Consider the following 283,981-nt stretch of genomic DNA (forward strand, 5'->3'; position numbering starts at 1 on the left):
GTGTTACAGGTATGGCAAATTATGAGGAGCGTCTTAGAAAATCATTTAAACTTAAAAGAGGCTGGAGAGATGTTTCAGCGATTAAGAGAAACTGAGTTCGGTTCTCAGCACCCAAGATAGCTCACGTACACGTATATGGTCACACAATCACATAGACATTAATAAAAAATAGAACCTTCTTAAATTTTAATTAAATGAAAAATAAATCCTCCAGATTTCGAAGGTGGGGGGCGCATTGTAAAAGAGACAAGAACACCTAACTATGTCACTAAGTAGCCTAATTTTTAAAATTAAGTCCTGTTGTTGTTAGGCAAGCTGTTACTTTCTGGAGCTACGGAAGACGTGCCAAGGATCTCAGTATTTGAAACCGCAATTCATGCAGGAAGCTCTTTTTAACGCGGAAAATCAGCCGGAGGTTCGCAGCAGCAAAAGGACTGGAGAGCGCCCGCGGGTCTCGAGCCGACCACTCGCAGGCTTTGCAAGGGCTGGCGGCGAAGCTTGAACACACCACGAGTGTAAGTAACAAGCAGAAAGCACTGTCGAAGTAACCGCTGAGCTAAAGCCAGTCCGACAACTACTTCCCGGATCTGTCTACAAGACTGTGAGCGAAAGGCAGCACGTCATCCCCAAAAGTCCTGGCAATAGGCGTGAGGCTGGCCAATCGGATCCGTTCTGGCCACTAGGCGAGTGCTGCCCCGGTACCCGCGGCGCCTGCGCAGCTCCTTAGCTTGTTGAGTGCGCTCCTGCAACCACCCTCGTCACCGTGAGCTTTTTCAGTCACTGTCTCACCCTCCTAAGGAAGCTTTGCAAAGTGCAAAAGGTTCCAGACGGAGCTTGGAACTTCGCTGCGTAAAGCGGCTCTCCTAGTGTCTGTTCACATTTGTTCTGCCGTGTAATTTCAAATACCTGGTCAACTTTTATTTATACCCTTCATATGCTGAAAACAACTAATTTTCCTCAAAATTCCTGTCTCTCCAGTTAGCCTCCATAATATTCCAGTGTGGATTCTCTCAGACACGATGTAGAACTTTTGTTGTTTTGCCATGAATGTTTGATGGGTATTCTTTTTATTTAGGTAACTGTCTCGGACACAGCATTTGGAGGATGAAGGCAGTGACTGACTACATAAGACCCTGTCTCAAACAAAAACAAAACTAAGTCTTGGAGAGCTTTCTTGTGGTATATACCTAACTCACCTCCATTGTAGTGCCTACCTTAAATGCACAGGTTTTTTAAATTAATTTTTATTCAAATTAAAAACAATTTTATTTTACATACCAATCGCAGTTCCCTTTCCCTCCATCCTCCCCCCACCATCTCCCCATCCCACCCCCCATCCACTCCTCAGGGACGGTGATGCCTCCCATGGGGGATCATCAACTCTGTCACATCATTTGGGGCAGAACCGAGGCCCTCCTCCCGTACCTAGGCTGAGAGAGAATCCCTCCAAAAGTCCGTTCATGCACTAGGGATAAATACTGGACTGCCCAAGCCCCCAACTGACACCCACATTCAAGGGGCCTGGTTCGGTCTTATGCAGGTTCCCCAATTGTCAGTCTGGAATCTGTGAGCTAAATGCACTAGTTTTAAACATTCTTTTGTATCTGTTGATGTATACAGAAGAATGCTATTTGTATATGACTTTAGTTTTGGAGACAAGGTCCCACTCCATAATCCAGGCTGACCCTTAAACTTGCTATCCTCCTGCCTCAACCTTCCTAGTAAGGGATTATAGAGTGCCCATCAAACCTGTTTCTGTCTTTGCAGGGCTAGGGAATCAAACCTCATAAAGGCTATGCATACCACAAGAATCATCTTTTGTCTGTAGACAGGGTCTCATACAACCAGGGCCTATAAATTGCTATATACCTTGAGTTTCTGACCCTCCTGGATTACAGTGCACCCTCCACACACACCCAGTTATAGGAGTTCCCAGGGATGAGCCTGCATTGCATATGTGAAGCAAGCATTTTATTAACTGAGCTACATTCCCAGCCCCCACGTGCTTTTAAAGATACTTACAGCCAACTTGGTGGCAAATGTCTATAATCCCAACATTAGGAGAAGTAGAGGCAGGAGGAACAGGATTCAAGATTATCCCTGGATTGATAGTGAGTTCAAGACCAGCCTAGGCTACATGGGATCCTCTCTGAGAAGCCATAGAGACACCTTGCATTCCCTGTTGTTTTGTTTGACACAGGGTCTCATTATGTAAACCAGGTTGACCTCGAATTGAGACATCTGCTGCCTCTGCCTTCTGAGTCATGAGATTAAATGCATGCTTCACCACATCTGGCTCCTGGGCACTTTAAATAGCAATTCCACCAAATCCCTGTGGATATTGACACCTTGCTGCAGAAGGTACCAGTGACTTTACCTGCCATGGTCATGTGTGCCTGTAATCCCAAAAGTACATAGGAGACCAAGGCAGGGGAATCTTAAGATTGTCTCAAAGTTTATCTCCTAAATACTCGTTTTAATAAATTAACACAAATAGGACAGCACATATACTCAACTTAAATACAAATTTTCCACAGATTAAACTCTTTCAAAGATTTGAGTTATCTTTAATTGTTCTGTGTCCTAAATTCGCACCCATCCCTATTTCTACCTTCCAAGCTCCCATCGTTTTGTGGGTTTTTTTTTTTTAAGGTTTATTTATTTGTTATGTATACAGTGTTCTGCCTACATGTATCCCTGCAGGCCAGAAGAGGACACCAGATCTCATTACAGATGGTTGTGAGCCACCATGTGGGTGCTGGGAATTGAACTCAGGACCTTTGGAAGAGCAGGCAGCGCTCTTAACCTCTGAGCCATCTCTCCAGCCCCTGTGGGTTTTTTGTTTTGTTTTGTTTTGTTTTGTTTTTAAGACAGGATTTCTCGCCAGGCTGTGGTGGTGCTCGCCTTTAATACCAGCACCTGGGAGGCAGAGGCAAGAGGATCTCTGTGAGTTCGAGGCCACCCTGGTCTACAGAGCGAAGTTCCAGGACAGCCCCCAAAACAATACAAAGAAACCCGTCTCGAAAAACAAAAAAACAAACAAAAAAGGGCAGGGTTTCTCTGTGTAGCCCTGACTGTCCTGGAATTCACTTTGTAGACCAGGCTAGCCTTAAACTCACCTTAGATTCACCTGCCTCTGCCTTCCAAGTGCTGGGACTAAAGGCATGCACCATGACCGTCCTCCCAACTCCCCTCTACCCCCAGTAGAACCTAGCCACATCATTTGCCTGTTTCCAGGGCTTACAAAATCTGTACATGATTATAATGGAGATGGCAGATGATCTCACCATACTAGACAGAAAGCACTCATCGTTGCTGAGTTGAATGGGTGACTTCCCAAGGTTAGAATCTCCTCTCACTGAAACCTTTATCAGTCTTGAAAAAAATAAAAGGAGCCACTCAACCAGGATACTCTCTCTAGGACAGGGAGTGTAAGTAATCCTGCCAATGAATGCATACATGAACTTACCTGCAAACTCTGTAAGGTTTCTTTGATACAAGGTCTTGCTATACAAACCAGACTGGCTATGATATTTTATAACAATCCTGCTTTCTGCTTCCCAAGTGCTGGTACTACATCACCATGCTCAACACTATTTAAATTCCTGAGTCAGGCATTGAGTCAACATATAGATTCACACATTTAAGCAGCACTCCCAATGGCCAGTTTCTATAGGATTCATTAAGCAGAAGGCAGAACTATCAGTAAGGAAGTCGTACACACAGGGTTCAGGCTCTGTGGGCTCCTCTGGCTGCTTCGTGAGGGTAAAGAAGTGCATGGTCAGAAAAAGAGTCATATTATGGCAGTCTTGTTAACTCAAACGGACCCCTTTATTGAGAGCACAGAGCCAGCAAAAGGAGCTTCATCTGTTCACATGACTTGTATGACTGTCCCCTCTGTCCTCATCCCCATCTCGCCCTTGAATCCCTTATACAAGGCACAGTATGTGATCCAGGAATTCTCAAGTGTTGGGGGGAGGGGTGCGTTTTCTGATCAGTCTATGTCATGAATTTTATAAGCTACACCAAAAGGGAAGAATTTCTTAGTCATTTTCATTGGGAGAGTCCCAGGGAACAAAGGTATTTTTGTCACAAATTGAACAGAAGGGAGTGCTACTGACATCTACTTAGGTGGAGGCCAGGGATGCTGCTCAGCATCCTGTAGTCCATCGAACAACACCTTAAAACAGACCTGGCCAGTCATGGAGGCACAAACCTTTAATCCCAGCATTGAAGAGGCTGAGATAGGTGGATCTCTGAGTTCAAGGCCAGACAAGTTAAGACCCTGTCTCAAAAATACAGAACAAAACCCTTAAAGACTTAGCTAGCTCATCAACAGTACCAAGACTGAGTAACCCAATGCCTGCCCAACTGCAGTTAGGTTCAACCCTGAGCATTTCTGGCAGAATCAGAGGATGCCAAAATTCCAAGAGGCTAAACTGTTTTGTTCAGACTCTCAAGATCCTACTAACTGAGGGGGAACTCACACTAAGGAAACCTATACTGGAAGAGGGGAGGGGTTTCCAAATGAAAAGGAAAGGCTCTGCGTAGAAATTCTTAGTATAGGAAGTTGTGGGACAGGGAATGATATGAAAATGTTCCCAACAAATGTGAAACAGGACCAGTCAGTGTCATTTATTGTACATGTTGAACAGTGTCTGAGAGCCAAGGTCTCCCAGAGTTTGTTTGGTTTTAGGGTTCTTTTGTCTTGTTTTCATTCTTTTTTGCATCAAACAGGTTCTTCCAAGAACCTGTTCCCGAGGAAGACAAAAACATAAATCCTCAGTGAAGTGAAACTAAAGAGACAAGGTTAAAAACTCACCAGACACAAGCCACACCAAACACTCATCCCATTTAATTTCCTGTTACATGCACCAAGGAAACCAAGAACATTAGGCCCCAGGGCAGCAATGCTCTGAGATTCTAGGTCAGGCCCCCTCTTTGTGACATATCATGCACACATACCCACACACACATTGACCCAGGCAGAAGTCACATGCATGCACAGGGACGGGAGGACGAGCTGGCCAAGCGTATGCCAGCACCGCATACTGGAGACCAGATAACCATCCTGCTGCAAGCTGAACAAGAGTAAAGATTAAAACGAAAGAAAACACAGGAAAAGGAGGGTGTTCGGACAAAGGGCTGGGTGGATGGACAAAGAGGGGAAGGTGCAGGGGAAGTGGGGGAAGCAGCCTCAAAGAGGGAGGTCTTTCTTTATTGGGAACACAGATGGGCAGAGGTCTGTGGATCCAGTAATGTACTGAGGCTGACGGAACCCGCCAGAGCATCACCTCTTATCCTGTGCCCTCCCTCAGTGTAGAGGGAAACCACAAAAACCCACCCTCTAGCCCTGCCCATTAACACTCTTAAGGACTTTCTCCAGTACCAAAAAAGAAATGACACCCCACCCCACCTCAACACACACTCAGAGTTAGGTCCAGTATAAGCCAAAGTCAGGCCAAAGAGAATGCCTCAGTAACTCTTCTTGGTGGAGCCAAAGCCAGAGAAGCCCATCACAGCTGCCATCTCATCCTCCTCCTCAAATGTCAAGTCCTCCTCGGCCCTCCTTTTCTTCTCCTTCTGTTTCTCTTTCTTGTATGCTTTAGCCTTTTCCTCCTAAAGGGCAGAGGAGAAAAAATTACTCGTCAGTTCACTCCAGAGCAGATATTGTTGAGAGATATGTGAGCTTCAAGGTGCTTTCCCATCGTTAAGCATGATAAAAGCCACAAGTAAAGATGAAAAGGTCAAAGGTAAAGAACTTGTCCAGCATGTAAGAAGCCTGACTCCCAGGACAGCAGTGGGGGAAGACTGTAAGAAAAGATCTTAAGGGATAAGAAGAGATCCACTAAGTCTCTGGAGTTTAATTATACACCCTAATTCATCTTTAGTTCTTTTTTTTTTTTTTTTTTTTTTTTTGGTTTTTCGAGACAGGGTTTCTCTGTGGCTTTGGAGGCTGTCCTGGAACTCGCTTGGTAGTCCAGGCTGGTCTCAAACTCACAGAGATCCTGCTGCCTCTGCCTCCCGAGTGCTGGGATTAAAGGCGGGCGCCACCAACGCCCGGCTTCATCTTTAGTTCTAACCAGAAAACATCATGGGCACACATATGCTGAGATCTGTTCTCAGTTCTGTGTAAATATTATCCAAAGATTTCTCATGCAGAAAATGAAGTGCACTGAGGTTATTTAACTTCCCCAGAATTCATGCAAACAAATGGAAGAAAAAGGATTTTGACCCTATAACCTGGTGCCACAGGCCAACTAGGAGCTAGTTGCATTTAGCTATAATGGGTTACTCTTATAGCTTAAAAAGGAGTAAGAAGTACAGGGACGCTCTATGTGCATGCTTGGGGATACGATGGCATTGGGAAGTAAACCAAATGAGCCGGTGGTGGTGGTGGTGGTGGTGGTGGTGGTGGTGGTGGTGGTGGTGGCGGCGGTGGTGGTGGCGGTGGCCACCTTTAATCCTAGCACTCGGGAGGCAGAGGCAAAGGCAGATGGATCTTTTTTGAGTTTGAGTTCCAGGATAGTCAGGGCTACACAGAGAAACCCTGTCTCCAAAAACTAAAAAAAAAAAAAAACTCACAAATGAAAGAATAACCAAGTGCTCTGGCCTAAAAAGCCAGAGAAATGGATAGCTTTTGAGCCATTTCTCATGAGCCTCAAGCAAGAATGCCCTAGTATACAGAAATCCAGGAACAAAACTGGAGATGGGGGGGGGGGAGAGCCAAGGAAGAGGGCCACCTCTGATTCACATGGTAAAACTGTCAAGTGGGGAGCAGGAGAGCCTCACCTCTTCTCTGAGTTCCTTCATCCTTTCCTCAAAATCATAATCCTTCTGCTTCTCTTCCATCTTCTTCTTGTTGACCTCAAAACGCTTCTTTACCTGATCCAGAGTAGAGCGTTCCACACGCATAGACATACCCAGGTTTCGCTGATCTGGGTGAGGTGAGGTTAACAGTGAAGGCAACCAGTCATTATAATATTCTCAACCCCTCAAAAAGTCTGATCTGGTCCTGGCTTTTTTTTTTTTAACTTTTCATAATAAAATACACAACAAAAGCCGGGCGTTGGTGGCGCACGCCTTTAATCCCAGCACTCGGGAGGCAGAGGCAGGTGGATCTCTGTGAGTTCGAGGCCAGCCTGGTCTACAGAGCGAGTTCCAGGACAGCCTCCAAAGCCACAGAGAAACCCTCTTTCGAAAAAAAAAAAAAAAATACACAACAAAAATAACTATAGCTAAAAGAGGCTCTGGGTCTCACCTGCTCCCAGATAATAAGCACGAAGTTTTCAGCTGCATTTACTATGCAGATTATCAGCCAGGTCAGCTAACCTCCCCCTGTAGTCTCTGTGCTCTTGCACAATCGTGAGATTGCCAGCGCGCACACACACACACACACACACACACACTCACACACACACACACACGGTCTAAGAAAACCACTCTACCGAATTTCCCCTCAACCAGACCTTTAAAACGCAATACTAGCCGGGCGTTGGTGGCCCAGCACTCGGGAGGCAGAGGCAGGCGGATCTCTGTGAGTTCGAGGCCAGCCTGGTCTACAAAGTGAGTTCCAGGACAGCCTCCAAAGCCACAGAGAAACCCTGTCTGGAAAAAAAAAAACCAAAAAACAAAAAACAAACACAATACTAGCTCCAGTCATGAACCACCTCCAAGTCTTACGTTTCTTTCCATTAATGTGATCCAGGAAGTTGATGGAGTCTTTCACCACACAATCACAGACATTGCAGTAATAGCTGGCAAATGGGAAGAAAAGGCACGTGGGTCAGGCTGATTTTAACGATCCTACTATTTTCAGTGAAGAAACTCAAATTATCAGTAAACTTGTATGAAGTCTGCTTTGTTACCTGAGATATTAACTGCCCTGGGACTCACTCAGATTTGCAGAGCTCATCCTGCCCCTTAAGTGCTAGAATTGCAGATGTGCATGTGCCACAGGCCTGGCTTTTTTTTTTTAGAAAAGCTCTAACCCTGTAGCTCAAGTAGGATTTAACTTTGCAGCAATCCTGCTTCAGTCTCCAAGTGCAGGTGTTACAGGCATGAGCTACTTCATCTGGCCCCACGCATCTTTTTAGAGGCATTTTCATAAAGCTTTATAAGATGGTCTCCATCCTCCAGGGCAGCCTGACTCTCCTTGTCTTCCCACCCTTTGTAGCTTCCTTCCAACGTGGGCTAAAGTATTCTGTGCGATGAACAGAATGTGTCGAAAGAGGTCATATATCACTTACAAGACTAGATCATCATCATGAGAGTGGTTTCTGCCTTTGTGAGGATGACTTTGTTTGCTTTATTGTGAACAATCTTACAACAGGTCCACGGGATTAACTTCAGCCTCCAAACTATAGGCATGTGAAACCCTGGAAGAAGACCTTCTAACTTTATTTAAGTCCCAGTGAATGCAAACTTAGCCAATCCCACGACTGCAGCTTCATTGGAGACTCTGATTCACAACCTCCAATGTAACCAATACCCCTCAATTCCATGCCCATGAAACTATGAGCTATTATTATTATTTTATTATCCTTAATATTTAACTTGCTAATTTATACAGTAAAGACATCAAAACAGTGGGTTTACTAAAAAATCTATGGAAGTATAGCTAACTACTAGCTGCATGATTCTCCTGATATAAATTCTAACTTGACAGTCTTGAAGGAATGGTGACAAAAGGCTGACAAACTGTGGAACTCTTGGGCACCGTCTTGGTATATAATAACTACAGCGAACAGCTCCACCTACAACACCCCAGTCATGACAGACTATATAACCCTTCGAAGATATCAACACAGTAGTACACTACTGATAGGAAGCAGCCCACAGAACAACACTCCTAGGAATTGAGAATTCAGGGGGCAAAGAAAAACAGTTATGGCCTAAGGTTGCCATCCCTGGCCTGAGATTCTCATCAACACATCCTAAAACCAATATAAATAGTTTATTAGCTAGCCTTGGTATTAGAGAAGGACAAAAAGCTACTCACCCTCCCATTTCAGACTGTGGGGTCGTCTTGGTAATGACAATTGTCTTCCCAAGTTTGGACTCCAAGTCCACCTTGTAATCCCTGTGCCGAAGAAGCTCCCGCTTAACGGGCTGCACTGGTTTTCCTGAAACAGAATGAGAAAGAGGGTTCCTTCAGTATTAGCTTCTTTCTTATTTTTGTTTGTTTTTAAGGCAGGGTTTCTCTGTGTAGCGTTTTGCTGTACTAGAACTCATTCTGTAGACCAGGCTGGCTTCAAAGTTACCTGCCTCCACCTCCTGAGTATGCATATTAAACGTGAGTATCACAGTCTCTTCTTAGCCAGAAAAGGAAAGAAATGTATGAATCCCAAAATTCAGATGACTGTTCTCATTCTTTCTTTAGATTCCTCAAAGAAGGGACACAACAGATACTTTATGGAGCAGTTAAAAGAGGTCAGAAAAAAACTGTAACTGGCCTGGAACCCATTATGAAGACCACACTGGCCACAGGCTTGTGACGGTAATTCTAATTTAAGAGCTTTTTTCTCAACTTTAAAGCCAGCAAACTTAAACGGCGCTTCCTATGCGTTGTCCAACTCAACTGAGGAGTTCTGAACTTTTGATAGAAGCAAACCTTTCATAAGAGGGTAACTCACTTTCGGTAGCATAATGCTCAATGCTTTAATTATCAACGAGGCTACATCTGGAATTCACTAAACCCAAGCAGCTGGGCACCCCTGTTTGCAGTTTGCTTTTTATTTTTGTTGGGGGGGGGTGGATCATTTAAGATGGGAACCCCCCCGAACACGGACCACACCCTGGGGCAGTTTTTGTGCCTGCTTGTCCGTGCACACTAGCTGGAAACTGCCCCGCTGCCGGGGCATTTCTTCTCGAGCCCCCGCACGCCCTCACGCCCTCAGCCCTCCACGGAGAGCACCCACCATCCTTCTTTTCTCTCTCTTCTGTGAGTCTCTTCTCCGCAAGCTTCTCGTATTCATCTTTGTCCCACTTTCGGCGAAAGTCCAAGTTTTTCGTCTGTGGGGGGAAAAAGTGCTCAGGATCCGTCGCGGTGCCTGTCCCCCGGGAGGAGCCGAGGGGACCGCCCAACGGCCGCCCAGACGGCCCGGCACCTTCCGAGAGAGAAGTCCCTCTGAGCGCCCGGGTGGGTCTGGGACACCAGCACCCCGACGCGCGAGCCCTCCGGGATTCCACCGTCCCTGCGCCAGGCCTCGCGGGGCGTTCTCGAACCTTGACCCTGAGGTCACGAAGAGGTGGCGGGAAGTCGGCCGAGGACTCACAAGTCTGTGTCTAGTTAGCTCTGAAAAACCACCCCGGACCCCTCAGACCTCCTGACACCAGCACCTACCCCGCTGCCCGACGCCATCTTCACAGCCAAGTGAATGGAAAGCCGCAAAATGCCGTAAAATGCTCCCGGAAGCCATAAGGCAACATCCCGCTCCAATAAGATTCGAGCCTCGCGTTCTAACTGCGCTAAGGACTGGAGCGATCCTGGGGCCGTCCTGTTAGCCCCGCCCTCTGCTCCAAGGAGACGGCGCAAGCGCAAGAGGAGCGTGAAGCAACACGGAAGTAAGGGCACCGGCCAACGTTTTTCTCCCACTGTCTTTCAAAACAAGCCTTGGAAGGATAGTAGCTCACCTCTTCCATTTCTCAAAGCGTTGGAGGCTCGGAAACAGTGCCCCATGACCTGAACAACTTTACCTGCATCTCCAGGGTTTCTAAACATTTTTGTTTTTTAAAGACAGGTTCTCTGGTAGCCCAGACTGAACTCTTGATTGGCTATGGAGGGGAGGCTAGTCTAGCGTTTCTGGTTCTCCTGCCTGGTTTCCCAAGTGCTGGGTTTACAGACACGTGCCGCCGTGCCCTATTCACGTGGTGCTGGGGTAGACCCAGGGCTTCGTTCATGCTGTCAAGCACTCCACCAATTGAGCTACACTCGCTGACTAATAAATCGTATTTTAAAAGCTAAAACGCTATCGGTGGCCCTAGATATCCCATTCACCAGCATGTACTATGAGTGAGTCTCTAAATTATGCACAAAAGACATGCACTTTTACATTTGGGTTCTTTTCCCTTGAGACAATGATGCTTCTTCTCTTTGGGCACACCCATTTCCATGTCTGGAGAACATTTAAACTCATCCAATTTATAAAGTACAATAATCTTGAAATTCATCAGCCAGCAGCCCCAGAATGAAGCACTCCGTACTGACGAGTTTGTGGGAGAGGGTAGTGTCTCAGAAATAGTCTCGTGTATCCAGACTATGACACAAAGGATGACTGAACTTCTGAACCTCTTGCCTCCACGTTAGAAGTGCTAGGATTATAGGTGTGGTATGTTTTTAGACAAGATCTATTTGGCACTGTCTGCCCTGAAACTCTCTGTGTAGTTTCCTTGGCGTAAGAGTCACAAGATTCTGCCCATTTGTGTTCCCGATAAAGAAAAACCCTCTTTGAGGTTGCTTTCCCTCTTCATCTATCCACCCAGCCTCTTTCTGAACATCATCCCTTTTCCTGTGTTCTGCTTTTGTTTTAATCTTTACTCTTGTTCAGCTGACCTCAAACTCAAAGAGATTCTACTGCCTCTGCCCACCACTCCACTGCTGGGATTAAACATGTGTTCCATCAAGGGGAGGTTTTGTTGTTTTTGAAAAGGGGTCTCATGTAAACCCAAGGCTGAATTTATTTTTTATTTGTTGATTTATGTATTTTTTGGTTTTGCTTTGTAGCTCTGGCAGTCCTGGAACTTGCTCTGTAGACCAAGCTGGCCCCGAACTCACAGATATCCACCTGCCTCTGCCTCCAAGTGCTGAAATTACAGATGTACACCACCACTTAATTATATTTTTAGACAGGGTTTCACTATGTAGCCATGGCTGGCATACAACTCATAAACAATTGGCCTGTCTCTACTTCACTTGTGCTAGGATTAAAAATCCTGTGCCACTTTGCCTGGCCCCAAAGCTGACTTTGAACATCTCATCCTCCTGTGCTAGATGGGTGTTCTATCAAGAGAGCTATATTCCTAGTTGGAAGTTGATGTTTTGGTGGGGTTTTGTTTCTTACATTTCATTTGGCGTATAAGCCTACATATGTGCCTCACATGTCACAGCCAAGTGTGTAGACCAGAGGACAACCCAAGAGAATCTGCTCTCCCACCATGTGGGTCCTAGGAATTAAACTCAGGTCATAGTCCTCACCTACAGAACCAACTCACCTGCCCTAATGTTGACTGCACCTGCAAGTTAGTGGGAGAGACAAGAGAAGGAATTCTAGCCATTCCCTTCACTGAATACAGAAGCATCGTCCTAGGAAGGATACCTGTAGCTCACAGAACTCTCCAGTATATATTCAAGCATTTTCTAAGGCCTACACAAATTAACCCTTCGGTAACAAATTACTCAAAGTAGACTTACTTTTAAAAATTGTTTTATTCTTAATTGTGTGTGGGTCTGTGTGTATGTGCACATTAAGTGCAGGTATCTATGGAGCTGAGGAGAGGGCCTCAGAGTCCCTGGAAGTGGAATCACATGCAGCTATAATCACCCTGGTGTGGATGTTGGGAACTGAACTCTCCAGCCCATTTGTACGTCTTTGAAGTATGACACAGTATATTGCACTCTAGAACAACCTCCTGGGCAGGTTATGGTACAACCAAGAGAAGTTACTGTGGCAAAGGGAATGGTGTCCAAAAATCTCAAAATATCAGATCATTCACTTATCATCTATTAAGCTCAATGTCCAAAATTATTAAGCAGCCCCTCCCTTCTACTGTTAGCTGGAAGAACCAACAGACGCACTCCTGGGTCCTTGGACATCATGTCTGTTCACTGTACATTCTTGCTCTCTTTTTAATACTCCACGGACAAACCATAGTCTGATGTAGATAAATCTGGTTCCCATACTACAGTTAAGTACACATTTAGCCTCTCATTTCAGTGGTTCAGGGTCTTGCTCACAGCAACCATCTTAAAATCCCTCGACAGAGCTCAGAGGCACTTCAGACCTGCCTTTGCAGCTAGAGTAGGCCTCTTGTGCAGGCCAGCCATCTTCGCTCTAGCAGAGTAGCGCTAATCCTTAGGATTCTGTATCCAGGATGGAAGGAAGCAGAAGGCACTTGTACAATATTCATGCTGGCCAGCTGTCGTAACATCCATCAGAACTTGGTCCTAGATGAAAACTCTTCTTCTAAGGGCAGCAGACAGAAGCCAAGCAACAATCAAGACAGTCGCTTCTGAATTTCAGCCACAAGACTTTCTCGGTTAATGATCACCTAAAACACAAGAGAATCTTTGTGTGACAAACTAGATAATGGTACTAACGTCTTAGCCAGTTTTCCAAATACACTTCACTCTGCATGCATTCTCACTGTTCACACCTGAGACCCATTTGGTGGAGGAGAGAAGTGGTGCCTGCAAGGTGACATATACACACATGCATGGGATCTATGTCTACAAGGTGACATATACACACATGCTCGGGATCTATGTCTACAAAGTGACATATACACACATGCTCGGGATCTATGTCTACAAAGTGACATATACACACATGCATGGGATCTATGTGCACAGATACACATACACACAAATAAATGCAATTTAAAAGAAAAAGGTTTTAAATTATTTCCTCAAAGAACACATCTCTGAAAAGGATCTAGGATCAGCTGGGTGGTGGTGGTGGTGGTGGTGGTGGTGGTGGTGGCGGCGGTGGCAGCGGCGCAGGCGGCCAGTGGTGGCACACACCTTTAACCCCAGTACTGAGGAGGCAGAGGCAGGTGGATCTCCCAGTTCAAGGCCAGCCTGTCTTCAGGACAGTCAGAGCTACACAGAGAAATCTTGTCTAAAAAACAGGAATCTGGGATCTAGGCATGACAATATATGCCTGTTGCCACAGCACTTGAGAGGTTGAAGCAGGAAGGCCAAGGGTTCAAGGAGAGCCTGGGTGACAGTCCCAGGCTGATCTGAGCTACACAGTGAGAGCCTGTTTTTAAAGGGTGGGGTGGAGCATTGGAACTCTGGGTTTCTGCAAGCTCCCACTCACTTCTTCTCTGCTGGCCACCGAGCGGAGCTTGATGACGCCTTCTCTCTGTTCTTGCTCACCAATGATGACCATCAGAGGAATGTCTGTTTTCTCACAGTAATGCAGCTGGGTTAACAGCTTAGGATTGTTCTTATACAGCATCTCTGCCTGAAAAGGATAAAATGAGAGTCGGGGACTTAAACTGATTGTATATACATTTCCAAGGGAGCCAGAAATAAGTAGCTAGCCCTCTAGTGGTAAGCTAAAAAAGTACCAAGTACCACTGTAGACACAAGGTAGGAACAGCCATGATCATTGTGCCCACATATACAGTCTGACACCAACGCCACCATACCTTGATCCCAGCATCCCAAAGCTCTGCGATTAGCTTCAACCGTTCTCGGAGAAAGTTCTGCTGGGGTGTGGCCACAAACACTTGGGTCTCTGTGGTTCGAACCTTCTCACCAGAAGCCTGATAAAACAGAGAAGAAACTAAAACTATAGCCTAGGGTAGCTCTCGCAGCTGTAATGCTAGCAGGAGAGCTAGGGCAGGAAGACTCTAAGTTCAAGGCCCACCTGAGCTCAGAAAGAAATCCCACTTCAGAAAGCTCTTTTATAAGAAAGGGGGTGGGGGAGCAAAGAGGGAGGGAAAGACTGCAGAGATGGCTTGGCAGTTAAGAATACTTGTTCTTTCAGAGGGACAAGTTCAGTTCTCAGCACTAACATGGTGGCTCACAACCACCCATAGCTCTGACCATCCATTCTGACCTCCAATGGAAACAGGCATGCACATACATCCAGGCTAAATACTCATACACATAAAAAGATAGAATCAATCTTAAAAGAAAGGGGGAGAGGAAGGAAGGAAGACATTTCCTTTGCACCATTAATCAATTCCAAAAAGCAAAAGGATCATTAAAAAAAAGAGAGTTCAATGCACCTCCAGAAACTATTAACTTTCGAGGTCACTTCACCTCCACCTAGGACCTACCTTCATCTTCTGCTCCACAAGACAGAAGATTCTCTCTACTCCAATGCTCAACCCCACACAGGGCACCCTGTGGCCCTTGGGATCAAACTGGGCTACCAGCCCGTCATAGCGTCCACCAGCGGCCACACTACCCACATTCAGAGCCTCCTTTCCAGCCTGACCTGGAGACTGCAGTAGTACTGCTTCATAGATCACTCCAGTATAATAGTCCAGGCCCCGGGCCAGACTTAAGTCAAAGGAGATCTGTAACGGAAAAGCTACAGTCAGTCTCAGACTAGACTCTGAGAACCTAAGAGCTCAACAGTAGGTCCAATCCCAGCTCTGCCTACCTTCTCAGCAATTCCAAATAAAGTCAGGTATTCAAAGAGCAGCTTCAGGTCCCCTAAGCCCTGCAGGGCCAGCTGGCTTTGGGACAGTCTAGGATCCTTGGACAATTCCTCTATCAAGGATATCCCCCCTGGGAAGAAAAGTCAGGTAAAGTCTATGCTGTTTACCCAGGTGTGTTTCATCCGAATTTGTCTAGGTTTTTGTTGTTGTTGTTTTGTTTGGTTGTTTGGTTTTCCTTTTGGTTTTAGATAGGGTCTCTGTACATAGTCCTAGCTATCCTGGAATTCACAATGTAGACCAGGCTGGCCTCGAACACAGAGATCCAACTGCCCTTGCCTCCTGATTTCTGGAGTTAAAAATGTGCCACCAGAGCCAGCTTGAATTTATCTGCTGTTGTCCATCTTCCTCTCTGCTTCTGTCTACCCAGAAGACACAAAGCAGTTACAATACATAAGGGGAACTTTATCCTGGCCAGACTCTGGAGCTGTGAAGAGGCAGAAGCTGGACACGTGGCCCCAGCCTGAAGACCCTGGTTCTTACTTACCATGGCACTGGGCATACTCCCCAATTCCATCAGCCACCTCGGGAGCCAGGCCTTTCTCTGCCACCATCTCATGTCTCACATCTTCCCAAGACATCTGCATCAAGACCAAACATGAGCTCAAACCCCAACTCCTCGATGAAGCAGGACAGCTCATTTTCATTTGGTATAGATTTCTTAAGAAACTAACAGTAAATTCAGCAATTTAAGAAGCCTAGGCACAATCCCCACTGTATAGCATAACTCAGACTTTGTTTAAAAATGTCTCCTTAACCCTTCCTTTCCCATAAATAGCTACCTGCAGCCACGGTCTCCTTATTCCCTAACGACATGGATTAGAGGTAGGGCAGAAACCCAGACAGGGTCTGTTTAAAGTATGTTTTCTTTGTTACCTTATCTAGTTTGTCCATTGAGGAGCAGATGGTACGGAACCTGTCCTCAGGAACACCACAGACAGCAAAAATCCCATCTACAATCCGACGGTCATTTACCTGTAAATGCAATGGAATTAACCTGTGTCCTGTCAATCAGTGCCCTTTTCCTCAAAACAATGACTATCTCTAAATCTCTTCACTCATAAAAGCAATACAAAGACAATTTCACAGGCCCAATCCAAACTTCTCCCTCACTATGTATACCAGTCTGGCCTCACCTTAATGAGAAAGTCCCCCAGTTGCAATCCACTTAGGATTTCACACATGATCTTCAGACATTCTGCATCAGGGATCATAGGGTCAAATTCACCAGCAATGTCAAAATCCTACAGGAAAATAGAAAGAAAGCCAGGCATAGTAGCACACGCCTTCAATGCCAGCACTTGGGAGGCAGAGGCAGATGAATCTCTCAGTGAGTTCAAAACTAGTCTGGTCAGTTCCAAGACAGCCGGGCATACACAGATGTCTCAAACACCTGTCTCAACAAAACAACAAAAACAGAAAGGGAGAAAAACAAACCTCCCACTCATCAGTTAATCCCAACTTAACTATCTCTGAACTAGTATGTCCCCGTCAGGCCACTCACACACTGGCAGAACTCCCGGTAGCGGCCCTGCACTAAGGCTGGGCTCTCTCGACGCCACACCTTTCCAACTTGGTATCGCTTCATCTTCTTCAGTTTATTCATGGCCAGATAGCGAGCAAAAGGGACCTTATGTAAACAGGTTGAGGAAGAAAGATAATATGCTCAATGCTTACACCCACCATTCAGACAGGAGGGAAAAATGAGTTCCTAGGAATCATCTTTATCCTACAGGATGAGAACATGGACCTTTCCAGGCTTGTTTCCCATGGTCTCTGAAGCCTAGCAGTGGTGTTGATGAAGGCATTTCACTCACTGAAAGTTGACTATCACTCACTGAAAGTTGACTAGAAAAAGAGGCAGGGATGGAAATGACCTAAGAAACTTGGGTCTGGTCCATTTCTTCCTGTTCAGAGCTGTCAAGCTGTCAAGCTTGAGAACAAAACTTGCCTACAACTTAAAATCCTGTTTCTGAAGGCACAGGTCAAAGACCACATGCATATTTTCCAGAATTCTGTCTAGAGCAGCAGTTCTCAACCTTCCTAATGCTGCAACCCTTCAATACAGTTCCTTGTGTTGTGGTGAGCCCCAAACATAAAATTAATTTTGTTGCTACTTCATAGCTGTAATTTTGCTACTGTTATAATAAATTGCACTGTAAACATCTGATATTCAACCTATGGGGTCACAACTCACAGGCTGAGAACCTCTGGGTTAGTACTTGCAAGATGGTGTGGTGGGGGCAGGGGCATGCTGCACACGTGTGGCAGTCTGAGTTCTATCCCCAGAATACATATTAGGAGAGAACTGGCTCCACAAAGTCGTCCTCTGATCTGCACACACATGTCCACACGAACACCGTCTACACACACATACGCCATAATCAATTTCCTTTCACATGCACTCCAGTTACAGTATTTAGGGATCTCTGGAGCTAGGGTCAATAATCTCTGTTCCTGCAAACTTCCTGGAAGGAGTCTCCATGTGCACAGAAGTTAAATAGCAGGACCTTTAGGTTAGGCTCTGGTGGCAGACTGGTCTCCTAGGAGAAACCGGAAATGAAAGGAGCCATCAAAATCCCTCTACTCCCGGATCTTTGTGCGTTCGAGGCCAGGCTGGACCGATAGCCTCTGAAACAATACAGAGAAACCCTGTCTCGTAAAAACCAAAAAAAAAAAAAATCCCTCTACTCCCTTCTGCCAGCCAGAGTCCTCTGGATTCGAGTAGAAAACAGGTTGGGCTTCAGCACTCGGAAGGATACAGTAAGGTCATATCGAAGAGACAACAACTCTCCACCTTGATCCTTCAAATCGTACATGAGGCCGAAGGTGTCCTCATACTTTTCAGTGAGCGTTTCCTGCAAGTGTCAGACAGAATGAGCTGCCATTCAGTGACTGGCTAGGGAGCACAGATGAAGCCAGTAGGAATGGGAAACCTTCTGCTCTTACTGTTAGCTCAAATGCTGGCGTGTCCAACCCCCTTGCCCCGTGACGTTTAAAGCAGCCGATTATCTTCTCAAGAATTTTCTCCCTCACAACCATCTGCTGAGGACTTAAATCCCTGGTGCCCTGGAAAATGAAAGCAGTCAAAGTAAAAATCAAGACCATTTAAGGGCAAAGGTCAAATCATGTCCATAATCTAAGATTTGAAATTAACTTGAGCCCCACCTAGAATTTCAAGAACAGTAAAACACCTGCCCCCCCCCCAAAAAAAAGATTTAGGTCAGATGGGAGAGGTAAGGAGAGCTGGCTTGCCTTCCACAGCACTCTGACAGACAGGTAGGCAAAGGGCGTTACCTTTGGAACCTTAATGATAAAATTTGGCTTCTCTTGATGTGGTTTCAGTTGGGATGTTAACACTGCCTGTGCAGTCTGGAAGAAAAAGGAATGCGAGATGTGCCTTCTCAGGATACTGGCTGAGACCTGTGACTCTTTCGGTCTGTGGACTATGAGTACCATTTTGTCTATCCTGATCTCCTTCCTCCCTCAGTAATCCATGCTGAATTTCCAACTCCACCTGTAACACATAACAAGTTCGGTTTCTACACAGCTTCTTCACTGTTTGGAGTTTTTAAATGCCTGAAAAAGTTGAAACCCCCTGAGAATAATAAAAACACAGAACCCACAGCTGCCACCCCTGAACTTCTACAAGTAGGGATTAGAACTCCAGTTCTCAGCTAGCCTTGGTTGCACACACATGTAATCCCAGCACTTGGGAGACAGAAGCAGGAGGCTCTCTGTGAGTTTGAGGCCAGCCTGGTCTACAGAGTGAATCCCAGGAGAGCTGGAGCTACATATAGGGGAAAAAAAAAAAAAAAAGGTGGTACATGCCTTTACACCCAGCAGTCGGGAGGCAGAGACAGGCAGATCACTACACGGTCAAGGCCAACCTGGTCTATACAGTGAGCTCCAGGCCAACCTAGGCTACATAGTGAGACCCTGTCTCAAAAACAAAGTCATTTGTCAGACCTGGAGACACAAAGACAGAACCAACCCAAGAAAAAGGTACAAGCCTGGGCCAAGTAGATGGCTCAGTAGGTATCCACCAAACCTGCCCACCAGAGTTAGATCCCTGGGACCCAATCACATGGCTGAAGGAGAAAACTGATTCCCACAAGTTGTCCCTCTCATGTACTTACACTCGGAATGATAGGATAAGTTTTCTGATTGGAAAAAGTAAAACAGACTAGCAAAATGCTGTGACTTACAATGAATAAAGGATCTGAACCCTGTTGAGCATGATGGTAAAAGGCGTTTGCTTTCAGAGAAAGGCGACAGCCACTGACTCTAAGTGGCTAGAGGGTAATAGTGCGCAACACTTACCATGACCACCTAAATTCAATCCCCAAACCCCACAGGTGAAGGAAAGAGCAGAGCTGTGCCATGGCACTCCAACGCCCACACACATTAACTAATAGATAAACGTACTTTAAAAAAAATCAGGCTTGAAGACCCGAAGTTTACACGCCCTTCCAGAAACACAAATGGTGGTAATTCCATACTCTGAAGAGTCCCTAAAGAGAAGTATGAGTTCGAGTGCACAACCCCTTATTCTAACTCCAAAATTCAACTGTCGCTGAAAATATTCCTCTGAGATTCATTTTAGGGTAAATTTGTTTGATGTGCATGAACTCAGTTTATTTATGGCTTGAGAGACTATCTATACAGATCTGGCTCAAATTCTAACATGCTCAAGAATCTCAGATGACTGAGAGTAAACCTCATTATAATATTTAGCTGCTATGGAACTAAAGTCATTTAACCCTGTGATCTCCGCTTACTCAACTGTAAAATGGAGATAAAACCCGCAAACCCCTGAGAGCGCTCCAATGACAAAATGACGAAAGCATCCAAAACCCTTAGTTCGGTGCAGGCACAGAGCGGCTAATCAATAAAAACCAACTTCAGGGCTGGAGACGCGGATCTTGTAGAGGTCACCAGCAGCCACTGGCTGGCTCACCATCCGTTAACTCCGGGAGACCCGAGGCCACCTCTGGTCCCTGCCGACACCAGGCGCGTACTCAGGGCACGCACGCGCGTACGCAAAGACAGACCTTTAAAAAGCAAACACCAACTGCAATAACAGCACAGTACAGGCTGCAGATCTCGGTGTTCGGGATGGGGAGTCGGCTCAGGGCGGCTCACCTGGCTGTGAAAGCCTACCGCCCCGGAGCGCGCCGCGCGCGGAGGGCGCCGGGGCTGGCGGAGCAGCGCGGCCCAGCAGCGCAGGGCCCCCCCCAGGCCGGACATCGCGCAGCCGGACGCCGGGCTCCGCAGCGCCCGGGGACCAGGCCAGCCCAACCTCAGAAAGGCGACGGAGAGCGGAAGAGCCAGCACCCGCTCCGGGAGACGCCCGCGGTCCGAGCCGGTCCGGGTGGTGGGGGGCGTGGGGCGTGGAAATGAACTCCAAATGTCTCACGCTCCCCGAACCGGAAATGTTTTCGCCCTCGCCGGAGACGTTCTAGGCACGACAGCCGGCGACTCGGTAGCCGGAAGTCATCCAACGTCGGCTGGGTCCACCGAGGCGGGGGTAAGCGGCAGGCGGTTCAGTCTGGCAGCCGGGATGGCCGACCGCGCTGCGCTGGAGGAGTTGGTGCGACTCCAGGGAGAGCATGTGAGGGGCCTCAAGCAGCAGCAAGCCCCCGCCGAGCAGGTGAGGCTCACATGGAAGGAGAGGAGCCTGACACGGCGGGAGGCACAGACAGGGTGGCCCGGCTGGGGACAGGCGTGCGAGGGAGAAGGCAGCCAGGGCGGGTCCCGAGAGAAGCCAGGCTAGACCTCAGAGGTAGGGGTCTCGAGTGCACCGGGAGGGAGGGAAGGGAGTGACGAATGGGCAACCCGGCAGCGCTCTTCCCTCCACAGATCGAGGAGGAGGTGACGAAACTCCTAAAACTGAAGGCGCAGCTGGGTCACGATGAAGGCAAACAGAAGTTTGTGCTCAAAACCCCCAAGGTAAACTCTTCCTGTGAGAGGCCTCAGAGGGAGGTCCTGCTCACAACCCGAAATGCTGCAAAGGAGTCAGTAGTTGGTGTAAGCACTGGGCTGGATTGCTGTCAACCTGAGTCATTCAGTGATGACAGACACAGAGCTGCTCAGGGGAGTCGGGCTGCTGACTGCTTCTCATTACATACTCATTACATAGCCATTGAGTAGGTCTACGTGTGCGGTATTGTACACTGAACATACCATACTGCATGCCTGTCTTTGTGACGCTTGCAGTCCGCTGAGACACATGTGTAAGATTTACTCCACACAGGGTTATGCTGCTACAAAATATGACTGTTGATATGAAGAAAGTTACGACTGGAGAGGCGGCTCAGCAGTTAAGGGCATATAGCGAATCCTAGTTTGAGTCCCTGCACCAGGTGACTCACAATTGTCTGTAGCTCCAGCTCCAGGGGGACCCGGACACTGCACCCACACGTTCACATAATCATGCATAGACACACATACACACACATGTCTACAAATAATGAATAGACTTTAAAAAAGAAAGTTACAGAGGCGCTCTGAGAAAAATGAGGGGTAACTGGGGAGTCTAAGAAGCCACACTAAGGAGGTGATCTACTGATGGGCCTCCCAAGTGGGTAGAGCAAGCCAGGGAAAGACTTAGGATGATAGGCTCAGTAGGGTATGGAAACCCTGAAGCAGAAAAGAGCTTTGATACTTCCTAGGAACCATACGACCTGCACAAATAGAACCAAATAAGGTCAGATGCACAGCTCAGCCTCGGCTTCAGTTCTGATGCTGTTCTGTAAGTTCTATAAACAGAACCCGTACCTTCATTGGTTTCCCTTGGCGCTTCCTACATGGCTCTGTCATTGCACTGACTTTTAATTTTCACTTTGTGTGTGTGTGTGTGTGTGTGTGCGCGCGAGTATGGATACCTGCAGAGGCCAGGAGAGGATGTCAGATTCCCTGGAGCTGGAGTTAGAGGCAGCTGTGAGCCATAGTACTGAAAATTGAGCTAACGTCCTCTGGAAGAGCATTGAGTGTGCTTACCTGCTAAGCCATCACTCCTGCTCCCTGCAACAACTTTTTAGTGGTTATTCATGAAGCTTATTAGCAGAAGCTAAGACTGAGTGCCTGGAAATAAACATATATCTAATGAATATATTTTAAGTTGATTTCCAAAGAAGAGAGAAGCCATGTGTGGTGGTGCACAATGGTGCACATTCTTTAATCCCAGAACCCAGTGAACGGAGACAGGCAGATCTCTGTGAGTTTAGTGATGTTAAGACAGATAACCGAGTTTAAGTGAAGAAGGGCTGATCTATCACAAATTCCCCATTTTCTATTTATTCATTATTTTATTGAGACAGGGCATCTCTACGTACCTCTGGTTGTGTGTCCTTGTATGAGGGGCAGCTGGAGTTACAGGCAGTTATAAACTGCCCAGCCTAGGTGCTAGGAACCGAAGTCAGGACAGACTGTCGTACAAGTTTCAGGTCAGTGAGGACTACCTGGTAAGATAATAAGACCTTGTGTCCAGAAGGCAGAGGAGGGGTGGAGATGACTAGTATGATTAATTCTTCTGTGTTGAGGTTAATTTTTTAAGCCAGATTCATTAAGCTGTGCCTTTCTATATATTTTTTTAAAAAAAGCAAAACAAAAAACCAAGTCTGGCCAGCCTCGGACTTTCTATATAGTAGATGTTAGTTTTGAAAATCTGATCCTCAGGTCTCCACCTAACAAGTGCTGGAATTACAGGCGTGTTCCACCATACACATCCCACACAATTCTTTTTCAAAGGTTGAAGAGAAGTTTAAAATCTCAAATAAATGGGGCCTGGAGAGATGGCTCAGTATTAAGGGTGCCTGGTGGTCATCTAGAAAACCCGAGTTAGGTTCTCAGCACCCACATATAGCAGTTCACACTTCCTGTAATTCCAGCAGGCCTCCAAGGACACCCACATACATGGCAGTAAAGAAATAATGATCAGGGGCTGGAGAGATGGCTCAGTGGTTAAGAGCACCGACTGCTCTTCCAGAGGTCCTGAGTTCAATTCCCAGCAACCACATGGTGGCTCACAACCATCCATAATGAAATCTGGTGCCCTCTTCTGGCATACATGCAGGCAGAACACTGTATACATGATAAATAAATAAATCTTTAAAAAAAAAAAAAGAAATAATGATCAATAATTGCTCAGGCTGCTGGGCGGTGGTGGCCCACGCCTTTAAAATCCTAGCACTCGGGAGGCAGAGGCAGGCAGATCTCTGTGAGTTCTTGTTAGGGGAATTTGAGTATTTTAGGCTTTCAGACTCAGGTGTGGCTATGCACAGAGAACAGGTTAAATGACATATCATTGGTACTGTTGACTGAGTCCAGATGTGAAAAGCTGTTTAGGACAAGTTATCCAGTTTTTTTTCAACAAATAAATAACATAGAGGAACAGGAATGAGTGTGGCTCATTGTTATAAGGCCTGGGGTCTAAACCAGACGCCACAAAAGAAGAAAAAAAGGAAGAATGAGAAAGCTATTGTAGATTAAATGGGCATGTCCTCTAAATATGATATGTTTAGAGTATGGTTAAGATAATCATGAAAAGATATTAGTGAGATAGTTGGGGAAAGTTGAACACACTTGGTATTGCATAGTATTAAGCGATTATTGTTAGTCTGTGGATGCCAAAATCTACAGCTGAATTGTCCCTTTTAGAAAATGGTATAGTATTTGCATATAACTTATACAATTCTCTCATGTACTTTAAAGTGATCTCTAGGTTACTAACAGCCAATATAATGTAAGTAGTTATTGTTCAAAGATAATGATGTGGAAAAAACTGTATTATTTAATACAGGCAGAACTTTCTTTTAACCCCACGTGTTTCCAGTGCAGTTTGTTGACTCTGTGGACAAGGCACCTGCAGACACTGAAAACCAGCTGTGTGCCACACTCCGTGCACTCCTATCAAAGGAAGAAAGATGGGGCTGAGGGTGACTTAGTGCATTGCTCTTGGAAGGGTGACTTAGTGGCATTGCTCTTGGAAGGGTGACTTAGTGTATTGCTCTTGGAAGGGTGACTTAGTGGCATTGCTCTTGGAAGGGTGACTTAGTGCATTGCTCTTGGAAGGGTGACTTAGTGGCATTGCTCTTGGAAGGGTGACTTAGTGGCATTGCTCTTGGAAGGGTGACTTAGTGGCATTGCTCTTGGAAGGGTGACTTAGTGGCATTGCTCTTGGAAGGGTGACTTAGTGGCATTGCTCTTGGAAGGGTGACTTAGTGGCATTGCTCTTGAAAGGGTGACTTAGTGGCATTGCTCTTGGAAGGGTGACTTAGTGCATTGCTCTTGGAAGGGCTCCAGGTTGGACTCCCAGCATACAAGCTGTGGTAATCCAGTTCCAAGGGATTCAACACCATCTTCTGACTTTGGTGGGCACCAGACATACACATGATACACAGACATACATGTAGGCAAAGCACCCATACAACATTAAATAAGATAAATCTTTTTTTTTTTAAAGATTGAACTTAAGAATATTTGGGGGACGGTGTCCCTGGAGAAATGACTCAGTGGTTAAGAGCACTTGCTGGAGGTTTACAACCATTTGTAACTCCTATCCTAGAGCATCAGATGCTCTTTTCTGACTTCCATGGGCACCAGGTATGCACATGGTACAAACAGATACTTGCAGGCAAAACACTAATACACATAAATCTAAAAAAAATTATAAAGACTATTCTTTATAGTTAAAATTATTTTATTGAATTTGAAAACTAGTAGGAAACAAGTATATATATAAAACATTTCTGCTACAAAGCAGACATCTGATGGCTTTTCAGAGTTGACTGTCTGTCAGACATTTTGGTAATAATAGAAGAAGTGGGCTTTGCCACAAAAGGAAATCTGAAAGTCTTCTGGTACTAATATGTTGCTAATGATGGAACTCAAGCATTCGTATAAAAATTTTGGAATCCTTATAAATCTTTTACCCTGAGTTTGACAACTTCTCAATATTTACATTTTCCTGGTGAGATATGTGGTGGTGGTAATAAATTATTTTCTTAGTATTATAAGATATGTCAGTATTATGAAGATCTCTGTAACTTACCAGTAAGCCTGTGTTTTCTAGATGACCAGTGTAGATGTCATAAAACCATATATGAGCAAAAGATCACTCAACGTATAAGATACAATAGTAGATTTTTGTTTTGTTTTGTTTTGTTTTGTTTTGCTTTTCGAGACAGGGTTTCTCAACAGCGCTGGCTGTTCTAGAATTCATTTTGTAAGCCAAGCTGACCTAGAACTCACAGATCTGCCCGCCTCTGCCTTTGTTGGGATTAAAGGTGTACACCACCACTGCCTGGCTCAATGGTAGATTTTAATGTATAATTTGCAGCATGAAATATATTATTGTATAATCAGCATTACTCATCTATTTTTCTTCTTCCAGATAGGGCCTCAGTCTGTGGCCTAGGCTGGCCTACAATTTACCACAATCCTGCCTTGGCTTCCCAAGTGTGGAAACAGGAGCTGTTATACCTGCTTTTCTAGAACTGTACCCATTTAACAATATTCCCCTTTCCATCCTCCTTTCAGCCTATAGGCGATCACTATGCCACTGTTTTCATGTATTTAATAACTCTAGCTACCTTGTATGACTGAGAACAGTGCTTGTTTAGTTTTGTTTTCTTGAGATAGTTTGCTATGTATTCCTAGTTGACCTGGAACTGACTATGTAAACCAAACTGGTTTGAACCTATGTTGATACTCCAGCCTCTCCTCCCAAACTCTGCTATTATGGGCATGCACCACCCTCCCAATTGACTAGTGCTTCTAAATATAACAATATGAAAAATCCTTTGCTGTAGCTTTCAGATTGCACATTGCAACCAATCTGTAAGAAACAAGCACTTGTTGGATTTTGGTGTAGCATCAAAAAAGAATATCCATAGTTGAGAAGCTCATTAGAATATGAACACACCTGTGTAAGATTAGAGTTTCTTCACGTTTTTCAACCAGACCAAAATGTAGCAATAGAGATTTAATACAAAAAGCACATAGGAAAATTGGCTGACTTTTGTTCAAGAAAACATTAAAGATTTGCAGAAATGGGGCTGGAGAGATGGCTCAGCTGTTAGGAGCACTTGCTGCTCGTCCAGACGACCTGGGTTTGATTCTTAGCACCCACATGGCAAATTACAACTACTTGTAACTCTAGTTCCAGAGGACGTGGCATCCTCTTCTGGACTCCATGGGTACCAGACATATGTGCGTGATGCATGGATATATGTGCGTGAAAAGCACCCATGCACATAAAAAAATAAGATTGAATGTTTTTTTTTGTTGTTTTGGTTTTGGTTTTGGTTTTGTCTTTTCTTTTTCGAGACGGTTTCTAACTGTCCTAGAACATGCTTTGTAGACCTCAAATTCACAGACATCCACCTGCCTCTGCCTCCCAAGTGCTGGGATTAAAGGCGTGTGCCACCACTGCCCAGCATCTCAAAATATTATTTGTGTTAATTTGTAATGGTATATTGATAAATTTTTGCACTTTTAATTTGAAAGGTGGCAAACTTAAACAGAAATAATATACTTTGAATTGATAGTAGCTAAGAATGTTAAAAGGTCCTTACACCAAAGGATTTGGAGCATGGTGATAATGGCCCAGACTAAAAACTCTGACCTGGGTGGGAGACAGACTCTCTTTTTTTTTTTTTTTTTTTTTTTTTTTTTTTTGGTTTTTCGAGACAGGGTTTCTCTGTATTGTTTTGGAGACTGTCCTGGAACTCGCTCGGTAGACCAGGCTGGCCTCGAACTCACAGAGATCCGCCTGCCTCTGCCTCCCGAGTGCTGGGATTAAAGGCGTGAGCTGCTGTCCCCCCTTCTCTCCCCCATAACTTGACTTCTTTACAGCCTATAGTTTAGCTATAAAATGTATCTGCCAAACCTGGATTAGAACTTTTTTTCCTTCTTGAGAAAGGGTCTCACTGTTATGGCCCAAGCTGGACTTGAATTCAGAGATTCACATTCCTCTGCTTCCAAATGCCACCATAGCCAGTTCATTAGAGCTGTTTATCAGAAATAATTTTGTTAAATAGAGTTTGAAAGAAACTTATGTTGAAACATTGCATGTAAACATTTAATTCAATCTGTTGAACCACTTTGACTTTATAATATGCTTGTCTGGTAGGTATTCTCTGCTATACAAGCAAATTCCTGTATTTTCAAAAAACTTGCACTGAAAAAATGGTCCTGAATTCTGTGAAGCCGAGCCTAGCCCACTGATGGCGATGACTCTTGGGATTGGCAGGGCTCGTTCTGAGCTGTCTTCCCACTTGGTGGCCTGTAGGAAAACCCTCGCTGGCAGCATCATTTGTATTCCTTGTTGCTGAGCTTGTTGGATAGTTCTGCTGTTTATTGTTCTTTGTTTTAATTTATTTTATGTGTGTTGGTGTTTTGCCTGCATGTGTATCTGTGTGAGGGTGTTGGATCCTCTGGAACTGAAGTTATAGAGAGGTGTGAGCTGCCATGTGGGTGCTGGGGAACTGAACCAGGGTCCTTTGGGAGAGCAGCCAGGATATCTTAACTGCTGAGCCATCATCCCTGCAGCCCCTTGTTCTTTGTTTTAAATGTCATCCTTGAGTTTTGTTTTTGACTTTGAAGGGCACAAGAGACTACAGTCCCCGGCAGATGGCAGTTCGGGAAAAGGTGTTTGACGTCATCATCCGCTGCTTCAAACGCCATGGAGCAGAAGTGATTGATACCCCTGTGTTTGAACTAAAGGTGAGAGATGGGTAAGGAGAAACTGAATAGTGGAGCTGTGTGCTCATGAGTACCAAAGAGGACAATGAAGGAGTCTAAGGTTACTAAGGTTAGAATTTTAACACATTAATGGGGCCAACAGAGTCCAGTCTGAGACACCACCAGAATACAAATGTTTGGGTCCACACACTGAGGGTTTTAAAGCTTTTTAAATCTTGGCCAGTTTAGTCAGAGGGATATATTATAACCAGTTGAAGACATCAGAGGGCATAGACTGCTGTAACATCCTGAAGACATTCTACTTTGGTTTCTGACATTGTTCAGTCTCAGACGTTATAAAAGCATCTATGTAGCCGGGCAGTGGTGGTGCACACCTTTAAAAATCCCAGCACTGGGCAGGAGTTCAAGACCAACCTGGTCTACAGAGTAAGTTCCAGGACAGCCTCCAAAGCTACACAGAGAAACCCTGTCTTGGAGGAAAAAAAAGCATCCATATTTGCTAACTTGATAATGCATTCCTACAAGCTTATCTTCAGGAAAAATACTTCACATCAGAAAGCTGTGTGCACAGATATGCCTGATGACATGTTTGGAAATGTTTTTAATTTAACAACATAAACGTGTCAGCAAACAAAGGGCAGAACTTGTTACTGTTGCTCTGAGACAGTCTCATTATAACCCAGGCTGGCCTTGGACCACAGGCCCAGTGCTTCTGCTCTCCTAGACTACAGTTACAGGTGTTATCTCACTGCCCCAAGAGTCTCACTGGAAAAGTATACATCTTTCTTACTTATTTGCCTTTTAATGATGGGGGTTAGATTTATTTTTAATTATGTCTTGTATGTGACTGTATATACATGAGTTCAGATCCCGAGGAGGCCGAAGTATAGGATGCCCCAGGAGCTGGACTTATAGTAGGTGGTGAGCTGACTGGTGTGGGTGCTTTGAATCGAACTAGGTTCTCCTGCAAGATCAGTACAAACTCCTAACGACTTTATCAGGGCTGGAGAGATGGCTCAGCAGTTAGAACACTTGTTGCTTGTGCAGAGGACCTCGGTTCAGTTCCATCATCCCCAGGTGACTCACAACCGTCTGTAACTCTAGTTCAGGGGATCCAACATTATCTTCTGACCTCCAGCAGACACAGGTGACAGTATACACACGTAGACAAAGCATTCATACACATAAAATAATGTTTTAATTCTAAATAACCCTTAGGACTGACTGAGGTGGCTCAGCTTAGGTAGACACTTACTACCAAGCCTAATAACTTGAGTCTAATCTTCAGAACTCACAAGATGGAAGAAGAGAACCAACTCTCACAAGTTACCCACTGACTTTATGCGTGCATGGCGTTTGAACGCACACAGTAAAAGTAAATGATTGTTTTCTCAAGTAAATGAAAAGTAATACTTTTGGGAGATGGGGTTGGCACACACCTTTTATACCAGCACTTGAGAGGCAGAGGCAGGCAGATCTCTGTGAGTCTGAGGCCAGCCTGGTCTACAGAGTGAGTTCTAGGACAGCCAGAGCTACACAGAGAAACCCTGTCTCAAAAAATGAAATGAGGAAAAAAGTAATTCTTTAGCTTTGCCACAAAAGAGTTAAAAAAAAAACATCAACACAAAATTGTTATGCCCTTTTATTTTTATTTTGTCTTTTTGAAATAGTGTCACTCTATATAGACCATGCAGGCCTTGAACTCACAGAGATCTCCCTACCTGTACCTTCTGGGTCCTGGGATGAAAGGTGTACCTGTTACACTTTGTTTTGTTGTAACTATATCAGATTTGTAAGCATTGGGATAAAAAGCAGGAGAATTATAGAACTATCGAAAGTTGAAATTAGTCTTGTTAGAGTAGTAAGTTTTTGTGTCTATGATGGTCTTTATGGGCTGGGAATATTCAGTGATAGAGTGATTGCCCACCAAGTACAAAACCTAGGTTCAATCCCTAGCATCACATAATAATAATGTGATAATGATAATAAAGTTACCTTTATCCAGGCAAGGTGGCTCAAGCCTTTAATGCCAGCATTCAGGAGGTCGAGGCAGAGGGATCCTTGGAAGCTCAAGGCCAGCCAGGGATACATAGTAAGACCCTGTCTCAAAAAAAAAACCTCGTGATTTATTATGATGACACATTTCTTGTTCTCTCCAGGAAACCCTGACTGGAAAGTATGGAGAAGACTCAAAGCTCATCTACGACCTGAAAGATCAGGGTGGGGAGCTGCTGTCCCTTCGTTACGACCTCACTGTATCTTTCTGAACTGGGTCTTAAGACTTTGGATGATTGGCACTTACGGGAGTTGAGCTTGGGTTTAGGGACAGCAGAAATAGGTAAGATTAAATATGAAGCCATTTACAATTGAAGGATTTATTTCTAACCCAAGATAAAGGACTTTGGCTAAGCAGAATCTAGCCTTAGAAATCATCTTTCTGTCAGGGCCCGATTCCCAGTTTACATTAATCTCAAGAATAGTTCTCCCCTGCCCTCCCAGTGGGCAGAATTTTCTGTAATTGACCAATATTTCCTTTATCTCCAAGTGTCTCAGTTAGTGTTCTATTGCTGTGAAGAGACACCATGACCAAGGCAGCTCTTATATATAAAAGAAGGCATTTAATTGGCGGCTTTCTTACAGTTTATAGACAGTTGGTCCATATCATCATGCCAGGGAGGGTGGTAGCACAGAGGCAGGCTTCGTGCTGGAGAAGTAGCTGAGAGCTTTACATCCTGATCCACAGCAGGAAACAAAGACAGACAGACAGACACTGGGCCCAGGGTGGGCTTTTCAAACTTCAAAGCCTCCTCCCAGTGACACATCTCCTCCAACAGTTAATCAGCTGGGAGCTAAGCAGGCAAATACACAAGTCTGTAGGGACTGGTTTCATTGAGACCACCTCACCAGGCCACTCTGAGAATCATCCGTTCAGGGGTTCCACGGGCTCTTTTCCTGCTGTGTCTAATCTGCCCTCTTCTCTCCCCTAGTCGGCATAGTTCAGGAGAGACGGGAGCTAAAGGGAAGGAAGGAGCCTTCTGACAGCCAGAAGTGTTGTCTCTCTACAGGGAGTGGCTTATCTATACAAGCAGGTTAGACCCCGGCGCTGCAGCCACCGGAGGCTTTTTCCTTAACGCCCTGTTATCAGGTCCCTTTTGCTCGGTATCTGGCAATGAATAAACTGACCAACATTAAACGTTACCACATAGCAAAGGTGTATCGCCGGGACAACCCTGCTATGACCAGAGGCCGCTATCGTGAATTCTATCAGTGTGTGAGTGCTGGAAAAACGTGGAGCATGATGGGTAACTCAGGCCTTCTGTAATAGGATCTACCGAATGCTATGATATCCTGAACAAACTGGATGGCCTCAAAAATGCTCTTATATTTCTGCGATTTTTTTCCTTTTTAGTTTTTTCTAGACAGGGTTTCCCTGTATTGTTTTGGAGACTGTCCTGGAACTCGCTCTGTAGAGCAGGCTGGCCTCAAACTCACAGAGATCTGCCTGCCTCTGCCTCCTGAGTGCTGAGATTAAAGGCATGCACCACCAACGGATTTTCTATTATGTATACAGTGTTCTGTCTGCATGTATGCCTGCAAGCCAGAAGAGGGCACCAGATCTTATTACAGATGGTTGTGAGCCACCATGTGGTTGCTGGGAATTGAACTTAGGACCTCTGAAAGGGAGGCAGTGCTCTTAACCTCTGAGCCATCTCTCCAGCCCTTCTGTGATATTTTCATGTAGACCTCATAATAATGGCTTAGTGGAGATGAAGAATAAGTCCATCAGATCTGGGTTTGGGGCCTGGTTTGGTAGTTTTAGGTGTTTTGGGAGTGTGGGGGTTGGGTTGTTTTATTTTTAGTGCTGGGAATTGGATGCAGGGCCTTGTACACACTAGGACACTGAGCAGTGTTCTACCTCTGACCTACAGCCCTAGCTCCAGGTTCTTTATATTAAACCACAGTATTACAATCACAACGGAGAATGAGCAAATTCAGTGTGTGTTGCTGCCAAGTCTTCTAGACTAATGGCAGGACTTCTGACAGAAAAAAAAAAATAGCAGAAGACTAAGGTGGGAAGGACTTGGGCTGTAGTTCAGTGGTAAAGTGATGTGTTCACATGCTTGAAACCCTAGGTCCAATACCCAGGGGAGAGGGAGAGAGACAGAGACAGACATAGACACACTGACTAAGGCTGGGCGTTTGCCCCCTCACCACGAGGAGAAGGTGAGGAAGAGCATGAAGAAGTGGGTGCTGAGGTACAGCCGTTCCCTCTTGGACAAGGTAGCAGGACTGGTGAGGGCCCGGAGCTGATGGTGAAACAGAAAATGGAGGGAAGGACTGTGCTTCCGTGCAGACAGCAGAGGCTTTGGGAGTCTGTCACATGCCGCCCCTCTCCTCTCTATTTCCCTGCAGGATTTTGACATTGCTGGCCAGTTTGACCCCATGATTCCTGATGCAGAGTGCCTGAAGATCATGTGTGAGATCCTGAGTTCACTTCAGATAGGCAACTTCCTGGTCAAGGTCAGAACAGGATGGGACTGGGCAGTCAAGGGAGAGCCTGGCCTCTCATAGGGAGAAGTCCTTGTGCAGAGGCGTCAGGGGCCCACGTGTTAGAGACCACTGGGAATTGCGCAAAATAAGCAGAAAATAAGCAGACTTCTTCCCTGTGCCTTGCTCCTCACAGGTAAATGACAGGCGCATCCTAGATGGGATGTTTGCTGTCTGTGGTGTTCCTGATAGCAAGTTCCGTACCATCTGCTCCTCAGTGGACAAACTAGATAAGGTAATAACCCAGACACCTGACTCTTGTAGACCCCACCCTGTTTTAACAATGAGAAAGCTTAGAGGGAGACACAGCTGCCTCTGTGCCCACGGGAGGAGCTCTGGCTGCTGCATGAAGGTTGAAGGGCAGCTTTGGTCTCAGATTTCTTTTTGAGAAGGGTGCACACTTGGTCTGTGGTGGGGAAGCCATGTAGAGGCTCTGACTATTGTCGTCTGCCCAGGTTTCCTGGGAGGAAGTAAAGAATGAGATGGTGGTAGAGAAAGGCCTTGCAGCAGAAGCGGCTGATCGCATTGGGGAGTATGTTCAGCAACACGGTGAGAGACCCAGTAGCCGTGTCACTGCCCTCAGTCCTGAGATTGACACTCTGTGTGTGTGTGCGCACGCGTGCGTGTGCGTCCAGAGGGGTGGGGGGGGATGTTCATGTTTACATGTACTGCAACCCAGACAAAAGGCAGACCTACTGTTCTTTCTTGTCAGACTGACCTACAAATTCGTTTCCTCAGGTGGGGTGTCTCTGGTGGAGCAGTTGCTCCAGGATCCTAAACTTTCCCAAAATAAACAGGCATTGGAGGGCTTGGGAGACCTAAAGCTGCTGTTTGAGTATCTAACCCTGTTCGGCATTGATGACAAGGTAACCGAGTTGCAGATAGGAGCCCTCGCTGACCTATGTGGCTTGGGGTCCGTGATCCTGACCTGGTACTGTCCATGGCCTTACCTCCACAGGTCTCCTTTGACCTGAGCCTTGCTCGAGGGCTGGACTACTACACTGGGGTGATCTATGAGGCAGTACTGCTACAGATGCCACCCCAGGCTGGAGAAGAGCCCCTGGGAGTGGGCAGTGTGGCTGCTGGAGGACGCTATGATGGCCTGGTAGGCATGTTTGACCCCAAAGGACGCAAGGTGCCATGCGTTGGGCTCAGTATTGGAGTAGAGCGGATCTTCTCCATTGTAGAGCACAGATTAGAGGTAAGTCCTGGGGGTGGGTAGAACACAGAAATGCTGCGATGGTACCCAAGCTACCTTTATTTCTTAGGGACGGGTGCTGCTTTGGACAGGGAGCATCTTTGAGAAATGCAGAAGAAATGGTTGTGAGCCTCCAGAGAGTCTCAGTCCTTATAGGCTGGTTTTGTGTGTGTGTGTGTGTGTGTTTTATGATACTGGAAATTAAACCTGGGCCTTGTGCATGCTAGACAAGCACTGTTACCACTATGCTAATTTTCACAGGGTCTCACTAAACTGCCCAGGGTGGCTTTGAACTCAGTGTGTAGCCCAGGTGGGCCTTGAATCCTCCTGGCTCAGCCTCTGAATAGCTGGACTAGGTTGAGCCATCTGGCCTGGCTTCTAGGACAGTTTTGTGGATCTTTATTCTTTCTCACTGGATCAGAGCTACAAGAATCTAGGCTGGTGTATCGAAGATGCACATCTTCCTTGGGGCAGAGTATTTAGCATTGACTGCCATGTGCCAGGCCTACGTGCTTGGTATGTTTTCAGCTGTGTAGTTTTGACAAAACCACTGAGAGTAGCCTTTTGTTGTTTTTGTTCTTCAGATAAGGAATAATTTGCTCAAGGTCATGACACTTGTAAGTAGGAGAGTCAGAGTGTGAATCCAGATCATGAAAACTGCTAAGTCTTACTGTTAACCGCCCTAGTGCTGTCTCAGAGGACATGTCCAAGGCCTGGGCTTGCTCCAGTGGCTTCTCTGATTCCCTGGGACCTAGAGTAACACCAAGGAAGCTCCCCTTTGTTGCTGATACTCGAGTTTTTTTGGTTTTTCGAGACAGGGTTTCTTTGAGTTGTAACTGTCCTGACTGTCCTGGAACTCACTCTGTAGACCAGGGTGGCCTCAAACTCAGATTCACCTGCCTCTGCTGGGATTAAAGGTGTGTGCCATCACCATCTGACTGTTGGTTTTATATATATATATATATATTTTTTTTTTTTTAATTAAAAACAATCAGCTGGGCAGTGGTAGCATACGCCTTTAATCCCAACACTAGGGAGGCAGAGGCAAGCAGATCTCAGTGAGTTCGAGGTCAGGCTGGTCTTCAGAGTGAGTTTCAGGACAGTCTCCAAAGCAATACAGAGAAACCTTGTCTTGAAAAAAAAAAGAACAGAAAAAAATCTTATTTTACATGTCAATACCAGTTCTCTTCCTCCCATCCTCCCATGCCCCTCACCGCCCCCCATCCCATCCCCATCCAGTCCCCAGGGAGGATGAGGCCCTCCATGAGGGATCATCAAAATCTGTCAAGTCATTTGGGGCAGGACTAGGTCCTCTCCTGTGTATCTAGGCTGAGAAAGTATTCCTCCATGCAGAATGGGCTCCCGAAGTCTGTTAGTGCATTAGTGGTAATGCTGCTCCACTGCCAGAGGCCCCATAGACTTCCCAGGCTTCCTACCTGACACCCACGTTCAGGGGGCCTGGTTTGGTCCTATGTTGATTCCCAAGCTGTCAGACTAGGGTCCATGAGTTCCCACTTGCTTGTTGCTGGTACTCTTAACTGTCTCGTTGCATTTGATTTTCAGGAATGTTCTAGCAACTTTCCCACTATTGTCTTCTTTGCTCCAGGATGATCCCACCTGTGTTCCCCACATGAGGTCATTGTTCTAGTAGGCATCTTACAGTGTAACTTTGAAATCGTTCTGAGAAGAAGTTGAGGGGCAGTAGCAGCCCTCTTCCTTGTCCCTGTGTCCACACATACCTAGTCTCACAGGCGGGAAAGGAGAAGGTGCAGACTAGATGCCGTGGTGGTGGTCTCATCGTACTCCTTCTTTGTGATTGTTAGTGGTCCTGACCTAGATGGAAAGGAGTTCGTTTTGATTTGTTTGATTTGGGTTTTTCTTTGTGTAACAGTCCTGACTGTCCTAACTCTGTGGAGTAGGCTGGCCTCACACTCACAGAGATCTGCCTGCCTCTGCATCCTGAGTACCTAAAGGTGTGTGCCACCACCTCCTGATAGTAGTTTTGACTTACTGTACTGCAACCCTGGGATATTTATTCTTTGTTGTTGTTGTTGTATTTTGGTGTTTTGTTCTGTAAATTTTTTTATGTGTGCGGGTGTTTTGCCTACTTGTATATCTGTGCCTGGTGCTCACAGAGGCCAGACAAAGGCATTGGATCCCTTGGGACTGGAATTACAAATGGCTGTAAGCTGCCATGTGGTTGCTGGGAATTGAACTCAGGACCTCTGGAAGAGCAGCCAGTGCTCTTAACTGCTGAGCCATCTCTCCAGCCCCTTACTTGTTTTCTCAATCTTTTGTTTTTTGGTTTTTTGTTGTTGTTTTGAGACACACTAGCCTCACACTCATATATTCAAGGCGAGCCTTGAAGGCCTGGTCCTTCTGGCTCCACTTCCCAAACACTAGAATTATAGATGTACCCAGCTTTCCATTCATTGTTTACTCTGACAAGTCATACAAGTCAGTTCATTTCTTACACCTTGTAAGAACTATTTTCATGTCCTCCTGGTCTACCTAGTGGCCACAGAGTTGGACCTAGTCTCTCAGGGTCCTAACCACAGCCTTCCCTGCTGTTCCTTGACTGCTTAGTCCCACTCTGACTCTTCCCTGCCTCTCCCTAGGCTTTAGAGGAAAAGGTTCGGACCACTGAGACACAGGTGCTTGTAGCATCTGCACAGAAGAAACTGCTGGAGGAGAGATTGAAGCTTGTCTCAGAGTTGTGGGATGCTGGGATCAAGGTACAGGAGACAGTCCCCAGGGTGGCAGCAAACTTGGGAGACTTAGCACAAGCTAATAGAATTTACACAATGCCTCTTGCATTACTCATTGAGACGGAGCGAAGAACAAAGTCCTACTGCACTCCCAGCCCCACCCCTAAATTTTATCCCTGAGAGCAACAGGGAGAAAAATTTTCTTGGTCATTTGCAGGCCGAGCTGCTCTACAAGAAGAACCCAAAGTTACTGAACCAGTTGCAGTACTGTGAGGAGGCAGGCATCCCACTGGTAGCCATCATTGGTGAGCAGGAGCTCAAGGATGGTGTCATCAAGCTTCGTTCAGTGGCTAGCAGAGAAGAGGTAAGGAGGCAAGCAGGAAGGCTGAAAGAGGACGAGGGGGATCAGATGCAGTTGGCTGCCCGAGCCTCATACAGTGCTAACCTGGGGGCTTAGGCTTTAACTGTAATCATGGCATTGAAGATCTCCAGGATCTACATGCATTATTTTCCCTGGGGTGTCTTAATTGGGTACATGTCCCAGTGAGCAAACATAATAACTAGAAGTAGCCACTCAGTGAATAGCTGAGCTGAAGATGTGCATACCTTCTTCCTCCATCCTGGTCAGGTGGATGTCCGAAGAGAAGACCTTGTGGAGGAGATCAGAAGAAGAACAAACCAGCCTCTCTCCATCAGCTGAACCAAGCAGAGTAGCAGAGGAAGCAGGATTGGCCTTATTTGAACTAAAACAAAACTGCATATGTATTTCAACAGTTTGTATATTTCCGATCCAGCAGAAGACTGCAAGGGTAGTCAGAACAGAGGCTTTTTGTTTTTATTTTTATTTGTTATTATTGGTAATCACTGACAAAAAATGGCCAGGTCCTACAGTTTCCTTGTTGGGGCTGGGGAGGAGCAATATAGGTGGATTAATCAAGACTGACTCCTAAACTCCTGTATGGACCTCAAGTGGCTTCATTGCAGAGCCACGTACCAGATGAATAGATGCTTCCCTACAACCTGCCCCCGAAAAGTCCAATAAATGTCTCCACCGCTAACCGCTGTCTGTGTCCATAATGCCTAGTGGTACCTTCCTCCTCGGGTCCTGAATCATTCAAACCACTTTAGTGCCTGGTGAAAGGGAGGACGCCTCGCAAACCCACTGGTTAAAAGACACCCTGTGGGCTGGAGAGATGGCTCAGAGGTTAAGAGCACTGACTGCTCTTCCAGAGGTCCTGAGTTCAATTCCCAGCAACCACATGGTGGCTCACAACCATCCACAATTTAATCTAGTGCTCTCTTCTGGCATGTAGGCAGAACACTGTATATGTAATAAATAAATGTTTAAAAAAAAAGACACCCAGTGTCCTTTCCGCCCGGATCGGCCCCACCCCCACCCTGTTGATGGAGCTCCTCCCACACACGGCCCTAGAGGGTTTCCAGAGTTCCAGGGGCTCGCGCACGTGTAATGATGCCTCCTTGGGGGCGGGGTCGCTCTCAGAGCCAATGAGAGCTTGAGGGGGGCGTAGAGGGCAGGGAATCTTCCAGAGGCAGAAAGAAGCTTAAGGAAGTTCTAAAGAGTCTGGCAGAGCTGGGAGAGAGCTATGCAGTCGAAACGAGAGTGTGAGGTAAGTAGCTGAAGACCTAAGGGGTCCTTGCGCCCGCCCGACAAGGGGCAAGGTGGGGCTGGGCCGGCGATGCACTTTACAACCTGCGTCTTTCTCCAGCAATGGTGTGAGAGGGTGAATCCAGAGAACAAGGCAGCCCTGGAGGCCTGGGTAAGGGAGACTGGCATCCGCCTGGTGCAGGTCAACGGGCAAAGGAAGTATGGCGGGCCACCCCCAGGTATGGTAGCTCCACCCACCCCCTGTGGCGCCACACCGGCCTCGGCCACTCTCGTGGGAAGGCCCGTCCCTCGGCCCCGAAGTCAGAAAACCCCAACCACCTGACATAATGTCTAAATAGATGCGGGCGTTTGTCCGACTCCCACCCTGGCCGTCGAGGATAGCACACCCACTCAGTGCCAGCCTAGTTGTTTACGCAGTGCAGTCGCCCAACTGTGGTAGAGACCGGGAGCCAGGAGGGCGTCGATATTTCTAGATGGCCTTCCCCTTCGCCCCCCCGCACCCCAGCTGCTTCCTGGGCTTAGAAATTGAACCGTGTCAGTAGACAACAGGAGCCCTCCGTATGCTCTCCCTCCAGGCTGGGTGGGCAGCCCGCCACCCGCAGGGTCCGAGGTGTTTATCGGACGGCTGCCCCAGGACGTGTATGAGCACCAGCTGATCCCACTCTTCCAGCGCGTGGGGCGCCTCTATGAGTTCCGCCTCATGATGACCTTCAGTGGCTTGAACCGCGGCTTTGCCTACGCGCGCTACAGCTCGCGGCGTGGTGCCCAGGCCGCGATTGCCACACTGCACAACCACCAGCTGCGTCCTTCTTGCCAGCTTCTGGTGTGCCGAAGCACCGAGAAGTGCGAGCTGACAGTAGACGGGCTGCCTCCGAGCCTGAACCGCCATATGCTACTGCTGGCCCTGCAATCACTGGGTCCCTGCCTGCAGGAGACGTTGCTGCTACCCAGCCCGGGGTCGGCGCCCTCTCAGATTGCGCTGCTCAAGTTCAGCACGCACCGAGCCGCTGCCATGGCCAAAAAGGCTCTGGTCGAAGGTAGGGGGTGAAAGCTTGCGGGAGGGCGGCTGGCTACTTAAAAGCGTTATCCCGAAATCCCAAGAATGCGTGGAGTTCACCAACTGCCACCATACAATAGTGCCGCAGCCACTACTTAACCTAAATATCAGCTACCACTTGTCTAAACTCCTATGCGTTGTATCCTATTTTCTGTTTTTTTTTTTTGAGACAAGGTTTCCCAGTGTAGCCTTGGCTGCCCTGGAACTTGCTTTTGTAGACGAGGCTGGCATCAAACTCACAGCTATCCACCTGCCTCTGCCTCCCGAGTGCTGCGATTAAAAGGTGTGCACCACCACCACCAGCAGCCATTGTATGTGTTTTAGTTCTCAGTAGTTCCTGGGGAAAAGATTGGAGTTGTACAGAGTTCAGATGAGCCTGCTTATCTTTGTAGTGCCTGCTTCCTCAGTGAATTAAGCAGTGTTGTCTCCTGTTTCAGCTTTCATTGACCAGAAAGGTTAGCTATTTTGATGGTGATTAGGTAAATAAAGCCTGAATGCCCTGTATTGCCCCGGGGATTATAAACAAATGCAGCAAGGCTTGGGGAAGTTGTCACACCAGCAGGAAGTGGAGAGAAGTGGAGAGGTGAGAGACATAGCCTGTGGCAAGTCACTTCTTGGGTCAACTGCTAAATGTTGGGCTCCTGTCCCTGTGCTTAGACCTGCCCTTCTCTGCCTTTTCTTGCAGGGCAGTCCCGCCTTTGTGGAGAACAGGTCGCTGTGGAGTGGCTCAAGCCAGACCTGAAGCAGCACTTCCGCCAACAGCTGGCAGGCCCCTCACTGCGGTTCCTGCGGCCAGAGGGCAGCCAAGTAGCCCAGAGCAGGGACAGGCTAGGGTCCCAAGGGGCTCGGGCTGCTCTGCAGCTGCTGTGTCAACGAATGAAGTTGGGCAGTCCAATGTTCCTTACCAAGTGTTTAGGTACAGGGCCTGCTGGCTGGCATCGTTTTTGGTACCAGGTTGTAATCCCTGGACACCCAGTGCCTTTTAGTGGCCTCATTTGGGTTGTGCTAGCCTCTGATTGGCAGGATGGGCATGAGGTGGCCAAGGATGCTGTGTCTGCACAGTTGCTAGAAATACTGAGTGAGCCTAGGCCCAGCTTGTGGTCTCCTAGGGCCGAAGCAGGTACTATGGTTAAGCAGTGACCCTCCTCCTGCTCTCCACAGGCAGCGTAAATGGGTAGGCAGAACCTGTGTCAGTCCCCAGCCCAGCAGGCCTGGGCAGCAGCTACTAGATCAAAAAGGGGCAGGACCCTGCCGCTGCGCCTAAGTGCTACTTTAGTTGTGAGGAAACTCACCTATCCCCATTGAGCCAGGATCTGATTTGACCTCTGACCTAACATCCTTGGTTATTTCCCAGTTTGATGTAATTCATCACACCCACCCAAGAGCTTACTATGAATCTTTTGTTTTTATTTGGAGAACTGGCTGAGCCAAAGGGCCCTTTTTTTTCTATACTGGTTGTATTCATATTAAACCCCTGGTTGTTATACATGTGCCTGTCTGTGCTGTCTTGTCATAACTGTTTGTTTAACAATGGTAGGGTGAGCAGGTATTTTCCCACTTTGGGGCCATGAGTACTTACAATAGGGTATTGGAAATTCCTGTTTGGGGACTTGGGGTTTGACTCAGTGGTAGAGCTAAGTTTATCATATTCAAGGTTGTAGGTTCAATCTACAGCATCAAAAAATAAATTTCCGTAGGGGCTGTCCCAGAAAACAGTTCTTTGTCGTGACACTCTCCTCATGCCCTCAGTCACTGTCGTCGTCACTCTCTCTCACCGCCTCCTCTGGAGCCCTGGCATCCTCTCCGTCTTCTCTCAGCCCTGCAAAGAAGTCATCCGTGCCCCAGGCCTTGCTGCTCAGGGCACGCAGTGGCCCTCCCTTTTTCTTTCGTCGTCGATAGTCGTCCACTACCACAGTTCGCAGCTGAGTCATGTTCCAAAATTTGAGTCGCTGGTCATGGCCACTACTGGCCAAAAATTGGCCACAATGGGATAGGGCTAGCTCTTCCACAGGCTCCCCAGCGTGCTGGCCCACCGTGCCCACTACTCGGTTTGGCAGGATGTTCACAGCCCTGAGCAGAGAAGAGTGTTAGGCACTGACAGCGTGGCTTGTGCGCTCCAGGGCTGCTTTGGCTTCCCTTACCTGATGACTCCATCAGTGGAGCCGGCGCACAGCAGATTCTCAGTGACGGGAACCATGCAGTCAATGGACTCCGCTCTCAGGGCAAATCGGTCACTTGTAGCCCCAAAACCGTTCCAATTGAAGAGGTAGATGGTACCTTCACTGGATCCACAAGCCACCTTCTTCCCGTACTGCAGGTTAGTAAGATAAACCATATTTGTGGAGGCACTTGAGAATGAACCCACTAGCCTATATACCCCATCCCATCATACCCAGCTGTACTTTCATGAGGGTGACAGAAGTTAGGTCGCCTGACTGAGGCTCTGAGAGTAACTCAAATCTGCGTCTCTTGATGTTGAAGACACCAAGGCAGCCATCCCCACTGCAGAGAACAAACGGATTGAATAGGAAGTTCCACTTGAGGAAGACTGTAATGCAATGTGGGCACCTACATCACCAATGGTCTAGAGGGAGAAAGAGCAGGGAGCTGGCTGTAGGGTTGCACCTGGCAGTCAGCAGCAGCTTTTTGGCAGGGTCCAGGGCCATATCAGCGATGTACTCCTCATGCTGCTGCATGTCCATTAGAGGGCCCTCTCTCCGCTGGTCCCAGAGCCGGACACCGCCTGTGTCATCCCCAGTGACTAGAACATTCTCATCCACGAGCAGCAGACTGTTAATGGGGGCACTGGAGACACAGAGGGGAAATCTGTTCTAATAGGGACCTCTCAGTCTTTAACCCTTACCAGGTGCACGCATACCTAATTAATCTCCCTCACCTGTGAGCCTTGGAAATTCGTCTTTCCAACTGTCCCTGTTCAACATCTAATACATGGATTGCTTTGTCCTTAGAGACAGTAACAAGTTCTAGGGGGAAAAAGCCCAGATTAATGGTATTGCTCATTGCCCTCTGCCGCATGGCTGGCTGCCTTCCCTAGCACTTACTCTGCCCATCCTCTGAGAAGACAACAGCTCTGCAGGACTTGAGGTGGTGTCCAGAGGACCAAAGTTCCTTGGTTTCTCCCTCCTGACAAGAGTATGAATAGCTGAGGAAAAGAAGACAGTAAGTGACTCCATACCACACCTAAAACATGCACAGAGCACAAAAAACAAGCTTTCCATGTGGGTAGGGTACTTCCCAGACCGAAGAGCTTATCATTCTGTTTATCGTTGTTTCTTTGTAGTACAGGAGATGGGACTCAAGCCTTCACTCATGCCAGGTAAAACTACAATTGAGCCGCACACCCCCAGCCTATTTATCCATTTTCTTTCTTTTTATTTTTTAGTTATTTTTGTTTGTTGGTTTTTCAAGACAGGGTTTCTCTGTGTAGCCCTGTCCTGGTACTCACAGACCAAACTGGTTTTGAACTTAGAGATCCACCTGCCTCTGCCTCCAAAGTGCTAGAATTAAAGGTGTGCAACACCACCACCTGGCTCATTTATCCATTTTAAATTAACTTCAAATGTTAGGTCGTATTTCAGTACATATTAATTCAAGATATATTTGTATAGGACTATTTTGGGGGAATGGATCAGGTTGTGACAAGATCTCACTACATAGTCAAGGCTAGCCTGGAACTTGCTTTCTTTTTGTTGTTTTGAGACAGGGTTTCTCTGTGTAACCCTGGCTGTCCTGAACTCCATCTGTAGACCAGGCTGGCCTTGAACTCAGAGATTCATCTGCCTCTACCTCCCTAGAGCTGGGATTAAAGATGTGTGCCACCAATGCCGGTTTAGGCTAGTATTTGTAATCCTTTTGTCTCATCCTTCTATGTGTTGAGATTACCATCCTCAAAAGCCAGCGCCTGAAGTCCGGCGGCGGTGGTGGTGGTACACACCTTTAATGCCAGCAGAGGCAGGCGGATCTCTGTGAGTTCAACGAAGAGCCTGGGGAAAGATTGGGTCTGAACCATTATGAGAGCCCAGAAAAAGTTGATGAAACTAATGGCAAGCTGGGTCTGTTGGTGGCGCACGCCTTTAATCCCAGCACTTGGAAGGCAGAGGCAGGCGGATCTCTGTGAGTTGAGGCCAGCCTGGTCTACAGAGAAAGTTAACGGGACAATGAAGAGACACACAGAGAAACGTGTCTAAAAACCAAGGAAGAGTTGGGGGGGGGGGGATCTGAGACCGGAGACAAGAGTCTCCTTTAAGACTATTCTGGGTCAGAGAGACACCCTGTCTCAAAGGAAATAACTAGACAGAAATCCAGTCCCAGAAATTGGAAGGGTTAGTAACAGAGTCCCCAGAAGCTAGAGGAAGACAGTTGTTACTGTATATTCTGATCAGTGTCACCTTGCCGACCCGTTAAAACAAAACAGAGGTGGAGGGCTCGGGAGATGGCTCAGTGCTTGCCTCTATCCTTGGGATACCCAAGCCTACGTAAAAGCTGGGCAGGTATGGTGGCCAAGTCTAATCCCAGCACTTAGGACGCAGAGATGGGATCCCCAAGGCAAGCTAGGGTCGTCGAGCTCCAGGCTCAACACCTAGAGCTCGCCTAAAAATAAGATAAAAACGACGGAGAGAGGTGTGGGGAGGTACTGGAGTCAACTGGTGGCTCCCACAAGCACGCTTGCTGAGTGTCCTAAAAGCCTTCCCGCCACTCTCCACCCCACCTCCATGCCAAGGAGCCGAGAGGCCCCGGCGTGTGCGCCGAGCACGGCTGCACCCTACCCCCACTCACACGAACACGTCCCCGTCGACGTCCCCTGCGGCCACAAGGTCTCGGGAGGGATGGAACGCCAGGCCACTGGCTGGCGCTTCCAGCACGATGTCTTCTGGGGTATCACGAATCTGGGGTGCCTTCTTGGAGTCAAGGTCCTCCTCTTCATCGCCCGAGTCTTCTGTGGGGCTGTCCTCACCCAGGCGACCCACAGCACACACGCGATCCACAGCACCAACGCGATCCATAGCACCCACGCGCACTGAGAAACCAACTACAACGGGCGGGGCTTAGGCCGCTTCCGGGAGGAGGCGGAACCGGAAGTGCTCTGGGGAGGACGTCGGGACGGGAGGGCCTATCGCCTCTGGTGTATGTGGAGCGATCGCGGCTTTCTGCTTCCTCTAAGAATCACTACCCTAGCCACTTTTATTTTTTAGATGAAGTTGAGCTGCAGTTCACTCAAAGGTTTTGGTTTTATGGGCGTTTTCAGGGTTCCCCGTCCCTCCGCATTTTCGCGTGTGGAGTGCCACTGCAGTCACGGCGCACGAGTGGACGTCGGAGAACAACCTTATAAGTTGGTTCTCTCCTCCCACTTTTACGTAGGTCCCTGAGGTTAAACTCCGAACCTAAGGTTTGCTGTGCAACCAACTAGTGGCTGTGCCTTCACCCTGCTCCCCATCCCGATCCACCTTGCCTGACCCGCTGTGCCTGTGCTGGCTCGCTGGACTGTGTGCGACCTCTAAAGCCTGCCCTCCCTCACAAGCTGCTGCACAGATTTGGGAACACCCTGAATTCTTCCCTCTGTCCAGTCCTATTCTAAGAGGAGGGGGTCCTAATCTTTCCTTGGTGAAACCCAAAACCAAGGCTAGGGGCAGGCAGGTTGCCCAAAGAGGAAAGAGTCCACGCCTTCCTAAGTTAACAGACGGGATCGTTAACAGGAGGCAACCCTCACGCATGCTCTAACAGCTGCCCACACCAGTATCCTCAGCACCCAGGCAGTGAACAGCACGGTTCTAGTAGTTTAGCTCTTGACCTCTGATAGGCATGACCAGTTTTGCTTAGGCTTACCCAGAAAACGAACATGAGAGCTGATGTTCTGGACATCCCTGTCAATAATAATGAGACTGCTCTAGATGGTGGGGCATCTCTGAGGCTGGCTTAAAAGGACCTACTCAGACTTCTGTGCAACGAGGCCTTCCTAGGCACATGCTGGCATGGCAGCACTTATCTTTGGAGGAGGGGACAGAGACTGGTGGATCTCTTGAGAATTCAAGGCCAGCCTGGTCTACACAGTGAGAACCTGCCGAGGAGAACAACATGAACATGAGGTGCTGGAGAGATGGCTCCTCGGTTAAAAACACTGGCTGCTCTTCCAGAGGGCCTGGGTTCAATGCCGCCACCCACACGGCAGCTCACAGCTGTCTGTAACAGGGGGACCTCACACAGGCAGAGCACCAACCAATGCCCAAGATGGAAACAGTGTATGCCAGGCAGCGGTGGCCCTTTAGTCACTTGGGGAGGCAGAGGCAGGCAGATCTCCAAGATGGGAGGCCAGCCTGGTCTCCAGAAAGTTCCAGAACTGCCAGGGCTACACAGAGAAATTCTGTCTTGAAAAAAATGTGGGGCTGGAGAGATGGCTCAGAGGTTAAGAGCACTGACTGTTCTTCCAGAGGTCCTGAGTTCAATTCCCAGCACCCACATGGAGGCTCACAACCACCTTGCATGAGATCTGGTGCCCTCTGCTGACATGCAGGCAGAAGGATATATACACAGTAAATGAATATTTTTTAAAAATGGATTTTAAAAAAGTATATTAAACAACCTAAGTAGACCGGGTGTTGGTGGCACACGCCTTTAATCTTAGCACTCAGGAAGCAGAGGCAGGCAGATCTTTGTGAGTCCAAGACCAGCCTGGGTCTACAGGAGCTAGTTCCAGGACAGCCTCCAAGACAATACAGAGAAACCCTGTCTCAAAAAAACAAAACAAAAAGCAACCTATCTGCAGAGTGACTAAAGGGTTAGAGTACTTGTAGAGACATGAAACTGGTAGTCAAACCTCACATCTTGCTCTTACTAGGTATCCATATGAATCATGTTTCTGTGACCTTTTTTCTAATTAAAATTGTGACCTACAACCATAGGACACCAAGGCATCATTTGTCTAAAAGCCATTGTAGGTACCATTGAAACAGTCCATTTTCTACTTCTTAAGCACTATTGGCACAGATGAATTCCTCAAAAAGCCCTTCCCTTCAGCTCTGGGTTTGGCTTAGTGGTAAAGTGCTTTGCCTGTCTAGTATATGCAGAGCTGAGTTTGATATGTAATGCCACCAAAACAAAAATGCCCTTTCTTATCAAGAGGAAAATGAGCAAAGCCAATAGCTAAGTTTAGTTGTTGGGGACTGCTAAGAACCTTGAACAAAATGGAGTCTGTCAGCCATTTCTTGGCCTTCTGCCTACATGACTGCAGGCACACATGCCCTTGAAACAAAGGAAATAGCTAACCATGAAAGTTAAATTTACACAGGACAGCCCACCCGCCTAGCCAGGGGTTAGTAACCCTTATAGAACAATTGCCTTTGTTAACAATTGGATGCTTTTTACACCTCCCTATTTCCTGCACCTGGCTTACGCTGATAAGCATTTGAGGAATGCAACTGACGGAAAATTACAGCTTCGTCTTTACCTTATTTGGTGTATATTTGAGTTGAGACTTGATTGACATGCTTGTACTGCTCCCTGAGTTGCTCTACCTATAAAAGCTATTTCACCCCCAAGAATAAACACTCTTGATCAGCAAAAGTTGTCCTGAGCCTGTTTCTCTTAACCTCTTGAAGTTTGCTTTTTAGATCGGATCTGCTCGTGAAGGCCCACTAAATTAGTATCGACCCTCATCACTTCATCCCCGCTGATCGGGGGTCGCATTTAGTGACATTCTAGCTTCTCTTGGAATTGGTGAACCACAGATGTTAGGCTCAGTATTCAGCCAGAACAAGGTTGAGACCCTAATGAACACTAATCCACCCACCCTGGGCCTTGACAAACTTCTCAGGGTGAAAGACACCAAAACCTTTTGGACCAGAAGGTTTTACCTTCAAGGAATTCCCATCCCACCCCAACCCTTCTTAGTCCTTTAGCCAAGGAATCCTTGAGTTAAACTCAGTATTATTGCTCCCCTAAGGGCATAACTCATAAAAAGTGTTTGTTTCCACAAGTGGTTTTTATTAATACAGCTTCCCAAGAACTCAATCCTATGTAGCCTTGACATCAGTCTAGCAGCCCATCAGGACCATCTGAGTCTGCAGAGAATCTCTACTCTCAGATTAGGACCCAGATAGAACTGTGTCTGACCATCTGAGTCTGCAGAGAATCTCTACTCTCAGATTAGGGTCCCAAATAGAACTGTGTCTGACCATCTGAGTCTGCAGAGGATCTCAGATTAGGACCCAGATAGAACTGTGTCTGACCATGTGGGTCTGCAGAGAATCTCTACTCTCAGATTAGGGTCCCAGATAGAACTGTGTCTGACCATCTGAGTCTGCAGAGGATCTCTACTCTCATATTAGGACCCCAGATAGAACTGTCTGGCCATTCAACTTGACATCTCTCTTGCCCATATCAGGGACTCTTCCTTCCCATCTCCTGGGCTAATAAACACCCTTACTGACTAGGAACCTAGAATCAATGCAGGAAAAACAGAAGACTGTTTCATTGAAAAAAAGAAAAGGAGGACATGACCGCTCGTAGGTATGGTAGAAGTTTATTGTCCATATGAGGAAGAGCATAGCCAGAAGTATCTGGAAGGGGTCCAGATTGAACATGACCCTAAGACAGACCACATGAGAAGGGGAGGGGGAGAAGTAGCCACAAGGCCAAAGGGGCGTATAACCAAAATGGCTTGGTTATATAGGAATCAGAGAAGCTGGGAGAAGGGGAAGCCCAGCCTAGTCTCGGGTAGTTTAGGGTAGGACATTGGAGTATGCCAGCCACGAAGCCCCTGTAGTCTAGAGGGATTGAGGTATGCTGGGAGAACCTGGTGATACGTTAGTAGGTACCTCAGTTGAGACTGTAGTAACCCCCTACAACATGCCATTTTCTCAATACCCACTCCCCCTCTCAGGTACTAACCAAGCAAACTGACTAGATCCAACTGAAGCCCCCCAAAGATGGGTTCCTACATGAGACCTAGTGTTCATATAACTACTGGAACCACCTTCTTCAAGGGGCCATCAAGAAAGAATGCCCAACACAGAAAGAAAACAGCAGGGTTAACTAGTTTTAATGGAACATGTTGGGCATGGTGCTGCATTCCATTAATCTTAGCACTTGGGAGGCAGATCTATAAACAAATAGTTATACAATACACATTTATAAACATTCAACAACAAAAATAGTTTGCAACCTTTCTAGGAATTGTAGAACCAACAACTAAAAGAACAGCCATGTGGTAATGGTTGAACTGGGAATTAGTACTTTGGTCTTTTTACTTCAACCCTGAAATCAAAGGAAAAGCAGATGCAGATGAGCATATGATCAGACACAACAATTCCCACCAGGCCCAAAGAGAAAGAGCTATGCCGCTCACCCATCAGCTTCCATCTTCTTCCTCTTCTCAATGATCTGAACAAGAACAACAATAGTTTATAAGCATGCTGCTAGTAATCCAAGTCCACCTAAAGCCCAAAGGTGACCTCCCTCAATTCCATGGCTGCTCAACCCTGTCTGTGCCTGGATCTGCATCTCTTCTCAACTGAAACCCTGCCTCCTAAGAAAGAGTCCACTAACCGCACTTATTTTCTTCCACTGGCGATCAAGCTCTGCCTTATCATTGGTTTCTTTGAAGCGTCTGGTTTTCCGTCCTTCAGACATCTTGATACCATACTGGAATGCAGCCCTGAGAAGGGTCATTGTGGGAAGAAGGCATTAGCAGTTTCACAGCAGGAGGAAGATTTTCTGAAGGGCTCTGCGGGCAAAGCACCTATGTGGAAACACTGCAGCTAACCGGCAGCCTCTCACGCAATACTGGCTTGTGCACCAATGCCACGCCCTCCTCCTCTAACCCAATATTGGCTAGTCCACCAATGCCACGCCCTCCTCCTCTGCCCACATTTACTCACTTGGGCAAAGCCTCTTTGTTGTTCATGTACTCGCTATATTCCTCCTGAGTGTCAAAGTCCCAGCGGCCTAAGGGACCCTTCTTATTACCCTGTGAGAGCAGATGGGGAGGAAGAGCTATCAGTGGATAAGGAATTGTCTCTCAACAAAATCAGATGCCCACAATCCACAATAATAATCCACTAGTAATAAATCTTACCCTGATAAATGTTTCCTATGTACTTACACTATACACATTACTCTAAGCACTAAATATATCTCAATTCTTACAAAAATTCTAAAGTGAAGCCGGGCGGTGGTGGTGCACGCCTTTAATCCCAGCACTCGGGAGGCAGAGGCAGGCGGATCTCTGTGAGTTCGAGGCCAGGCTAGACCGACAGCCTCCAAAACAATACAGAGAAACCCAGTCTCGTAAAACCAAAAAAAAAACAAAAACAAAAATTCTAAAGTGAGAATTATATTTCTATTTTTATGATGAAGAAACAGACAGTTGTAAACAGGAAAATAACATGGAAAGTTCACAAAAAGAGCCAATAGCAAAGAAAAAACTAAACAAGGTTCCAAGATTAAGATATGTTCTTGGGGGGACTGGAGAGATGGCTCAGCGATTAAGAGCACTGACTGTTCTTCCAGAGGTCCTGAGTTCAATTCCCAGCAACCACATGGTGGCTCACAACCATCTAAATGCCATAACACTGTATACATAATAAACAAATGAATCTTAAAAAAAAAATACTGACCAAAGGCCCCCAACATCCTTTTTTTTTTTTGGTTTTTCAAGACAAGGTTTCTCTGTGGCTTTGGAGGCTGCCCTGGAACTCACTCTATAGACCAGGCTGGCCTCGAACTCACAGAGATCCACCTGCCTCTGCCTCCCGAGTGCTGGGATTAAAGGCGTGCGCCACCAACGCCTGGCTGGTCCCCAACATCCTTAAATAGTCTTTTAACTTCATACCTGGTCCATTTTGCTATAATCTACCTCTTCATCACTATCTACAGCCATGTCATCCATCCTAAAAAGAAACAGAAGTTAAATATATGCTTTAGATCCATATTACTATATTTTATTCAGGAACCCACCTAACATCTCAGAACTAAACGGAAGAATTCAGCCAAGTAAAAAGTACCCTTAGCTCCCAACAGGTCAAATTTAAATCTCATAATCACCCCAATCTCCCTTACTTAGGCCTCACTTACGTGGCTGGATAACATTCTGCATAACTATTGGACATGCCAAAGAAATCACCCAGCTGCTTCTTGTCTTCTGGCTTCTTCAACATATGTTATATTAAAGACAATTCCATCACTTGCAGAAAGATTCAACTAAGAGGGACCAGAGGCTAGAGGTGTCACATGAACATTTCAGAAACCAGCTGTAACCTTGAATTGGTTCTCTAGTTGATACAAAGCATGATTTCATCCCAGCCAACACACAGCATAAAAGCAAGAGAGCAAAGACAGGTAAACAGGAACAGAGAAACAACTGTAGTTGGGTGAAAAGAAAATAGCTCCTACAACCCAGGAACAGCCAGGCACGGAGTGCATGCCATAATCTCAGCACTCAAAGGACAGACGTACTATCATAATATAAATAAGGGAAAACAATCTAGGAAGAAATACAAATAAAGGATATGATTCAGTGCCTTCCCAACCAGCAGACCCAGCAAATTTTTCATTGATGGACTTGATCAACTCTTTGGCAGAGCCAGGTCCTGGAAGAAACAAAACTCAGCTTAGACTTGAACTGATGTTCTTACAACCTCCTCCCACTAACCTGATTCCAGCTTTAAGAGTGTTTCTATTGAACTCACAAGACAGCAGCAGGTAAAAATCCTTTCTGCCAAGCCCAACAATCTGAGTTCAATTCCAGGAACCAACAGAGTAGAAGGAGAGAACCAACTCCTAAAAACTGACTTTAGATCTCTGTATGCTGTGGCACAACCAAATTCAAATACACACCAATAAATAAATGTGGTAGTTTTGGGGGTTTGTTTTTGTTTTTTAAGTTTTGTTTGTACTTGAGGCAGTCTCACTAGATAGCCCAGGCTGACTTAGAACTGTGTATGGAGTTTAGGCTAGCCTTAAAGTCCTGATCTTACCTCAGCATCCACATCTTGCTAATTAAAACATATTTTTAAGGCAAAGGAACCCTTTTATCTATCAAAACTTTAATGAAACTCCAACTAATGAGCTACTCTGGTTCACAGTAGGGTCTCTAGAACACTGTATACTCAACTCAGCCTCACCTCAAAATCTCAGAACTGAAAGAATTACAAGAGCAAATGTGCCTGCTTAGTCCATAAACTGAGAGAGCCCAAAACCAGGCAGTCCCCCAAACGCCACCTTCGTCAGCTGAGAGCAGGGGGGCTCTGCAAGGAGAGCAGGACTGCTATGCAAAGCAAGATGCCAGTGACACAACCCACCTTTGTCAACATCCATGGGCTGAAAAGAAAACAAAAACCAGAGTATCATGATGAGGAATTTAAATCCATCTCTCCCTCAGTTCCCAATCCACTTCTGTCCCGTTTCCATTCCCACCGTAAGTCAGCTGGCCCAGTTACTGCTGTGAAGCCATGAGGCTGCTGAGCAGGAAGAGGGTCCTGTGCCTGTCTAGAAAGGCATTTCTCGGGGCACCTCTCATAGCCTGGCATCAAGGGCTCACACCTCACCTCCTCATCCACTTTCGGCTTCTCAAAGTAGCTGTGCCTCTTCTTTTCTTCCTCCCGCTCCCGCTCCCGGTCTCGTTCCCGGTCTCGCTCCCGCTCCCGGTCTCGCTCTCGTTCTCTGTCCCGTTCCCGATCACGTTCCCGTTCCCGGTATCTCTCCCGCTCCTTGTCCCGAGGTGTTTTGGTTGTAGAGGGAACATAATCCCCAATGTCTTCAAAAATGCTGGGAAAAAGTTATCACTAGTTACTAAAATGTTACGTACTTAGGCCAACCATTTCTCCACAAGGACCAGAGGAAAGAACACAAATCTTTTGCTCACAGATGCATGGGATTGGGATACATACTTCATGTCTGCCTCGGGAGGTTTCTTTTCTTCTAGTTTCCCTGCAATGTAAAGAGCTTGTCTCAGTGCCTTTGTAACGTTAGGGGTGGGGGAGGGTTCAGGACAGGGTTTCTCTGTGTAGCTTTGGAGCCTGTCCTGAACTCACTCTGCAGACCAGGCAGGCCTCAAACTCAGAGAACTGCCTGCCTCTGCCTCACAAATGCTGAGATTAAAGGCGTGTGTCACCACTGTCTGGCTGCTTTTTTAAATTTAACATATATATATAGTGAAGCATGGTGGCACAGGCCTTTAACCCCAGTATTCAGGAGGCAGAGGCAATCTCTGTGAGCTCAAGGCCAGCCTGGTCTACATATGGAGTTCCAGGGTAGTCAAGACCCTATCTACAGAGCGAGTTCCAGAACAGGCTCCAAAGGTACAGAGAAACAACAACAACAAAAAAAGTAAAGCTTCCTTCCCTTTGAATCGGTACCTTTATCCTTCTTCTTGAGCTTCTTATTTCGGGTACCCTGCCTCAGATATGACAAAATTTGGGTGAGTTTGCTGATAACGATGTCATTCGTAGTTAGTGTAGTCTGAGCCTGGAAAACCCAAGAAGAAAAATAGTATCCCTCTTAGCGGGAATCTCACTGTCTATTATCCATTCACTTAAATTTAAGGACAAGTTATATACAGCTAAGAAGATGACATGTAAGAAGGTGTAATGAAGGGACACTCCAAACAGATGAAATCGTATAGAAAAAAGTTCCTGGATCAAAACTTAATATAAAAATTCAAGAAACCCAGGAGAGCTGGAGTCATGCTGAAAAAAGCTAGGGAGTCCAACTGTTGCAAGGGCTCACAGACTTTTACTATGAACCCTAAGAACAAGAACACAGAAAACTTCTACTAAGTGTTGAAACAAAATTTGCATTTATAAAACATCACCTTAGTCATGTGCAAAATCCATTAATTAGTAAGCTGGGTGTTGGTGGTGCACCCCTTTAATCCCAGCACTCAGGAGGCAGAGGCAGGCAGATCTCTGTGAGTTCCAGGACAGCCTCCAAAACAATACAGAGAAACCCTCAAAAAACAAAACAAAACAAAAATCCATTAGTGGAAGCCAGAGTGGAGAGACTCAGGTAATGGATGTTCAAAGAGAACAAGCTGGGCTGGAGATATGGCTCAGTGGTTAAGATCACTGACTGAACTTTCAGTTCAATTCCCAGCATTACATGGTGGCTCAATACCATCTGCAATGGGATCTGACGCCCTCTTCTGTCACACAGGCAACATGTAAACAAAGCACTCATATATAAATAAAGAATCTGTGATTAAAAAAAGTTTCTTCTGAGTAATATTTTAAAATTATGATAGTGGCTATATAATTTGGTGACTATGATAAAACTATCTGAAGCAGAAACTAAAAGAGTAGACTATTTGGCATGTGAATAAAATGCCATCTCAATAAAAACAGTACACTAGACTGCGAGTGGGAAAAGTAACCAGTCTTTGATTAGCTCCAGTGAGAAATTGTGGTTTAGACAGGAATACTGCTGGTGGAGAGGATGGATTCAACTGAGACTGACTAAAAAAAGAAAAGAAAAAGATAAACAGAACACGAGGAAACCGAAGATGAGGAACAGGACTAGGCAGATTTGAAGATATGACAGGTTCTTAGGCCTCAGTTACTCACCTCCATTGTGGGGCAGTCAGCCTTGCTGCGGATCAGAGTGGTGGGGATATCCGTGTCTGCATACTCGTCATCCAGGTCTACCACATAGGCCATACGGCCTGGTAAGAACAACTCATTCCGCTCATATGATTTACTCTTGAAAAGCATTCGATACACATTGCGACCTACACAAAAGGAAACATTAACAAGATTAGCAAGCAGCCAATGAGAAACTTCTACCGTTACAATAGTCATTTATGAATTATCTACTCTGTACTGGGCACCAGGCCAAGTGCTATCTGTGCTCTGCTGCAGTGAATCCTCAAACAACCCTATGCTACGAGATGGGCATTATCACTTTCTACTGGTTAAGACACTGAAGCTGCCAGCAGTGGTGGCACACACCTTTCAGCACTTGGGAGGCAGAGGCAGGCAGATCTCTGTGAGGTGAGGGCCAGTCTGGTCGCCAGGTCCCTACACTAAGACTACTGGAGTGTGCCAACACATCCTGCTTATATACCTGTGTTCTGAGTAGCAATTCAGTTCCTCCTGCTTATACTTGCAAAAAAAAAAATTCTCTCTCTGGTCCTCCAGACTACATTCGTAATATTTTTGCTATTTTATGTTCAGCTTTTAAAAAATTAATTGGCTTTACTTATTCTTTCACTTACTATTTATCTGAGATGGGAGTCTCATGAAGCCCAGGCTGACTCAACTCCTGCTTGTCCTCCCAAATGCTGGGATTGTACGTATGCACTTCCGTACTATCAGCTAGTTTGGTTGTTTTGAAGCAGGATCTGGCAATCTTCCTGTCTCAGCCACGTGAGGCCTAGGACTGCGAGCATGCAGCATCACCCCTAGTCCACTCTACCTTCTTTGATGCATACATATTAAAGACCTAAAAAGGCTTCTGGTCTAACTAAGGAGACATAAATGACATGGAAAATACTCCATGTCTGAGTTCTATACAAGTATTTTATGGGAGAAAAGCTCGTTTAGAGGCAAAAAGAGAAAAGCATATCCTAATAATATAATATTCCTTATAATCCACCTAGAAGGCAATCACTACTATAGAAAGCACTTACCAAGTCGTGTTTTAAATTCGATTTTGTTTTCAGGATCCTCATCTTTCCTGAAACCAAAAGAAGGAAATGTTGGTGGGATGCTGAAACGTGTCCTACCTCAGGTGTCCCCTTCTGAACCCTCGAGCCTCACTGCTCTTCACTCACTTGGTTTCCTTCTGGGGCTTTTCCATGAGCTCCTCCTCCTCCTTCTCTTTGCTGGCAATCTCAGCGCGCACCTAATGAAGCAAGGAGTGCACAAGACGGGAGTGAGGCGTCTGCGCCCTCATCACACCACAGTCATCAGAGAGATGTCCCCAAGGAATTCAGACTGACAGGAAAATGAGCAGACACAAGTTCTACAGACAGGCCATTTTTAATTCTACTGCCAATCACGTCTTCCGCAAACGTTAGCATCCAACACTAGTCCTCTCCACCTCTGTAAACAGAACTCACCTTTTGAAGCAAAGCAAAATCCAAGCCTTTCACCAAATGGGTGTGCTCCATATCACCACCCAAGAATTTGGACTCCTGAATCAACTGTCTCCTCTTCTCTGCAGCTGATTTGTCCCTGCATAAAGAATGACAGAGCCTGACTGAAACAGTCCCTTATGAAAGACAAACTCATTTTGAGATGTCTGCAGCATGCTCCAGAGTACAGTAAACTGTAAGAAACATTTATGTGCGAGTATGTCCCTGATAGACACAAATGGGCCTTAGGAACCCTGTAGTACTCACGCCTCAGCAGTGGGGCCCACAGCCCGATAGTTGGCTGTAGTACTGATCAGCTCAGTTTCCTCATAATCCTTATTCACACCATCTCTCCGTTCCTTGGCACGGTCCCGGTATTTCTCTGCGAGTTCTCTCTCTCTCTCAATTTCTTGTTGGCGTAGCTTGGCATAATAACTGTGACCAGAAAAATGCAGTATGTCTTACTAGTTCCTATCTCAAGTTAACAGAACTGTTCCTGTTTTCTTACAGCTTCAAGTAGTTCTCTATGGTGAAAACTATACTTGTCTTTATATATGGAACTGCCTGTCATCTCTTGACAGTCCTCAGCATCAGAAATTCAGTGTCTTCCAACTCAGACTTTCTTCAGCTACTGCCACTTGCCTTTCACAGACACACTGCCACAGCAGGAAAGGCCATCTGGTACGATGCAACCCCTCTACCCCTCCCCACACACAGCATCCGCTTACAAAGCGATCATCACCCACCACTCCTTCACCTTTTCTTCTTCCTCCTTCGCGCAGCTGGGTCTTCATCCTCATTGTACTCTCTGGGCATCCTAGAGACACAGAGACTCACTCACAGTAAACTAATGCTCTGGCCCAGAGAAAATACACAAGAGGCTAAATAGCAGGATCGTAAGTTTGAGGCCAGCCTGGACTACATGGTAAATTCCAGTAGACTCTAGACACTGCCTCAAAAATAAATAAATAATGAGAAAGAGAGAAAAACAGCCAGTAGTAGTGATGGCACACACCTTTGAGCTCAGCTCTCAGGAGACAGGAAAGCAGATCTCTCAGTTCAAGGCCAACCTTGTCTACACAGTGAGTTCTAGGTTACCCATTGCTACATTAGACCATTCTTAAGAAAAGGAGAAAAAGGAAACGAAAAACAACACAACACAAAGCCAATGTTGATCAGGCAGTCATAATATTATCAATATCTATGTCTCTCAAATTTTAAAAAGCATCATCAACATCTAATTGATGTTAATATCAGACATCACCTAAAAACCTGTTGTGGAGTGTGAGTCTATAAGGTGACAACAGGCCCAGAAATCTGTCCATTTTTACCAGTGACATGATTACAAGTGTTCACAAGAGAACAGCAAGAACCCAAAACATCCCGGTCATCACTAAAACTTCAGTCTTTATGAGGAAAAATCAGAGAGGCTTTAAAAGAGGATTGGCTTTCAAGAACCTGCCAAATTCTAGTTCCCCAGAAATGGACAGACAGGAATGAGAAAGACTTACTCATGGTGACGTGACTTAGAAGGCGGTGCAGATGTAGGTGCAGCCCTTGGGGTCATGAGAAGTTTTCTGAAGTCTTCATTGGTAAGTTTTGATCTATAAAGAAATTGCAAAGATATTTTTAAATTAGTAGCCAATAGGAAATAGAAAAGACCTTTAAAACATAGTTAACTTTACTAAAACAAGGGAAGTGCAAATGAAAGCTGAAATGCCACTTTCAACACATTAGAAATTTGATTTTGCTTGTTTGTTTTTTGGTTTCTCAAGACAGGGTTTCTCTGTGTAGTCCTGGCTGTCCTGGAATTCACTCTGTAGATCAGGCTGGCCTCTGACTCCCAGGTACTGGGATTAAAGGTGTGCACCACCACCATCCAGCTTAGAAGTTTTATCAAATCAAATGTGAGTGAAATTTTGGAATATGGATACTCTCATACAGTTGCAGGAATGCTGGAGTGGGGGCTTAGTTCTTTACTAAAACTGGGAATACAACAAAGGACAAGGCTTAGTCAAAAATGGGACTTGCTGGTCATGGCGGCACATGTGGTGACATATGCTGGAGACAGGCAAAAGGACTCCTAATCTGAAGCAAACCACGATGTGTCTAAAGGACAAGGACTCCTAATCTGAAGCAAACCCGCACTGCATCTAAAGGACAAGGGCTACCTCAAGTATAAGGCCCTAGATTCAATCCTCAGCGTTACCAAAAGGGGAGGGGGAATTCTTTGGTTAGCATGTGGGAGCACACGCCTATAATCCCAGCACTTGACAGGCTGAGACAGGAGGATGACCAGATTGAAGTCTATCTCACACAAACACATAGAAATTTAAAAAAGAAGTAAGATATGGTAGTTCATGCCAGGAATCTCAGCACTCAGGAGACTTGAGGGAGGAGGAATGCCACAAGTTCCATGCCAGTCTGGGATAAAGTGTGAACCTATCTCAAAAAAAAAAAAAAAAAAAAAAAAAAAAAAGAGGGCTGGGGAGAGAACGGGTGAGTAAGGGCTTGAACACAAACCTAACAACCTAAGCTCAGGTCGACAGAACCCACATAAGAGCTGGGCACAGTAGTACAAGGGTCTGTAATCTTAGCACAATCCTTATCAGGACCCAGAGACACAAGAATCACCAGATGCTTACAGCAGTGAGCGGAAAATGCCCTATCTCAAAACAAGGTGGAGGATGACGACCTTTATTTGTCCTCTGACCTCCACACCTGCACACACTCACACTCAAAGTAATAATAAATATAAAAATGACTGAAATTGTGATGTCACTCTCATTTCCAATGCTTTTCACCAGGGGGGAAAATGTGTGTGTGTGTGTGTGTGTGTGTGTGTATGCACATACATACATACATATGTACATCTATGTATGTGTGTATATAAAACACAGCAACACAAGCCGGGCGTTGGTGGCGCACTCGGGAGGCAGAGGCAGGCGGATCTCTGTGAGTTCGAGACCAGCCTGGACTACCAATCGAGTTCCAGGACAGCCTCCAAAGCCACAGAGAAACCCTGTCTCGGAAAAAAAAAAACAAAACAAACAAACAAACAAAACAAACAAAAAAAACCACAGCAACACAAACACTAGACTCTTCTAATAATTTCTCTTCTAATATTCATATGTATTGTCCATGATTCACAACGTTCACAGACATAAAGGGCTAAATAGTCCAAACTTCTTACTTTTCCTTTTTTTTTGGTTCATAAGCACAACTTTACTAAAACACAGACACCCAAAGCAATCATTCTGTATAACTTAACAAAATGAAGCATAACTACATATCTTGGTAAGGTTCAAAGTGAACTTACGATGAAGCGTTCTGTGGGAAAACAAACACGGCGTGTTGTACAAGTTAGCATTTTCCTCTCAACAAACCACCCCCTATGGACTTTATGACCATTCTGGCCAACAAAATATTCAGAATTCCTTCACTGTCTCTTGGATGACTCATCGCTCAGCTCATTCTGTGGTTCAAAGACAAAATACTCACTGGTGGAAGGAATGAGGGTCATCCACGTCGTGGCCATCTGGAGCCAAAGGGTTAGAGAAAGGCTCATCTTAAACAGAAAAATTAACAGTACACTGTTACATGTGTGAGGCTCCAGGCAGAGACCAAGAGAGGAGGCAGGAAGAAGCGCAGCGGCCACGCAGTGAGTGCTGGGAGGGGAGGACTCCACGAGACTGTTACCAGAAGCTGGGGTGGTGACCACACCTGCACACCCAGCACAGGGGACACTGAGGCAGCGAGACTGCCAGGAGTTCAAGGCCAGTTTGGGCTGCACACCCAGACTATCTTTTAAAAGAAGGGCGAAAAGTGGCCCGAGGCTATCACCCCAGCACCTGAGCGGTGGAGAAAGAGGTCACGAGTTCGAAACCCGCCTGGGTGCGAGCTTCCGTGTCACTGTTTAAAACTTATAAAGACGGTTTTCCTGGACACGGTGGAGAACCAACAAGACGTTCCCGGAGGCGCCTCTGAAGCGCTACGCGCAGGCCCAGCACGGCGAGCCCGCGTCTGGGAGCTCGGAGGCCGGCCTGCGGAAGAGGCGAGCCCCGCGGAAGGCGGCCGCGGCTTATTTACCAGGAGCAGGCAGGGAAGTGAACCTGCCTCGCAAACTCAAACTCGGGGGCAGCCACGCCGGCCGGGCCTCTCCTGAGCGCCAATGGCGGCTGGCGGGCGCCCGGCACGGATGTCTAGTGCGGCGGGCACAAAGGAGGGGCTGACTTACTGTCTCGCTCCGGCATTTCGGCCGCGGTATCTCAAAGCCGGCAAGGGTGAAAAGAATCTCCGCCACAAAACAACAAGCTTCTTCCCACAGTGCACCGCGAAAACCTGCCCCGGCGCTCTGCGCTCCCCGCTCCGGGCCTACCGGCTTCCGTAGCGTCCTTGACGAGTCCGCCCCGCCCCGCCTGCTGAAGCGTCGCGATTGGGCGCCGCTTCGCGAGCCGAGATGGCGGCCGCCGCTGCTAGCCGAGCGCTCGGAGCCGCGCTGCCGCTGCGAGAGGTGCGCATCCACCTGTGCCAGCGTTCGCCGGGCAGCCAGGGCGTGAGGTGAGGCGCCGCGCGGGCGGGGAGGCGAGGGGATGCGGGAGCCACGGTCGCGACTCCGGGGGGAGGGCCGGCGCCCCGGGCGCTAGCGGCGGTGTCTCGCCCCCAGGGACTTCATCCGGCAGCGGTACGTGGAGCTGAAGAAGGCGCACCCCGGCCTGCCCATCCTCATCCGCGAGTGCTCGGAGGTGCAGCCCAGGCTCTGGGCTCGCTACGGTGAGTGCGGACCACGGGAGGCGACCTAGACACACACACCCGATAGATAGATAGATAGATAGATAGGTAGGTAGGTAGGTAGGTAGGTAGGTAGGTAGGTAGGTAGGTAGGTAGACACACACACCCGATAGATAGATAGGTAGGTAGGTAGGTAGGTAGGTAGGTAGGTAGGTAGGTAGGTAGGTAGGTAGGTGTCGCACCTGCTGTGCGGCCTGCATCCGAGAATGTAGCGAGGTGGTCGGGATAGATGACACAGAGACCGGTCGGTTGCTTTAAGAAAACTTTATCTTCCCAAGTCAGTTTAGGAGAGCTCTCAGGAGAAATCTCAGGAGAAGTCTCTCTAAGAAAAAGGAGCTTCCCTTTTTTTAAGGACTTTTGCCATCCATTTACATACCATTCTTTCCACTTCTCACCCTCCTGGCTGGTGGTTTAATCTCCGGCCCCAGAATCGGGGAGACACCACAGGGGGCAGGAAGAGGCATCTAGCCATAGAAGGTGTGGAAGGCATGGTATTTCAGTGAGCCAGCCCTATCTGAGCCCTATCAAGCTTTAAAGCACTGAATTGTTTTCAGTAAACAATACATAGATGCCTGCTCCCAGGCCAAAGGGGAAGTGGGTTTCTGCTCAAGGTCTGGTGTCCCCACAGGTAGGTAGGTAGGTAGGTAGATAAGCAAATAAATAAATGATAAATAGAGCAGGCACGGGGCGGAGGCCTTCCCTACCGTCGCGGGAAAGCCGGTTGAGTACCAAGCCTCGAACTTCCGCCGATGACATTCACCTTTACCTAGCTGTGTGACGCTTTTTTTTTTTTTTTTTTTTTTTTTTGGTTTTTCGAGACAGGGTTTCTCCGTGGCTTTTTGGAGGCTGTCCTGGAACTAGCTCTTGTAGACCAGGCTGGCCTCGAACTCACAGAGATCCACCTGCCTCTGCCTCCCAAGTGCTGGGATTAAAGGCGTGCGCCAACGCCCGGCTGTGTGCCGCTTTCTATACCTGGCCACGTATAGGTGGAGCCTGGCTGTGTCTGGGGTAAGAACCAGTGGTTTTGCAGTTCGGAGTGCACCTCCATGGCAGTATGCGTCCTCCCGAATTGTGCCCTGTCAGTGCAAATTGAGGGACTGGGAATTTCTGTAACGTTGAGCACCTCGTGTCTAGGGCTTGCGCTGTGTCCTCACTCACTCCCATTGTCCTCGTTAATCTTAGGGACGGGTGCTTCCTTTTGTGTGGGAGGCCCCGGGTTTGATTGTCAGTACAAAAGTAAGGCATTCACTGATCAGTAGTGACTTTACCTGTTACATTACACTAGCCCTATTTATTACAATTTGATGTTTTCTTAACATGCTGGCTGACAGACTTTAATCATCTCAGCCTATCTGGGAGTGGAGAGAATCACATCCTATTACAGATTCATTGTAACCAAAGACTCCTATACACTATATAACAGGTTCTTCCCAAAGCACACAGAAGGGCATAGACAAGAGTAACTTTCGTGAGTAGTGCTGTGTGTTCATAGTGCCACTTATTTTGCTAAATGGGTAAGTATGGCCAGCCAAAAAATGCACAGGCAAGGATAGACACCCCCTCAGCCCATCCACCCCCCCCTTGGTATTTAATGCTTACAGTGACCTTAAAGCATCATTCAGACACCTGTCTTCCCAGTAAGACCCTAATAGGACCTGGGACTCCGAATCCAATCACTGGGTTAATGCTGAGCACTGCAAGACCACTGTTTTTTAAAGGCAGGGCTGCCCTTTACAGCTGCAGCCTGCTTGGAATGGGCATGAATCTTTTGTTTATGATTCTGGCCCATCATTCAGGCTACTCATCTAAATCACCTTTCCTCAGCTTTCGGTCAAGAGAAGCATGTGTCTCTGAACAACCTGAGTGCTGATGAGGTAACCAGAGCCCTGGAGAATGTGCTGAGTGGCAAACCCTGAAGTGTCCGCTGAGGATTGTAAGCAGGAGCAGCAGAACCTGGGCTCTACTGGACTGAACACATGTGGGGAAATGTGCTCTTCCGGTCCTTATAAAGCTTACTTCTGTACAGCGTTGCTTCAGAGTGTTCTAGTCCTTATTCCCTCTCCTCCCTCTCTTTGTGCAAACACTGAGGCAAAGCAGTTTTACATAAACTACAATTTTATTTCTCATCACAGACCACCAGCTGCTGGCTGTGGTGTCACATGTCATTAACCAACTTGCTTAAGAGGATGAAACAAGACAATCTCAGGTTTAAGACTATCCTCGGACACAAACTGGGTACCCTGGGGATAAACAGACCACAGGGGTTGGGGTGACATTAGGCAACCAAGTCATCCATGAATAGCCGTCTGCTGGAGAGCAAGTATCCTATCCCGAAGCTGGGTTTCATCCTGATGCCTTTCTAGGGCCTGCAGCCCTGACTGTTGCAGGAAGGCCTGGGCAGCCTAAGGAGAGAGAAGGACCAACATTTAGATCCTAAAACCCAATTCCTAGTTCCACAATTAGACAGTACATTCCAAACAAGATGAAAGTTCTGAACTTCAGCCCACACAGGCTAGCCTTGGCCAGAGAACAAATACAGGTAGGATTCGAAGAGAGGGGCACCGTGGCAAGATCAGAAGCTTCTGAGCAAAGGATTGGAAACCAAACTCACCTCTGGCAGATACAGGAATAGCAGCTGCAGCAGCTCCAAACTCTGGCCTACTACTTCAGTGTCAGAGAGAACCAGTGTATTGAGCAGGCGGGAGAGCAAGGGCCCTGGCCACAACCGCTGGCAGTAAGCGGGACCCTTCTCCACAATATTGCACAGAACTCTAAGTACCTGCAGACACAAGGACAGCCCCCCCCCCAAGGATGAAAGCCAAGAATGATAGTGTGAGCAAGGCTGACTATGTGCCCAGGCATTAGTATAAGCTCGTCTATATGTAATTCCCACAACCACCTCTCAGATAGTACCCATTATAAGTGACGAGGTTGTGGCTTCCAGTGGTTTGGTGATTTACCCAAGGACAATAAGCGAGTAGTCTAAGACACCTAGGGGGCTGGAGAGAAGGCTCAGTGGTTAAGAGCACTAACTGTTCTTCCAGCAGCCACGTGGCAGATAACAACTGTAACTCCAATATATGATCCTCTCACACAGACATGCATGTAGACAAAACATCAACACACATAATAAGCAAATTATTAAAAAAAAAAACTTAGACTGTACTAGCTCTGAAACCAAACCATAGTACCTGCCAGCTCCCAGTTACGGGTGGTTAAGAGAGCTCAGGTCTGTTCTTCCTGTTTGCTTTGACCAGCAGTTCATGGACTCAAATTTTATAACAATACATACCAGCACACTTATCACACTTGATAGGGGCAACAGCTGCAAGAGGGGCTCGATCAGATCCAGAGAAAGCAAGGACGTACACAAAGTGGGACTATTTGCTGAAAAGGAAAACGTCATAGGAAGTGCCTGTAGTTCTCAACTGCTGCCCTCATAATATGACCCACTACAGCCTAGACCATAAAGAACTATCCTCTGCATCTAAAGGTCCAGATCCTGCTCAGTCTCAAGTATTGCTGCTGTCCAAATGGGTAGCATATGGGCCTTCAAGGACAAGATACCTATCCTGTCACTGAAGTCCCCTGCTCTTGGTTCTCCCAGCAAAATGAAAAAATCTATTCCTACTTCCTGTCTCCAGCAGCTTCAAGCTCTGAGGTCTAGCTACCAAGAGGCTAAGCATGTCATGAAAGGAATGGTTTTGTGTTTATAGCTTGTATACACATGGCACCCAGTACTCAGCATACGAACACACACTATAGGAAGTTAAGGGGGTACATCTATGGGAGTGTGACGGATGAGCTCCAGTCTCAGGCTTGCAAGACACGGTGTGTCCACATGGGGGAGCTCTTACTACATCTTCAGTCGCCTAGCTCCAGGAACCCCATGGAACCTAGGGTTACCACCAGCCCCAGGATTTTCAGAATGACTAGGTAAGAAGGAGACCACGGGGCTGGGTGGGTGTGCAAGAAGTGAGAGCGCTTCCCCTGGAGGGCTTTTATGACTGACGCTCTAATGGAGTATTATTTACTGAGCATCTCTGGCAATTCTGGGGAACAAGCTACGGTTGGAAGAAAGGAAGAAGTAGGGATCCCTGAGATTATTTTTGTGCATTGTGAAGGAACTAAGACCCAAGCAATTTATTGGGAAAGTAGGGAGGAAAAGATCACCTGACAGCCATGGGTAGATGGATGTATGGTCTTCCTACAAATAAGTCCTTTCAGGGACCCGTGCGAGATGGTTGGGGTGGGAGGACCTTCACTGAATGGGTAGGCAAAAGATTTTGTGGGCCACTCTTATAGCATCTGAATTGCCCCAGCCTCTATTCTCTTCTTTCCCTCTAACCTGCCCTTTGGTTTTAATAACTATTTTAATGACGACAAAAAGACCAGGCTTGTGCAGATTGTAGTAGCATACCAGTGAGGTTGTTGAGGAGCCAGAGGCCCTCAGGCAGCAAGGTGGGCTGTTTCTGAAGGAAGAACTGGAGGAGGATAAACACTGCTGCCACAACCCGCTCGTCTCTGAGCTCCACCTGCTCTCCCATGGCCTCCACTGGCACTTCTGTCAACAGGTTGCTCAGGCACCGAACCACGGGGCAGGCAAGCTGCAAGGACAAGGTGAGGGTGGTGGTAGGGAGCAGCAGACACGAAAGGGCACCGTGAGGAAAGGCGCAGACCCTTTGACTTACTAGCTCCAGTCCCACATCATCCATTCTCTGGACAGCCCCAGCCAATTCCAACAGCATCATTGCCAACGTGGGCAGAGCCCCATGGGAGAGAAGCATAGCATTGTTGACCTGGCTGGGTGACAGACAGAGCAGTCACTGTCAAGTCAATCCTGTGTTTAAGCTACAACACAACATAGGTCACTGGTTGTCCTGAGCCAAAGAAAGCACCATAGAGAGATGAAAACTCAGCAAAGCAATTTGAGAAACTAATGCAGTCCAAAGACTTAAGTCATATGTAGGGAGCCCCAGGAAAGACATTTTCCCAGTTGGCCTGTTACCTGCAAATGATGTAGTGAAGGCACCAGGCAAACTCCACAGCAACCCCAAGGTTCAGCTTCGGGCCTGGCTGCATCAGCAGTAGCATGTGCTGGAGAAGACTGGAGTCCAAAAGAGATCTGCCGGCAGAAGCAGGCTGTGAGCAATGGCTCCTCTCAAACACTTACAGCCAGAAAGTTCTCTCTGGCCAGACAGAGTAGAAAAAGGGAAAGCAGATCTGATCAGGCACCCATGGGCTACACTGCCAACAGGGTCAACCACGGCTGGTATCTGAAGACGCCATTTTACTCACGGAATGATCTTCTCTGGAGCTTCCTTAGCCTGTAGAAGCTGGGACAAGGCATATCCAAGGGCTTCCAGAACAGCCACATGAGGGGACTAGAAATAGACAGAGGAGGGAATTTGACTGGAAGGTCCTAAGGACCCAGAAGTCTTTAACCCCTTTGACACAGGGTAGAGGTTGGAGCTGCCCTGCTAAATCAGGGCAACGCATGGAGAGGAGCTAGAGGAGGCTTGCCAAGGAGAGACCAAGGAAGCACGCACCTGGATGCAGGCCGCCAAGGCCGGAACAATGCCCTGTGGCAGGAGCTGCTTTCTCACAGCCTCGCTCTCCACGATGAGGTTCCCCAGTGTATACAGACACAGCTCCTGAGAGCAGGCAACAAAAGTACTGGCCTGGGCTCACCTCATGCCAGGCCAGGATAGGAGAAAGGATGACATGTCCCTGTCCTTGAAGCTCGCAAGAGAGGAGAGATGATGGGTGTATGCACTGTTTTTAGTTTCCTAACCCCACCAGCTCAAGCTGCATATATTCATTCATATGCTAAGCCCAGAGCAAGGTTAAAAGGGACAGGCCTTACTATGAATTCTGAGCTGTGACCAGAGAGGTAGGTGAGGAGGTAGGAAGTGGCTGGCAGGCAGGCCTCGGCCACAGCAGACTGCTCAGAATGAGAGAGCTCATGTAGGCACCTAGCCGCCTCAAGCTGCAACAGGGCCCGGTTGCTGGTGAGAAGCCCGACAAGGGTCCGCATGCTGCCCTCCAGCCTACACGAATGACAGCAGAACCCTACTAAGTCTGTGGTCTATCCCACCCGCTCTCTTGTCCCCGAAAAGACCGGCCAACCACTCACACCGCCCACACTCACCTGGTAAAGGTTCGCTGTGTTTCAGGGTGCTGCAAGCCTCGACGAAGGCTGACCAGAGCCTTCTCCCTCTCCTTTTCATCTGTTCCCCGTTGGGCTAGCCGAAGGAGCTGCTGTACCTGAATCCCGAACAAGGAGAGGATGACATGTCATTGCCATGAAGCAAGTCCCAAGTCTCTGTCTACCGGCTTCATCTGAGACATCCTTAATACCACTATGGTATCACTACTCAGAACTTGTTATAACAATATGGCCGGTGTAGTGGCACAAGCCTTTAATCTCAGCATAGACGGGCAGATCTCATCAAGTTCAAGACCAGCCAAGTCTACATAGTGAGTTCCAGGACAGCTAGAGCTACAGAGACCCTATCTCAAAAACAAAACAACAATGAAACATTAAAATGACTACTAAGCACCATCTTTTTGGCAGGTTAGACAGGCAGAGGACCTACTACCAGCCCTGCTGCTAATTTCCAAAGCTTAAAACTGCTTCCTTGTCTGAAAAAACTAGAATGACATCTACTCTGCCTTATTTGTTTGTTTGGTCTGGTTTGGGTTTTTGAGACTGGTTTCTTTTTTTTTTTTTTTTTTTTTTTTTTTTGGTTTTTCGAGACAGGGTTTCTCTGTACTGTTTTGGAGGCTGTCCTGGAACTTGCTCTGTAGACCAGGCTGGCCTCGAACTCAGAGATCCGCCTGCCTCTGCCTCCCGAGTGCTGGGATTAAAGGCGTGCCGCCCTGCGAGACTGGTTTCTTTGTGTTGTCCTGGCTGTCCTGGAACTCAATCTGTTGACCAGGCTGGCCTCGAACTCAAGACGTACCCCACCACCGCATGGCTTACTCTGCCTTCTTACAGGGCGATTTCCAGGACAATATTAAACCCCTCCACCTGGCAAAACCCCCCTTCCTCCAGTTATCCTCCCAAGCAAACTATACTCCAGCAGCACCTATAACATGCTTACTACTTCCAAGCTTTTGCTCATCTATCACCTCTGCCTGATACACTCCAGACTCTCAAGTCTTTCAGGTCTCTGCTTTTCATGGCCTCAGGGAAGTTAGTGCCTTCCGGCTTCCTCCAACAAACCTGAGTTTCTCCTGTGCTTCAGGTTTCCTCCCGTGATAAAAACAGTAGGAAATCTGTTTCCTTCATTTGCCTTTGCATAGTTATTATTACTGTTGTTGTATCTTTTACTTTATTTTTATTGCATGAATGCTTTGCATATATGTCTGTTTACTACATGTGTGCCTGGTCCCTGTGCAGGTCAGAAGAGGGCATCAGATCTCCTGGAACAGGAGTTACAGGCAGCTGTGAGCCATTATGTGCGTGCTAGGAATCGACCTGGGTCCTCTGCAAGGGCAGCCAGTTTTCTAACCACTGAGACATCTGTCCAGCCCTGTGTCTGAACACTTCAAACTCTTTATCTTGTCAGTCTTCGTGTGCCTCAGTCCTCAATGTCCCAGCATAAAGGAAGCATACAATGAGTAATAACCGCTCTGGAGGAGTAAAATATAAACACAAGCACTACAAAAACAAGACATAAGCAATGCTTGCTGAGTGCAAGTCTGTGCTAGGGATGGAGCACAGTTGGTAAAGGCTTGCCTCGCTCATCCAAATTCCTGGATTAGATTCCCAGCACCCGATAAACCAGGTGTGGTGGTGAACAACTATAAGCCCAGCACTTAGGATGTGGAGGCAAGAGGATCAAGGTTCAAGGTCATCCTCAACCTAAGAGTTGAACGCAGCCTGGGATACAAGAGACCCTGTCAAACAAAAAAGCAACGGACAGCTGTATTCCCGATACTGTGCAGGTGTCTGGTTTGTTTTTAACAGGGTCTTGGTATGTGGCCAAAATTGGCCTCAAACTTAGCATCCTTCTGCCTCAAACCCCTACGTGCTGGGATTACAGGTGAGCCACACCCCAGCTGCCGCATGCTACCCTTCATGTGGGGGTTTGGGTATAGGGCCTGAGGCACGCTAGGAAAGCACTGCAGTGTCTCAAGTCCAGTGCGGAGAGCTGGGTGTGGGGGGACACACCACCGACTTTAGTACCTGAGCTACCGCAGGGGGATTCTAGTTGGTGACAGCTGGTATGTTCCAGGAAATGAGAAATGACAGTGCTTGGACTGAGTAACTGTTTAATCAGTAAGAGGCTATGCTATGCGTAGTTTAGCAGGTCACTGAAGGATTCTGGTTTCTGTGTGTCTACAACGAAATCAGGGTGGCAAATGCAGACTTTTTAGATAAGACTCTGTAGTACAGATGGTGGGGACACCTACGACGGAGAGGAAACTGGACTCTCTAAGAGGTTAAGAGGCACGTATTTCATTTGACGGTGGACGGATGTAAGGATGAGGGGCATTGAGCTTTCCAGGGTAATAGTTTCCAGCTTGACGGCTGATAGTGAGGGGTAGCTGGGGTTCAGGTTGGGCCGCCCTGCCCTCTCACCTCGGCCTCCCCAAGGAGCACGACTGCACTCTGGCCTCCGGCGTCTTCCGGAGCCTCTTCCCTCAGCAGCCTCTTGCTGACCAACTGCTGCTCCCTCCGCGCCTTCCGCAGAGCTGGGGGCGGAGGGCGTCTCGGTTAGGAGCGGGAGCGAGGCGCAGACGCTCGGATCCCAGTCAGGGCTCCCCCCACCCGACTCCCAACCGCCACTCCCTCGTCCGTTCACACCTGCCTCCCGCTCCCGCCGGCGGCACCGCAGCTCCTCCGCCCCGCACGCCCGCGCACTGAGACGGCCTGGCCGCCGACTCCACATTGCAGCAGCTCGGCCGAGGAGACGTCGGGCCGCGCAGGCGCCGAACCGAACGCAAGGCCCAGGGAGTCCACTCCGCCGGGTGGGGGCGGGGCTTACGTAAGGGGCAGGATTGCGTGTGAGGGCGGGGCCAGAGCGGGGCGGGGGAGGCGGAGGGGCGTGATAAGGGTGGAATTCCACAGTTGCAGTTTGGTCGTGAGGCTGCGGTTGTCTCAGCACTCAAGCTCAGGAAAGAGACTTGGACCCTGGTCTCCGCAGGCTCGCAGTGACGCCTTCTGCTCAGAAAAAACGCTTACCCCCGTGCCCTCTCGGCATAACAGCCGGTTTCACCAATTACTCCACTTCCACTATGAGCCTTCCTAAATGCTTGAAGCATATCTCCTAGGAGGTTTAAGACACGACTTTAAGCACATTTACTACTCTTTACTATTTCCAGCACTAGCCTCTGGCAGCTCACAGCTAATTACCTGTAACTTGAGTTCCTGCACATATGATGCGCATAAACTCATGCAGGCACACTAGACATACCATGAAAATAAATCTTGCTTGGCATGATGGCACATGCCTTTAGTCCCAGTGCTCAGAAAGCAGAAGTAGGGGGATTTTCTGAGAGTTTGACGCTATCCTGACCCACACAGCAAGTTCCAAACCAGCCAGAGGGATTCTGTCAAGAAAAAAAAGGGGAGGGGGGGGGGAATAAAAATAAATCTATTAAATAAATACTTACTTTTATTTTATGCATATGAGTGTTTTGCCTGAATGTATGTCTGTGCACTTATGCGCCTGGTGCCTGTGCTGGCCAGAAGACAGTATCAGATTCGCTGGAACCAGACTTAGATAGTTGGAAACTGCCCTGTGGGTGCTGGGAATTGAACTCAGGTCCTCTGAAGAGCAACAAATGCTCTAACTGCTGAACCATCTCTCCATCCCCCCAAAAATATTTAAACATTTCCCCCCCAAAATTCCCAATGGTGAGGCGGTGGTGGCGCACACCTTTAATCCTAGCACTTGGGAGGCAGAGGCAGGTGGATCTCTGTGAGTTCGGGACCAGCCTGGTCCATAAGAGCTAGTTCCAGGACAGCCTCCAAAGCTACATAGAAACCCTGTCTCAAAAACACCAAAAAGAAAATAAAAAAGAAAAAGAAAAGAAAGAAAGAGAAAAACCAAAATTATTGGGCAATGGTAGCACACATCTTTAATCCCAATACTTGGGAGTCAAAGGCAGGTGGATCTCTGTGAGTTCGGGACCAGTCAGTCTGGTCTACAGATCCAGTTCCAGGACAGCCAGAGCTACCAAAAAACAGCAGCAGTGCTCCCCTGGATGATTCACAAGGACCATTATTCCCATTTTATGCATGAGATTATAATTACCTCATGCCCAGTTGTCCTAGAACTCACTCTGTAGACCAGACTGGCCTCAAACTCACAGAGATCTGCTTGCCTCTGCCTCCCGAGTGCTGGCATTAAAGGCGTGTGCCAAGATAGTCCTAGTATTTTTTTTTTTTTAAGATACAGGAAAGGTACTGAGTAAGGTGAAAGTTCCTCACAACTTTAAAATCCGAATTGTGGCCAACTAGGTGAGGTGCGGTGTAATTCTAAGTCTCTTCTAGTCTGAACTGAAGGGCAGCCTCCAGGCTGAGGCACAAGCTGTTTCCTCTGCCTAGAACTCTGCCTGTTGCCTGCACTTTCCCAAACACCAATCTCAAGGTCCCAACTCCAGGCCAGATATGGTTTCTAACACTCAGGAGGCTGATGAAGAAGGTGTTCCATGAGTTTGGGGCCAGCCTGGACTACATAGCAAGACCCTCAATAAACCCTTAATTCCAGTTCCAATGTCCCATATCCCAGACCTTTAGACCATTGCCCCTCTTACATATGGCATCGTAACTGTTAACCATCGTGTGGTGGTTTAGAAGAGCTGTCCCCGTAGTCTTGTGTATTTAAGTACTTAGTCCCCACTTGGTGCTGTTTAAGTAAGTCTGAGAAACGTGGACTTGCTAGAGGAAATATGTCGCCGGAGGCCGGCTTTGCACCGGTTCTACTATGACCTCTCTGCCTGGTGTTGGCAGCTTGAGACACAAGCTCTCTGGTTCCCTGCCTCCCCATTTCTGCATCACGCATGCTTCTCCACCACGGTATCGATGGACTCTTACTGCTATGGAACTGTAAGTCCCAAACAAACTATTTCTTCTAAGTTGCTGTGCTGGATAGTTTTATGTCAACTTGACAAGAGATTTAGTCATCTGAGACAAAGGAACCTGGACTGAGAAAATGTCACCATAAGATCAAGCTGTAGGCAAGGATGTAAGGCATTTTCTTAATCAGCGATTGATGGGGGAGGGTCCAGCCCACTGTGGATGGGCACCTCAGGCCAATAGTCCCAGGCTCTGTAGGGAAGCAGGCTGAGCAAGGCAGGAGCAAGCCAGGAAGTTGCACTCCCCCATAGCCTCTACTTCAGTTCCTGCCTTGGCTTCCCGCCCTGACAGCTCTCAGTGATGGACTATTGCCACCTGGAAGTGTAAGATGAAATAATATCTTTTCTTCCCAAGTTGCTTTTGTGTCATGGTGTTTTATCACAGCAACAGAACGCTCCCATTCTCCAACCCCTTCTCCAACTTTCTCCCTAGTCTATAAGTGGTCAGCAAACTCTCTGGTCCCGTCCCGTCCTCAGATTTTCTCAGATTAAGCCTGCTCTGTCATGAAGTCACTGGTTTCCTTGTGTTCTTCCTTTGGCTGGCTGTTTCACAGCTGTCACTGTTTCTTCTCATACTTCCTTCCCAGTTCCAAGAGAATTAGTATTCTGGAGACATGAGAATTTTCCTTAGTGCCTCTAAGTTTTAGGAAGCTTGGGCAAACTTTGACACTTTGGCGATAATGAAAGTCTTTTGAAGACATGCTTGTGTCTCTTAGTTTGGCTGTCAGACTCTTGAGATAGAGGACCCCAAGAAACTGGAAATGTCCCAGAAATCTCATTCTGGGAAAAGAAAACCTAAAGCCAAACCCATGACTTCTCTCCTGATGCTTGGTAAAGAAGGAACTTTCCATCTAGAATAAAGTTCCAGGAATGTGCTGTGAAAAGAAAAAGGATAAATAATGCCTGTTGCTGGCCAGAGGAGGACTTATTCTTCCAGAAAAATCGATTTCACACAGTTCTGAAGACTTGTTAGACCACTTGCTGGGGAGAGTGCCCAGATGATCATAGGCAGAACCACAGACTGGGGGACTGCTTAGATATGCATAAACTTCAACCTCACAGAGGCCAGAAGAGGGTGCTGGATCCCCTGGAACTGGACTTGCAGGTGTTTTTGAGCTGCCTTGAAAGGGTGGTGAACCCAACCCATATTGAAAGCAAATGCTTTTAGCACAAATTGTTTTACACATCAACTTCTTTCCCTTGGATATTTTTCTACCCCTTGTCGTCAAGTCAATGAAGTCTGTAATCTCTACTATACAAACAAATGTCTGTAGATATTTAGCATCCTGTACCACCATCTCCCCAAGCCCACTATCCTTCCAGCCCCTGGACAGTTATTTGCTGAGCACCTATTATGTACCTTCCTGTGGTGATGGAGTCGGTGTCTTGACCCCTTCCTCTTGCAACAAGCTTCCAGCAGTGGCAGTGGCAGCTTCTCCTCCTCCTCCAGACTGGTGGGGAGGAGGCATGTGCATGCCACTGCGTATGTTTAGAGGAGGTAAGAGGACATATTCATGGGCTTGGTTGTCTTCCTACACCTTGATGTCGTTTCAAGTAATTGAGCTCAGACATTAGGCTTTTGTGGCAAGCACTTTACCGCTTGTTGGCCCCAAGACAGCCTCTTAATTCACATCTAACTCCTGGCTGAGAAGATGAGATGAGGTCTATGGCAAAACTATGTCCTGCCAGAAGTGTTCATTCAGACAGCTACCTCTGCCCAAACTGCCTTCTACATCCATCTGTGTGACAACACTGGTAACTCTTCGAGAACCAGCCCGTCCCCTTACTACCATCATCTTGGTTTTTAAAGTAGGACCTTGGCTTGGAGGACCTGTGTTGGGATAATCTTTCGTACACTGTGTGAAGACGTGTCTCTGTCCTGAATCACCTCCTAAGGCACCTTCTGATTGGCTTAATAAAGAGCTGAAAGGCCAATAGCTCGGCAGGAGAGGACAGGCAGGACTTCCAGGGAGAGACAGGAACTTGTGAAAAAGAATCAGGGGAGAGGGGATTCGCAAACCAGACATGAAGTCAGGTGTCTAGTACTGAGGAGAGGTACCGAGCCGCATAGCAGAGTGTAGATTAATATAAATAGGTCCCCCCCCAATGTAAAAAGCCAAGCAGTGGTGGCGCACGCCTTTAATCCCAGCATTGGGAAGGCAGAGGCAGGTGGATCTCTGTGAGTTCGAGACCACCCTGGCCTACAAGAGCAAGTTCCAGGACAGCCTCCAAAGCCACAGAGAAACCCTGTCTCGAAAAAACAAAAACAAAAACAAACAAAAAAAGAAACAATTGATAAAAATATAGAAGATAGGTAAACACTTTGGAAGAAACAGTCTTATTTATGAGTAATCAAATTCAAAACATTCAAATTAGATTGATTTTTTTCCTGTCATTCACAATTTAAATGGATTTGTGACACTCCACTTCCATACAGTGCTTCTAAGGTAACCTGGACACAGGTCAGGTCCCACCTACATGGCCTATGGAATGATTCTCAACTAGCTGAAAACATGCAGTCTTTGCATCAACAAATTTCCAGCCATTAGTTCAGCTCAATTGGAGTCTACCTTGGCTTCTGAGGTAACAGATAGATTTTTACATTGCTCACTTCTTTTTCCTTAGGACAGAGCTTTTGGTTTATTATCATTAATTTGGGAGTAATCCTGGAAATTATACTTATTTTGATTCTTGTTTCCCCAGTCATCTTTCGAGGACTGAAAAAACGCCCTTCAAGCCACACAAAAAGATCTACAGTCTCTTGAGTTAATAAACAAAAAAGGGCCGGGCGTTGGTGGTGCATGCCTTTAATCCCAGCACTCGGGAGGCAGAGGCAGGCAGATCTCTGTGAGTTCGAGGCCAGCCTGGTCTACAAGAGCTAGTTCCAGGACAGCCTCCAAAGCCACAGAGAAACCCTGTCTCAAAAAACCAAAAAAAAAAAAAAAAAAAAGGGCTGGGCGTTGGTGGTGCACGCCCTTAATCCCAGCACTCGGGAGGCAGAGGCAGGTGAATCTGTGAATTCGAGGCCAGCCTGGTCTACAGAGTGAGTTACAGGACAACCTCCAAAAACAATACAGAGAAACCCTGTCTCAAAACAAAACAAACAAACAAACAAAAAAAGGGGGATATGGCACAGCCATACTTGATGGGAAGGTCAAAAGTCACAAAGCCAGCACAGCTGCTTGACAGAGATTCCCCCAAAGCTGAGCCTCGTGATGGCTGCTGTGCTGCTTTTGGTTTTGATCGGCCTGCTGCTACTTGGGGGACTTTTAATGGTTGTACAGTTTGGGGATCTTGGGTTGATGGAAATTTGTCCTTGAATTACTTAAGACTTCTCCCACGAGTACTGCTTCTAAGCTTCCTCAGCAAAGTCCTGAACACATTACTCCTTCTGCTTTTAGGAAGATATCCTTATCTACTTGAAGGTCTGCCTTATATCCCAAAGGTTGTGACACACACAAAGAAGTCAGAGATCTCTACATGAGGCTAGGAGATATTCTTAAACATCTGTCCCTATAGTTACTCAGGAACAAGATAATCAACACAAAGTAAACTCAAAAAAGGTAAACAAGATTCAGTGGGCTGGAGAAGTTGGCCACAGATTAGATTACAAGTCTCTTCCCACCATACACGCAGGCAATTACACAGCGTATACAGCAACAAAGACAAGGCAGCTGAAGTTATCTCTGCCCTACACAGAGACGCATACTGATGGGCAAGAATGATGTAGAAAGAGTGAGATGTCAGGACCTCCCTTTCTTAGAAGACTTAGCACATGCAGAGAGAGCCACTGTGGTGTCTATGACCAAGGAACAACAAAATTCCAGGACGAGACATATAAACAAATTCTATAAATATATATTATGCCTGAATTTAAATAATAACTGCAGAAGCTTTGGCCTGAGAATCTTTCTTGGGCGCTCTGATCATTAAGAGTTAATAATACTGCCGGGCGTTGGTGGCGCATGCCTTTAATCCCAGCACTCGGGAGGCAGAGGCAGGTGGATCTCTGTGAGTTCGAGGCCAGGCTGGACCGACAGCCTCCAAAACAGAGAAACACTGTCTCGTAAAACCAAAAAAAAAAAAAAAAAAAAAAAAAAAGAGTTAATAATACTACCCTGCTTGGGACATCGCAATCTGCCTGGGTTAGCTTGAAGATTTTGCTTTGGCCTAGGGTCCTTGAAGCTAAAAAAGCTACTAGCCTGAGAACAGACTGTCATGTCTCTAGATGCTTAAAAAATTGGGTTATGGGATGGATGGGCAAAAATGGTTATAAAAGATAAGTGTTTATCAATGATGATTAAGCTTGAGGGGAAATGACTATAAAAGATAACTGTTCTGTTGCGGTTATCAATGATGACTAAAGATACACAAGAGGATGTGAACCGCATACCAAAAAGCAAAAACTGTATGATATCTGTTGTGGAACAACATGAGTGTATCCCTGCTTACTGAGTTCTGCACGAATAAACACTGGCCACAAGATTCTCCTGACCATCATGTCTGGCTCATCCTTCCCTCCCAGACTCCTTTCCTCCTCTCTAGGACGGTGGTGGTGCACGCCTTTAATCCCACAGTACAGGAGGCAGAGGCAGGAGGATCTCTGAGAGTTGAAGGTCAGCCTGGTCTACCGAGCGAGTGCCAGGATAGGTTCCAAAGCTACACAGAGAAACCCTGTCTCGGGAAAAAAAAGAAAGGAAGGAAGGAAGGAAGAAAAACTGGCTAGAAATAAGCCAAGTTAAGGCCAGGCATTCGTAAGAAGGAATGAGTCTCAGTATGTTTATTTAGAATCTGGGTGGCAGGCTCCCCAAAGAGCAAACAGCAAAGAGTTAAAACATACACACATGACACAGTTCTCAAATAGGTCTCCCCAGAAGTCCAGGGAGGCAAATTTCTGAGAGCTGTTATAATTCTATGGCTGCAGTCTCCCGCCTATGGGACACTGTTTCTTCTCCTCTCACAGGGAGCGCCTCCAAACCTTCAGAGATGGGGTCAATGGGTTTCCAAAGGAAAAAGCACTAAATACTAGGATGAACCATCTAAAGCATTTATTGAAGAACTTACTTTCCACAACAGGGCTGCAGCACCCCCAAAACAGACAGTGAGAGAGATGTCCCTCCTACATATGTCCATGTCACAGAACATTTATATGCAGCTTAAGGGCTGCAGCTAGTCTCCTTCAGGGTTTCAACAACCTAAATACCTTGATTAATGCCCAGGATTGTCCAACTCCCTGGTTTGGGTTCAGAAAAATAACTAGCATCTAGTTAAGACCATCAAGGCACTCTGAATTTCTTGGTCAAGACAAGAAAAAAAAAGTGAGGACATCAGGGGGGTCCTACAGGGAAGACTGCTTTAGAAAACACCTTGCTGTAGCTGGCTGCAGTGACACATGATTTTAATCCCCGGGAGGCAGAGACAGTTGGATCTGTGAGTGTTTCAGTTTGGTCTTAGTGAGTTCTAGAGCAGCCAGGATATAGTGAAACCATCCCAAAATAGTAATAGTAATAATAATAATAATAATAATAGTAAACTTTACTTCCCAATTTAAGGGATGTTGTACATGACAATGTGATTTGGCCAATGTATCTACCAAAAACCACATTTTACTTTGTTCTGTTTTTGAAACAAAATTCTAGCTGTCCTGGAACTCTCTTTGTAGACCAAGATGGGCTTGAATTCACAGAGATCCACCTGTCTCTGCCTCCTAAGTGGAGGATTAAAGGAATGCCCTGTTAGTCTAGCTAGGTATTTAAAAAAATTGTTAGTTGGGTAACAGTGGTATACACCTTTAATCCCAGCAGTTGGGAGGCAGAGATGGGCAGAGTGAGTTCCAGAACAGCCAGGGCAATACAGAGAAACCCTGTCTCAAAGAAAAGAAAGAAAAAAATTATTAAACAAGCTGGTGGCTCATGCCTGTAATCCTAGCACTTGGGGAGCAGAACCAGGAAGAAAATCATGAGTTCAAGGCTGGCCTGGGCTACATACACAGTGAGTTCCAGCCAGATTGCTACTAGAGTGAGAGAACATGGGAGGGAAGAAAGAGGGGGGGGGAGAGGGAGGAAAACAATTGCTAAACAAGGGATGGAGAGCAGGAAGGTTGCTTTTCATGCTAACTCTCAATCTTGAACTTCATTCTCCCTCTGGAATCCATAGATAAGTTCACAAACTTTCCACAAAGTCCAGTCACGCCCTTGAAGAAAATCAAGGACTTGGATTTGGATGGTGGGAAATTGTTAGAAACTTAAGGCTAGGGGAAAGGGGAGCTGAAATCTCAGGGATTGGGCTGCAGAATACTGATTAAGGCACTGTTGTGGTTCATCCTTTTCCTGTATGTACCAGACAAGCTTAAGGTGCTTAGGTCATCCTTCTGGCACAGGAAGAATTCTTCCTGTTTTGGTTCCTCCCTGTAAAAGACTTCATTATAATATTTACTAGGGAAGAGGGAAGAGAAGTGGTGAAGTGACCAGAGTTCACAGAGGAGAGGACAGAGTGACATCCCACGATTACATAAACTCACAGGGGCTGCCAAGGAGGGCAACAAGCGTGTGGTATGTGGAAGCCGCGTACAAGTGGGCCTTAGAAACTACGGAATCTATCGACTATGGTGAGTCAGACGGTCTTGGGGTGGAACCGGACCCACCCGAGGAACCCCAAGAACTGGCTGGAGTCCCCTGATCACTTCTGTCTTCTCAGGAGCCTGTGCTTGGCTTGTTGCTGGTGTTGCTGACGCCGGCGCACGCCTCCCCCGCCATGCCAGAGCCCTGCGAGCTGGATGAGCAGGGCGTCCACTGCTCCTGCAACTTCTCAGATCCGCAGCCGGATTGGTCCAACGCTTTTCTGTGTGCCGGGGCGCGGGACGTGGAATTCTACGGCGGCGGCCGCAGCCTGGAGCCCTTTCTAAAGCGCGTGGACACCGAAGCCGACCTGGGACAGTTCACAGATGTGGTCAGGTCCCTGCCCTGGCAACGGCTTACAGTGGGGGACGCGCGCGTTCCCGCTCCGATGCTGTTCGGAGTCCTGCGTATGCTCGGGTATTCCGGCCTCAAGGAACTAACTCTCGAAAACCTCGAGGTAACCAGCACCACGCTGCCGCCGCTTCAGGAAGCCACCGGCCCCGATCTCAACACCCTGAGCCTCAGCAACGTGTCGTGGGCGACAGAGGATGGCTGGCTCGCAGAGCTGCAGCAGTGGCTAAAGCCTGGACTCAAGGTATTGCGTATTGCCCAGGCACATTCACTCAACTTTTCCTGCGCACAGGTCCGAGTCTTCCCCTCCCTAGTCACCCTAGACCTGTCTGACAACCCCGAATTGGGCGAGCGAGGGCTGATCTCGGCTCTGTGTCAGCGCAAGTTCCCGGCTCTCCAAGTTCTAGCACTGCGCAACACAGGGATGGAGACGGCCAGCGGCGTGTGCTCTGTGCTGGCCGCCGCAAGTGTGCAGCTGCAAGGACTGGACCTTAGTCACAATTCACTGCGGCATACCGCAAGCGCTCCCGGGTGTGACTGGCCTAGCAAGCTAAACTCGCTCAATCTGTCTTTCACTGAACTACAGCAAGTACCCCAGGGACTTCCAACCAAACTCAACGTGCTTGATCTCAGTTACAACCAGCTGGATAGTAAACCGAGGCCAGATGAGCTGCCCAAGGTGGATAACCTGTTACTTGAAGGAAACCCCTTTCTAGAATACGAACCCCACTCCGGGAAGTATGACTCTGTTGTGGTGACAGCCCCAGTGCGTTTAACCCTGGCAGTGAGTGTGTCAGGAACTTTGGCTGTGCTCCAAGGAGCTGGCCTTTTTGCCTAATACCAAAGGAAGTAAAAGGAACATTTACCTTGTCCTGGCTTCTGAGGGTCCTGGTCAGGATGATCAGAACTTCTTGACCAATGAATCCTCTGCCTTTCAGTTATTAAAATGTCAAACCACGATGTAAGGGAGAAAAGAGAGTCTAGGCGGTTCAATGGGTTAAGACCACCAAGTTTGACTCCTGGTTTTGATCCTCAAGATCCACACAGAGGGAAAGAACTCACTCCTGAAAGTTGTCCATAGGAGCTCCACATACCTGCTGTGACACAGTGGTGTATGTGTGTGTGTGTGTATACATACAAATGTGCTCACAAAATAAATATTTTTAAAGTTACAACCTGTTGTTTGATTGGTTGTGTTTTGTTGTTTGATTGTTTTTTGAGACAGTCTGGCTATGTAGTCCTCGCTGGCCTCAAACTCACAGAGATCTGCCTGCCTCTGCCTCTGCCTCTGAGTGCTATGGTTAAGGGGATGTGCCTCATGCTCAATTTAAATAACCATGAGTCCATGCAACTCACTCTACAGATCTTTACTGAGTATCTGCAACACATCAGGCTCAGTGCAAGAGGAGGAATTCATTCTTAGACTTTATCCAACTCCCTGGAAACCCTACCTCCCCTCAAGAAAAGAACTCAGGGTCGGAAGGAACAAAGAAATGGAGAAGTAGGAGACAATGAACTTGGTTTTTTTTTTTTTTTTTTTTTTTTTTGGTTTTTCGAGACAGGGTTTCTGTGTATTGTTTTGGAGGCTGTCCTGGAACTCACTCGGTAGACCAGGCTGGCCTCGAAATCACAGAGAGCCTCTGCCTCCCGAGTGCTGGGATTAAAGGCGTGCACCACCAATGCCCGGCTGACAATGAACTTGTAGTGAGGGCTTTCTGAACAGATTGCTATAGTTGATGGCGATTGTTGTGGTTTGAGTGAGATGGGCCCCCGCAGGCTCAAGTGTTTGAATATTAGATCCCTATGGTGAAACTGTGCAAAGGGTTAGAAGGTGTGGCCTTGTTTGAGGAGGTGTGTCACTGGGGGGTAGGTTTTGAAGTTTCAAAAGCCTAGGCTATTTCCAGTTAGCTCTCTGACTTGTGCTCTGGGATCAAGTCATGAGCTATCGTCTTACTGGACCACGCCTGCTACCACAGACTCTAACTGACCCTCTAAACCAGTGCTTCTCACCCTTCCTAATGCTGTGACTCTTTAATACAGTTCCTCATGCTGTGCTGACCCCAGCCATAAAGTTATTTTCATTGCTACTTCATAACTGAATTGTAATGTAAATATCTGTGTTTTCTGATGGTCTTAGGTGACCCCCATAAAAAGGTTGTTTGATCCCCAACTTTCAAAAGCCAAAGGTAATAAAACCCAAGGCCATTTTCATTCTGTTTTGTTTTTTGTTTTTTGAGACAGGGTTCCTCTGTATAGCTTTGGAGCCTGTCCTGGAATTCGCTCAGTAGACCAGGCTAGCCTCGAACTCACAGAGATCCGCCTGTCTCTGCCCCCAAGTGCTGGGATTAAAGGTGAGTGCCAGCCACCACCACCCAGCTACGTTTTATTTTGTGAACAGTCGTTTACTGAGCACCTTCATGACGAGCACTGACCGCCCTCAAGGAGCTGAATGCCATGAATCTTGGGCTGACTCTGGTTTTCCTGAGTCTCTACTTAGACCCAGTCTCCTCTGGTCCACTCCAGTCCGGGCAAAGTGGACCTCACTGCTCCCATCTGCCTGTCTCAGCAAGAAAGATGGAGGGAGGGAGGGAAAGAAAGAAATTGAAGAAAAGAGAGAACCCCCCCCAAAATTTGGAGGGCCATCCAAGGGGAAAAAGACCACTGAATTTCCTTTGTCCAGGGCTTTTTTTTTTTAAGAAATATTATTTAGGGCCTGGAGAGATGGCTCAGCAGTGAAGAGTATTGACTGCTGTCCTAGAGAACCCTGGTTCAAGCCGGGCGGTGGTGGAGCACACCTTTAATCCCAGCACTCGGGAGGCAGAGGCAGGCGGATCTCTGTGAGTTCGAGGCTGGGCTGGACCGACAGCCTCGAAAACAATACAGAGAAACCCTGTCTCGTAAAAACCAAAAAAAAAAAAAAAAGAGAGAGAACCCTGGTTCAAATCCCAGTACCCACAAGGCAGCTCATATCTGTCTGTAACTCCAAGATCTGACACCCTCACACAGACATACATGCTGGGAAAACACCAATGAACATAAAATAAAAACGAATAATTTTTTTAAAGAAACATGAGTGCGTATATGTTTGTGTGTGTCATTTGTGTACCATGCCAGTGGAAGACAGAAAAGGGTGTAGGACCTCAGAGCCGGAGTTACAAGAGGCTATGAGCTATCCAACGTGGGGCCTTGGAATCAAACTTGGGTCCTCTAGAAGAGCCGCAAGTGCTCATCACCACTGAGACTTCTCTCCAGTCCCATCTGGGGCTGTCTAGAGTAATGGCAGGAACTGGATACAGCTGAAGTAATCTCTGCCAAAACTGGTTAATTCTGTGATGCTATAGGCCAAGCCTATGAAGAGTACACCCCACGTATATCCTGCCTGGCCCATCAGGAAGATGGCTGTGTTGCTCACACACTGCCCACCTGGTTAGGGGTATTTGGAGCTTCTCTGTCTATCTCCAGCTCAAACTTTGGCTGAGTTCTGTCCGTCAGTCATTTGTCAGTACCCTCTGACCTTGCAGTTAACTCAATTGCTGGTAATTACACATTTACAGGCTCAGCCTATAGCTTTACCATGACAGAGCGTTTACTCTACCTAGGCTTCAAGAGATGTGGCTGTAATCTTTCTTGGTTACTTCTTGTGTAGCACCTTGTTTATGGAGCAGCCGCCTGGATGGAAGCTTCTTGATAAGATATCTTTACTTACCAATTTAATCTGTTAACAACTAGCTGTGTTAGAAGAATACATAAAAAGCCAATAGTGCCTTATGTATGTTCTTCAAAGGCTTCAGAGTGATGTAAGGTACGTGGGAGGAGTACAGACTGGCCCAGATCCTTGTCCTTTTGTTCTGTTTTGTTTTCTGAGACAGGGATTCTCTGTGTAGCTCTGGCTGTCTTGGAACACACTTTGTAGACCAGGCTGGCCTCGAACTCACAGAGATCCTGCTGCCTCTGCCTCCTGAGTGCTGGGATTAAAGGCACGTGTCATCCCCACCCACTGATCCTTGTCCTTCTTATCTGTTTAATTTGACTGCCGGACACCCTGTGATAGGCCCTCTTATTCATCTTTATTAGTGCTCTACACGCTGCCATTTTAACCCTTCATCTTCCTTTCCATCCCAGCATCTATCCTCACGGTAAGGCATGTGAGCTTTTGCCGTGGGCAGCTTTCCCCTGTGGTGTTCCCTCCCTCAGAGAGCTAGCTGATGGGAGGCACCCTCGTCATTGGGGACATAAAGTGGTCAAGCAACTGTGACAAACAACATATCTCAATGACAGTAGGAGTCTCCCATTTTCAGCTCTAAATCCCAGCCCCCAGTGTGGTGCCTAAATGAATCCCAGCATCTATGTGAATCCCAGCAAGTGCTCCACCACTCTTTACTGGAAGACTGACTAAAAGGGAGGAATGGGTGTAGGGCTGGGCAATGCTACTATGAGGACACAGACAACAATATGAACCAGCACATATGCTAAGGCTGAACAAGAAGACTTTCCTAGCCAACTTCGGAGGTTAGACGGCCTGGAGACTGAGTCCCACTTACAGTGTCAATATCCATGGTATACGTTTTTCTGGATGTCACCCAGTAGCCTAGAGAGGAAATATGTTGATCTATGGTTAAAAGAGAGGTACTAGACACCCTGGAGAAACCCCAGGATTGAGAAACTTGACCTGATAGAGCAAGGCTGAGAGACTCACCCTCGCCAGAGACAGAAGGAAGTGAAGACAGGAAGGAAGGGGCAGAATTAGAGAAGTGAGGGCTCCACATGGCAGTTTGTGGCCAGAGAGCTGATGTGGGATGGCTTTTTTTCTGCTGAAAAGTGATATGTGTTCATTGGGCTTTTCTGATCCAAAAGCTGATCCCTTCTAGCCTCAACCTTTGCTTGTCTGGCATCTGGAGCAAAACACACCCTGGGTCTTGTTTTTGATTTCCAGAAGAAGAGTTTTAACCTGAAACTCTCTTTTTAAGTATATTCCTTTCAACCTACACCCTCTAGCACCTTTTCTTTTTTTAAAATTATTCATTTACTTTTTTTCATGTACATTGGTTTGCCTGTATGAGGATGTCAGATTCCTTGGAAATGGAGTTATAGACAGTTGTTAGCTACCATGTGGGTGCTGGGAACTGAACCTGGGTCCTTTGGAAGAGCAGCCAGTGTTCTTAATTGCTGAGCCAAATCCAGCCCCCAACACCTTTTCTAATGCTCAGAATCTCTTACTCCCCCAGATCACACAAAGATCTTTTTAAGTGGCTTAAAATCATATTCTGTAAAGAACATCTGAGCCCTGATTTAAATCTGTGGCAAAACCTTTTTGAGGCTTCGTTATATAAGCAGACAACCCTCAAACTGGAAACCCTTCTGCTGCTACATCCTGAGTGCTAGGTATCATCACACCCAGCAAGGCATTTTCTTTCTTTTGATATTTAAAATCTTTATTATTTCATCATCAAAAAATCAATAATGGAGCCTCAGATAAACCTAGCAAAGCTAGCAAGGAATTTTCTCTCTCTCTCTTTTTTTTTTCTTTCCAGACAGGGTTTCTCTGTGTAACAGCTCTGGCTGTCCTGGAACTCACTCTGTAGACCAGGCTGGCCTCAAACTCACAGAGATCCACCTGCCTCTGCCTCCTGAGTGCTGGGATTAAAGGCATTCGACACCATCGCCTGGTAGAAGTACGCACCTTGATTCAATTTATCCCTGGATACAAAGCCAGCTTAAATCTTTCTTTTTTCATCATTTGTTTATTTTGTTTTGAGACAGGCTCTGGAATAACCCAGAGTGGCCTTGCAGTCACTAGAACAGCCGGGGATGTCTTATTGACTGATTACCAGGTGCTGGGATTATAGACATGAACCATAACCATAACCATACTCGTCAGACTGGCTCAAACTACTGTACTACCCCAAAGTTTTCTATAATTATTTGAATGGATTTGAAAGAAAATTTTTACAAAATCCAACATCTTTCATAAAAAACAATTCAACAAAAGAGAAATCTAGGGAGTTTCCTCTCATAGTAAGGGAGTGTACAGAAAAATGTTAGCTGAGGTCAGGTATTGGTGGCACACGCCTTTAATCTCAGCTCCAAACCTTTGGTGTAAGGACGTTTTAACACTCTTAGCTACTATCAATTCAAAGTATATTATTTCTATGTATGTTTGCCACCTTGCAAATTAAAAGTGCAAAAATTTATCAGTATACCATTACAAATTAACACAAATAATATTTTGAGAGGCTGGACAGTGGTGGTGCTAGCCTTTAATCCCAGCACTTGGGAGGCAGAGATAGGTGGATCTCTGTGAGTTCGAAGCTAGCCTGGTCTACAGAGCGAGTACCAGGATAAGCTCCAAAGCTACACAGAAACCCTGTCTTGAAGCCCCCCCGAAAATACTGTCTTTAGTAAGGACCCAACCTCATTCATCCACAAGAGGATAATCTAGGTGTCACTATGCCATTAGTTGAGACTACAGTGGTTTCCATTTAATTCTATCAATGCCATTTTCATAATCATTGTAAATAGACACACTGATGTATTTCTGAGCTCTCACTTATTTTATGTTTAGTCTATCACTACCTTAAACTATTTTTACATTGTCTTGATTACAATTGCTTAAACAATAGGATTTGAAACTAGTAAGGATGAGTTTTCTAACTTAGTTCTTCTTTTTCCAAACATTTGTCTCCTTTCATGTTGACACCAGGATGCACCCTGTTTCAAGTTGCTCCATGTTGCGTAAAACAGTGGTTTTTCTGGCTGTACAAACAGCTTTTGACTACATCCTATGGTCAAATACAGAGGCAGATGACTCTGCACCTTTTAGGTACGTAAGCAACACATCTGGTGGAACCCATTATCCATAGACTGGGAAATAACTCACCCATGAAAGGGTGCCACCTTGTAATGTATCAAAGTAACTTGGGCCCATAGATGTATTAAAATCTCAATAGAAAAACTAAAGCCTCTAACCCCAGAACTCAGAAATCAGAGGCAGGTGGATCTCTGTGAGCTTGAGGCCAGCATGGCCTACAAAACAAGTTCCAGGAAAGTCAAGCCTATGCAGAAAAACCCCATCTCAAAAAAAAAAAAAAAAGGAAAACCAAGCCCGAGAACCTATCCCACATTCTATCGTGGAATACAAGTGTAACAACAGGGCCAGAGAGACAGCTCATCTGTTAAAAGCACTGGCTGCCCTTCCAGGGGACCTGGTTTAGTTCCCACAATCCACAACGTGGCTCATAACGATTTGTAATTCCAGTTCTAGGAAATTCAATGCCCTCTATGGCTCCAAGGATACCAGACACACATGGAACACAGACAAATATACAAACAAAAAATACCCACAGACACTAAAAAAAAAAGTGTAATACCCTTACCTGGACTCCATAAGAGGAAGACAACAAACACTGAAATGGTGATGGCTGCCACTTATCTGTCATCTGCCTATCTGATGTGCCAGTCAATGGACTGACAGACAACTCACATCTGTCTAAGGGTTCTGCTTGGATGAGTACCCATTGTTGATGTGGACTACTGGAATTTCTGTCCGCTTGTCTACCTGTTTATTTACCTAGTCCTGGGTCTGCCTACAGGAACCAGGAGAAGCCCTGAGTGAGTGAAGCCCTGAGTGAGTGAAGCATGTATTGATGTGGGCACCGCTATAACAAATGTGGGCACCGCTATAACAAAGTGGGAAAGTGGCAAAATCATTCCCCATACGGAGCAGACTCAAGGTTGGCTGATGGGGAAGTCCTCCCATGTATATGTGCTTGTCTTATGGGTTGATTAAATAAAGCACTGTTGGCTGATGGGGAAGCAAGATAGGTGGGACTAGGAGTCTAGGAGGATTCTGGGAGATGGAAGGGAGTCGTCGCCATGTGATCTCTGGAGGAGAGAACGAAAGTCTGGCGTTCTAAGAAAGATAAGTCCTTATAAAATATATATTGGTGGGCCGGGCGTTGGTGGCGCACGCCTTTAATTCCAGCACTCGGGAGGCAGAGACAGGTGGATCTCTGTGAGTTCGAGACCAGCCTGGACTACCAAACCAAAATATATATTGGTGATTATGGGTCAATGATTAAGTCAGAGCCAGCTGATTAGAAACCATAGCAAACAGCCAACAGCTTCATAATAAATATAGCATCTTGTGTGTTATTTGGGGGTTCAGACAGCTCCGCAGGGCCCAGGCAATTGGCGGGAAGACTACACATTACAGTTGTCAAAGTCTTTTTTCTTGGGGTTATTATTGCTGTGATAAAACACCATAACCAAAAGCAATTTGGGTTTATTTGCTTAATGCTTTCACATCAGTGTCCATCATTGAAGGAAGTCAAGACAGGAACTCAAACAGGACACAGGACCTGGAGCTGATGCAGAAGCCATGAAGGGTGCTGCTTACTGGCTTTCTCCTGTGACTTGCTCAGCCTGCTTTCTCTCTCTCTCTCTCTCTCTCTCTCTCTCTCTCTCTCTCTCTCTCTCTCTCTCTCTCTCTCTCTCTCTCTCTTTCCGAGACAGGGTTTCTCTGTATTGTTTTGGAGGCTGTCCTGGAACTCCATCATGTACACCAGGCTGGCCTCAAACTCACAGAGATCTGCCTGCCTTTACCTCCCGAGTGCTGGGATTAAAGGCATGCGCCACCACCGCCCAGTGGTATGGCTCTATTTAAATTAAACATTTAGAAGATAAATTAAAGTGTATAGTAAATAGTCTCAAGGTTACCAGAATCTAGAAGTAGGGTAGATGGGAAAGCTATTGCTTGACAAAAACAGAATTTCTGTTTGGAGTGGTGGAAAGCATCCTTAACAATGGTGATGGCTCCATGACATTGTGATGTTAAATAATGTCACATTTTACTGTGTTGGGTCTTCACCTCAATGCAAACACCAATTCAACATTGATTCATTAATCAAATGGCAAATTTCATGGCATATGTTTACTGCAATAAAAAAATCAGAAGAACTGCCTGTGATGATGCACTGTGGGGACACCAGACCTTGAGCAGAAACCCACTTCCCCTTCGGCCTGGGAGCAGGCAGCTGTGAGATAATGTTTACTGAAAACAATTCAGTGCTATAAAGCTCTTGATAGGGCTCAGATAAGGGCTTGCTCACTGAAAAACATGACTTTGATCCCCCCTTAAGGCTAGATACTTCTTCCTGTTCCCCCTGCTGTTTCTCCCCCGATTCTGGGGCCAGAGATTAAACCACCAGCCAGGAGGGTGAGAAGTCTGGAAAGAATTGTATGTAGATGGATGGCAGAAGTCTTTAAAAAGGGAAGCATTTTTTCTTGGGGGTCTCCTCCTAAGCTGACTTGGGAAGCACAAAGTTTTCTTAAAGCAACCGACCGGTCTCTGTGTCATCTATCCTGACCACCTCGCTACATTCTCGGATGCAGGCTGCACAGCAGGTGTGACAATGCACGCCTTTAATCCCAGCACTTGGGAGGCAGAAGCAGGCAGATCACTGAGTCTCAGGCCAGCCTGGACTAAATGGAGAGTTCCAAGACATGCTGAGACATACCTTAGGAAAGAAGGTACAAACAGTTCAAGCTCATCCAAAGCTACACAGTGAGTTCTAGGCCAGCTTGGGCTCTTTGATATTCTATCTGAAAACAAAATAACAACAAAATCTCACAGGGTCAGCATACAGCTCAGTTGATAAGAGTATTTGCCTAGCAGGAGGAAGCTCTGGATTTGGTCCTTAGAACGATATAAACTGGACTTGGTGTCACCTTCTTGAACCCACAGGACTCAAGTGGTAGCAGGAAGAGAGTTAGGGTTCAGTTTATAAATTGGGCACAGGAGGAGCTGGAGAGATGGCTCAGTGGTTGGAATCACTTGTTGCTCTTGAAGGGTACCTGGGTTCAGTTCCCAGCACCCATGTGGTGTCTCACAACCACCTGTATTTCCTTTCTGGAGGCCATCTGTTCTGACCTCTGAGAACACTCAGCGCTCGAGGGTGCGCATAATGTACATGGAGGCAAAACACATATAAAATAAAATGAATAACTCCGATTTTAAAGTCAGGCACAGGAAGACTATCTTGTTCTAGAATAGAATAGTCATGACAAACACAGTCACTGTGCTTCACAGCATGGCTCTGATGAGTGAGTGCCTGAGTGGTAGCAGTGTGTGGTGTCAAGACCCTGAGTGAAGGAATGAGTCACATCCTCCAGGACTAGATGAGACAGCACTGAGTTTCATCAGGCTACTCAGAACAGGGGTATAACTGGAATCTTCCATTTGCTGTTTCCTGACCACAGTTGACCTTAGGTGCCTGAAGCTGTGGATAAAGGGAGACTGCTGCTGTGTGTGATCTGAGAAGAGAAGTAAAAGGAAGGAAAACAAGGAACTGTAATTCCTGGGTAGGTTGCCACAATTTTAACCCTAGCATGGAGGTGCAACAATGTTCTGTGTGATTAGTCACTAGAAATAAAATTGTAAGTAGAATTTAGAAGTTACCAATTCAACTCATGTGGACTTGGGTTACTTCATGTGTAGGAAAATTTAAACTTGGTGTTGGAGGGTATATCAGCTGAGAGAGTACTCGTCTTGCAACACCAAGTTCCGAGTTCAACTCCTAACGCCCATGTAAAAACCAGGCATGATGGCATACAACTGGAATCCCAGTGCTGTAGAGGCAGAGACAGGCAGGTCCCTAGGGCTGGCTCCCTGGCCAACAAGGAGCTAACTGGTGAGCTCCTGGCCAGTATAAGGCCCAAAGGAGATGGACACATTCCTGACCCAAGGAAGAGATGTTTCCAGTCTGTGCCTCCACAGGCATCGGCACAACCTGTACCTATGAGCACACATATACACACAATTTAAAAAACAAAATGATAAACTGTTGAGGAAGTCCTGTGTCAATAAAGCACTGCTGGCCAATAGGAATCTAGATAGGTGGGACTAGGTGTCCAGGAGGACTCTTTAAAGCTAAGTATATAATCACATGGTTGTTATCTGCCAATGACTAAAACGATAGGGAAAAAATGGTGGTTTGAGCTCCAGTCTCTAGTCTCAGGGTTTCACTGAAGGGACAGACTGGTGAAGCTTCTGGTTGAGTTGCTTAGATACTGATTGGCCTGATAAATGCATGTCCTCAAAGCCCTTTCCAAAGGGAGCAGTATAATGGGGCAACAGCAAAGATTATTAGCCCAAATCTGAAGAGAATAGGGAAAGAACAGAAGACAAGGAGGGTCAAGGAACCTGTCTTTCAGCAGTTATTAATAAAATGGAATGGCCAGCTTGTCCATGGTGACATTCTCCTTTAATCCTTAATTCCAGCACTCGGGAGGCAGTGGCAGGTGGATCTCTGAGTTTGAGGACAGCCTGGTCTACAAAATGAGTTTCAGGACAGCCAGGGTTACACAGTGAAACCATGCATCAAAAAGAAACAAAAACAAAAACTAGAAAATTAAATAAAATGGAATTATCAGAAGCAGCAGAAAGATACAGCCTAGCACTGCTGTTAGTAGCCAGAGGGGGTCATCGTTCATGACCTTCAGATCCTTGACCATGCAGAAGAGAATTTTAGGACAAATCAGAGTAAACAAAATTAGCTAATTTATTACGTAAAGAGAAAGGATAAGGCCACCTTGGGTTTAAGTGCAGGCTGCCAGAGGAAGGGAGGAGCAGAATTAGGAAACAAATAACGACTCTCCTCAAGTACGGGTGTGGGCTTCTCAAGAGGAAGAGTCTTCCTTACAAGTCTTTACAGTGGTTATGTAGATGATCTTGTGGCTTTTTGAGTTGTATCATTTAAATGATATAATTTAAAGCAAGGTTTAAATATTAAGCAAAGATTAAAACTGGGTAGAAAGGTGAAAAACATACAAGGTGGTCTGCCTCTCTGTGTCTCTCGCTCTCTCCCTTGCTTTTGAGACAGTTCTCATACAGCCTAGAAAGCTTAGATCTATGTGTTCAGTCTCAATCCACCAAAATGGCAGTTTTGGCTCAGATCAGGCTGAACTCTGACCCAGTAAATCTCAGCATTCTTCAGAAATCTTGTGAGTTTCTGTTTGCCAGGAAAAGCCTTACTTTCTTACCTGGTCCCACCCCTTTCCCCAACCTCTGAAGATAGTATCTAGTTCTTTATCAACTAGAGGTCTAGTTTATTAACTCAAGTTTAGTTCTTTATTAACTCAAGCAAGCCTCCAACAGATCAGAGCCTCCTGCTCTTTCCTAGGCTGTTCTAGACAAGCCACTCTCCTGATGCCTCGGTATAACCCTGTAGAACTGGCAGGAGCTTCCCGACATTTTTACCATCCTCTCCGTGCCCTAGAGATAGCTGGCAATCTGCAGGTTGCTTCTTTCTCTGCCTTTTGCCTCTGCTTTCCCCATCCCCTGACTCCCCAGATGCCTCGCTATTCTCTCTCTTACCTATGATAAAAACCTTTCCCTAAGCTGGGTGTTGGTGGTGCCTTTAATCCCAGCACTCGGGAGGCAGAGGCAGGTGGATTTCTGTGAGTTTGAGGCCAGTCTGGTCTACAGAGTGAGTTTCAGGACAGGCTCCAAAACAATACAGAGAAACCTTGTCTTGAAACCCCCCCCCAAAAAAGGAGCCTTTCCCCAATTATGGGGTGGCCATTTTTGTGGTTTCTTTACTGCCCTCTCAATCACACCGTGTCCCTGGCTGGCTTTGGTCCTCTTGCCTCCACTGTTCAAGTGTTGGCATTACAAACACATACTGCCACCACACCAGGCAAAATCAAATTCACCAATGTAAAGGTGTTTATTTGTGGTGCTGGGTATCAAATCCTGGACTCCAGTACTGAGTGACAGCAACAGCCCTTGTTTGTCTTGTGTTGAAGGTTTTTCTGTTGTTTTGTTTTTTGTATTTTGATTTATTTTTGTTTTACAAGTTTTGGTGTTTTGTCAGAAAGTATGTCCCTGTGAGGCGTCAGAAGCCCTGGAATTGGAGTTGCAGACAGGTGTGAGCTGCTGTGTGAGTTCTGGGAATTGAACCCAGTGCTCTTAACTGCTGAGCCTTCTCTCCAGCCCCGAAGGTTTCCCTTCTTTCCTTTTATAAATTAGATTGCAGGATGTTTTATGAGACTCATTGAAAAAAGGATACTAACAGATCAACCACAGACATTCTGGCTCTAAGTAGGTTTCTATTTTTAATATTGTTGTTTGAGATGTTGTAACCATCCTGCTCCAATCAATTAAAACATTCTAAAGAGACATTTGTGCCCCTCCCATTGGCTTTCAGGTTATTTAAACAATGATACCTGGATAAATTGAAATCCCCATCCCACCCCTGGCCAGGAATCTAATCTCCTGCTGGGAAAAGAAAAAGGCTGAGGCCTGATGCCAGCCAGAGAGGAAAGTTGTCTCTTGGGGAGAGAGTTCACAATGTTTGTTTTCTTTTTCTTTTTCTTTTTTGAGACAGGGTTTTTCTGTATTGCTTTGGAGCCTGTCCTGGACCGCGATCTGCAGACCAGGATGGCTTTGAACTCACAGAGATCCATATGTCTCTGCCTCCCGAGTGTAGGGATGAAAGGTGTGCGCCACCAACGCCCTGCTTGAGAGTTCACAGTTTTGACAGCTTGCTAGACCCCCCTTGAAAGAAGTACTGGAGCTGAGACAAAGCTGGGTCAGTACTAGGACCAATGGCACCTCGAGCAAGACAGACTAGATAGGGGTGTCTCTTCCTTCTGTTTAAACCAAACCCCAGGTCAGAGTGTCAAGATGGACTTGGGCAGTGGTCACTAGGACTTTTATTGGTTCCTCTCCCCAGAATGGCATCACTGAATAAACTTTTTTCCCTCTGCCTTTCGCTATTATATGTCTGTCTGGCCTGTTGAAAATAGGTGGCCATGCCCAGCCTGTGGGCACTGCCAAGATCCATGGTCTGTCTCTAATGACTCTGATAAGAGTGACTTTAGGAAAACATGCCCAGTCTCTTTAGGTGGCTTTGTCAGTTATGTTACGTGATAAATATTTGTCTTGATTCTCAGCCAGCAGAAAACAAAAGGTAGGGAGTTTCTTTTCCTTCCCCGCCCCTTACTGTTGCCCATCTTTCTTCCTGCCCCAGAGAAAAAGAACAGATAGACTGCAGTGTCGCACTCGAGAGGACAGGTGATCAATGGAGCCGCCTATGCTGCTCTCGAAATGTGATTGTTCACCTTTGTTTGGAGGAATTCAAGAAGCCCGACTGGAATCACCTGGGGAAACGCCCCACAGCCTAACAAGAACAGGGGCTGAAAACAAAGGGACAGAGCCCCTCAGTCCAACCTCGCTGGTCCTGCTGCGAACACAGAGGATGCACATGAGTGAGGAGGGCGTGGAAAAGACACATTTGGGGGACTTTCTGATGTTGGAGCCACATTCATGATGGCATTCCCTTAGGGAAGCCCTAGTGGGGACCACAATCAGACCAAGACCATATGGCAAACCAGTGGGATTAAAGCATGGAAATGGATTGCAGAAACAGGAAACCATTGTCTCCTCTATCTGGCTAGTTTGCAAGGATAAATACTGTGTTTGAATGGGGAGCATGTTCCTTACCTAGCACATGGAAACTAAAGTGTTTTGCTATCCTCATGGAGGCGAAAGTGAGAGTTACTAGGGTGGGTGAAAGTAAGGCCAAGGCGTGAATTAAAACTTGCCCAGTGTGGTGGCTCATGCCTTTGGTCCTAGCACTTAGGAGGCAGAGGCAGAGAGGCAGATCTTCATGAGTGTGAAGTCAGCCAGGTCTACACTGTGAGATGTAGGAGGACGTTCTCTGTCCCACCAGCCAGCTCCCAAATAACCACACAGAGACTCATTACCAATCATAAATGCCTGGCCCATAGCTTAGGCTTGTTAGCTCTTACATCTTAAATTAAGCCACATTTCTTATCAGCCCCTGCCACCTTTTCCAGCCTGGCTTGTTCATCTCCCGCTTCCTCTTCTGGTGCCTCCAACCTTCCTCATCCTTACCTTAACTCAGTTTGGCTCTCCCTCCTAGCCTCTTCTTGCCAAACTATTGGCCAGGCTGCTCTTTATTAACAATGAGAGCCACACATCTCATAGTGTACAGAGGGATTGTTCCACAGCGGTGAGACTCACGACAGCTAGTGAGAGGCCAAACCTCAGCCATCCTAGAAAAAAGGGCCAAAACCAGCACTGTATGAGAACTTGACCCCACGACCTGTGCATGGCTTACACCATCCCTCCAGAAAAGCTGACAGGCACAAAGGAGAGATAACTACAATCGCCCGGACAGGCAAGAAGGGGAGACATGGCCCTGACCTCAGGGCAACCAACCCGAAAAGTTGAGAAACAACTTTTATGGGTACAAATGGTACAAGAGATAAACCCCTGGGAAGTCCCCTGCAGCCAATCAGCTTCGAGCCCGTACCCCTCACTCTACTCTGTGGCCTTTGCCTTTGTAAACCCCTCGAGAGTCCCTGCCTAGGCTTAAATTCAATGAAGAAACCTTGTGCTTGCATTCGGAGAGTCGGCTCCAAGTGGTGGTCTCTCTGGGGGTCTTGTGGACTGGACATTAACACCAGGGCTACATAGAGACAGAGAGACCACATCTCAAACTTGGCAAGAACAAACGCAAACAAACAAAAACCAAAAACAAGTAAAACAAAAAGCACCAAAAACCTAATCCGCAAATAAACAAACAAAAACCCACTGTGTCTTACTGGATGTGGTGGCATAATTTTTTTTTCTTAAGATTAATTTTTGAGCTGGGCCGTGGTGGCCTTTAATCCCAGCACTCAGGAGGCAGAGGCAGGCGGATCTCTGTGAGTTCGAGGCCAGCCTGGTCTACAGATCAAGTTCCAGGACAGCCTCCAAAACAATACAGAGAGACCCTGCCTCAAAAAAAAACAAACAACAACAACAACAACAAAAAAACAAATATAGGAGCAAACAGCATTCAGTTCAACCCTCTGAGATGATCTTTTTTTTAAAAAGATTCATTTATTTATTAAGTACACAGTGTTCTGTCTGCATGTAAGTCTACATTGCCAGAAAAGGGCACCAGATCTCTCTCTCTCTCTCTCTCTTTTTTTTTTTTTTTTTTTTGGTTTTTCGAGACAGGGTTCCTCTGTATTGTTTTGGAGGCTGTCCTGGTTAAGACACTGACTGCTCTTCCAGGGGACCTGAGTTCAATTCCCAGCACCCACATGGTGGCTCACAACCATCTACAATTCAATCTGGTGCCCTCTCCTGGCATGTAGGCAGAACACTGTATATGTAATACATAAATAAATAAATCTTTTTAAAAAAAAAAGTAGAATGAAGGCTATAGAACAAGGGAAGTAAATTTCCCAACATGTTCACTTGAGGTGACTACTTAGGAGGATGAAATGAGCAGTTGTACAGATTGGCAAGTGTAGGAACAGCCCAGTGGTCTGGAGCAACTTCCCTTGGAGAAATGTGTGGGCCTCTTCCTGGCTGGTCAACACCCAGCACCTCCCTGCCAGTGAGTAATTTAGTGTCAGGCACTTCCTGCTTGGAGAGAATAAGCAAGGGCCAGAGGACACTGGGCACCAACACTGGGAGTTCATCTATTCTAAAAGCCATCTGTCAGGGGGAAAACCCCTAACTGCCCTCTCTTGTTTGTATGTGTCAAGTCCAAAGGAAACTCCAATCCCCAAAGTTCAAAAGGCTGTCCAAATACCCAGAAATGAGCTCAAGCTGGGTTACAGGAGAATTTCTGGTGGTTAGATGAAAGCCAGCATTGCTCAGGAGTCATTTCCCTTACCTCCTGCAAAAGGAGCACATGGCTCTCCAGTTAACATAGCCTGCAGCTCTGCAGAGCAATCAAGGTCAGTGCTGGCCTCCGGCTCCCTGAGTCCCTACTCACAAGTACTTGTCATGCATTTCAGTGCCCTCGCCAGACTCCAGACTCCAGGCTGTTTGCCCCTTTCTCTGTTCTCTTCTCCCCTCTCTAAGGGAGCACTGGCCATTCTCCTTTCTCTCTCTGCTCTGGATTCCTGTTTTCTCTCTCATATCTATAATAAGAACCCTTCCCAAACCACACCATGGAGCAGTCATATCATCAGTTTATACAGTATAAGTGGGTAAAATTTGTTTAAAATTTATGGGATATGTGTCCGAGTATGCACTACATAACAGATGATCTGTCAATCAAGGTAAAGATGCATCTTGTTCCTGGTAGAGATAAACCCTTCCCTCCACAGGCAGGGAAGTTCTGTGGCCTGAGGGGTACCCCTGATTTTTTAGGGAACTTGACTCAAGCCAAACCAGACTGGTGGCTTCAAAGCAGAACAGAATTTCAGATCTCTCCAGTTTGAAGCAGAGTTAGAGGCTTGAGCAGGACAGTTAAGGAGGAAAGGGAATATAAGACATAGTCCAAGTGTGGCTACTGGCTCCTCCAGGGAGAGTCACATGAGCTGTGTTAGGGTTAGCCAGGGTTACCATTTTATTAGTTCTCAAGTGATGTCTCACAAGGAGCTAGGAAACACTTTACTCTCCATGAGTGAGGCTGCAGGGTTACTCCAGTTTGTCATAACTGAAAGGGACGCCAGGACAGTAGGGTTACAGGTGGGGTTTAGTGCATGTCCTTTCCCTGTAAACCCAGTTTCTGATGAGAGTCGGGAGAAATGCAGGTGTACTGCTGGGCAGGGAGACACCATTGTCAATTGTGCTGGAGTTCTTGTTTCTATGGTGTCCAGAGGCTTCAACCAGACTCCTGGGTGAGGGAACCCTCCCCCTTCTCATGTCCCCATAATTTTTTCTGCCTCTCCATTCATCTAAATTCATTAAATGAAGCCCAGAAAGAGCACTTGCTAGGGCCTGCTCCCATCCTGTGGGGTGATTCCTATGATCTTACTCTCATGGTTTCCTTTATAAGAGCTGCCTTTGTCATGGTGTCTCTTCACAACCATAGAACACTGAGAGGGCCTGTCTCCAAATAAAAAAATAAAATAAATGTACCATGCATGGAGGTTTATGCCTTTAATCCCAGCATTCAGGAGGCAGAGTCAGACGGATCTTTTTGAGTTCAAGGCCAGCCTGATCTACAGAGTGAGCTCTGGACCAGCCAAGGCTAAATTCAAAGCTGTCTCTAAAAAAATGAATATTTAAATAACTCCCTGTGGAAGCTTTAAAGAGTGTTGTCTGTAGGCTCTGTCTTTGAAGCACTTGCTCCCTGATCAGTGACGCTGCTTAGGGAGGCCACTAGACCTTTAGGGAGTAGAGCCTTGTTTGAGGAAGGGCGGTCTCTGGGTAAGATCGGAAAGTTCACAGACTTATCCCGCTCCCGGTTCTCTGCCTCTGTTTCCTGTGTGTGAAAGAAATGGGATCAGTCAGTTTTCCACTCCCCACCCCCCAGGATTTCTCTGTACAGCCCTGGCTGTCCTAGAATTCTCTCTGTAGGCCAGGCTGGCCTAGAACTTGCAGAGATCTAGACTAAAGGTGTGCACCACCACTGCCCTTGTAGCCACCCAATCCCATCCTTACCCCCCCCCACTCCCAATGTTATGGATTCTAGACCTCTACAACCATAAGCCAAATTTCTTTGTTAAGTTTCTTTTGGTCATGGTGTTCTATCACAGTAACAGAAAAGTAATGAATATAGTAACTAACCAACAAATATAAATAAAAGATGAAGACGCAATTGAGCTGCTGGCCTCCACACACCACCCCCATACACATACACAGAGGATAAATCATATGCCATATGAATTACATCATCTCACAAAGCTGATATAAAAATGAATAATGGTTATCTTTTAGAAATATATATGTAGTAATCTGTAACCTGAGCACTTGTGAGGTGGACGCAGTAGGCTCTGGTGTATCCTGGCTGGTGGGCATTCCTGAGGAGCTTTGCAGGTGGTTTGATTCCCTAGTGTTAACACCTGGCTTTGATCTGTGTTTTGTGGCTACCTTCTGTTTGAAGAATTTTTATCTTATCTAAGAGTTTCCTAAAGGTTCAAAGCCTATGCAAAACTTGGTTGTGGGAGGAGATATCCTGTGACTGGGAATTGTTTTGGCTCTTTGGGGAGCTTTAGATAAGAAGCTTTGGTATGCAGAAACTGACTTGCTAAGGTGTAAACTGTGTAACAAACTGTGTAACAAAAACCTTTTTGTGAAGCTACCATCAAGTTGACTCCCCTGCATTCAGAAAAGCTAAGTCCTAGAGTGACCCTATTCTTTCACAGACCTGAGTGAACACTGTACACAACAATCAGGAGTTCAGAACCAGCCTCAGCTATATAGGGAGGTCGGCCTGGGCTACATAAGACACTGTCCCAAAAAAGAACAAAAGAAAAAATGAGAAATATATACTGAAATAGTTATGAAGTCGGGTGTTAAAGCATTTTTTTTAAAAGATTTATTTATTATGTATACAGTGCTCTGTCTGCATGTATTCCTGCAGGCCAGAAGAGGGCACCAGATCTCATTACAGAAGGTTGTGAGCCACCATGTGGTTGCTGGGAATTGAACTTGGGACCTCTGGAAGACTCTCTAGTGTTGTTAATCACTGAGCCATCTCTCCAGCCCCTAAAGCGTCATTTTTAAAAAGCTTGTTTAGAGGAAAGAAAAACCAAAGAAGTAAGAATGGCCAGAAAGTCGGGCGTTGGTGGCCCACGTCTTTAATCCCAGCACTTGGGAGGCACAGGCAGGCCGATCTCTGTGAACTGGAGGCCAGCCTGGTCTACAGAGCCAGGAAAGGCTCCGAAGCCACACAGAGAAACCCTGTCTTGAAAAACAAACAAACAAACAAACAAACAAACAAACAAAAAGAATGTCCAGAAGTTGGTAACTGATGAGTCTGATCACCTGAGGGTTCATTATACTGTTTGTTTGAACTTTTTCATAAAGGGGAGGAATAAACACACCAAAGAGAAAGGAGTGTCACTTCCTCTGAGAGGTAACCTACCCAGAGTCACTGACACCCTGCCCACGGATGAGGGGCGTGAATTATTAAGGGGAATTTGAGAAACTCAGAAGCCATGGAGCCTGCACAGGTGGTGAGCACGGAGCCTGCCGTGGACCGGGAGGCTCTAAGCCCTCAAGGGGCTCACACTGTCTCTCCTATGCCGCCTGCCAAGCTGATTGCGGTGGTAGAAGTGGATTCTGGTGAAGGATCAGGTACGATGCTTTGGGGGTCTGGGGGTGCAGCTCGGTGGGCGCGTGCCTAGCGTTCGTGAAGCCCGGGGTTTGACTCACAGCATGAACCAGTCTCGGTGGCATGAACCTGTAAGCTTGTTACTAGGAAAGCAGAGGCAGGAGGATCAGAAGTTCAAGGTCATCTTTGGCTAAATAACAGTTCCAGGCCACCTTGAGCAACATGTCATGAAAACCTGTATAAGAAACAAAAAACAAAAACAAAAAAACAAAAAACTGGGTTTAGTGGTAGAATACTTGCCTGGTATATGGAGGTCCCAAGTTTAACTCCCAAAAATTATACTCAAAAGAAAAAAAGAATGCCTGAAGGAGGGCAGCCAGAGAGGGGGTGCCAAGCCAGTTCTGGTTGGGGGTTGGGGATTAAGGCAAGACTAAGAAGCCCCTGAGCTCTTCTCTCAGGAAAACCTACATGAAGCCAACTCCTCTCAGGACTCAAGGAAATCCATGGCCCCACACTTCTTTTGGAGGGACCCAAGTGTCTGCGCCTACTTCAGCCAGACACTCTGGAGCCTCAGGTAGACGGTGTGGGATGAGGGGAGCGAGCGGGGAAGACGGAAATGCCAGTACTGACGCCATTCGTGTCCGTAGGAACACTGCTTCCTGTTTGACAGAGTTCTGGGCCCTGGTGCTGCTCAGGTAGGGGTTCTGAGAAACGGATGGGAGGAGAAGGAAAGCTCCCAGGCTCTGCACCTGGCTTTTGCTCAGAGCAGGCTGTAACAGGTAACAGGTCACCTGACACAGGGATGTGCCTGTGTTCCCACAGGAAGCAGAGCAGGAGCTGTTGACACAAATCCAGCCCATGCTGGCCTCTGTGGGACATGGCTACAACACGGCTGTGCTGCTCCGGGGCCGGGAAACAGAGGCACCCCGCTTTGTACCTCAGGTGAGGAGTTCAAGCATTACCTGGGAAATGTTTGCCTGCTCACTCCAGCCAGACTAGGGACAGCTCAGGTCTCCCATGCACCCTGCGGTCCTTGGAGGACTTTTTACCAAGGCCGCTTTCTGCAGCTGAGAAGTCAGGAAAGATGGGAAGCTGTGGCTCGTGGGTGAGGGACGAGGGGACGTGGCACGCGCAGACCGGGTCCTCAGGACACCTAAATTCAGCACGTCTTGGTAATGTTGCCCATGCTATGCTTAAAACTTTACAACAAAGTTTCATCAGAAGACTTTCAAATCAAAACAGCTGCCTCAGAACGACCCTGCCCACAACAGGAAGGCCTACTGAGGAAGGCTGCTTGGCAGTCTGTCTGCCTTCGAGGGGAAGGGGCCAGTGCACTTTGTACCCAAAGCCAGCACAGGGCCTGCCACAGATGAATGCCGGAGGACACACTGGTGCCTTCTCGTCCCCCACTGAGCGCCTCTATTTTAGGTCCTGCAGGTGCTGTTTGAGGAGGCTCTGCCCGTGGGCAGCTCTCCTCCTGCGCTCTGCACTCTCAGTCTGGTGCAGGTGAGGTCACTGGGGGAAGGGAAGGGAAGAGAAAACGGGGGGGGGGGGTAAGGGGGAGCACGGTGGTGCAGAGCTAAGTGTCACCTCAGAAATCCCTTGAGGGTTGTGGCAAGTGGAAAGGGAAATGGGACGCCTTCCCTGCTACCGCAGCTGGGGATTGCCTCTCTGGGGTCCCCTTTTTATACCAACTGTCAGTGGCTGAAGTCTTTGTTGAGACAGGGTTTCTTGTGTAGCAGCTTTGGCTGTCCTGGAACTCACTCTGTAGACCAGGCTGGCCTCACAAAGATCTGCCCGCCTCTGCCTCCTGAGTGCTGGGATTAAAGTGTGCGACACCACCAGTGACTAATGGCTGAATCCTTATCCTCCCTTAGCCCATAGGACCTATAGGAGAGAAGAGGCTTAACCTGTGATGATTTTCTTTGTGTGACCCCAGGTTAGCCCAAGTGGGCAGACTCGGGACCTGCTCTCCTCTCGTCTGGAGGACCTGCCAGTACTGGATGTGGCCCCTCTGGGCTTGTAAGTATTAAGGGTCAATGAGACAAGGGTGCTAGCCGTAAGCCTCAGTGACACCTTCCAGATAAACTACATCAAGACAAGCGTGAAGATGAGGTTCTGCTCTGCCATTCCCGGAGAACGAAGCCACGTCAGCTGACGGGGCCTAGAGCCTCTTCCCTGCTCTCCTTCCTTTCCCAACCTATGCATTCGTTCCCTTCATAGCAAATACATGTCAACCCTCAGGCCCACCCTCACGGCCTGAAGCAGTCCAGGATCACGTCTAGTGGTTCCCAACTCCTCACAGAGCAGTTTTTCCATCTTTGAAATGGTCCCAACAAACCTGCTTCCCTTCCTGGGCAGACCACAGGGGAGAAACCAAGGTTAGGAAGATGAGAGACACTTAATAAGGTATAAAGAGCTCTGAGCCTCTGGGATGATTCTTGTGTGCCATGGACACTGTGGGCTTGGAACACAGAGATGCCAGAGCTTGCTGCTAGCACGCGGGCTACAGGGCTGTGTCCAACCTCCCTCTCTTCAGGGTGGTGAAAGATGCCTGCGAAGTGGAGGTGTCTGACGCCCGAGCTGCCTCTGAGCTGTACCTGAAGGCTGCTGGGCATGAAGGCAGGTGAGGACAAGACAGCTGTGACCCACCCACTCCAATCCCCATACAAGTCCAGGTTTCCTTCCCAAGCCATCCTCGTGCTCTGCAGGGCCTGCTCTCTGCTCACGATTACCATGTCCTGCCCTGGGCCTGAGAGCCAGCAAGTGTGTCGAGGTACCTTGAGGATCATGCAGCTTCCAGGAGACCCGTAAGTCTGAGGAGGTCTTGTGGTTGCATTGGGAGGTGAGGTAGATGCCATAGTGTGGATGTGAATCTAAATGTTCAAAGCCAAGACAGGAAAGTTCCCCCGAGTAGCCAGCCCATCTTCACACCCAATTCATACCTTTCTCCCAGTGATCAAAAGTAATGGAAACTGGGGGCTGGAGGGATGGCTCAGTGGTTAAGAGCACTGGCAGCTCTTCCAGAAGTCCTGAGTTCAATTCCCAGCAAACACAGTGGCTCGCACCCATTTATAGTGGGATTTGATGCCCTCTTCTGGCAGAAAGGCATACATGCAGGTAGAGTACGCCTATATATAAAATAAATAAAAATAAAGAAAACCAGCTGGGTGGTGGTGGCACACGCCTTTAATCCCAGCGCTCAAGAGGCAGAGGCTGGTGGATCCCTGTGAGTTTGAGGCCAGCCTGGTCTACAAAGCTACACAGAGAAACCCTGACTCGAGAAATCAAAATAATAATAATAATGAAAACATCAAGTTATCACAGTGTATAATCATTTCAGACCAGTTTTCAAAATATACCACAGGGATATTCCCAAACTCAGAAGTGTCTAAAAACAAAATAGAAATTTAAAAAGTAGAAAAAGAAGGGGATAAAATAACTTAAATTTCAGAGTATTCTAAGGTTTCTTCTTTTTTTATTGTGTAATATTCTTTCTTTAAAAATTCATTTATGGGCTGAAGAGATGGCTCAGTGGTTGGGAGCACTGACTGTTCTTCCAAAGGACCTGGGTTACAACTGCTTGTAATTCTGGTTCCAGGGAAGCTGACACCCATGGCAAAACACTAATGCACATAAAATAAAGATAAATAAATGAAAACAAAAAATTAATTTATTTTTATCCATGTGTCCATTTGTCTGTATGCACATTGCATGTGCCCCGTGCTTACAGATCCCCTAGAATTGGAGTTATAGGCAGTTTGAACCACCTGATGTGGGAATTGAACCAGGTCCTCTGTAAGAGCAGCAAGTCGTCTTAACTAAGTCTGGTGGGTGTGTGGGGAAAGTGACAATAGCCTTGGTCAGGTGATTCCTGCCAGGGCTGGTCCTCCGCATCTGCCACGGGGCACATTTCTTCTCTCCCTCTGGCAGAGCCTGCCCCCTGCTGCGAGTGCTGGCTGGTGAGGCTGCTGGGGAGGAAGAGGGTTCTCTGCCCTGGATTGTGTCCTGGCTCCTGGAGGGGAACAGCTACAGTAGCTTACTTCTTCGTCTGGACCCACACGGTGGTGAGGGTGGGGTAGAGTTCTTTGGAAAGCTCTGTGGTTTGGTAGGCTTGTTTCATGTTACCTCAACCAGCCACTGCCCTGTTGTAGGCAGAGAGAGTCCTTGACTCTCTGGGCAGGCCAGAATTCAGGAAGGTTGGGCTGCTCTTGAAGTATATATGTAGCTAGCTAGAACTCACATCCTTCTGTCTTAGCTCCTGAGTACCGGGGTTACAGGGGTTGTAGTTGTTTGCCACCACATTCAGGATCTTTTAAAATTTTTTAATTTTTAATTTTATTTTTTTCTGCAAAACAGTGGTTCTTTGTTTATCCCTGGCTGTTCTGGAACTTGCTCTGTAGACTAGGTTGGCCTGGAATTCACAGAGATTTACTTGCCTCTGCTGAGATTAAAGGCGTGTGCCACCAATGACCGGCTCATATTCAGGATCTTTATCAAACATTTTAACACCTTTTTTTCTTCAACAGGGTGTCACTGTAGCCCAAGCTGGTGTTGAACTCCTGCAAGTCTGCCTCCCTCAGCTTCCTGGGTGCTGGTATTCCAGGACTAAGCAGCCACATCCCAGAATGCAGGTCTAATTCACAAATGAGAGGGAGGCAGGCTTAACTTACATATTAGGAAAGGATACAGAGGAAAAAACACTTTCCTCTTTACACACACCCATTACAAATGAGGCCCCTGAAGCTGTAATACCAGAGTTGGGGATGCAGATTAGACCACAGTGTCAACGAAGCTGAGTGTGGTGGCCCATACTGGAACCCCAGCAATCAGAAGACTGGAGCAGGAGCACTGCAAACTCAAGCCTCGAGTGGGGCACACAGCCGGATGGTCTCTCAGACACAAAAAACGCTGGAAAACAACATCATGGGATGGTTGGACAGTGGTAAGCACTTACCTAGCGGGCTTAAGGCCTTGGAGTTGATTCCCAGTATCTGAAAAAAAAAAATAAAAGAGCAAAAGAGCAGTAGTTAAGCTGGAGGTAGGTAGATGGATTTCCTATATTTGTATATACTTGAAAATTTCCATAAATTAAAAAAAATGTCCAAGGCCGGGCGGTGGTAGTGTACGCCTTTAATCCCAGCACTTGGGAGGCAGAGGCAGGCGGATCTTTGTGAGTTTGAGATCAGCCTGGTCTACAAGAGTGAGTTCCAGGACAGGCTCCAAAGCCACAGGGAAGCCCTGTCTCAAAAAGCAAAAACAAACAACAAGCCCAACCCTGTTTCCACAACCCACATTCATTTGTCTAGAAGGTCCCAAGGCTCCCCTGTCTCAAGCTGGATGGAAGAAGATAAACTTGAGATACTAATTAGAATATAAAACTAATCTATAGGTGAATGTCTGTCTGAAAGGGAGGGCAGACATGCTGGGAGGGGCAGGTGTGTGTTTATCTGCAGATTGGCTTTATATTCTGGTATATGGCACAGGCTTTAAGTGGCAAATGGATTAGAGTTGCTGTGGATAAAAATATAAATCCAAGAGATGCTGAGCACAGGGCCATCAAGTACACTGACAGTCAACTATGGGCTATTAGGTGGTGATGATGGTGGTGATGATGATGATGGTGGTGGTGATGGTGATGATGGTGGTGATGGTAATGGTGGTGGTGATTGATGGTGGTGGTGATGATGATGATGGTGGTGGTGATGGTGATGATGGTGGTGATGGTGGTGGTGATGGTAATGGTGGTGGTGATTGATGGTGGTGGTGATGATGATGATGGTGGTGGTGATGGTGATGATGGTGGTGATGGTGGTGGTGATGGTAATGGTGGTGGTGATTGATGGTGGTGGTGATGGTGGTGATGATGGTGGTGATGGTGATGATGGTGATGATGGTGGTGGTGATGGTAATGGTGGTGGTGATTGATGGTGGTGGTGATGATGATGATGGTGGTGGTGATGGTGATGATGGTGATGATTGATTGTGGTGATGGTGGTGATGATGAAGATGAAAATGGTGATGGTGGCAGTGGTGATGACTATAAAGGTGGCAGTGATGATTTTGGACTAGAGATCGAACCTTGGACCCTAATGCTGAGCTACATCCCTAGCCTATTTTACCTTTTATTTTGAGATGGGCTCACTAATCTGTGAAACCAAACCTTGAACTTGCTATCTTGTCTCAGCCATCAGAGCAGCTCAGGTGACGGTGCTATACCACCAGACTCGGCAAGGGTTGGGTATTTTGATAACAGCCCTTGATAGAAATGTAGAGCATTGCAGGCAGTGTGTGCTGTGGTGTGGGAAAGAGAAGTCTACTGTGTTGTCTCTTTTTAGGTAGCTTCCCAACTCTGCTCCAGGCCGCTCTGTTGGGGGCCTCAGGAAAGAGGGTGCAGGTGCGAGAGGTGAGGCCCACCTTGTGGAACCCAGTAGAGGAGATGAGGGCCCGTAGAGCCACTCTGAGGGCACTGCGTTTAGTCCTCCTTGGAGACACCTTGACAGATGGTGGGTTGAACCAATTTGGAAGGGCCCTCTGGGAGCTACAGGTGAGCAAGGTGAGGCCTGGGGCACCCGGTCAAAAGTGTCCCAGTCCCCACTTGAGTCCCTTTCTCCTAGGTGGTAAAATCCAGGGGACCAAGAAGCCATATACCCAAAGGGGTTAGAGCTGAGGCTGTGGGGCTCCAAGAGCCAAAGGTACATTTTTTCACCCAACCTCTTGGGGACTCTGTATATGTCTGCCTGCCTCTTCTTTGTTTGCAGAATCTCCCACTTATTTATTGATTCCCAAACATTTATTGACCATGCACCACAGGCTGGGTACAAAGTTAACCCTGGAATTTCCCTGCCCTGGTAGAGTTTAGTCTGAGAAGAAACGATCACAGTGCTAAGGTCAATGTTCTGAAAAGCTTGGCAAAACTGACTCTAAGGCATCAATATAGCCTTAAAAAAAGAGGAAAGCAAGATTTCGTAGGAAGTGACTCTGGATGGAGGTTTGTAAGGACAGCAAAGAGCATTCCAGGCAGAGAACCACACAGAAACTGAAACCAGCAGATCTCTGGAGAATTGCAAGCAATTTATTTGGCTGGAGAATGGAGTCAGGAATGGATTGGAGATGGAGGAATGGATTTGGAAATGTCTGAGACACTCGGATTTTCTCTTGAAGGTGAAAGGCGAGCCACTGAGCTACAGTAAGCAGGGAAGACATTTTGCTCATTTGTCAGGTGAGCATATTGAGGCTCAGAGAAGGAATGTGAGTAGCTTAGAGTCACAGACACTGTCACTCCAGGCCCTGGAACGTGATGCTTTTAATCCCTTTAGAGTCCAGAGGTTCTCAACCTTGCCCATGTTGTGTGATCCCCCACTATAAAATGATTTTTTTTTTTTTTGGTTTTTCGAGACAGGGTTTCTCTGTATTGTTTTTGAGCCTATCCTGGAACTCGCTCTGTAGACCAGGCTGGCCTTGAACTCACAGAGATCCGCCTGCCTCTGCCTCCCGAGTGCTGGGATTAAAGGCGTGCGCCACCAACGCCCGGCTTTAAAATGATTTTCATTACTATTTCATAACTGTAATTTTGCTACTGTTATGGGTTGTAATGTAAGTATCTGTGTTTTCTGATGGTCTTTTCTGAAAGACTCACAGGTTGAGAATTGCTGCTTTAGACAAAGCCCTTCTTCATCAAAAGGGGGGGGGGGCACTGTCTTCCATGATTTGCTGTAGTATGGTTGAGACCAGCCTTCCCCCAAAAGCTTTGATTACATTGTTATTCATCCCCTGTACTCTGTGTGTGTGTGTGTGTATGTGTGTGTGTGTGTGTGTGTGCACTTTGATGTGACTAATGACATTTTCCTCCAGAGGCAGGAAGAAGAGGATTTTTAGGGTCTCGGCTCCACCAAACACATCCTCTCAGGCACTCTAAGGAACAGGTAATATTAATACTTCTCATACGCCCAAAACAACTGGAAACTTGGGGGAGAAAGGAGCCTCTAAGCCCTGTGCTGATACTGGGGAGGAATATGGAGTTTCTGACAAGGACATAAAGGCTTCTAGGATCTCCTGGGGTGGGGTGGGTCATGGGAGGAGCTGCTGTCCTGGGATGGATCATAGTGATGGGACCCTTATACTACTACAGCACCAGAGGCAGGGGCAGATCTCCTCCCTCCAGCCACAGCTGAGTCTTTGTTCGGTCTATGGGCTTTCCCAGGCCAGTTAGATTCTGGAACAGCCCTGGCAATGAAGCTCTGTTGGAAAGGTTGGTATCTGTGTGCACCCTGACTTCTGACTGAGCCTCATCGATGCCATTTAGTCCCACCAGGCCCCAGATGTGGCCCTGCAGTTCTTTCTGGCCCAGGCTCAGAGGCAGAGACTTCGAGAGCAGCACCAGATTTGGATCCAGGAAGAGCTGAAGCTCGTAGGACATCAGGAGGATGCAGCCTGTAAAGGGATCAAAGGAATGTTGGCGGGAGAGGTGAGGGGAGGGGAGAAGCACAGGGCCTCAGGCTCCTGCACCCAGGCTGTGCACTGTGGCAAGGATCTGGATCCAATCATAGCAGATTGGTCCGTATGCCTTATGGGGCTCAGAAGAGGCCATACTCAGTGCTGTTTGCTGCAATGGGCAGTCACAGGCAGATGGGAGCAGTGAGGTCCACTTTGCCCGGACTGGAGTGGACCAGAGGAGACTGGGTCTAAGTAGAGACTCAGGAAAACCAGAGTCAGCCCAAGATTCATGGCATTCAGCTCCTTGAGGGCGGTCCGTGCTCGTCATGAAGGTGCTCAGTAAACGACTGTTCACGAAATAAAACGTAGCTGGGTGGTGGTGGCTGGCACTTACCTTTAATCCCAGCACTTGGGGGCAGAGACAGGCGGATCTCTGTGAGTTCGAGGCCAGCCTGGTCTACTGAGCGAGTTCCAGGACAGCCTCCAAAGCTACACAGAGAAACCCTGTCTAGAAAAACCAGGAATGAAAGAAAGAAACTAACCTGGCTCCTAGGAACTCAGACTCTGAACCAACAATGGGGAGCTGCATGGGACTGACCTAGGTCCTCTGCATGCACGCAACAGTTGTATAACTTGGTCTACTTAAAGGTTCCCAACAATGGGAGTTCTCATACTGGATTGCTTTGCCCAGCCTTAATACAAGGAGAGTCTTACTGTAACGTGACAAGCCATGCTTTGTTGAACAGAAACAGAGGAGTGGATTGAGGGGAGGGGGGCAGAGAGGAGGTGGGTAGAGAGGGTTGGGAAGGAAACTGGTTGGGATATAAAATAAATAAGTAAAAAATGTGAAGAACTGCTTTAAAAAAAGAAACAAAACATGTGGCTAGGTACAGTGGTACAGGCCTCTCAGCACCCAGGAAGGCCAGGCAGGAGGGTCGTGAGTTCAAGGCCAGTCTGGCCTATAAAGAAGACCCTGTCTCATTTCTATCCTCTCCCTGTAAAAAAATAAACAATGATAAGATCCATTTCAAAAGTTGTATATGTGGTGGACACGGGCACGTTCTCTGATAAAGCCAAAGTCTGATAAAGCCGAGGAAAGAACAGCAAGATTGTTCCGTCTGGCTAGCAAGTGTGTGGGAGAAGGTAAGGCTACACCACAGGGTGGCACGTCTCTGGGTTTGGATTTTACCTAGTGAGGAGGGCAGCTAGTGAAAGCATGCTCCATTCCAGCTCTGTCCCACATTAGCCATGGGAATCTGGTCAGTCAGATTGTTTCCCTGATGCACTGTTTGCAAACCTGGAGAAGGGAGATGTCCGGGTAAGGTTGGCTGGGATGAAATGAGATCACATGCAGTGAGTATTGTGCACTGAGCCTGGCACGGGTGGCACTCGCCAAAAGCTGCTTTACCTGCAGGCTTGTGAGGAGAGAGAGACACAACGGAAGGGGCAGGCAGCGCTGAAGCTTCAGGTGGCAGCCCTGCAGGCGGAGCGAGACATGGCAGAGTGTGATCTGGCGGCCCTCTATGACGTGTGTGTACGGTCCACCCGAGCTCGGACACGCCACTTGCTGCAGGTCAGTGGAGACAGGGCAGACCTTAAGTTGGTGCCAAGCTGATGGACCAACAGGCATCTCTGACGTGGACACAGGTTTTCCAAGCCTGGCAGGGGCTATGGGAGGAGAAGGCAGTGGCCACAGAACACCATCACCGCAGTCTGCTGGCCGCAGTCCTCCAAGACACCATTGATCTGGCCCTGAAGACCCAGGAGCTGCAGGCCAGGAACCAGCAGCTTGAGCAGAGTGCAGGCAGGGCCGGTTGTGCTGAAGCTTTGCCTGGAGAGGAACCCGATCAGGGACACTGTGGGGCTACTTTCCTTTGTCCTCGTTCATGAGGACCACACAGGGAGAAGGTGGGGCAATTCAGCCAGGATGGCCCTCTGAAAGGTTCAGGAATTACACTGGCCTGCCCTGTTACCTGGCAGGATACACTCAGGCAACACTCTGGCCAGCCCAGAGTTCTGTGAGAACCACGCAGGTGCAAAGGACCCCTTTAAAGGACTGACCCCTGCCTGCTTACACTCTCTTTTACTCTCGTCTTACTCTCATCTCCTCTCTCTGTCTCTCTCTCTGCTCTGCACGGGTTGGTTACCTTTCACCCCCCTTTCCCTCCCTGTCCACCAATAAAACTCCACGGGGGATCGTTGAGTCATGGTTTGTGTCTCGTTATTGGGTAAACCTAGACATTTTAACAACATTGGTTCCCTGACCGGGAACCTAGACATTTTAACAACACCCTCATTACAGGTAACCACCACCACCATCCTTGTCTCTGTGTACCAGTCTCTGAGCACCCAATATGGATTACTTCATTTCGCTTTTTTTTTAAAGATTTTATTTTTATTACATATACAGTGTTCTGCCTACATGCCAGAAGAGGACACCAGATTGAATTGTAGATGGTTGTGAGCCACCATGTGGCTGCTGGGAATTGAACTCAGGACCCCTGGAAGAGCAGTCAGTGCTCTTAACCTCTGAGCCATCTCTCCAGCCCCTTCATTTTGCTTTTCTAGTTTCCCTGTATTTGTGCCATTCGAGTCTCATTTCAGAGACAAGCTCTCCTAGTAACTGCCCAATTAGTCAGCTAAGCAGCTAAGGAAGAGTTCTCCTCCCCCTCTTCCTGCTGTGTGAGGGGTGGAACCCAGGGCCTCTGCTTTTGAACCACAGCTTTAACCCTGCAACTTTTTTGAGACAGGGTCTCATGCAGTCCAGGCTGACCTGGAATGTGCTATATAACTAAGGATGATCTTGAGCTACTGGCTCTCCTACCTCCAACTTGGGAGTGCTGGGATTACAGGCTGGCACCAGGACAACAGAAGTACTGGGTACAGTGTTCTGGGGAGCAGGGTCTGACAGTCCTCTGGCCAAGGTTTCAAAAGAGATTACAGATACTAGTTGTGACAGAACCAGAGGGAATGTGTCAAAACAGTGGCTGGGTATGGAGTCTGGGGTAGGAGAATTGCTTCCAATTTGAGGACAGCCTGGGTTATATAATCTGGTTTATGATGTGAAACCCTGCCCCGACACACATTTGTGACATTAAGTGTTTTCTAGCCTAATTTGTTCTGCTGAGCAGAGTGCTTTTCAGTCCCAATAATCTCTAACTATATCAGGACTTGTGATTTAAAACATATTTTTTCAGTGCTGGGGACCAAACACAGGACTTGTATATAGTAGTGCTTGTCTATTGAACTACAATCTCAGGCCTTTGTTTGCTTTTTGAGACCAACTCTTTTTTAATTTTATTTATTTATTATTAAGTATACAGTGTTCTGCCTGCACACCAGAAGAGGGCACCAGATATTGTTATAGATGGTTTCAAGCTACCGTGTGTGTGCTGGGAATCGAACTCAGGACCTCTGGAAGAGCAGCCAGTGCTCTTAACCTCTGAGCCATCTCTCCAGACCGAGACCAACTCTTATGTAGCCTAGGCTGGCCTTGCCAGACAGTGGTGGTGCATGCCGGCACTTGGGAGGCAGAGGTTGGTGGATCCCTGTGAGTTCGAGGCCAGTCTGGTTTACAGAGGGAGTTCCAGGACAACTAGAGTTGCTACTCAGAGAAACCCTGTTTCAAAATCATATACATATGTAAATTTATGTGTTGTGGATGGGTACCTGAGTGCCATGGAGGCCAGAAGATGGAATTATAGGTGGCTGTGGCTGTCTGGGAATCTGGGTCCTTTGCAGGAACAGCATGCAGTCTCAACCATTGTTAGCCAGGCCCTCTTGAATTCTTGCTCCTCTGTCTCCCAAGGAGAGGTTCACACTTGTATCACCATACCCCCAAGGCTTCCTTTTCTGAGGCAGGGTCTCATTAAGTAGCTCAGCTTGATCTTGAACCTGAGCTCTCCTTGTTCTATTTTCTGGAGGGCTGGAATCACAGATGTGCCTCACCATAACTGGTCAATATCGTATCAGATCCACAGAGCTCCCAGGACAAACAATGCCACTGGCAACAGCTGGGAGATTTCTCTCCTACTCTGGATGTTACTCCAAAATTACTTAGGAAACTCAAGGAAATCATTTGAGGGGAGCCATGAAACACACAAAACACGAACAATTGTGAATGGTTGTTGGAAGCACCCTACACCCTGAACACTTTATTAAGACCTTATTGCTTAAGTAGTTAGACACTGATTATCTATAAATGTTTTCTGTACCTGGTCCCTGGTTCCTCTGCAGAGCCTTCCCAGGCTGCTGGGAGCTGGGACACCACTAAGAGAGGACAAGTGTGGGAAAAACAGCACCTCCTAAGTGCCTTAGAGGTAAACTGGGCTACAACAGGGCCCTTGAGTTAGCACAGGGGTCAGGAGTGTAGGCGTAAGCCAGGGTCCAGGGGCAGTCAGTGTTCCCTGAGATGAGTCAAGCCCCAGCCCCCTCTGACCTAAAGCCGCTGGGTGAGAGGAACAACATGAAGCTTCAGGGCAAGGGGCCTTTAGGAGTGACCACTGCAGGCAAGAGCAAAACCTCACCTGAAGTGGCCATGCTCATGCAGGACAAGGCAGGGTTCCTCAAGGACAGGCTGCCTAAGCCTGGGTTTGGGGCTCTCAGTTTTCAGTGTGAAGGAATATAGGGATACAGCCAGGCGTTTCCTTAGCCAAGCCTACTCTTTATGCCTCCTAGGGGTAACGCTCACCCACCTGAACTTCCAGAGGCTGATGGGACCCCCTTAGCTTTTCTTACAAGGCACTTGTCACAGGGCTGCTGGAGTGGGGTGTGGGGTGGCCGGGCCTTAGGGGCTACCATAGTACAAGCACACAGCCAGGCCAATGAGTAGTGTGGCCAGGAAGAAGACGGCTGTGAGCTGGAGTTGCAGCAGCACTGCTGAAAGCACAGCATTGACCAGCAAGGAGCAGGACACGACGAAGAGGCGCGTGATGCTGCTGCCATGCTTCATGACAGCGGACATGAGCAGTCCGCTCACCGCCTGCGTCAGCACCACAAGCACTGCCCATCCAGAGAAACCCTCCAGGAAGCCCGGGCCTGGGCCACTGCCAGCATACAGCCCGAGGTTCAGGATCACCCCAAAAGTGTAGAGGAAGAGGTTCTGGAGAGCCAAGGGCAGCCGCTGTCGCTTCATGATCAGCTCTGTGTACACGGATGACAAGCCAGAGACGAGACAGTACACGGCGAGGAGCACAAGTCCCAGTGGAGTGACGTGCAAGGGCATGGCATGGGCCCTGGCAAGGTCCACCGCAGGTTCCCGAGAGCCACGTGACGCATAGCAGGCTCCTGCAGCCATCAGCAGCAGCAGTGCCAGCCCCTGGCGTGCAGAGAGGCGACGCCCAAGGCAGAGGCAGTACAACAGTGCCGTGCTACCAATCTTGGCGTTGCTGAGCACCTGGTAGGTGCTGGGGTCCATGTGGCGCTGCAGGTAGATCACCAGGTTGTTGTTGGCGCCGTAGAGCAGGGCCGATAGTGCAAAAGGTGCTGCCTGGCGCCAGGGTGCTGTGCCCCGGGGCCATGTCTGCCAGCCCAGCAGGAGGGAGAAGGCACACAACAGCAGCTTGGTCAGCTCAGTGAGTAACACAGCGGAGGAGGGCCGGAAGGGCAGCTGGCCGTCCACGTGGCACAGCGCTAAGAACGGTGCATGGGCACCATACACGGCAGTGGACAGGAACAGCATCAGCGTCCAGCGAGCCTGTCTAGGACCGGCTCGGCCTGGCACACCCCCATCTTCTACACTCATGGCCCACACCGCACCCTGGGTGGCCTGTGTAGTTAGCAAGGGACAGAGGAACTGGGACACAGCCGAAGGAAACTGAGTGCAGAACTGTGGTACATCACCAGAGAATACATAGACTCAGAGTCACATCCCACAGTTGGGGCTTGAGGAGCGCCCGTGAGCCAGTTTTAGGTTAGTCCCTAGGGAGGGAAGGAATGCAGGGTGCAGGCTGACAAATCCCTGTCCATTCTCTGCAGGAAGAAAAGCGAGGATGAAAGAGACAGTATGGGCGGAGACAGCAAATGCACTGTAGCAGGGGAAGCCAGACAGAGAGCCTGCGACTCGCTCATCCTGCCCTCCCTGAAGTGTCTAGTCAGGCCCCTTTCGCAGCGACCTAAAGTAGTTCTTCAGTGTGTTCTCCACGTTGGGTACAGCATATGCCTGAGCTGCATAGATGCCAGTGCAAGTGCCCACCGCGAAGCCCAACACTGCCGATGCCCTCAGCTTGGCCACCACATACCCTGCCAGGAACCCCTTGATGAACGGGGAAGAGAAGACTGAGCTGTCCTGCAGGGAAAACACAAAAGGAAGTCAGTGTGCTCTCCTTTGTAAGCCGGGCTTAGAGTGCTTGACCACTCGCTTGTCCTCACTGCTGACAGCTGTGCTCTTTTCTCCAAAGGTTATCTCAAAATGCTGGAGCTCGGAAAAGAATGTCAGAATCCCAGGGCCAGAGGGCTCTGTCACCTCGTAGCAGGTCTCTGATGGCTCCAACCGCCTTTCCCCGACTCTGCGTTCACACGGCAGCTTACCACCCAGGCTTTGTCTGCGCAGCCCCTGGAATGTTCACCCACTTCTCCTATTTAACGCCTACTTCAGGTCTCAGCTCAATGCTGTTTTCTCCTCCCCTGTTGGTTCTGAGACAAGGTCTCTAGAGTGTAGCACTGGCTGGCCTACAATTCTCTCGGCCCTGAAATTGTGTGCACCACAATGCCCAGTTCAAGTGTCTTTTTTCTCAGGGAAACTTTTCTTGGGTTCTCAGTGTCCATTTGCTAAAATAGAACTCTACCTCCTATTCAACATTCCCAAGAGCACTTGGGGCCCTTACCTGACCTACGCCATTGCTGACTTCATCCTCCACACGCTGCTGTAGGCGCTCCAGCTGGTTCTTGAGGAATGTGAGGTCCTTAAGCTTGGGCAGAGAATCCTAGGACAAGGGAGAGGCTGGCTCCAGCAGACCTGACCCAGTCCCATGCCCTGCTCAGCTTTTATCAGAGGCTAGGAACTAGGTGAGCTGTGGACAACCAAATAAATGTCTTCCTACAAAACCTTCCTGAGATGGCAGGGATAAAGGCAGGCAGATATTGAAAAGCAAAGCACTCACACGGGGCCCAGGGAGGCGACAGAGAGAATGTGCACCAGGAACTTGCAGTGACTTCCCCAGGAGAAGCCGGGGCTTTCTGTCTAGCTTTAGGAAGGGAGCACTGTAAAGTGACGCGCACGCCAGCTGGAAACGGCCATTAGTCTGTCTTCACCGCCGTGTCCCAGGCCCGACAGAGACACCGGCAGGCTGTTAGCGCGTCTGTGGGTGACGCCGGGTTTCTAGAGCGACTGTGGATGACGGGCCGAGGCAGTTCCCTAGGGGCACGGGACGAGGTTGACCTGACGTTTGCCCAGGCCGTTCCAGGCTGAGAGACCACACGGGTGTGTGGCGAGTCAGTGTCCGCACGGGTGCGGCCCGCAAGGCCGGCATCCAGCGAGCGAGCGAGCGAGCCACGGGCGTCTGAACGGGTGATGGGAGCCCGGGGGAAAACAAGAATCTGCCCCTGTCGCCGCCGCTCCGGTGTGAGAAGGCTAAGGAATTTGGAAACCACGCCGACCGGAGCGGACCTCGCTTACCACTCACCTTGTCATCCGCCATCGTCCCCCGCCGAGCCCGCGGCGCACGCGCAGCCCCGCCCCCCAGGTCAAAGGCTACCGCCGTCTTTGCCTTTCGGGAAGGGGCGGGGCGTCCCCCGAGTCACTCGCGGCTGCGCTCGCGGACGCCGCCCCCGGGCCCCTCCCGCCTGGTCTCGGGGTGCGCGCGCGCGCGCGCGCGCGGCGGCCGGGACGTGATGAGCTCAGGCCCCGCGCGGTGACGTCACCCGCGCCCTGGCGCCCGGAGCGCGCGCCTTCTCGCCCGTCCTCGGTCGCCCGAGGAGCTCAGAGTCGCCCGGGCTCGGGTGCGGGGTTCGTGGGACACACGCGCCGAGGCCCGCGAGGACTCGGGGACCCGGACGCCGCGGCGCGGGCTGCTCAGGCCCGCCCCCGGCCGGCCCCTCCCGCCCGGTGTTTGCGCGGCGCCCGCGGGCTCGGCGCTCTCCGGCGCCCAGGCTGGGCGTGTGCGAGGCCCTGCAGCTCCGGAGATCGCCTGGGGCCGAGGGCGCAGGTCGTCGGAGGCGATGTTGGGCAAGGATTACATGCTGGCCATCATTCTGGTCAACTGTGACGGTGTGCGCCAAGGGTCCTCCCGGGAGGGGTGATGGGAGGCTACCGGAGCTCGGACACGGGGTGGAGGTGGGTGGTGTCCCGGGAATGAGAGCCAGGGGTGAGCGAACCTTGATCCTTGCGTGATCTTCAGGACTGGGGAGTTGAGATCTAGGTTTAGGGCTGTCTCCTGTGGAATGCAGCGAGGGTTGTGACGGTGTTGTTGGGAACTCACGGGTAATAAATGTGCCACCTTGATTTAATTCTTTGTTCCTGTAGATGACTTGTGGGGGGACCAAAATCTGGAGGGGGAGACAGGATTGCCCCCCGGCTGGAGAAAGATCCGCGATGCTGCAGGCACTTACTATTGGCATGTACCCAGCGGTAGCACCCAGTGGCAGCGACCATCCTGGGAACTCGGAGGTGCAGAGGACCCTGGAACGGTAGGTAGAATGTGAGGAGGGGGCTTGAGCACACGCGGGGACCAGCGCCTGCTGCTACACTGACCGATCTCTACTCCATAGGGGAAGGAGGGAATTTGGGAGCTGCGACCCCCCAAGGGGAGATCCTTCTCCAGCCTGGACAGTTCATTGAACCGGAGGTAACAGGGGTGGCCCAGGCCAAATGACAACCTTGGGGTTACTGTGCCACTCAAAAATGAAGCTAGACCCACAAATTGATTTTTTTTTTAGACAGGGTCTCAGGTCTCACTGTGTATGCTGCCCCTGGAACTCATACAGATGATACCGTGCCTGCCTCCACAGTTTTGCTTTTAAGCTGTAGTTCTGGACTCTGTCCATTTTGGGCTCAGCTTGTGCTTAGCTTTGTCTCATGCTCTTGCCTTTTGAGTATTTTGAATTTTGTTTGTTACAAGTTCTTATCATTAGGTCTATGTTCTGTGTCCAATGTCCTGACCCATCATATTCCAGTAGACCCATCCATTGGCTTTTTTTTTTTTTTTTGGCCAGAGGTGGGGTGGTGGGGATGGGGTTCCAGAGTCTCTTGTTCTAGTTTGAGGCTTTTGTCCACATATCTTAATTTATATCCATATTTATGTGTTTTAGTCTATGTGTCTTGTATCCTGGATTTCTTCAAATTTTAAACTACAATTTGTTAATTTTATTTATTTATTTATTTATTTGGGTTTATCGAGACAGGGTTTCTCTGTATTGTTTTGGAGGCTGTCCTGGAACTGGCTCTGTAGACCAGGCTGGCCTCAAACTCACAGAGCTCAGCTTGCCTCTGCCTCCCAAGTGCTAAGGTGTGTGCCACCAATGCCTGGCTATAATTTGTTAATTTACTATATTCTGGGTCTTTTGTTCTGGGTTTGCATTTGTGGTCTTATATTTTGGGTCTTGTCCAAAATTCTGTGCTTGATCAAGTAGGCTAGGTTTCATCATTGCCCTTAATGTAGGAATGTTAACCCTTTTGCTGGCTATACTCTATTCTAGTAACTCTCTAACATGGTATGGTGAAGATTCCTATGTCCGGAGCCTGGAGCCAGGAGCTAAGGTAGTTTAAGATGTTGGGAGATCTCCAGGGAAAGATGAGTGGGGTGGGTTAGTGTAAGAACAGCACTCCAGAGTTTATATGTATGGGTCCTGTGTCATCCGCCACTCTGTTCACACCTACTCACTTCTTTTTCTCTGGCTGCTCAGTGCTTTGCAGTCCGCTCTCTGGGCTGGGTTGAAGTGCCCGAGGAGGACCTGGCACCCGGGAGGAGCAGTATTGTTGTCAATAATTGTATCCAGCAGCTGGCCCAGACTCGTAACCGGAGCCAGCCCCACAATGGTGCCTGGGGTGAGGTGAGCTGTCTCATTTCCCTGGGGGTTCAGCCTCCGGCTCAGCAGATGTGGGTTTTTCCTGAATTGCTTGTTTGCCCTGTGAGCCACCTTTACCTGTCTGATCTCTGTCCTTGGCAGGGCCAGAACATATTGATGATCCTTAAGAAGGATGCTATGAGCCTGGTGAATCCCCTGGACCACGGTCTGATCCATTGTCAGCCTCTGGTTCACATCCGTGTCTGGGGTGTGGGCAGCTCCAAGGGCCGGTGAGGACTTCTGCGTTTCCCCAAGCAAGAGTTGCATTACCCTTCCCCCTTGCAGGCTGTGATTCCCACTGATGCTGAACCCTTGGACACAGATCCTCTGATGTGGACCCAGCATGGCCTTCCCTGCCTGGTTCAGTCCTGGTTGGGGTGGGGGGGACCAGCTCAGCAGGGACCAGCTCAGCAGGGACAGATAGGGGAGAGTCTGAGAGGCTGGGCTGATTTTAATCCTGTGCTCCCACATGCTTCTGGAACAGCGACAGGTATGTGACAACTAGGTACTCTGAGCCCTATCCCTGACTTCCCAATTCCAACTGTGCCATATACTTAGAAGCCCCTGCCCCTAACCAGTCTATCCCTGCCCCTGCCAGGGACTTTGCCTTTGTTGCGGGTGACAAAGACAGCTGTATGCTCAAGTGCCATGTGTTTCGCTGTGACGTACCTGCAAAGGCCATTGCAAGTGCTCTGCAGGGGCTCTGCGTACAGGTGAGGGCGGGGAGTGTGGAGTTGGACAGAGTGGGGTTGGCCCCTTACCCTGACTTCTCCTCCTTTTCCTCCTTTGTGTGCCTCATGCTGACTAAACTGTATTTTAGATCTTGTCTGAGAGGATAGGAGTCAGTGGAGAAGCTGCTTGCTGTTCCTCAGATCCTATTTCCCCTGAAGACTTTCCAAGGCAAGGTATGGGAAGGGCTTGCTGCATTGCAACCTCAGGCTGCTTCAGTGAAAGATGGATATGGTAAGGGTGTGGGGTTCCTGGAGAGTCCAGATCCAAGGATCTAAAGCAGTAAATTGAAGGTGCATCTACAGGGTTTCCTTTGCTAATAACAGCTCTAGCTTGAGTCCTGGCACATCCACTAGGGTGGAGAAGCTAGGTGTGGTGAGGTAAGCCTGTAATCTCAGCACTGGGAAGGCAGAGGCAGGAATACCGTCACAAAGTTTAAGGCTGTTTTTCATGGCAAGTTCCAGGCCAGCCAGAGCTGATTACATAGTGGTGTAGTCACAGGAAGGGTGGGGAGAGGGCTGATTGAGTTTCTGTGTTAGATTGTTACTTGATTTGTGTGTTTCAGTGGAGTTGCTGGATGCAGTGAGCCAGGCTGCTCAGAAGTATGAGGCACTGTACATGGGGGTCCTTCCCGTTAACAAAGCCATGGGTGAGGACTGAGGGGGCTGATGGGTGAGGTGTGATTGCATGGTCTTATATAGTTTAGGATATATGCAGTCTTTCAACTTAGAATTCCAAGCTCAGTCCCAACTATTCTTTTCCCATCTTTCTGAATCCCAAGTTAATGGAAGAGTTCTAGAAACTAACTCCCAGCAGACCCTTTCTATCCAAGCCAGACAGCACAGTAGGCATGTCTCCTCAGGTATGGATGTGCTGAATGAGGCCATTGGTACCCTCACTGCCCGGGGGGATCAGAAAACCTGGGTCCCTGCTGTGCTCAGTGTGTCTGACTCTCTGATGACTGCACATCCCATTCAGGTACCACAAGAGGATGAAATTGGGACTTTGGAGGGTGGACAGGCATGTTGAGGTGGGGGTGTCTCTTTACTGGGGTCTGAAAGTATTGGGTCTAGCTGTTGCTTAACTCTGTAGTGATCAGGCTTTGTGTGGGCAGGCAGAGGCTGGTGCAGAGGAAGAGCCGCTGTGGCAGTGCCCTGTGCGCCTTGTAACCTTTATTGGTGTTGGCCGGGACCCGCACACCTTTGGCCTCATCGCTGACCTTGGCTGTCAGAGCTTCCAGTGTGCGGCCTTCTGGTGCCAGCCTCATGCTGGGGGACTCTCTGAAGCTGTGCAAGCTGCCTGCATGGTGAGTTAGGAGTGCAGTGGGAATGGGGGGTGTTTTTCTTGCTCTGTACTGTGGGGTGGGCTCAACATGGGTAGCTCCTCTTAAATCACAACCCGATAATCCCAGGGTCAGATGAGTTTGCTAGTACACCTGGCTCTTAACGCTGTGTTTGCTAAGTTCTGTGTTGGTTACTAATACTCACAAGTCTAGTGCATTTCACATAATAACAGCTGTTCCTGATTTCTCTTTTTTCTTTTTTGTTTTCTCTCTCTCTTTTTTTTTTCTTTTTTCTTTTTTCTCAAGACAGGGTTTCTCTGTGTTGTTCTGGAGGCAGTCCTGGAACTTGCTCAGTAGACCAGGTTGTCCTCAAACTCACAGAGATCTGCCTGCCTCTGTCTCCTGAGTGCTGGGATTAAAGGCGTGCACCACCACCACCTGGCTTATTTCTGATTTCTTAAAGTATGGGGAATGCTAATATAAGGTACACACACATAAACACTCATGGGCACACTCATATAACACCTTTCAGCATGTAGGTAAAGTGCTGTATAGAGTGGGTACCATTTGTCTGATTCAACATGCTTCTGGGTGTGTGGGCATTTCAATGTAGGATGCTTAAGCTACATTAATTCAGTTCACTTATTCATTAAACAAATGAGTATAGGGGTCAGTTACTATAATTCTGAGAATTCGTTGATACAGAAAGTACTCACAGCCTTTGCCATCACAGAATAGAACAGAAATACATCAGAAACAAGTTACATACATGATGATGGAGATGCTTCCTCAAGTGGCAGGACAGCCACCTGTAGGGGAAAAGAAAAGGCACCCAATGGAGTATGCCAGGTGAAGAGACAGCAGATATGCCAGAGAACCTCAGGAGTGGATATAAGAAGGATGTTAGTGGTTAGAGTACCTGAAAACATGGTGTGCGTGGCCTGCAAGAGGGTGTAATGATAGATGAGAACAGAGAATGACAGAAACAGGTCGTGAGAACTTCGAGATTAGCCTTGGACACTGAGGACCTTTGAAGGACTTTAAGCAGGACGTTGAAGTGAGATCTGTAGATTTTGCCTACTTAAGCTACAGTGCAAGTAAACTATAGGAGGTAGAAAGCTAAGTAGTATCTGCTCTGAGTAATCTAAATGAGAGTTTGATTAGGACAGCTATTTTGGGAATGGGTTGGCTTTATAGACTTTCTCTTCACTAGAGAATCTGTTTTTCCAGATATTGTTACAGAACAATGAGGGATGGAGGAGAGTCTCTTCTGGTAGGTGTAGTTAAGAGTGCAAACTTTGGCCAGGTAGTGATGACACACGCCTTTAATCCCAGCCCTCTGGAAGCAGAGGTCTACCAAGATGGTCTACAGAATGAGTTCCAAGATAGCCAAGGCTGCACAGAGAAACTGTCTCGAAAAACCAAAAAACAAAAGTTCAAGCTTTACAGCTGGACAGACTTACATCAGAATGCCAGGTCTAACATTTTCTATTTGTGAGACCTTAGACCAGTGGTTCTCAATCTTCTTAATGCAATGATCCTTTATTACAATTCCTCTTGTTGTGGTGACCGCTCCATAAAGTGATTTCATTGCTACTTCATAACTGTAATTTTGCTACTGTTACAAATGGTAATGTAAGCACAATTACTTAAAATGTAAATAAAGAAAATCTGTTATGCAGGATATATGATTCCCCTACTGGTTAAGAACCACTGTCCTAGACAAATCATTTCTCTCCGAACCTAGATATTGTCATTTGCAAGATGAGTATAGTAACGACTCATAAATAACTAGGTTAAATTAAATTATCATACAAAGCACTTAACACAGTGTTTAGCTTTCCTTAAGTGCTCAGTAAATGTCAAGTTTTATGTTTTTGTTGCTGAGCTATCTGGGAATGCTATGGGAAGACATGATTATCAGACGAAATTCTTGGCCAGTTACCTGCCTCACAGAAGCTTTCAGGGACCTAAGGGCAGAGAGCTGGATGTTCACACTCAACTTCTTCCTAGGTCCAGTACCAGAAGTGTCTGGTGGCCTCAGCAGCTCGGGGTAAGACCTGGGGTGCCCAGGCCCGTGCCCGCCTTCGGCTCAAGCGGACCAGCTCCATGGACTCCCCTGGTGGCCCTCTGCCTCCCCCCCTACTCAAAGGAGGAGTTGGGGGTGCTGGAGCAGCTCCTCGAAAGAGGGGTGTCTTCTCATTTCTTGATGCCTTCAGGCTAAAACCTTCTCTTCTCCACATGTCCTAGATTGATCTTAGAGGCTGGGGAAGGAGGCTGTATACTCTTACAGTCCCCAGGGCTCTGTAGCCTCTCACCTTCCTGCCTATCCCTGATCCTTGCCTACCCTGTATTTATTATCAAGTTTGTTGTTTATATGGATGGCTGAGAGGCCCTGCACTATAACTTAGGCTCCTAGTGCCCTTTTCCTTGGGTTCTTTTGCTCCTTGACCTGTCCAACCCTGGACAATTGGCTCTACCTCAGCAACTTTATAGCAGAACCAGTGCAAATAAAAATCCCTCAGTGACCTCACTAGTTGTGAGTATATTAGACACGGGAAACGGTTGGGGGCCATCAGCCTGTGTGAGGTGGGTGTGTATGCTTGGTGTTGGTGACTGTATTTAGTCACAGTGAAGACATGGTTCATAATGGAAATCTGACTGCATTCATTCAGCACTTTTTACAGGTTTCTGGTATCAGATATTAAAGTAGGCTTATTTGTCAGGATTCCTTCTGAGACTTTCAGAGGAGAAACGACCAAATCAGAAAATACCAGGAACTACCAGAGGGTTGTGGGAGCTCAGATGAGACTTATAAAGGTATTTCAGAAGACTTCTGAAGAGTTTACATATTTGAGTGCTGAAGATCTCGTTAGTAAGCCTAGAGAAAATGTAAAAATTGTACAGGGCAGTACACTGATATGCAAGCTTCCAGAGGTTGACGTGGTTAGGGTCAGCAGGTACTTTTGGTGTTTGAATTTGTTCCTGAGAGCAAGCTAGGAGACATTAGAAAAACCTGTTTGGTGCCACGTGACAGATCATTAGCCATTTGTCCCTAAGGAATTGGTGCCTGGCTGTCTGGGCAGCAGGACTCAGTGACCGAGCGAGCTACCGCCCCGGAAATGACGCGCTGCCCCGCTGGCGGTGCGGAAGTGGAGATGGCGGAGCTCTATGTAAAGCCGGGTGAGCTCTGCTGGTGGGCGGTTGGGGGTACTTGGAGCGAACTCTTGACACCCCTCCACTCCAGACCCCAGAGTAACCTCGGTTGGGTTCCCGGTGTGGTTTCACACACTTCCTTGCCTTCGCAGGCAACAAGGAACGCGGCTGGAACGACCCTCCGCAGTTCTCGTACGGGCTGCAGACTCAGACTGGTGGACCCAAACGCACACCCCTTACTAAAAGGGTCGCGGCCCCACAGGATGGATCCCCTAGAGGTGCGTGAGAGCCGTGGGCGGAACTCTCTACGGAGAGATAGTCTGGGATACCTGTCCCATTGGACTCGATTAGGAGGGGGCCTCAACGCAGGCGCTTTTTGAGCCCGTTCTTCCTGCATTCCTGGTCAGTAAATGCTGTTGGGCAAAAGGACTGTGCTCATTCAGACTCTTTCCTGCCTAGACCTCTTCCCAGAATACTGTGGCCTTTGTGTTATAAGCATCTCAAACTTTGTTATTTATTCATTTGTTTAATTGGTATTTACTGAGCACTTGTCAAGACCCAGGAACGGTTTGAGTGCAAACCAAAACGCAGTGAACAAGCTAAAAGGCCTTCTTGGTAGGGACTCTGGAGAGAAAACGGGGAAATCAATGGTTTCCAAGGTGTCTGGGGGTGCTAGTTAAGTAAATATTTAAGTCAACATGGAAATGTGACTGAGAGGCACTAAAAAACGAAAAAGCATTTTAAGCACAAGAAACAGGTAAGTGCAAATTCTCTGAGATGAGAACAACTTTGCCTGGTTCAGAAATCGGAGTGCTCCAAAAAACTTTTTTTAGTGGAATGTTGGAAGATAGGTTTGGAGGTGGGATGCTGTATTTGATTTGATGTAATGGACTTGAACATCAATCCCTTATGGAGAGGGTGTGGATTTTCATACCTTGTCTAAAACAGTGAAGTGAATGGGCTTTGATAGTAAATAATACAGCCCATTTGTACATTCACGGTATGAAAGAGCAAAGGCCAAGAACTGATCATAAGGGAGAAAAGAAATAATCATAGGAGGGAGGCCGAAAGACATAGGTGTGGACTGCAAAGTATGAGTGGAGAGGTGTCTTTTTAACTGTTGAGCCATTTTTCCAGCCTGAGAGATGCCCTTTTGATAGGAGCAAGCACCTTCTGAGGAAGGAATGTGGCCACAATGGGTGGCGGGTCGACTAAGAGAGAGCTGGGCATGGTAGGTAGTGTATGGCTGTGGTCTCAGTATTCAGGAAGCTGAGGCAGGAGGAGTGCCAGAAGTTTGAAGCCAGTCTGGGCTAGAGTGAAACACTGCCTCAAACAACAACAGCAAAAAAAAAAAAAAAAAAAAAAATCCCATTTGGTGGCTTTATCAGTGAAGTAAGAGGCATGGCCAAAAATAGGAAAAGGAAGTATCTACAGAATGTGAAATTTAGAGATATGAAATGCAGTTTTCTGTACTTCTTAAAATCTGCCCATGAAAAGTGTTAAACTATATTGGGGGACTGGAGAAATGTCTCAGTAGTTAAGAGTACTTGCTGCTCTTCTAAAGAAACTGAGTTTGGTTCCCTACATGCTTTGGTTTAACCAATAAAACAGGGCAGTAGGAAGTAAAAGTTGAGCTAGAGTTGAGGAGCTGTGACCAGATTTTGTAGCTGATGGAAATATTGTCAACAAAGAGAAATGGGAGATGGGAATAAAATGATCAACAGAGGGTACTAAGCCTTGTTGCTTGATCTAGTTTGAACATTTCAGTCCCAACTTCAGAAACTTCTGGACCACCTTCAGTGGGTCATCCACCTCCTTCAAGTAAGGCCTCCAGGCCTCCACCTATGGGGACATGTCCTGCTGCTAGTGTGGAGCCCCCAAGCTCCCCAGTCACTGAATCTGAAGCTCTGATTGAAGATGTATTGAGACCTCTGGAACAGGCACTGGAGGACTGCCGTGGCCACACAAAGGTAGGACGATTCTTTTTTGTGTTTCTTTGAGACACGGTTTCTCTGTATTGCTTTGGAGGCTGTCCTGGAACTAGCTCTTGTAGACCAGGCTGGTCTTAACTCACAGAGATCCGCCTGCCTCTGCCTCCCAAGTGCTGGGAATAAAGGTCTGCGCCACCACCACCTGGCTAGGCCCTTAAGGAATCTCCCAGTCGTTCCAGGAAAATGGACATTGATTTGAGGGACCAGCCAGTAGTAGAGGATTTGTGGGAATGAATTGTATTGAATTCCTATTAGTGAATTACAAGCTTATTTTTGTAAATTGAGGTCATTCAGCATGTACTCAGTCTGGGAGAGAGAGAGAGGGAGATGGAAGAAAAGGGGGAGGGAGAGAGAGAGAGAGAGAGAGAGACAGAGAGAGAGAGAGAGAGAGAGAAGACTTTGTATGAAGGTTTCTTCAGCTCTCTGTATACAAAGGATTGAAGAAGGGGTGATGCAGCATGGTAGTCCCACCTTTAGCCAGGTTCTCCTTATTTGAACAGTTAACATTAAGATGAGTCTCTGGAGGCTGGAGAGATGATAGCTCAGAGATAGCTCATTGGCTGCTCTTCCAGAGATCTTTGACTTCAATTCTTAGCAACCACATGGTGGCTCACAACCACCTATAGTGAGATCTGGTGTCCTCTGCTGGCATGCAGGCATACATGTAGCCAGAATACCGTATAAATAGTAAGTAAAAATCTTTTTTAAAAAGTCTCTGGTGGGCTGAGAAATTTATGGCTCTTCTCATGTGTATCTTTTGACTCTGGAGGTTCATAGGTTTTATCATATCCATAGTGAGTGTGTGGCAGGGGGAACGACCCTCTAACATTGGGTAAAGGAATATGAACTCTAATGACCAAGCGTCAAACTCATGAGAACGCAAGCACACAGGCAGCACTGAGCTGGACGGGTTCCTGTCTCAGAAACAGGTGTATGATGACATCAGCCGACGCTTGGCACTGCTTCAGGAACAGTGGACTGGAGGGAAGCTGTCAATGCCTGTGAAGAAGAGGATGGCGCTACTAGTGCAAGGTATGGGCGGGGTCCTTTATCCTGCCACCGATGGTTGCACTGACACGTGAAGAGGTCTTACTGACTGGGAAGGGAGGAATGGCAGACATGACTTACATTGCCATTTGCTTGCTCAAGCCCTGTTTCTCCTCAGAACTTTTACACCACCAGTGGGATGCAGCAGATGACATTCACCGCTCACTCATGGTTGACCATGTGACTGAGGTCAGTCAGTGGATGGTGGGAGTTAAAAGATTAATTGCAGAAAAGAGGAGTCTGTCTTCAGAGGAGGCCAAAGAAGAGAAGTCGACAGTGACACCCGAGAACCAGACAGTACTGGGCTTCCACAGCCTTCATAACCCTGGGGGCTCCCCGGACTCACTCAAATGATCTATCTATGCCTTGGTGTGGAAGGCTCTTTTCACTTGGCTCCCATTACCACCAGGGGAGACTATTGGCCCTGTTGGGCCTGACCAAAGATTCTATCTGGGCCACTGCAAGATCACTTGTTACTCATAATATGTACATTTCAATAAACATCCCAATGGTGGCAAGTGGGTAGGAAAGATGAGCCATTCGGATGCTGGTTCTTTGTGATGTCAGCTTTCCTGCTCCATGAATACCATGACTTGCTCCATTCATCAAGGGCTTTGATGGGCATAACCATATTGCTACCTGCTTTTCTCAGAGTTAGACTGAAAAGCGCATTCTTTGTGAAGTGGTAGGCATGTTGTTGTTGGCTAATTTCATTTCAGCCTGAGAATAGATTGAAACATCAGAAGAGACTATTTGCTGTGTCTTTGGTGTATTGTTACTAGAGTCAGTGATTGGGGTTTCTGCTGTTTAAAATGAAGGAGAAAAAGATTGGATTTCAACATTTCTGTTGGGTGTAAGTAGCATGCACCTATGATCCTAACATTTGAGACATGAGGCAGGAAGAGGAGTTCAAGTTATCCTGTATTACTTAGTGAGTTTGAGGCCACCTTAATGTTGAAATGTTGTTTTAACAAAGATTAGATTACTGATATTTGAGGTTACCCCATTTTGGGTTTGTCTTTGCTTTTTTTTTCTTTCTTTAGACAGGGTTTCTTTGTGTAGCTCTGACTGCCCTGAACTTGCTCTGCAAACCAGGCTGGCCTTGAACTGAGTTCTGCCTGCCTCTGCTTCCTAAGTGTTGGGGTAAAAGGTATAAACCATCACCGCCAGGCTAGTCTTTTTCAAAAAGATTTACTTATGTGAGTGTTCTATCTGCATATTTGCCTATACCCAGAAGAGGATATCAAATCTCATTATAGAAGGTTGTGAGACATTTTTAGTTGCTGGGACTTGAATTCAAGACCTTTAGAAGAGCAACCATGGCTCTTTTAACTGCTGAGCCATCTCTCCAGCCCCCCACCAATCTTTTTTTTAACACTTTTTAAAAAAAGAAATAGCTGAAACCAGAAAATGTACTGGTGGTTATGCTGGTAAGAGACACAAAGTTTCCAGGATTGAAGGGGGATTGGTATTAGGAGGCAGGAAGCAGAATAGGTAGGGGAGACACTGGGGGTGTCTTCCAGGAGTCCACTTTACAGATGGTTGGGGACCTTGCTTACTGGAAAGACAGAACAGCCAGCCGTTGGCAAGGCTCAGGCTATTGCTCTTTATGGCCTGGCAACTCCAGTAGCCTTCTCATAGCCTGCCTCAAGCCCTAATTGCTGCAGGAAGTGGGAACAGACTTGGTGCCTCTTAATCAGGGCTGCTGGGTTCCTTAGCTGTGTGGCTGAGAGGTGAGCACTGAGGAGAACACTGGAGCCAAGGCATTTTTGTTGAATGTTTACTAAGCAGCCAGACAGAAGGTGACATACTCTGTTTCCCAGTGCCAGCCCTGAGGGGAGGGCCAGGGTTTTGGGAGGAATATATATAGACCAGAGAAAGCTAAGGGCTTGGCAAGTAAGTGCCCACTGCTATCCCTGGTCCAGCTGCCTCAGAACTAAAGGAAGCCCAGAACCAAGAAGTCACTCTTCAGGTTAGATGAGGCCAGCAGTGGCATAAGGGATCCTTCTGTGACTCCACACAGGTCATCCCATTGGATTACATGTCCATTTCAAATTGTTCGTCATCTGGGGAGAGAAGTCAAAAGAGCAGTTACTGCAGGAACCCCTCTTGGAATCAAACCCCAACTCTACTTCACAAAGGCATTTAACTGCTAGTTCTACTTTCTTACCGGTTATCTCTTCCTCTGTCTGCTTCTGTTCCTTCAGCAACTCCAGTTTGGAGGGTGGGACTGTTGGGGGAGTTGTGACCCCGGGAATCTGAGGGAGGCAGCAGGGAGGTGTCCGGGCAATGGGTGAGTTCTTGCACTCCAGCAGGAACTTTCGATCGTAGATGATCTTGGTGCCTTTGAAGGAGTAAGGACTCAAGTTGAGAACCAGGAACTTGAACACATTACTGCCCAGCTAGGATTCAGCAAGTCATACCACAAAAGACATGCCCAGCCAGCCTAAACAACAAGGCAATTTGAATATTGTAGCTAGTCTAAATAGGTGCTTTGGGCTAGGATAGTGGTTGTAGTCTTGAGGAGGAACACCACACTTTAGAGCACTTCGGACTGTTGTTAGTCTACAGTTCACAGCTATTGCTTTGGTACGGTGAGGCCTCACTGTCCAGCCTCTCAGCAGTGCGGCTCCCTGGGCTCTCACACCTCTTGCAAGGGAGAGGTGCATTCTTTGGAAAACATGTACTCCCCTCTAAGTCCTTTAGGGCTAGCTTCACCTATGGTCACATGGCCAGCAGTGTCCCCAAAGAGCCCTGCCCTAGTCTTGCGTTCCCTGTACACTTGCCAGCCCAGTGGCTGCACCACTACATAACACTTGCTTCCTGTTGTGCCACTTGGCTATTGCAACGGTTCTCAACCCGTGGGTCTCGACTCTCACAGTGGTCACCCAAGACCATCAGAAAACACAGGTGTTTATGAGTCATAACAGTAGCAAAATTGCAGTTATGAAGTAGCAATGGAAGCAATCTTATGGTTGAGGGCCACCACAACATGAACTGTTTAAAGGGTTGCAGCATTAGCACGGAGCATAGTGAGTTACTGCCCAGAACTACCAGGAAGCCAGTTGTAAAGCAATGTTGGATTGCTTTGAGTCTTTTTTGTAAAACAGCTTCAAACAGTCTCTCTCAACGCTATAATCTAGAGAGAAGCCCGCAGAAGCAATTCCAAGGTCCAACTCACCCTACCCCACCCCCATACTGTCCCACAGAGCACAACCCCTTGCCCTGCCTGCTGACCTCCCGGGGTAGTTGCATATAGTGTGCCCCCCGGTGTGGTGCTGTAGCCATCTGAAATCCGGTCTTGGCACCCCGGAATAGGGCAACTCGTGGACGTGGACATAGCGAGCAGCAGGAAGGCAAATAGCGGGTGCCTTGAAAGTGCGGAAAGCAGGTCTGAGGTGTAGGCAGTCTCAGGTGACCACGTGTGGCAGCAGGCAACAACACTAGGTTACGTCACACCCGGGGGGGGGCATTGGCTAGTCACTCAAACTGAGGGTTCCGCCCACCCGCCCAGCAACTCTCAGGCTCTGCTCTCACTTGATGTTGAGAAGTTTATTTGCTGGTTACTCCTGGATGCCTGGAGTTACAGCTGTGCTCATTTCTTTCAACAGTTTCAGAGAGTAATGCACTTATTAACCATGCTTTATGATAAAAACATGCCCACAGATCTTGTAGAAGACAGGATCCCACCTGAGTGACTAGATTTTTGGGTCCTTCAGTCCAGCTTTGTAGTGAGTGCCCCTGGTAGCAAATTGCTGTACTTGGTTAAAGAGTCTTGATGGCTTGCCCTTTGAGCAAAGCAGGAAGTCAGAGGCTTTTTCACCAGGTCTACTCAGAGTTCAGTAAGCTAGGGGATGGGGGCAGGGAAGGCTGTAGTCAAGACATCAAGAATGTAGAAGTCAGCCCTTTGATGGACATAGCTAATTATGGGCTTGATGAGGAAGGCTTTGCCTGTTAGCTCTCTGGAAAGGAACATCAAAGATAGACTTGCCTTAGAGAATGAACTTTATTTTTCAGATACTATCTCACTGTGTAGTCCTGGCTGGTCTGAACTTGGTCTTTAGACCAGGCTGACTTTCTTTTTTTTTCTTCCCCTCCCCTCAGGCTGACTTTCAACTCAGAAATCTGTCTGCCTTTGCCGCTCAGTGTTGTTTAAAGGAATGTGCCAACAAGCCTGGCTGAGCTTGATATGATAGACAATTCCTTTAATGCAGAAGCTGTAGGTTTTCAGAATCACATTCCAGGTAGCAGGTGTACATATATTTTATTATTCCCCCAAAGGTATTGGAGTCTTACAAAGTGGTGCAAGTCTAAGTAGACTGTGGATAACTGTAACAATTTCACTTTTAAGCAAAGTGAAAAAGTCGCCTGATAATTAAGACCGGGGGCATGGAGTAAAGAGGATGGAGGTACTGAAATGAATCCATTGGGCAGTGGCAATGGAGACAGAAAAATGGATGAAATTCAGATACACAAAGCACAAAGTGAGCGGGGCATTGGTGGCGCACGCCTTTAATCCCCGTACTCGGGAGGCAGAGGCAGTCTCTGTGAGTTCGAGGTCAGCCTGGTCTACAGAGTGAGTTTCAGGACAGCCTCCAAAGCCACACAGAAAAACCCTGTCTCAAAAAACCAAAAAGAGAAAGAAAAAGAAAAAGTTCCATCTCTGGGACCTCACAAAGTGGAACGAAAGAACTAATTTCTGCAAGCTGTTCTCTTAACACAGGCTCAGTAACATGCCCCTCTCCCCAACAAATGTAATAATAATAATAAAAAAAACTAAAGGTGGAAGGCCAAGTGATCTGATCAAGGGCAAGCTAAGGAAAATAGAGATAAGCTAGGTTACTCCCAACCTCCTGATTTGACAATGTTGGTACCTGGAACAGTAAAAAGGGAAAACAAAAAGGGCATATCTTATGTTAATCAATGAATACTGTGTGCAGAGTAAAAAGACAGAGCACTATAAGGAGCTGCAGTTACTGCTCAGTTCAAGGGAAAAACTACTTATTCAGATATGAATGAAATGAAATACAAGAGTATACCCGGGGTGCTGTCAATTGAGAAGATGCAATGCAAGAAGAGTTCTACTACACTTATATTTAATTAAGAAAATGATTCACCAAAACAGACTGAGGGAAAAAAAAATAGAACTCAAGGGGCTGACTGGGAAGGCAGAGGCAGGCAGACCCTCAAGTCTGAGGCCACCCTGGTCTACAGAGAGAGAGAGACAACACAAAAATGATAGGGTTTCCAAGAAAGGTGCATGTGAAGTGTTTGTTATCTTTCTTCTTTTAATTTCTACTATAAAACAGCAACTAGTACTAATACTATTGCTTTTCTTAGGTAACTTTTCTATAAACATACTATGGGCTGACAAGGCTAGGAAACTAGAAAGCCAGACTCCACTTTATCTGTGTTGTATACAGCACAGATAAAGCATCAGAAGTTTAAGTCACAGGGTTAACACTAATTACCATGTGGTACAGAAACAAAAACACAACCAACTAACCAAAACCTATGCCTGGGATTAACTACAGTTAAAGCTATAAGGCAAATACCAGGCCTCAATAGGGTGGGAGGATGGGGGGATGGGAGGGGGTGCAGGAGGAGGAGAGGGAGAGGGAACTGGGATTGACATGTAAAACAAGCTACTTAAAATTAAAAAAAAAAAAAAACCAGACCTATACCACTTAAGCAAATATTTTGAATTCCAAATAGTACCACCAAAATTAAGCAAAACAAGCTGGGTTTGGTGACACACACCTTTTCTCCCAGCACTGGGGAGGCAGAGGCAGCTGGATCGCCTATATAAGTAAAAAATATTCACAGACAGGTTTGAAATCAGGTAGTGTGTTCATGATCTTGTTCTCTAAGTCTTGAAGCCCAGGCTTATGTCTGCTGTTATTATTTTGATATTGAGGATTTCCTATTTTGTTCACGTTGGTATTGAGCTCCTAGGCTCAAATGGTCCTTCTATCAAAGGTAAAACTTGTTATACATGGCTCTTTCCTAGTGTTGAAGACCTTTGGATGACATTGTAAACCCAGAAGAGGCAAACAACCCTGTAGGAAAACAGCTTCTGAACATCTTGTTCTGTGACTAGCAGGAAGTATTTCTACCAAATAGTATAGCTTGTCATATATTCCTAGAGGACCCTGTCCCAGGGTGAGGGTTGTGATGACGTTGCATTTTCTATTTACCCTCAGTGATTTGGCAATTGACCACAGACTAGGTCTCTCACCTTCACTCTCTAATTTAGGAAATGAATGTGGAAAGGTAGTTTTTAAAGGATCAAAATTTTAAGTGTGTTAATACCACATCCAATAAAGGTCATAAAGCCAGGCATAGTGGCCTGTGCCTGAAAGTTCCTTTTGTTGGGGAAGTGTAGGTGGTATTGAGACAAGCATTTCATGGATCTGAGGCTGGCATTAAAATCCCAACCCCCCTACCTCCACTTTGTAAAGTACACGGGTGCACAACCATGCTAGACTCTCTGGCTGGAAATTCATGCCCAGTTCTTCCCCTTGTACAAGCTAACTCAAACCAAGGACAGATCTCTTCTGTAGTAGTGTTACAGCTGGAAGGAGGAACAGCAACCACAAGGCTTAGGTTTCTTACCTTTGGTTAGAAGAGGTTACTGGCTGTCCAACTCTCTTGTTGGGTCTGGTTAGCTGAGGTGATGGAATTTCCCCCTTGAGAGCAGGGACTGAAGAAAGCACACTGGCCTATAAAAGGGCAAGTCAGCACACTGTAGCCACAACAGTTTTAAAGGGTTCTAAAACATCAACAAGTTTATTACACTGAACACTACTTGAAAGACATGGATCCAGAAACAATGAAGATACAGTTTTATTCCTTGGAAGAGCTTATTCTCATGGGGTTTGACATGTGCCTTACTTAGCAGGATATTTCTTTAAAGCTCAAGGGCTCTCTATGGATGTGTAACATTTTCTTCTGCTTTCACTAATTTCCAAATCAATACTAGTTTCTAGAATAGAAGGCTTTTAATTCCAATTATCAGAACAAAACCTCAACTGTAAAACATTTGTTTCTAGTATTCCCAATACCATACATTTTCATTGACAAAAGAAGAAAAATCTGTGTTACAACTACAAGACTCCACTGGACTAATTTAAGACTGATGTCATGTTCAGATGGGAATGTGAAGCCCAGAAAAATGAGATGACTTACTTAAAGTCACAGAGTTGTAGGTGACAGAAATGAAAGTAGGATTTAGTCCTTTGACTCTCACTCCACTGTACCCATGCTGCCTCCCTCCATCCCTTGTATGTTTTGAAAATAATCAAGTTCTTACCTGAGCTAGGTTTTATCCAATGTTCAAGTTGGTAAAATAGCAGTAAAGTAATGTCAGGAAGAGGCAGGAAGAGGAAGAAGAGATCATAGCAGATAAAATAGGGCTGGGGTTAGGCTATCAAGATCCAAATAGAAAGGAAGGTGATGTTGGAGAAAGGGATGGGAGAAGGGTCTCCCCAGAGCTCCTACTGCACAACTCCTCTTTCTTCCTAATTCTCTAGGGTTTCTCCTTCCTTTTTCCTCATGGATTCTAGTTTCTGACCTGAGACAGAATTTCTTCTGTTGTATTATTCTAGGTTTAGAAACAGATCTAAGGATTCCTCCAGAACATTCAAATACTTAATAGAAAATTAATGTAGAACAAAACTCACCTTTTTGTTCTACTAAATAATTTACTTAAGATTACTTATCTCTATTTCATCAAGAGTAGCTTCATTCATTCCACTGATTTTATGTGATTATTTCTGTTTGTTGATAGGAGGAAACAGTAAGATATGTAGGTGATCTAAGCAATTGTTCTGCCCTAGAGTGAGATGGCCTCTTGAGAAGATTTGATATGATCACTATAAAGGCACTAAAGTTCCTACCAGTTATACTTTCCAAATTCATCAAAAATAGAAAATAAGAAATGAGTTTAAGGAAGCTTTTTCATGCAAAATGGTATGGAAGACCAAAGAACCAAGTTACATCTTACATAAATCTAATAGGGTATTTCTGACCTGGTGATAACTTAGGACCCAGGCAAAGATTATTAAGAATTCTTAATTGCTTTTAGAGTAGGAAAGTGCTGCTTGTATGGTTCTCTGCTCTTAGTTGTTGCTTGTGGGTTTGCGAGTGTGTGCGTGAGCACTTGAGTATTCTCTTTTGCTTTCCTTCAGTGCCCAAAACATTATTTTCTTTTAAAAACTATTTATAAAGCTGTGATATTGAACTACAGTAAAACACAACTGATGATGCGTTTCAATAGGAAAGTTTCTTTTCTCTGTTGTATCAGATTCTTGGCACAGTGTATGGTTTGGCCAGCATCTCCCAGTGTTTTTGTGATTAATTTGTTTAGCATATTGGCTTTTCATTTTTGAAGTCATGGAATTGAACACAGTCACCTATTTATAAATATCACTCAGCTTCATCAATATAACTGATTAACAGAAGCCACCCCTCCCCCCACTTTTTATATCCCAACTCAAAAGCCAAGAAGCACAAAAGGAACCCAAAGTGAACAATGTGTTCAATGTAAAGCCTAAGGACCTTACTGACACAGTCATAATCCAATAAAGAGCAAAATTTACCAAATGGCCTATTTGTTAACGTCAGCTAAGACAAACTGTAAGGACTTGAACATCCTCATATTTAATGAGGTGGGAGACAGGAGAATAAGAAATAGCTAACAAGCATTAGCAGCACTTTTTATGGCTGCCCAAGAATAGACTCTATAGTGTTAAATGTGAAGCATGTTACAAATAAATACAGCATTAGAAATTTAATTTAATATGACTGTGGATTGGCTGGAATCTTCATGACCACTGAAAGGATCACACCTCACTTCTAAACACCGTTCATTTTTTTTATTGAATATTCTGGTAAATATTTCACATTAATACAGGCTACATTAAGTAGAGCCACTATATGACAAGAAAATTTACTCATATTTTTTCTTTTAAGTATGTAATGTAAACAATTATACATGTATTTACCACCCTAAAAAGTTGAAACATGTAATAATCTAATTCTCTTCTGCATACAAGTAGCATTCAGTATGTTTAGCCAAAAGCACTAGGTTCATCTTATCTCAAGTCAAAAATGGCTAAACTAACCAGAGAACATATTTAGGTGGATAGGAAATCAATTTGTTCTTACACAATGGGCAATCAAATTTCCATTGCTAAAGCCTCACAAAATATTTTAGTTAGGCACATTAAAAAAAAAAAACAAGAAAGAAAACAAAAACAAAAAAACCCCAAAACCCCAGAGTTCTTCCAAAATCATGGGTTTCCCAAACAAGGCTAAAGAGTAAAGACCTTCTAACTTAGTTGACATATTTGAGATGCATGTTTCCAATATGAGGTGCCCAGGTGCCAGGCCAAATCTGAAAAGGGGGAGGAAAAATTGGAATTTCTAATTAGGAATCTTTACACATTTGTGAAATGAATATATAAATTCAATGGCAATGCACTGTTTCTGCCTAGGAAGAATACACATAAGAAATAAAATGTTTAGAAGCATCATCTTGATAATGAAAAAACTTAATTCAGATTAACAGTCATTACTCAGACCTTACATTTCCCATCAAATTCAGAGTCACATGGCAAATCTAAAAAGTGGAGGAGCTTTAAGCCCGTTTTACCTGCTGGGCATCAGTGCATTCAGGTGAATTCTGAATAACTTTTATCATAGGGTTCCAAGCAGGGTCTGGGTTGTGAAGTCCATTGAACAGTGGGCCCCCTGGAACATCAGCAAGCTGAGGATGAGAGGGTATGATGGTGCCTCCATACATGGAAATCGGCAGGCCCTAAAACAGGAGAAAGAAAATTCTTCATCATGCAATGACAGATAATGATTCCATTCATACCAGCTGAGACCTCTTTATAATCTTTGTTCAAATAACTCCAGTATTGAGAAAGCAAGTGCTTCATCTGCATTGCAATATTTTTCAGTAAGAAAGGAGAAAAACCAAACCAAACCAAACCTAATGCACTATGAAATTATCAGGAACTTTCCCACACTGGATGAAAATATAACATGCTCAATTTTCTCCTAGTTCAGTTTTACTAGTAATAAGAGTAGTTGTGTGTGGAGGTGCATGCCTTTAATTCTAGGTAGAGGCAGGCAGACCACTGTGAGTTGAGGTGAGCCTGGTCTACACAGGCCACCAAGGGCTACATGGCACTGACACTATCTCAAAAAAAAAATATCAGCATAATTTTGTATAGGCATTTACAGCTATAATCTGGTTCTATGGCAGTCAGGAAACCACAAGAGCACAAAAGAGCACTGATCCAACAGACCTCCCTCAAATATGTGGCACAGAAAGCAAAGCAGAATTCCAGTCTCTCTGGTCTTTTAAAGGAAATGGGACATCTTCAGGACTACTGACGAGGGCAAAGTACTATAAGACAGCAGTACCCAATCTTAAAACTGAACAAAAGATCTGACAGTCACAGAAGCTAAAGGGTGATTTCCATACAAACTATTCCTTAACAAGTGACTACAGTGGCTGGCAATAATGCATGTCAACTCACTTTAGAAAAATCCACAAAGCCACTTACCATAGGCTGGTGAAAAATGTTAGAGGGAGCTACCATTCCAGAATCATCTCTCTCCATTGGTTGATGCTGGGAGAATGTGCTTGGGTCTGATAATTGTTGATGCATTGGATGGTTCCCTATCATCGACTGTGACCAACCTGATAAACCTTCTGGAAAAAAAAGAATAAAAAACAGTGTTTAGTATTTGCTCAGATAAACTGGGTGGTGGCGGCACATGCCTTTAATCCCTGCACTTGGGAAGTGAGGCAGATCTCAGTAAGTTCAAGGCTAGCCTGGTCTACAAAGAGAGTTCCAAATAGCTAGGGCTGTTGCATAGAGAAACTCTGTCTTGAAAAAAAAAAAAAAAAAAAAAAAAAAGAAACAACCCAAAAACAACAAAAAAAGAAAACTGAAATTGTTAAGTATAGAAACTAAGGATTTTTCTTCTTTTACACTTTGATATGTTGTGTCTGTATGCCTATTAAAAACTGAAACATTTTGTTTCTGTGTAGTATTAGAAAGCCAATCCATAGTTTTGTGTATGCAAGGTGAATGGTCTATTTTAGGACTCTATCAGTACTTTTTGGTTTTGTAAGAGAAAGAAGGCCTCGCCGGGCGTTGGTGGCGCACGCCTTTAATCCCAGCACTCGGGAGGCAGAGGCAGGCGGATCACTGTGAGTTCGAGCCCAGCCTGGTCTACCGAGCGAGTTCCAGGACAGCCTCCAAAGCCACAGGGAAACCCTGTCTCGAAAAACCAAAAGAAAGAGAAGGCCTCATGGTGCAACAGCTCAGACTGGACCCTGAACTCCCTGTGTAACTCACGCTGATCTGGGACTGGTGGTCCTCATGCCCAAGGCTCTAGATTGCTGGGATTACGGGTATGTATCAATATACATAAGCTTAGGAATTCAGGTTTTGGAGAAAAAAATTATGTGTCTACATGCATGCCTGAGTGTATGTGTGTGCTACCCACATGCAGGAGCCCAGAGGTCTGAAGAGGCGTCATATGCCCTGGAACAAGGTTATAGGCAGCTGCGAACAGCCATTTGGGTGCTTAGGACTGAACCTAGGCCCTGTGCAAGTGCTATATACCAGTCTTCTCTCTAGCTCCTCTTCCACCACCCCTAGGAAATTAAGTTGTTTTTGTTTGTTTGGTTTGGTTTTTATTCGAGACAGGGCTTCTCTGTGTACACCTGGCTGTCCTAGAACTTTCTTTGTGGATCAGGCTGGCCTTGAACTAACTCAGATCCACCCAAGTGCTGGGATTAAAGGCATGAGCCACCATCACCTGGCTGAATTAAGCTTTAATGGCAAACTTTCATAATCTATTCAAAATGTACCTGACATAGCATTGACACCAAACGACCAGATCCCACTGTGTCCAACAGGAGCAACAAAACTGGTCCCCACAGGGGCTTGTGCAACAGTTCCTCCTTGCCGAATTCTGGCCAGCCTCTCTGTTCCAATAGGAGGCGGTATCTTTCGGTCTTGACTGGTACTGCTTCCTTTTGGTTGTTGGCCCAATGTTGGTGGTGCAGAGGAGGCTGAAAGAGGTGAAGATGATCCCGAAGAAACAGATGGGATAGGAGAATCACCTGGTGGCAAAATATTTCTCTATTGTTTTATTACACATAAAAACTAAAGGCATGAGAAACCTTGTAAACATCTATTCCAACAACATAGGTTCTGTAAAAAAAAAAGTTCATTTAAAAGGATAATTAAAATGAAAATATTTTTATAACCATGTTTAGACTCCTGCCTGAAGCTAAGTGCTTGGTAAAGCTTTTTCCCAATTGAACTGGACAAAGCTAGAAAAGAATTTGCTATTATATTAAAATGTTAAAATCATTCTAGAATTCAAGTGATAACTTTGATTCCTCAATGAACTTAGGTAATATGTGTAGTTTTCTTTGTCGCAAAAGCTAATATGGATCAGGTGTTCTGGTGCACACCTTAAATTACCGTACTCTGGAGACTGAGGCATGCAGATCTTTGTGAGTTTGGGGTCAGTCTGGTTTAAATACTAAGTTCCAGAACAGCCCGGGTTACACAGAGAAATCTTGTCTCAAAAAACAAAGAAAATAAAAAGCTAATATGGACTACATTAAAAAACAAACCAAAACAAAAAACAACCAAAAGCAGCTGTAGCTTAGTAGTGGTAAAGAACTTGCCTAGTTTTATGCAAGGCCCAGAGTTCGATTCCCAGAACAACGCAGTGAGAATATTATATTATGTGATACCAAATTATTTACATTCTAAATACTGAAATAAGTAAAATAAAGGTATATTTATAAATGGTAATAATACATCCACAAAATGCAAAAATAAGTGAAACCATGTCAGAAGAACCACTTACAATCAGCATCTTTTCAGAGGTAGACTAATTTCATAACCCTGCCTTCTTTCAAAGGGGCCTTCTGTAAACTACTATGTGTCTTACTGATTCTTGATTCAAAATTCCAATGGAAACATTTCTAGTTTGATCATATACAAATCTCAAGTATCTACATATTGCTTATTTTACTACAACTACTACAAAATGTTCTCAGAAACAAATGGTAGCTTAATTCAAGATTCTTTGGAAAGAGTTTCTCAAGGATTCCTACATGTGTTTGAGGCACTTGTCCAAGGATGGGGAGAAAAATGTTGTCTGTTGAAACTAGGAGTCCCGACAGGTGTTGGCCCTTGCAGGAAAACCCTTGTTCCTGGTATGCCAGAGAAACTTGTCAGAGGAGCAGCAGCAGATGGGGAGCTGCCTGTAGGGTCAATGGACGGCAACCCTGAAATAAAACACGTTCAAGACAACCAATTAGCTGAGGTTTTAAGATGGAAAGCTGAAGGTTTAATTTTTTTCCAAGATAAAGAAGCATATGGCTTATTTTTCATAAATAAAAAAAATGAACTCATGTATATGATACTATATTGCCAAACCCAATCTTTTATACTCAGAAGAATATCACTAACTATAGGAAAGCGAGCCCAATGTTTTGAAATGAAGTTTATCTGAAGCAATGTTCTACATAAATCTTTAAGCACTGGGAGGTGGTGGCTCACACCTTTAATCCCAGCATCAGGAGGCAGAGGCAGGTGGATCTCTGATTTCAAGGCTAGCCCGGTCTACAGAGCTAGTTCTAGGACATCCTCCAAAGTTAGAGAAACCTTGTCTCGAAAAACCAAAAACCAAACCAAACCAAGCCAAGCCAAAACAACAACAACAAAACAAACAAACTTCAAGCTTTTGTTACTGAATAGGACATGAAATAAAATCATATTGTATATATCTAAGTGGTACTTGCCTAATAATCTCTGCATTCTCTTGAGGAAAATCTTCAAGTATAGCTAATTATTTACAAAGCTATCGTAATTTCCAATGAAGATGAACAACAAAATTTACCAATGTTTCTTTATTCACAAAGAAAAAAACCAATAAAATAATCTTAATTTCAGTACGTTCATAAAAATTGCAAGCTATATCAAAGCTTTTACTAGTTTGTATAAATCTGAACTTAGCACTTTCTTTAAATCTCATTGATTTCTTAATGAAATCAATGAGACAAAGTTGTAAAAAAAGATTACAGGTAGGTACTAATTTTTAGTCCAGAACAAGTAGTTTTTGTTCTTAAGTTATTTATTTACTTATGCATTCTGGAACTCTGTCTTAGTTTCAAACTCACAGAGATCCATCTGCCTCTGCTTCCCGAATTCTGGGATTAAAGGCATGTGCCACCACTGTCTGTCTAAAATTATTTATTTTTATGTGCATACAACAAAAATGTGTGGAGAGCATGCATTTGGGAGTTGGTTCTCTTGGCCCACCATGTGGTTTCTAGGGACTGAACTTAAGAGATAGGCATGGTGATAGGCCATTTGGCAGTAAAACCCACGTCCAATTTACATTTATTTATTGATTGATTGGAGTGTGTGTGTTTGAGATAAGGTTTCTCTGTGTAACAGCTCTGGCTGTCCTGGAACCCACTTTAATCCCGAGTGCTGGGATTAACGGCATGGGTCATCACTGCCTGACTTTTTAAAAAAAGTTTATTTTATTTTTGTGTATGAATGTTTTGTCTGCATGTATATATGTACACCACATGCATGCCTGGTGCCCTCAGAGGTCAGAAGAGGGTGGCTGGGTGTGGTGGCACACTAGAGAGGCTGAGGCAGGTGGATCTATGTGAGTTCCAGACCAGCCAGAGTTATAAGTGTTAGACTCTAAAAAAAAAGAAATGTTGAATCCTTTAAAACTGGAGTTACAGATGGTTGTGAGCCACTATGGAATGAATCAAACCTAGAACCTCAGAGTGACCTTCAACTCTGTGGCTTCCTCCCAGGTGTTACAGTTACATACATATGCCATCATGCCCAGGCAAAAAAGTAATTATTAACATAAAAAATTATCAAAAATTATCTTAAGAGATACTTTTAAACAATTGATTTCCCATCATTATAGCAAAATAGCCTTGGTGTGTAATGCACATCCCCATTTAAAAAGTATGAAAATGAGCTGGGCGTTGGTTGCACACACCTTTAATCCCAGCACTAGCGAGGCAGAAGCAGGCGGATCTCTGTGAGTTCGAGGCCAGCCTGGTCTACAAAGCGAGTTCCAGGACAGCCAAGAGAAACCTTGTTTGTTATTCCAAAACAATACAGAGAAACCTTGATTTCAAAAACCAAGGGAAAAAAAAAGTATGAAAATGGGGGTGGAGAAATAGCTCAGTTGCTAAAGCACTTGCTTTATAATCAAAAGAACCTGAATTTGATCAAGTACCCAGGCTCAGTAGTATGCACATGTAACCCCAGCACTGGGGAGGCTGAAGGATCCTGTCTCAAAAAATAAGGGGGAGAGGGACTGGTGACTGGGTAAGCAGTCAAGAGCCCTTGCCATCACGCCTAATGATCTGAGTTTTCATCTTGGGAACCCATACTAGGGAAAGAGAACCAAGTCCCTGTGAGTTGTTGACACAATCAGACAATCAGTCTCTCCCTCTCCCTCTCTCTCTCACACACACACATGTGTGCTAAAAGTTTGCTGTTCTTTCAGGACTCGAGTTTGGTCCCCAGTACTGTATCTGGTGGCTTACACTGCCTGTAACTCTAGCACCAAGGATCTGATACTCTTTTCTTACCTGAGAGTACTGGCATACAGGTACACACATATACATACATGCATACTAAATAAAAATAAAAGAAATAATAGCTGGAGAACCACTGAGGTGGACGTCTGACAGTTACCTCTCGTCTTTAGGTGCATGTGTATGTACCCCCCCCTCATTTCCTTCCTATAAGGACACCAAAGCCCTGAGTACACTAACAAGGGAATTCTTTCACACCAAGGGTTCTGAAAATTTCTACTACTTTCCCAAAATGAATAATCACAATAGATGTTTATTCATAGAAAAAAAGCAATAGTGGCACATGCCTTTAATCCTAACACTGGGGAGGCAGAGGCAGGTGGATCTCTTTGAGTTCGAGGCCAGCCTGGCCTACGGATTGAGCTAAAGAACAGCCAGGGCTACACAGTCAAACCCTGTCTTGAAAAAGTAAAAGGAAAAAGTGTGCCACTATCAAAAGGGTGTCATGGACTAAAGAGCAGTTTTCCAATTAGAAGAGAATATAGTATTAAGTGGCAGTAGTGTTTCTTTCCAATTATTTTTTCTATTATGTGTTTGTGTTATATGTGTATGTGCACCTGAACTCAGAAGAGGGCTTCAGATCTCATGGGGTTGGAGTGACAGGCAGTTGTGAGGCACACGGTGTGGGTGCTGGGAATGGAACTAAGGCTCCCTGGAAGAGCAGATATTGCTCTTAGTAGCTGCTCATCTCTCTAGCTCCCAAGAGTGTTTCTCTTCTTTTAAAAACTTTACTTGTATATATATTTTGTGTTTTCAAAATAATTTATTTTTTATTTTATGTATATTGGTGTTTTGCCTACATGTATGCTTGTGTGAAGATGTCAGATTCTGGAGTTACAGACATTTGTGAGCTGCTATGTCGGTGCTGGGAATTGAACCCAGGTCATCTGGAAGAGCAGTCAGTGTTCTTAAATGCTGAGTCATTTCTCCAGCCTCATAAATTTTATTTTTATGTGTATGGATGCTTTGCCCAGTTGCATGTTCCTTATCAATACTGTGGGCCAGCAGATTTTTATTTTATTTCTTAAAATTAATTTTATGTATGTATTTATGTGTATGGGTGTTATATCTGCATGTGTGTCTGTGTACCATGTACATGCCTTGTGCCTGTAAGACCCAGAAGAGGTGTCAGATGCCCTGGGACTGGCGTTACAGTCAGCTGGGAGCTGCTGTGTGGCAGGAACTAAATGCTTTTGACTGCTTTCTCTAGTACCCACATTTTCATTTGAGACACGATCTTGCTATGCAGTTCAGGTTGGCCCAGCACTTGTAATCGTATGACCTCAGCCTCCTAAGTGTTGCAATTACAGGTGTATGCTACTATACCTAGCTCTCAAAGGATGTTATTTTGTTTTTAACTTTAAGTTTTAAAATCATTTCAGACATACAAGAATTTCTCACTTTTCAGTATAGTGCAGATTGGACTGAAATTTTGCTCTTATTCTCTGCAAAATAGATTTCCTTTTTCAAATATCTATAAGTCCAAACAGGCTTCCAATCTTTCTTATACTGTATCAGCAGCTAATTGTTATTTTTTTCCTTTAACAACTTCACACCTGTATATAATGCATTCTGATTATTCTTCCCTGTGACTGGAACTAGCTTCTTTCTTTTTATTTTTTTTTTCAAGACAGGGTTTCTCTGTATTGTTTTGGAGGCTGTCCTGGAACTGCTCTGTTGGCCTCAAACTCACAGAGACCTGCCTGCCTCTGCCTCCTGAGTGCTGGGATTAAAGGAGCGTGCCACCAATGCCCGGCTACCAGGAACTAGCTTATTTCTTATCACTTATTTCACTCCTACTCCAATCAACCCCACTTCTTCCATACAAATCTCTTTTCCATATTCACTGAGTTTTATTTAGTGTCCTATAAAATTCTACTAGGGTGATCTGTGTGACCCTGAGTTTGGAACTATCTGAGGCTGGTGGACTCACCAGTAAGTATACAACTGGATACTATGTCTACCCCTCTCTTAGAATCTGTTGGTTGCCAATAGAGAGCAATGAGCTTTGAGAGCCACTTTCTCCACCCATAGCAGTACCTAACTAATAAATCAAGAAGTCAAAGCCAGACATGGTGGTTCATGCCTGTGATCCCAGCATTCCCTGGTTGATACAGGAACAATGCTATGAGTTTGAGGCCAGCGTGGTTAAAGAATGAGACCTTGTCTCCAACAAAAAATCTATTAAGAGTCAGCACGTGACCAGAATCTCTCCCAGTAGTTCCATCTAATGTAAGACATGTCGAGCACCATTAACTGTACTATAAAGCAATATGAACAATGAAGCAGTACCTAAGCAGTGTGCAATTCCAATGTTTTCAATCAGAAAAACAATACTGTGATTTTAGAAAGTCTATAAATTTGGAATCTGGGCTGGAGAGACGGCTCAGAGGTTAAGATCACTGGCTGCTCTTCCAGAGGTCCTGAGTTTAATTCCCAGCAACCACGTGGTAGCTCACAACCATCTGTATGTAATGAGATCTAGTGCCCTCTTCTGGCATGCAGGCATACATGGAGTGCTGTATACATAATAAATAAAATCTTAAAAAAAATTGGAATCCTTGAAGTCCATGAATCCTTTTTATTAATATAATATACATCAACGTCTGAAAAACTGGATAATACAAGGTAAAATCTCCTTGCTGTTAAGTACAGAAATAGAGAAAAAGTATGAAGTAGCTTATTTTATGTGATTTACATATAGCTATTTTGGGAGCTTTTTAAGCAGCATTAACTTAAAAAAAAGCATTATTTCTTTAAGGTTATATAATATTAGGTGCAAAATAAGTGCCTTTTAGCTGGAAGGTGAGTTGTAACAGCCTCACATTTAGCTACAACAATACTTAGTGACTTACCAATTGGACTGGTAGAAACTCTTTGGGAAGGTGGTCTGAAGCCAGGTGCCTTGGAGTTATCAGGGTGCACATTTTCCAAGTGTCCGAGTACAGAGTTACTAAGGAAAGCTGACTGAACAGTGAAAGAGGCATCTGCAGCAACTCTTGAAGGCAGTGGACCATCTCCCCATCCTTGGTTAGCTGGCACCTGACTGCTATCAAAAAGACTACTGAAGTGATTAAAAAGTGTGGCTGGGCCAAACGTAGGTTGCAAAGACTTATTTGCTGGATTTATGTGCATGTGAGACCCATTCATCATGTTCATAGCAGAGGAAAGTTGCACTGCAGCTGGTGGACCTTGAGGTGGTGTTAAAGGAACAGGATTGGTAACAAAGATTGACTGGGGATCCTGGTGTATAGTTGCATTTGGTACCACTGAGTAAAAAGAACCTCTAGGCTGCATTCGATGAGAAACAGCTAACTGAGGTAAATTACCAGTGTCCTGACTATCAGCAGTGACCAATCTAGATGACGCTAAAGTCAATGGAGTGGGTTCTGAGTTAGAGGCAAAAGGCATTGACATAGGATTTAAATTGGACACATTGGATGGCTGTTCCTCCTCTTGTGTATTATTGGAGGGAGGAGTATTACTATTGGATGGGTGAGTTTCTGGAGCTCCTGAGGTGTTGCTGGTAGAACTATTACAATTGTTTGCAGTTGGAGATGGTGTACATAGGTTTGTCAAGGGCTGGTCCTGTGTGGACACTTTCTCTTTGGGAAGTGGTATAGCAGAGAAAGACTCTATCTTTTGTGAAGAAAGTTGTACTTGAGGAGTAGCTGCAGGCATAAAGGTGGTGGTAACTTGTCCAGTAGTGGTAGACGTGGAAGAGACAGGAGGCAAGGAACTACTAGTGCTTGTCACAGAGGAAATCACTGTTGCTGGAGGACTGGTCTTAGGCACACAAGCAAACAACTGCTTTCTGACTGATGAAGGAGTTCGAGTATTAGTCATACATAGTTGCTGATTGGCAGAAACCACAGAAGAGACAGTGATAGGACAACTGGCAGTAGCTAATCCAGGAGATTCTGATGGTAAAACAGGCCCATTTTGGTTAGGTAGACGAGCTGTATTATTATGCTTTGGAGAATTATTTGTATTGCCAGGATTCACAGGTCTCACTGGGAATGGTCCCCAAGTGTTAGGTGAAGGTGAGAAGGTTCCTCCAAACTGTGCCATGGGTAAGCGAGGATGCCGAATCTGTTGCATAGTCTGAGCAGCCAGCAGAGCAAAATGAGGATGAGGATAAGCTAAGGGAAGAGAAACTGGGAAGGGAGGTCGTACATTTGTTGGCACATTCTTACTAAGTTTATTAGTGGGCTGGAAGGTAGATAATGTTGTTGCCTGTGATGTTACAAGAGCTGGAGCACCCAAGGGAAATGCATTCTTGCTGGAAGTTGCTGCAGTGCCTACTCCAGATGAGAAGTTTGTATGAATAGACTTGGTGCTGGCAGGTGTCCTGATATGGTTTTTAGGAATCAAGTCTTCTAGTTCCTTTGCAGGATCTTGAATAAGTGCATTGATAAGTTGAACTGCATATCTTGTTGATTCTGTACCACCCCTGGAGAACAAATTAAATAAGGCCAACAATATAAACAACACCAACACACCTACTTTTTATAGTAGGAAAATGTTTTTCACATAATACATTTTGATCTGTTTTTTTCCCTAGATAATCTTATGAATCAAAATTTCCCATGTTGTTGACCCCAGGGCTTAGTATATATATGCTAGGCAAGCAATTTACCATTAAACTATATGCCAACTCTCAAATACAATTCCTAATAAAAGTATGCTTCTTGTAGAAGTTTGACTCAGAACTAGCAATATTTACATTTTTGTTTATTTTACAGATACCTTATGGTAATCATTCTCTCTCCATTCTTATCTTTTTGTTTATCCACATCAATATGGGCACCAGTAACATCTTGTATTGCTGTAATGTTGCACCCTCCTCTTCCCATTATTCTGGACACCACCGAGGCTGGAACAGATAATTTCTTTGACCTATAAAATGAAGGTTGCCCATGAGCTTATTGTATTTTTTTTTCGAGATGGGTTTCTCTGTGGCTGTGGAGGTTGTCCTGGAACTAGCTCTTGTAGACCAGGCTTGCCTCTGCCTCCTGAGTGCTGGGATTAAAGGCATATGCTGCCACCGCCACCACTACTGCTGCCACCACCACCACCACCACCCGGCTTCAAATTTCTTTCTCTTTCCTTCCGTCCTTTCACAAAGATAGCTTCCCTTACCTAGGGAGCCCCATCCTAACTTTCTTGTTTTTTTATTTTATGCACATTGGTGTGAAGGTGTCAGATCCCGGGGAACTAGAGTTACAGACAATTGTGACCTGCCATGTGGGTGCTGGGAAATTGAACTGGGATCCTCTGGAAGAATAGCCAGTGCTCTTAACTGTTGGGCCATCTTTCAGCCCTGAAATCAGATTTCTTTAAATAATAAATACTGGAATAAAAAGTTAAGATGTCTAAGTATGTTGATGGAATTTTATAGAATATTCTTGAACCTTAATTTTTTTTTTAAGGGGGATTCAAGACAGGATTTCTCTTGTAACAGCCCTGGAACTCACAGAGATCCACCTATCTCTGACTCCTGAGTGCTGGGATTAAAGGCGTGCACCACCACAGACTGGTTCTTAATTAAATTCTTGTTTTTGAAACTATTATACTGAATTTAGTTGAGGAAAATTAGATTAAAAGCTAGGTTGCCATTTAAAACAAAAATCCTAAGTAGGGCATAGTGGTGCATGCCTTTAACTCCAGTACCCAGGAAGCAGAGGCAGGGGGATCTTTTTGAGTGTAAGGCTGAGTTCCAGGACAGCCAGGGCTACTTAGGGAGATTCTGCTTCAAAAAACCAAAAATAAATAAATAAATAATAAAAAATAAAAAAATAAATGAAGACAAACAAAAATCCTATTTAGCTCATTCAAATCTGCTCAAAATAATTACAAGTCAACCAATCTGCAATTAACACAATTTCTCTTTCTAAATTAAAAACAAAAACCATACAATATTGGGTCAGGAGTGGTGGCAGCGGCACACACCTGTAATCCTAGCTCTTGGGAGAGAGCGGCAGGTGGATCTCTGTGAGTGCAAGGCCAATTGTGTCTACAAAGCGAGTTCCAGGCCAGCCAGAGCTACATAGCAAAACCTTGTCTCAAAAACAAAACAAAATCTATACTGAATAATATATGATAGCTTATAATTTTAAACAATAAACAGCTCATATTTAGCAATTTTTAAAAAGTCTCAAATTTAGCCTACAAAAATGCAATTCATTACTTTGTTATGTCACATGAAATATGCATGTAAATTTTATCTATTGCTTCCATTTTTTAAAAAGATTTATTTACTTGTTATGTACACAGTGTTCTGTCTACATGTATGTATGCTTGTACTGCAGGCCCAAAGAGGGCACCAGATCTCACTATAGATGGTTGTGAGCCACTAGGTGGTTGCTGGGAATTGAACTCAGAATCTCTGGAAGAGCAGCCTGTGCTCTTAACCTTTGAGACATCTCTCCAGTCCCCTATTGCTTCTAATTTTTTTTTAAAAGCATATTCTGGATTTAGAATGGTGTTATAGTTTGTAATAATGGTTACATTCAAATTATTAAATAGGTAACCATATCATAAAAGATGGAAAATTTTAGGCCAGGTATATTTGTTGGCATTCACCTGTAATGCTAGCACTTGGGCAGAAGAGGCAGGCAGATTAGGAATTTAAGGTTAGCCCTGGGTGTACATCAAATTTAAGGTAGGCCAAGGTTGCATCAGACAATCCCAGCACTTGGGAGGCAGCAGTAAGAGGACTGCTATACATTTAAGGACATCTTGTTTTACTGACTGAGTTCTAGGCAGGCCAGGGCTGCCTAAGGAGATCCTGTCTGGGCGGTGACGGTTGTGGGATGTGGGGACCCCAAACAAGGAAGCAAACAGATGGGATTAATTCTACTTACCTTCTAACAACTTCTTTCCACCCTTCTTCTCTTTTCTGACCCCTTTTAGGACTAGTGAGATTCAGTTTCATGGTTGGAGAGCTCAATGGCAATGACTTGTAGCTTGCTGACAAGGAATTAGTTTCACCTTCAAGGCTGAGAAAAGGGAATTACAGAGTTCACCAAAAGTTTTTAAGATAGAAATTCAAGAGACTACATGGACAAAATTATAACGAAATACTCTTAAAATTTGTAGATTCGACAATCAAGACAGAAAACAATCAAAATAAGCAGAGTCCATCATCTATTTTAGTATCAAAATGGGCTATTCAGTAAAATTAACACAGTTAAATAAAATCAAAGCATGGTAATATTTTTAAACTTCAGACTAAGAATCTTTTTTTTCCTCAATATGTTTTTATTTAAATTAGAAATATGCATGCTTCACATGTCAATCCCAGCTCCCTCTACCACCCTCCCAACCCCCCACCCAATCCCCACATTATTCCCCTGGGAGGGTGAGACCCTCCTTGGGGGGATCTCCAGCAGACTAAGAATCTTATAAAGGAGGCTGGAGAGATGGCTCAGCAGTTAAGAGCACTGACTGTTCTTTTAGAAGTCCTGAGTTCAATTCCTGGCAACTACATGGTGGCTCACAACCACCTTGAATGAGATCTGGTGCCCTCTGCTGGCATGCAGGCAGAAGATTGTATATACAATAAAAAATAAAAAGAAATCTTATAAAAATATCTAGAATCTTTACAATGAGCGTATGATTAAGAGGACAGAGGTGAATTTTAGTTCTGCATATTAGAGACAAGATAATATTGTAGACTCCTTAATACAACTTGTACTTAGATAACATACTGTGAAATTTTATGCTGGGCATGAAATAAGAGCAGTGACTATAGAGCTAACGAAATAGAAAAAGTTACCGTGTCTGAGTCTTGGAAGTGGCAGCAACTGTCTTTTCTTCTTGAGGACTGAGAACTGAGGGGCCCCTTCTGTCATTGGTGGAATTCATATCCACGGTGAAGTTTAGCTCTTGGCTTTTACCACCACTACTGCTCTCGCTGTTGCAGTCTGTGCTATCTAAGTTATCTGAATCACTGTTCCCACCTGCACCACCACCTCTAGGCTCTCCATTTATTTTATTTTTATCTGCTTTTTGTTGTGCTAAAGATATATGTGGTTCAGGTAAAACTAAATGTGCCGGGGGAGGAGACTCTTTTGTCTTATTCTTCTTATTTTTCCGATTGGTACTGGGAGTTGTCACTACATTGGCTCTTTTTTTCCCAAATACATTTGTGAATGTGGCAGATGTAGCAGAGATTCCAATTGTGGTGGTGGTGGTTGCACTCGGAGGCTCTATGGGAATTTCTTGTTCCACTGAAATTATTAAGGAAAAAAAAATCACAATGAGAGTCAAAGATCCCAAAACTAATCTTTACAGAATATATGAAGTAATTCATGATAAATCAATCTTTTAGGTTATATTTCCCTTTTCACGAAGATTGTTAGAATATTCTGATGTATAAGTTGGTGTAGAATATATATATCATCAATATTCTTTTTTATAAAAAATGATTTATTTATTTAATGGTCTGCATGTATATCTGTGTGAGGGTGCTAGATTTTCTGGAACTGGAGTGACAAACAGTTGTGAGCTGCCATGTGGATGCTGGGAACTGGACTTGGGTCCTCTGGAAGAGCAGCCAGTGCTCTTAGCCACTGAGCCGTCTCTCCAGCTCTATCATTAGCATTCTTGAGACTGATAACACAAGTCCTATGAACTGTTCAAAAACCACAATACAGTTTGAATTTAGGAAAAATCTGGAATAGTACTGAGGAAACAGAATTCAAGTAAAACACAATTAATTGCCTATTCCAATAACTAGCAGGCAGCATCATAAACACCTCAACTGACAAATCTAACCTCCATAGTTTTAAGCCTTAACCTAGCTAAGCAGGGAAGTTACAGGTAGAGAAGAATCTGAAGGGAAGCTGGCAAACCTTTTACTGTACTCTTTGATATGTACTAGGTGTTTTACAGGCTGACTTAAATTACACTCCACCTCTTTAAGTCATGCTAGCCTTCATGCTCTGTTTACTAGTTTATACTGTAAAGCATTTACTATAAAAGCCAACTATCAATTTCAGATGAAGTAATGAAACCCTTAACTAGAGTGCTAAGTTTCATTTATTATTTATTTGTGTATTTAGAAACAGGGTCTTTTTCTATAACCTAGCCTGACCTTGAATTATCCTGTCTCAGCATCCTATGTGATAGGATTACAGGTTCAATCTACTATGCTAACAAAGGATAATTTTATATTTCATTCAGATGAGTTGTTTTTTCTCACCTTCATCATTCTCCTCTTCATCTTCACCCTCTGGTTGTTCTGAATTCTCTTTAGGTTTGTTCTCCTCATCTTCCTGTTTCCTTTTCTGCTCCTCTTTTTTCTTTTTTCTCTTTTCTTTTCTCTTCTCTCTTTTAGCTGCAAGAGCTTGCTTTCTGCTCTCTTCTCTTGACTGCAAGTAAAGTGTGTGCATAGTTAAATTTAATAATGTGAAAACTTTTCTTAGATTTGTTGTGTGTAGGTGTTCTTTCCACCACTTGGCATGCCTGGTTCCTGAGGTCAAAAGCAGGCATGGGGGCTGGAGAGATGGCTCAGCAGTTAAAAGCACTGGCTGTTCTTCCAAAGGACCAGGGTTCAACTCCCAGCACTCACATAACTCCACTTCAAAGGGATCTGAAACCCTCATACCAATGTTCATAAAATAAAATAAATTAAAAAGCATAGGATCCTCTAGAACTGGAGTTATGGATGGTTGTAAGCCACCAATGGGGGTGCTGGGAACTAAACCTGGGTTCTCAGCGAGTGCAACAACATAAGTGCTCTTAACAGCTGAGCCATCTTTCCAGCTGTAATAATACAGTAATTTAAAAATACTAAATGAAATGATATTTTTGTTCTTTACTTTCCATGGATACCAGTCTCAAACACACTTATAAAAGCAGCAACAACAACAACAACAAAAAAACAAATTGGGCGTCATCAAAATTAAATAGTTTTATGATTCAACTGATCATCAACAATGTGAAAGAACAACATATAGGATACCAAAAAATACATCTAATTTATCTGATAAAAATATGTATAGCTAAAATATACAGACATCTCTTTTATTCACAAATGATCAAATAACCTAGTTGAAAAATGAACTAACAAGCAGTGGTAACAGCTCAGCGCAGGAGAGCCTGCTGCACAGGTGGTAGTGGCAGGCAAGACATCAAGTCAGATCGGATGTGCTGGTGTACACCTATAATCCCAGAGCTCAGGAAGCTGAGGACTGAGACCATCTGAAGAGCTCAGCCAGCTTGTATAATAGAGTAAAATCCTTCTTCTGAACTAAACTACTAAATAGAAACTAAATTGCTAAACTGAATTTTGAAATAAATAAAACCATATATTAATATGTAAAAGTTCTGTCAGTTATTCTTTAATAGAGCTGTTTAAAATAAATAGGAAGGGCTGAAGAGATGGTTACTACTCTACAAGAGACACAAAGTTTGGTTCCCAGCACCCACACTAGGGCAGCTTACAGGTGTCTGTAACTCTAATTTTAGGGAGATCTGATGACTCTGGGCACTGTACACATATAATTAAAAACCAAACCAAACCAAAAAACAGGCGAGGCATGGTGGCACGGACCTTTAATCCTACCACTTGGGAGGCAGAGGCAGGCAGATCTCTGGGTTCTAGGCCAGCCAGGGAGACACAAAAAGAGAAAAACAAACAGGATGTGGGGAGAATGGTCTAAAATAGATTATGGTGATTTAGGAATGCACAAGCCAACGAATATACTACACTGGTTTGTATAATTTGAAATGGGTAAATTCTGATATAAGAACTTAATCTCAATAAAAATATAATTTTATGGCACATATTTGTCTAAAATGCAGCTACCATGATCTTTATAAAGGACTGACAAATTTCACTGTAACAATGTAGAGAAGACCCAGGCGGTGATGCACTTTAATCCCAGCACTAGGAAGGCAAGAGGCCAAACTGGTCTACAGATTGAGTTCCACGAATTCCAGGACAGGCTCTAAAACTACAGAAAAACTCTGTCTTGAAAAATCATAAAAAAAAAAAAAAAAAAAAAAGGCAAGAAGGTGGTGGGCAGTGGTGTTTTTTTTCTAGTACTTGGAAGGCAGAGGCAGGTGGATCTCTGTGAGTTCCTTCTAGGACAGCCAAGGCTGTCAAACCTTGTCAAAAGTTGGTTGATAAACCAACTTTTTGGTTTGTCAAAACAAAAAACAAAACAAAACAAAACAAAACAAAAAAAAAAAAAGTTGAGAAGAGACTAAGACTAACATAGAAATAAGTTTTCCATAATTTGTTTTTGGTTGTGAGCCTAGCCTTTAATGGCTGAGCCATCTCTCCAGCCTGAGTTTTCATTACTGTATGAAAAATGTTTAAAACTCTTCACTGCATTTGGCTTTGCTAACACCTTGGTTAATATGAAAAACTAAGCTTTTCAGGAAACAGCCAACAGTAACAGGTGCTCAGCATTGTAGTAAGTCTGGAATAAAAGAAAGCATGTTGCTTATATTTCTAGGAAAATTATGTAAAAAAGGCTTATCAAAAGAAAAACAATGTTTCAGCTAGGCCTGATAATACAGGCTTATAACTCCAGTTGCTTGCGTGGATGAGTCTAAGGATCGCAAATTCAAGGCCTTTCTAAGCATAAAGCAAGTATATGACTACTCCAGGAAACTTGGTAAGATGCTGTCTTGATTTTTTTTCCTCTTTGTGTAACCCATCCTGGCTGTCCTGGAACTAAGTCTCTGTATAAAGGCGTGCGCTACCACTTGGCCTGATCCTGCCTTGAAACAAAAGCAAAAGGTTGGGGATAGATATAACTCAGGGGTAGAGTGCTTGCCTACTATGACTGAGAGTAGAATACTTACTTGTCTAGCATGTTCAAGGCTCCAGGTCTAATCTCTAGCACCACACACATACAACAACAACAAAAGAACAAAACAAAATAAGCCCTTGAAATTGCAGCCCTTGAGAAGCCAAGGTAAATATGTTGCTATGAATTCAATCCCAGCCAGTGAGTTTGAGGTTAACCTTGGTCCTGTCTCAGAACACGAACAAAAATCAAAATTAAAAAATAAAAACAAAAATGCATATAACTTCTTTCCCAGTCTGGTTTCTGCAATCAAGTACGTGAAAGTATTAAAATGAATTTCCTGATGACAAGGTTTTTAAGGTTTTTGGTTTTGCCCATTATAATACAACAATGATCATCCTTATACACTCACATTTTTTATCTTAAATTTATTACTACTACTACTATTAAAAGTATTATCATAAATGTGTGTGTATGCACAGCATAACATGGGACAGTTTTATGGAGTTGTTCTTTCCCCTTTATTTGGGTGCTGGGGACTGAACTCTGGCTAAGCTTTGCAGTAAGAGCTTTTACCTATTGAGCGGTTTTGGTGGCCATCCCTACTCACATCATCTTGAGTATTTGCCTTTTGTTGGATTTCTAAAAATGGACCGTTAAGAATATATATCCTTGGCTGGAGAGATGGCTCAGCAGTTAAGAGCATTGGCTGTTCTTCCAGAGGACCTGAGTTCAATTCCCGGCACCACATGACAGCCCAAAACTGTCTGTGACTCCAGTTCCAGTGGACCCAACACCCTCACACAGACACACATGCAGGAAAAACAACAATCAATGTACACCAAATAAAAAGAGATTAAAAAAAAAAGAATATATATCCTTTTTATTCATTTGTGGAAATAATACTAGAGAGGTAATTATTCTTTGAGAATCTGCTCAAATACTTTGTAAAATATTTTTTAAAATTTATTATGTATATACTGTTCTGTTCACATGCATGCCTGCCCACTAGAAAAGCATCAGATCCCACTACAGATGGTTGTAAGCCACCATGTGGCTGCTGGGAATTGAACTCAGGACCTCTGGAAGAGCAGCCAGTGCTCCTAACTCTTGAGCCATCTCTCCAGCTCTCTCTGCTCAAATACTTTAGCCTCCCTCACTTTCTCATTCCTTACTTACTTCTGAGAAATAGTTTAACTATATTGCCCTGACTGGCCTGGAACTCACTATGTAGATGAAGCTGATCTCAAACTCTCAGAGATCTACCTGTCTCTGCTTCCTGAGTACTGGGATTACAGGTGTGCATTACCAGGCCTGGCCCTGATTGGATTGATATTTATAGACAGGGCATTTAGTAGTACCAGGTTGGCCTTAAACTAATCATCCTACTTAACCCTCTGAGTACTAGGATTACAGGTGTGTGCCACTATATCCAGCTAGTCTTTCACTAGATAGCTCTTTATTAGTAAGTTGAGCATTTTTCACCTATTTATCAGACATTTCTATTTCTTTCTGAGAAAGAGTGTCAGAAAGGCAAACTAGGCTTTTAATTCTTAAAACCTTTTTCATTGTCTTATACATCCTGACAGTGCTGGGGAACAAACCTAGGATTTCCCTCATTGCCTAGACAAGCACTCTATCCCTAAGTCCCACCTCTAACCCTTAAACACTCTTTAGGGTAATAAGCCACTTTAGTCCAAATCTTATAATAAACAAATGATTTTCAATGCTTTATTGTACTTCTCAGACTAATGTTAAAAACACGTAACTTAAAACAGTGATGTGATGTGATAAACAGACTTGACTAAAAAAACCTAGTCCCTCAATTATATGGTCCCAATATTTATTTTGATAGTTGAGAATATAAGAACTTTACAAAGTCTACTAAGAATTCCTTTAGTCATATTTTGCTAGACTACTACTCACACAGACAGCAAATCACCCCGGCTTTGATACCTATCACGGCGCTCTTCCCACCTCTCACCTTTTCCAGATCAAGCTCTTTTAGGAGAATGCTTGCATTCTTATTTGCTTCTGCAGCCTGCTGGTCTTTCGCCTTCACAATTGTCTCAACACATTGGTGACACTTTTTCAGCAGTTCCTGCAGGCCAAAATACAATTATATAATTATAAAAATATTTAAAATAAAGGGTCCAATGTAAGTGGAGTTGAATAGAAAGGTCTATAAGTTAAACCTTAAACAACTGAAAATTGGATAAGGCAAATTAAACTTTGATTTCAGTCCTGCATCAATCTTTCATAAGAATGAAATACCTTTAACGTTTTTTTTTCTTCTTGAGACAGTATCTCAGCCCAAACTAGCCTCCAACCCACTAAACCATTAAGGCCGGCTTTGACCTTGAGTTGCTGAACCTCCTTTCTCTGAACCAAGTGTGATAACTACTGGTATGCAACTACCACATTTGGCAAAAAATAAGGCTTTTTTTTTTCTTTTTGAGACAACATCTTATATAGCTCTGGTTGCCCTCAAACTTCTAGAAATCTTCTTGCCTCTTCCTCTCAAGCACTGGGATTATAAGTGTTCATCACCATGTAAGACAAAGGCATCTTTCTTACATTTTTCTTGGGGGGGGGGGGGGGGGCGCTTTTTGAGACAGGGCTACTCTGTGTAACAGCCCTGACTGTTTTAGAACATACTCTGTAGACCAGGCTGGCCTGGAACTCACAGATATCCTCATGCCTCTGCCTCCTCGGTGATGGGATTAAAGGTGTACACCATCAACACCCAGCAAGACCCAAGTTCTAACTTTTAGACGATAAAAAGAACGGTACTGGGGACTGAACCCATGGCCTTTTGCCAGCTAAGCACATACTCTTATCACCGAGTACATGCCCAGTGGAAACAAGTTCTTAATTATACTTCTTGGCATATAATGCCAAGGAATGAAAATGTACTTCAATAACACAGTAAACTTACCTTATCTGTAATTGTTGCTATGTATCTCATGCATTCTATATCAGATGGAAACTGATTGACTTCCTTCACCAAATACTGAACAACTTTTACATGGCCCTATAAAAAACAAACAGACCAAAATCAAAAGAATCCTTTGAAATTTTACCCATGTTTAACAACTTAAAATTAACACTTTAAAATAGTCTACTAAATTCATACTTAAAATTATAAAAATATGGACACTGGCTTATAAACAGAAAAGGTAAGTATAACATGGTGAAGGAAATATGGTGGCAGGCTGGTCATGGTGGTGCATGTCTTTAGTTCTAACACTCAAGATGGATGGATGGATGTATGTATGGTTTACACTGTAAGTTTTAAGACAGTCAGGGCTACATAAAGATACCATATCTCAAAACAAAAACAAAACAAAACAAAAAACCCCAAAAAACAAAGCAAGCAAGCAAAGAGTATATGGCAGATAAGACATTAATTATCCCATTTCCCACAGAAAGCAGGAAAGTATTGTTGAAAATAGCATTTTATATAATAAATCTACTAATGAGGTAAAAATGGGCAAAGTGAAATGAATCTATGCATAAAGTCTGTGAACACCAATTTTCTAGGTTTCAAAGCATTATTTGGGTTTCCTCTTACTAATAATGAACAAGGTGGTCTATGACATTTTTTTGAGCTTCATGACTTGTATATAGATAAAACTCTTTTTCTCTAAGACAGGGTTTTTCTGTGTATCCCTGGCTAATTTGGAACTCACTCTGTAAACCAGGCTGGCCTCAAACTCAGAGATACACCTGCGTCTCCTCCTGAGTGTTGGGATTAAAACACTTTCTAAATGGCTTTACTGGGGATTGAATGATAGATAATAAAGACGAAGCACATCTACTTTATACAACAAAGCTTGCAAAGTTTCCCTGCCTATCAGGGTCCTAAAACATCCTCAAGAATGTCTGTCGCAGATTGGTGTGATGACTCAGCTGGTGAAGGCACTTGCCACAGAGCCTGACAATCCGAATATAATTCCCCAGGACCCACATAGAAGGACAGAATGGAATTCTGCAGGTTGTCTTCTGACTTCCATTCACAGACAGACAGACACTCACACATAACAAACAACAGCAAAAGTAATCCCCGCCCCCGACAGGCTTCTAATTTTTGTTTTCTTCAAAATGTTTTTTAAAGATTGATTTATTAATGATATATACAGTGTTCTGTCTGTATGTATACCTGCAGGTCAGAAGAGGGCACCAGATCTTATTACATGGTGTGAGCCACCATGTGTTTGATGGAAATTGAACTCAGGACCTCTTCCAGAGGTCCTGATCCATCGTTCCAGCCCCCCCCAAACAGGCTTCTTAACTGCAACAACAACAACAACAACAACAACAACAACAACAACAACAAAAAGACATTAGTCTGTTTCTAGGGGAGACAAGAAAATAGAAAGTGGTTGCCTCTGGGGCAAGAAATTAACTGAAAACAGATACTAGAGCATCTAGGGTTAGGAAAGTACCTTTTACCTTTACAGGGTATGAAGCACACGGTATGTGCATTGATACAGTCATTAAACTATGTAAGATTTATGTTTCTTGCTCTAAATTAGGCTTTAATTAAAAATTTAGTGGTTTTTTTGTTGTTTTGTTTTTTTGTTGTTTTGAGACAGGGTTCCTCTGTATGAGCATTAGCTGTCTTGTAACTCGTTTTGTAGACCAGGCTGGCCTCGAACTCACAGAGAGCCTCCTTAATGCTGGGGTTAAAGGCATGTGCCATCACTGCCTCTCAGCAGTGACTTTTATCTGCAGATATACTTAATTCCCTATCATCGGTTTATATTTTGCACAAGTTTTCAACTTATAATCATTTTAAAATTATTAAGTTTTATTTTTTCCCTATATGTTATATTACCTTGCGAAATGCTGACATAAGAGGTGTGATTTTTCGGTTGTCTGCTGCGTCCACATCAGCACCTGCTTGCACTAACAACTGTACTACATCAAAATGACCACCATTGGATGCCAGCCAAAGTGGTGTATTTCCCTTCTTGTTACGAACATCAATGTGGGCTCCCCTATAAAGAAAAATATCAACAGTCTGTTTAATGTAAGAGGCTGACATTTTATATAATTACAAGATGTAGGCATTTGTTTTTTTTTTAACCGTACAACAATTTGTTTTAAAAATGTTGTTAAAGTTACTTTTAAAGGTCCACAGAAAGTGAAAGGGAACATAGGTATCCTACATATCAACAGAAATTTACCTACCTGTTAATCAGGAGCTCACAGAATTTGTAATGGCCTTTGTCTGCTGCTATTGTCAAAGCAGTGTCTCTTGAGGAAGGCACAGGCGGAGCATTGACATCTGCTCCTTTATCAAGGAGAACTCTTCCAACCTCTGCATAGCCCCCAGAAGCTGCTTCCATTAAGGGGGTAAGACCAGTCTGTTTAAATCAGTAAAGAACACAATGAAATTACATAATAAGGATAAACCAGTTCATATTTTAGGGCATTCTACTTCTGATTTTCTCTCACACAAAAAACAAAATAACATTCTGTTTTTAATTGTATTAAATTAGTTTTGTGGTTGCTCATGTGATCCCAACTCTTGGGAGGTGGAATCAGAAGGATCAGGAGCTCAAGGTAGTCTATAGTGTAGACCACATGAAACCCTGTCTCTACAGCACCCCAAATAAATAAATACATGAAAAAATAAATCTTACTAATTAGCAAGTGAGAATTGTTAGAATTAATGAGGCTTGCCAGGGTACACTCATTCATAATCTTATGCAAGAAGGAAAGCAAAGCCAGGTGCAAAGGTTTGAACTCAGCTCTCAGGAGGCTAAGGCAGGAAGATTTGAGTTTGAGAGAGCTAGAATTACAGAGTCAGTTTGCACATTCTTTCACTCCTATCCCTTTGAAAGAGTCTTACTTATATAGACCAGGCTGGCCTCAAACACAAAGTCTTCCTGCCCTAGCTTCCATGACTATGCCACCATGCTTGGCCTCTGACTTTTTATCAAACACACCTTTTAAGCCAGGCATGGTGCCTGTAATCCATGCATTGCGGAGGTAGAGTTAGGAGGTTGAGTTCAAGTCAAGCCTGAGTTACTGTCTCCAAAAAAAATCCCCAAACCAAAATGAAAGAAAACAAATAAACAAATACTAGTCTCTAAACACTATGCATCATTCCAGGGCTTTTTATTTTTGTTTTTTTTGAGGCAGGGTTTCTCTGTGACTTTGGAGGCTATCCTGGAACTAGCTCTTGTAGACTAGGTTGGTCTCGAACTCACAGAGTTCCACCTACCTCTTGCTCCCTAGTGCTGGGACTTTAAAGGCGTGCCCCACCACCACCTGGCCATCCCAGGGCTTTTAATAGGTGAATAGACTACAATAATACTTGAGATTAAAAAGGAAAAGGCTATCTTTTGAATGTCACATGACCACTGTACCCACGAAATCACAGCAACAGTGGCTATCTACACAGGACTGAACCATCAATATTCCATTCTAGATGGCAGAGGGGCTCATAAAGCTCCACCCCTCCCTGAGAGTTAATTGTTTCTGGAAGAGAGGGCTACCTATTCCTCAGTGATGTAACCACTGGTAGGTAATGTGTCCTTGCTCAAGTAAATAAACCCCCTTACCCTTGCTCATGAAATACACACACACACACACACACACACACACACTTGTGTATACAGGAGGAACACACACATACAAGGAAATAAACAATAAATGTAATACAAAATGTTTAAAAAGAAAATAGGAGCCAGGTGGTGGTGGCGCACACCTTTAATCCTAGCATGTGGGGCAAAGGCAGGCGAATCTCTGTGAGTTTGAAGCCAGTCTGGTCTAAAAACAAGTTCCAGGACAGCAGAGTCACATAGAGAAATCCTGTCTTGAAAAACAAAACAAAACAAACAAACAAAAACAAAGAGAGAAGGACTTGTTGGGAAGAAGGGGTCCAGTAGGAAGGAGGAGAGGGTATTAGGAGAGGGAACATGATCAAGGCTAATTATATGCTGCATGAAAGAGTGAAGGAGCTGTCCCTCAATTTCTTTGAAGAGTCCACCAGTGTAACAGTCAGCTCTGGGCTTTGGGAAAATGTTTGACTGCTGATATAATCTCCTACAAATTATTGGCCTGTTTGTATTTTATTTTTTTCTCTTTTTAGTTTTTTTCGAGACAGGGTTTCTATGTCGCTTTGGAGGCTGTCCTGGAACTCACTCAGTAGACCAGGCTGGCCTCAAACTCACTGAGATCCACTGCCTCTGCATCCTAAGTGCTGGGACTAAAGGCATGCACCACCACTGCCCAGTTGTATTTTCTTAAACAAACATTTTAATTAATTAAATTATTATGTATATGCATCGGAGGTGATGCTCATGCCATGACACACCTATAGAACAACTTGGGTTCTAGGGATCACAGATCATCAGGCTAATAGGTAAATGTCCCTACCCACTAAGCCATCTCTCTAGCCCTCAAACTTTTTGTTTTAGGCAGGGTTTCATGATATTGCAATACATTTTAAGAATATTAACTGAGAGACTGAAAAGACAGCTCAGCAGTTAGGAACACTAGCTCCTCTTGCAAATGATCTGAATTCAGTTCCCAGCATCCACATCATGGCTCACAACCACCTGTAACTAAAGTTTCAGGGAACCTGACAAGCTGTTCTAGCCTCTGCAATCACCAGACATGTACACAGTACACACACACACACATGTAGACAATCATTCATATACTTAGATTATTAAAAAATAAGCTGGACGGTGGTGGCACACACCTGTAATCCCAGTACTTGGGAGGCAGAAGCAGGTGGATCTCTGTGAGCTCTAGCCCAGCCTGGTTTACAAAGTAAGTTCCAGGACAGCCAGAGCTGTTACACAGAGAAATCCTGTCTGGAAAAACCTAAATAAATAAATAAAAATAGAAAATGAAAAGGCTGGGAGTGGTGGCACATGCCTTTAATACCAGCACTCAGGAGGCACAGGAAGGGGGATTTCTGGCCAGCCTTGTCTACAAAGAGAGCATGTTCTAGGACAGCTAAATAAAGACACCCTGTTTCAAAAAAGAAAAAGGAAAAAGATTAACTGTTAGAAATGAGACAGATGAAATTTCCATTCAGATTTTCCAATCTTAAACGACATGTTTCAGATGTCATGTCATTTAAAAAACTTGCACCTAGCTTAAGTACCTAGTATTTATAGGTAAAGAAATTCAAAGCACTGCTATTTCTAAATTCTAAATAGTCATGAATCTCTCAGAATTTATCAGTCAAACCAGATTTTAGTTGCCCAAATTTTATCATCCATGAATTTTTTTTGTTTAGGGTTTTTACCAGTGGTAAGTATATATCTCATTAAAGTTAATTAAAAAAATGTTAATAGTGTGTATCACTGGCACTATTTATTTAATTCCCTAAACCTGCACTGGGGATGAGCTGAAATGCTGTATTGAAGCTGAAAAAGTTGACAAATTATAAAATTTCTTACCTTTGCCCTATGTTCAACATTGGCTTTGCGGTCCAAAAGCAAACTCACTACTTCTGCTCGGCCCTGGAAACAGGCCAGCGTGAGAGCTGTGTTACGATTGGTCTCTATCTGTGCATTAATATCTGAGCCCATATCAAGCAGCAATTTCACTGCAGGAACATGTCCATTCATTGCAGCCAACATCAGGGGAGAAATACCTAGTTTACTCCCAGTCCTAAGAAAGAAATGTGCTCAGAAAATTAGTATAATACCTTGTTTTTTAAAAAAGCATGACAGATAAAAATGTCAATAAAGAAAGATTTCTACATAGATGAGTAGATCTGTCTAAATCAGGAATCGAAAAAAATCTCATAATTTAAAACATAACTCTTACAGGAAACTGTGCTTAGGATGAAATACAGGAGGAAAGAACAATGAAAAAAATCAACATAATTCCTACTTAAGATGTTTAACCCTAAGGTTAAAAACTCAGAAATCATGAATGATAAGATGAACGAACAGGTGATACCTTGAATTAATTTCTGCCCCAGCATTAAGCAAAATCTTAATAATATTCACATATCCTCCAGATGCAGCCAGACTCAGTGGGGTATAATCAGACACATTTCTATGTTCTTTATTGGCTCCTCTGGCCAGCAGCAAATCTACCACCTACAAAGTAAAATATGGACAGAGAAACCAAGTTTATACCTAGTACTCAACTTAAAATGAAGGAAACACAAATAAAGAGGACCTGTGATTTTCTTCTAAATATATGACATTTTAAATATATTTTTATTAGGCCTTAAGCATTAAAGTATCAATTTCTTTTTTCTTTGTGGTGGTCATATTTATTTTAGAGACAGGGTCTTGTTAATGCAATCAAGGCTGACCTGGAGTTTGAAGCAATTATCTTGCCTCAGCCTAAGTGCTAGGATTATAAACATTCACTACCATGCCCAGCCTGATTTCTTATCAAGAAGTTACAAAAAACTGTGAGCCTGTGTGGTAGCTCATGCTTATAATCCCAGCTCTCTGGATGGTGAATCAGAAGAATTGCTTCAACTTCAACGTTACCTTCAGTGACATAAGAGACAGAGACTCAAACAAATACATTCAGAGTGTTGGGCTTTGTGCAGTGGCACACACCTGTAATCCCCCAGCTTGTAAGATGACAGCAGGAACATGAGGAATTCAATAGCTATAAGGAGTTGAAGGCCAGCCTGGACTATATGAGACCTTGTCCTAAAAACCCATGGCCAGGCAGGGAAAAGAAATTCAGAGCTTCAAAATCCCAGTAATAGTGAAATAAGGTCTTTTACATTTGTCAGTAAGCAATAGATTTGTATTTTATACATGTTAGAATTGTACTTGACTGAGTGCCAATAAATGCAGAAATAAAGACAATTTGTATTTATTTTTATGGGTAAAAACATATTCCTATTTCCATTATGCTTAAATAAATGTATTTCAGTCCTCAAGAAGTCTATGGCAACTGTTCTCAACCTGTGGGTCACGGCCCCTTTCAGGGGTTGACTGACCCTTTCACAGGGGTCCCATATCAAACATCCTGCATATCTTAACAGACATTTACATTACAATTCATAATAGCATGAAATTACAGTTATAAAGTAGCAATGAAATACCTTTATGGTTGGGGTCTCCACAACGTGAGGAACTGTATTAAAGGGTTTCAGCATTAGTAAGGTTGAGAACCACTGGTTTATTGAACTTATTTTACATGTAGATAGAATATTAATCACGGGGCTGGAGCTCAGCAGTTAAGAGAACCTACTACAATTGCAGAGGACCCAAGTTCAGTCATTCCCAGCACCCAAATCAAGAAGTAGATAACCATCTATAACTTCAGCTTTAGGACCTGAAATCTTTGGGCTCCATCGGCATCTATGTGTGTGTGTGTGTGATAAGCACATACACATTAAAGACTATAAACAAAATATTTACAAAAGAAAACTGTTAACATACCTCCTGACGTCCACCAGAACATGCCAAAGAAAGTGGAGTATCCTTAGTTCGTTCAGATTGTGCCTCTATATCTCCACCTTTATCCAAAAGGATTTCAACAACTCCAACATGTCCTGCTGTTGCAGCCAGGATCAGTGGGGTAAAACCTAAATTAGAAAATAAAAAAATTCTAGCAAATATGTGGTTTTAATTTACTTTAATGCCACTGTTTTCAAATCCCTTTTATTTTAAAAGACTTCAGGGCAGATACTGATGGACAATTTAGCATCAAACTGCTCTAAACTCTAATTTGTTAATGTTTAAAACACGCAAACATCGGCAAAAGGAAACGTTAAATCAATAGAAACTATTAAAATTTGTAATCACAAACCACCTCAGGATTAAAGACAAAGGTAGTCATAATTTATTTGTAGAGTCTAGGGTCTGACACACACAAAGAGCTCAACCTGCAACTCCATCACCTTCCCTAAAAATTTGTATTTTGTTTTTTAATATTTTTTAGAGAATTATTTGGTTGTACAGGTGAATGAGCCTATTTATTTTATTACTAAAAATATAAGAACTATTCATTCATAGAGAAAATTCTACAAACTTAGGGGTGTGTATAAATGCTTAGCTTTTATTTGTGAGCGATATTTCCTACCTTTTTTGTCTCTGTGCTCAATTTTAGCATCGCGTGCAATAAGAACAGATACAAGTTCTTCATGACCTCCTGCACAGGCCAGTGTTAAAGCTGTGTCATGATTGCTCTCAGTCTAAGAGAAGAAAATATTTATTCATATATGAGTTCTCAATAAAAAATTCCCTCATATATGTACAATGATAATTTTTCCTTTCAAAATAAATCAGAGTGTGTGAAATAAATTTACACAGAATCTACTCACATGTGCGTCAATGTCAACTGAAGGATACACAGGGGGCACGGACAGAGAAACCATATTGCCTGGAGTCTGAGAACAGGGTGCGGGTGTAGGATACTCTATGGTTTGAGAAGGACTGTTTGAACCAGCAGGCACTCTGGTACTCACAGCTGAAAAATAATGTTTATATTGTTAAGTTTCACTTAAATGAGTAATACTGTTTGTACACTGAAAAACATGTAAACAGAAATGTCCATATAAGTAACATGCTACAGTGAAATCACAAGCCTTGGAGTCAAAGAACCTACACTGAATACCATTCTGAACTCATGCAGTTTATTTAGCTTATTTGACCCTCAATTTGTATGTACACTGAAGACAAGAATAGTCCTTGCCTTGAAGTTTCTAGAAATACTGGAGATAATAAGTAACTGAGCACAAGGCCAGTTGTTAATGGATATATGATAAATGGTGACATTTTGCATTGCCAATAGGGAGTATATAATTTCTTAATTTAAGAGTTTTTAGCCAGCTTTGGTGATCCATACTTGTAATTTTAGGATTCAAAAGTCTGAGGTAAGAGGATTACAAGTTCAAGGGCAGAGTGGAACACCCCTCAAAAAAACAAAGAATGCATATCTTAGTTGCAAGAGTTAGACAAAAATATTCTGTAAATAATGAAAAGGGGCAGGGCATGGCAACAGGTTAGATAATTTTTCACATAGACAAACAGCAGGGAATATGTTTTTTAAAATTCAGCATTTCCTTTTTTTCCCCCCTTTTGAGTCAGGGTCTCACTATGTAGCTCTGGCTTTCCTGGAATTCTCTATATAGGCCAAGCTGGCTTCAAGATCAAAAAATGCCTGCTGGGATTAAAGGGGGGACTACACAGAGAAACCCCGTCTCAGGAAAAAAAAAGTGTGCACCAGTTAGTTAACTAAAATCAAACTATTTAAAAGTAAATACTGGAAATTCATATTTGAGATCACAAAATTTGGAGTTTAAAGTTTTGAATGGTGATGCACTCCAGTAATTCTAGTACTTGGGAGGTAGAGGCAGCAAGGCCAGGAGTTCATTGAAAAATATGAAACTTCCACTGTGGCAATAAACTTATAAAGGACTCAAGTTAGTAATTTATTAGATCTTTTAATATTAAATTTTTTTTCTCCCCTGAGACAGGGTTTCTCCCTGGAGCCTTGGCTGTCCTGGAACTCACTCTGTAGACCAAGCTTGCCTTGAACTCATAGAGATCTATCTGCCTTCCTCTGCCTTCCAAGTGCTGGAATTAATTTTTAATTTTTAAAGATAGAGTCTCATGTACTCCAGGCTGACCTGATCCTGAGTATTAGTATGTGCCAATCCCAGTTTAATTTAGTAGATTTAGCAAAATTTAAGATGCCAAGATTTGCTTCTGTATAAACCATCCCCTTTACTTCCCACTGATATATAAAACCATCTTGCCAATATGAATTCCAACTTTATTCACCACAAAAATAACTTTTAAGTATCCAGCTATAAATAGGAATTATTGTAATATCATAGACTTTTGTTCACCTAAAAGAATGTGCACAGTGGACACAAAGCTTTAAATTTTTGTCACTCAATGAAAGACAATGTCACATCTCAAAATACCTGATATGTTTGGTAGACAGCTCCAAAGCAGTACTTTCCCAACATACTAGATTGCTATGTGACACCTTACTGAAAGATTTATAGTGGTAGGTCTTATAATTATTAACATAGACCTCAGAAAGGAATTATATTTCTATCAGTTTATTCATGTCATCTCTTTTAGTGCTTTTTGAAAAGCAAGGTATTTAAAAATTTTAAAAAGTATTTGACTAGAGTGGAAAGTTACAGAACTCACTTTAAAAACAACAGAAGACCACTTCCTGTGTATTTAACAGCCCTTTTACCCAAAACATGATATTATGTTTTATACATTTTTATACTATATTATCCTAACATATTTTCTCTGTAATAATGACAATCAGAACCATTCCATGGAAAGTGACTTTAATAGGATTAATTACAAATGAAAATTATAAAGGATATATTATAAGAACATTATACTTTAAAAACATGACATTTTCATAAATTTTAAAACATTTCCTATCTCTGAACAAAATGTTTCTTAAAATGACAAAAGCAGATAACTACAACAAAAAGTCAATATACAATTCAAATTAAATTTTTACGCTGTTCAAAAGTAGGGCAATAGAAGAACCAAGTATAATATTTTTAACCTGACTTTTTATGAAATCAAGCAAAATTTTACATATGATATGGAATAATAATAAATCTTAACATAAAAATTTTATTTCTAGCCGGGCGTTGGTGGTGCACGCCTTTAATCCCAGCACTCGGGAGGCAGAGGCAGGCGGATCTCTGTGAGTTCGAGGCCAGCCTGGTCTACAGAGCAAGTTCCAGGACAGCCTCCAAAGCCACAGAGAAACCCTGTCTCGAAAAACAAAACAAACAAACAAACAAACAAACAAACAAAAAAAGCCTCAAGCCTGGTAGTACAAGTTTATAATCCAGCTGCTCCAAAGGCCAAGTCATAAAGATCACAGGATCAAGGCCTGCCTGGCTATAGGGTGAATTTAAAGATACTGAGTGAGATCCTATTTTAAAATCAAAACAAAACAAAAAAACTGGGCAGAGGATATAGATAGAAGACTTCCCTAACATTTGTGATGCCCTAGGCTAATTGCCCAGTACCTCAAAAAAAAAAAAAAAAAAAGCAGAAAATTTTATTATCATTTGATATATGTCATAGTAATGATAAAATAGTTTCATTTCAATTAAAATCTAAGTAGCATGCCCCCTTATTCCTAGCACTCAAGCAGGTGGAACTCAAGAGATGTGCCTGCCTTTGCCTTTAAGGGTGAGGCCAGCCTGGTCTACAGAGTTAGTTCCAGGACAGCCAGAGCTACAGAGAAACCCTGTTTTGAAAAACAAAACAAATTATTATTCAAAATGTCTTATAAATTCCCTCAAAATAGGAGAATTTAATTCTTTTGTAAAAAGACTAATTTTATTTTTAATTATTGTATGTATGTTATCTATGTATGTTCAGATGCCCATGGCTAGAATTTTGATCCCCTGAAAGGAGTGGTTGATCTTTGTGTGTGTATGTGTGTAAGAGACAGGATCACACTATGTAGTCCTGGCTAGCCTGGAACTCTTTATGTAGACAAAGTTGGCCTTAAACTCACAGAGCCATCTGCCTCTGCCTCCTAAATGCTAGGATTAAAGGCATGTGCCATCATACCCAACTCTATTGGTGACTGTGAGCAACCTAACATGGGTACTGAGAATTGAACTTGGGTCCTCTGGACAGTATATGCTTTTAATCTCTGAGCCATCTCTCCAGCCCTAAGTTTTTATTTTTAAATGTAACAATGATCACTGCAGTTGTTTCACTTAAAGGAAATTACATTAAAACTGTAATTTAAACAAATGCATCAAAGTGCCAACAGTAACACTGTATTAGACACAAAACTGTATTAAAATTCACATACATATAAAATCTTAATAAAATAAAAGCAAATGTTAATAATAGGATTTAGAAATAAGAATTAATAGAATTTTAAAGATAAATGCAGAATTTTAAGATGCATGCATAACATGACAAGTAAGTTTTTTTTTTTTAAATAAAAAATAGGGTTTCATTATGGATCTCTAGCTGAGCTGGAACTCAGGCCTGCCTCTGCCTCATGAGTCCCTAAATTCAAGGCTTGTACCACCATGCCTGGCTTCAACTGAGTGCATTTCTGCACTTACTAGCAGCTCCCCTTATTATTCCTCTTGCAGAGCAGATAAATGTACATTTATTAAAGAAAGATGAGATGGAACTGCTGACTTTGAGAAATGTACAAGGGGGATACTCTTTATTTCCCTTCTCTAAGCTTCAGTTTCCAACAGAACTGAGGTAGTGCAAATAACTACCACAAAGTTTGGTAAATGCTCCATAAATGTAAATAAATTGTTATTTTTAACTAATCCTTTATTATTGTTATTTTGTTGGTTTTTTGAGGCAGGGTTTCTCTGTGACTTTGGAGGCTGTCCTGGAACTAGCTCTTGTAGACCAGGCTGGTCTCGAACTCACAGAGATCCTCCTGCCTCTGCCTCCCAAGTGCTGGGATTAAAGGTGTGCAACCAATCCTTTTTATATATTATTGAAATTTTTATTAAATGCTTTCTAGAATTGCTCAACAGTCAAAAAACTATTTTGAATTTCTCTAAATTTCTAGATTTAACCTTTTGTTTGTTTTGGTTTGTTTTTAATCTAAGCGTATTTTCCTTCCTTTCCTTTTTGTTTATCTGAGTCGGGTCTCATATAGCCCAGACAGGCCGTGAGCTTGACAGGTAGTGAGGATGACTCTGAACTCCTGATCCTTCTGTTCCTGCTTCCCAGGTGCTAGGATTACAGGTGTCAACAAACCCTACCTAAGAAGGGATTTAAAAGAAAAAATTCAAGAAAATAGATAAATGGCTATTAAAACTAATAAAAAATTGACAAAATACAAACATGAAATTAGAAATAACAGATCTAATAACTGCTTCCAAGAGCATATCATGTACCATTCCAAATTAATTTGATATACATTTAACTTTTGAGATCATTTACTATTATGGTAACTGCTAAAAGCCTAATGCTTTCAGAAGAGGGAGATTTGGGGTACTATGTTCCTAATCAAGATTAAATATTCTGTTTAGAACCCTGCAGTGTATGACATATCAGCTATTGACTGAGTAAATGAACAAGTCACAACATAGTAAGTTATGTATATAAATAATTCATTAATTATCATGAAAATATTTTGAGAATAGAATAGCAATAATGAGGAAACATTCTTAGAGAGGGAAAATTATTATATATAATATATTCATTATAATATATAATATATATTCACATTTTCCAAAGTGAAACTTTAAGATACATATTATACGCTCTTTCCCTAATGAGAATAAATTTAGGTAGAATTAATTCTGTCTATGGCTTGCTCTTTAACCCTACTGATATATTCAAATGTTTTACAATCACAGAGTTAGCTATTAAGCTTGTTTAATTTTTTTCACTGTCAATTAAGAAAATTAGACTTGGGAAAAATAATTTTAAGTGAGACATATCATCATCTTGAACAGAGAATACAATTATTGTCATGTATTTCAAAACAGATAAACTTCAGAAAATGGAACTTTTTATTTATCAATTTAAATGTTATTTAAAATTTAATGCATAGTTAATATCTAATATATATTAAGTTTTATTATGTTGATTAACATATAATACCAAAAGATGTTTTCTAAGGTAATTTTTTAAAGTTTCATGTGAATTCTATAAAAGATCATTTCTATTTAAAAACACTTTAGTGAAATAACTTAAGAAACATCTGTAATAATTAGCATAAAGTTAACTACAAGTTTCCTTTAGAGCTGTTTCTGTTAGAGTAAATTTGACTTAAGAAGCTCTCTAAGCCAAAAATATAAAAATTCAAATTAAAGAATAAAGTTCCTAACTTCTTAAAATGTTTCCCAGCATTTGAATTTTAAGAAAACTAGGGATTTTCTTCTGCACAGTACTATTACATGACAGAGGAGCCTCAAAGGCAAAATGATATCTATACCCAACAGAATGAACACATATACCCAATAAAAATTCCGAATTTGATCTTATTCCACATTTTTAAAGATTCAGTAAAGAGTAGAAGACTAAAGGCTCACAAAAGAAGAAAGGAAACTGGGACAGTGTAATTGGGGTAGGAAGGGGAGGAGAATATGACAAGAGGAAACAGACAACAATAAGGAAAAAACTGTTGCAATCAAGAGACAGAGGACTGGCCTGCCTTTGAATATCACTCCAGCTACATCTTAGTTCTTGGTCTTCATCCACTGTCAGCAGCCATTCTGGCTGCAATTCTGAACTGGGCTCTCATGGAGGTGATACATTCACCAGCCATCTTTAGGAAGGTAAATGATTAATTGCACTGTTTTCCCACTGCTGCAAGGACAATGAAAGGGAAAGTAAACTTGTGCACCTCATTTCATATCTAATTGTAATTTTCCACACAACAATAAACAGAAACATTCACTTTAAGAATATTAGTCCTTCTTCTGTGTGTATGTACATGAATGTGCATGTATGCACACACACTCTTTAAGTGTGTTTGTATGCTTGTTCATCAAGTGTTTATAACAATTTCAATCTCCAAAATACCACGTACAATAGTTTAAATACTTTAATCTTATGAACACAAACTCTATCCCATGTCTGGCTTTTCCCATTTAATAAGAGACAATTAAATTGGTCTAATAACAAGAAGCAGTGTCATTTAAAATTCTGATGTCCAAACATGAAGTTCACAGGACAAAAAAATTAAATGGGTAGCCTTACCTGCATTCTATGGAGTGCTCTTATTCAGGAAGTAACAGAGTGGCTTTGGTAGCAAATTTCTAAAGGATTATGTGGTAACTTTATTTCTTTGTCTTTGAAATGTATATGTGTTGTTTAATAGGAAAGGAGAAACACACTTAATGTGTTAGTGCTTAATTAACTGGGCTTAATTAGATTTGCTTTCAAAATTCCTAAGAAATCAAGTAATTTTACAAAGATCTAAAATAGAGAAATACAAAGTCTTGTGTTTTTGAAGGGGCATTTAAAGAAGTTGAGCACACAGATTAAAGAGAAAGTATTTCAGACATATTTCTTAACCCACCTGCTATCAGGTCATCAAGAGTGTCGGTAAGCGTCTGGGCTGGAGTTGCAACCATGAGTCCATCTGGCTCTTGTACTAACAGCCCCTGATCATGTCCAGCAACAGCAATCTGAGGCTGTCCTACGATCTGCTGGTTATCTGATACTTTCTGAAGCACAAGAGAATTTGTCCCATTAGAACATAAGTCACTGGAAAAGTTACACTGTGGTGATGACAGAGGCTGGACTGGGACAAAATCAATTTGTTCTGCTGATGGAGATTGTTGCTCATCACCAATACCATGGTATTTAAATAAGACTGTATCAACCTGGGGTGATTCTGAAGACTGATCCTCTGGAAGACTGCCATCTTCTTTGCCTGCCACGGAGACTCCTCTGTGAGAGCACTGTTGAGACTCTGTCTCCTTCTGCTCTTTGGTTTCCAAGTATTCTTTGGTAAACTGCTGCTGTGTTTTCATCTGCAACTGCCTTTCTACTTTCTGCAGTTCTTTCAGTATTTTCTTCTTCTTCTGGACTTGTTCTTCTCTGTTCTTTTTAAGTTCTTCTATCTTATCCTTGTTCAGAGGCTCACCTTGAATTAACTCCAATGACTTAAGCTGTGCTTTTTCAATAGCACTAATTCTTTGTCCCAGTTCGTTCAGCTTGCCTTCAGTCTCCTCTACTATGCATTCCAAAGGCTGGTATGGGTGAAAAGGTGGCAGTAGGTCCTGATCTGCTACCTGCAGGGAACTGGACTTCTGCTTGGATGCACCTAAGCACACGAAAAATGTTTGAAAAAGTGCCATGCTAAAAAAAAAAAAAAGAAAAGAAAAGAAAAAAAAGAGAGAAAGAAAAAGAAAAGAGAAGACAAAAAGAAAACCAAAAAACAACCAATACCAGAGTCCCCCAAACAAAAATACACAAAAAAAACATATCCCTCCCCTCTTCCAGATTTCCTTCCCCAAACCACTGTAACTAATGCTATAGAATGATTCAAAAGTCACACCAGTATGAGGTAAATTGAACCTGAACTATGTCAACTGTTTTCACACAGCGTAAATTGGGATGTTCTCAACTCAAAAAACTGAATCTAAAAACAAAAACAAAAGTACATTTACATATAGGAGGATTTTAGAAATTATGATGGGACAAAGAGAAAAGGAAGAAAAGAACCTCATAATTTTGCTAAGCAGGTTGGACTTTTTAAAAAAAAGATTTTATTTATTATTATGTATACAGTGTTCTGCCTGCATGCCAGTCAAAAGAGGGCACCAGATCTCATTACAGATGGTTATGAGTTACCATGTGGTTGCTGGGAATTGAACTTGGGACCTCTGGAAGAGTAGTCAGTGCTCTTAACTTGTGAGCCATCTCTCCAGTCCCAGATTCGACTTTTAAAATCTAGCTGAGTATATGAGTACATGCCTTTAATCCCATCACTCAGAGGCAGAGGGATCTCTGTGAGTTCCAGGGCAGCCTGGCTTATATAATAAATTCTAGGTCATCCAGGGATACACAGTGAGTATCTTGGCTCAAAGAAAAGAAAACAAAACAACAACAACAACAACAAAACCCAAATATAAACCAGAATCAAAATGGCATTCAGAACATTATTAATGTTTAACTGCTCCTTCAGAACAATTATTTTAGGAATAATTATACAAGTAAAGTTAACTCCAAGAGAACAAAATAGGGTAAATATAAAAGTTAGCAAAATAGCTCTATTCTTACATTAAAAATACAAAGAGAAGTCAGTTTCTTAAGACAATGTCTTCTTTAGACAGGCACGGTAGCCCATATGCCTGTAAAGTTAGCACTCAGAGGACAGGGTAGAAGAATCAGGGATTAAGGATAATACTTCATTACATAGCTGAATTTGAGGCTAGCCTGAGCTACCTGGAACCTTGTTCTTAATAAACCAAAGATGAGTCTTGGTAAAATTATCCACTAAAAAGTCTAACATTGCTGTACCTAACCACTGAATTGAACTTAAATAACAAAGAATAATTTAAACTAATTTTAAATAAACCTTTCAAACAATATCTACCTAAGAGAGAAACAATGAATGTTATTAATAGGGAGAAAAAATAGATATCCCATATAGGAATACTCATATTGAGAACATATTTAAAAATTATTTAAGATTATTAAATATATTTGTTCCTTTTTTATAACAAATCTATTGAAAAGCAATTATTAATAGCCTTATGGGGGATAAATAAAATTTTTCATGTACTTCTTGATTTGTTTGAGCAAATTCAGGGCTGAATTTTATTCAGGAAGAACTAGAACTACTTGTGGGGGAGAAGGGACAAATTACCGATGAATCCAACAACATAGATGAACTTCAAAAACATGCTAAATGGAAAGATGTCAGACACAAAATTATATATTGTAAAATTTCACCTAGCTTAAGATTTACAGAGAAAGGGCAAACATAAGATAGAAAAGAAAGTAGTGGCCTTGGGGTATGGTAATGAGAATAAGGTTCAAATGCAAAGCAAACAGGCAACAGATCTTTTAGGGGGCAGTTAAAGCTAAGGGAGAACTGTGTGGAGTAGTGAATGCTGAAATCTCAACTAGGAGGCTGAGGTAAGAAGATCAGGGCTTCGAGACCAGCCTGTCTCAACGTCAAGAGTAACAACAAGGACCCCTCAAAACTTGATGGTAACGATTATCACAGAATTTGGCCAATTTACCAGAACACACAGCACTGCATATTTTAAAATGAGTGAACTTGACAGTTACAAACAATAAAGCGACTTTTAATTAAAAAAAATTTTTAATTTACTTTATGTGTATGGATGTTTTGCCTGCAAGTATGTCTGTGTGAGCCTGGAACCCAGAGGCCAGAAGAGGGGGTCAGATCCATTAGGACTGGAGTTATCAGAGCTTGTGAGGATGGGTACTGGGTATCAAACCCAGGTCCTCTGCAAGAAACACAGCCATCTCCAGTAAAGCTTTTCTTATTTAAAAAAGAACTCCATAAAATAGCTGACTCATCTTCTGAATTGTAGTTAACATTAAAAACCATAGGTCATTTAAGATTTGTTTTGTTCTGTTTGTCTAAGACTGAGTTGACTGGCCTCAAACTCACAATCCCAGGGCTTCAGTATCTTGAGTGCTGGGGGTCAAGTATGCACCATCACACTCAGAAACTTTTTTCCCTAACATTTTATTTATTTATTTGTTTGTTTGTTCATGGAGAGGGAGGAGAGAACGTGTGTGTGTGTGTTCATGTCATAGTATATTGTGGAGGTCAGAGGACAACTTGTAGTCTAGCACGTCAGTTTTCTTCCTTCTACCATAAAGGACCCAGGGATCAAATTTAGGTCATCAGGCTAGGAGACAAATGCCTTTTCCCTGTGAGCCATTTGCTAGTCCACACACAAGAAAATTTAAAAGAAAAATTATCTTATACCAAAAATCATTTTCAAGTTTAAAAGACTTACACACTAAAAGAAAATAAGAGATCTTAGAACTAAATTCCAGGCCTGATGGCACACACTTACAATACGAGTTCCTCAGCAAACTGAAGGGAGAGAATACGGAATTCAAGGCCAACATAATTAAGCCCCCATCTTCAAAGATTACATAAAAAACTTTAGGTATTTCAAACAAATGCAGTATATGTTGCAATTTACTAAAAGGATCCAAGGTTTCCCCTTGGTCAAAAGACAAATTTCAGTACCACATTGCAATCACTTTCAGAAACTTACTCTTTAATACAAATTTAGCAAAGCATGTCATACTCAATTTCATGTTCCTACTTGAGCAAAATAGTAGGAAAAGACTATTCTTTCAGAGCAAAAGCCATTAGATTTGAGAGATAATTTGATTATTAGTTTCATAAGACCTTACAGGAACCAAATGTAACAATTAACAGGAAAGAAAAAAGGAGGTAAAATTAGAACAATAGCAATGTATAAATCCACTAGCACAGCAAGTAAAAATTTCAGTTTCATGAATAAAGCAGAGTAAACATAAAGGCTTAGCAAAGATTGAATATTCCTTCAAACTTTCCTAATATTGCTGTGCCTGTATCAGGATTAAGGCTACCCACACTGGACATTCTCAGGTAAGATGATCCAAAACAAGAGAAAATGTTAAGGACAGGAAGATATTCTGATGCCATGCTCGGCTGTGTTAGAAATAGAACTAAAAGAGACATTTTACAGAGCAGAGAAGCACATACAGAGCATGTGTAGCATTAAAAGGGTATTATGGGGGGGCTGAAGGTCACTGCTTTTCCAGAGTTCAGTTCCTATACCCATGTTGGGCAGCTCTTGATTCCTGGGATTCAACCCCTCTTCTGGTGCTCATGGGCATTGCATGCACATGGTACACATAAATACACCAGTCTCACGTGTACGCATGCACATAAAATTTAAATTTTGTTTAAAAATATACAATGGTCTAGCAAGCTGACAGAGCTACCAGTCTAATAACCCGAGTTTAGTCCTATGTGGTGGAAATGGAGAATCAACTCCTGCAAGTTGTCCTTTGACTTCCACACATCATGACATGTTGCATGTACACATGTACACATACACAACAAAATTAAAAACACAAAACATTAAAATATAATGTATAAAAAGCAGTTTCCTTCAAATAGCCAACAGATGAAATATTCAAAGTTATGGTATTAAAACTGTCTAGACAGGGACACATCAAAGCACTAAAACAATCTATAGGATGGTAAGAACAGAATGTCACCTGAAGCTACAGAAGTACCAGTTAGTGGGTAAAATTTTGGCAAGGGTTCATTTGACAACAAAAATTTAATATGGAGTAGGTATAAAAAGACACCAGAAAATAAGATTTCCAACCTCTTCAAACATTTCTCACTGTCAGATATATACACATATACATACACACACATAGGAATCTCTACATGGATACCATGAAGTTCACATATCAAGTACAATTTAGAAATAGAAATAGTCTCATATCTTTTGGGTTGGCTTCTATCCTATGCTTTTTGTTCCCTCTAAGCCCCCACCTCCAGTAACAAAACTAGAAAAGGTACACACTAGAAACTGTGGTCTATAGTGTTTGCAATCACCTTTATTATTGTTTTTTAGGGGATTTTCTGTTGCTGGGGATTGAACTGAGGGTTTTGTGAATGACAGACATTGAGTTACATCCCCAGACCCTTTCTTCTGTTGCAGTATTGGGGAGAGAATCCAGAATCTTGTGCATGGTAGAAGTTTTATCACTGAGCTACATGTATAATGATATACATTCATTAACTTATTTATTTTTTATGGGCAATAGGTAAGCGAGATATGCACTTGCAAAACATTTAGCCCTCTACTAAAATGAGCTTTAACCTTATTATTTTCAAGACTGTACCAATGAATTAGTACAATGTGCAATCTAAAAAATGACCAAAGGAAAACATTCTTATCTCCAGTTTTAATGTAGAACTCTCTTAACCAAGATGTCCAAAGATAGACTATCTGTGTTATATGATAACAGATTCACTCAACCTATCTCTTTTACTAAAAGCAGTTATAAGTAAAAGCATATTGGTAAGTTTGGGCATGCATAAACTTACATAAACATGATTACATGATTAAAAATAGAGATGTTAGTAAAGTTTACAGAAGAATATTCAATTTGAATTACAACATACACAAGTTTTTCTATATAGTTTAATAATTTCTCATAAAAACCTGGGAGTTCAGACACTGACTCTGATAAACAACTTTGGAGGTGGGGCAGCACACATTCCCCTTACACCTCTGTTTGGGTCTCTCTAAACATCATCAATCTGAAGTACAACTTGTAAAACTGCTCTTTGAAGACACAGTCTCCCTGTGCAGCCCTGGCTGGCCTGTACCAGGTTGGCCACTAATTCAGAGACTCACCTGTCTTTGTCTTCTAAGTGCTGGATTAAAACCATGTCTACCACATCCAGCCCTTTTGTTTGGTTTTATTTTGAAACAGGGTCTTGTTTGTAGTCTAGGCTAGTCTTGAACTGACAGTGATCCTCCTGCTTCAACTTCACCTATGCTAGGATTAAAGAATGTGCTCCATGCCAGGTTCATTACCATATCTTGTTTTTTTTTTAAAGTATGTATTATTTTAAATTATGTATTGTATTCTTTAATTATAATGTCAGTTTCGTTTTAGAGACAATCCCATAAGCCAAACCTGGCTCTGAACTCCTTTATCTCCTGCTTGCACTCAGGTGTCCCCCCTCATCCCCCTATGGTACGGGCCAGTGTGATTCAGTCAGTAAAGTGCTTGCTATGCAAGTATGGAGATCTTAACCTGGATTCTTAACACCCACATAAAAAGTTAGGTATAGCAGCTCAGGCCAGTAATCTCACCAACAGGGAAAGAGAGACAAGAGGATCCCTGGGGCTACTGGCCAGCTAGCCAGCTAGCCTAGGTAAAATTGGTAAGCTCCAGGTTCAGTGACTGATCCTATCTCAAAACAAACAAACAAACAAAAACCCAGCAGTAGAGAATGATACAGGAAGAAATCAACACAGAGAAAAGTAGTGAGATTTTATAAGAACTTCTAGGACAAAGAATACGGACTTCAGACACACTGGGAAAATAATGGAGGGGAAAATAATACAAGAAAATAAAACAGAAGAGTTATGACAAAATACTAGGAGTTGAGTGTGATTAATCCAACCCTACCCTTGAAGTCTTGAAAGAAAAGAAGTGATAATGCAGTACAAAAGTACTATAGTTCACAGAAAAGCACTACAGTACTTTCCATAACTGGAGTTCACAGAAAAGGAATTACTTCCCAAGAAGGTTTGAGCTATACAAAAGAAATGTTGGGCTAGGGGTATATATTTCAATAGTAGTGTAATGTAAGGTTCTGGGTTCAACAGCTAAGTACTACAAAGAAAAAGAAGAAAGATAACAAAGTCTAAACTTGCAGCATTAGGAATTGAACCCAGGGCTTTCTACACACTAAGCAACTCAGCAAAGTGTCCTCTGACCTTCCCATACACCCCATGTGTATATGACCATACACATATACACCAGATAAATACAATGTAGTTTTAAACACTTAATACATCTATGTTTTAGGTGGACTTTTATATCTAACCCCTCAATGTTCATTGTATGCTTTTTACATCATCAAATAGTCCCCTTTTATTATTATTTTTTTGAGACAGACTCTAGCTATGCAGTCCTAGCTGAGCTGGAAGTTGTCATGTAGACTAGGCTAGCCTCAAACTCGAGCTCTGCCTGCCTCCCAAGTGATGGAATAAAGATTTGCATCATCACACCCAACCCAAATTACTTCTAATTCTGAAAGTTTTTATTTTTATTTATGTGTATGTGTTCCCAGGGGTGATAGAAAGGGTATTGGAGATTCTGCAATTGTAGTTATAAACAGCTGTGAGTTGCCCAACATAGGTCTTGAGAATCAAACTCAGGTTCTCTGGAAGAGTAGCAATCTTAACTGCTAAGCCACTTTCCAGCCTCCAAGTGACTTAAAAAACAAAACAAAACAAAACAGAATTTACAGGGACATATACTCTATGAGTCTGATTTTAAAAAATTATTTATTTATTATGCATACAGTTTTTTATCTGTTTATATGCATGTACCCCAGGAGAAGGCATCAGACCTCATTATACATGGTTGTGAGCCACCATGTGGTTGCTGGGAATTGAGTCTGATTTTTTAAAAACTAATCTGACAGATTAACGCAACATATTATCATAATATATTCCTTTATAAATTTTAGGTAGTAAAGAGGATGTGCCCAAGTGTTTAGATACAAATGCTAACTATTGTCCTTCCTTAATAATTTAGTAAAATAAAAGTGTCTCTAGAAGATTATTTTTATACCATTCAGTAAAACAACAAACCAGAATGGAAGAAATAAGTGGATTCCTATGCTGGGCATTGGTGGCTCACACCTTTTTTTTTTTGGTTTTTCGAGGCAGGGTTTCTCTGTGGCTTTGGAGGCTGTCCTGGAACTCCCTTGGTAGTCCAGGCTGGTCTCGAACTCACAGAGATCCGCCTGCCTCTGGTGGCTCACACCTTTAATCCCAGCACTTGGGAAGCAGAGGCAGGCGGATCTCTGTGAGTTCAAGACTAGCCTGGTCTACAAGAGGTAGTTCCAGGATAGGCTCCAAAGCCAGAGAGAAACCCTGTCTCAAACTCCGCTCCCCCCCAAAAAAGAAGTGGATTCTTAATATAAGATAGTTTCTAAGCAAAACCAGTACGTATGACCATCAACATAAAGATCACCATCTAAGGTTTTTGTTGCTTACACACTAGCTCTAGATTTAAAATGCTCTATTTCCTCTCAGAACAGTTTTTCTAGATTAGTTTTTGGTTATTTTGTGGTTTTGTGTGAACTTTTAAAAGTGATTTCCTGTTAAACACTGAATTTCTGAAGCCCAAATTCTTACAGTCCTTTATAGGGCTTAGCCATTCAAACACAAAGACAAACCAGACACACAGGCATGAGCCTGTGACCCCAGAACTTGGGAGGCAGACACACAGGGATAGTGGAGTTACCCTGCACCACACAATGAGACCTCTCTTTCAAAAACCTGACAAACAGAACCAGTGAAGTAGACTAGAAGGCAAAGGAGGCTGCTGCAAGCCTGGTGACCTGAGTGATCCCTAGAAAAGTTGGAAGGAGAGAACGTTCCACAAAGTTGTCCTTTGACCTCCACACATGTACTGTGGCACATGCATTCCCACACATGCAACATGTGAACACATGAACGCAGTAATAATTTATTTAATCTGAAAAAAAAAAAGAACCCAGAGGTACTTTAAAATACTTTAGAAAAGGGTATGAGCTGGTTATTATGCTCAGAATATTTTAAAAATGTATGTTTTATTTGCTAAAACTAAAAATAGCAGGAAGACACCTTGGTGACTACATTAACATATACTTACATATCTAATTGTGATTTCAATAGTCTTTTATTGATCATCTACTAAGTAAGACTGATATTCAAAATAAACATTTTTTATGTTAAGTATTTTGGATAACTGGTTATTAATGATAAAATCCAGGGCCTCATGTATGCTATGTAAGTGGCACCATTATAAAACAGTTCCGCTGGGTGTTGGTGGCGCACGCCTTTAATCCCAGAGGCAGGAGGGTCTCTGTGAGTTCGAGACCAGCCTGGTCTACAAGAGCTAGTTTCAGGACACAGCCTCCAAAAGCCACAGAGAAACCCTGTCTCGAAAAACCAAAAAAAATAAAAAATAAAAAAATAAAAAATTACATTTAAAACAGTTCCAACTTTTACGTACTTTTTAACGTCCTAGAAATTACTTCAGCAAACTCAGATATTACAACATATAATTATCAAGAGAAGCCGGGCGTTGGTGGCGCATGCCTTTAATCCCAGCACTCGGGAGGCAGAGGCATGATCTCTGTGAGTTTGAGGCCAGGCTGGACTGACAGCCTCCAAAACAGAGAAACCCTGTCTCGTAAAACCATAAAAAAAAAAAAAAAAAAAAAAAAAAAGAGAAAATACTTTTTATCTACACATGAAAAGACAGGAGAACAAAATCAGAACAACTTGAGTCCTTGAAACAGAGTGCACTCCTCTTAATAATCATCTGGGGCTCAGGCCTATAATCCCAGCACTGGAATGCTGAGGCAAGAGGACTGCCATAAGAAAGAGGGTAGCCTGGGCTACAAAGAATTCCAGGCCAGCCTGGGTTACAATGTAAAGCATTGTCTTAAATGACAAAAATTTATTTCATTAACAAAGTCATCTGATTTTTATTCATATACATTTTGCTAATTAATCATCCAAATTCACAGACTGATAATCATTTGTTCAGATTCACCCTGGATTATATAAACAAAACTGCAATTCTTCAACGTCTTTCTCTTTAATTAAATTGATGCTGGGTAGCCAGCACACATTTTTATTATTACACTACAGTTTGGCTAAAATATTGTCAAATAAAAGCTAAGTGTGGTAGCACACACTCATATTTCCAGCACTGAGGCAGAGCCAGAATAAGTGCCACAAGATTAGGCCCAGCCTGGTCCAAGTTCTGAGTTCCAGGCCAGCAACCAACAACTACATAGCAAGAGCCTGTCTTGAAAAACAAAACAACAGCTATCAGATAGAAAAAAAAAAAAAAGGTTTGACAAAATTTTCTACTTTAATATAATAAAAAGCTTAATTTATTTCTTAAGTAATTTTACCAATGGAAATCTACATCTAGCAGTATGTTAACAAACAGTAAGACTTTTTTTTGGAAATTAGGACTATCCTATTTTAAGCATCTCTAACACTATTGACATTTGTCAAAGTTATATATCTCAGCCACAGGTACAATTTATTAGTTGAAAAGTATCCATTTTAGGGAAAATAATTCAACAACTAACCTTTTTGTACTCCTAAAAGGGCAGGAGACGTTTCCTGGGAAGCTCTGTCAGGATCCTGGGGAGGCACAACCATGGCAAGTGTGTGTACGGGTACACGTGGGACCTAAAACGTCAACTCAGAAAAAAGTCATCTCAGATCATAGAAGAAAACAAAGGTCCATAAATGAAACATATATGTTGCTTTATGTTTTCTTCATATACCAACAAGTTCATTTATTCTTTTTTAGATTTAAGTATATGAATGTTTTTCGTGTGTCACATGTGAACACAGCACTCTTGGAAGTCAGAAGGAGGCGTGAGGTCTCCTGGAATTGGAGTTATGGATGACTGTGAACCATTATGTGGGTGATAGGAACCAAAGCCAGGTCCTATGCAAAAGTTAACAAGTAGCTTTTGACTGCCACATGATCATTTTTCCTATTCCCTCACTTTATCTATTAAAGTTTAAGTTTTTTTTCTTAAGCCTTTACCAAGGAATAATTTCTGGGAATACTGAATAAGAAGACTTAAGACAATCTACAAGTGTTCGATGACTTAGGTTAAATAATATTAGTATTATCATCTCTTGCTAAAGTGAAAGTCTTGCAGCTCCAATTTTAGAGTACAAGTCACATAATATACTGGCCAATTTACTCTTGTTCAAACTCTATACGGGTAAAAGAGAAAATAAAATTCCAACATATTTATTGAATTGAAATATACTATGAACTTCCAGGATAACTTAGTAGACAAGAACTATCTCTTTCATTAAACAAAAACTCTCAAAGAATACTTATATCAAGAAACATTCTATTTTACTCTACCTGAGATTCTTCTTGTGAAGGAGAGGTAAGCTGAGATACATCTGTGGTGGGAACTGACAGAACATTATTTGGATAATCCAACAGATAAGAAACAACATTAGTATGGCCACCTTTTGCAGCTTCAATAAGCATTGTTGATCCATCCTAAGAAAAAAAATTGACCATAGTTAATTCTTTATAAATCCTCTTATAATCTGATAAAATTATTTAGTAAGACATATAAAATCAAATGAAATAATTTTATTTTCAGGTTTTGAGAGTATTGCTATCTAGCCCCTAAATTACTTTGGACTCAAAGAATTCTGCTGCTTTGGATTCCCAAATACTGTCTCTACAGGCAGTTCAAATCTCATTTAACAATAATAAATATTAAGTACTAAAAGATCAAGCATACCTTTAATAATACTATATCTTCTTATTTGGTAGCTTGTGTTTGTTTGCTTGTTTGTTTGAAACAGGGTCTCAATATTTACCCCATGATGGCTTTGAGTTGACAGTAATACTGCTTCAGCATATCTACTGACAATCTTCTTACCATGTTACCATACTCAGCTAATATTACTATTTTATAGTTAAATAAAATACCTTGGGTTGGGTGTGATGCTGAGGTAGGAGGATCTCTGTGAATTTGAGACCAGCCTGGTATACACAGTGAGCTCTAGAGACATACAGAATTATATACAGAAACCCTGTTTCCCAAAACAGAAACAAAACAAAAGAATTAGAATACCTTGAGTCGATGAGTAGGGTCAGCTCCATGAGCCAAGAGTAGTTCAACCACTGACAAGTGGCCTCCTGCACATGCCAGTGACACTACTGTGTGATCATTATTGGCTGTAGCCCTATTCACATTGGCACCTTTAAAGAAAAATAGTAATTTTAATAAAATTAAAATCAAGTCAGTTTAGAGTATCATCTAAAGATGATTTTCAAGTATGATACTGATACAAAACAATGTACAAATCATAGGTATATAGACTAAAAATTTTCACAAAGTAAGCACATCTACTTAACTAGAACTCATATCAAGAAATAGAATACTATCCACATACCAAAGTCCCACCATGCCCACCTTTTTCAGTTGCTCCCCACCTAGTAACTACTAATTCTGGCTTCAAACTAGTATGTAAGACAAGGACAAAACAAAACATCCCCCAAAACAAAACTACTGTTGTATTCTATTTAATTTTCAATTAAACATAATCCCAAAATGGGTAAAAACAACTTTTTGAGAAAGATAAGACAATGATGAGTGGTTTTTTGCTGTTGGTTTTCTTTTCTTGAGACAAGGTTTTCTGTGTAGCCCTAAGTGTCCTGGAACTTGCTCAGTAGACCAGGCTGGCCTCAAACTTACAAGAGATCCACCTGCCTGTCTTCTGAGTCCTGGGATTAAAGGTGTGCACCACCATGCCCAGCCAAATATTCTTATAAAATGAGACTATTTTTTAAGTTGTTTAATAATAAATTCAGACAATGGAATTATTTAGCAACTTCTACAAGCTAGAAAGCCAGTATTCAATGTGTTCCTATTTCTGGATCTTCTGGCTATATGAGCAGGGTTGTTGCTGGGTTTAACTAGGTATTTTGTTTAGTTAGAGAAGCTTAAGAGAACTCCCAAAGTTATCTACCTGCTCACAGTCACAACCACTGAAACTTGCTTTACCTTTGCTGATGAGAAACTGGACAGTGCACAAGTGCCCAGCTCTTGCAGCCTTCATCAACGGCGTTCTTCCACCTTCAGATTCATGTTCCTATTAGAGACACAGAAAAAGGGATCAGCATCAACTAATTAAATACTTAATGTCATAGTAAGCAATAAGAATTTAATACTCATGGACACTTACACCACTTCATTTCTTCTAAAGTACAGGTTCTCTTCAGTGACACTAGATAGCACAACCTATCCTGGGCAAGTTCAACCTTGACTACCCAACAATAATCATTAAAGATAATAAAACTAATGAAGTTTAGTTTCCAATAACTTCATTTTTTCTAATTCAGTGAGATTAAGAAGGTATTTTTCTTAACCATTCACGTAAACTGTGGCAAGAAGAAACAAGTCCCATAAGATGATTAAAAGGATCCTGATCTTTTATTGAAAGCCATTAAGAACTCTATCAAAGGGTGAAAGGAGAGAACAGACTCTTGCAGTTGTCCTCTGACCTTCACATGTGTTATGGCATGCATACATGCATACAAGCACAAGCGCATGAACACACACACACTTTAAATGATTCCATCAAAAGATAGGCAGAGGCAGGTGAATCTCGAGTTCAAGGCAGCCTGGTCTATAAAGCGAGTTCCAGGAGAGCCAAAACTACAGAGAAACGATGTCATGAAAAAAAACAAAAAACTAAAACAAAAAAATAAAAAAGGAAAATCACTATAGTATTTTCGGTGTAAAGAAGAATAAAGACATATCAATGGGCATAATTTTTTTCCAGAATTTTTTTAGACTAGAAACTAAACACTTGAATAGTCAAAGGCAAAAGATAAAGTTTTAGCAGCAGGCTCATTTTCTTCTCTGGAAACTTTGCCAGCTACAAAAATGAATGATAAAATAGTTTCTAACCATGCATGAAAGGAATTTACTTATATAATTAGTAGTCTTAGTATGGTTAATGTGCAAACTTACTACACTCACGTTAGTACTAAAATTGTTGCTATCTGATAACTCTGTTTCTATGCAGAGTTTTCTTATCTATCCTCTAGGTTCATGTTCAAATTATACTCTGTACATAACTGTAAATTCTGCCAGTCCAGTTGACTTATTACTAAGAAAAGTTTGAAAATGTGATGATGACAGGTTTTATTTTACCATTCTTTTAAACTCAGAAAGTCACTTAAAAAATAGGGGCTCTATCATCAGAACACAATAGAAAACTTTAATCTACATTATGAATTAAGTGTGGGAGCTGGAGAGATGGCTCAGCAGGTAAGAGCACTTGCCACTCTTCCAGAGGACCAAAGTTCAATTCCCAAGACCCACACGGGAAGATGGGGGAAGGGCAGACTCACAAGCTTCTAGAACTCCAGTTCCAGAAGATCTGATTCCCTCTACTGGCTTCCGTGGGCATGAAGCACAAGAGTGGCACACAGACATACAGAACACAGATAAAGCATATAAAAAAAATTAACAAAGAAAAAAAAAAAGAAAAGAAAAAGAACTAAGTGTGGATTATCAGCCTATCAAAAAGTTTAAAATGGATTACATCAAAAGGAATTCCAATGGAAAATGACTCTTTGCCTTTTAAACTTTATTTTGAGACAGGGTCCACAGATCTCAAAATTACAATTGTTTTGCCTCAGCCCTTGGGAGTACTAAGTCTACAAGTACATCCTGCTATATCTGATAAAGTGACTATAAAGTACAGATTGTATATACTGATAAAAGTTAAGTTTACTTTGACTTTTTAATTGTTACACATGTAGATTAGGTAATAATGTTTACCAGCTCTAAATTATGAGGGAATGAGTAACTATAGATAATGCTAAAATAATCCTGTTTTAGAATGGATTTTGAATTAACATGTAGACAACTAGCATTTTTGGTAATTTACATTAAAAAAAATATATATACATGCTAGGTGGTGGTGGCACATGCTTTTAGTCCCAGCACTCAGGAGGCAGATACCCTAACCCTAACCCTCTGTGAGTTTGAGTTAAGCTAGTTGCAGGACAGCCAGCGCTGCACAGAAAAAAACCTATGTCAAAAAACCAAGTATGTATGTGTGTGTGTGTGTGTGTGTGTGTGTGTGTGTGTGTGTGTGCATAAGAAGATATCAAATGGTCTAGAGGACTTTGTTTAGTTTTCATATCCAAATGTCTTCTTATTTTCCTATATTACACATCTCATTTAGTATCTTTTAAGTCTAATTTTAATTTCAAAGCTATGTTTCCAAGGTTCATGTTTATAATCCCAGCACTCAGGAAGTAGAGGCACACAGATCAGTTCAACGTCATCTTCACCTGCATAAAGAAGTTGAGTCAAGCCTTGGTTACTTGAGACTCCATTTCAAAAAAATACAACAGAAGGCCAGTGAGATGATTCTGTGGGGAAAGGTGCAGGCAGCCTAACCTGATGACCTGAGTTCAATCCCTGGAATCAAATGGTGAAAGCAGACAACTGACTTTTTCAAGTTGTCCTCTGATCTCCATAAACAAGAAATAAATGTAAAAGATTTAAAAAAGCAACACAAAACAGTAATAACAGACAAAAAACACCATCTACCTATACATCTGTTTTCTTTTATTGGCTTCATTTAAACTTATGTATGGTTCACTAAGCAAAGACTATATAAATATGTACCATGTTTATTATAAACAACATACCTGAACAACTTTTAACACAAGTTCATCAGCACCCCCGTCTTACTATAAATACAGGTGTCAGAGTAATCTTAAATTGGGCGGTGATGGCATAAACCTTTAATCCCAGCACTTGAGGCAGATGCAGGCAGTTCTCTGTGAGTTTGAGGCCAGTCTGGTCTACAGAGCAAGTTCCAGTGAAAGCTCCAAAGCTACACAGAAAAACCCTGTCTTGAAAAACCAAAACAAATCAAAAACAAAAACAAAACTAGTCTTGAGTTCACAGCAATCCTCCTGCTTCAGCCCCCTAAATACTGGGATTAGAGGCATATGCTCCCATGCCTAGTGTGAACATACTTTTGATACCATTAGCAGTAAACACCTACATTCATTAAAAATGTCAACATAATTTATAATATTCATTCTATCTACTACTTTAAACAATTTAAACTACAGTTCCTTCATTAAGGATGATGGACAAAGCACATCACTGCTATTTTTTCTTCTTGTCAGAAACACACATTTCCCCTGCTACTTGACATTATTTGCTATACTTTAACAATATTTTATTTTCAATACTCCAGGTTCATTTTTTTTTTTTTTAACGAGACAGGGTTTCTCTGTATTGTTTTGGAGGCTATCGCTCCAGCCCGGCCTCGAACTCACAGGGATGCCTCTGCCTCCCGAGTGCTGGGATTAAAGGCGTGCGCCACCACCGCCCGGCCCTCCAGGTTCATTTTTAAATGACAGTGCCTTAACAAGAAAAAGAAAAATTGTATACTTTATATAAATATATACACATATATATGATATATACATATGTGTACATTTTTTGAGACAGGGTCTCATGCAGCCTTGGCTTTACAGGAACCCACTAGCCTCAGGCTAGCCTCAAACAGAGATCCACCTGCCTATGCCTCCCCAGTCCTGGGATTTCCACTGTGCCTGGCTATGAAATTTTTTTTCTGAGGTTTTTCGAGACAGGGTTTCTCTGTATTGTTGTTTTTGGAGGCTGTCCTGGAGCTCTCTCTGTAGATCAGGCTGGCCTCGAACTCACAGAGATCCGCCTGCCTCTGCCTCCTAAGGGCTGGGATTAAAGGCGTACGCCACCAACGCCCGGCTGAAAATGTTCTTATATTTGAGCTGAGTCACTTACCAGCTAGATTTCTTCTACTTTATTTGTATTTGTGATATTTAATCAAGACATTGATATCAGGAGAGTCCAAGAGCTCTCCCCTGTTCAGATCAGCTGTCTCTGATGGTTTTGCCAGCCCATTCTTTGCCAATTTGCTCATCGCTCCTCCCTCTCTGTCACTGGGTTCCATGGGTTCAGTTCAGTGTTTAACTGTGGGTGTTTGCCTCTGCTTCCATCAATCACTGGATGAAGGCTCCAGGATGGTTATCAAGTTCATTATCAGGAATGGGCATTTGAGGTGGTCTCTCCACTATTGCTTAGCTTGCCAGTTGGTGTCATCCCTTTAGATCACTAGAGGTCACACTGGTGCCTCCTGATCTGTCTTCTAACCTATGATTCCCTCTTCCCCCTATTCTCCCCCCGACTCAACCTTCCTGTTCCCCCATGACCTACTCTCTCTTCTCTTCTCTCCCTTTCTTCTTCTCAGCTCCCACTCCCCCTACCCCTCGCCGTGTTCCCCATCTGTTCAGAAGATCTTGCCTCATTCCTCTTCTCTGGGGTACCACGCATATCTCTTAGGTTCTTTCCTGTTTCCCAGACTCTCTGTCAGTGGAAGTGCAGACTGGCACTATCCTGATCCATGTCTAAAATCCATATATGAGTGAGTACATACCATGTTTGTCTTTTTTGTGACTGGGTTACCTCACTCAGGATGGTTTCTTCTAGTGCCATCCATTTACCTGCGAACTTCAAGATTCCATTATTTTTTTCTGCTGAGCAATACTCCATTGTGTAAATGTACCACATTTTCTCTATCCACTGTTTAGTTGAGGGGCATCTAGGTTGCTTCCAGGTTCTGGCTATTACAAATAATGCTGCTATGAGCATAGTGGAGCAGATGCCCTTGTTGTATGAATTTGCCTATTTTGGATATATGTTTAAGAGTGGAATTGCTGGGTCTTGTGGTAGATTGATTCCCATTTTCCTGAGAAATCTCCATACTGATTTCCAAAGTGGCTGTACCAGTTGGCATTCCCACCAGCAGTGGAGGAGTGTTCCCTCTCCCCACATCCTCTCCAGCATAAATTGTCTTCAGTATTTTTTAGTTTAGCCATTCTGACAGGAGTAAGATGGTATCTCAAAGTTGTTTTGATTTGCATTTCCCTGATGGCTAAGGATGTTGAACACTTTCTTAAGTGTCTCTCAGCCATTTTAGACTCCTCTATTGAGAATTCTCTATTTAGTTCTGTACCCCACCTTTTAATTGGATCCTTTGGTGTTTGGAGACTTGCTTCTTGAGTTCTTTGTAAATTTTGGAGATTAGCCCTCTGTCAGGACATCACAATATTTTTAAATTGAAGGGGATTTTCTCTGCCAGTCAGCAAATTTCTTTAATTTCTTAGCTGGAATTCAGATATCTCAAGTTCTATTTACCTATAATATCTACTCTATGTGGTAGCAGATTATAAGCATCAAAGGCCATTTATAATCTAATCCTTTGCTTGGAACTGTATCCTTCAAAATAGTCTTCATGTTTTCCTGCTTGTTATCCAGAGAAAGGAAAAGACTTATGGATCTTATTCTAAAAATGAAAATCACATTTGGCCATGAAGACCTTGTGAAGACCTTGTCACTGGTACTTCAGGTGCTGGGCTTTATTATGTTAGCTTTTTTTTTCTAAGTAAAACAATCCTAATTAATAGACTATAAATTTATGAGCATAGGGCTTTTGATTGTTTTTGAGACAAGGCCTCTCTATATAGTCCTAGCTATCCTGGAACTCACAAAGTAGACAAGTCTGGCTTTGAATGAAAAGGATATACCTGTGTCTGCCTCCAGAGAACCAGGATTAAAGGCAAGCACCACTATACCTGATGACGAGTGGCTTTGTTTTTTGAGAAAGGACTATCACTGTCTATCCACTGTTATTTTGAAACAGGACTATCCAGGCCTTGGTTGGTCTGGAACTCAATATGTAGAACAGGCTAGCCTCTAATAGATTTACCTGCTATACCAGGCTTGAATATAGTACTTTTTAAAAGGACACGGTAATGGTCTTCAATAGAATGTTAATATAAATCTTATAAGGAAGTAATTTGTGCCTATGATTTTAGAGGCATACCTATAATCTTTAGAGGCCTTGGTCTCTAAAGAAAACTAAAGCTATAAGCAGGAGTAACATTTAAAGACATCTAACCAAGGATAATAAAGATGTCCAGAGACATAGGAAAAATCAAACGCTATTTTAAGATAATTAGCTAAGTAGCTTTTCCTTCATTTATAAATGTGTTTAGGGCTTTTCAGTTATTGGCTAGAGTGAATAGAATCTCCACTAAATATAAGAAATGTAGTCTGAAACGGGTTCACTAAGGTTCAACCTCCTTAGTGATGTGTTTACTGTAAGGGAATACATGTTCCTATGATACAGATTTAATAAGAAAGTATTAAGATAATTGTATTATTTGAAGCTGACTATCAAGTGCCAATACTGTTTGTCTCCTTGTTCCCTCCCACATTAATCTCAACTAATAGCAAACCTAATTTAAACAGTAAGTACAGTGTTCAACATGGAACCTAACAGAAATGGAATAAACGTTTTATCTAGGGGCTGGAGAGATGGCACAGTGGTTAAGAGCACTGACTGTTCTTCTAGAGGACCTGGATTCAATTCCCAGCACCCATGTGGCAGTTTATAACTGTCTGTAACTTCAGTTCCAGGGCATATGACATCTTTATATCAATGCCCATAAAATAAAAAAAGTTTTATCTACTATTCCTGTTCTTCAAATAACTTAAACAAATATGTAAATAAATGTCTGGGTATGGTTTGTATATGCTTATGATGCCAGCACTCTAGAAGGCAGGAGGATTGTCTTTAAAAAAAAAAACAACAACGAAAACTTACTCAAAACTCCATGCTGGTCACAAGCTCTAGAGAGGAAGCGAATCCTACTGTTTAACTAAATGGACACATTGTGGATGGTCAAGTTGTCCTCTAAATATTTATGCTGAGGGGCTGGAGAGATTTTCAGTGGTTACAAGGGGTACCTGCTCTCTCAGAGTACGAGAGAGTTCTTTTTAGCACCCTCATCAGGTCTTAAACTCCAGTTCCAGGAGGTATTGACAGCCTCTTCTGGACTATAGGGGCACCTACACATACAGTTGCACATTTAAAACAAAAATAAAAACAAAAAACTACATTTATACCAATAGATCAGTGCTGTTCTGCCTGTTCTTGTCAGAGAAGCTTCATTTTGCTGTGGTTGGTGTTACTGCAAAGTGCTGAGGATAAGTGACTGTTGAATGCTCATCCCTAAATGACACCAGTACCAACCCTTCACCCTCAACCAGAAGGCTCAGGAATATCACAGAAGAGGGGGTTGAAAGAATGTAAGAGTTGGAGGGAGAGTAGAGTCTTATGGAATGCTGTCTTCCGGGGTATGACAAGACACCACACTTATGAACTCAGAGCAGCTCTGCTTACCTGCATTAAGACCTACACATGATTGTCAACATTCTGTCAAGGAAGGGGGAGGGGCGGTTAACAGTTGCTTGGGGGTAGGGCCTCACAAGGCCCCATCCCACTCTGAGGACCCTAGAGAGGCAGTTAATGGTTGCCGGGGAGGGAGAGACATTTTCTTCTGGTGTAGTTACTGGTAAGTTACCCATGTTCCCATAAATAACCTCACCTAGCTTCCTATAATAATCCTAACTAAACTCACTGGGTTACAGAAAACAACAACAAAATCCATGGAAATTGAAGAGGGACTACTTGGGAAGAGGAAGGAAATAAATGAAAAGTGGGAGAGGGACTAGAAAGGACATGATCAGAACATATTAGATATGTGTGAAAATGTCATAATTAAACTTATTATTGTATACAATGTATGCTAATAAAATATCAGATAAGAAAGTTTTAGAAAGCCACATACTAAACATTGACCTGAATTTATTTTCTGTGTTCAGTATCAATGTAAATAAGCAAAGTATATTATACAATGATATGGATATGAAAATAAAGCTTCTATTCATTTAATATCTGACAAGAAATAATGAGTATCTTCTGCTTCTGCTATGATGCTCTGCTCAAGCAAGCAAGACCAAGAAATTATAAACTGAACACTCTGAAACTGCGAGCCAAATGAATTACTTGTAAATAACAATAGGCAACCTAAGGAATTATGTTCCAAATTGAATACTGACATAAAAAAAATTTTTTTACTACTTCTTTGACCTATTTAAGTAGTATGAAACGATAAGAAAAAAAACTTTGAATGATTTACCTTTTTTCACTTTGTGTTGTTAAGAAAGAATCCATAAACAAGGCACGTGTTCTACCACTGAGCTAGTACCTAAATACATGATTGGAAATGATAATACTAGATTCTTTTTTATTGTGTATTTTAGGGATTAACAATTTTTTAAAAGATTTATTATGTATACAGTGTTCTGCCTGCATGTATGCATACACACTAGAAGAGGGCACCAGATCTCCTTATAGATGGTTATAAGCCACCATATGGTGGCTGGAAACTGAACTCAGGACCTCTGGAGGAGCAGCCAGTTCTCTTAACCTCTGAGCCATCTCTCCAGCCCGGATTAACAATTCTTATCTATTAAAATAGATAAAACTCTGTAAAACATGTTGATAAGCAGTCATCATAATTAAAAAACAATGTGCTTTTATGATATATCTAGTACATTTGAGGATTTATTTATTTAATTATTTTGATTTTATTTTCTAGACAGGATTTTTCTGTATTGTCCTGAAACTCGCTTTGTAGACCAGGCTGACTTTGAACTCACCGAGATCTGCCTGCTCCTGCCTCACGAGTACTGGCATTAAAGGCGTGTGCTACCTCACATGGCTTATATATTGCTTTTTGGCCTATTCCATTTTAGTTCTGTTGGAAAATTCATTTAAAGGAAATTCTACATCAACATATAGTTCCCTTATAAGTACTGTTTTAGTGCTGAAATCAACATGCCATAATGAAGACAAAGAATTATCTTCACAAATAGTTTGAAAATATAAGACATCATTCAAAACACATCTAAGTATGTTAGCTGAAACAACATTGCCACCTAATATGAAGTAACTGTCATTTAAGTGTTTAGAAATTATGACTTAATATGATCACATCTTATTAGTAAAATCATGTCTGAATTATAAAAGGGTTGGACATGGAAGTCTGGAAAAACTTAAAGAAAAGAGGGAAGGTAGAGGGAGATCTCAATAGAGAGAGCAAAAAAGAAAGATGTCTTAGTACTTTATAACCCAAATCATACTTTTAAAACAAGAAAATTTTGCAAGTTCTCTACCTTTAACTTGAGAATTATACTAAAGAGGAGCTAGAGGACCATGGTAAAAGAAGCCAACTCATTGAGCTGAGCACATAGCACATGCATTTTATCTCAGCACTTGGGAGGCCAAGGCAGGCAGGTCTCTGAGTTTGAGACCAACATGGTCTACAGAGGACTGCCAGGGCTACACAGAAAAACTCTGTCTCAAGAAAAAAAAAAAAAAAAAAAAAAAAGAGGAAAGAAAAGAAACCAAGAGGTATATGCTTTGCTAAAGTATGTTATAAAGATGAGAATGTGCTTTGGTGGCATAATTCTACCTACTTGGGAGGCTGAGGAAGGAGGTGCTCCAGTTTAAGATCTGCCAGGGCTACAGAGGAAATACAAGGTTGATCTGAGCACTTAATGAGACCTTGTCTCAAATTTTTAAAAAGTAAGCCTAGTGGTAGACTGATTTTTAGCATTTAAATTAATCCTTAGTACTGATGCAGGAGGAGGGAGGTGAGAATAGTAAAATATATTAAAATTCAGTTTTCTGTTCTAAAATTTTCTGCAGCCTAGAATAACATGACATCAGAGCATTTGATATATATTGTTAAAAAATCCTTTTGCATAGAGTGTGAATGTTAAGAAGAGATTCTTGGGCTTGTGAGATAGCTCAGACAGTAAAGATGTTTGCTACCAAGGCTGACAACCCAAGGTTGATTTCTAGAACCATTCTAGATGGAATGAGAGAATGCCACTTGTAAATTGTCTTCTGACTTCCAAATATATGCTGCAGTACAATCCCCTCACCCCCGAGAAAGAAAGAGAGCTCTGAACACACACACACACACACACACACACACACACACACACACACACACACACACACACACACACACACACAGAGTTGGGGGGCAGAAAGACAACATACTGAGATGTACTGTCATAAATGTCAAGTATCTCCCAAAAATATTAAATGATACAGCAAACTGATGAGTAAGAATGAATGCTAAGGTTGTCGGATGCCTTAGCAGGTAAAGTCGACTATGCAATCTTGAGGACCAGGGCAGAGTTCAGATCCACAGCATCCACATGTATGCCACGTTTGTATGGTGTAGCCTGCCTATAATTCCAGCACATAGGAGACTGAGATGGGAAACTAGCTAGCTAGACTAACAAATTAGTGAATTTTAGGTTTGAGAAACTCCACCTCAAGATAATAGATGGAGAACGATGGAAGAAGACACCAACATCAACCTCTGGCCTCCATCCACTCCCCGCCACACACACACACACAGTGGGCTAACAAGATGGCTCAGCAGGTAAAAGTGCTTGTCACAGCTGGGTGTTGGTGGCGCATGCCTTTAATCCTATCACTCTGGAGGCAGTTCAAAGTCAGCCTGGTGAGTTCCAGGACAGCCTCCAAAGCTATACAGAGAAACCCTGCCTCAAACAAAACAAAAAAAGTGCTTGTCATACAATCCTGATGATCTAGTTCAGTTTCTAGATCCCAAGACAGAGAGAGGTGTCCTCTGACTTCACACGTCTGCTATGGCACTTACACAATTACATGCACAATAATAATCAATTAAAAATTTAAAATGTTTATTTTAAAAAAAGGAATGGATGCTAGGGGGGTGGTGATACCAGCCTATAATCCCAGCTTGTGGTAGGCTAAGACAAGGGTCTGGGTTTACATAGCATTAGGCCAGCCAGGAAAACAGCAAACCTGTCTCAACAAACCAAAATGAATAATGGCTTTCATTACAGTATGTAGTATTAGTAAAAATGATAATAGTATAACCATATTATACACCTACTTTAGTCAATTATTTTCCAACAATGTCTGTTATGGTAATAATTAAAAAGTATTTGATTTGGTTTATCAAAATAAGTGAAACTACTAAAATTTTCAATATTTGTAGCTATGTATTTCTCGCACATGGCAATTATTATAACTATTCATTGTATTATTTATAATTTTCCATAGGGTTTTTTTGTTTTTTCTTTCCTCCAAGATAGGGTTTCTCTGTGGAGTGGAACTCACTTTATAGACCAGGTTGGTCTCAAACTCACAGAGATTGGCCTGACTCTGCATCCTAAGTGCTGGGATTAAAAGCGAGTGGCACTATTGCCCGGCTTATAATTTTCCATAGCTCTAAGCATACATATGAACTTGCCATTTAATTGGATATTATGAAAAGCCAAATACAAAAGGATAAGAAAAAATAGAAAGCTTTTGTCCTCTTTTGGCCTTATCAAAGTTAAATGGGGGTAGGACGAGAAACTAATAACTAGGAAAAGAAACAGTATTTTCCATTAAACATTTTCAAATGCTTGCCTGATTCAATTGAATCTCTGTGTGTGTGTGTGTGTGTGTGTGTGTGTGTGTGTGTGTGTGTGTGTCACATGCACACATGAGGTTTGAGAACAACTTTTGAGAGTTGGTTATATTTTTTTCTACCAGGTGAGTTCTGGGAATCAAACTCAAGTTGTCAAGTCTTTGCAGCAAGGCATTTATGCAGCATGCCACTCTACCAATCCTTATTTCAATCAAAATGTACAAACTAGTGAGTAAATATTAGCATTATGCACAAATATTTGAAATTTAAAATATCTTACTAAATGTGCCCCTGCTTGAAGTAAAACATCTGCAACATCTGTATGTCCATTTTCACAAGCATAGGTTAGAGCTGTGTCTCCTGTTGCTGTGGTAGCATGCACATTAGCACCTAGAAAAAAATAAAATAAAAATCACACATTTACCCTGGAGTTGTGGAATTATATTAGTCTAATTTTACAATATGGTAAAACTGAAGAATTCAAAATGTAAAAATACCACCAAAATACAGTTAGGTATTCATATTTTCCCTTTTTGTGTTATTTCCTTTAACTAAAACATGTTCTGCCTCACAACAAAGCAATTACTTTAAAGTAGAAAAATTTGCCTGTACATTGGACAGAATATACCTTAAATAATAGATACAAAAACAAAAAATTTAAACAGTAAATATTCATATTGATATCAATATTGGTTTGCACTCTAAAACAGCTCTATGTACAAATTATTTGGTAAGAATGGAAATTTTTCTCGTTAAGAGAAAACACATTAATTATAAAACCATGTGGTTCTAAATTCAAAGTACAAACAATGAATTTATGACATAATTTTTTAAATGTTTAAAAAAATATTTATTTCCTAACCCTGACCAACTAAAAAGTACTAGAGTCCAAAGGACCCTAAAAATAAAGGCTGATAAAATAGCTCGGTAGGCTAACAGTGTCACCCAAGTCTGACAACATGTGTTTGATATGTGGAGCCCACAAAAAAGGTAGAAGAATGAAGAAAACTGACTTCAACTGAGTTGTCCTCTGACCTCCACATGTACACTGTGGAATATGTGTGGTCATGCACTCATGCACATACACACACACACAAATACAAGAATATGCACACAGATAGTAATTTTAAGAAACACCAAAGAGGCCGAGCGTGGTGGTGCACACCTTTAGTCCTAGCACTTGGGAGGCAGAAGAAGGCGGATCTCTGGTCTACAAAGCAAGTTCCAGGACAGCCAGGACTATCACACAGAGAAACCCTGTTTTAGGGAGGAAAACACACACACACACACACACACACACACACACACACACACACACACACACACACACACACACACACACACACACGAAAATACGTCAAGTGTAATCACAGAACTACAATACACTGGGATTAAAGGATAAACTCACCATTTGTTCAACAAACCATAAAAATCACAAGGAAAAAAATTGGGAAACTATATAGAACCTGCAGATTAAAATTTTTTATGCATGACAGTGAGTACTGGAGGCAGAGACAGGCAGCTAGATCTCTGTCAATTTGAGGTCAGCATGGGCTACTCTGTGATCCTGTGTTTTTATTTTCTGGTATTTTGAGACAGGGTCTCTCCATGTCGTGCTAGATGTCCAGGGGTTTGCTATGAAGATCAGGCTAGACTCCAATTCACAGAGATCCCCTGCATCTGCCTCCCTGAATGCTGAGATTAAAGATATATGTGTTACCACACATAGCTGACCCTGGTTTTTTAGAAGCAGGAAGTGTACTGTGGCTATTTTTAACTTTAATTTTTAAAGACATACTAAACCATTGTGTATCTTTATGAAAACTGATTTTAAAGTTTTACAAATTACACTTAGGGGCTGCAGAGAACTCAGAGGTAAAGAACATCTGCTGCTCTTGCAGAGGACCTGGTTTGAGCAGCTCACAATCTGTTCTGGGGATCCTACACCCTCTTCTGGCCTCTAGGGACACTGCATATATACTACATATATATGGTGCACACGGCACATAAGTAAAACTTTCAATAATTGTGCAATAAAAATTAAAAATAAAAAGTGTTGACTGAGTGTTGGTGGCACAGGTCTTTAATCCCAGTACTCAGGAGGCAGACACAGGTGGATCTCGTTGAGTTCAAGGCCAACTTGGTTTACAAAGTGAGTTCCATGACAGCAAAGGCTACACAGAGACTCTATAAAAACTAACAACATCAACAAAACCCCTTAAAAATAATAAAATAAAAAAGCAAAAAAATAAAGTGTTTATTTTAAATAAAAATAATTATTAAAAAAATAAATAGGGGAGGTGACCCCAATTTGGGAGGTGAAAGAAGGAAGATGAAGAGTAACAGGAGTTCAAAGTCAAGACCAGCCTGTCCCACACACGAGCCTGTCACAGAAAACAAAACACACTCAAACCAAAACCAAAATAAGGAAAAGACTGGTTGATGTTGGAGTCATATCTTTCAAATCAGCAATAGGTGCCAAATATTGAGAGTCAACTGAGACACAAGTAATACCAGGGGTTCCATGTCTATCTATTAAATGTTAGCAAGGTTAGCTTGGTGAGATTATGTGCATCAGTTAGTTTCAAGGGTCTGCAATTTGCTATGTAGACCAGTTTGGCTTTGAAATCAAAGATCCACCTACCTTGGCCCCTAGTGCTCAGATTAAAGGCATGCACCACTATGTTTAGCTAATTTTTTTCTTTTCTTTCTTTTTTTTTAGTTTGGTTTTTCAAGACAGGGCTTCCTCTATGTAATAGTCCAGGCTGTTCTGGAACTCACTGTAGATCAGGCTGGCCTCGATTAATGGTGTGTGCCATCTCTGCCCAGCTCAGACCAGAGGCAATTAATACTAATAATGAAAAGCTGAGTAAAATATGTAGTATTCAGTAAGTTCTTTTGTTTTGTTTTTGGTTTGTGGCTACATGGTCTGTATCTCAGATATGCTCTTATGTGGCCAAGGATGGTGTTGGACTCCTGATTCTACCTATATAAGTTCTTTTGCTTTGTTTGAGACAAAGTCTCACTATGTAGTCCTGGCTGGCCTAGAACTCATTTACAGACAGGCTGGATCCTCCTGCTTCTACCTCCCCAATGTGGAGATTACAGCCATGAGCACGATCTCAGACTTAAGCTTTAAAAGAATGAATTAGACATGTATAAAATGAGAAATTCAATATTACTTCTAAAAGACAAAAGAAAAGTTTACCTCTATCAACTTCTTTTTCTCACATATCCTATGGAAAACATATATTCTAAAGTATGATACTTATTGCTTGATATTAATGAAGGGCAAATATTTGAAACAATTGTCAACAAAATTATATCCTATTTTTTTTGGTCTATATATGTTGCTGTGGTGTGCATTAGTGCATGTGTGTCTATGTGTGTGTACACACACGTGTAGAATGTATTTGTGAATGTTTGTAAAGGCCAAAGGTTGACACTGGGTGTCTTCTTTGATCATTCTCTATCTTACTTATTGAGATAGAGTCTTTTTCTGAATCTGAAACTTGCCATAGTTCAGCTAGCCACCTTGCTCTGCAGATCTCCTGTCTTCACTTCCCCGTCTCTGGTGTTACATGATGGCCAGCAGGCCCACCTAGCTTTTACGTAGGGGTTGGGTAAGACCCTCATGCTTGCATGGCAAGTGCTCTGTCAGCAGAGCCATCATGTCTGCAACCCCTTTATTTTCATTTTGAGGCAACTTAGAAATGTCAAAAAATGAACAGGTCTAAAGTATCATACCATAGTTATGACTATGCCAACACAGATTAAGCAGGAAGAATTAACTTTTCTTCCCAAAGAAAAGAATGGAGAGTTTATAAGACGCCTTACAACTACTAAGCAAATACTAACAACAGTAATAAGTCTAGTAAAGACAAGGTCTTGGAATACTGTCAGTCTGGCCTCACACTGCTAGGCTCAGGTGATCTTCCATCCTCAAGCTCCCTAAAACCCGAGACTATAGATGCACAACAAGGTAACAATTCCAGAGCTTAATGTATACTAAGCAGTCACCTAACACTGAGCTACATACCCGTATGCACTTATAGGGTACGATGCTATGTTAAGAACACACTAGAATCATCAAATCACATTAGTTATCTATCACCTGACATGTTATTTCTTGGTGATAATAACACCCCCAGTCTGTTCATATTAGCAATCTTGAATTAGGAGACGAAGAGATGGCTTAGCAAGTAAAAGCACTTACGGCACAAGTTTAACTAAGAACCTGAGTCTAATCACTGAAGTCATCAGTGGGAAGACACAATCAAGTTCTCAAGGCTGTGCTCTCACTTCCATGTGTATGCTATGAAACACCCATGCCTGCGTTTATACCCTCATATTCTCTCTCTCTAAGTGCATTAAAAAAAAAATTTATATATATATATAGACACTCCATTACTCTTAAGCATCGTTACCATTCTGTGCAGGAGGTAAGTCACTGAACCGTGGCACTCTTTGTCAACATTTCCTTTTTCACTGTAGATTCTTCATCTTCTTACATCATCCACAGACTCTGGTAGTTACCTCTGCATTATGCATTTCTTAATTTTAGATATGACACATGTAAGTAAAGTATTGTTTGTATTTTTCTTCCTGTGATAAAGGCATTTTTAAAGCCACATACCAGCAGTCAGCAAATATTTAACCAACTCCAGGTGTCCCTCCTGGGAAGCCTCCATGAGAGGTGTGGAGCAGCCAAGTTCTATGTCAGCCCCTGCCTTAATCAGGAAATCTGCAACTTCAGAAAAGCCTCCACAGCAAGCCAAGGTAAGGGCAGTTTCTTGGGTTTCTTCTGTCTGGGCATTTATATTTGCACCTGGAAGCACAACAAAAGACAGAACTAGCTAAAGAGAATTATAATATAGTATTCAAATAAGATGATAATCATCTACCATCTCTGCTTAGGCTGTTCCTTCTAGAGGATTGAGAATTTTATTAAGATTGAAAGTTCTTAATAACTAGGCTATACAAAATTTATTTTCTCATCAGTGCAAAAACAGTATCTACTTCAGCTAATACACAAAAGAACATTAATTTTTATAATGTACAATGGCTTTACCTTGTGCCAACAGCAGTGCCACCATCTCTTCATGCCCTTCTCGAGCAGCTTCCATCAAGGGTGTGTATCCTTCATCATTAACTTCTTCAAGATTTGCTCCTCTTTCAATAAGCAGTGCTGCCAATTCAACATGTCCGCCACAAGCAGCTAGAGTCAATGGAGACTCAAAGGAATCAGCAGGCATATTCACTTGAGCACCACTGTCCAACAGCAAACGTGCCACTTCTACATGTCCATCCTACAGATGTTCAGAGAGAAAACAAAACAAAGAACTTTTTATTTTCAGTTTCTGCTTTTAAGTAGAAAGCAAACAAGGGTCTAAAGAAAGATTAGCTGATGTAGGTTATATAACATACGCTATTATCATTCTACCTGAACCTTACTTAATGCCCATTAATACTATTTTTTAAATGCTTAAGAGCACTGACTGTTCTTTCAGAGGACGCAGGCTCAATTCCTAGTACCCACATGCAGCTCACAACTGCCTGTAACTCCAGGATCAATGCCCTCACAGAGACATACATGCAGACAAAATGCCAAATGCACATAAAGCAGAAATTAATTAAGTTTTTAAAATTATCTTAATTCTCACAAAAAATTTTAAAACAAATTGAACTTCATAATAAATAGTCACAATTACAAATAACTTTCAAATTTTATATTCTTTGACGTTCAAGACAACTACCAAATCCAGTCAATGGTACCTCAAAAAGAATTACCATTCATACAACTATCAGGTCAAATATGACCATATTCTTAAATTTAGAGAGTTTCTATTTTTAAGTGTAGACACTGTACTAGATCTTCCTTAGAATGGAAAGCTTGACAAAAACAAACAAAAAACCAAACCAATCCCCCACCCCCCATAAAACCTGTCATAATTTGAATTGTAAAGTTGTTACCAATTGGGATTTTGTTACTTAGCTAAGTCCCTATGGATTAGTACTGTTTTATCTTTGCCTCATCATAGCAATCTATTGCACCAAGGAAAAGAGTACTTTAAAAACATAAAGATTTTACTTACATGTAAATTATGTAACAGGGTCTTACATATACTAAGCCCATATTTTAACCACTGAGCTCCACTCTAGTCCTCAATTTTTTTGTTTTAAAGATTTATTTTTATTTATGTGTATATTTTGTGCCAATGAGTTTATGGAGGCCTAAGGGCACCGGATCCCCTAGAGCTAGAGTTACAGGCAGTTTGGAGCCACCATATGGGTGCTGGGATGATGTGAAGTTAGGTCCTCTGCATGAGCAGTAAGCACTCTGTGGTTGATTAGCTGAGACTGGCCCCCAAAGATTCATATATTTAAGTGTCTAGTCCTTAGTGGGTACAATGTTGTGGAGGATTAGGAGATGTTGTGGTCTTTTTGGAGGAGGTATGTCACTGGGGATGGGCTCTGAGATTCCAAAGTCCACACCAGGGGTTGTGTGCATGCGTGCGTGCGTGCGTGCGTGCGTGTGTGTGTGTGTCTGCCTGCCTGCCTGCCTCTGCCTGAGGATCAGGATGTAGCTCTTAGCTACTGACCCAGTACCATGCATGCTACCATATTCCTGCCATGATGATAATGGACTAACCCTCTGAAACTATAATCAAGCCCCCAATTAAAAGATTTCTTTAGTAAGAGTTACCTTGGTCATGGTATCTCTTTATAGCAACAGAACAGTGACTAAGACACTTCATTTCTGAGCCATGTCTCCAGGCTCTCAGTACTCAATTTTAAATTCTTGACTTCAAGGGCTAGAGGTCCTGAGTTCAATTCCCAGAAACCACATGGTGGCTCATAACCATCTGTAGTGAGATCTGGTGCCCTTTTCTGGTGTGCAGACATATGTGCAGGCAGAACACTATATATAAAATAAATCTTTACATTCTTGACTTCAAAAATAGTATTTGCTTTAATACTTGTTACAAGTATATGAAATCAAATGTTACATTATTCTAATTTCAAAAATGATCACACTATCCCTAATAAATAAATTTGGTTGGCTGGAGCGATGGCTCCAGGATTAAGAGCACTGGATGCTCTTTCCAGTGGACCTGGGTTCAATTTTCAGCACCCTCATGTTAGCTGACAACTGGCATACATGTAGTTACAGAGATACATGTCAGGAGAACATCTATACATGTAAAATAAATACATGTGGAGAAAAAAGAAAACTACCTCACAAATTATCCAGCCAATAAATGAATGGGTCAATGAACTGAGTATCTGTTTCTCAATACAACCTTTCATCGTGGGTTTTGAGGACCCAATTTAGGACATTCAGTTTGTGTGTCATATTTTTACTTGCTGAACCAACTCACTGGCCTTCTTTATAGCATTTTAATATGAAAATATAAGGCTGGGTGGTGGTGGTGCACACCTTTAATCCCAGCACTTGGGAGGCAAAAGCAGGCAGATCTCTGTGAGTATGAAGGTAGTCTGGTCTACAAAGCCAAGTGTCAGGATAGGCTCCAAAGCTACACAAGGAAACCCTGTCTAAAAAACAAAACAAAAAAACTTTTTTATATATACCTCTATCTATCTATCTATCTATCTATCTATCTATCTATCTATCTATCTATCTATCTATCTATCTGGGGGTCATGATAGCTCACAACCTATAATCTAGCACTCATGAAATTGGCACAGGGAGGATCACAGTAAGTTGCAAACAGCTAGCTTCAGCTTCAGACCAATGTGGGTTAATGTGAAGCCAATAAGAAAACAAACAAAACACCAGATAGAATGTTGGAAATAGGTTAACATCTCAAAAATTAGAGTTTTATTAATATCTTTGGGAATGGAGTTAAGAGGTTTGATTCTCAAGACCCATACTCAAGTTCCAGGGGATCGGACACCTTTTTCTGAACTCCATGGGCACTGCACACACATACATGCAGGAAGTATACCATACACATAAAATAAAAATAAAGAAAGAGCTGCGTGGTGCCTTTAACCCAGCACTTGGGAGGCAGAGGCAGGCAGATCCCTATGAGTTCAAGGCCAGCCTGGTCTACAGAGTGAGCTCCAGGACAGTAAGGGCTACACAAAGAAAACCTGTCTCGAAAAACCAAACCAAACCAAACCCTAAAAACATTACAATAATATTACTAGCTGCAATCACCCTCTAAAGTCCATATATTAAAGCATTACTTGTTTTTTTTTTTTACTTAGAATTCAGCTAAAAATACAAGTCAACATTAACAACTAGACTCAGTTGAAGTGGTTGCCATATAAACATAAGGACATGAGTTTGGTCACCAGAACCCTAGTAAAAAAAAAATTTAATATAAAAAAAGAATAAAACTAGGTGTGTTGGTGCATAATATTCAGATCACTAAATCTCAAAGCCAGCCTGCCTATTCTATTTAGGTGATTCCAGGCTTGTGAGAGACTCTGCTTCAACAAGTAAGGTGGATGGAGCATACAGAGAAATAAGACCCAAGGCTGTCTGTCCTGGGGGCTTCTAAAGGCACAAGTACCTGTACACATACACCCACACCCCAGAAACAACAACACAACAATAATTCTCAGACAAATCCACGAATTTCCCCACAAAATGACAAGTGATCACAATTGAGTTACCATGCAAGCCTCCATTAAGGCAGTGTGCATCTCATCAGTTTTGTGCTCTTGATCCGCACCAGCTTCAAGCAGAAAGCGAACCATATCCAAATGACCTTAAAAATAGGGGTAAAGAATTGACTATCAATTAAATGCATGAGTATTAAATTAAAGAGTTTTATTTTCAAAGGTCTACCTATATTCTAGTGTTTTAATTTGAATTTAATAAATCAATCAATGACAGTCTTATAAAGTCAACTGAAAACAAGTAGATACGTTCTCAATAAGTTTTAAAGACTGACTTTCTAAAGGACATATTTTTGGTTAAGTAATCATGCTTGTTCTCTCATTTAATTTATATAAACTATCAAAACACTAGAATCAAATAGAAAGCCAGGTAAAGTTTATAGGAACCTATTTTCTAGAAAAACAGCTTTAAAAGCACCATAACCTCACTGTGACAATGAGCAGTCACAGAAAAGCAACTCCTTTTAAAAAGTAATTCCCATCCTTTTGATAAAACAACAACAAAAAACCTACTCTACAAGTCAATGAGAAAAATACCAACATTCCAGTGTAAAATAGGTGAAGGATATAAAATGGTAATTCAAAAGACACATCAATGGGTATTAAGCTGATAGAAGAGCTTAATATTAAATGAGACACCATTATTTTAGCTACAAAACGGCAGAGTAAAGAGAATGATGATGCCCACAACTGGAGAAGGTGAAAGGTAGGTAAAGGGGTTCTCAGACAACCAAGTGGGGTCCGAGACACCAGAAAATTGGTCCAACCTTTCTAGAAGGCAATTTGGGAGTATGTATTAAAAGCCATACCCTTTGACCCAACAATTCCACTTCCAGAATTTATCCTGGTTATTATCACAGTGTTTTTTAAATTATAGTAAAAAACTGGAACAATTAGTGGCCAGCAATACGAAATTATGGTGTATTCATTTCATGTATCTGGCAGAGATTGTGAGTTCCCTACTCAACATCCATTCTTTTTATTCTTAAGAAACAGGACTTCAGTTTTACCTAGGTGAGGGGGCTTGCCTAACTCTTAAGACTATTTTCCAGCCTTCCTTGTAGCAGAGGGGAGCCAGTGGAATGCAGTGAGTTACAAAGTGAAGTTTCTAGAAAGACTTCTTAAAAGGAATTTACTAAGTTGGAAGGCAGTTGCTACTTTGCTTTTAACCCTCTTCAACCTAAAGTATGTACTGTTAGCCTCTAGCTGCCTCCTGGACTACAGATAATACCGAGGACAGAAATCATATACTAGGATGTACAATAGAAAAATAACACTCATGAATCATTATGACAAAGTTGAATTGCAATACTAGCACAAGACAGTTTACTCTTAGGTTTCACTTCGGTACAAATCATAGTGTTTTGTGGTATATGCAGGTAAACAAATCTAGAAAATCTAACTAAAATACTATGTGACCATCAAAAATATGTTATAAGAACATTTATTGAGAAGAGCATATATTCATGATATACTACTAAATAAAATAAACAGACTATAAAACTGTTAAATTATTTTATTGTACAAATATGTATATCTTAAAAAACTTATTTAAAAATACACAGAACATTTACTAAGACACTATTTACATGCTTTTCCCCCTTTAGATGGTAATATTACAGGCCATTTAAATTCTTCTTTGTGCTACAACCATTCCCAGGTCTTCTGCATCAACCGTGTATCAGTAGATCTGTGTATACTTATTTAATGGAAGAAGATATACAACAAAGGGTATTAAATAACTGAAATTCTTAAATCTGTAAGTTGTTTGGTTGACATAATAGATAATTGAGTTAAAATATATATGTATAGTACAGAAAACACAGGCTAAAATGGGAAAAAAATAAAGTTCATAATACTCAGGTAAAGAAGGGAAATACAAGTTAATCCAAATATTCAATGCTCAAATATTTGAAGTCATTAAGAGAACAATTATAAATATTCTGACATGAAAAGTACCTTTGTAGCAGGCAAGTGTTAGAGCACTTTCTTTGAACTCATTAGAGTGAGTGTTGATGCCTGCACCGTGATCTAGAAGAACTCTGGCAACCTCCACATGACCTGCACTGGCTGCTTCCATCAGGGGCGTGTGTCCATTTTCATTATGGTCTTCTATATTTGCGCCCTCATTAAGCAGCACTTTTACAATGTCAATAAACCCTCCGGCACAGGCATAAGTTAGTGCAGTATTTCCTAACAAAGAACAAAACAAATACAAAATTATGAAATAGATGTCATGCTACTGTCGAGTAGCTGGAATTATACCTGTAAAAAAATCATCCCTATGGCTAGGCAATGGTGGTGTACACCTTTAATTCCAGCACTCTGGAGACAGAGGGAGTTGGATCTCTGTGTGTTCGAGGTCAGTCTGGTCTACAGAGCGAGTTCCAGGATAGCTAGGCCTGTTTCACAGAGAAACCTTGTCTTGAAAAACCAAAACCAACTAACCAAACAAACAAATAAAACACCCCCAGCTAAGTTCATTTTTTACTGTCATCAATTTAAAGCACATCTTTGCTTTCTGACAGAATTTCTTCAAAGCATAATACAAAATGCTATATATTTTAACAGTCTAGAAAATATAAAGGGTGTAGAAAGGCAAATATAAACACAGAAAACAGAATAGTGGTTGTTTAAAACTGAGCAGAATACAAATGGGTAGAGATCTTTACTTTTTTTAGACTTATTTATGAGTGTTTTGCCTGCATGTATGTACATGTATGTAGTATGTTCACCACATGTATGGCCTGTGCTCAAGGAGGTCAGAAGAGGGCATCAGATTATTGATATTGGAATTATAAATAGTTGTGAGCCCAAAAGTAGGCGCTGAGGCTGGAACCCTGGTCCTCTGTAGAAATCTTTCAATAGTGACAGAATTAATCTAAAATTAGATTGCATAACTCTTGCACACTCAAACCATGAATTCCACAATACGAGTTATCTCAATAATGTTTGTTTTATTTTTGAAATGGTTCAGCTTTGCAACTTAGGCTTGCCTTAAACTCTCTGACCCCCTTGTCTAAGCCAGAATTACAGGTATGAATTACCTACTTTGGTTTTTTGTTTGTTGTGTTTTTGTTTTTTCTTAAAAAGGGGAAAGCTATATTTGTGTTGAGCCTCAAATGGTGAGCAGGTACCTGTAAAATGATATCTAGTACCAGGCAAAAAGCACCTAAAATTATGTGACAAAAATGCTTACTACCTCCCCAGATGAAGTTGAAGAACTTTATTAAAAATTATATTTAGTGAGGAGCTGGAGAGATGGCTCAGTGCTAAGAGGACTGGATGTTCTTTCAGAGGACCCAGGTTCAATTCCCAGCACCCACATGGCAGCTCACAACTGTCTGTAACTCCAGTTCCAGGGGATCTGACATACACGCAAGCGAAACACCAATGCCATAAAAAGAGAGAAAAAGAAAAAAATTATATTTAGCTATGAGTATCATGTGTGAGTACAGGCACACATATGCATTGGTGTGCATGCATGTAGAAGCCAAAAGTCAAACTTCAGGAGCTGGTCTTCTATCTCATGGGGCTCTAGGATCCACTTGGGTCATAGGTTTGAACAGCAAGTGCTTTTATCAGTTGAGCCTTCTCGTCAGTCCAGAAACTACACTTTTAAAAATCACTCTCTCTGGTGTATAGTAGGAGACAGAGTCTATTGAAAAAGTGAACAAATTCAGGGCTGAAGAGATGGCTCATTAGTTAAAATCATGAAATTCAACAGGCAGTGGTGGTGCACACCTTTAATCCTAGGATTTGGGAGGCATAGGAAGTCAGATCTTTGAGTTGGAGTTCCAGGACAGCCAGTACTATTACACAGAGAAACCTTGTGTCGGGGAACGGAGGACAGGGGGGGAATGGGGGACGGGGGATGGGAGATAGGGGACAGGGGATGGGGGGGGGACGGGGGGGGGAGAAAGCTCTCAGTTATTCTTGTGACATGTCTTTGCTTCACCATCGCGTACTCGAATGCTTTCAAACTATAAACCCAGTTGAACTCAGGGTTTTGTGCATGCTTGGCAAGTACTATACCAACTTATCTAAATTCCCAGTCTCAAATCTAAATTTATTATCATACTTCTAATAGATATCAGTAGTCTATTAAAACTTTCTTTATTGCATTTAAAAAAAGAGGAGGGACAAGTTGGAGGTGAGCAGCATTTTCTTACTAATAAATGTATTCATCATACCATAAAAGAAAACTCTGATACTATAAACACAAAGTCAAAGGAGCTATACTTAAATGAGATAAAGAACTACAGGAGATATGGCTCATAACTTTTTCTTTACATTTCTCTGGGACAAAAGAAAAGAAGCTATTTGTAGCAGAAAACTGTTCAACTTGACAAAATGGAACCTATACTATTTTTGAGATGGTTTTATTACACAGACTAGACCTGTCCTGGAAGACCCTATACATCCAACATGTGTTTCAAACACACATCAATTGTCCTGCCTAAGCTCCTAAATGCTAAGATTATATGCAAGTGCCACTACGCCTGGTTCTAGTTTATGCTGGAAATAGGATCTTTCTACCAACCCCAGACTATCCTTAAACTCAAGAAGCCCCCTACTTCAGCCTCCTGAGTGCTAGGATTTCAGTAAGGCTGCATGGCTGGTTTAAAGACTTTTCAGCTGAGTATGGTGGTGCATGCTATACTCCCCACACTCTTAAAGGCTGAAAAAAAGGATTTTTTGAGTGCAAGGGTTATCCTGGTCTACACACTGAGAACATAGTTCAACAAAGTCTTTTAAAGATATAAAAGTCAAGATTTCCATTTATTTCCCCCAATAATCTAATTTCTAAAAATTACATTTATTTGTTTTGTGTGTGAATGAGGTGGTATATATGTATGCCATGGCCTGGGCATGAAATAAGAGGTCAACTTTCAAGAGTTCGTTCTCTCCTTCTGCCATGTGCATCCTGGAAATTGAACTCAAGTTATTAAACCTGGCAGCAAGTACCTTACCCACTGTGCCATCTCACCAATGCTCTAGTAATCAAATGTTTATCATGTTATAATAATTATATATTTTGGGGTGTTTTTTATTTTTGTTTTACTTTTGAGATAGGATTTCTTCTAAGTACCCTTGGCTGTCCTGGAACTTGCTGTGTAGACCAGGCCAGCCTTGAATTCACAGAGATCCACCTACCTCATGAGTGCTGGGATTAAAGGCGTGTGCCACCACTACCTGGCAGTCAATTTTTAATATAATAAAACTATGTTCATTTTCTTTCATATCAATGTATACATACCTGTTGCTGACTGGGAGTTGACATCTGCATCATGAAGAAGTAATAATTTCACAATATCTAAGTAACCTCCACTGGAAGCTGCCATCAGAGGAGTTATATCTCCTTTATTCCCTCTATCTTCAACATTAGCATGCATAGCTAGTAGCACCTTTAAAAACACACAAAGCTGTTATTATTGCTTGCTATTAATAGTACTTACAGACAAAATATATAATCTGAGAAGATAACCTTTTGAGATAGGGATAAAGAATAAGTAAAAATAATTACCTTTTAGGAAAATCCAATTTTTACTGGTCAGGATGACAGTTCAGATCATATATTTTTCTAATCCCATTTGAGAGACAGTATCTTATGCATCTGAGGCTGGTCTCAAACTAACGAGGCAGCCAAGGACAACCTTGAATCCCAGGTCCTCCTGTCTCCACAACCTAGATGCTAGAATTATAGGCAGGTACCACCACTCCTAGCTATTACATGTTAATCTTTAAATAAAGATCTTATTAGCCATCCTATTATATATGTCTGCTCTTACAAAAAAATTTGTGCTATGTTTGAGATTGTCTAGTGAGAGAATAAAAACTGTTTATTTCTAAAGATTGCTCCATATTGAAGGAAAAAACATTAGAACCAGGATAATCTGAATACAGTAAAAATAAACTTCTGCTTTCCCTTAAGCTCTATTTTATTGTTTTCTGGCCTTGCAGTCGTTATTTGCTTGCCCTATTCTTCCAGGTGCTAAAATTATGGGTGGGTGCCACCACCTTCACTGTGCCTGATTTTTTTTTTTTTAAACTATTTTACTAATTCTTTGTGTGTGAATAGGTATGCAAGGATCACAGCACACAGGTGGAAGTCAGAGGACAACTTGTAGGAATTGAATCTCTCATTTCACTATGTGGGCTGCAGTAATCAAACTCAAAGTCGGGTCCTTAGGCTTGGCAGCAGGTGACCTTTCCTGCTGAGCCATCTCACCTGACCAGTTATCTAGTTAATTTAAAAAAATTTTGTGTGTATGGGTGTTTCATCTGCCTGTATGTCTACACACCACATCAACGCATGGTGCCTAATGCATCATATCCTCTGGAACTGGAGTTACCGATTGTGAGCTACCATGTGGTACTGGGTCCTCTTGAAGAGCAGCCAGTGCTTTTAACCACTAAGCCATCTCTCAAGATCCAGTTATACACTATTTTTTTTCCTTTTCCAAAACAGAGTTTCTCTGTATAGCCCTGGTTGTCTTAGAACTCACTCTGTAGACCAGGCTAGCATTGAACTCAGAGATCCACTTGCATTTGCCTCCCAAGTACTGGAATTAAAAATTTGTGTCACTACTACCTGGCTTATATACTATTTTTAAAAGTTTAGAACTGAGGACATGGCTTAGTTGATTATGTTAACCAGGAAAACCTGAGGGCTGGAGTTCCCAGGACTTGAGAGGCAGATGCAGGAGACCTCCAGAACAAGTTGGCTAGCTAGAGGAGCAAACTGACAAACTCCAGGGTCACCAGGGTAAAAGACCCTATCTCAGTGAACAAAGTGGTAAGCAGTCAAGGAAGACACACCTAATATCAACTTCTGCCTACACAAGCACCTGCACACATACTCAAATACACGCACGCACAGAAGAGCTTAAAATAGGGGTTTTAAGTGATTCTTATTTAATAGTATTAGCTTTCAATACATGACATAAAAATAAACCATGCCTAACTATACACACACACACACACACACACACACACACACACACACACACACACACACACACGAATTGTGCATATTTCTAAAAGGGAAGGGAAGGTCTCTGGCCTCTAATTACAGTTTCTTTTACAAGTAATAATAAAAATAAAACACCCAAGACCCTCTATAATTTAAACACTAACAATTATTTTGGGGCTGGGGCTATAACTCAGGGATAAGACATTTACCTCACACGCACAAGGCCCTGGATTTGATGACCCTCAGCACTACTAAAATTAATAAAGATTATTTCTGCTTACTTGTGCCAGTTCATAATATCCTGCTGAACAAGCCAAACACAGCAGGCTTTCTCCTTCTTCTGTATGTTCATTTACACTTCTGCCTTCATCTAACAATTTGCGAACAGCATTCACATCTCCATCTGAACAAGCTTCTGCCAGACTACGACTAAAATCAAAAATTACATAAAATTAACTGATATAAAAAAGACTCATGATCCTATGATACAAAATTACATCAAGTAGTTAGACACATATAAAAATGCATTAAGATAAATTGACAGGAATATTTTATGTATGTGTAAATGTAATTATATATAAACTTCAACTAGGTAAAAATATGAATTTGAAAATAGCTATCATTTTTATTATTATAGATATATTTTATGAGTTATAGACAATTGTTAGCCACCATGTGAATTCTAGGAATCAAACCCAGGTCCTCTGTAAGAGCAGCAAGTGCTCCTAATACTGAACCATCTCTCCTGCCCTATTTTTACTTTTTAATAATACATATAGTATGGGTTTCATTACCAGATTTTTCAAGCATATTTCTGCTGATTTTCTTCTCCTCCTACACTTGCTTCCCCAACCAATATCCCTCAATAACTGCTGTTTTTGTCCTTCAAAATCTTTCTGGTAAACTTTTTATATCTGAAGACAATTTCAAAAACTAGCAATCCTTAAAGCTTACAGACTCAAAGGCAACTAATAGAATCACTGTTGGGTTTTAGAATCTAGAAGTAAAGTAACTTGTGTTCGTTGATATAGGTCTAATGTAGTCCAGAAGGTGCCCAAGGTCTATTATTCAATGCTGAGATTACACTCACCTTCAACTAAACCTGGATCTGGCATAGATTTTGACAGCTAGAGTGAGACTGAGGGCTGACAAGACAGCTGAGTGAGGAGAGACAAGTACTGCCAAGCCTGACAATCGAGTTCCAAACCTTACTGGCCCTCAGACTTTGTAACCTCCACTTTATGAAACACAATTAAAAAAAAAATGTAACAATACTGGAGGTCCTAGAATGATGAGCGATATTTTAAACAAGACAGCATCTTTCTACATAGCCCTGGCTGTCCTGAAACTCACTATGTAGTCTGGAACTCAGAGATCCACCTGCCTCAGCTTCCCAATTGCTGGGATTAAAGGCATGCACTACTGTGTTATTTTAGTAATTTAAGATTTTGAAATTTTTACATAACTTTACTTTGAAAGAAATACTTTATCCAAAATCACATTTAGACAATAGACTCATATAATAACAGCAGTGGGTTTTTCAGCAGAGAAAACAGTAGGATCTTAGGGTGAATAATATGTTACTTTTTAAAGCCATTTACTTAATTGTGTGTATATATACATGTGTACTTCAAACCCTTGCCACAGCGTAAGTATGTGGAAGTCAGAGGACAACTCACATGAGTTTTTTTTCTCCCTCCTTCCAACTGTAGGTCCCAACCAAGAATCAAATCCAGATTATTGGGCTTGACAGTAAGACCTTTTACCACTTGAGTCATCTTTCTAGGCCAGAGACATTAATTTCAAATCTCAAAGCATCAGCAAGAACAGTAATTCTTCTGATACAAGTCACATAGTAGAATCACTCTTCAACAAAGGTAGGCATACAGGAATCATAGTGGGGCTAGAGATGGCTCCATGGCTAAGAGAACTTGCTGCTCGTGGGTTCAGCTCACAACCATCTGTGACTTCAATTACAAAGGACCTGACACTCTCTGACTTTCACACACCACACATACATGTGACACAAATATACACAGGCAGCACATATGATATAAAATATTTTCAAAATAATTCTGTTATTATACGTAAAATTTAGAGTGTTAGCCAGTTTGTTCAGAGCTTTGTTTTGTTTTTCAGCTTTAAGTATTAAAAATAATTAAAAATGTAACTGATGTAGTACAAAGGGACTAACTACCTTTTTTCTGTTGCTGTTTTCTGGTATGGATTGATGATTAGTTTTTCTCAAAGCATTAACTTACAGTAATCATAATCTACAAATGAATCCAAAGTTCTTATAATTAAAATTACATCACATTTTTGGCTCTACTATTTGTGTTAAGAAACACTGCTATATAAAAGCTACCCATGGCAAGTCCAATTAACTGGCCTATTGTTCTTTGAGACAGGGTTTCATTATATGTCTCTGGCTGTCCTAGAACTCACTATGTCCATCAGGCTGGCCTTGAACTCACTGATCTGCTTGCCTCTGCCACCTTAATAAATCAGATTAACTGATCTTTTCCAAAGATACTATTTTTTTTCCTTTGTAACAAGTTATCTTTCGAGGCATTTGATGAACAATCTTTTAAAGGCTACCACTATACTGATTCACAAAGATATTTTTGTACATGAACCTATGGCTTCAAGTCTTACTTTGGTAAAAAGAATTGCTGTAAAATAGCTAACTGAGCTTAGCAGTGGTGGGCACACCTTTAATCCCAGCTCTCAGGGAGCAGATAGGCAGATCTCTGTGAGCTGAGTCTAGCCTGGTCTACTTAGCATATTCTAGGATATGTAAAGCATTCCAGACTAGCCAGAGCAATGTAGTTGAGACTCTGTCTCAAAGAAACAAAACATTTTATTTTCTGGTCCATGCAGTAGATTTGTAGGAGAGGGAGACCATACATGTAGTGAGCATACATACATGCAAACACTCATACACATAAAAATAAAAACTTTGAAAACAAAATGAAGCTAGGCATGGTGGTACATGCCTTAAACCCCAGCACTTAAAAGAGGCAGGCAGATCTCTGAGTGAGGCCAGCCTGGTCTACATTGAGTTCCAGGGCAGCCAGGGCTATGTAGAGAGATTATCTCTTAAATGATGAATAAAAGTATCATTTTTGTAACTGTACAGTATGTACATATTCATATACCAACTTAAAATGTTTCAAATATCCCTTGGCTCATGTTTTTCAAGAAAACTAGCAAAGTACTGAATACACACGTGTCCACTTGTCCTGTGCTGTGTGTGTTCTCTGCTCTCATCCGTGTCAGGGCAGCAGCAGCTTCATCCAGTGCACAGCTAACTGAAGATGTCAGTCTCCGGAGTACTTCAGGATCTGCGAAAGCTTTACCATCAGCAGTTGACAATTTGCCAATTCCTTAGTCAGTGCAGGAAAGAAAAAGCAAAAAAGTGTTGAAATTATATTTTAAGCACCATTACACATGCCAAAGAAACAACATAGACCCTATAAATGAACCTGACAGCAAATAAATAAGGTAGAAGATTTCAGTTCTACCACTAACGTCAAAGCCATAGCATAACAACCCATGTTTTAGTATTTCCATCTTTATAATATACATACATACTAGCTTTTCCTGTACCTAATTCTGAATTTGACTTAATATGATCCTTATTATAGCAACTGAGTAATAACTTCATTATTACTGTCATATTAATAAAATCTCTAGTAGAGGACACTTGTCCATTCTATTTTTAGTAGCAACGAAGGAGGGACTCTGTAATTTATCCTAATAAACAATTCAACATTTTTCTCCCTTTTGGTCAAATATCCACTTAACATCTTCTGGGGTAACATTTTAAATTGAGTCTGACAGATACCATAAATGGAAAACCAAAATATGTAACACCCAATGAATTTATGTAATTTATAAATAGGTTCCATAATTTCCCTTATATCTTTTTTCTAGACTAGATGAAATTTAATTTTTTTTCCTTTGATATGAAATGTTAAAAGGCTGTCAACTATCTTTCTGAATCTCTAACAGTATAGTTTGAGGTTTTGGTTTTCACTATTGTTATTATTATTTTTGCATGTGCATGTATGTATATGAGAATATGTGTATGTAGTGTATGCACATGTGTGTATAGGTGTGCATGCCTCCCAAGGGACAGAATTGTAAGAATGTACCACAACAGGTGGCTAGACTTCCTTCTTTTGTTTTGTTTTTGTGAGAAAAGGTCTTGTTATGGAGGCTAAACTGGCCTTGGATTTGAGGAATTCTCTAGCTTCAGTGTCCCAGGTGATAGGATTATAGGCTTGTGCTACCACACCCTGCTCTAGATTTCTGTATTTTAGGGAAGACAAAAGGCTTTCATTGCAGTGCAATGGGAACTTTGTATAGTAAATAATGAGCAGACTGTACATCATAAAATAATAAATAGGGGCTGGAGAGATGGCTCAGCAGGTAAGCTCAGTGGTTGCTCTTCCAGAAGACCCAGGCTCAATTCCCGGCACCCACATAGCAGCTCACGTTTGTCTATAATTCCAGTTCTAGGGCTTCTGAAACCCTCACAGACACATGTAGGCCAAACAAAAAACACAAACTAATCATAAAAAAATAAAGTATTATTTTGAGAAAACAAAATATGTGTGCTTTGTTTCTTTTTTTAAGTCTATAATTTGTAACTATGATCCATGTGCCTTAGCTTCCCTTACCAGTGAGAAAACATGTTTATCATATATTTGGATCAGTTTTTTGTGTACATAGGTATTTTAGTTTTATGTATTTTAAGAGATCCATGTGGGTGCTGGGAATTGAACTCAGGTGCTCTATAGAACAACAGCCAGTGCTCTTAACTGCTGAGACACGTCTCCAGCCCCTGAATCTTTTTTTTTTTTTTTTTTTGAGACAAAGTTTCATACTGTAGCTCCAACTGGCTTGAAATCTCTATGTAGCCCAGGCTGGCCAAGAAAAAAAAAAAAACAAAAAAACAGCCCTACAGAGGGCTAGTATTATAGGTATGAGCTACCACATTAGCCTATCACAGATTTTCTTTGCTGGCACTTCAAAACCAGTAGTTTAGCATGACCTTGTATATTTTAGTCTGTGCTCACTTATAAATAAAATAGCTATATATAATTAAGGCAATCATCAATTAAAATGAATAAGTAAAATATATTACAATTTCCTGAATTCAAATACAGCAAAAATTTTATAAACTACACTTAACTTCTGCTTTTCATACACATGATGCACTTGATAACTAAGTATCTTTACTAACTTAAAAAAAGAGTCAAAAATGTATTTAACCAAGAATTCTTAAAATACAGAGTGTGAACTTTTTTAAGAAATGAAAAAATTAACATCAGAGATTATATATTTAGTGTGTCAAATATTTCTTAGATAATCTTGTATGACATCTTAGAGAGATCTACACTTTTTATTGTCATTGTGAGACAGGGTCTCTCCATGTAGGCCACGGTCCTACAGAGATCCTCCTGCCTCTGCCTCCCAAGTCCTGATAAGATCTACTTTTAAAGAGAAAATCAAGAGAGTACCTGCTGCTTCTAGCAATGCTTCCAGTCTTGCTTGGGTCTCTGGATCCACTGTTCGTAAATCAGCTCCTTCTGCTGTACTTGACAAGAATATCTCTGACGTTTTAAGGACTGGGTTATCCAAATCTTCTTGGTCCAAAATAAATGATTCAACCTGTTTATGAATTAAAGATGCAACAATGATGGAGCTGATGCCAGCACGACTACAATAACTATAATCTAAGTCAGTATTATTTGAAATTTAATTATAACCAGATAATTATGAGGACAGAACTTTGAGGGAGCAGTCTCTGTTAATCTTCAAGCATGATGACAGGTATAACTCAGACACACTAAGTTTCTTGGAGAGCACTGTATTTTTATGTTCTTAGCACAGAGCACGAAAATCTATATATACATGTGTTTTTTATGAAGCATATGCACATAACCTTTCAGGAAATTGTACACAGAACGAGACAGCAAAATAACAATCACACACAAACACATACAGCTAGGCCTCCCAGTGAAGACCTGCAATCCTAGCTGCTCAAGAAGCTGAGGCAAGAAGATCAAAGTGCAAGGCTTACCTAGGCAACTTACTTGTCCTAAGTAAACCCTTGTCCTAAGTAAACAGAAAAAGAGCTGGGGAGTGGTGGTGGTGGGGCAGTGGATGACTGAGAGTAAAAAAAGTACTTGCTGCCAAACCTGAGATCTTAGTTTTATCAGGGAAACCCATATTGTAACAAAGAACTGAATCCTGCAAGTTGTCCTCAGATCTCTACACTGACACCCATATGTGCACACAGACCTCTATCTACACTGACACACATTTGGACACACATATACAAATACAGATAAACAAAGGGGGGCTGGGTATGTGATTAGAACACTTGCCTAATGTGCAAAACTCTAGGCTCAATCTCCAAAACAGAAAAATAGATAACAGCATTGCTAGGCCATTTCTTCTGACTCTAAAAAGAGTCAGATTTAACCCACTGCTGGGTATAGTGGTGCATACCTAAGGACATATCATACTTAGCAAGCATTTGATGTGTATTTTGCTGTAATTAATGAACAGTATGAACAAAAATAAATTTAAAAAATATACACGGAGCACTCCATTTTTAAATCAAGTTAATTCTAACTGAATTTTAAAAAATTAAGGTGCACAGCTGGGCAGTGGTAGCCCACATCTTTAATACCAGCACTCGGGAGGAGAGGCAGTTGGATCTCTGTGAGTTTAGGCAGCCTGGTCTACAGAGCGAGTTCTAGGACAGGCTCCAAAACTACACAAAGAAACTCTGTCTTAAAATACAAAGACAAAAACCAGAAAACAAATAAAAAAATTAAGGTACACAGTTTTCTTGGAATTTGTTAAGATTTATTTTTAATCATCTGTGGTGGTTTTAAGCTGACTGACAGATGGCTGGGCGTCTAGCTCAGGTTCTCTGCCAGAGCAGTGTAACACAGCCTTAGTCACTGAGCCACCTTTCTAGCCCACAGTTAACATCAATATTAGGTCTATTTTATTTTTTCTACCTACTGTTCTGTCTCCCATCTCATAAAGGTACAAAAATTGAAATTTTCAATGATACAACTAAGGTCTAAGACTAATAATGGTAAAATCATAAAACAAAATCTTTTAATAATCAGTATCTAGTTCTATCTTACTCTTAGCCTATATATATATTTAAGATTTATTTATTATGTATAGTGTCCTGTCTGCATGTAACCCTGCAGGCCAGAAGAGGGCACTGGATCTCATCACAGATGGTTATGAACCTCCATGTGGTTGCTGGGAATTGAACTCAGGATCTCTGGAAGACCAGCTAGTGTTCTTAACCTCTGAGACATCTCTCCAGCCCCTTAGCCTATATTTCTAAAAACAGGATTTTTTTTTTGGCCAGATGGTGGCACATGACTTTGATCCCAGCACTTGGTAGGCTGAGGCAGGTGGATCTCTGTGAGTTCAAGGCCAGCTGAGGCTGTTAAAACAGAGAACCGTGTCTTGAAAACCAAACCAAAACAAAAACATTCAAGGATGGAGGTATAGCTCAATGGAAGAAAACTTACTTAGTATGCGGAGGGCCCAGTACTACTCCCCTCCAAAAAAAGGCCAAACTAAAACATATTCATTATTTTAGTTGTATACATACTACACTTAGCCATGTGGTCACACCAAGCAAAGACAAGTGACATCACCTAAGAGCTCAAATACAAGTTAAAAAAAAAAAAAAGAATTGTATTGAGTAGATAGTTGAATATTAGCAGTCACAAATTTCATTTTTGGTAGTCTTTACAAGCAAGGTGTGCTGTTATCTCAGCACCTAGAAGGTAAAAGCCAAGGATAGCCTTGGCTATGCAATACATTTGAGACCAAACCTGGATTATCCTGTCTCAAAAACAAACAAACAAAAAATGGATTGGGGAGAGGAAGATAACACAGTGGGTAAAGATAGTTGCCACACACTCTGTCAACCCAAGTTCAAACCCTAAAACTCATGCAGCGGAGCCGGGCGGTGGTGGTGCACGCCTTTAATCCCAGCACTCGGGAGGCAGAGGCAGGCGGATCTCTGTGAGTTCGAGGCCAGGCTGGACCGACAGCCTCCAAAACAATACAGAGAAACCCTGTCTCGTAAAACCAAAAAACAAAACAAAACAAACAAACAAACAAAAAACTCATGCAGCGGGAGAAAAAACCAACTTCCACACTTTGTCTTCTGACCTACATACACAGTTATATAAACTTAAAAAAATCTCATCTCAGGGGATTGAGGTAGGAAGATCATGAAGTTAGTCAGCACAGCCTAGTCTCAAAAAATTATTTATAGCATCGTGCACATCTCTTAGTTTAAGCTACTTGGGATGTTGATGTACAATAAATGATCAATGAGTCTGCAAGTTGAAGACTAGCCTGGGCAACATAGCAAGACCCATCTCAAAAAAAATAAAAAATAAAAAAAAGCAGTAGCTATAAACCTACACTCATCACTCCTCAGCCTACCGGCATGGTGACATGTCTTTAATGCCAGCACTCCAGAGACAGAGGTAGGCAGATCTGGAGTTCAAGACCAGTGTGAACATAGAGAGTTCTAGGACAGATGGCTATATAGACAGACCCTGTCTCAACACCCCCCCCAAAAAAGATAAACATATAAACAGATTTTAAAACTCAAAGGTCTGAATCAGGTCAAATCCTGACTCTTGCTAGATGTGGGAGTACACATCTATATCCTAGTCAGAAGCCAAGAAAGGAGATATCAAGTTCAAGCCTAGCCTGGGCTGGGTACAGAAATCCTGCCTCAAAAATAAACAAAAAAGAAAGAAAAAACCTAGCCCTATCATTAACTGGATATAACTGTGTACATTACATATTATTCCCTCATATACAAATTAAGAACCATATAATTTTTCTTATGTGGTACCAACAGGGTTTATTTTTAGAATATATAAGGAAGCATTTTAGTACAGTGGACAATGAGCCCTCAACATATTATAGTTATTACTATGATTCTGGAAGTGAAAGCATATATTCCAGGACATAAATAGCCTGATGTTCAGAACTATAGCAGTTTGGTAGGGCTCAAAGAGAAAAAAACAAATGGAGGTCAGTGAGGAATAGTCTAGAAAAATAATAAAAGCAAAATCCTAAATAATCTTGTATGCTATGAAAAAAATATATATTTTTTTCTTTTTTGGGAACTATTCAACAGTCCAGTCTAGCAGCAATCCTATTACCTCAACTGCAACAGTTCCAGGACTACATGTGTAAGCCACCAAGGTAGCTAAAATGAATAGTTTGGTAAAAGAGAACTTTGATGGCAAGGTAAAGATCTGGAAACACAAGATTAGAGGCAGACAGACAGCTCAGTTTCATTACAGCAGAAGTGAGAACACAGAAAAAGGAATGAGTTAGATGTTAGAAGTTGCAGCAGTGTGAGCTATGAGGTCTCTGACTTGACTTAGGGCAATGAGTTACTAGTTTTAGGGAAATTCTACTTACACCACAGATGATGAGAGTGACTATTTAGTTCAGTGCTAAAACACTTGCCTAGGATGATGCACAAAACCACATGTATTTAATGTTCAGCACCACACACACACACACACACACACACACACATACAGTTTATAAGATAAAGTAGTTGGACTTTTGCTAAAACATGAGCACAAGACACAAGACAAAAATCCATGATAACTGAGTAGGAATGCTTTTATTTTAAATCATTACCCCTTTAAGTTCACCTTTTTTAAAAAAAGATTTCTTTATTTATTTTATATATATGAGTGCATGTATGCATGCACACCAGAAGAAGGCATCAGATTCCATTATAGACGGCTGTGAGCCACCATGTGATTGCTGGGAATTAAACTCAAGACCTCTGGAAGAGCAGTCCACGCTCTTAACTGCCAAGCCATCTCTCCAGCCTGTAGGTTCACCTCTTAAGGCCCATCCATGACCTCAAGTAAAGACTCAAACACTACCTTTATAGAGATCATGGCTCTGTGGCAATCCAAGACATCAAATAATGAGTTAATTAAATTGCAACATTCCTGGGACACACAATATAATTCATTAATATTGAAAGGAATTTAAAAGGACATAAGTTTTCTCATTCCCTGAAATGTTCCTATTACTGAAAAGAACTGATATCTTTAGGAGCAGGAAATACTTTTTTCATCATCTAAAGTCTAGCATAAAGCTTAACAAATAAGATGACTAAATAAATAAATCTACTCAAAAATATCAATCAGGCAAAACTTGGTGGTATAATCCTGTAGTCACAGATACCTAGGAGATTGAGGCAAGAAATTCAAAGCCTGATAGAACTGAGTTCAAGGCCAGCCTGGGCAATTTATTGAGACTCATCTCAAAAGGAAAGAGGGCTTGAATCCTTAGCACTATCAAAGAAAAACATACAAAACTGGGAGCTAGGCATTATTGCTCATGTTTATAATCTTAACACTTGGAGAAGCTGAAATATAATTGCTGTAAATTCCATGGCAGCCTGGGCTACACTCCTTGAGTTATACACTTCCTGAGTTATAAAACAGTCTGGATAATACTACAGTATGAAATGGCATCAAAAAAAAAAAAAAAAAACAACAAAGGACAGGCAGTGCATGCCTTTAATCCCAGCACTTGGGAGGCAGAGGCAGGTGGATCTCTGTGAGTTTGAGGCCAACATGGTCTACAGAGTGAGTGCCAGGACAGCCAGGGCTCCACAGAGAAACCCTGTCTCTAAAAACCAAAGGAAGAAAGGAAGGAAGCAAGGAAGGAGGGAGGGAGGGAGGAGAGACTGGGGATATAGCTCATCCACAGAGCAATGTCCAAGACCCTAGGTTTCATAGTTCCCAGTTAAATTTTTCTTTTTGGCTAGAGTGTGTGTATGTGTGTGTTTTCTGTGTCCCAAAGCATGCACGTGCAAGTCAGAAGACAACTTGTAGGAATCAGTTCTCTCCTTCTGCTATATAGTTTCTAAAGATTGAACTTGAGTCATCAAATTTAACAGCAAGCATTTTATCAGAATTCTTAAATAAATCACCAAGGACTAAAACTTTTGAAAGATTTTTTTCTTTTTTTTCAAAGAAGACAGATCCTTGGCCCTGCATAGGATATGTGAATACTTTACCACTAAGATACAATCACCCATTCTTATTTTGTTTTAGTTTGAGACAGGGTGTTGTGTAACTCACTATGTAGCTAAGAACCTTGAATCTCTGATTATCCTGCCTCTACCCTCAAATGCTGAGATATAGGTGTACATCGCCAAGCCTACTTTATGTGTAGCTCACAATCAGGGATCCATCCACACCAGGTTAGCACTCTACAAACAAGCTATAGCCTCAACTGCTTAGGAGAAGGGGTAAAGAGGTAGAGGCCAGAGAACAATCTCAGATGCCCTTTCTGCTCAGGCATTATACACCTTGTTTTTTGAGAAAAGGTCTCTCACTGAGCCAATTAAGTTAGGCTAGGCTAGGCTAAGCTGGTTAGCTAGCAGCCAGCAATCTCAAAGGGATTTACCTATCTTGGTCTCCCCAGGGTGGAATTACAAACACATACTGCCACTTGTGGCTTTCTACTTTTTACATGGATATTGGGGATCTAACTCAGATCACTGTGCCTGCCTGGCAAGCACTTTATCAACTGAGTTATCTTACCCAGCCACCCTTATCCTTTGATTCCTTAATGTACAGCATGGATACTCCATGATCCTCTTGCCTTAGCTTCCCTGTATTCTAAGACACAGGCATGGACCTTTAGAATTCTTTCGTTTTTATTTCTTTCTTTTGAGATAGGGTTCATTGTAGCCTTGCTGTCTTCTAACTCCTAACTCAGTATGCACTGAGGACAGCCTTTAACTTCTGATCCTCCTGCCTCTACCTCCCAAATACTGGAATTATATATAGTCTTGTACCACCAAACTTGGTTTTATGAAGTACTGGGATAAAACCCAGAATTTCCTATTATACTAAGCAAGCTATCTACCAATGGAGCTACATTCCCAGCCTGAACTATGGAATTTTATTATGAAAGATGAGTTCATGAAAGAGTTTCTTCTGTAAAAAATGAGTAAGACTAGAGAGATGACTTAGTGGTTAAAAGCACATACTACTGTTGCAGAGGATCAGAGATCTATTCCTAGCACTCATCTCAGAACCACCTCTAGCTCCAGCTCAAGCAGAATTTGATTCCTCTGGCCTCCACGGATACAAGCGCTCACATGCAGACTCCACACACAGCTCCACACAGACATATAATTAAAATAAAAAAAAAAGACTTGAAAAAAGCCAAAGAATGAATGAGTAAACAATGTCAAAAGATCAGTAACAGGGTTCCAAGTTACACAGTTACATTATACATCTATAACGTATCTTCTGGCATGCAGGTGTACATGCAGATAGAGCACACACACAAAAATACATAAATCTTAAAAAAAAAAAAACCCTTTACTTCTGGTCATATATCCAAAGAATGGAACACAGTATCTATATCTGTCCACCTATGTTCACAGCAGCATTATTCATAACCATCAAAAGCTGGGCATGGTGGCACATCCCTATAATTACATTCCCAAGGCTAAAGGAGGATGATCAAGAGTTCAAAGCCAGGTTGGGTGTGGTGACTTTAATCCTAGCACTTGGGAGGCAGGAGGATCTCTGAGTTTGAGGCCAGCCTGGTTGCATATGGAATTTTAGGACAGCTAGGACTAAATAGAGAACCCTGGTTGTTTTTTTTTTTTTTTTTTAAGAGTTCAAAGCCAGCATGGGCTACAAAACAAGACCTGTGCTTCCTCCAAGACTAGAGAGTTGGGTGATTATGGGAGGAGCAAGAATTCAAGGTCATCCTAAACTACATAGCAAGTTTGAGGTCAGCTTGGGCTATTCAAGACCCTACCTCAATGCAGACACAAGAGAAAAGAAGAAAAAAACTGAGGGAAAAAGAGAAAAGGGATAGGCATCTGTAATCCCAGCATTTAGGGCTTGAAGGCACAAGGATCCTGAGTTGCAGGCCAACCTGGGCTGTATGTGTGACACTGTATCAAGAAAGGGGGAAACAGGGACAACAAAGATGGCTATGAAGGTAAAAGTACTGTCACACAAACCTAACAATCTGAATTGGACCCAGATCTCCAAGTGGAAAGAGAGAACCAACTTTCAAAAGTTGTCCTCTGACCTCCACATTCAGGCAATGGCCATGCACTTCGCTTCCTTCCTCACCCCCACCCGCTCTCACACACAATTTTTTAAAGGAACATTAAAAAATGAAAAAAGGAGTTCATTACTTGTCCTTTATTAGATTTATGAACTACATGTTATATGTTTAAAGATGCTTTAAAAAAATCAACAAAAACAAAATTCTCATGCATTTCACAATAAGGTCTTCTTCCACTCAAACTAACCAGTTCTGCATTGCTCTAAATTCACAATTCATATAATCACAATATAGAAAAATTGATACTCTTGAAGTATATAACAGTAACAGTAATAGCACACAGCCTCTTCTTCATTTAAGATTTCCAATATCTCCAAAATTTACACACTAGAATACAAAGTTATATTTCCTATTTCATTACTGGTATTTATATAATAAAACCCTTTCTGCCTTGAACGCACTAAAAGTCTTCATAACACGTTTTGTGTTTACTTTCATGAAAACTAGGTAAACTTTTTTAAAATATCAAAAATAAAAGTTCTTTTAACCGATAAACTTACTTTAGAAAGTTTAAAATATTTCTGACTAGTTTTACATTAAACTTTTCAGTACCTTCCTTTTATTTCTCTCTTGTTCAGGTTATGTGTAAGCCTTGGGATTCTATTAAAAGCAGTGAGTCATCTTGTTTACCCCAAGTTTGAATACAGAGTATTCATGGCAAAATTGCCATCCCTGGCAAGAGTGGCCTTTATACCAGTGGTTCTCAATCAAGAGTGATTTTGTTCCCAGGAGGCATCATACGAATGTCTGAAGAACTTGGGTCTATCTCAATTACATGGTTTCTATTGGCATATAGTGGATCGATAAAGATGCTGCATGGGAGAACACTCACAGTAAAGAATTAATCTTGCCCAAAATGTCAGTATGCTACTGAAAAACCCTCCTCTGTATTATATAACTATAGCCGAGAGGTGGTGGCGCATGCCTTTAATCCCAGCAGAGGCAGGCGGATCTCTGTGAGTTCAAGGCCAGGCTGGACCAGCCTCCAAAACAATACAGAGAAACCCTATCTCGTAAAACCAAAAAAAAAAAAAAAAAAAAAAAAAAAAACCCACAAAAGCAAAAACAAATATCTATAAAGGAAATTGCCAGTGGAGGAAAAACAAACTCTATATGGTCTATGCTTTTGTCTTAACTACTGACCTCCCTATCCAGCCTATGCTTTAGAATCTAAAAGTAATTTTCAAAGAGAGAGAAAAAAAAATCCCTATAAAGTTTTTACATAATTGTAAATATGGCACATGCTTAAAAAAACTATCAGTTTATTAAAAGAAGATTGCTGGCTACAGGGCTAGTTGAGATGGGAAGAACTTTTACTTTATATGTTTTTAGTTTTTCAAGACAATGTTTCTCTGTAGCTTTGGAGGCTGCCCTGAACTCACTCTGTAGACCAAGCCGGCCTCGAACTCACAGAGATCCACTTGCCTCTGCCTCCCAAGTGCTGGGATTGAAGGCATTTGCAATAACCACCTGGCTATCTTTGCGATCTAGACTGTTGAATTGTTCTTCATGAGACTGCTTGGTTTTATAATAATTTTAACCTCTTTTCCCCTTTAATGGAGATTGAACCCAGAGATGTATGTGTATTAGGCAAGAGTTCTACCAGACCATGAGCTACACCTTAAGCCCCATAACTTTGTAGTAATCTACCCCACCCATGCACCTCACAGGGTTGGCCTGAAACTTGGTATATAGTATACAGACCAGGCAGGCTGACATTGAACTCAGAAAATGGTCTGCCTGGGATTAAAGGGAGGTAGGTGTGTGTGTGTTTATAATTTTTATAATTTTAATTTTATAATTTTAAAAGATGTCACACATTATCCAAATATAGTATATGTATGCTTTTATGACAGGTAACTTAAAAATTATACATCTAAAAACATCTTTTAGGAATTGTTTTCTTTCAACTTATTTGGAGAGGTATCACCCTAAAATTCACATTCAATAACGGGTTTGCAACTAGGACTAGAGGTTCAAGTCTTTGATCCCAGCACTAGTGAGGCAGAGGCAGATAAATCTCTGTGAGTTTGAAGCCAGTTCACATAGTGAGTGCCAGGACAGCCAGAACTACATAGTAAGACCCTGTCTCAAAACAAACAAACAAACAAATAATGGTTTGTGAGCTGGAAAGATGGTTCAGTAGTTAAGAATACTTAACTGCTCTTCCAGAGGATCTAAGTTCAATTCCCAGAATGCATATGGTGGGTGGCTCACAGCTGTCTTTGATTTTAGACCCAAGGAGACCCAATGGTCTCATCTGGCCTCTCTGGGCACTGCATACAGATATATGCAAACAAAACACACACACCTAAAATAACTTAAAATAAAATACACTGGCTGTAAGGAGAGATGGTTTAGTGGTTAAGATCATGGACTTGAGTTCAGATTCCAGCACCCATACTGGATTGCCTTCCAATTCTAGAGATTCCAACAAACCCACACATATAGCACACAAACATACATATACATAAAATAAATCTTTAAAAAATAATTTAAACTCATTTATATGTGCTTTGTTTGAGACAGGTTCTCATGTAGCTCAGGCTGGCCCTGCTATGAAACTGAGGCTGGCCGCATTCTTCCAACTTATTGGATTATAGTTCTGTAGCTAGCTCTAAGAAATTTTTAATCTGATTTCTATTATCCAATGCAAATTCTGACTCCTGTAGTCAAGGACTTATAGGAAGAAAGGAGAGACTCCATAACCCTGAAAAAATACAAAACAGATATTCCTCTATATTAAAACCACACGAAACAGTTGGATCTGGTGGCATCAGCCTATTAACACTGAGGCTGAAGAAGTATTAAAAGTTTTAGATCCAGTGTGGTGGCACAGGTACTTGTGAATTCCAGCACTTGGAAAGCAGAGGTGCCCTGAGTTTCAGGACAGCCAGGGCTTCACAGTGAGACTACATCAAAAAAACACACAAAAAATAAAAAACCAGCCGGGAGTTGGTGGCGCACGCCTTTAATCCCAGCACTTGGGAGACAAAGGCAGGAGGAGCTCTGTAAGTTCGAGGACAGCCTGGTCTACAGAGCAAGTTCCAGGACAGCCTCCAAAACAATACAGAGAAACCCTGTCTCAAAAAACCAAATAAATAAATAAATAAATAAATAAATAAATAAATAAATAAAAATAAAAAACCAACAACAAAAACAAACAACAGAAAGTTTAGTCCTTGCCTCAGCTAAAGAGAAAGTTGAAGGTTAGCCTGAGCAACTTGGTAAACCCCTATCTCAAATCTTACAAAGTAAAGAGGTACGAGGGATGTAATTACAGAGTACTGCTAGCATATGCAAGGTCCTGGGTTTAATCCCCAGCACAGCTAAACAAATAAATAACCTAATGATGGCTTCCCTAAGATAATATAACTTTGGTTTTTTGTTTTTTAAATTGCAAGGAGGCTGGTACGATAGTTCTGCAGTTATAAACATGTCAAACCAGACCATCTCAGTTCACACCCCAGAACTCAGAGAACTGACTTCACAAGTTGTCCTACGGCATCCACAAGAATGCTATCATACACACATGCATTGCGCATGCACACACAATAATAATAATAAAAATAATAGTAAATAAAAGTAAGAGAAAAAACGAAAAATTTACTAATAGTAGTAGTCCTAGATCCCCACCTCAAACTACAGAACCTTTTTAACCTAACCAGCAGAAGACGGTATTGGGTCTTTTATTTCTCATTTCTCACCTTCTGCCCCAAATGGGGAAGAAGACAATCTCCACTTCCACCCATGAAACAACTAATTCATTGTTTTTAAAATAATTTAGGAAATATGAAAATTAGGATTTTATTATTATTCACCAAATACTTCATAGGTTTGTATTTTTCCTAAGAATATTATATTAGCCCTTCTAAAACAGGATAAAACAGTTCATGAAAGAGAAACAGAAAAGGTAAATAACTTAAGGAAAATAGTTCATTTCATTTACAAAAACAGACTATAAGCCCTACAACACTTACTGCTACTATGAAACATTTTAGTAATTTCTTCTCTGAAAAAAAGAAAAACCCACAAAAATAGCTTCCGTTCTCCACAGGCTAAGAATCTGCATGTACATTGAACCCCACCCTAACTCCGAAAAATACTCTGTAAGCTTAGAGATCTACATTTCAAAACTAAAAGTTTTTCTTTTTTAAAGGGAAGAAGAAAAGGCCAGACAGACAGACATAATGGTGGCACCGACAGAAGACTGCCTAGCAAACACAAGTCCAGCCTGGGCTACAATGTACAACCCTGTCCAAAAAAAGAAAAAAAAAAATCTGAGTTCACATACACATACCCAAATTCATTTTTTTCTTGCACAAAATATATTATAAGTAAACATGAGAATAAGAATAAGTATTCTGGCCAGGCATGGTGGTGCAAGCCTTTAATCCCAGCACTTGGGAGGTAGAAGCAGGTGGATCTCTGTGAGTTGGAGGCCAGCTTGGTCTACAAAGAAAGTTCCAGGACAGCCATGTCTGCTACACAGAGAAACCCTGTCATGAAAAAACAAACAAACAAACAAAAAAAGCCCAAACAACAACAGAATAGGTGTTCTGAGGCTGGAGAGAAGGCTTAGCACTGTTAGGGACCTCAGTTCAATTCCTAACATCCACACGGTGGCTCACAAACAGCTGTAAACTCCAGTTTCAGGGGACATACACCCTCTTTTGAACATACACCCTCTTTTGTTTTGCATACACAGGCAAAACACCATTACATATAAAACTAAAAAAATTTAGTATGAAGCTGGGCATGGTGGCACATACACTCAACCCTGGTACTTTGGAAGGCAGAAGCAGGCTGATCTCTGTGAAGTCAAGCCAACCTGTCTACAAAGCCAGTTCCAGGCCAGCCAGAGCTACATATTAAGACATTGTCTTAAAAAGAAAGAAAAGGTATAGATTATACCCATAGCTTTAACAAAACATTTTATGAAACAGTGTGTGTATGTGTGTGTGTGTGTGTGCGCGCGTGTGTGTGACAGAAGCAAACACTGAGACAGGAATTTGACTTGGAAGTTCACTAGCACTTTTATCTGTGAAGACATTTAAACACTATTCATAAAAGTAACCTCTAATCTCATCCATGCCAATTATGTTGAAAGTGGCTCCCCAAATCAAGGAGACTATCTTCCCATAACATTTAGAATAAAGCCAACCCTTTTCAGGGTCTCCCTTTTAAGTTCCAAAGAAAAATGAAGCAAAATTTTAGAATCTATAAAGTTAACCACCACTTTATTCCTCAGCTAACCATTCATGTGTTCTGAGCTCAGTTCTCACCAAATTTCACTGAAAGTTTAAAACCTTCCACAAACCCAGAATCAAGGGACCTACAGACTCTCCCAACCACTGACTACCCAAGAAAACTTCTTTTCTCATCTTGGCTTAGAATTTATTTTCTTACAGTGAAATTCAAAAATATGGATGGAAAGCACACACAGCCCCCCCCCAAAGTATGTTGAGTTCAAATAAACTTCTGTTCAGACCTAGGGATAACAATGTGTAACTGTACTATGCAATCATTTCTCCTTATTTCTCTCAAATGCACAAGCCAAGCTCATTGTGGCACACAGAAATTCCTGTACTTTAACACCAGGACCAGAGGTTAAAGTCACAAAGGATGAAGCAGGCATGTTAGGACTAACATAGAACAAATACTTAGCTAGGCATGGTGGTGCACACCTGTAATCCTGCACTAAGGAGATACAGGTACAAGGATCATATAAAGTTTGGTCAGTCTGGTCTACACAGCAACTCACAGGCTAATTTAAAACATTCAATGAATCATAGCCCAAAACAAACAAACAAAAACGGCAACTGAGCTCTTTAAACATCACAGTACTCCCTGACTACTGTCAAAGAAAACAGCAACTTATAAATGTATATGTATGCGATTAAGTGTGCCAATATCTACAACTATGTCTGTAGCCTTTTCCCCCAAGAGACCAAAGACAGTATCTACCATCCTAAGTTGCTCACAAGTGCAATGTGCACGCGGGGATATACACCTGCGCTAAAGGAAATGAAAGAGCTCAACTCAATTGTCTTCACAAGAGAAGGTGTCTGGAGGATGCCTCACCTTCTCCCAGGCTAAAACCTCAGCGCTCGACTATCCAACTCCGAAGCTCAAAGATGCCTTGGAACTTCCTTTTCCTGTCTAACTTCACAAAATGTCCAAGAGCCAGTCACGTGATTTTCCAGCGTGAAAGCTGAGAACTTAATACTCACCTGCCTCAAACTAAGAGAAAACAAGAAGCGCTCTACTTAAATGCATAGGCAAGGCAACTCGTGGGGCAGAGCAGCAGCAGAAAGGCTCTGCGAGCTGGCTGCGTCCGCCAGCCAGTTTCTCCGGCTCCCTCAGTACCAAGGGCAGGGACTCCGCTCCAAAGACCCCGCCCTCCCCCATCTCCGACACCGGGTGGGCGGGAGGCAGCCTGCGGAGTCCGGGTTCCCGCGCGAAGCTCGCAGGCCAAGCAACTCCCTATTGTGGGTCTACGGGCGATGACGGACGCGCGGCGAGGAGCAAGCAGGGTGTTCGCTGGGTCCGCGCCTCTGCCACCGGCAAAGCCTCGCGGGCGACTGCTGTCAGAGAGCAGGGCGCCCAGGGCGCGGGCGAGAGAGCAGCCGGGCGCGGACCCGAGGAAAGCGCAACGCTAGAGACCGCGGTCCTGGAGCTGTACCTCGGACACCTCGTCCTCGTCGCTCCCGGAGGCACCGCCTCCGCCGCCCGTCCTCAGCACGGCAGCCGCCAACTTGAAATCCAGCGCCGCGTCCCCTCCGCCCGCGCCGCCGCCCGGCGTGGGCCCAGCCTCCCCAAAGAGCCTCACGGTGCGGATTCCCAGCCCGACCCCTCCCGGCGGAGGCGGCTCCGAGGCCCCGGCTGGGGTGGATCGCGGAGCCACGGAGTCCAGATCCTCCTCAAAGGCGCTGCCGCCCCCGCTGTCCGTCAGCATGGTTCGCACGCGCCGCCGCCGCCGAGTCAGTCCCCGCCGCCGCCGCCGCCGCCGCGGGTCCCGGGAAGGTGCGGAGCAGCAGGAGGAAGACGCGTCTCCTTCCCCCCGTCCCAGCAGCGCCACTAACTTCTCACCGCCTAACCTGCTGCCTCCCGCCCCTCGGACTCATCACTGGCTGCGGCCGCCCGGCGCCTGCAAACCATTGGCCGAAGCCATCTGTCGCTCACGCTCCCGTCACGCGCGGCTCGCTGGCTCGCAGCCCTCAAGCTGCGTTGACCCGCGCAGGCCTGGGCGGTTGCGAGCTCCCGCCTCCGCCTCCTCCCGAGCCGGCTTCCGGTCCTCCTCTCTGGCCATTGGTCGGCCTCCGTGACGACCTCAGCCCGACCTCGGCGTGGATTCGCCGGCCTCGCGGTCACTCGCAAGGGCCCCAACCACGCGGAACCCGATTGGCGCCAGGGGTTGTCGGTCGTCCTGTCACGGGACGTCGCGTGGCACGATTGGCCGGCGAGCCTCCTGTGCGTCCCGCCCCCACCTGAGGTGACGGGAAAGGGCTGGGGAGTTTCCATCTCTCACTAGGAGGAGGGCCGGGCGGGGCGGCAGCCCGCGAGAACTAACAAGATGGGAAGCAGACCTAAGCCTTCGCTTGCAGAGTCCCGCGCGTCCAAAACGCAAGGGGCGCCGAGGAGACGCGGCGGCTCCCACCTGTCGCTCTCCCGCGGGCGCCGCGGCCACGGCCGGAAGTGGCTGCGCGGAGATGGGCGGAAAGAAGCCGTCCGTCTCGGCGGAGCCGCGTCTTCCTGCCACTTCCTGGTTGGAGGGCCGCGGCGTCCGTCAGCGCAGCAGGCTCCGCCTCTAGCGCAGGTGAGGCGCCTTAACCCGTTGGCCTCCGGCGGCCTGGGAAGGGGCGGGTCCCGGGCGCGGCCGCCGGCCGCACAGCTCCGCCCCTCGGCCCCGGGCACTGTCCGGGAGGAAGACGGAACGGAGCGTGGGACCCGGCCGCGGGCCGGCCGCGCGTCCGAAGGCGAGCGTGCTAGCGGGCTGTGTCTGGTGTTACTCTCCATAAAATGGGGGCGCGAGCACCCTCCCCACGGCGTGGCTATACATTAAAATTGACAGCACGCAGAGCTTAGCAGAGTGACCAACTTTTAGGGAAGATTCGCTTTTAGGTTAATCCTCCTTCTTTCTTCAGGAGTTCGCTGCTGTCCTAGTTTCTGCCAGCCGAAGCAATTCTAACAAAATTACTGACCGAGGAGGTCTCCTGTCTCTGACGATCTCCCCCTTCCCTCTTTTATCAATAAAAATGGTTCAAAGTGTTCCGGTTCCTCACTAAGTCATGATTAAAAATCTCAAAGGAATTTGGTGAAATTTGTATGACAAATGCTCTTTTGCCCAGTTAATTTACACATTAGCTTAAAAGATTTGTCATTTTCTCCTTAGAGCCCTTATAAAGAATTGTATCTGTCTCGATTGTGCAATATTCAGTGTTTCACCTCCGTTAAATTGGATTTTGAAACTTCTGTAAAGAGTATAAATGGGTTGGAGAGATGGTTGTGCCATTAAAAGCTAAGCTCACCAAAACATCAAAAATATAGTTCTTTTTTTCTTTCTGAGCATGGTCAGGCATGCTTGTTTATACCAACATTTGGTTCTGCCAAACACTTTTTAAATTATTTTTAAAATTTCGTAGACTTGATAGTTGCTTATTCTGCATTTCATATGCCAAGAAGGACAGTGTTTCCTAATGACATGCTAAGTAAATGTTCTTTCTAGATAGTAAGGTGTAGAAAATGGAAGAGATTTTATATAACTTTTTATATAAGCAACATATACAGGTTTTGTTGTCGGATTCTTTCTTTGTTTTTTTTGTTTTTTTTTTTTTGTTTTGTTTTTTAGTTTGATTAGGTTTGCTTTTTCAAGACAAGGTTTCAAGACAGCCTTGGCTGTCCTGGAACTCATTCTGTAGAACAGGCTACCCTGAGACTCAGAGAGATCCACCTGCCTCTGCCTTCCAAGTGCTGGGGTTAAAGGCGTGCCGGGCTAACATACACAGTTTTAATTAGCCTGCATTCTCCAATGTTTTCAAGGCATGTGTGACTAACTCACAACCCAAACTAAGCAGGAAAAAAAAAAAAAAAAGAATTAGCATTGCCCAACCCACTCCAAAGCTTGATTATCCAGAATTGGTTTGGATACATCCTTAGGCACAAGCGGGTACTGACTATGCAACATTACAAAGGAACTTGTTGTCATTGTTACCACCCGAACAAAAATAATTCCTGATGCAGCTTGGTGAATGAATACATTAAAAGTATTTAAACAAATTAATGAATCTGAGAGAGGAAACTGAAAACTGGGTATTTTCATTTCCTCCATCCATTTAAGAACTACATACTTCTTGTTCAGTGCCTAGCAACCAACCCTGAGAGCATGGTCAATATGATTGAGCAATAATCGTTGTTTCTCCTAAACCTTTATCCGAAACACTTGACAGTAGTTTAAAACTGTAAGTTTCCTAGATTTTGGTGACTGCTGTGTGGTTCAGAATGTAACTACAGCTCTGTGCTTTTTTAAAAAATAGCTTTAAACACTTGACAGTAGTTTATCTTTATGAAACTGTAAGTTTCCTAGATTTTGGTGACTGCTGTGTGGTTCAGAATGTAACTATAGCTCTGTGCTTTTTTTTTTTTTAAATAGCTTATTTGTATTTTACTTGCATTGGGGTTTTGCCTGCATATATATGTCTGTGTGACGGTGTCAGATCTTGGAGTGACAGTCGTGAGCTGCCATGTGGGTGCTGGAAGAGCAGTCAGTGCTCTTACCCACAGAGCTATCTCTCCAGCCCTGTGCAAGAACAACCAGTGCTCTTAACCACCAAGCCATCTCTCCAGAGTAAAATTTAAAATCTGTGTGTGTGTGTGTGTGTGTGTGTGTGTGTGTGTATGTGTGTGTGTGTCTTCTACAGTGCTAATGTGGAGAACACTTGGTGGAATGGGTTTTCTTATTTCCCCTATACATAGTTGCCAGGGGTCTAACTGGGGTTTCCAGACGTGTGTGGCAAGCACATTTACTCAGTGAGCTGTCTCACCTGCTTCCGAGTTTTGTTTTATGAAGCAGGGTAGCTTCAAACTTTCCACATAGAAGAGTCAGGCCTGAAACTTCCCTCTTCCAACCTTGTGCCTGGCTGGGTTTTTATTTTGTTTTGGTTTGTTTATCTATTTGTTTGTTTTAGTTATGTAGCTCTGACTGGTCTGGCACTCATGTATAATCAGGATGGCCTCAAACTCACAGACATCGCCCTGCTTCTGTCTCCAAACTAGTAGGAATAAAAGCTCGTGACATCTGGCACATTTGTTGTTATTGACTGGAACTCTGTAGCCCTACATGTGTATGTGTGTGTGCTTGTTGAGTTGGGGATAGTGGTTCACACATGTAATTCCACCATTCAGGAAGTTGAGGCAGGAGAATTGAAAATTCAAAGCCAAACTGTGCTATATGGCATGACCCTGTCTTAGTCAATATTCGTTAGAAATGAGTATTAGAATAAAAATTGTCCTACAGAAAACTAACAGGAGTATTACTGTACTGTGTTGCATTTTGTATTTTTAGGGTGTTGAGGACCTCACACAGGACTTCATGTATACTAGGTGAGGTCTTTACTCCTGAGCTACATCCCCAGTAGTATATGGTGTATTTATAATGTTTCTTTTTTTTTTAATCATCTTTTAGACAGGCAAAGAAAGTGGGGGCAGTCTCTACTGCTTCAGAGTTTTTGTTTGTGTTTTGGGGGTTTGAGAGTAGTGGAGCAGGGTCTCACTGTGTAGTCCTCCTGAGTGCTGGGATGGCATGTGCTACTATACAAAAATTGAATTCTTAAAACTTAGTAGAAGGTTTTGCTTTGGTTTTGACTTTTGGAGACAGGGTTTCTCTGTGTAGCCTTCATTGTCCTGGAACTCACTTTGTAGACCAAGCTAGTCTCAAATTCAGAGATCCGCCTGCCTCTGCCTCCCGGGTACTTGAATTAAAGACGTGTGCCATCACTGCCAGCTAATAGAAGAATTCTTAAAACTTAATAGAGGCTCATTCCTCATAATATGATGGATCTTTAAGATTTATTCTTATTTTTAACTATGTGTATGTATGCCTGTGTGTAGGTTTGTTCACTTCAGTGCAGGTGAACTCAGAGGCCAGAGAAGTTGGGTCCCCTGTAAGCTGGAGTTACAAGCACTGTGAACCACTCACTTGGTGCTGGGAACTTAACTCTGGTCCTCTTCAAAAATAGTAGGTGCTGTTATCTCCAGAACCATCTAGTTAGTCCTATGGGGTTATTGTTGTTAGTGTTGGTGGTGGTAAGAAAAAAATCAAGAAAGCTTGAGCAAATTCTCCCCCAACTCGTATGATGCAATTGCGTTCTCACGTTTGAAGATACTGCAGAGATCAGTATGTCAGAAAGCAGGGGATAAGCCTTGCCCTGGGAAAGCCATTTCATAGTATCTCCCCTACCAACTAGGTATGAGTTTGACAAACAAAATCATACATGCGGGGACTTTGACTACATGTAGTTTTTAAGGTTTATTTTTAGTTATGTGCATATGTGTAGGGGTACATGTGCACCTAAGTAGAAGTACTTACAGAGATGTCTGCTCTCCCTGGAGCTGCAGGCAGTTGTGAGCCTCTTGATATGAGTACTTAGAACTGAACTCAGCTCCTCTGGAAGAAGAGCAACTGCTCCTAACCACTGAGCCATCTTTCCAGCCCATACATACAGTTCTTTCTCACGGAACCTGAATTTTCTCAGAACAGTGAATTTGTGCATACCAGTATATCACAGCTCGTCCCATCTATACAAAGAAAGCAGAAGTAAACCAATAAATTTGTTTCACCTTGATGATGTCATTAAATCTTTATAACTCTGTTCTGAAGGTGAACTGGGGAGATAGCTCAGTGGATAAAGTACTTGCTTGCAGAGACATGAGGTATTGGAGCTGCAGAGATGCTTTAGTGGTTAAGAGCTCTTGCTGTTGCTGGGCGGAGGGCTCAGCAGTTAAGAGCACTCGTTACTCTTGCAGAGAACCTGGGACCATAGGGTTGTTTACAACCATCCATAGTCAGGGCACGGAGGCTCACGCCTTTAGTCCCAGGGAAACATAGGCAGGTGGATCTCTTGAGTTCAAGGCCAGCCTGGTCTACAGAACAAGTTTCAGAACAGCCAGGGCTACACAGTGAAACCCTGTCTCAAAACAAAACAAAAAGCAAAGAAACAAAAAAATAACCGTCTATAAGTCATAACTCCAGTTCCAGGGGGTCTGACCCCCTTTTCTTACCTTCAGCCCCAGGCACACACGCCAAGCATGTACACGCATACAGATAGGCAAAGCATTCATGCACATCAAGTAAATAAATCCAACATTTGTTAGGCCAAGCATGGTGGTGCATATCTTTAATCCCAGTGCTTGGGAGGCAAAGGCAGGCAGAGCTCTATGAGTTTGAGGCCAGCCTGGTCTACACAGTGAGTTTCAGGACAGACAAGGGCTGTATAGTGAGACCCTGTCTCAATATTGAGGAAGAGAGGGGGAAATGAGAGCGAGAATGCTTCTGCTGCTCTTGCAGAAGACCTGAGTTTGGTCCTTGGCACCCACATCATGTAGCTCACTACCATCTGTAACCGTAGCTTCAGGGAATCCAACACCTTTCTCTCTAGCCCCCTTGGACACCTTCACACAAACTGTAAAATTTAGAAGGAGGGCATTGTGGTTTGAATAGGTATGGCCCACATTGATTCATGTGTTTGAATGCTTGACCCATAGAGAGTGGCACTATCAGGAGTGGCCCCTTGTTGGTGGAAGTGTGTCACTGTGGAGGTAAGCTTTGAAGTGTCATATGTTCAGGCTATGCCCAGTGTGACTCACAGTCTCCTCCTGCTGCCTGAGGATCAAGATGCAGCACTCTCAGTTCCTTCTCCAGCACTATCATCACCTGCCGCGACAACAATGGACCAAGCCTCTGAACTGTAAGCTAGCCACAATTAAATGTTTTCCTGTATAAGAGTTCATATGGGACGGGTGGTGGTGGTGGCACACATCTTTAATCCCAGCACTCGGGAGCCAGAGGCAGGCGGATCTCTGTGAGTTCGAGACCAACCTGGTCTATAAGAGGTAGTTCCAGGACAGCCTCCAAAGCCACAGAGAACCCTGTCTTGGAAAAAAAAAAGTGTTGACATGGTCATGGTGTCTCTTCACAGCAGTAGAAACCTGAACTGAGGCAGGGGAATGGAGAGATGGCTCAGTGGTTAGGAGTATTATTCCTCTTACAGAGGACTAGCACCATGTCGAACACCTCACAGCTTCTTTTAACTCAAGCTTCAAATGGTCTGATACCCACTTCTGGCCCTTGCTATGCAGACACACACATATACATAATTAAAAACAAGTTTTTGAAAAGTCAACTGTGTGTGTCTGTAACCCTAGAACCCGGGTGGAGGAAGGAGGATCAGCGTGTGACTGACAGATCCTGGGGCCTTGCTTGCCAGCCAGTTTACTTAACTGTAAACTCTACATGCATATAAACCACACACACACACACACACACACACACACACACACACACACACACACACACACACACACACACACACCACATACGAAAAGGTGGACGGTGCCTGAAGAATGACCCCTGGCCTCTACACACATATACTCACACAACATGCACACACACACACACACACACACACACACACGAGCATCCGTTTACACACTTGTACTTGCAAAACCTAATGAAAGGCCAGCAAGATGGCTCAGCAGGTAAAGACACTTGCCACCAAGACCTGAGTGATCCAGGAGCCCATGTGCTGGAGGGCGAGAACTGGCTCTCACAAGCTCCTCTCTGACCTCACTCACCATCTATGCTTGTGCCCACACACATGCCCAGGTGTGCAGACACACAGATCTTATTTTTATTTATTTACTGTGTGTGCGTGTGCAGGTGCCTTCAGAGCTAGAATATGTCATCTCCACCGTGTAGCTGGAATTACAGGCAGTTGTGAGTTGCCTGTCATGGGTGATGCTAGGAAACAAACTTGGGTCCCTTAGAAGAGCAGCAAGTGGTCTTAACCACTGAGACATCTCTCCAGCTCCCTGCCACCATTTTTTAAATTAATGAAGCCCAGCATTGCAGTGCTCAGCACTTAGGAGGTAGAGAGGTTGATCAAGAGGTAAGGTAAACCTGGCAAGCAAGTTCAAGGCCAACCTAGGCTTCAAAAAACATCGCCTGAAAAGAACAAAACAGAACACATCAGTTAAGGAAGCAGAGCATGGTGGGGCACACTTGTAATCTCCAAACTGGAGAGGTACAGGTAGGAGAATCCTTGGATCTTGAGGTCAGCCTGGGTTACATGGTGAGTTCCAGGCCATTCCAGCCAGGCTCCCAGGTGAGCCCCTGCATGTGGCACTATGTTTCCAATTCCAGAACTACATGTTTAAGGCAAGCCTGGTCAAGTTCAGATGAGTGAGATCATAAAAAAGAAGGAAGGAAGGAAGAAAGGGACATGGCTGTACACACTTTCATCCTAAGGCCATGGCTGCAAAGTGAGCTTGAGGCCAGCCTAGGGCTACATAAGACCCTATCTCAAAATAAAACAAATTTACGTATGCCAGACATATGATTAAGTTCTATTTAAAGTGTGTGTGTGTATGTGTGCGTGCGTGCATTTGTGGAGGCCAGACTATGTGTCAGATTTCCTGCAGCTGGGGCTACAGGTGATTGTGAGCCACATGATTTGTGTGCTGGGAACTGAACTTGGGTTCTTTTCTAGAGCCGTAAGTTCTCTTAACCACTGAGCCATCTCACCAGCTCCGTGATGGGGGAAGTCCTGTACATTTGTTAATAAAGCACTGCTGGGATGGGACGATGATAATCTCATGGGGACCTGTGAGAAGAAAAATGTTAGTATAACAAAATCTCCATATATCAGGCAGTCTCTGTATGGCAGGAGATGCTTGGTTGAAGTTCCTGACTGGTTTGCTAGTGTTGATTGAAGCTCTCATCTGAAGCTCTGGCCAGATTGTAGAAGCTGTGCTGTTTCAGTTTCTTGATCCGGAGTTGTGTAGAGTGATGTAGTTTCAAGCCAATTTCAGGATAGTGCTTGTCAGGTGGAGTCAATGATGTGGGGCAGTTCAGATACCTCCAGTCGAATCAGGTGAAGTCAAGGAAGTGGATCCTCATTCTCTTTCTGAAGCAGTTGAAGATTGCTGTCAGGAAATCCCTTGTTCTCTGGAAAACTCAAACATTAATGTTAACCAAGAAATATTTTAACTTTCATATGTATGCATACAGAAGAGGTGACAATAGGGAAGATGGAAAACCTGGAGGAAATTAGACTGTTCAGAAAAAGAAATCCACAGATAACAGTCCCTAATTTTATTTTCTTCTGTCTTATATCAACGGCTCTTTGATATAATACAGAAATTCTGAATCGTATTTAAATAATATGCTTGAGTTTAGAGTAGGAGAGCCAATCCAACTCCAAAGCCAGCTTCAGTTTAAATGAATGGGGACTGAGGTATGTGAAGAAATAAAGATAAAAGGGTACTATGAAAAAACAATATAGAGAGATTTAGACTTTGATACCACACAGTGAGTTATAGAGATGTATTTGAGACAGATAGATAGTCTTCAAAATTGTGCTTATACTGATCTTTTAAAATGTAATGCGTAATTAAATACAGATTGTAGATAGTTACTTAAAATAGTCAGAATTTATAGTTAGGTAAGTTAGGTTTTCTAGATATACAGAAATATATTTGACATAGACAGTCTTCAAACCTTTCAAAGACCTTCAGAAAATGGCATTTAAAATGGTTTAGGGTTTTTCTTGACAATGAGAAATGTCTGCTCCTGGCAGCACCAATTATGTCTGAGAGGAAGATGGGCATCGAAGAAACTTGTTATGGAGTTTGCTTTCAACATGGCAAGATTAGCCATTTGGGCAAGAAACTGCTCTTGCCTGTACTGCTTGACTGTTGCTGTATAAACTGGACATGCAGGACCCACAGGAAAGTGACTGCTGAACTCAGTCTTACAGGGTTCCTGCTTCATGAAAGAGTCTAAGAGACTTTCTACAGGACAAAGAAAAATGACTGACAGACTGCCAGCGCAGATGGACAGTTTGAAATTTCCTGCTTTGCTGAGAAATCTTCTGGACACATTATGGCCTATGGGCTGAAGATGGATGCCCCAACATTACAGAGGAACTTTGGGTGACTGTCCAGGCAGTAAGATATCTCTGTCAATCCTAGTGTTTACATATTATCCTTCTGTGGTCTTTGATGGAGTTGAAGACAGATAGTTATAATTATAGTTTTCCTTAGTTATGATAAAAGATAAGCTACATATAGAACTTTGGACTCACAAGGATGGGATGGATGATATTTTCTTTAAATCTTGCTAAAATATTGTAACTATGTTCTTACTTGATAACTGTTCTGTTATATATAATTTGACTATGTTAAAGTTAAGACCTTTCTTTTTGTTTAAACAGAAAAGAGGAGATGATGGGGGAAGTCCTGTACATTTGTTAATAAAGCACTGCTGGCCAACAGGAACCTAGATAGGTGGGACTAGGAGTCCAGGAGGATTCTGGGAAGGAGAAACACAGGAGAGTTCGAGATGTAACGCCATGGGGTAGGAGCCCGGAACTATTCTCCGGTAAGAGACATACTTAGATTAACAATTATGGGGTAATTACTTAAGTCAGAGCTAGCCAGTAAGAAACAAGCAAGGCCAACAGCTTCATAATTAATATAGCCTCCTGTGTGTTTATTTGGGGACTACAATGCGGCAGAGCCCAGGCGGCTGGCAGGGGATAAACCAAAGTGGCTAGCAAAGAAAAAACTTCTCTTTACAGCCCTGTGTTGGTTTTGCCTTTTTTTTTTTTTGTATGTGTGTGAGTGAGTGGGTATGTTCATTGCCACGGGGAGTGTGTGGATGTCAGAACCAAGAATAACTTGAGGGAATAGATTCTCTCCTTTCACCATCTGGATTCTACCTAGAGATTGAACTCAGGTCATCAGGCTTGGTAGCAAGCCCCTTTATCCACTGAGCCATGCTGCTGACCCATAAGTGACTTTTATTTAATTATGTTTTCAACTTATCTGTAAGTAATACATTACCCTGTATAATCAGAAGATTCTGTAAAGATAGTAAGAAAAAGATCACTATAGAATGGTGGGAATATAACTCAGTTGATAGAGTACCAGCTTAGCATGCACAAGGCCCTGAGTTTGATCACCAGCATCTCATCAAACCATGCGATGGTGGTGCACACCTTTAATCCCAGCACTTGGTAGGCAGAGACAGGCAGATCTCTGTGAGTTGGAGGCCAACCTAGCTTACAGAGTGAGTTCTAGGACAGCCTCCCAAAGGTACAGAGAAACCCTGTCTTGAAAAACAATAAATAAATAAATAAACAAACAAACCAGGCATGGTTGCATTGGTTGTAATCCTATCACTTGGAGGGGAAGGCAGGAACTAGAAGTTCAAGGTTATTCTTGACTATAGCATGTTCGAGGCCAGCCTGGACTACATGACCGCATGAGGCTGTCTTTAAAAAAAAAATCACTGTATGTATTAAATGAGCTAGTCAAATGGGATACTTGGCAGTGTGCAGGGGTGTTTGTTTCCACTTCTGTTACTTGGCTTTTTTTGCAACATGGTCTCACTCTAGCCTTAACCTCAAGGGAATCCTCTTCCCAAGTGTTGAGATCTTAGGCATGCACCACCATGCCTGGGCTAAGAACAACTATTTTTCAGAGGAAGGTGTAGATGACTGGTTCTTCCTTTGGAGGAGCTTAGTTCATTCCAAGTCCCCCGAATTCCTGAGAAACTGCTTAACAGAAACACAGGTCAGTGTCTCTACAGTACCTAGAAACATGTTTCAAAAAGCTACCAAAATCCAGACTGTAGACTAAGCACCTTCTCCCTGTGGATGATGCTTCTTTCCAGTGAAAGATGAAAACTTGTAACAGTTCTATGACATTTCCCCCACATGGGTACATAGTAAAAGCCAAACACGGAACTAAGGATTGCATGTCAGCAATGCAGCATAGTCCTCGTTTGTATATGCTCACTGCAAAAAAGAGAGAGAGAGAGAAGAAGAAGAAGAAGAAGAAGAAGAAGAAGAAGAAGAAGAAGAAGAAGAAGAAGAAGAAGAAGAAGAAGAAGAAAAGTTCACCTTTCATATGTATCTTACACACTACAATTTAGGCAGTCACACCTACTTTCTTTAGAAGCTCTCCTTAGTGCCATGTCCTGCTAGTCTTTAAAGTTCCCAGGTCAGTGGAAGCTTGGGTTCTCACATATAAACACTTGGCTGATGAGGGAGTCATTAGATAGCAACCCTGACCCTGGCATCAAATCACATAGCACTTCTGAGTAAAAAAGACTCCTGGGAATCCTCTAGGTTTCATAATCCTGTCACTTTTTTAAAAATTTATTTTTGAGACAGGGTCTCACTGTATGGCCCCAGCTGCAGACTGGCCTTACTTGAACTCAGTATTTGAAAAGGTTTGGGGTTGTTTTCATTTTCCTTTTGGACACAGGGCCTCTTATATATCCTTGCCTGACCTAGAACTCTCTATGTAGACCAAGCTGGCCTTAAACTCACAGGAATCTACCTGCCTCTGCCTCCCAAGTGCTGGCATCAAGGGCATAGGCCACCACACCTGGCTGTTGTTTTTGAGACAGGGTCTCATATACTCTAGATTGGCCTCAAACACAACAAATATAGCTGAGGCTAGTCTTGAACTCATGAGCTTCCTGCCTCCACTTCCCAGGTACCAATAATAGTGGTGTTCACAATCATTCACAGCTTACACCTCTAGTATTGTTGTTGTGTGTGTGTATGATGTGGGGGTACTTTGTGGAAAGTGCTTTTACCTCTGAGCCATCTTGCCTTTTGTCATATTTCCCTTTTTAGAACTGGGCATTAGTGTCAGTATCTCCTGGGAAAATCTCTAAGATAACATCCAGGATCTCACCTGTCCTACTGTTTACTGTGAGACTCAGAAGCTCTCACCAAAGTGCAGAAAGAGCAGGCCCAGGACTCCAATTTGAGGAGCAATTTTAACTTACAGGTAGGGCTGAGTCATTCTACAGGCTGATCTCTGAAACTCTTATGGAGAGTTTGAAGTAACTCAGTTTGCCACACCCCTCACTCATGAAGGCAAGCTATAAATCAGGAGACACAGCAAGGCATTTACCTGCAGGCCAGGTGACAGTGCCACCTACCAGGTGTTCTTCATTACAGAAATGGTGTGTTTTCTGCTGCAGCTCGAAGAGCTTGTGTACAGAAAGCCTGTTTGAGCCATGAGTCTGGTAGAAGTTCCAGAAAGGAAAAGTGGTCGGGGCTCCATCTGGAAGTTTTCATCTAGAAGCCCTTCTTAAGTCCTGTGTTGTCAACACTAGTAGCACCAGGGAAGAAACAACAATATTGGACTTTATCAGAGACTTAGATATAAAGGTTTGCCAGTTAGAGAGAATCACTTCACTATTACATGCTCTATAGAAACATGCCTATATAAACATGAGGGCAGGCTTGTCAGTGCCCTCTCAAAGCCTTTGTTCATAAGCTGGCAGTTTTCTGTTTTGTTTGTTTGTTTTTTGTTGTTGTTGGTTTTTGGAGACAGGGTTTTTCTGTGTAGCTTTGTAGGCTGTCCTTGAACTTGCTCTGTAGACCAGGCTGGCCTGTGGAACTCAGAGCTCTGCCTGCCTCTGCTTCCCAAGTGCTGGGATCAAAGGCATGTGCCGTCAACACCCGGCTTAAGTTGGCAGTTTTTAATCAAGAGTAAGCCATACTAAAGAGTGCAAAGAAAACAGCAGTACTGTCTGTACAACTGCATTTCCTGTGAATGTTAGGACTCCGGTGAACAACAAAATAACTCAGAAATATTCCAAACTAAACTGGTTGACCACTACTTAGAGCCTCATAATTGCGTGTCCAATAATTGACCTCATAAGTTCTGTAGTGCTTTCTGTGGCATGAGCACGGGAGCAGAGGGATAGAATCTTTAGTAAGATCATCTCAGAGGTGACTTCATGGGACAGAGAGAGAAAAAGAGAGGGAGGGAGGGAAGAGGGAAGGAGGGGGGAGGGAGGAAGAAAGGGAGGGAGGGAGGGAGGGAGAAAGAAAGGAAGGAACGGAGTCAGTTCTCTTCCTTCTATGGTGCTGATGCATGGTCTCCCTTGTCTCTGCCAATGGGATTACGGATGTGCGCTCCGAATCCAGCTTTTTATTATTCTTTTTAATGTGGGTTCTGGGATTTGAACTCTGGACCTCAGGCTTACACAGTGGCTGACCCATCTCACTAACCCATGCTTGGGGACTTTGTTGTGGTGGTGGTTTTTTTGTTTTGTTTTAGATTTATTTTTATTTTATATGAATGGGTGCTTTGCTTGCATATAAGTCTGTGTACCATGTGTATGCAGTACCCACAGAGGCAAGAGGAGAGTATCAGATCCCCTGAAACAAAAGTTACAATTGCAAACTACAGTGTGGGTGCTGGGGATCAAACCTAGATCCTCTGGAAGATCAGCCAGTGCTCTTACACCTACCCCCGCCACTGAGCCATCTCTCCAGCCCCACCTCAGATTTTTTATGAATATACCTTCCCTTTACCAAGCCTATTTAATTCTGGGGGAGAAGTGTTAAAAATATTCTGAGCCAAGTTTACATGAATATTCATTAATCTTATTTATTCATCAGTGAGGAAATGATAAATAACTTGTAATACAGCTAAAATATTGTCTGATTCTACATATACTTGGCTAAAAGAAAAAAAAAGCCAGTAATAAAATCTATGCTATTGTGTTAGAAGGGTCTCGTGTAACCCAGACTAGACTTGAGGTTCTGATCTACCTCCTATTTTAGTTTTTCAAAAGGAACACTTTACCTGTATATGCACTGTTTGAATTTGTTTACAAAACATGTGGCAGCTTTGTAGTAACCTCTAAAATCACCCAGGTCATCATCCTAAAATATCTAGCCCAGGGAGACTGCAGAGGTGGCTCCCAGGTTAAGATCAAGGCAAGCTCTTGCAAAGGTCCCAAGTTCAGCTGCCAGCACCTACATCAAGCAGCTCACGACCATATGTAAATCTATTTCCAGGGCATCCAATGTGCTGCTCTGGCCTTCAGGGGCACCTACATGTACACGACGTACACATACAAACATACATAAATAAAAAAGAAAGATACTGGGTTGGGTGTTGGTGGCGCACGCCTTTAATCCCAGCACTTGGGAGGCATAGGCAGGTGGATCTCTGTGAGTTCGAGGCCAGCCTGGTCTACATAGTGACTTCCAGGACAGCCAAAGCTATGTAGAGAAACCCTATCTAAGGAGGAAAAAACGTAACTGCTGATATCTTAGCACAATTATTTAAGGCATTAGTATCAAATTTATCAGCATTTGCTGTATTCTTCCTCATTAGGTACTAAAAGGAGTAAGAAAAGCAAATGTTACTAAGGATGTCCTGAGATTACGACACATGCTTAACATGCACAAAGCTCTAGATTCCACCCCTGGCACTGCAAAAAGTAGGTATGTTGGCAGATGACTGTAATCCTAGCACTGGGAAGATACAGGTAAGGATCAGAAGTTGAGGCTAACCTCTGCTAGGAAAGCCATTCAAGATCTCTCCTCCCACCCTATCCGTGTGTGTGTGTGTGTGTGTGTGTGTGTGTGTGTGTGTGTGTGTGTGTGTGTGTAAAAAGGCCGAGGAGCCAGGCAAGGTAGTGCAGCACGCTTTTAATCGCTGCACCCAGGGAAACAGACAGTCAGATCTCTGGGAGTTCAAGGTCTCCCTGGTCTACAAAGCTATACAGAGAAACCCTGTCTTGAAAAAAAAGTATGAGGCAGTAGCAAAAGGGACAGAAAAACACAAAACTAAGTATTTAAAACCTTAAGGAAAATAAGAACCACAGAAGAGGCTAGGCATTCACATGGTAACCCTGGATTTTAATGCCCACAAAACTTTGAGAACCGCTATTCCACGGGGTCAGACTAGAGAAGAGGTTAAGTGGCTGATACGAAGGGTTACCCTTGACCTTGGAAGACCCTAATATCTCCCTATACAGATATAGGTCTTTCATCTTTGGGTTTCAAACAGTGTGATAGGTGTTAGCTTGGTCTGGTTTCAATGGCTAAGTGTGATGTGGAGAGTGAAGAAGCCGTAAGTGTGTGAAGTGCTAAGTGAGTGTGTTTTATTGATATAGACCCTTGTCCCAAATTCAGAGGAAAATAGCAAAGCTTTCTACCTGCCCTCCTGGTGTTAGGCTCAGAGAAATGGCAAAACCTTGTGGGTCCAACTATAGATAATAATAATGTGCAGAAAATGTCCACCATAGCTTTCTCCTCCCAGATATTTTATGGCCTGAAAACTGCTCGCCTAAAGAGACTGCTCCTGTGGAGATTAGCTAAATCCATCTCCAGTCCAGCTGTATTTCATGGATATTTGCCTACTTGTCTTCTTGTTTATCTCTATGTGGTACCCTGCTTCCATGCTCAACTCTGTAATAAACACACTGAGATTCTGAGATGTTGCAGGTTCTCCATCAGGGATCCCAGTCCACACAAACCCAACTTTTGTGCGTATCCTGTGTCTGTGTCTGTCTTTTCTTCATTGCCTAGTTGCCCCTAGCTGGTTCATCCCTGAGGATGTGCAGTGTAAAGCCAACATTGACCTCAAGTATCTTTCCTCTAAAACAGTGATGTATGTGTACACATGTGTGTACCAGCACTAATGCACATGTGTTTTTGTTTTAATTTTTTAAAAGATTTATTTATTACATATACAGGGTTCTGCCTACATGCCAGAAGAGAGCACCAGATTGAATTGTAGATGGCTGTAAGCCACCATGTGGGTGCTGGGAATTGAACTCAGGACCCCTGGAAGAGCAGTCAGTGCTCTAAACCTCTGAGCCATCTCTCCAGCCCCGCACATGTGTTTTTTGAGACAGGGTTTGCTGGCTTTGAACCAGTCTTCTGCTGAGAGAGTTTGAGGCCCTTTAAGGCTATAATGATGTGACGTTCTTTGCTTTTTCCTCCTCAGCAGGGTTTTTCTGTGTAACAGTCCTGGATGTCTTGGAACTTACTTTGTAGACCAAGCTGGCTTCGAATTCATAGAGATCCCCTTGTTTCTGACTCCCCAATGCTGAGATTAAAGGCATGTGCCACCACAGCTTGTGACCTTGTGTGTGTGTGTGTGTGTGTGTGTGTGTGTGTGTGTATGGTCTGAGGATATATGTCAGTGGTAGAGTGTTGATCTAACATTCAAGTCTCAATTCTGTAAATCTGCTTATATTCTAGTGATAGTGCTTAGGTTTTTTTCACTTAAAAACAAAGAAGCAAACAAACACTTTTCAGAGGCTGGGAAGGAGGCCGGAGAAGTGACTCAGCAATTAAGTGTACTTGCTTTCAGAGCCTCCAGAGGGCCCTAAGTCTATTTCCAGCACCCATGTTGGTGGCTCCCACTGCCTGTAACCCCAGCTCCAGGGACTCTGGCGTCTTTCTCTGGCCTCTGCAGGCACCACACACATGGGCCACACAGACACACACAGACATAAAGAACATTTTTAATATGAAAGAAAAACATTAAACTTACATTTATTTGGGGGATAGGTGGGCACATGTGTTTCATAAAAGGTATTTGGAAGACAGAGGACAAATTTGGTACATGGTGTTTTCTTTCCAACGTGTGGGTTTGAGGGATCAGCTGCTTGTGGCAAGCACCATCTCCTGCTTGGCTCACACGGGGGTTTTGTTTTGGTTTTGGTTTTTAATGTGTATGGTGCTTTGCCTGCAAGTATGTCTATGCACCACTGTGCCTGGTAACCTCCAAAGCCGCATTCCCTGGATCTGGGGTACAGATGTTTTTCAACTGCTAGATAGGTTCTGAGAATCCCATCTACCGTGTACTTCTGGAAGAACAACCAGTGCACTGCCTCTTCTTTTCCTGGTTACATTTATTTAGTGGTATGTGTGTTCGTGTGTGTGCATGTGTGTGCGTGTGTGTTCATGTGTGTGTGTGCGTGCATGTGCATGTGTGCGTGCATGTGCGTGCGTGCGCGTGTGTGTTTGTGTGTGTGTGTGTGTGCGTGTGCATATATATACTACAACATGAACGTGGATGTCAAAGGACTTGATTTTTTCATTTTACCATGTAGGTCCAGTGAATTAAATTCAGGTTTATCAAGTCTTGTTTAGCCATTTTGAAAGTTTTGTTTGTTTGCTTGGTTTTTGTTGTTTTGTTGCTTTTATTATTTATTTACTTATTTTCTTTTCAGACAGGATCTTCCTGTATAGTCCTAGCTGTCCTGGAGCTTGCTATGTAGACCAGGCTGGCCTTGAACTCACAGAAGTCCTCTTGTCTCTTCTTCCCAAGTGCTGGGATAAAAGGTTTACACCACCACACCAGTAAAGATAAATGCCACCTGCACCTTTAACAGTCTCCCATATCTTACTGCAGGAAGATTTGAATCTTGGGAGTTATCTACCCAGTCAACCATCTTTATTTTCATGAAATAAAGCTGAGACTGAGACAAGGCCCTTCATCAAGGACCCCTGAGATGTCTATGCCATCACCAGGATGAGAACCAGGTCTTTGAACTCCAGGTGCACATCCAGGCCAGGGCTGTTCCTACACATGGTGTGCCTTCCCCTGGCCCTGTCTATGAGACCAGAGGCTGATATGGCTTCCTAGGCAACTCCTTCACCAACCTGCCCAGGTTCAGAGGCTGAAATGAGTTCTGGGTCTGGGGAGTTTTGGTGGTCCCAGTCCTTGTGTTTTTTTTTTTTTTTTTGGTTTGGTTTTTTTAAACAGGGTCTTCCACAGCCCAAGCTAGTCTTAAACTCAGAATTTTCCTGCCACTGCCTTCTGAGTTCTGGAATTGAAGATGTGTACCTATGACCCAGTTTAAAATGTCTTATTTTTAACCTAAAGGTGTTCTTTTCATTGCTACTCTCTTTGAGAAGTGCAGAAGTATCTGGGATCATGTGTTCCCTAAGCAAGGCTCTACTATTGAACCAGCTCCCATCCGTTCATTGTTCCTAGTTGCTCTTCTTTGTTTTTGGTGTTTTGAGACAGTCTTGTTATGTAGCCAAGACTGGTCATGAACCTACCCTGTGTCCTAGACTTACCTCAAACTTGAAATCCTCCAGCGTCAGCATCTCCAGTGCTAGGATTTCAGGTGTACATTACCACACCCGGCTCATTATTCTTTTCTTTTTTTATTATTTACAAAGTATTTTTAAAGATTTCTTTATTTTTATTTTATGTTTATGAGTATTTTCCCTGCATGTATTTAAGGGTACTTTGTGCATGCCTAGTACACAAGAAGGCTATAGAGGATGCTGGATTCCCCGGAACTGGAGTTAGAGATGGTTATAAGTTGCCATATGGATGCCAGTCATCATATTCAGGTCCTCTGGAAGAGCTGCAAGTGCTCATAATTGATGATCCATCTCTTCAGTCCCATATATATATATAATTTAAATTCTTAAGTTTACATACAAATGATGGGTTTTATTATGGCATTTTCATACTCATTATTATTTAATTCCACTCCTAAGTATATACACGATGGGAATTCTTGTACTTGCAGAAGACATTTTGTGTACTCTTTCTTATCTTTTTCAACTTATAAAATTATTTGTCACATGCATATATGGTGGTTTGAACAAGAATACCCATGGCTCATGTATTTGAATCCTTTGTCCCCAGTCAATGGAGCTGTTTGGGAAGGATGAGGAGAGGTGGCTTTGTTGGAGAAGGTGTGTCACGGGAGGTGGGCCTTGAGGTTTCAAAACAATGGACCACTTCTGAATTCCTCTCTTTCTTTCTCTCTGCCTTATGCTTGTGAATGAAGATGTGAGCTCTCAGCTACTGTTCCAGTGCCATGCCTGCTTGCTGCTGAAATGCTCCCCACTGTGACAGTCATGAACTTTAACTCTGAAACTGGAAGCCTCAAATTAAAATTTTCTTTTATAAGTTGATCTGGTCATGGTATTTTATCACAGCAATAGAAAATCAACTAAGACAATAGATAATGAGATAGATATATATGTTAAGAAACTATCCAATGGATATTAAGTAACAGGTATATTATGAAATTCCATAGTATGATTCAGTTTAATAAACTTATTGTTCAACCAGTTGGTGGTGGCACACCTTTAATTCCAGCACTCAGGAGGCAGAGGCAGGCGGATCTCTGAGTTTGAGGCCATCCTGGTCTACAGAATGAGTTCCAGGACAGCCAAGGCTACACAAAGAAACCCTGTCTCAGAAGAAAAAAATTAACATATTGTTCATTGAAATAAAGCTTTTCTTTTGGCTGCCATGTTTTTGTTTGTTTGTTTCTTTTTTGAAAGAGGGTTTCTCTGTGTAACAGGTCTGAATGCTTGGAACTCACTCTGTAGACCAGGCTGGCCTTGAACTCACAAAGATCCACTTGCTTCTGCCTCCCGGGTGCTGGAATCAAAGGCATGTGCCACCATGCCTGCCCATCCCCTTCTGTTTTTTGAGACAGTCTCACACGGTGTATTAGACTGAACCACACATCTTTTACAAGTACAAAAGGTGATCCCTACAAGCTATCCCTGTCTCAAAACAAAACAAAAACAACAACAACAAAAAGCTAACATGCTCTGACTTTCTGAATAAGAAACAGCTATAAACTGAGAGAAGACACAGTGATCCCAGAGCAAGCGCACAGGGACACAGCAGGGCAAGGAGCAGGGCTATGGAGAACCTGGGAGACGTTGCTCCGGCTAAGTCAGCGAGTTGTTGTTTTGCTATTTGCCACACACGCCCCCAAGCGTGCGGAGCCAGACATGGTGGCACACATTTGTAATCTCAACACTCAGAATGTAGCAGAAGGGTCACAAGTTAGAGTGCAGGCTAGGTTACATAGCAACACCCTCTCCATTAAAAGAAAGAAAAGGTCCTTTCCAAGTGGTGGAGCTTCTTGGACAGATAGAAGTATGGAGAGAGGTGCCCTGTTATCCCTAAGAAAGCTCAGCTTCTAGGCTCATGCACGTGGTGTGGCATCTGCATAGAATGTTTTCCCTCCATCTTATTATGCTGGCTCATGTCTATTCATTCTTCAGATTTCAAGTTATGGGCTACCTCTAAACTTTTTCTCACTCCTTCCATACCTCCATGCAGGGGTTCTCTGCTCTCATGGCTTGTGCTTCTTTCCTTATCCAGCACTCTCCCACTAAGAGTTGCCCATGTCTCTGCCTCTCCCACCCCAGTTTAAGCTTCCTGGGATCAGGGGCTATGGCTGTTTTGTCTGTTCTATGTGGGTAAAGGTCAGGAGTGCTTCGTGGGTGAATAAAGTGAAAGGGTTGAGACCAAGGGCTGGAGAGCCCCCCACTTGTCTGGAGGGAGCATGGTTCTTACCAAGCCTCAGGGAGGACGCTCCTGGCAGAGGAAGGGAGCATAGACTTTGTTCTTCCCTCTGTCCTTCCCATCCTTCCCTCCTGGGCTTCTAGCTCATCCTTCTCTGCACCTCCATCTCCTGGGATCTGTTTGGAATAAGCTTGACTCCCCCTACTGGCGAAAATTCAGAACTGCCCCTAGGAATTCATTCTTCCCTCGGGAAGTTCCTTCTACTACCTCCACAATTCCAGAGCTCATGAGGGACTGGAATGTGAGTAGAAAACAAGGATATCCATCCAGCCAGCAGAAGGTTGCAAGATCTGACCGCACGCCTCTCCTCCCTCAACACCAAGATCACTCCGCCCCACACCCTCACCTTGTGTCTGTTTCCTGGGGCCTCCATACTCCAACTAATTCACAGAGATGCTGATTTCTGGAGCCTTTGGCTGATACATCAGTTCTGACTGGAAGAACTATCCAAAGACAAGTTGTTATGTTGTTTTGGGGATAAGCTTTTATGTACCTCAGGCTGACCTTGAATTTGCCCTGTAGCTAAGGATGACCTTGAACTCCTGATACTTAACCTCTCAAGTGTTAGTGTTGAGATTACACGTGTGCATCATCAGGCCTAGCTTTTTTTTTTTTTGACATCTCACTGTGTAGTTCAGTGTGTAGCTCTGGCTGGCCTGAAACTCACCATGTAGACTAGTCTGGTCTTGAAATTGGGTTGATCCCCCTGCCTCCACCTCCTGAGTGCTGGAATTATAGGTGTTCACCACCATATCCAGTTTTGTTTTGATTTTTAAGACAGTATCTCACTTTGAGGTTCAAGCTGACCTCACACACAATGTGATCCTTCTGCCTCAGCTTCCCAAGCACTGGGGTTACAAGCAAAAATCACTGTACCCAGTTTACTCCCACTGTACATAAAAGGCAACTGAAGCCCTGAAAGATTAGTAACTTCCCTGAGGTCACACACCTGGCATGTGGTAACCAGATTGGTCCTATTGCAAATCCTGTGGCTCTTAACAGACAGCCCCACTGAGTAACAAAGTGTCAGTGTTGTCCTTCCAGAAGCTCAGTTTGTGGACTAAAGCAAATTAGGAAAGTTGGTGAATCGAGGGTCTTAAGACTAGTAAGTATCCATAGCTATCTATCTCTCTTAGTCTTAGGATTTTTCAACTGGGAAGAGCCAGGGAAAGGAAGAGAGAAGAGTATTCTTCAGTCACCCTCCCATGCCCAGAGTCTCCCAGAGCTGCTCAACACTTCCCGCTCCAAGTTCCCATAAGTGGGAAGATAATGCAGGGGTAGAGTTGATTATCTAAAGCAGACCCAGGCAGGTAACCTGGGTGGCTGTGAACAGGTGGGCTCTGCTCAGAGGCACATGCCGCAAGAGAAGCATGTCTGGCTGATGCTTTGTTGGTACCAACAATAGCTGCACTCTCTTCATGAACTGGGGGAATGAGAGGAAAAGGAAGCAGGATGATGGATGGGGTAATCTGGAGGGTGTCACTATAGGCTGCTCACACTGCAAGGGGAAGGGAAGAAGGTTCCCTTGGCATCCCCATCTAGAGCATGACCGCAGAACTCTTATGTCCAGGAGGAGCAGGATAATGGAGATGAGGGAGATTGGCGAATGTGGGGAGGAGGAGCAGGGTTGCTAGGCGATAGTAATGAGCTCACCTGGATGCTGCTGAGTGCTGCTACCCCCATGTACAGGAAGATGCCATAGAGCACAGGCATTGGGATGAACTAGCAGAAGAAGAGAGACAGCAAAGGCGCTTACCTTCCAGCCTCCCATGTGCCCCAGCTTAGGCCTCCAGACTGGAGCCTGCCAGGCCTTTCTTTTCCTTTCACAGCCCACATGCCTGATTTCATTGAGTCTTTTCATGCAATCACATGAGGTAGATTATTATTATTGTCTGCATTTTACAGATGAGGAAATAGACAAAGTAACTTGCTCATACCTCACCAATCCTTTTATTCCAACATGATATTGCTAGCCTAGAACTCTACATCCTCCGGCCTCATCTCCTGAATGCTGGGATTACAGTGTGCCACCACACCCAGCTTCCTCTTGTCTTATTGTCACATTGTCCTCAGCTCTGCATGCTCCCATATACTGTCCACTTTCCATTCATATGCTGGCGTTTGTTCCTTGCCCTTTCAAAGCCTTTTGCTTTGCTGTTCTTTCCTCCTAAAATGTTCCTCATGCCTGGGCATGGTGACACACACCTGTGATCCAGAACTTGGGAGGCAGAGGCAGGAAGACATGTATAAATTCAAAGCCACCTTGGTCTATACAGCAAGTGCCTGGATAGCCAGGGCTAAATAGTGAAACCCTATCTCTACCAACTAGCTAATCAATCGATCAAATACTCCACCCAAAGTTCATCTCATTTCACTCTGGAAAGGTCTCTGACTGTTCAATCTGAAGTAACCCTGGCACCGTGTGTAAAAATTTTTTAAATATTTATTTACTACTACTATTATATATGTTCCACAGCTTGCATATGGGGTGGGTTTCTCCTTCCACCATGGGTTCTAGGGAGTGCACTGGGGTCAGTCATCCATCTTGCTGGGCCAGCTCTAGCACTCTTAATCATCTTATCCACTTTATTTTTTCCCACAGGAGTTGCCATCTGACGTTATCCTATTGCTTTAACTTCTAAAAATCTGTCCTCTTTCACCAGACTCCCAGGAGGATGGACACATATGCTATCACCACTGTATTCCTGGAACAGTGGTTGGTATACCATCTAGGAGAGTCAACCTACTTAGCAAGTGGTTAATCCAGTCCGTCTGGCTCTCCTGCTGCATTGCTCGTACCCAGCCTCCATGACCTTGGCCCTGCCTAACATCTTGCTCTTGTACTTCTGCCAATGACTCTTGTTTGACATTTCCACACCCTTCTTAACTGCTTTGCTGCTTGGCTTGTTGACCTTTTCTTCTATAACTAGTTAGTTATGGTGTGTGTGTGTGTGTGTGTGTGTGTGTGTGTGTGTGTGTGTGTGTATGTGTAAAGTTTCTGGCAAAGTTTGGTTTCATATTCCTCTTCAGTACTCTTCCTCCCTTCTCTTAGGTACCAAGCATGGTGGGGTACCCAGCAGAAGTTTCATAAGCCTTGAGAAAGAGTAAAGGGCTTTTTGCTTCAAAGTTTTTCCTGGATATGAATGCACACATAGTCATAAGCTTGTTGGGAGACTGAAACAAGGACAGAGCTAGAACCCTAGGGATGATGGCATCCAGATATCCTACCTACTCTGCCAAACAGAAATCCGGCTGGCCAAGAAATTAGGTACAGTTTTTAAATCTTTACCTTTTAGATAAGGTCTCACGTAAACTAAGATGGTCTCAATCCTACTATATAACTGAGGCTAGCCTTGAACTCCTGATCCTCCACCTCCTAGTGCTTGCATTACAAGTATGTGACCACCATATCTGGTCTATTTCTTTTGCTTTTATTGTTATTACCTCTCTCTCTCTCTCTCTCTCTCTCTCTCTCTCTCTCTCTCTCTCTTCTCTCTCTCTCTCTCTCTGTGTGCAAGCATGGAGATCAGAGAATAACTTGTTGGAATCAGTTCTTTCCTTCCATCTGGTAGACCCAGGTACAATATCAAATTCAGGCCTTCAGTCTTCTTAGCAAATCTCTCTCTCTCTCTCTCTCTCTCTCTCTCTCTCTCTCTCTCTCTCTCTCTCTCTCTCTCTCTCTCTCTCTCTCTCTCTCACACACACACACACACCACTTTTTTGTTTCTTTTGAGACAGGATCTCCTGCTATAGCACAAGCTGGCCTGCAACTTATTGTGTACACAGGCCTCAAAGTTGAAGCAAGCTTCCTGCCTCAGCCTCCTGGCTCTGAGGTTACAGGTATAATCCACCATGCTCTGGAAGGCTGGGCTTTTTAATCTTAGAAGCTGGTGGGCACTGACAAATTACACCTTTAACTTTCGGCTTTCTCATTTGTAGAGTGTGTGTGTCTCCCAGGGTTAGTTAGCGTGGGGATTTCTGAAACAATGCTCCAGTTCTTGGGGGCACTGTAAGTGGTCAGCCAGAGTCAGATCTGTTGTTGCTGCACTGGCCCCGATCCTGCCAAACACAGGGGCCAGGAAGATGGAGACACCTATAAGGATGAACACCACCAAACCGGTCAGCCTCTGCTCCCTGGGAGGAGAAAGAGGAATTATTTGGGTCTAAGGGTGCTCCTTAACCAGACCTAGCGCAGATCTGACATCCAGAGAGAAGAGAGGTTCCCTCTGTAGGTTACCTGGCAAAGACCCCTTGCCTACTGTGACAAGCTAAAAATCAAGGCAAAGCACTCCCACGTGGGCTCCAGGCCTCTCATCAGTTCAGGGTCATTGTTGTTCTGTTTCGTTTGTTTTTTAAATGTCTTACTGCATTTTACTTATTTATACTGTGCATGTGCATGCATGTGTGTATGTGTGTGTGTGTGTGTGTGTGTGTGTGTGTGTGTGTGTCTGTGTCTGTGTGTGTGTGTGCCTGTCTTGGTGTATATGTGGAGGTCAGAGGACAACTTGCAGGAGCCTGTTTTTTCCTTTTACCATCCAGATCCCAGGAAGTCACGAGACACTAAACCACCTCACCAACCCATTGTGCTTTTTGTCTGTTTTAGTAGTTCTAGGAATCAAACCTGGGGCCTATATGGCCTATATGTACTAGGTGAGCACTATCACTGAATTCCATCCTCAACTCCATATTTATTTATTTATTTATGTATGTATTTCAAGACAGGGTTTCTCTGTGTATCAGACCTGGCTGTCCTGGGACTCACCCTGTAGACCAGGCTGGCCTCGAACTCACAGAGATCCGCCTGCCTTGGCCTACCGAGTGTTGGGATTAAAGGTGTGCACCACCACCACCTATATGATGCCCTTCTTGAGGCCCCTCATCCATCTCAAAGCACACCTGTTTCCCTACTGAAGTTCCTAATGGGCATAAGCTTAGAATTCAAGACACCCCAAAGCTCACACATCCCACAACCCTTTGCCACACCCTTCTCTCTGTGGCCTACTGATTATATGCTTTACCTGGTGCCCAGGAAGTGGGGGGCTTCACCAGGGAGAAAGGCTTTGCTCTCTCTCTGAAGACTATCCATGCAGGCCAGGGAGATGACTGTGGCTGAGATCTCCCAGGGCAGCCCAAGTGCTGATGTGAGCAGCATCAAAACAGCTACACACAAAGGAGGTCCAGGTGGAAGCCAGCTCCCTTCTGCAGGACATGGGCATGGGTTTGGAGCTAGAAGTGCCATCTGGACCTCACTCTGCAGTTTGTCTCTTGTCTAGGGCCTTACGTGGCAGCCTTACCTACAGTTTATGTTCTGCACGGTTGAGGATGACTGCTGTGATCTGCTGGTCCATGAAGATAAGGATAGACAGCAACAGAGCAGCTGCCACACTCAGCCACCAGGGGTTAGCTCTGAAAGGAGACACCAACCAGCCACGCCCAGGGAGTGTAGGCTGAGGGGACATTCCATGGACAGATTGGAAAATGTCTCCCAGGAACGCCTCACCTGCACACCCCTACTCTCACCGTGGCACTCCACCACAATCCACCTCTTCTCTCAAGACCTTAGATTCCAGATGGGAGCACTACACACACACTGCTTTGTTCTTATTCAAAGCCTCCCACCTTAGACTCACACCCCATCTTACCTTCCAGAATGGGGCAGCTCAGGTTCAGACCTGCCTTGGTCTGGGGCAGAGGTGGGGCAGGGCTGGGTGTGTCTGCGTCTGCTCTGATTATAAGCGTCTGTGGTGGGGAGGGGGCCTAGGTGATTAGCTGGGGTTCTGAGCTCCAAAGCACGCCATTAGAGCCCCTTTGCTGTCCTGTCCTGATGGGGTCTATAGGTAAGGTTTCCTATTGTCCAGGCAAAGCTGGTACTGCTTTGTTGAATCAGAGGGGACAGAGAGGGTATAAAGAAGAGTAGAGGTGTGGAAGTGGGTGGGCCATGCCAGTGACAGGAGGAAGCCACAGCAGCAGCATTTCCTGAGTGTGATATGTGCCAAGCACTATAGTAACTATTTACACTATGACAGGCTACTCAAAAACAGCCTGTGGGAGAATGGCTATCAATTACCCCATTTTTATAGACTAAAATTCTCAGGGAAGGTATGGCGGTGCATGCCTGTGATCACAGCACATGGAGGGTTAAAGCAGGAGGATCAAAAGTTCATGGCCAGCCTCAGCTACCTGTGGAGTTTGAGGTCAATCTGAACTACATAGATGCCTAGAGCCTGATAGGAAGAGGCAGAAATGGAATTCAAATCCAAGTCTGCTGCCCAGAGTCCATCCTCCGACACCTACCCTACAGTAACAGCTGCTGCATACGGCATTCTTCATTCCTTATGTGTCATTTCATCAACTCTGTGAGGCCACTGTTTTTACTGTTTCCATCATGTGTGAAGGAAAAGACTCAGAGAAAGAGAAGTTTGGAATTCATGCTTCTTATTACTCCAAAGTTACTGGCCCCACTTTCCCCCTCATACCATCCTCATTCTGTCCGGTTTCTACCTTGAATTCTGTGGGCACCGAGCGCTTCCATGTGGCTAGGCCCAGAAAGGCAGGATGGCCAGGACTGAGGAAAAGTCGCTGAACACCTTGCTCACCTGGCCACACCGTGGACAGCTTACTCTGGGCCTGCCATTCCATTGCTTTTCTAACCTTTCCCATTTGGAGGCGGGATCCAGGGCTGAAAGGAGACCGTACACTCAGAAAGAAATCTGCACTTACCACAGAGGGGCAGAGGTGGCTGTTTTGCATTTGAGTGCTCTGACTCAGCCCTGGAGAGAGTTTTCGTGAAATTTCACATGGGAGTGCTCCCATACTGCCTGGAGTCAATTTTTTTCTTTTTTGCGAAATCTCGAATGTGAGTGTTCTGACACAGCCCTGGAGTGAGTTTTTGGGAAATTTCGCATGTGAGCGCTCTGACACGCCAGGAGTTAATGTTTTGCGAAATTTCGAATGTGAGTGCCCTGACACAGCCCTCGAGTTAAATTTTGTGAAGTTTCGCATTTCATAAGTAATATTTCATAATTCTTACTTCATAATTTATGAATCATGTTTCATTTTAATAATCCATAATTAATCATTCACTTATTTCATATTCCATAATTCATATTTTGAGTACAATAATAGATATTTATTCATGATCCATAATTCATATTTTACATTACATATGTCATATTTCACATTTAATATTGCATATTTCATACTTCATGATTCATTATTCATACTACATATTTCATATTCCACATTTCATTATTCATAATTCATATTTCATGATTCATATATCATAATTCATATTTTATTGGTTGTTTCTTATTTCATATTTTAGAATTCATGATTCATAATTTGCTCTTAATATTTCATATTTCATAAATCATAATTCATATCTCATATTTCTTATTTCAAAATTGATTCAGATTTCATTATTCATATTTCATGTTTCATATTTATATTTCATAATTCACATATCATATTTCATGAATCATAATTCATATTTCATGTCACATTTCATATTTCAAAATTCAAGATTCATGACTCATATTTCATATTTCATAATTCAAAATTCATGACTCACATTCCATATTTCATAATTCAAGATTCATGACTCATATTTCATATTTCATGATTCATAATTCTTTTTTTGGAGACAGGGTTTCTCTGTGGCTTTGGAGGCTGTCCTGAACTAGCTCTTGTAGACCAGGCTGGTCTCAAACTCTGCCTTCTGAGTGCTGGGATTAAAGGTGTGCATTAGCACCACCTGGCATCACTACTAATTCTTAATTTATATGTCATATTTCATGATGCATATTTAATATTTCATGATCCATAATTTTTATTCCATATTACATAATACATATTAATTCATATTTCATATTCTATATTTCATTGTTCATGATCCATATTCTATATTTCATTGTTCATGATCCATATTTCATCATTCATAATTCACGATTCATATTTCATTAACTGTGTTTCATATTTCCTAATTCATATTAGTATGTCACATTTCATGATACATATTTCATATTTCAGGACTCATATTAGATGTGCATGTGAGTTATGGATGGAATATGAAATACAAAATGTAAATGATGAAACATGAATGATGAATCATTTAATATGAAATATGAAATATGAATCATAAAACAAGAATCATGACTTATGAAATAAGACACATGAATTATGAAACATGAACATGATTTGTGACATATGACACATGAGATACGAATTATCAAATATGAAATGTGACTTATATGTTGTAAAAATGAAACCAGAAATATGAATTATGAATTTGAAATATAAATCCTGAAATACAAAATGACTTTTAATTGTGAAATAGGAATCATGAAATATGAATTTTAAAATATAAGAATGATGAAATGTGAATCATGAAATGTGAATCATGAAATATGAAATATAATTTGTGACATATGAATTATGAAATATTGAATATAAATTAAGAATGATAAAATATGAACCTTGAAATAAGTTTAATGAAATATGACATATAACTTAAAGGTCATGAAATTTGAATTATGAAATATTAATTACGAACTATGAATTTTATAATATGAAATATGAATTACAAATTATGAATTATGTATTATTAAATGTGAATTATGGATCATGATATATGAATTATGTAATATGAAATATTAAATACAAATAAGTGTGAATATGAAAAACAAAACTTGAATATGAATTGTGAATTGTGAAATATTAATCTTGAAATGTGAATTATGAACATAAGGATTTCTGAGTGTGTTCTGTAGAATTGTGCATGTGTGTGATGTGACATTGCATGTGAGAGCTGTGACACTATGCATGTGAGCCCTCTGACACTGTGCGTGTGACAGCTGTGATACTGTGCAAGTGAGAGCAGTGACACTGTGCATGTGAGAGCTCTGACACTGTATATGAGAGTGCTGTGACACTGTACATGTGAGTGCTGTGACACTGTGCATGTGAATGCTGACACTGTGCATGTGAGAGCTGTGACACTGTACATGTGAGTGCTCTGACACTATGCATGTGACAGCTATGATACTGTGCAGGTGAGAGCAGTGACACTGTGCATGTGAGAGCTCTGACACTGTATATGAGAGTGCTGTGACACTGTACATGTGAGTGCTGTGACACTGTGCATGTGAGAGCTGTGACACTGTACATGTGAGTGCTGTGACACTGTGCATGTGAATGCTGACACTGTGCATGTGAGAGCTGTGACACTGTACATGAGAGAGCTGCAACACTGTGCATGTGAGAGCTGTGAAACTATGCATATTAGAGCTGTGACTCTGTACATGTGAATGCTGACAATGTCCATGTGAGTGCTGTGACACTGTCCATGAGAAAGCTGTGACACTGTGTGTGTGAGAGCTGTGACACTGTGCATGTGAGAGCTGCCACTGTGTATGCGAGAGTTGTGAAACTGTGCATGTGGGAGCTGAGACACTGTGCATGTCAGAGCTGTGACACTGTGCATGTGAATGCTGACACTGTACATGCATATGAGTGTTGTGACACTGTACATGTGAGTGCTGACCTTGTACATGTGAGTGCTGTGACTGTGAATATGAGTGCTGTGGCACTGTATATGTGAGAGCTATTACACTGTGTATGTGAGACCCGTGACACTGTACATGAGAGAGCTGTGACACTGTGCATTTGAGAGCTGTGACACTCTGCATATGAGAGCTGTGACACTGTGTATGTGACAGCTGTGACACTGTGCATACAATAGCTGTGACACTGTGCATGTGACAGCTGTGACACTGTGAATGTGAGAGCTGACTCTGTACATGTGAGTGCTATGAATGTGAATATGCGTGCTGTTGCACTGTACATGTGAGTGCTGTGACACTGTGTATGTGAAAGCTGTGACACTGTGGATATGAGAGGTGTGAAACTGTATATGTGAGAGCTGTAACACTGTGCATTTGAAAGCTGTGATACTGTGCAGGTGAGTGCTATGACACTGTACATGTGAAAGCAGTGACACTGTGCATGTGACAGCTGTGACACTGTTCATGGGATAGCTGTGACACAGTGTATGTGAGAGCTTTGATACTGTACATGTGAGAGCTGTGACTGTGAATATGAGTACTGTGCCACTGTACATGTAAGTGCTGTGACACTGTGTATGTGAGTGCGGGGACACTCTGTATGTGAGAGCTGTGATACTGTGCATGTGAGAGTTGTGACACTGTACATGAGCGAGTTGAGATACTGTGCATGTGAGAATTCTGACACTGTGCATATGAGAGCTGTGACTCTGTGCTTGTGAGAGCTGTGACACTGTGCATGTGAGTGCTGTGACACTGTGCATGTGAGATCTGTGACCCTGTGCATGTGAGAGCTGTGACACTGTACATGTGAGATCTGTGACCCTGTGCATGTGAGATCTGTGACCCTGTGCATGTGAGTGCTGTGACACTGTGCATGTGAGATCTGTGACAGTGTACATGTGAGAGCTGTGACACTGTGCATGTGAGAGCTGAAACACTGTACATGTATGTGAGTGCTGTGACAGTGTGTATGTGAGAGCTTTGATACTGTACATGTGAGAGCTGTGACACTCTATATGTGAGTGCTGTGACACTGTGCATGTGAGACCTTTGACACTGTTCATGTGATAGCTGTGACACTGTGTATGTGAGAGCTTTGATACTGTGCATGTGAGACCTGTGACACTGTACATGTGAGAGCTGTGACATTGTGCATGTGAGTGCTGTGACACTGTACATGTGAGAGCTGTGACACTGTGCATGTGAGTGCTGTGACACTGTACATGTGAGAGCTGTGACACTGTACATGTGAGAGCTGTGACACTGTGCATGTGAGTGCTGTGACACTGTACATGTGAGAGCTGTGACACTGTGCATGTGAGTGCTGTGACACTGTACATGTGAGAGCTGTGACACTGTGCATGTGAGTGCTGTGACACTGTTTATGTGAGATCTGTGACTCTGTATATGTGAGAGCTCTGACACTGTGAATGTGAGAGCTGAAACACTGTACATGTGAGTGCTGTGACAGTGTGCATGTTAGAGCTGTGATACTGTGCATGTGACAGCTGTGACACTGTGCATGTGAGAGCTGTGTTACTGTACATATGACAGCTGTGACTCTGTATATGTGAGAGCTCTGACACTGTGAATGTGAGAGCTGTGACACTGTGTAAGTGAGAGTTGTGACACTGCGCATGTGTGAGCTGTGACACTCTACATGTGACATCTGAGATTTTTATATGTGAGAGCTGTAAAACTGTGCATGGGAATTCTGACACTATGTATGTGAGTGCTGTGACACTGTACATGTGAGAGGTGACACTGTGTATGTGAGAGCTGTGACATTCTGCATTTGAGATCTGTGACAGTGTGCATGTGAGAGCTGTGACACTCTGCATGTGAGATCTGAGACCCTGTGCATGTGTGAGCTGTGACACTGTACATGTGACATCTGTGACACTGTTTATTTGAGTGCTGTGACACTGTGCATGTGAGATCTGTGAAACTGTGCAATTGAGAGCTGTGACACTGTGCTTGTGAATGCTGACACTGCATATGAGTTCTGTGACCCTGTATATGTGAGTGCTGTGACACTGTGCTTATAATGCTGTGAGAGTTGTGATACTGTACATGAGCGAGTTGAGATACTGTGCATGTGAGAGTTCTGACACTGTGCATGTGAGAGCAGTGACACTGTGCATGTGAGAGCTTTGACACTGTGTATGTGAGAGCTGTGACACTGTACATATGAGGCTGTAATACTCTGCATATGACAGCTGTGACACTGTGTATGTAAGAGCTGTGACAATGTACATAAGGCTGTGATACTCTGCATATGACAGCTGTGACACTGTGCATGTGAGAGCTGTGACACTGTGCATGTGAGAGCTGTGACACTGTACATATGAGGCTGTGATACTGTGCATATGACAGCTGTGACACTGTGCATGTGAGGCTGTGATACTGTGCATGTGTGAGCTGTGACACTGTGTATGTGAGACCTGTGACTCTGTATATGTGAGGGCTCTGACACTGTGCATGTGAGAGATGAAACACTGTACATGTGAGTGCTGTGACATTGTGCATGTGAGAGCTGTGACACTGTACATATGAGGCTGTGATACTGTGCATGTGACAGCTGTGACACTGTGCATGTGAGAGCTGTGATACTGTGCATGTGAGAGCTGTGAAACTGTGCATGTGACAGCTGTGATACTGTGCATGTGACAGCTGTGATACTGTGCATGTGAGAACTGTGATACTGTGCCTGTGAGAGCTGTGACACTGTACATGAGAGTGCAGAGACAAATGTGCATGTGAGAGCTGTGAATCTGTACATGTGAGAGCTGTGACACTGTGCATGTGCAAGCTGTGACACTCTACATGAGAGATCTGAGATTTTTTTTATGTGAGAGCTGTAAAACTGTGCATGGGAATGCTGACACTGTTTATGTGAGTGCTGTGACACTGTACATGTGAGAGCTGACACTGTTAATGCGAGAGCTGTGACACTGTACATGTGAGAGTTGTGACACTGTGTATGTGAGAGCTGTGACACTGTGCTTGTGAGAGCTGTGACACTGTGCTTGTGAGAGCTGTGACACCCTACATGTGAGAGCTGTGAACTGTGCATGTGAGTACTGTGACACTGTGCATGTGAGAGCTGTGACACTGTACATGTGTGAGCTGTGACACTGTGCATGTGTGAGCTGTGACACTGTGCATGTGTGAGCTGTGACACTGTGCATGTGAGTGCTGTGACACTGTTTATGTGAGATCTGTGACACTGTGAATGTGAGAGCTGTGACACTGTGCATGTGAGAGCTGGGACAATCTGCATGTGAGAGATGTGACACTGTGCATTTGAGAGCTATGACACTGTGCATGTGAGAGTTTTGACACTGTACATAGGAGAGCTGTGATACTGTGTATGTGACAGCTGTGACACTATGCATGTGATACTGTGACACCATGCATTTGAGAGCTGTGAGACTGTGCATGTGAGATCTTTGACCCTGTGCATGTGAGAGCTGTGTCAATATACATGTGAGAGCTGTGACACTGTGTAAGTAAGAGTTGTGACACTGTGTATGTGAGGCTGTGATACTGTGCATGTGTGAGCTGTGACACTCTACATGTGACATCTGAGATTTCTTATGTGAGAGCTGTAAAACTGTGCATGGGAATGCTGACACTATGTATGTGAGTGCTGTGACACTGTACATGTGAGAGCTGACACTGTGTATGTGAGAGCTGTGACACTGTGCATGTGAGATCTGAGACCCTGTGCATTTGAGAGCTGTGACACTGTGCTTGTGAATGCTGACACTGTGCATATGAGTTCTGTGACCCTGTATATGTGAGTGCTGTGACACTGTGCTTATAATGCTCTGAGAGCTGTGACACTGTACATGAGGGAGCTGAGATACTGTGCATGTGAGAGTTCTGACACTGTGCATGTGAGAGCAGTGACACTGTGAATGTGAGAGCTGTAACACTGTGTATGTGAGAGCTGTCATAATGTTCATGTGAGAGCTGTGACACTTCGCATGTGAGAGCTGTGACACTGTGCATGTGAGAGCTGTGACACTGTGCATGTGAGAGCTGTGACACTTCGCATGTGAGAGCTGTGACACTGTGCATGTGAGAGCTGTGATACTGTACATATGACAGTTGTGACACTGTGCATGTGAGGCTGTGTTACTGTACATATGACAGCTGTGACTCTGTATATGTGAGAGCTCTGACACTGTGAATGTGAGAGCTGTGACACTGTGCATGTGAGAGCTGTGACACTGTGCATGTGAGAGCTGTGACAGTGTACATGAGAGAGCTGAGACCCTGTGCATGTGAGAGCTGTGAATCTGTACATGTGAGAGCTGTGACACTGTGTAAATGAGAGCTGTGACACTGTATAAATGAGAGTTGTGACACTGTGCATGTGAGGCTGTGACACTGTGCATGTGAGAGCTGTGACACTGTGCATGTGAGAGCTGTGACACTGTGCATGTGTGAGCTGTGACACTCTACATGTGACATCTGAGATTTTTTATGTGAGAGCTGTAAAACTGTGCATGGGAATGCTGACACTATGTATGTGAGTGTTGTGACACTGTACATGTGAGAGCTGACACTGTGTATGTGAGAGCTGTGACACTATGCATGTGAGAGCTGTGACAGTGTGCATGTTAGAGCTGTGATACTGTGCATGGGAGAGCTGTGATATTGTGCATGTGACAACTGTGACACTGTGCATATGCGAGCTGTGACACTCTACATGAGAGATCTGAGACTTTTTTATGTGAGAGCTGTAAAACTGTGCATGGGAATGCTGACACTCTTTATGTGAGTGCTGTGACACTGTACATGTGAGAGCTGACACTGTGAATGCGAGAGCTGTGACACTGTACATGAGAGCGCTGTGACACTGTTTATGTGAGTGCTATGACACTGTGCTTGTTAGAGCTGACACTGTGTGTGTGAGAGCTTTTACAATGTGCATGTGAGAGCTGACACTGTGTATGCAATAGCTATGACACTGTGCATGTTGTGGCTGGGACACTCTGCATGTGCGAGATGTGACACTGTGCATGTGAGAGCTATGACACTGTGCATGTGAGAGCTGTGATACTGTGTATGTGTCAGCTGTGACACTGTGCATGTGAGAGCTGTGATACTGTGTATGTGTCAGCTGTGACACTGTGCATGTGATACCTGTGACACTGTGCATGTGAGAGCTGTGACTCTGTGCTTGTGAGAGCTTTGACACTGTGAATGTGAGAGCTGTGACACTGTGCATGTGAGAGCTGTGACACTGTGCATGTGAATGCTGACACTGTGCATGTGAGAGCTGTGACACTGTGCATGTGAGATCTGTGACACTGTGCATGTGAGAGCTGTGACACTGTGCATGTGAATGCTGACACTGTGCATGTGAATGCTGTGACACTGTACATATGAGTGCTGTGACACTGTGCTTATAATGCTTTGAGCGCTCTGACACTGTGCATGTGAGAGCTGTGGCATTGTACATATCAGAGCTGTGACACTGTGTGAGTGCTGTGACATTGTGCGTGTGACAGTTGTTTCAATGCCTTGGAATGTTGATTTGAAACTGCGTTGTGTGTGCTGTGACAATGTGGATATGAGTTCAGTGAAACTGTGCATGTAAGTTCTGTGCATGCAAGTGCTGTGATAATGGGTACTTTACTTCTGGGACACTACACATGGCAGTGCTGTGCCAAGCAATATGAGTGCTACAACACTGGACATGAGAGCTGTGACACACGAATGGTAGTACTGTGACACGGCTCATGTGATATATGAAATACAAAATATGAGATAGTAAATAAGACATGTTAAATATGAAATGTGAATAGTGGATCATCACAAATGAAATACGAATTATGATCTATGAAATATGAAGTAGGAATTTTGAGTCATGAAATATGTATCATGAACTGTGAATCTTGAATTATGAAATGTGGCATATCAATTATGGAACATGGATTGTGAAATATGAATTGTGAAATGTGAATTATGGATCATGAAATATGGAATATGAACTATGAATAACAAAATATGAAATATGAATTAAGAACCCTGAAATGTGAAATATGAATCATGAATTATGAAATGTGATAAATGAATTATGGAACATGAATTATGAAATATGAGTCATAAATATGAATTATGTAATATCAATATGAATCATGCATCATGTAAAATGAATTATGAAATGTAAATATGATTTATGAATCATAAATCATGAAACATGAAATGAAATGTTTATTACAAAAGCTGAAACATGGAATATGAATCATGTTATATGAAATGTGAGTAATGTAATATGAAGCATGATTTATATATGGATTATGAATTATGTGACAGGAATTATTAAATATGAATCATGAAATAAGAATTTGTTAATATGAAACATTAATGTTGAATTATGAATTATAAAGTATGTAATAAGACTCATGAAATATGAATCATACAAAATATAAAATGTAAAATATGAATCATGATTCATGAAATTTGAAACATGTAACATGAAACAGAAATTATGATATTGAGTCATAGATATGAATTATTAAATATGAATTGTGGTTCATGAAGTATGATTTATAAATATGGAATATGAAATATGAATAATGAATTATGAATAATAAAATAAATTAAGAAATGTGAAATATGAATCTTGAATCATGAAATCTGAAATATTTCTTATGAAACATGAATCATGAAATGTGAATAATGAATTATGAAGTATGAAATATGAATAGTTAGAGTCATAAATATTAGTTATTTTATGTTATATATGATATATAGTTCATGAAATATGAATTATGAATACAGAGTATAAATTAGTAATTATGTATTATGTATTATGAAATATAAAACATGAATGTGAATATTACACATGAATAATGAATAATAAAATATGAATTATTAAACATTAATTATGAATGACAAATATTTCATATTTCATGGTCATAATCCATGATTCATAATTCATATTTCATATCCCTTAATTGATATTTCAAAATTCATTATTCACATTTAAAACATAGCATTTTGTAATTCATAGTTCTTAATTCATGGTTCATATTTCATAATTCACATTTTATTTGATATTTCATATTTCACAATAGATAATTCATAATTCAAAGTTCATGGTTCATATTTCATGACTCATATTTCTGGCTATTACAAATAATGCTGCTATGAACATAGTGGAACAGACATCTTTGTTGTATGAATGTGCATCTTTTGGGTATATGCCTAAGAGTGGACTTCCTGGGTCTTATGGTAGACTGATTTCCATTTTCCTGAGGAATCTCCATACTGATTTCCAAAATTTTTGGCTGTACAAGTTGGTACTCCCATCAGCAGTGAAGGAGTGTTCCCCTTTCTCCACAACCTTTCCAGCATAAACTGTCATTGGTGGTTTTGATTTTAGCCATTCTGACAGAAGTGATTTGCATTTTCCTGATGGCTAAGGATGTTGAATACTTTCTCAAGTGTCTCTCAGCCATTTTAGAGTCCTCGATTGAGAATTTTCTATTTAGTTCTGTACCCCACGTTTTAATTGGATCGATCCTTTGGTGTTTTGTTTTGGATTTTTTGTTTGTTTGTTTGTTTGTTTTACAGGGTTTCTCTGTATTGTTTTGGAGGCTATCGGTCCAGCCCAGCTTCGAACTCACAGAGATCCGCCTGCCTCTGCCTCCCGAGTGCTGGGATTAAAGGCGTGCGCCATCACAGCCCGGCTCCTTTGGTGTTTTGAAGACTTGCTTTTTGAGTTCTTTGTAAATTTTGGAGATCAGCCCTCTGTCAGATTTGGGGTTAGTGAATATTTTTTCCCATTCTGTGGGCTGCCTTTTTGTCTTGTTGACTGTGCCCTTTGCCTTACAGAAGCTTCTTAGTTTCAGGAGATCCCATTTATTAATTGTCGATCTCAGTGTCTGTGCTACTGGAGTTATGTTCAGGAAGCAATCTCCTGTACCAACTCGTTGAAGAGTATCTCCTACTTTGTCTTCTAAGAGTTTCAGTGTGGCTGGATTTATGTTGAAGTCTTTGATCCATTTGGACTCAAGTTTTGTGCATGGTGATTAACATGGATCTATCTTCAGTCTTCTACATGCCAGCATCCAGTTATGCCAGCACCATTTGTTGAAGATGTTTTCTTTTTTCCAGTGTATAACTTTAGATTCTTTGTCAAAGATTAGGTGTTCATATGTGCATGGGTTAATATCAGGGTCTTTAATTCAATTCCATTGGTCTACCTGCCAGTACTAAGTTGTCTTCAGGACTATGGCTCTGTAAGAGAACTGGAAGTCAGAGAAGCTGATGCTTCTGGACGTTCCTTTGTTGGACAGGTTTTTTTTTTTTGCTATCCTGGGTCTTTTGTTTTTCCATATAAAGTAGAAAATTATTCTTTCAAGGTCTGTGAAGGATTGTTCTGGGATTTTAATGGGGATTGCATTGAATTTGCATATTGCCTTTGGCGCAACTGCCATTTTTACTATATTGATCCTACCTAGGCAAGAGCATGGGAGATCTTTCCACCTTCTGGTGTCTTCTTTGATTTTTTTCTTTAAAGACTCAAAGTTCTTGCGATACAGGTCTTTCACTAGTTTGGTTAGGGTTACCCCAAGGTATTTTATGTTGCTTGTGGCAATTGTAAAGGGCGATGTTATTCTGATTTCTTTCTCAGCCCTTTTATCTGTATATAGTAGGGCTACTGATTTTCTTGAGTTGATCTTGTATCCTGCCAAATTGCTGAAGGTATTTATCAGCTGTAGGAGTTCCCTGGTAGAGTTTTTTTTTTTTGGTTACTTACATAAAGTATCATATCATCTGCAAATAGTGAAAGTTTGTGCTCTTCCTTTCCAATTTGTATTTGTATCGTTGTCTTATTGCTCTAGCTTCAAGTACAACATTAATGAGGCATGTAGATAGTGGACAGCCTTGTATTGCTCCTGATTTTAGAGGAATCACGTTGAGTTTCTGTCCATTTAGTTTGATGTTGGCTTTTGGTTTTCTGTATATAGCATTTATTATGTTTAGGTATGTTCCTGCTATTCCTGATCTCTCTAACACATGAAGTGGTGTTGGATTTTGTCAAAGGCTTTTTCAGCATCAAGTGAGATGATCATATGACTTTTGTTTCTCAGCTTGTTTATATGGTGGATTACATTGATTGATTTTCTCGTATGTTGAACCATCACTGCATCCCTGGGATGAAGCAAACTTGATCATGGTGGATGAGTTTTCTGATGTGTTCTTGGATGAGATTTGCCAGTATTTCACTGAGTATTTTTGCATCAATGTTCTTGAGGGATATTGGTCTGAAGTTCTCTTTCTTATTTGTGTCTTTGTGTGGCATGGGTTTCAAGGTAATTGTAGCCTTGTAAAAAGAGTTTGGCAAAGACCCTTCTGCTTCTATTGCATGGAAAACTTTGAGAATTGGTATAAGCTGTTCTTTATATTTCTGGTAGAATTCTGCACTGAGGTCATCTGGACCTGGGCTTTTTTTTGGGTTGGGAGACTTTTGATGTTTGCATCTATTTCCTTAGGGGTTATAGGTCTATTTAAGTTGCTTATCTGCTCTTGATTTAATTTTGGCAAGTGATATCTATCCAAAAAGTTGTCCATTTCCTTAAAATTTTTGAGTTTTGTGGAGTACAGGTTTTCAAAGTATCACATGATGTTTCTATGGATTTTATCAGTGTCTGTTGTTAGGTCCCCCTTTTCATTTCTGATTTTGTCAATTTGCATGCTCACACTCTGTAGTTTGGTAAGTTTGGATAAAGATTTGTATGTCTTGTTGATTTTCTCAAAGAACCAACTCTTCGTTACATTGATTCTTTGCATTGTTTTCTGTCGTACCTGCTGTGCGGCCTGCATCCGAGAATGTAGCGAAGTGGTCGGGATAGATGACACAGAGACCGGTCAGTTGCTTTAAGAAAACTTTATGCTTCCCAAGTCAGCTTAGAAGGAGACCCCTGTCCGCTTAGGAGAGAGCTCTCAGGAGAAGTCTCTCTAAGAAAACGGAGCTTCCCTTTTTAAGGACTTCTGCCATCCATCTACATACCATTCTTTCCAGACTTCTCACCCTCCTGGCTGGTGGTTTAATCTCCAGCCCCAGAATCGGGGAGACACAGCAGGGGAGACAGGAAGAGGCATCTAGCCATAGGGGGTGTGAAAGGCATGGTATTTCAGTGAGCCAGCCCTTATCTGAGCCCTATCAAGAGCTTTAGCACTGAATTGTTTTTAGGAAACATTACACAGCTGCCTGCTCCCAGGCCGAAGGGGAAGTGGGTTTCTGCTCAAAGTCTGGTGTCCCCACAATTTACCCCTTTTTGTTTTTAAATGAGGCACTCCTGGCTTAGGTCAAGTAGGGTCACCCTCCCTGGCCCGTCTTTGGGGGACCTTGAACCCCTGTCTTAGGTGGGAGAGGGTCTTCCCCACAGGTTGTCCGTTTTTGGAGTAGCCCCACCCTTAGAATCATCTGTAATAAGGCTTTATGGCTATCGGGATTGCCATGGGCTAAGGCACTTTGAACTCAGCATGAAGCCAGAATGCCTACTGTCACTGTTACCATTCCTAGGACCCCCACTGACATAGCGCCTCTCTGTCATCTGCCCATCCCCCGATCTGGGCCTTAACATTTTACCACCAGCCTTTCTTTGCTACAAGGGTGATTTATAGTTACAATTTGACGGTTAAAACAGTGATAACGTTTACAATCATTTTAAGATCTACTTAGGAAAGCATTAGAGAGTGTACTTGTACAGATATGTTAGGTATAATCATTGATGTTACACATGTAGCATTATAAAAAATATGAACAAGAGGCTTGTATACTATTTATAGAGTACCAATTTGTTTCTGTGGTGATGTAGTCTGTCGATTTAATGTCAGTAGTATCAGCCGAACATGTAACCCGAGTCAAAGTCTTTTTGTTGCACCAGGACAAACCACATTTCTCCAGAAGAACACACTGGCATAGGTGTGATTCCAGAAACAGGAACTACCAAGTCTGATATTTTAAGTGACCATGTCCTGTTCAAATACTGAAAAGAGGCTTTTGTCACTTATTACAGTCCATGCCAATGTCCAAATGTTTTAAATGGGTCCTTTTTCCCCCAAAGGGAAAAGCTGGCAAAATGAATTCTGTTGTTTTAAGGTGTATCAAAGGCTAGCTGCTAATCTTTTAGTTTTGTTGGCTTTGGGATGAAAACTCATGGGTCCAGGAGGTTGATGTAGCAAGCCTGATGAGAAACTGGAAATCTTGAACTGACTGTTTTATTTTTTTGGGGGGGCTGTAGATTTGATGACATCAAGGGTCAGGAACACTGATTTAGGAGATCTCGAACTGGCTTGAGCAGGCTCCCACAGTCTCAGGTCTAGTTTTCTCTGTTCCATGTATCTCACCAAATGTTGTGACAGCTACTGAAGCTTTATTCTTTTCCTGTAAGAAAACACAAACATGCCCTCCACCCCAAATTAGGGTCTTCTCTACTGTCTAGTGTATGGATGTTTTCATTTGACCTGAGTAATAGTTGTTTAACTTTTATTACGTCAGAATCTGTCTGAAGCAGATTCCTCACTGCCATTTATATTTTAAAAATTTTTAAATGAGGAGTGGATTATTTAATGAATCATGTGGGGACTGGGGACATTACTCCCCCTTTTTTATTTTTAAATTTTGTATGAACTGTTGAAGTTGGACCACAACAGTAGAAGGATTTGTCTACCCTCCTTAGTCAACTATCTAGGTGAATTGGGATCACTATTTAAATTATTAGTAGATGTCCTTTAAAAGGGACATAACCATTAAGTACCTTTGAGAATCATTTAAGGATTGTAAACTATATTACTTCCCAAATAGTCCCTTTTTTTTTTTAACCTGTAGCTCTCACTAGCTGACAAGGCCTCGTTTGCATCTGAACTGACAAGGCCTAATTTGCATCTACACAGACGCCTTTGGGGGTGGGGACCTGCCAAAGTGGCAGGACAGTTCCCTAAAAAACCTCTCTCTCTCTCTCTCTCTCTCTCTCTCTCTCTCTCTCTCTCTCTGACTGGCTCTGAAGGCTTAACTTGAATTTTTTGTTAAAATATTAACCGACTGACTGGATGCTTCTTTTGGCTATATCTAAATCGATTTAGGTAGTTTTTAACTGTTTGAAGGGATTTAAGTATCCCTTTAATCATATCCAAGGCAATTAGAACAGTTGCTTTTGTCAACATTTACGCATTTACATTTTATACTTTATACATACTGACGTGGCCACGTCCATACACACAGACCATGTATACATATCTCTCCTTGCCTAGGTTATGATTAGTTTGTTGAACTGAAACTTCTTTAACAGAACAACTCCAGTCAATCTTTTAATTAAAACTAAAGGTTAAAAAAGTCCTGTATGTCCCTCATCACTTCTTCATTAGAGAAGTTTTGAGCTACACTCAGGGGCTACAGCCATACCCACTCCTTGTAATTCTGTAGATGCAAAGTGGAAAGGCCAGGCTTTTGCCAAAAGTTTTTAGAGATGACTCACAAAATTTAATAACCTACCCTATATAAATGTAACCAAACATTTTTATTTTATATACCTTTGTCTTTTTCTTTACTGAATACTAATACCTCATTTTTACCCATCTTTAATCTATCTTCCCATTGAGGATGATCCTCTAATCTACCCTCCAACTGAGGGCAACTTCTTATCTTAGGTTCCCTTTCTTTTTTGACCTTTGTTAGGTGAGGGCCTAGACATTTAATCTGGTACCCCTAGTTTGGTACCCCCTTTTTAATACATCCTTATAGCCTTACTTGTTGGCCAGTCTTTTAAATCTCTTAGTTTTTCTTTTAATTTTCTCGAGCCTTGCAAGGAGTTGTAGGGAGGAGGAACAACTGAGCAATCCGCTCTCCTGCTGGGATGGAGCCAACCCCACTGGCCACTGATGTCATTATTTTAATCTCTCCTTTGTTATTCTGGTCTATAACCCCAGGGTGTACCTGGATACCTTGAAGGATAGTACTGGACCGTCCCAAGAGTAGTCCGACTGTGCCTGGGGGCAATGGCCCATGTACCCCAGTAGGGAGGGCCTGGATCCCCATCTCGGGTGTTAGGACTGCCCGGGTGGAGGGACCGATGTCCAGTCCTGTACTGCCTGAAGTGGCTCTAAGGAGGTCTGAGATATGAAGGGGTTGCTCTGGGGGAGTAAACGAATCTTGCTGCTGTCCACAGCGGGGGTCATTGCCCCATATACATTGGTTTTGGGGCCCTGGGGCGGGGCCCTCTTCCAGTTTTTTTGATTATTATTAGTAGGAAGGAAATTGCCCCCCCAAGTCAGTTCTAGAGTAACAGTCAGTGGCCCAATGATATCCCCTTTGGCAGTGGGGGCATAAACCAGGTCTCTTGAGACTAGTAGTACTATTTTGAGGGCACTCTCTATGGAAGTGTCCCTCCCTACCGCAGCTGAAACATGTTTTTCTCCCTCCCTGATTAGATCTTTTTTTTTTCCCCCTTGGGGTCGAATAGTAGCAGCTAACACTTGGCCCTGGATGAAGTTCCCATCAATGTCCCTACAGATCCGGATATAGTCATTTAGACTTTTGTTGCAGTGGGGGCGAAGAGCCTCCTTACAGTACTTATTTGCATTTTCAAAAGCTATCTGTTTGATAATTGGCATCGCAGGCCCAATGCCCCCAAATATTCTCTCTGTTACCTGACTGAGGCGGTCTACAAAGTCTTGGAAAGGTTTGGAGGGTCCTTGAAGGACTTTGGACAGGTGGTCCCCTCCTTCCTTTGAAGGCAATGCTTTCCAAGCACCTTGGGCTGCTGCCGCCACTTGGGCATAGACAGCGATGTCATATTGCATTTGTTGTTGAGTGGTGGCATACTGACCACTCCCAGTAAGCATCTCCACATTTTTTGGGGCTGTCCGGCCTGTGTATTCCTTTGGGCTGTCTGGCTGTTTCTTTCTTGAAACTCACCTCTCCAAATCAAATAATCTCCCCCGGACAAAGCTGCTGCCAATTGCCAGGTGTCAAATTAAGAGGCACAAAAGATTCCATTAAGGAAAGTGTAAAGGGAGCCTGTGCTCCATAATTTAGAGTTGCCTCTTTTAGTTGTTTTATATTTTTGAAACTTAAAGGGTTATGGCGCCTAATGACCCGCTCAGGGTTGTTTGGGTCTGGAACTTCCATTACTGGGGCCACCACCGGATAGCATTGGACCCCTCCTCTGGGTCTTCCCTCCAGGTCCGAGAAGGAGGAGTCCCTCATTTTAGAGTATGGAGGGTTTCTCTTCCTGTCCTGTCTTTTTAAATTTGAGTCCTTTTTAGTGCCTTTTTAAGGGCCGAGACCTCAGCAAGTAACCGTTCCTTTTTAGACTCTGACGAGTCAGAGTCTGGGTCTGAGCTATTTTCATTTTCTAGGTCTGACAGAGTAGGATATACCCAATTCTGACTGAAGTTCCTCCTTTTGGGTCGTGCCCCGATATTTCTATTAACTCTTTTGTTGTTGCTAAGAGGCTCCTCCTTATCCTCACTAACAATGTAGCCTCTAGTTTTAGTCAGGGTTTCTCCAGATGATTTACTGTCACTCTCTGTCTCAGAACTCAGGGAGGCTTGAGTCTCAATCTCTTGTAAATCTGAAAAAGCCTCTTTTGTGGCCTGGACTACCTGGCGGTGGCTAGCCTTATCTGTCAAGAGTGCGCCCTTCACTAATCTCCATAAGGAGAATGTGCATGGGGGCAGGGACTCAGGTCCCTCTTTTCGTAAAAGTTGATGAAGATCACGGCGAACCTCCTCCCAATCTGGGATATTTAAGCTCCCCCCAGTAATGAACCATGGACTGGCTCGTTCAATCGACTTTAGAAAGCCTTCTAAGGTTTTAGACTTTAGATTTTTGAGAAGGTTCTATGTGGTGCTGAGAAGAAGGTATATTCTTTTGAGTTTGGATGGAATGTTCTATAGATGTCTTTTAAACCCAATTGGGTCATAACTTCTATTAGTTCCTCTGCTTCTTTGTTAATTTTCTGTCTTGTGGTTCTGTCTAGTGGTGAGAGTGGCGTGTTGAAGTCTCCCATTTTAAGTGTGTGAGGTTTTATGTATGATTTGAATTTTAGTAATGTTTCCTTTACTAATGTGGATGCCTTTGTAGATGTTCAGAATTGATGAATCTTGGTGGATTTCTCCTGTGATGGGTATAAAATGAACTCCTTCATCTCTTTTGATTGATTTTAGTTTAAAGTCTAATTTGTTAGATATTAGGATTGCTACCCCAGCTTGTTTCTTGGGTGCATTTGATTGGAAAAACTTTTCCTAACCCTTAATTCTCAGGTAATATCTGTCTTTGAAGTTGAGGTGTGTTTCTTTTTTTCTTTTCTTTTCGGTTTTTCGAGACAGGGTTTCTCTGTGGCTTTGGAGGCTGTCCTGGAACTCGCTTGGTAGTCCAGGCTGGTCTTGAACTCACAGAGATCCGCCTGTCTCTGCCTCCCGAGTGCTGAGGTGTGTTTCTTGTATGCAGCAGAAGGACGGATTCTGTCTTCAAATCCATTCTGTTAACCTGTGTCTTTTTATGGGTGAATTAAGACCCATATTGAGGGATATTAATGACTACTGATTCACATTTTTGTTTGTTTTTGAGACGTTGGTGGTGGTGGATTTGTGTGTGGATTTTCACCCCATTTGTTCTTTTGGCTGTTGGTTCAGTGGGATTATCTCTTGCCTATGTTTTTCTGGTTGTAGTTAACTTCCTTGTGTTGGAGTTTTCCTTCCAGCACTTTCTGTATGACTGGATTAGTGGATACTTATTGTTTAAATCTGGTTTGCCATGGAATATCTTGTTTTTCCGTCTATAGTGATTGAAACCTTTGCTGGGTATACCAGTCTGGCTTGGCATCCGTGGTCTCTTAGTGTTGGTAGACTATCTATCCAGGACCTTCTCTGGCTTTCAGCATTTCCGTGGAGATAGTTTTGACTTTGTATGTTTTTTGACCTTTGTCCTTAGCTGCTCTTAATATTCTTTCTTTATTCTGTATGTTTGGGGTCTTGATTATTATGTGGCGAGGGGATTTTTTGTGGTGCATTCTATTTGTTGTTCTGTAAGCTTCTTGTTTCATTGGATGTCTTTCTTTAGGTTGGGACATTTTTCTTGTATGATTGTGTTGAGTATGTTTTCTGTCCCTTGGGGTGATTTTCTTTACCTTCTTCTATGCTTATTATTCTTAGGTTTGGTCTTTTCAAGGTGTCCCATATTTCCTGGATGTTTTGTGCTAGGAATTTGTTGGACTTAAGATTTTCTTTGGTCAATGAATCTGTTTCCCCTAGTGTATCTTCAAAACCTGAGATTCTCTCTTCCATTTCTTCTATTCTGTTGGTTATGACTGGTTCTGTAGTATTTGACTGTTTGCCCAGCTTTTCTGTTTCCAGCATTCTTTCAAAATGTGTTTTTTATTGTCTCTATTTCAGCTTTCAATCCTTGTGGTGTTTGATTGTTTCTTGTAAGTTTTGCTTTGTCTTTTCCTCCCTTTCTTGCATTTGTTGGTTTTTTTTCTGTCATTTTCTTCTATTTCTTGAAATTTTTGGTTTGTTTTTTTCTTCCATTCCTTTAAGAGATTTTCTCATATTCTCTTTGAGGAACTCTTTCATTTTCATGAAGTTGTTTTTATATTGTCTCCTTCCCATCATTTCTACCAGTGGTTGCAGAAGAAGTCTCTTCCTCTCCTGGTGGGTATGTGACCATAGTTCCCTAGTGATGGATGTGAACAGGTCCAATACTTCGATGGCTTTCCTCTTGTGTGGATGGAGGTGGTTCTAGAACCAGGGCCTTGGGTAGGCTGGACCCTGTTGGGATGGGATCCTCAGTGCACAGACCCCAAGTCTCCGGTGGTTCAGCTCAAGGCAACCTAAGGTAGGCTGTCCTGTCCTGTGGGTAAAGAATGGGACTTGGATGCTGGCAGTATCTGGGTGGGCTGGCACCTGCCAGGATGGGACCTGCAGTGCTCAGTAAAGTGGCCTCCACTTGTTGTGGGCAAATCATTGGAAGGCAGGTTGTAAACAGGCCCATGCCTACCTAGCCCAGTGGGTGGAGAAAGGGGCTATGGTGCTGGCAGTCTCTAGGCAGGCTAAATCCCAATGGGATGGGATTTGCAGTGCTCACTCCCCAAGTCTCTGGTGGTTCTGCTCAGGACACCAGAAGGCAGGCTGGAAACAGACCCACGCTTACCTCACCTGTTCCGTGGGTGGAAAATGGGACTTGGACGCTGGCAGTCTTTGGGTGGGCTGGCTCCTGCTGGGATGAGAGCTGCATTGTGCAGTACCCTAGCCTCGGCTAGTTGTGCACAGATCCTGGTAAGCTTCTTGTACTTTCACAGAGATGTCCTTCTTCATGTTGGGAAAGTTTTCTTCTATGATTTTGTTGAATATGTTTTCTGCACCTTTGAGCTGGGCTTCTTTGCCTTGTTCTATACCTATTATTCTTATTTTTGGTCTTTTTACACTGTCCCATATTTCCTGGATAATTTTTGTTAAGGATTTGTTGTATTTAAGACTTTCTTTGGTCATGAATATATTTCCTTTAGTTTGTCTTCAGGGCTGGAGATTCTGTCTTCCATCTCTTGTATCCTCTTTGTTATGCTTGCATCTGTAGTTCCTAATAGTTTACTCAGCTTTTCTATGTGCAGCATTCCCTCAGTTTGTGTTTCTTTTATTGTCTCTATTCCAGTTTTCAAGTATTGAACTGTTTGAATTGTTTCCTTTATCTATTTGGTTGTTTCTTCCTGGCTTTCCTTGCTTTGAGAGCCAAAAGCAAAGCAGACAGAGGTGGAAGTGGCCCCCAGCTCTGGATAGTGGTCATTCTGCTTCTAGTCCATATCTTCATGTAGTAATCTTGAGCTGCAAATGGGTGTAAAAGAGAGGAGAGCAGAGCCCATCAGCCTGTCTGCCTAGCATTCCTTTCATGCTGCCTAGCATTGAACCACCATCTTGTTGTCTTCTGGGGTGTGACAGTGTCCAGGCTTCCTCTAGATGCCGTAGGTTGCAGTGGTCCTCCAGCCATTCTCCAGCTTCGGTCTTTTCTTGACTCAGGCATCAGAGCTCATCTGACCACAATTCATCTTCTCTGTTGTTTCTGCTCTTCCTCCATATGAAGCAGAACTTTCATAGCTCTCTTCTGTAGCTCTTCCATGAACATTGCAGTGCTGGGATCTGGAGTCAGCTGTAATATTTGAGGGTCTTTTCTTTCTTCTAACAGGTTCCTTGTTGTTTGCTTTTGCATACTTGTCCTGCTGTCCTATAGGACAGACCGTTTTCTCTGCCTTGACTTCCTGGGTGCTTCTGACAAAAATCAACTTACATGATTTATGGGGGTCTGTTACTGGGATTTGGTTCCATGTGTCCAGTCTCTGTTCCTCCCTTGTCAAACTTTATGGACATCTGAGTGTTTACATGATGTTATGGAACCAGAAGTGCAGAGTCTGCCGTCTCTTCTAGGATTGACCCAGTGGGTTGTTGGATTTGATGTTTGGGCATCAGATGGGCATTTTTCTGAGCCTATTTGAAGAAAGATCTGCCACATTAACAATAGTGACTGCTGCTGAGAACAGGGGTCTGACAGCTTATGGATTCCTCAGAAATCATAAGTGTCTTGAGTGCCGATCAGTATAAATTCTGTTAGAGTTCTCCTTCAATACTTCAGTAATTGCGTCACCTGCACACAGTCTCTATTCAACACCAGTGAGAAACAGCACAAGTAGATGACCTCAAGTGAGCCATGTCCATATTACTGGTGGCCTGGCCAACAGGGTCCATGGACACTGTGCTTTTCATGCATTCCAGTCTAGTTGTCATGTAGAAATGCACACTGGCTTCACAATTCACTGCTGAGGTATGTTTTTATCTGTTTAGGCAGGTTTCCTGGGTCATCTGTGATGAAAGAAAGGCATAAGTCAAAATAGACACAACTCCACAGTGTGGTGGAGATTCCGCACTAAAACATCCCCTGGGAAACTTTCATCAAAGGGGATCCATCTGTCTTCCACACATCTTGACGAGAATTGAGCAGGGGTGTTCTGTGGTGGCATGTAGAAACTGAAGCCATTTCATTGCTCTCCACAGTTATGTCCTGTGTGTGGAGCCCCTGGCATCCTCAGGAGCTCAGGTGGATTTTTATCACTGTCATCCGCACTGAGTGTTCAGATCCTCTGGTCAAGAATCCCCTGGAGATGTGTTTCAGGATATGGCCAAGCACCTATAAGATAAGGAATATTATAGAGCAATGTAAAAGCTGACTGATAGTTCCACCTTCCCCAAACAGAAGACCTGTGTTCTTGGCAGGTTTTCTTTTAGTGCAATTCGGGGACTAAAGAGGCAGGTATAATGCCCATTGTCTTCCAATGTGACCTTCCCTAGGCCAACATCATTATGTCTGATTTCAGGGAATAATTTCTCATGACTGCCCTGGTGCTTTGCAGGAATCAGGCTCTAGGATCAGAGGAGGAAAAGTGTTTTCCCAGAAACATGTCTACACATAGGCACTCTGCTTCTTGCTCCCCATCTCAAGTCCTCTGTCTACATTATACAGGATACATACATCCACAAAGATCCTGTCCAAAAGACTCTGAAAATATAAGGAGGGAAAAGATGGCCAATAAGAGATCTGGGTTAACCTATGAGACTCCGTGTGACCCACCCATACCAGACTGGTCGTCATGGCAGTGTCCATAGGCCAGTGTGTGTAATTTAAGTAGTGTCCCAACCAAACACATTATGTCCAAAAGAGCATCTCAAAGATTCATTTCAGTGAGGAGGATACCCATGAACTGCTTTGAGCTGGTGTTTATGAGGGTCCTGCTCTAAGTAGCTGGGACTGATTGCACTTGCTCCTGCTCTATGCAGCAGACAGATAGTGAAGGAGGGAGGTGCTGGCCGTGGGGGAGGGCTCAGCTGTCTTCTATTCTCTCAGAAAAAGAGGTTAAATGCAGGAACATGCCTTTCATTGCAGGGACACACAAAGTTCCCATCGGGCTCCAGGGAAATGTTAGTAAACAGAAATAAACATCACATCTGTTCATAGTGAGATTTAATTTCTTAAGCACCATCTTAAGAAGCCAGTGATTTTCTTATTTTGTCTGTTCTGGGTTAGACTGACCAGGCCACAGCACCCAGGTTTCCCTTTCCCCGGTGCTGGCTTCAGTAAAGCACATCAGGAAAGAAACTAGCCTTAGTCATCACTAGGTAGGTAGAGCAGCATCGCCCACATGAGCAAGAAGCTCTGTAGCTCTGTGCTCATTTTCCTTGTAAGGCTGTGTCCACCCACATGTTTGTGGTTCCTCAGGGCAGTACAGAGTCAGTAACTGGCCAGTTTCAGAGTGACTGTCCTACCATACAGGGGTAAGGAGATGTTCACCCTTTCTACAAAAACTGTTCCTCCATAAAGGTTAGGGTATAATGGGTCAGAGGGGAAAGAAACTGTACTAGCCACAAGTTATGCCAACATCCCTCTCAATGCATGGCTGTGTTGTCTCTCATGATTTTGCCCCTCTGCCTTGTGAGCTCAATGACAGTTTTCCTTGGAATTGAAAATGTCTGGCTTTGGCAGCCTTATGCTTGTCTGTAGAGAAGTGTCAAGGATAGACCAGATCACAGAAACATCTCTCCTACAACAGGACTAGATAGGTAGTTTCAATGTTGTCTTTAGCCACATGAGGCCCACAGATGAGCACTAGCATTCAATCCCTTCTGAGTGGCCACTTCTCATTGTAGACAGCAGTTATCTGTCTCAAGTGTGTCTATGACATCACCAAAGACAACTTTCACAGGAGGACATCCAAGCAGACAGCCCTGCAGAATGACTCAACCCCATGGCCACAAGGTTCTGTCTATGTCTACCTCTGATGGGGGATCTAAATAAAAGGAGTTCGAAGGCTGTGGACTTAGTCATGAGTCTACTATGCTCCAAGACAGGCAAGCAATACCCACCTTCCAAAGTGGATCCATATCTCAACTTTCCATCCACAGTGGAACCCATTTCCTTCCAGCTTCCTGTCACCTTCCTGTTAGGAGAGAAACATGCTTCTGACAAAAGCCCCACAGTAAGGGCTCCTTCACCAACAGCTAGACTGATCCAGCATCATGCAGTGGGACTGTGACTCCTGTGATAAGAGGGACAATGGGATGTAGGCAGGCTGCAAACACAACAGCAGGGAAAGGAGGAAGAGGGAAGAGAAGAGTCACCTCTCCCTCAGTGTGAGAAAACATCTCCCTTCGACCTTACCTTTGTAAAGAAAGACAAAAGAGCATTGCTGTGGTCTACCCATGAAGACTGTCCCCAAAAGGGACTGTAATGCATGGGCAGTTTGGAGGTGAAGCTTGGCACAAGGCTTCCCTCTGAGAAGAATGCTATGGAAGGCTATACTTAGGACTTAGCCTTGTTACCTATAGTTTTCTATGGATAATCCTGTGGTAGACGATGGCTTACCTCCTCCTGTGCTGGACTTTTCTCCTCCTTTTCAATATTGTACTTGAAATTCTAGCCAGAGCCATACGACAAAAAAAGGAGATCAAGGGGATACAAATTGGAAAGGAAGAGGTCAAATTTTCATGATTTGCAGATGATATGATAGTTTACATAAATGGCTCAAAAAACTCTACCAGGGGACTCTTACAGCTGATTAACATCTTCAGCAAAGTGGCAGGCTTCAAGATCAACTCAAGAAAATCAGTAGACCTACTATATACTGATGATAAAAGGACTGAGAAAGCAATCAGAGAAGCATCACCCTTTACAATTGCCACAAACAACATAAATACTTTGGGGTAATGCTAACCAAACAAGTGAAAGACCTGTATCGAAAGAACTTTGAGTCTTTAAAGAAAGAAATTAAAGAAGCCCTCAGAAAATGGAAAGATCTCCCATGATCTTGGATAGGTAGGATCAATGTAGTAAAAATGGCAATCCTGCCAAAAGCAATCTACAGATTCAATGCAATCGCCATTAAAATCCCAGCACAATTCTTCACAGACCTTGAAAGAACAATAATCAATTTTGTATGGAAAAACAAAAGACCAGGATAGCCAAAACAACCCTGTTCAACAAGGCAACGTGCAGAGGCATCACCATCCCTGACTTCAACCTCTATTATAGAACTATAGTCCTGAAAACAGCTTGGTATTGGCAAAAAATAGACAGGTAGACCAATGTAATTGAATATCTGATCTTTGACCGAAGCTAAAAATATACAATGGAAAAAAGAAAGCATTGTCAACAAATGATGCTGGCATAACTGGATGCTGGCATGTAGAAGAATGTGGATCCATCCATGTCTATCGCCATGGATCAAAGACCTCAACATAAATCCAGCCACACTGAACCTCTTAGAAGAGAAAGTGGGTGGTGCCCTTGAACGAATTGTACAGGAGACAACCTCCTGAACATAACACAGGTAGCACAGACAGTGAGATCAACAATTAGTAAATGGGACCGCCTTAAACTGAGAAGCTTCTGTAAGGCAAAGGACATAGTCAGCAAGACAAAAAGGCCGCCCACAGAATGGGAAAAATATTCACTAACCCCACATCTGACAGAGGGCTGATCTCCAAAATTTACAAAGAACTCAAAAAGCAAGTCTCCAAATCACCAAAGGATCCAATTAAAAAGGGGGCTACAGAACTGAATAGAGCATTCTCAATAGAGGAGCCTAAAATGGCTGTGAGGCACTTGAGAAAGTGGTCAGTATCCTTAGTCATCCTTAGCCATCCAGGAAATGTAAATCAAAACAACTCTGAGACACCATCTCACTCCTGTCTAGTGGCTAAAATCAAAAACACCAACAACAATTTATGCTAGAGAGGATGTGGTGAAAGAGGAACACTCCTCCCTTGCTGGTGGGAGTGCCAACTTTTACAGCCACTTTGGAAATCAGTACAGAGATTCCTCAGAAAAATGGGAATAAACCTACCACAAGACCCAGCAACCCCACTCTTAGGCATATATCCAAAAGATGCCCATTCATACAACAAGGATGTCTGTTCCAGTATGTTCATGAGAACATTTGTAATAGCCAGAACTTGGAAGCAACTTAGATGCCCCTCAACTGAAGAGTGGATAGAGAAAATGTGGTACATTTACACAATGGAGTACTATTCAGCAGAAAAAAACAATGGAATCCTGAAATTTACAGGCAAATGGATGGCACTAGAAGAAACCATCCTGAGTGAGGTAACCCAGTCACAAAAAGAGAAACATGGCATGTACTCTCTCATATATGGATTTTAGACATGGATATGGGGAGTACCAGCCTATAATCCTATGTCCAGAGAGTCTGGGAAACAGAACCTTCATTCAGTGGCTGATGGAAGAATAGGCAGACTCCCATGGCTATGCAATGAATTGAACTCAAGAAATCCAGTGCCAGAGAGGGAGGACTGATGACCAAAGGGATTAAGACTGGGCTGGTTTTACCCCCAGAAACAGCTTACCTGACAAGGGTTCGCTCTTGAATCCCAGACTGATGCCTGGGAATTAAGCATGGGACTGATCGAGACCCCCTGAATGTTGGTGTCAGTGAGGAGGCCTAGGTAATCTATTTAGCCTTGGGTAGTATACTGATCAGTATTTATCCCAGGCATACAAATGGACTTTGGACTCCCATCCAACAATGAGAGATGAACTCTCACCCTAAACTCTTCGGGGAGGGTCCAGGCCCTG

The 283,981-nt window shown here is 43.3% G+C and overlaps 15 protein-coding genes and 1 long non-coding RNA gene across 41 annotated transcripts; 7 read left to right on the forward strand and 9 right to left on the reverse strand.

Annotated features, from left to right (window-relative positions):
• Nucleotides 1-4,614: 4,614 nt before the first annotated feature.
• On the reverse strand, nt 4,615-10,491 carry Zmat2 (zinc finger matrin-type 2). Its single transcript, XM_040741948.1, has 6 exons — nt 10,346-10,491; nt 9,921-10,014; nt 9,002-9,125; nt 7,684-7,757; nt 6,793-6,938; nt 4,615-5,619 (listed from the first exon to the last, which is right to left on the reverse strand). Exons 1-6 carry the CDS (start codon nt 10,361-10,363, stop codon nt 5,476-5,478), a joined length of 600 nt encoding a protein of 199 aa, XP_040597882.1. The 5' UTR covers nt 10,364-10,491; the 3' UTR covers nt 4,615-5,475.
• Nucleotides 10,492-12,408: 1,917 nt separating this feature from the next.
• Nucleotides 12,409-20,818, reverse strand: Hars2 (histidyl-tRNA synthetase 2, mitochondrial). 6 transcript variants are annotated; one of them, XM_021226674.2, is made up of 14 exons: nt 20,539-20,639; nt 18,850-18,910; nt 18,691-18,765; nt 18,343-18,462; nt 18,156-18,251; nt 16,898-17,023; nt 16,530-16,637; nt 16,270-16,368; nt 15,881-15,974; nt 15,339-15,466; nt 15,010-15,252; nt 14,374-14,490; nt 14,040-14,186; nt 12,409-13,269 (listed from the first exon to the last, which is right to left on the reverse strand). In XM_021226674.2, exons 2-14 carry the CDS (start codon nt 18,850-18,852, stop codon nt 13,216-13,218), a joined length of 1,410 nt encoding a protein of 469 aa, XP_021082333.1. In that variant the 5' UTR covers nt 18,853-18,910; nt 20,539-20,639; the 3' UTR covers nt 12,409-13,215. The 6 variants fall into 6 exon arrangements, with proteins under 6 accessions (XP_021082333.1, XP_012968206.1, XP_005069281.1 ...); XM_013112752.3 differs by lacking the exon at nt 20,539-20,639 and adding an exon at nt 20,180-20,293; XM_005069224.4 differs by lacking the exon at nt 18,850-18,910 and having other exon boundaries at nt 20,539-20,818.
• Nucleotides 20,819-20,881: 63 nt separating this feature from the next.
• On the forward strand, nt 20,882-37,613 carry Hars1 (histidyl-tRNA synthetase 1). The gene is made up of 13 exons (XM_040741949.1): nt 20,882-21,046; nt 21,256-21,345; nt 28,003-28,122; nt 30,261-30,356; nt 31,247-31,372; nt 32,515-32,622; nt 32,786-32,884; nt 33,105-33,198; nt 33,388-33,515; nt 33,608-33,850; nt 36,466-36,582; nt 36,773-36,919; nt 37,184-37,613. The coding sequence occupies exons 1-13, from the start codon at nt 20,957-20,959 to the stop codon at nt 37,253-37,255; spliced, it is 1,530 nt and encodes a 509-aa protein (XP_040597883.1). The 5' UTR covers nt 20,882-20,956; the 3' UTR covers nt 37,256-37,613.
• A 408-nt stretch (nt 37,614-38,021) lies between these two features.
• Nucleotides 38,022-40,725, forward strand: Dnd1 (DND microRNA-mediated repression inhibitor 1). Its single transcript, XM_005069225.4, has 4 exons — nt 38,022-38,183; nt 38,283-38,400; nt 38,758-39,219; nt 39,925-40,725. Exons 1-4 carry the CDS (start codon nt 38,160-38,162, stop codon nt 40,377-40,379), a joined length of 1,059 nt encoding a protein of 352 aa, XP_005069282.1. The 5' UTR covers nt 38,022-38,159; the 3' UTR covers nt 40,380-40,725.
• Wdr55 (WD repeat domain 55) lies at nt 40,626-44,319 on the reverse strand. Its single transcript, XM_005069080.4, has 7 exons — nt 44,037-44,319; nt 42,302-42,402; nt 42,136-42,223; nt 41,865-42,044; nt 41,642-41,741; nt 41,381-41,550; nt 40,626-41,309 (listed from the first exon to the last, which is right to left on the reverse strand). Exons 1-7 carry the CDS (start codon nt 44,261-44,263, stop codon nt 40,985-40,987), a joined length of 1,191 nt encoding a protein of 396 aa, XP_005069137.1. The 5' UTR covers nt 44,264-44,319; the 3' UTR covers nt 40,626-40,984.
• Nucleotides 44,320-47,756: 3,437 nt separating this feature from the next.
• Nucleotides 47,757-59,714, reverse strand: Ik (IK cytokine). 2 transcript variants are annotated; one of them, XM_005069226.4, is made up of 20 exons: nt 59,561-59,714; nt 58,825-58,891; nt 56,835-56,927; nt 56,081-56,140; nt 55,591-55,758; nt 55,309-55,423; nt 55,021-55,091; nt 54,877-54,923; nt 53,813-53,976; nt 52,610-52,718; nt 52,142-52,181; nt 51,800-52,019; nt 51,554-51,572; nt 50,764-50,842; nt 50,328-50,408; nt 50,086-50,143; nt 49,133-49,221; nt 48,801-48,909; nt 48,601-48,635; nt 47,757-48,509 (listed from the first exon to the last, which is right to left on the reverse strand). In XM_005069226.4, the coding sequence occupies exons 1-20, from the start codon at nt 59,574-59,576 to the stop codon at nt 48,482-48,484; spliced, it is 1,668 nt and encodes a 555-aa protein (XP_005069283.1). In that variant the 5' UTR covers nt 59,577-59,714; the 3' UTR covers nt 47,757-48,481. The 2 variants fall into 2 exon arrangements, with proteins under 2 accessions (XP_005069283.1, XP_012968184.1); XM_013112730.3 differs by lacking the exon at nt 58,825-58,891 and having other exon boundaries at nt 59,561-59,693.
• On the forward strand, nt 59,713-62,144 carry Ndufa2 (NADH:ubiquinone oxidoreductase subunit A2). Its single transcript, XM_005069081.4, has 3 exons — nt 59,713-59,883; nt 59,990-60,096; nt 61,939-62,144. Exons 1-3 carry the CDS (start codon nt 59,783-59,785, stop codon nt 62,028-62,030), a joined length of 300 nt encoding a protein of 99 aa, XP_005069138.1. The 5' UTR covers nt 59,713-59,782; the 3' UTR covers nt 62,031-62,144.
• A 67-nt stretch (nt 62,145-62,211) lies between these two features.
• On the reverse strand, nt 62,212-69,090 carry Tmco6 (transmembrane and coiled-coil domains 6). Of its 5 annotated transcripts, XM_005069082.3 has the most exons (12): nt 68,930-69,090; nt 68,705-68,817; nt 66,266-66,381; nt 65,981-66,164; nt 65,664-65,768; nt 65,413-65,498; nt 65,123-65,239; nt 64,806-64,917; nt 64,535-64,721; nt 63,407-63,501; nt 62,726-62,893; nt 62,212-62,516 (listed from the first exon to the last, which is right to left on the reverse strand). In XM_005069082.3, the coding sequence occupies exons 1-12, from the start codon at nt 69,012-69,014 to the stop codon at nt 62,403-62,405; spliced, it is 1,482 nt and encodes a 493-aa protein (XP_005069139.1). In that variant the 5' UTR covers nt 69,015-69,090; the 3' UTR covers nt 62,212-62,402. The 5 variants fall into 5 exon arrangements, with proteins under 5 accessions (XP_005069139.1, XP_012968185.2, XP_021082335.1 ...); XM_013112731.3 differs by lacking the exons at nt 68,705-68,817; nt 68,930-69,090 and having other exon boundaries at nt 65,981-66,186; XM_021226676.2 differs by lacking the exons at nt 68,705-68,817; nt 68,930-69,090 and having other exon boundaries at nt 65,981-66,189.
• An 8,539-nt stretch (nt 69,091-77,629) lies between these two features.
• On the forward strand, nt 77,630-79,345 carry Cd14 (CD14 molecule). Its single transcript, XM_013112657.3, has 2 exons — nt 77,630-77,812; nt 77,902-79,345. The coding sequence occupies exons 1-2, from the start codon at nt 77,810-77,812 to the stop codon at nt 79,009-79,011; spliced, it is 1,113 nt and encodes a 370-aa protein (XP_012968111.1). The 5' UTR covers nt 77,630-77,809; the 3' UTR covers nt 79,012-79,345.
• A 19,686-nt stretch (nt 79,346-99,031) lies between these two features.
• On the forward strand, nt 99,032-108,698 carry LOC101839811. Its single transcript, XM_040741951.1, has 12 exons — nt 99,032-99,148; nt 99,635-99,712; nt 100,146-100,228; nt 100,746-100,832; nt 102,140-102,270; nt 104,545-104,753; nt 104,824-104,901; nt 105,371-105,428; nt 106,061-106,131; nt 106,512-106,673; nt 108,057-108,215; nt 108,290-108,698. The coding sequence occupies exons 1-12, from the start codon at nt 99,065-99,067 to the stop codon at nt 108,530-108,532; spliced, it is 1,443 nt and encodes a 480-aa protein (XP_040597885.1). The 5' UTR covers nt 99,032-99,064; the 3' UTR covers nt 108,533-108,698.
• Nucleotides 107,664-108,181, reverse strand: LOC121138898. The gene is made up of 2 exons (XR_005875770.1): nt 108,051-108,181; nt 107,664-107,939 (listed from the first exon to the last, which is right to left on the reverse strand). It is a non-coding gene; the product is annotated as an uncharacterized LOC121138898 (long non-coding RNA).
• Nucleotides 108,699-110,756: 2,058 nt separating the features above from the next.
• On the reverse strand, nt 110,757-112,386 carry Slc35a4 (solute carrier family 35 member A4). Its single transcript, XM_013112755.3, has one exon. The coding sequence runs from the start codon at nt 112,383-112,385 to the stop codon at nt 111,429-111,431; it is 957 nt and encodes a 318-aa protein (XP_012968209.1). The 5' UTR covers nt 112,386; the 3' UTR covers nt 110,757-111,428.
• Nucleotides 112,387-112,470: 84 nt separating this feature from the next.
• On the reverse strand, nt 112,471-114,363 carry LOC101831927 (SLC35A4 upstream open reading frame protein). The gene is made up of 3 exons (XM_013112756.3): nt 114,265-114,363; nt 113,467-113,565; nt 112,471-112,928 (listed from the first exon to the last, which is right to left on the reverse strand). Exons 1-3 carry the CDS (start codon nt 114,277-114,279, stop codon nt 112,731-112,733), a joined length of 312 nt encoding a protein of 103 aa, XP_012968210.1. The 5' UTR covers nt 114,280-114,363; the 3' UTR covers nt 112,471-112,730.
• Nucleotides 114,364-114,518: 155 nt separating this feature from the next.
• On the forward strand, nt 114,519-121,188 carry Apbb3 (amyloid beta precursor protein binding family B member 3). Of its 5 annotated transcripts, none has more exons than XM_013112732.3 (13): nt 114,519-114,848; nt 115,104-115,267; nt 115,349-115,425; nt 116,276-116,336; nt 116,483-116,629; nt 116,747-116,874; nt 117,129-117,134; nt 117,243-117,357; nt 117,465-117,549; nt 117,939-118,022; nt 118,236-118,351; nt 118,488-118,679; nt 120,669-121,188. In XM_013112732.3, the coding sequence occupies exons 1-13, from the start codon at nt 114,800-114,802 to the stop codon at nt 120,903-120,905; spliced, it is 1,461 nt and encodes a 486-aa protein (XP_012968186.1). In that variant the 5' UTR covers nt 114,519-114,799; the 3' UTR covers nt 120,906-121,188. The 5 variants fall into 5 exon arrangements, with proteins under 5 accessions (XP_012968186.1, XP_040597889.1, XP_021082338.1 ...); XM_040741955.1 differs by lacking the exon at nt 120,669-121,188 and adding an exon at nt 118,966-120,481 and having other exon boundaries at nt 114,674-114,848; XM_013112733.3 differs by lacking the exon at nt 117,129-117,134 and adding an exon at nt 117,074 and having other exon boundaries at nt 114,676-114,848; nt 117,223-117,357.
• On the forward strand, nt 120,923-125,384 carry Sra1 (steroid receptor RNA activator 1). Of its 3 annotated transcripts, none has more exons than XM_005069229.4 (5): nt 120,923-121,838; nt 121,964-122,089; nt 123,579-123,781; nt 124,726-124,834; nt 124,968-125,384. In XM_005069229.4, the coding sequence occupies exons 1-5, from the start codon at nt 121,778-121,780 to the stop codon at nt 125,201-125,203; spliced, it is 735 nt and encodes a 244-aa protein (XP_005069286.1). In that variant the 5' UTR covers nt 120,923-121,777; the 3' UTR covers nt 125,204-125,384. The 3 variants fall into 3 exon arrangements, with proteins under 3 accessions (XP_005069286.1, XP_012968188.1, XP_005069287.1); XM_013112734.3 differs by having other exon boundaries at nt 121,331-121,838; nt 124,732-124,834; XM_005069230.4 differs by having other exon boundaries at nt 121,331-121,838; nt 124,726-124,731; nt 124,968-125,033.
• Nucleotides 125,385-126,615: 1,231 nt separating this feature from the next.
• On the reverse strand, nt 126,616-230,420 carry LOC101832879 (ankyrin repeat and KH domain-containing protein 1). Of its 10 annotated transcripts, XM_021226678.2 has the most exons (37): nt 230,025-230,420; nt 215,647-215,797; nt 213,348-213,504; nt 210,400-210,547; nt 208,403-208,550; nt 205,102-205,335; nt 203,137-203,231; nt 199,562-199,799; nt 199,127-199,318; nt 194,771-194,880; nt 183,083-183,170; nt 182,150-182,277; nt 181,420-181,563; nt 180,617-180,719; nt 170,589-171,031; nt 170,282-170,429; nt 163,584-163,729; nt 163,343-163,454; nt 162,700-162,845; nt 161,243-161,385; nt 160,735-160,948; nt 157,502-157,677; nt 157,146-157,308; nt 155,244-155,339; nt 154,290-154,406; nt 149,746-149,914; nt 148,318-148,771; nt 147,404-147,538; nt 145,287-145,436; nt 143,393-144,990; nt 138,012-138,185; nt 136,746-137,000; nt 135,427-135,575; nt 134,505-134,669; nt 131,465-131,571; nt 127,020-127,193; nt 126,616-126,915 (listed from the first exon to the last, which is right to left on the reverse strand). In XM_021226678.2, exons 1-37 carry the CDS (start codon nt 230,295-230,297, stop codon nt 126,912-126,914), a joined length of 7,647 nt encoding a protein of 2,548 aa, XP_021082337.1. In that variant the 5' UTR covers nt 230,298-230,420; the 3' UTR covers nt 126,616-126,911. The 10 variants fall into 10 exon arrangements, 9 of the variants coding, with proteins under 9 accessions (XP_021082337.1, XP_040597886.1, XP_012968169.1 ...); XM_040741952.1 differs by having other exon boundaries at nt 170,282-171,031; nt 180,617-180,671; XM_013112715.3 differs by having other exon boundaries at nt 136,746-136,949; nt 170,282-171,031.
• Between the last annotated feature and the right edge of the window lie 53,561 nt (nt 230,421-283,981).

The sequence above is a fragment of the Mesocricetus auratus genome, unplaced genomic scaffold (assembly GCF_017639785.1).
Source record: "Mesocricetus auratus isolate SY011 unplaced genomic scaffold, BCM_Maur_2.0 Super-Scaffold_6730, whole genome shotgun sequence".
NCBI lineage: Eukaryota > Metazoa > Chordata > Mammalia > Rodentia > Cricetidae > Mesocricetus > Mesocricetus auratus.

Bases quoted from the DNA above. Each gene is read 5' to 3' on its own strand.
- Zmat2 (XM_040741948.1), bottom strand. The intron at 7,758-9,001 runs GTGAGTAGCTTT...CCCATTTGCCAG, and splicing joins CCACAGTCTGAAATGGGAGG to CTATTACTGCAATGTCTGTG. The intron at 6,939-7,683 runs GTAAGACTTGGA...CACCTCACCCAG, and splicing joins TCACATTAATGGAAAGAAAC to ATCAGCGAAACCTGGGTATG.
- Hars2 (XM_005069224.4), bottom strand. From the start codon at position 20,643: ATGTCCGGCCTGGGGGGGGCCCTGCGCTGCTGGGCCGCGCTGCTCCGC. The intron at 18,766-20,538 runs GTGAGCCGCCCT...TTTTTCTTCCAG, and splicing joins CGGTAGGCTTTCACAGCCAG to ACTGCACAGGCAGTGTTAAC. The intron at 14,187-14,373 runs GTATGGTGGCGT...TATCCTTTTCAG, and splicing joins TTTGGGATGCTGGGATCAAG to GCAGAGATGCTGTATAAGAA.
- Hars1 (XM_040741949.1), top strand. From the start codon at position 20,957: ATGGCCGACCGCGCTGCGCTGGAGGAGTTGGTGCGACTCCAGGGAGAG. The intron at 33,199-33,387 runs GTGAGAGACCCA...TCGTTTCCTCAG, and splicing joins GGAGTATGTTCAGCAACACG to GTGGGGTGTCTCTGGTGGAG. The intron at 36,583-36,772 runs GTACAGGAGACA...GGTCATTTGCAG, and splicing joins TGTGGGATGCTGGGATCAAG to GCCGAGCTGCTCTACAAGAA.
- Dnd1 (XM_005069225.4), top strand. From the start codon at position 38,160: ATGCAGTCGAAACGAGAGTGTGAG. The intron at 38,184-38,282 runs GTAAGTAGCTGA...GTCTTTCTCCAG, and splicing joins AGTCGAAACGAGAGTGTGAG to CAATGGTGTGAGAGGGTGAA. The intron at 38,401-38,757 runs GTATGGTAGCTC...CTCTCCCTCCAG, and splicing joins GTATGGCGGGCCACCCCCAG to GCTGGGTGGGCAGCCCGCCA.
- Wdr55 (XM_005069080.4), bottom strand. From the start codon at position 44,263: ATGGATCGCGTTGGTGCTGTGGATCGCGTGTGTGCTGTGGGTCGCCTG. The intron at 42,224-42,301 runs GTAAGTGCTAGG...TTTTCCCCCTAG, and splicing joins CTTCTCAGAGGATGGGCAGA to AACTTGTTACTGTCTCTAAG. The intron at 41,551-41,641 runs GTACAGCTGGGT...ACTAACCTGCAG, and splicing joins CTTCTGTCACCCTCATGAAA to TACGGGAAGAAGGTGGCTTG.
- Ik (XM_005069226.4), bottom strand. The intron at 55,092-55,308 runs GTGAGTTCTGTT...TTGCTTCATTAG, and splicing joins ATTTTGCTTTGCTTCAAAAG to GTGCGCGCTGAGATTGCCAG. The intron at 50,144-50,327 runs GTAAGTGAGGCC...GTTTCTTTTTAG, and splicing joins GCAGAATGTTATCCAGCCAC to GATGGATGACATGGCTGTAG.
- Ndufa2 (XM_005069081.4), top strand. From the start codon at position 59,783: ATGGCGGCCGCCGCTGCTAGCCGAGCGCTCGGAGCCGCGCTGCCGCTG. The intron at 59,884-59,989 runs GTGAGGCGCCGC...TCTCGCCCCCAG, and splicing joins CCGGGCAGCCAGGGCGTGAG to GGACTTCATCCGGCAGCGGT. The intron at 60,097-61,938 runs GTGAGTGCGGAC...ACCTTTCCTCAG, and splicing joins CAGGCTCTGGGCTCGCTACG to CTTTCGGTCAAGAGAAGCAT.
- Tmco6 (XM_005069082.3), bottom strand. From the start codon at position 69,014: ATGTGGAGTCGGCGGCCAGGCCGTCTCAGTGCGCGGGCGTGCGGGGCG. The intron at 65,499-65,663 runs GTGCGTGCTTCC...GTCTATTTCTAG, and splicing joins CCTTGGCGGCCTGCATCCAG to TCCCCTCATGTGGCTGTTCT. The intron at 64,918-65,122 runs GTAACAGGCCAA...TCTGTCACCCAG, and splicing joins CTTCACTACATCATTTGCAG to CCAGGTCAACAATGCTATGC.
- LOC101839811 (XM_040741951.1), top strand. From the start codon at position 99,065: ATGCTGGCCTCTGTGGGACATGGCTACAACACGGCTGTGCTGCTCCGG. The intron at 104,902-105,370 runs GTACATTTTTTC...TTTCTCTTGAAG, and splicing joins TGGGGCTCCAAGAGCCAAAG to GTGAAAGGCGAGCCACTGAG. The intron at 108,216-108,289 runs GTCAGTGGAGAC...ACGTGGACACAG, and splicing joins GGACACGCCACTTGCTGCAG to GTTTTCCAAGCCTGGCAGGG.
- Slc35a4 (XM_013112755.3), bottom strand. From the start codon at position 112,385: ATGAGTGTAGAAGATGGGGGTGTGCCAGGCCGAGCCGGTCCTAGACAG.
- LOC101831927 (XM_013112756.3), bottom strand. The intron at 112,929-113,466 runs GTAAGGGCCCCA...TTTTCCCTGCAG, and splicing joins TCAGCAATGGCGTAGGTCAG to GACAGCTCAGTCTTCTCTTC.
- Apbb3 (XM_013112733.3), top strand. From the start codon at position 114,800: ATGTTGGGCAAGGATTACATGCTGGCCATCATTCTGGTCAACTGTGAC. The intron at 117,358-117,464 runs GTGAGGGCGGGG...ACTGTATTTTAG, and splicing joins TGCAGGGGCTCTGCGTACAG to ATCTTGTCTGAGAGGATAGG. The intron at 117,550-117,938 runs GTATGGGAAGGG...TGTGTGTTTCAG, and splicing joins TGAAGACTTTCCAAGGCAAG to TGGAGTTGCTGGATGCAGTG.
- Sra1 (XM_005069229.4), top strand. From the start codon at position 121,778: ATGACGCGCTGCCCCGCTGGCGGTGCGGAAGTGGAGATGGCGGAGCTC. The intron at 122,090-123,578 runs GTGCGTGAGAGC...TGAACATTTCAG, and splicing joins ACAGGATGGATCCCCTAGAG to TCCCAACTTCAGAAACTTCT. The intron at 123,782-124,725 runs GTAGGACGATTC...TTCCTGTCTCAG, and splicing joins ACTGCCGTGGCCACACAAAG to AAACAGGTGTATGATGACAT.
- LOC101832879 (XM_013112712.3), bottom strand. From the start codon at position 230,297: ATGCTGACGGACAGCGGGGGCGGCAGCGCCTTTGAGGAGGATCTGGAC. The intron at 199,800-203,136 runs GTAACTCAATTG...GAACATCTGTAG, and splicing joins CCTTAATGGAGGCTTGCATG to GATGGACATGTAGAAGTGGC. The intron at 145,437-147,403 runs GTAAGTAGAATT...TTCATTTTATAG, and splicing joins TGGAAAGAAGTTGTTAGAAG to GTCAAAGAAATTATCTGTTC.